At 33.4% G+C, this 288,358-nt stretch overlaps 11 protein-coding genes and 1 long non-coding RNA gene across 33 annotated transcripts; 9 read left to right on the top strand and 3 right to left on the bottom strand.

Annotated features, from left to right (window-relative positions):
- Positions 1-62,724: 62,724 nt before the first annotated feature.
- On the bottom strand, positions 62,725-84,050 carry LOC145326755 (protein unc-45 homolog B-like). Its single transcript, XM_080170156.1, has 30 exons — positions 83,784-84,050; positions 83,430-83,566; positions 83,109-83,206; positions 82,730-82,808; positions 82,559-82,606; positions 82,221-82,334; positions 81,987-82,054; positions 81,676-81,764; positions 81,068-81,179; positions 80,718-80,791; positions 80,428-80,524; positions 80,143-80,212; positions 79,830-79,971; positions 78,728-78,860; positions 78,240-78,341; positions 77,768-77,944; positions 77,450-77,668; positions 77,059-77,163; positions 76,275-76,413; positions 76,032-76,105; positions 67,966-68,084; positions 67,595-67,665; positions 67,122-67,200; positions 66,255-66,378; positions 65,673-65,789; positions 65,048-65,109; positions 64,560-64,626; positions 63,972-64,043; positions 63,576-63,679; positions 62,725-63,235 (listed from the first exon to the last, which is right to left on the bottom strand). Exons 2-30 carry the CDS (start codon positions 83,554-83,556, stop codon positions 63,133-63,135), a joined length of 2,985 nt encoding a protein of 994 aa, XP_080026282.1. The 5' UTR covers positions 83,557-83,566; positions 83,784-84,050; the 3' UTR covers positions 62,725-63,132.
- LOC145325517 (uncharacterized) lies at positions 71,997-75,775 on the top strand. Its single transcript, XM_080168496.1, has 8 exons — positions 71,997-72,076; positions 72,838-72,891; positions 73,175-73,288; positions 73,524-73,715; positions 73,774-74,150; positions 74,227-74,335; positions 74,425-75,112; positions 75,359-75,775. Exons 1-7 carry the CDS (start codon positions 72,011-72,013, stop codon positions 74,551-74,553), a joined length of 1,041 nt encoding a protein of 346 aa, XP_080024622.1. The 5' UTR covers positions 71,997-72,010; the 3' UTR covers positions 74,554-75,112; positions 75,359-75,775.
- Positions 84,051-84,436: 386 nt separating the features above from the next.
- Positions 84,437-94,230, top strand: LOC145326754 (uncharacterized). The gene is made up of 13 exons (XM_080170155.1): positions 84,437-84,743; positions 85,731-85,814; positions 86,220-86,269; positions 86,402-86,480; positions 86,559-86,641; positions 86,827-87,113; positions 87,760-87,871; positions 90,543-90,669; positions 90,931-91,013; positions 92,384-92,550; positions 92,787-92,934; positions 93,151-93,296; positions 93,830-94,230. Exons 1-13 carry the CDS (start codon positions 84,666-84,668, stop codon positions 93,922-93,924), a joined length of 1,539 nt encoding a protein of 512 aa, XP_080026281.1. The 5' UTR covers positions 84,437-84,665; the 3' UTR covers positions 93,925-94,230.
- A 1,426-nt stretch (positions 94,231-95,656) lies between these two features.
- Positions 95,657-108,119, top strand: LOC145326581 (uncharacterized). Its single transcript, XM_080169952.1, has 14 exons — positions 95,657-95,788; positions 96,413-96,520; positions 96,983-97,089; positions 97,565-97,657; positions 98,098-98,181; positions 98,647-98,674; positions 98,949-99,036; positions 99,455-99,549; positions 99,792-99,887; positions 103,529-103,596; positions 104,210-104,271; positions 104,622-104,704; positions 106,938-106,987; positions 107,978-108,119. Exons 2-14 carry the CDS (start codon positions 96,413-96,415, stop codon positions 108,117-108,119), a joined length of 1,104 nt encoding a protein of 367 aa, XP_080026078.1. The 5' UTR covers positions 95,657-95,788.
- Positions 108,120-108,838: 719 nt separating this feature from the next.
- LOC145326753 (uncharacterized) lies at positions 108,839-136,410 on the top strand. Of its 2 annotated transcripts, XM_080170153.1 has the most exons (18): positions 108,839-108,952; positions 110,368-110,435; positions 110,519-110,575; positions 110,834-110,916; positions 111,701-111,772; positions 112,197-112,265; positions 112,554-112,642; positions 112,907-112,960; positions 113,358-113,461; positions 131,240-131,300; positions 131,424-131,540; positions 131,968-132,054; positions 132,425-132,496; positions 132,803-132,882; positions 133,469-133,548; positions 133,770-133,840; positions 134,329-134,415; positions 135,867-136,410. In XM_080170153.1, the coding sequence occupies exons 1-18, from the start codon at positions 108,905-108,907 to the stop codon at positions 135,933-135,935; spliced, it is 1,368 nt and encodes a 455-aa protein (XP_080026279.1). In that variant the 5' UTR covers positions 108,839-108,904; the 3' UTR covers positions 135,936-136,410. The 2 variants fall into 2 exon arrangements, with proteins under 2 accessions (XP_080026279.1, XP_080026280.1); XM_080170154.1 differs by lacking the exon at positions 110,519-110,575.
- Positions 117,319-118,389, bottom strand: LOC145326749 (uncharacterized). Its single transcript, XR_013881949.1, has 2 exons — positions 117,494-118,389; positions 117,319-117,348 (listed from the first exon to the last, which is right to left on the bottom strand). It is a non-coding gene; the product is annotated as an uncharacterized LOC145326749 (long non-coding RNA).
- On the bottom strand, positions 128,208-130,655 carry LOC145325522 (uncharacterized). Its single transcript, XM_080168500.1, has 2 exons — positions 129,921-130,655; positions 128,208-129,098 (listed from the first exon to the last, which is right to left on the bottom strand). The coding sequence occupies exons 1-2, from the start codon at positions 130,137-130,139 to the stop codon at positions 128,208-128,210; spliced, it is 1,110 nt and encodes a 369-aa protein (XP_080024626.1). The 5' UTR covers positions 130,140-130,655.
- LOC145326750 (uncharacterized) lies at positions 136,406-219,825 on the top strand. 17 transcript variants are annotated; one of them, XM_080170136.1, is made up of 45 exons: positions 136,406-136,493; positions 138,007-138,049; positions 139,161-139,231; positions 142,679-142,735; positions 143,515-143,571; positions 143,915-143,967; positions 145,065-145,172; positions 146,487-146,556; positions 146,864-146,929; positions 149,386-149,441; positions 149,920-149,963; positions 150,644-150,730; positions 156,096-156,143; positions 156,327-156,436; positions 157,186-157,305; positions 162,389-162,487; positions 164,629-164,707; positions 171,957-172,056; positions 174,693-174,752; positions 175,212-175,310; positions 175,505-175,610; positions 176,166-176,263; positions 178,808-178,867; positions 179,658-179,785; positions 180,302-180,366; positions 181,595-181,661; positions 183,654-183,738; positions 189,906-189,998; positions 192,365-192,434; positions 193,865-193,922; positions 197,830-197,903; positions 198,384-198,437; positions 199,511-199,561; positions 200,386-200,505; positions 201,368-201,397; positions 201,859-201,961; positions 207,608-207,724; positions 208,671-208,736; positions 212,387-212,486; positions 214,299-214,331; positions 215,792-215,908; positions 216,841-217,066; positions 218,258-218,602; positions 218,876-219,098; positions 219,657-219,825. In XM_080170136.1, exons 1-42 carry the CDS (start codon positions 136,440-136,442, stop codon positions 216,986-216,988), a joined length of 3,324 nt encoding a protein of 1,107 aa, XP_080026262.1. In that variant the 5' UTR covers positions 136,406-136,439; the 3' UTR covers positions 216,989-217,066; positions 218,258-218,602; positions 218,876-219,098; positions 219,657-219,825. The 17 variants fall into 17 exon arrangements, with proteins under 17 accessions (XP_080026262.1, XP_080026278.1, XP_080026272.1 ...); XM_080170152.1 differs by having other exon boundaries at positions 178,808-178,863; positions 179,654-179,785; positions 218,258-219,098; XM_080170146.1 differs by having other exon boundaries at positions 216,841-217,010; positions 218,296-219,098.
- Positions 219,826-235,490: 15,665 nt separating this feature from the next.
- Positions 235,491-248,768, top strand: LOC145325513 (rhodopsin-like). The gene is made up of 13 exons (XM_080168492.1): positions 235,491-235,603; positions 236,623-236,718; positions 238,534-238,631; positions 239,594-239,655; positions 241,188-241,252; positions 241,854-241,960; positions 242,460-242,595; positions 243,267-243,338; positions 243,920-244,003; positions 244,474-244,566; positions 246,758-246,849; positions 247,682-247,738; positions 248,138-248,768. The coding sequence occupies exons 1-13, from the start codon at positions 235,508-235,510 to the stop codon at positions 248,652-248,654; spliced, it is 1,575 nt and encodes a 524-aa protein (XP_080024618.1). The 5' UTR covers positions 235,491-235,507; the 3' UTR covers positions 248,655-248,768.
- Positions 248,769-254,963: 6,195 nt separating this feature from the next.
- Positions 254,964-264,433, top strand: LOC145326748 (endoglucanase E-4-like). The gene is made up of 14 exons (XM_080170132.1): positions 254,964-255,061; positions 256,018-256,090; positions 256,517-256,578; positions 256,931-256,995; positions 257,244-257,428; positions 258,085-258,312; positions 258,875-258,918; positions 259,251-259,335; positions 259,753-259,845; positions 260,140-260,209; positions 262,457-262,607; positions 262,991-263,128; positions 263,866-263,947; positions 264,225-264,433. The coding sequence occupies exons 1-14, from the start codon at positions 254,991-254,993 to the stop codon at positions 264,321-264,323; spliced, it is 1,446 nt and encodes a 481-aa protein (XP_080026258.1). The 5' UTR covers positions 254,964-254,990; the 3' UTR covers positions 264,324-264,433.
- A 2,922-nt stretch (positions 264,434-267,355) lies between these two features.
- On the top strand, positions 267,356-276,488 carry LOC145326745 (poly(rC)-binding protein 3-like). Of its 3 annotated transcripts, none has more exons than XR_013881947.1 (13): positions 267,356-267,540; positions 267,983-268,421; positions 268,986-269,079; positions 269,860-270,029; positions 270,422-270,490; positions 271,295-271,454; positions 271,874-271,953; positions 272,972-273,036; positions 273,403-273,457; positions 273,995-274,056; positions 274,392-274,473; positions 274,968-275,511; positions 275,648-276,488. XR_013881947.1 is itself a non-coding variant. In XM_080170129.1 (12 exons), the coding sequence occupies exons 2-12, from the start codon at positions 268,244-268,246 to the stop codon at positions 275,198-275,200; spliced, it is 1,248 nt and encodes a 415-aa protein (XP_080026255.1). In that variant the 5' UTR covers positions 267,356-267,540; positions 267,983-268,243; the 3' UTR covers positions 275,201-276,488. The 3 variants fall into 3 exon arrangements, 1 of the variants encoding a protein (XP_080026255.1); XR_013881946.1 differs by having other exon boundaries at positions 274,968-275,518; XM_080170129.1 differs by having other exon boundaries at positions 274,968-276,488.
- Positions 276,476-288,097, top strand: Yip1d1 (Yip1 domain-containing 1). Of its 3 annotated transcripts, XR_013881948.1 has the most exons (11): positions 276,488-276,585; positions 277,166-277,279; positions 278,328-278,396; positions 278,935-279,007; positions 279,720-279,860; positions 280,193-280,285; positions 285,843-285,914; positions 286,457-286,539; positions 286,844-286,903; positions 287,496-287,951; positions 287,986-288,097. XR_013881948.1 is itself a non-coding variant. In XM_080170130.1 (10 exons), the coding sequence occupies exons 1-10, from the start codon at positions 276,520-276,522 to the stop codon at positions 287,592-287,594; spliced, it is 870 nt and encodes a 289-aa protein (XP_080026256.1). In that variant the 5' UTR covers positions 276,488-276,519; the 3' UTR covers positions 287,595-288,097. The 3 variants fall into 3 exon arrangements, 2 of the variants coding, with proteins under 2 accessions (XP_080026257.1, XP_080026256.1); XM_080170130.1 differs by having other exon boundaries at positions 287,496-288,097; XM_080170131.1 differs by lacking the exon at positions 277,166-277,279 and having other exon boundaries at positions 276,476-276,585; positions 287,496-288,097.
- The last annotated feature ends 261 nt before the right edge of the window (positions 288,098-288,358 follow it).

Below are 288,358 nucleotides of genomic sequence, written 5' to 3'. Positions count from 1 at the left end.
CTTTAATTTTGTACTCTAATTATGTATAATATCATTCTTGCTTATATTTGTACTTAATACCATTGTACGTACGACCGTATTTATTTTTTGCACGCAAAAAAACATAAAAATTTTGAGGATATAGTTTCTCTAGCTAATACCTAATGGATATTATACCAGGAAGGGAGAATGGGCTGTTTATTACACTAGTCCCCAAAGTTTTTAATAATGTTTTCTTATTTGTTGGCTTAACAACTTTTGGGACTTGTAATGAAATTTGATTGGTTGATTCATTAAGTTAAGTGTCTAAACGTTTCAACCAATAATTGTATTCTACATAAGAAGGAAATTTGTGTATATTCATTGGGGATGTACAGTACATCAATTTATCGGCCATTGTCTTATCCCTTCAGATCCCAGATATTATACAATACTTATGCATCCAAGGTGAAGATTAATTTCTTTTTTACCAGATAACATTGTATCAGATTACTGGGCATAATACCTCTAACCTACGAGTGGACCACTGCCCCCCCCCCTTACAATCAATGCGGGGCAGTCCTAACCCTTACTTAACCTAACCTAAACTACAATAAGCATCAAAATATTTTATTAACAATAACAACTTAGAGGTCCACTTTTAGTAAAAGTGAAATGGCTGATGGCTGTAATATCTGGAAGATGTTGTAATGGACCCTCAACAAAAAAAACAATCTTCAATAATTACAAAATCAACAAGGACAAATTATTAAAATGTAGCACAGCTATAACAAGTCAAAATATTTTTTTAAATAAGCAAAAATCTTTATTGCAGAAATCAGAAAGAAATCTATATCATAATAAATAAATTTTCAATCTTAAATTGAGTTAATGTTTAGGGACTGTTTTATGATTGACTTGATTATCTTTTACTGACATTCCATAATCTATATTGACTGCCTAATGTCAAAAAAATCAAGGACGTACAATAAGGGTGGGGGCGGTTAAGTGGTGATTACCCTCCAAATCAAATTTTGCACCCCTAAAATTTTAGAAATATTTACTGCATTCCTCTAAAAACACATCTTACCTCCAAAGGTTTCTTTGGAGTTTGGATCGTATTAACCCCAAAAACTTTTTGACAATATATGTGTATTTTATAACTCCACCACTTATATTTGTCTATCTAAAATATATTCTTATACTCAAGGCAAGTGAGGAAAAACCTGTAATAATCAAAACAACAGCTTGTTTAATTTTAATAATAATCTTATTCAAATATTTAAAAGAAAGTTTTGTAACAAATTTAGCAGAAAAGATAAAAATCAAAGCACCTGTGTCTTAATACCCTCTATATAGCATCACCCCTTTCATTAAAAATACAAATTGAAGGGTTCTGCCTAATACTGTGAAAGGGGCTGATTACTCCCCAGTTAAGACTATGGAAGGATTATGCCTAATCCCTTCACCTTTCTTCCTTCGTGTAAAAAATATATGTTCATGCTATATCACAAAAAAGGTCTTTAGCAGACAAAAACAAATTTTTCATTGAATAACACAGCTAAAACTAATATCACCTTTTTGAAAAAATAACTATAACAAAAAACTTCTCAAACATAAGATGATGTCATCTAAATCGAAAGGACTTTCAAGAATTCCCTAGTTATAGAACAGCTACACTTCCATAGGCAATATAAGAATATTTAATTGAAGATCCTTTTTAGGTAAAAATCCCTTTTCAAAAATAATTAACATTCACTGGATTAGAACCGGTTTTAAGCAATACTGAAGTATTGAATCGTATTATAGACATTTTTTCAAGAATATTAAAAATTTAAAAATCAATACCAAGTTTGTAGGCCCAGGCCTTCGGCTCCTCGACACAAACTAAACTGGAATTAATAATATAATTTTTTATTTTACTATCCTCGGAAGGCTGTTAATAAAATTAAGCGATAAAAATAACTATTTTTCCGCCGTTTTGTAGTACCACCTTTAAAACTCACTTGTTTTTTAATCCTCATTGAGCTGACAATGGTGCTATAGTGCTATGGTGTGGACTTACAAATTAAAATAATAGAAACCTAGGATTTATTATTCCTAGCGCCTCAACTCTATAACCAAAGGGCTGTCGGTACGTCTGCGTGACCGTCACTCATTGAGCTGACAATGGTGCTATGGTGTGGACTTACAAATTAAAATAATAGAAACTAGGATTTATTCTTTCAGTACGTCCATCTGACCGTTATACGTATGGAATTTCTATATTTTTGTATTATAGCAATATTTTTATTTTTATAACGGGTTTCTAAACCCTGAGGGACTCTTAACTTTTGGCCTTACTCTTATTGGATACTCTCCCGTCGGGGATTCTCTAAACTTTGCTAAACCTAACCAATACCTAAAAATAGCTCGAAAAAATATATTATTTTTTCATAAACTTTTTTTGTGGTCAAAACTTGATATAAAGAAAACTGCAAAATTTTCATATTTTGATTTATCAAGATATTACAAAATAATTTTGTTGTGCTTTTGATGGAAATAACTGTCCTTGTTTACTAATTGTTACCTTAGGACTTAATATTTACCTGCTTTAATACTTAAATAAAGGGACACTAGCATTTAAATACAGGTATAGATTTTTTTTCAAAAAATATGTTATTCAAGTTTATAATCTTTACGTTTAATATTGATTTCTAATTTATAGGGAGTCTTCAAATAGGTCTAAAGATGGTTTTAGGCTAAATTTTTCCAAAGATATATTATCTAGTATTAAGGATCTTAGAGTTTAAATTTACTAGGAACAGTTATTTATCGCATCGTATTATAGACAACTTTCTGTGGATATTAAAAGGAAAAATTATAAGATTAATACCAGTTTTGTCGACTCCGATAGGCCGAAGTCCCAGACTAATATAACTAATATTACTTTTATATTTTTCATTTTTTTATTCGTGGAAAATTGTTTGTAATACGGTTCTAATCTAGCGGATATATATCGGTTTCGAATCCATACTGCAAAAAAAGATTATTTTTAAAAATGTGATTCTAAAATTTACACGATAGTGCTTTTTTAATACAATTTTTCAAAGAGTTATTTTTATGTTCAACTTTTGCATATAGTGCATGATGTTTATGCAATAATAAGTTCAACTTTTGGACTGTATCTTTAAGGTATAATAGAAATTGAAAGAATGGGATAATTTAAGTTTTTTAAAATAATCCGCGTAAATCTTGAATATAGTAATATTATGGGTAATATGTCAAGTAATAAAATAGTTTTAGCATAAACAATAGTATTACTAGCAGAATTAGTATTTATTCATTGTAATATGTCAGTTTTATACTTTTTGTTATTGTATTTTTTAAGAAGCATTATTATATCTTTATTTTATAGTTTACTAGCGGATATAGCGCCAGGGATCTAGTGGATCCTTATTCGAAAGTAGCCTGAAATAGGGAACCTAATAGTTATTGAGATTCGAAGCTTTGGACAAATAAACCTTACTATTTTTATAATAGGATCATATGATAATTGATATTCTAGAATTTATGTTTATAAAGAAGTTACTCTTCATTTAGGGCTTGTCCGTAAAAGTAATTTTTAATGTTTAAGGACCAATTGACCAAAAGTAAACAAGTTTCAAATGTGGTATTTTTATATTATAGTGCTGCTTTATTATAACTTTCTTTTATTTAAAGAACTTGATACCTAATAGTTATTCATTGTGTTGGAATGTATTTCTTGTATTCCCTGGCAAGTCCGAACCCATTAATTCCCTTTTCCTTACACCAGAGAATGAGTGTGTAACGCGGCATTCCTAACTATCTCCGCGCGTCGCTTGTAAACAAACAAAAAAGACGCGCACTTTTCCTTTGATGATTCCCATGTGAGGAGCTACGTGAATGAAAATAATGTATTGGTTGAATATACATGCGCTCTAATCCGTGGAAGATCTCAAATAAGCCTTCCTGCTTAGTTTGACATCATATGTGGTAAGAATTTATCTTTTAATTCTTGATAATAAGCGTAGAATGGTACAATTTTATGAAGAAATTTAAATCATTAATTTTTCAACAAATAGACCATTTAACTGCTAAGTTTTATCATACAAATATTTTCCTTAATTTTATTGATCATTTGAATCTAAAATTATCAATTTCTGATGCGATTTAATATGTTTCGTGCCAATTTAAAGTTTTTTAGAAATTTTATATTTTTAATTAAATTGAAATCACGCAACCTCGATCTTACAAAAATAATAACCATTAATTTTATGTAATTAATTCTTATATTTTTGTTTTAGACTTACTGTTTTCATGGTAATAAATACACATTCGTAAACTTCGCTATGTTGGTCATTCGGAGGGCTTGGAGATAAGATTTCGAGAACGGCTAGGCATTGCGTTCCGAAACAATGAAAACAAGACAGAACAGATGCGGCTAAGAACAATCTGTGAAGTTTTGTGAATGTGTTGGTTGTGATACCCTACCACACATTATTATAATCGTAATCAGTACAGTTAACTTTAGTGACAATCATGGGTCCTAAAAAGAATAAAGGCGCTCAATTGGGATTGCGGCTGCGCCCAGCCGTCGAGGCCCTAACCAGTGAACTAAGTAAAGTGATGAAGTTGGTCAGTGAATCTTCAGAGCTTGACGTTAGACATTTCACTAAGGAGTCAATCCTTGTCCATGACAAGTTCGAGACATTCGATAGCATCATGGTCGGTTTTAGCAAGCTTGGTGTGAGAATCCAAGAGCTTGAGGAGTTTAGTGACATTTATTCTGATATAGTTACTGTGCAAAAAGATTATAGTGCTTTAAAGGATGCTCTAGATGCTATAGAAGAGCTTAGTGACATTCAAAGTGTTGTTGATTTAGTTGGTGATAATTTGCCTGACCATAAGGCTGAACTATATGATCGATGCTTAAAGATTGTGAAAGTTATTAAAGGGTCATACTTTCCCTTACCTGAACCAATTATAAACACTTTGTCTGCTTTGATGAAACGGATGGCTGAGGTTAAGCTTGAACCTGTGAAGCCGCCCACAACGACGGCGGGTGCCTCGACAGCATCGCCATTTGTGTCACCGTTTGGCACACCACAGTTCGGCACCGGTTCTATGTTCACGCCAGGATATATGAATCGTGTCGACGAACGTCTTCTTCCCAGCTTTGACGGCCAAGAGGCAGCCTACGTAAGTTTCAAGGACAATTTTAAAAAGCTTACTGTAGGACAGGACCCGTCATATTTACAGTTATTGTTGAGCAGTGAAAAGGTCTGTAAAAATAAAGAGTTGAGACTTCAGTTAATTCAGATTCAATCGCATGAATCTCAATGGGCTTACCTTGATGCACGTTTTAAGTCCAAAACACGTCAGATGCTCTGCCTTTTCAACCAATGGGAGAAGAAGTCTAAACCGTCGGACTCCAACCAGATTGTGACTGTGTTAGCAGAGTTTGGTGGTGCAGTTAGCCAGCTCGAGCAGCTGACTAAAGATGATGATGATGATGAGGTTACCACAAGCCAGTGGTTGACCGTGATCCTTCTGGAGATGTTATCCAAGAAGTTGCCACGTGATTTTCAAGATAAGCTCAACCTAGCGTTGGGCTCGATGGATACCCCAGATGTTCCTAAGCTGTTGAAGATTATAGAGGAACAGAGGGGCGCCATTTTGATGAGGTGCTCGACTGATGTAGACACCCCCTCCAAGAAGAAAGGTAATCCTGCGGCCGCAGCTACAGCCGTTGGTAAACCTGGGTCTCCAGCTAAGACCAAGAAGAAACAGCCTTGCCCGTCGGAAGGTTGTAGTTCTGATCACCTGTTGTTTAAGTGTTCCAAGTTTAGGGATATGTCTGTTCCTGAACGCAAGATCTTCATCAAGAAGATAGGAGCCTGTTTGCTCTGCTTGCAAAAGGGGCATCGGGTTGCCGACTGTCCTAGAGCCGATAAACTTGGCAGCTGTACCATAGACAGCTGCAATCAACCCCATAATAGCTTGATTCATGAGACTGTGGCTGGACAAGTTGCGGCAGTTTATGAATCACAATTGTTTAGCAAGAACAATTTTATGCTGATGTTGCAGCAGCTCCCAGCATTGGCGGCTGACAAACGTCAAGTCACCGTCAATGCTATGTGGGACTCTGGAGCATATCTGACATTGATTTCAAGAAGTATCGCCAAGAAGTTAGAGTTGCCATCAACTGGTCGCACAGCTACTATTTCTCTGGCAGATGGAAAGAGCCAAGCATGTCCTACAGTTAAAATTTGTTTGGTTGACCGCAACCGGAATTCTCATATTCTGGAGGCGGCGGTAGTGCCCAGCATTGGTACTGAAGAAGGGTTACGTTCTATTGATCCTGCAGCCGCCGCCGAAATTTTCAACATGAAGCCTGATAATTTTTCTATGGTCGATGGTAAGATTGATATTCTTATCGGCCATCTAACACCAGCTATGTTCCCGTGTGCAGATAAAATGGTTGGTGATTCTAGACTGTACAGAAGCTTATTTGGTACAGGCTATTTAGTTGTGTCTGCAGACGGCAGGACTGTTACTAATCCTGTCGCTTGTAAAGCTGTTAAGTTGGAGGTCAGCAAGATGGAGTTCCTGAGTACAGAAAGTTTGGGGATACAGCCGCCATCAATGTGCAGCGGTTGTAAGAAATGCCGTCATTGCGCCGCCATTGCCGCCGGGCAGTCCGCCTTGGACGTGCGTAAGCGGCAGCTGATTGAAGAAGGTTTGACGTTGGATCTTGAGAACCGTATCTGGACGGCCTCATATCCTTACAAGCAGCCGCCAAGTGTGCTGTTTGACAACTCTGAGCAGGCGTACAAAATCTGCTTACGTGACCGGCAGAGGATGGTCAAAAAAGGTGAATATGACACCTTCTGCCAAGTGTTTCAAGAAGCTGTTTCTCGTGGAGTCTACACAAAAGCTTCGCCAGAAGATCTAGCTTATACTAAGCCCGTGTATTATTCGAGCCTAGTCTGCGCATATAAAGAATCTATTTCCACGCCGTTGAGGATATGCGCCAATTCTAGCCTCTGCTGCAAGGGGCTAAGCCTCAATAGTATTATGATGGACGGGCCAGTTCCATTATATTCCCTGATGCACAATCTTATTCGGTTCAGAAGTTACAAGTGTGCATTCGTGGCTGACATTCAGAAGTTCTACAATTCATTGTTAGCTACCTATGAAGATTCTCAGCTGAAACGTGTTTTTTTCGCTGATACAATTGATGGAGAGCCGGAGGTTTATCTCACCAAAACCATCAACTTTGGTGAAGCCTTGGCCGGCGATATGGCCGTGACCGCCCTCAGACTCACTGGTCGTATTTTTGGTGGACGTTCCCTGCAGGATGTTCAAGATGTTTATGGATCTGAGAAGATTAGAGGTTCTGATGTTGTAGCCCAGCAAGATGTGTGGAGAGATGTTCAGCAACCACTCAGATCTGAATTTGTTTTGTATCAAGATCCTCCTTCGGTCAAATTGGAGACTTGTACTTACGTGGATGACTGTCTAAGCGGTCATAACAGTAAACCTGAAGCTGTCCAGCTGGTCCAAGAGCTGGAAGATATGATTGCACCTGGAAATTTCAGATTTAAATCTGTTGTTTATTCTGGAGATGATGTTGACAGTGTGAAAGTTTTGGGCCTTGTTTGGGACCCTAAACAGGATAAGTTGTTCCTACCTGTCAGAGCCAACCACGGCAAGAAGATTAAGGGTAGAAAGCTACTAGAGGACCTGGATCTGGAGGATCTCTGGAGAAGTCTACCTGAGTTGATAACTAAACGAGAAGTTTGGAGAATTGTGCAACAATTGTATGACCCGATGGGTCTAGCAGCGCCATTGCTGCTTAAATCCAAGCTTTGTCTGCGCTCAGTTTGCATACATGGATGCAACTGGGATGATGTCATACCTGGAGAGTTGAGGTCGGAACTCGTGAGCAGCCTCCAGGACCGTGCGGCACTTGGAAATGTGTCGTTCAGACGTTCGATGGTTCCTGATAAGCCGTTGGGGCTTCCAATGGTTGTTGGTTTCTGTGATGCATCTAACCAGGCCTATGCAGCCATCACCTACCTGAGATGGCCAGTTCCTGGAGGATTTGATGTAGTTTTGTGTTGCGCCAAGTCACGTGTCGCACCAGTGAAGATAGAGTCTATACCAAGGTTAGAAATGCTTAGTTGTCTAATTTTGGCAAGACTTGTGGATACAGTTGTCAGAGCTCTACCTTTCAGCATTTCTGGCAAAGTATTTTTTAGTGATAGCAGCTGTGCCCTGGCTCAGCTATCCAGTGACAGTGTTATGCTAAATGTTTTCAACAGTCATCGTGTTTCCGAGATACAACAGTTGACGAGCCCTGAAGATTGGAGATGGGTTCCAACCCAACACAACATCGCCGATCTGGCGACGCGTGGTTTGTGTACGATTGAGGATGTACAACCTGGATCTACATACCTGGAAGGTCCAAGCTGGTTGCGCCTGGAACAGGACCAGTGGCCCGTTAAGACGGCGGGTGAGGTAAATGCATCCATTCCCGAGAGCGAGCTAAATCCCAAGATGGCGAAGCTCAAGGTAATGTTCACACAGGTGGTGGACAATGATTTCTGGAGGTCCCTGGCAAGAAGGACCTACAGGCAGGCAAGGAGGACTGTGGCCGCAGTTCTTAAGGCTGCCAACTGCTTTAAAATGTTGCTTGTCAAGAAACGTGGTGTTGCAACAAATGAGGATGGTGTTAGCAACAATGATAGTTCTAGGTATTATGAGAACTATACTTTCACAAACACATACATGGATTCTGTTTGTGACCTGTTTTTGACATCCTTCAACCAAGAGAAGGAGATGACCATGGACGCCGAGGGGAAATTCGACTCCCTTCAACCCTATCATCACAAGGTCCAGGTTTGTTGGCCCATAGTGGGTCATGATGGATGTTTTCCTCTTAGGTCATTCACAATATTGAAAATGGCCGGGAGAGGAGATGAAGCCCTTGAGGCCGCAGCTGGAGGCCCCAGGAAAGTTATGAAGGACAGCCCAGGTGTTGTCTTGCTCAGCCGCCACAACAGGCTGGCGAAGCTCATCCTTCAACAGTCTCATGATGAATTGGGACATGGAGGTCATCGTAAAACATTGGCGCAAAGCCGAAGGTATGCTTGGATCACACATGGCCGCATGGAGGCTATGAAAGTGGTCAAAAGTTGTGCTGCATGTTCCATTGAATATGCCAAGCGTTCGAGTCCCGCAATGGCTAATATTCTGCCAGACCGTGTTGAACCCTCAGTGCCCTTCCAAGAGGTGCATATGGACCTTGCGGGGCCGATAGAAGTTGTGAAGCCTGGCGTTGGCACCAGGAGTTCCAAGACTAAGTACAAAGTCTGGATGTTGATTGTAGCTTGTAGATTCACACAGGCTGTGTTTGTTGACGTGTTGACCGATTATTCAACTGAAGCCGTGCTGGTCGGCTTGAGAAAACTTCAGGCGTTTTACAATATGCCTAGAAGGGTTACTACAGATAGAGGCACCAATATGGCTGGTGCCAAACGCATTCTAGATGAACTTTTGAAGGATACCAGGATGCATTTTGAATGGCATCTTGTGCCCACCGCAGCACACTCGTTCGTAGGTACTGTGGAGAGGCAGGTTGGGCTGGTCAAGCGTGTGTTGAACAAGAAGTTGGCTGGTGCTACTTTAACCTTCAATGATTTATTGGTGTTGTGTGCTGAGACCGCAAGAGTCTTAAATTCTAAACCATTGACGTATGCCACCCAAGGAGATGACGTCAATAGCTGGAGGATAATTTCACCTGCTGATCTGTTAGGCGGCAGGACCAATGATGCAATCTGCACCTTCGAAACAGGTTGCAAGGAGCCCATTACCAGGAGGCTGGAGAACTTGGAGGAGTTGACCCGTCAGTTCCATCAGGTGTACAAGGAGCAGCTCATGCCCGAGCTACTCAAGTCCGTCAAGTGGCGCCGCAACGAGGTGCTGCTCAAGCCAGGAGACGTGGTGCTGATCGACGACAGCACAGCTTTGATGAAGAAGTTCAGATTGGGACGTGTAGAAGAAGTGCGCCCAGGTAGAAGGACCGTGGTTTGCAAGTATAAATTATCAGATGACGCAGCCGCCACGAGTAACGAGACTTCCGCAAGACGTCTGCTCAAGATCAATCTACCCAAAGTTTAGTATAAGTATCGTTCTTGTTTAACTTTGAATTTTATTTTTTACGGTAGATTTATCAGATATTTTTTTCGAAAGACAAAAAACGCAATTTTTGACACAATTTCATTTAAACTTTCAAATCGACGCAAGATTTTTTTCATTTGAAATGCAAACTTAAGTTTTTTATACGTTTACGCAAGTTTTTTCAATGATTTAAGTCTTTCCGGGACCAGGGATTTTTTTCGCGGAAATTTTCCTAGGTACCTACGCAAATACGAACATTTTTATCCTTGTTGGATTGAAATTTAATATGATAAGAAATTAACACAATGAGATTTTTTTTACATCATTTAAATATTTCTTTAAGATTTATTATAATCACAAATAATTTAATATTACATGCATATTAAAATTATTACTATTACTTTTTTAACCGATGTACCTAAAGAAAAAATGCAGATTTTTTCGCCTTGAATTAAGTAGATTCTTTGAGTTTCGAAGATTTAAGCTTAATAAGACCGCTCTACGGTGTATCTTAGCTCTGTTTCCTCGGCCAGACATACCGCAGAACGGCAAAACTAAAGCATAAGATAATTTTTTATTTCGATTGCTTTGATTGATGATTTAAAGTTTCTTTGAATTATTTCATGATTCTTTTTTATTTTAATTTGATTTAAACATCACTAATTATGTTTATTTTCAGTTGATGCAGCCCTGCGCCAGAAATCCTGTTGGAAATTATGCAGTATCAAAAATTGTGATGGAAAGACATAACGTCCGACAGGATAGCTGGAACATGGCAATTATTTATATTTGATGGATTTGTTAGTTTGTATCTTGAGGGATTCATTCTGACTGAGGCCCCAAATTGCCTTAATTATGACTGTTTGAATATGTGTAGTTGCTTTCTTCTCAAAACAGAGAGAAATTGCTAACTCAGCATTTAGAGAAGTTCTTTTCTTATATTGAGCTTTTGTTTTATTTTGGTAAATTTAATTTGCATATTTCAATTGCAATTTTTATTTTACGCAATTTTGATTCACGAAGATTTAAAATTATGAAATTTTAATTTTCCGAAGTTTGATGATTTTTTTACAGTCATATTTTATTTAGATTTAAGTATCTATTTTATTAAAACATGTTTAGATTTAAGGATCTTACCTATCTTATCTGAGAAATGTTTAGATGTAAGCAAGTATTTTTCCGCCGGAGAAAAATTCTAATTATTGAGAAGTTTTTTATGAAATTTTACTTTTCTTTTCTAGCAAAAGGATTTAGTAGAAAAAATGTCATTATTTAATCTTTCTTTCTTTTGACGAAAAAAGTTTGAGTTGATTATTTAATTATTGATGCGATTTTTAATATAAGAATCATTTGCCTATTTTATTATGTAGGTACCTAATCAAAGTTTAGGTACTATTGATTATTAATTCATGTATTCGCAATTACATGGTCTGTAATTCTAATTTTATTGAGATTATGAGGCCATGATTTAATGAGATGTGTGAGTGGTAAATGTGCATTTCATGAATGTTGAATGCTTTTCCCATTCTTTATTCCTATCCTTATGTGGTAGTGGAGTCGGTTTGAGTTATTGTGGTGTTCGTAAGTTACCATAATCAATTTTAGGCCTGATGGCCATGACATTTTAAACTCTTGTAATTTATGCGTTATGAGATTGTGATTTTGTGGACACTGTCTGCACGCATGATGCTAAGATGAGATATTGTGTTCGATTCCCAGTGACTAGACGGGTGTGTGTTGGAATGTATTTCTTGTATTCCCTGGCAAGTCCGAACCCATTAATTCCCTTTTCCTTACACCAGAGAATGAGTGTGTAACGCGGCATTCCTAACTATCTCCGCGCGTCGCTTGTAAACAAACAAAAAAGACGCGCACTTTTCCTTTGATGATTCCCATGTGAGGAGCTACGTGAATGAAAATAATGTATTGGTTGAATATACATGCGCTCTAATCCGTGGAAGATCTCAAATAAGCCTTCCTGCTTAGTTTGACATCATATGTGGTAAGAATTTATCTTTTAATTCTTGATAATAAGCGTAGAATGGTACAATTTTATGAAGAAATTTAAATCATTAATTTTTCAACAAATAGACCATTTAACTGCTAAGTTTTATCATACGAATATTTTCCTTAATTTTATTGATCATTTGAATCTAAAATTATCAATTTCTGATGCGATTTAATATGTTTCGTGCCAATTTAAAGTTTTTTAGAAATTTTATATTTTTAATTAAATTGAAATCACGCAACCTCGATCTTACAAAAATAATAACCATTAATTTTATGTAATTAATTCTTATATTTTTGTTTTAGACTTACTGTTTTCATGGTAATAAATACACATTCGTAAACTTCGCTATGTTGGTCATTCGGAGGGCTTGGAGATAAGATTTCGAGAACGGCTAGGCATTGCGTTCCGAAACATTCATCGCATCGTATTATAGGCAGCTTTCCGCGAATATTAAAACGAAAATCTATTAGATAAAAATCAGTTTTGTTAGCCAGGAGAGAACGAAGGTCCGTGTCAACCTTTTTAATTTTTCATTTTAATATTCGTAGAAAATTTTCTGTAATACAATACAATATTATTAGAGATTATATATAAAGAGAGGTTTAGTGATTTTAAATTTTCAAATATCTTTTAATATGTTATTGTTGACACATTACGATACCTTTTTATGAGTAGGTTTGATTCTCTGATATTAAAATGAGCAGCTACTGTATAATATTCAAGTTCGTCTCTCCGTCTGTAATTCTATATTATGGTTTATTAGGTGCAGGGATCTCAAGATAATTGACTAGAAATTACTCCTTCTGCTTGAAATTATTCCTGTAAAGGTTAGACTCTGCTTGTTAAAACCAGTTTATACCGAAAGTGAAAATAAATTTGAGGTATGCTTTTGAGAATTAAATTATTATTTCAAAATATATTCTGTTTTAAGTTCTTCTCCTCTAAGGCGTTTAAACTTGAAGATAATGTAACATACACACACACAACAAAAATGCAATCTATAGGTAAAGCAACAATACAAAATTTGAGTAGTAAAACGCCAAACCAAAAAGTATAACATTTAGAAAAATTGGTAGCATTCATTGTTAAACAAAGTTTTAAGTACACAATTTATGGAATGTAAAGCTCTTTCGCGTAATAACAAACGTTCAGATACTTGTTATAGAGTATGGGCGCTTCTAATATAACAATCGCACGCATCCTAATATTGAAAAGACATACACATGGCTAACAAGAAGGTTTGGGGGGGGGGGGGTGAAGATTGAGGGGGGGAGAAACTATTTTGAGCATTTTTTTGTTTCCTGGGCTTTATTAAACGGAATTCATTAATCATGCCTGATTCTGGGTGTGCATCCACTTCTGCATATTATTACATCCAAATTTTGCAGGGATCTAAAGGGAAAAGACAATGGTCGATAAATTGATGTACATGATACACAATATTAAAAGGTTGATTACAAATAGTTTTTTTTTTTTTTTTTTTTTAATTTATTTGATTCTTTATTTGTCTACAAATAGTGATTCAAATGGTTGGACAATCGGCTTAATGAACCAACCAATTAAAATTCAATAAAAGTCTCCTCAAAGTCTCATGCACATTTTGACTATAAATATCAAAAAACACTTGCAAATAAACAAGGATGACAACATCCATAAAAGCAAAGCCCTGAAACAGTAGGACAAACGAACATTAACACTTGTACAGTGTCAAAACTGAATATGCAGAGCATAAATTAGGTCTAACATTATACCTTTTGGTAATGGGAATCAGTATTCTAAAAATCAGAAAAATAGGATAGCTATAGCATGTTATAAATGGACGTACGGACTTTCTGTACGACTATAGAGTTTCTACGCTTAATAAATTGTACCTAATCGTCATGCCAAGTTTGAAATTGAAAGGATTATTCTAACCTGTTTAAATTAATAAAAATAGCAAACTGTCCTTATCGGACAGACCTACCCTAATTGTAGAAAAGTGACCCTTTTCATAAGAGTCCATTTGTTTACTAATTAGTCCAGATATAACAGAAAAGTACAGTATAGGCCACAGTGCTATTGTGCGGATCTGATGATTTAATAATGTGATATCTATGCGGAAGTGAGTCAACAACCTGCCTGCTAGCTTTAATATTAAGACAAGACAAGAATTCTTAAATAAAAAGAGAAAACATATATGTTTAATTGTAAACAAAAGTATAAAAGTATCACTTTATAAGTGATGTTAATAAAAACTTTCAGCCCTGCAAGCTACATAAATCAATGTCTAGCCAATAAACAACAGACTCAACTTCTATCCATATCATATTTTTAAAAGATTGAGAGGCTCAGATTGGAAATCAGCAATCTCAACTAGCTAGAAAAAAAAAATTGAATGTCGAATCTCGATTTGGAGCTTTCCTTGAAAGCAGAACATGACAAATATCCTCCACCTTTTTAATTACAACAAATTTATGTTTAATAAAAGCATTTCCATATTGATCATAGATTTACCCAAAGGCCTTTTTTTCTCTTCCCAATAAATTTTACTCAACTTTTATGTTTCTACAATCCTACAAATTTTTACTTAAAAATAGCCAAAAATTAATGCTTTAATTAATAATTCAAAATTTCAAATATATGTTATTGGAATATATAATGATAAAAATAAAGTAAAGTCAAGGGGCATCGTTATCCCTCAAAGTGCCTTTTTGATCAGAAATCCCCACCCCCTATTTTGCAACAAAGTTGAAAATAAAGTATAAGTAGGTCAGATTGGCTCAGATAAGTTTAGGTTATATTAGGTGCTTTGTAACACTGCAGGGTTATGGAACTGTTGGAATATGCTCCGTAGGGTTAGGCCCCCGAGGGGTTTGTGCATTGGAGGAAAAAAAGTCCACTTCTCTTATTTTTTATTTTTCTTTAATAAGAGGGGGGTTTTCAGTGCTAGACAGTCACCTTGTGAAAAAAAAACCTTAGGAACAATAATTAATGTAATATGCAGCTGTAATAATTTTATAGTGAAAATATTCTGCAGAAATAATTTCACACCACATTTAAAACTATTTCCCCTCTTGTGTGAATCAAAATCATTAATTCTTCCTTTTCTGCCAAATTATGGTAAAATTGAACATTTCTTTTAGCAGCCAAGCTACCCTTATATAAGCAATGTCCTTGGTGTCCTTTTGTCTATCTGTAATGATGTGATTATCCCATTTTCGGTACTAATTCTTCAATAAATGTTTACGAACAGCTTCGCTATTATTTGATGAAATCGCCCTTGATTATTATCTAGAAGGGAAGCTACTCTATAGGTGATTGTGTCTGTGTATCGGTAACGCTGCTCTGTATTTGACTCTTATGCAGATTTCTCTTCACTACTCTGGTAGAGCAAAATTTTATATTTATCTTAACGTATATAAGAATCTTATCTTAAGTTTTATTCTTTTTAATTTTAATATCCGCTAAAAGAAGTCTATGACACAAAGAATCATATCCACAACAGAAGACAAACAAACACTAAAAAAGAAAAACAATTGATAGCAGATAAAAAAAATAGCAGATAATCAAACCCGATCCCAAACAGCTGAAACCAGGAATTCATGAAAATAATATATTTTACAGCATTTTTATTTTTCAACAATCAACAGGAACCTCGTAAAAGTGTCAAACTATGACGTCAGAAAAAAATAACAATTAACCAATGAGAAGCCAGTATTCACTGTAATTGACCAATGGTAAAATATATAGCGGTCTCTCATTGGTTAATTATTAATTTTTTCTGACGTCATAGTCAGACACTTTTACTGGGTTCAATCAACAGAATACCAGTCATTTTGGCTTCTAAAAGAAAGTTAAAATATCCTACAGACTTTCGGTCCAGTCCTAATCATATAGTAGCTACGCTTTTGAATATCCTTACAAAATTCAAAGTGAAGTGGGTTTATTTTAGCATTTGGTACAACAAGCATTTTAGTATCTTATTACATTTTATTGCTAGTTAGTTTTAAATGTATGGTTGTTAGATTCTGGATCAATATTTTGTACATGTTGGTTGATACAACTAATAGCAGTAGGTACTAAATTCATATTAATTCCAACTCTACAGATAAAAACCCAATCTATGACCTTAGTATAAAACTGTTATTGGTAATATGTTTAGACTATTTTGGGCTAAGGCATACCCCTTTTCAACTCTATTAATGTTTTGCAATGGTCACAATTTCTGTTTTGATTTTAAACTTTGTAAATTTTTTTAATTCCATCAAAATATTTATTAGTTATCTTTCGCTTTCCGCGGTCATCAAAATGAAAATTTATAAGATTATAACCACTTTTGTTAGGCCCGGATTAACAAAACTGGTATTAATTTTAAGGTTTTCATTTTAGTATTCTTGGATTATTGTCTGTGATACGATGCTATACATGATTTTTCAGTATGGCTGACAACCGGTTCTAATTCAGCAGATATTAATAGGTTTGAAGCCATGCTGACTGGAAAACAAATTATTGATCATTAAGAAATTGTTCCAATTTTACAAAGACCCATCTCTTAAAAGTACGCATTGTCTATTAAATACGCAATGAGTGCGTTCATGTGTGTGTGTATGTGTGTGTGTGTGTGTGTGTGTGTGTGGGGTCACGTCACCCCCAGGAAGACAAATTATTTCACGACGAAATCAATAAAATCTCTATTACGGTTAATTACCCCCATAATTATTAGAAATTGAATCGAGTTTAAATCAGAGCTCGGCAGCCGCACGTAAGCCGCATGTAAGCCTCAGGGAAATCAACCTTTCCCATTTTAAAAATCAGTAAAGTTTAATCCTGACCTAATTTTCGCAATCTCTAGTTTTTTTAAAATTTAAAACACCTAAGCGGGTCTAAACTTGAGGCTTTTTCGCGGCTAACTCACGGCTGCCGAGCCCTTGTTTAGATGGAGTTAAAAGTTGGAGGATTCTTCATTTCTGCGTGCCCACATGCAGAATCGAAAAATCATGTGTAAAATCGTATTACAGACAGTTTTTCACGAATATTAAAATAAAAATCATTTTTTTTAATACCATTATTATTAGCCTGGGCCTTCCGACCCATGGGGCTAACATAATTGATAATAATCATATGATTCTTTTATCATATTACTACCCGCGAAAATCTGTCTTTAAAACAATGCAATAGATAACTAATATTGTTTTGACTTTCTAATATATATTTTGATTGTTGCTCTATGTTCAATGTTGAGTGTTGACCCTATAACAATAATTATGACCTCACCCACGTAATTCTATATTATTATTAAAAGCGAAACATTCATATAACTAGATGTGTCTGTCTGTAAGTCTGTACGTTTATATATGCATATTTTCTAAGAATTAATTTTAAAACGAGGAAACACGAAAATTTTTTTATGTAATAGGTATCCTATATATATCATTTTTAAAATGACGATTACAGGCTCGATTAGGCAAAATGGGAGCATCTTTGTGTTTTATCCTAACATCTTTAAACAAAACAATCATACATTTTGACCAATTTCAAGTTTTTAAACATTAAAAGCACTTTGACTCTGTCAATATGTTATTGATCATGTTCGTTTTTCCTTTTGACCTATTTGGTAAATTTCGCTTTTATAGTGTAGTCATCCTTGTTAATTGCAATTCCTAAAGAAGTTTTGTTTAATGTCATAACAGCATGATTTCTTTGTAAGATTTACAGTTTTGGATTGTAACTGTTAAAGATAAGAAACTCTCATTATTGATCTACTTATATTAACAGTTATATTGACTACTGAATTGCAATTAAATTGGTATATTAGGACAATTTAGGTGTCTTTACATGAGAATTGTACATTTATAAAAGTATAAAAGTAAAAGTACTACACAAAGATTTTTGGCATCTATTTATGAAGGAAAATTATAAGTATGGGTCAAATAAAGCGGATTGAAAAGAAAAAATCTCCTCAAATCCCATCTTTTGATCTATTTTGTTTCAATTATCTCAAATGTAATTCTTGAATGATTAGAATTGGCCTAATTTACCATCCTAATAATTTTTATTCTATCGTATAGGTCAAAATATAAGATACAACAACTCGTGGTGTTCCTTTATTTCCGTATTAAATTGCATGCACAGTGTTCCATATTCGCAAATTTTTCAGGTATCATAAGGGATGAAACAATTCTGTAAAAATAATTAAAATTTACAGAAATTTACCCTGTGGTTGAAATTAATCGTGAAGTAGTTTGTAAACTGAAATGTACAAACAAGTTTTTATAAAAAAAAGTACTCAAAATTGTTGAAGGAACAAATGAAAGATCGTATTTATAATACTTTAAATAGGTGTATTTGCAATTCTTATATAAAAGTAACAGGATGTCTCTCTATCTGTCTGTCTTTGTGTATTTAGCTTTAAAACTCCCTAGCCATTATACAGAAATGGTTTTCCTTTACAGGGAAGCTTCTAGTAGACTCGAGGATGATTTATATTCATTTTGGGCGAGGGTACCTCTACCACCCAAAGAAAAATCACCCCAAAAAAACAAAATGAAAATTGGAGGACTCTAGGGGCGGAGTCACAAGTAGTAAATATTCAACTAGATGTGTTTTTTTGTTAATGAAAGCTCGACGCAGTTTTTGCTTTAGTAAGAATATGCGATTTCAGATTATTTTACAAATTGTTATACGCGAGGAAATGAAGGCACACCAAATCTTGTTACCTTAATAATTTGAGACCATACTTCCTGCGGTGATTAATAATTTCTTCAATTGTTAAAATTGATACATTTTACAGAGTTGGGGAGGGGTCAATGCTAGAGTTTCTCTACACCCTTAAAAAAAAATATTTTATTGCTCTTGAGTTAGTGGAAATTTTTCTCGTCCATTATCATATCTCTGTGTCCCTGTGAGTTCAAAATTTAAAGTAACATCACAATACTTTATTTAAAATAACATCAAGTAAAGGCTTAAGGAGAAAAACACATATAAATCTAAAGTTTTCCCAGTAAAAAAAAGTGTTATTAAACTATCGGTATATACATATTATGTTAGCTATGAACACTGTATTAAAGTCCTATGGTCGTCGTAAAATGTCCGATTTTAAAAAAAACAGCATGTTGATAGTATTATGTCGGTCACGACAATCTTTAATTTAAACCATGAAGTCGAAATAAATCATTGAAATTGCATATCGATAGAATGTTCATTGTCAGGGATCTAAAGGGATACGACAATGGCCGATAAATTGATGTGTATCTCTAATATATACACAAAATTTCCTCTTCAGTTGATTAAAATTAGTGATTGAAACGTTTTGACACCCACCTTAATGTACCAACATTGAACCAATCAAATTTCAATAAAAGTCCCCAAAGTTGTTAAGCCAAAGAATAAGAAAACTTATTATAAAACGTTGGGGACTAGTGTAATAAACAGCCCATTGTCCCTTTCCTTCCTGGTTATTATAAAAAAAAGTGGTTTCATATTGTTGGGTCAGTTCAACGCACAGAAAAATTGCTTAAAATTAAATTTTAATTACAAATTACTTTACAGTTAGGAAAAATCTTCATGCCAATAATAATATTAGTTTCATATATTAGAAAGGGAGGGGACAATGCCGGTAAAGACAATTTACAACCATACTAGTTTTAGTTTTAGATCTTAATGGACAGACACAAAAAATCATGATCATCATGATAAATTTACTGTATAAGTGAAATTACTGTAGTGCAGTTTATTGTTCTTTTTCAAAGAATATGGAAGTAAGAAATGCCCTACATGGAACGGATCTTGGACAAAGTAGCTTCGGACAAAGTAGCTTCAGGACAAAGTAGCTTCAGGACATTTACTTAAGAAAAGTAGCTTCTTAAGAAAAATAGTCTCCAATATGGCCGCAGCGCTCGGCCCCCTGGCCTGCCTAGCCGCGGGCGCTCGGCTCCCTAGCCTATAACCTAACCTAACCTATGTTAGCCTCAGAACATTTATTTAAGAAAAATATCATCAACTGATAATACATAGGTGGTTTAGAATTTCGAGGATTTTGCAAAAAGTTGTTGGTAGATTTTTAAAATTTTTAATATTGTTTTTACAAGTTTTGATAATGTTTTTACAATTTTTTGGTTAGGTTAGATTAGGTTATAGGTTAGGGGGCCGAGCGCCCGCGGCTAGGCAGGCCAGGGGGCCGAGCGCTGCGGCCATGACCTTTATTAACAGTGGAGGCTACTTTCCTTAAGAAGCTACTTTGTCCTGAAGCTACTTTGTCCTGAAGCTACTTTGTCCTGAAGCTACTTTGTCCGAAGCTACTTTGTACGAAGCTACTTTGTCCTAAGCTACTTTGTCCAAGATCCCATGGAACTACCTTTTAGAAAATCGATTGTAAAACTAATTAAGAATATGTATATCATGTAAATAATTGTAACGCATATTGACCTAAGCTAAGTATAACTAATTAGGGAAATATGAAAATTGTAAACAAATTACTTGGGCATGTAAATTTCTAATTACTCGTAGTACATTTAAGATACACGAGCTTAAACATTAAAACATGCTTTTATAATAAAGTTATAAGATGAAAAAATATATTTTAAAAAAGCTTTTCTATTTTTAGGGACGGTCCATAGTACGCCCATCGTACGTCTCTTCGTATTGCTTATCTAAGAATGTAAAAATCGCCATATCGTTAAACTATGTAATATGGTCCCTGTAATAGTTAGGTTCAATTTAGAAAGGGAACCAACTCTATAATCATTACCAAAAGTAATTAAATCTATTTTTTTACTTGCTGATCTTTATTCTCCTTATCCCTTTTTAAAAACCTTTTCACGAGATTTCTTTGATTCATGGTAGGATTAGGCCAAAGTTATAGAAGAAGCATTTTTATAATCAGATTTGAAATTCTGATTTTTAAATAAAATTTGATTTGTAAATGACCATTCTTATGAGATGTTGAGCTTTGCTTCTGTGGATGTTGACATCAAAAGCTCAAAACTTCACAGTTACTTTATTTCCTTGGACATAAAATATTCATCTATAATGCAAAGTAGTACAATGTCTGTCTTTCTTTCCGTCCTTAAGTGGTTTTTAGCTATTTTCTTAGGGGGAGTGGGACACCAACAACCCATCCCCCCCCCCCCTCCCGAAAAAAAGACTCCAGAGACTAGTGTTATATAAACTGTTAATGTATACATTATTTATCTATCTATATATATACTCCGATAACATTTATGGAGAAATATTTACTAGGCATATATATGCAGTGGAATTTGAATATACATCTATATCTAATACTCCAATAACCCTTATGGAGAAATATTTACTAGGCATATATATGCAGTGGAATTTGAATATACATCTATATCTAATACTCCAATAACCCTTATGGAGAAATATTTACTAGGCATATATATGCAGTGGAATTTGAATATACATCTATATCTAATACTCCAATAACCCTTATGGAGAAATATTTACTAGGCATATATTTGCAGTGGAATTTGAATATACATCTATATCTAATACTCCAATAACCCTTATGGAGAAATATTTACTAGGCATATATTTGCAGTGGAATTTGAATATACATCTATATCTAATACTCCAATAACCCTTATGGAGAAATATTTACTAGGCATATATTTGCAGTGGAATTTGAATATACATCTATATCTAATACTCCAATAACCCTTATGGAGAAATATTTACTAGGCATATATTTGCAGTGGAATTTGAATATACATCTATATCTAATACTCCAATAACCCTTATGGAGAAATATTTACTAGGCATATATTTGCAGTGGAATTTGAATATACATCTATATCTAATACTCCAATAACCCTTATGGAGAAATATTTACTAGGCATATATTTGCAGTGGAATTTGAATATACATCTATATCTAATACTCCAATAACCCTTATGGAGAAATATTTACTAGGCATATATTTGCAGTGGAATTTGAATATACATCATCTTCATAGCAGATTATATAGCATTAGAGTAAGCATAAATAGGTTTTGATTTTTACTTTTTGGGAACTCTTCTGTAACACTTTATATATCTAGCAATAAGTAATTAATCTTTAACCTTTTTAGGGAGCAGATATTCTTTGATTCTAAATATGATTTACTTGGATGCTATTTAAGATAAACCTCTGATTTTTTTCTTTTCAACATTTATCTTTGCTTACTTAAGGATGTTTTTACTATTTTTAATATGAAACACAAGACAAAATCTATTATTAAGATTAAGGGTTTTTGTCATTTTATGCAGAGTTATCTGTTTCAGTCAAAGACCCTTTCATAACATTAACTTTGTCTAAAAGTTCTTACTGACATTGCATGGTATTTTTATTGCTTCGGAAATTGCTTTATGTTGTCCTTTCATGGAATAAGAGGATAGTTTATACAATCTTTTCATTGCAACATAGCTTTAAAAATGTACATATAAAATTAAATTAAAATTGTAACGCTGGTATACCTCTATTGGTCTGGCCCTTTAGCAAGTTGACTATAGGGAATAGCTTCACATAGGCTATTCTAACGTAGATACTATTTATCATATCTGTCTGTATACATGGACAGAGATAGATAGATGCATAGATAGATAGATAGATAGATATGAAATGATAAATATATCTTTCATTTGTGGTATGTGCATGTACAAATACATACATACTAAAAGAATTGATTTTTTTGTTGGTAGAAATTTAAAAGGGTTGCATATGAATGCAATAATCTTTCATTTATATTAATAATTGCAAATTCTTTATACTAAAGTAGAGAGATTTCTGTCTGTCTGTTTGTCCTGTAAGATCTTTCAACTTTAAATAATAATTAATTGCAATAAGAATGCTGATTTTACATAAGATTGAAAATATCTATGTATATAACTACAAGGTCTAATACAATTGTCATTAAAGTTACCCTGATTATAATATAGAACCTAGGACGACTACATCCGAAGTAACAATAGCATTTTGACCTATCTATTTTTAGATTATAGTTTATTGTTTAAAAATCATAGGCGTGCACAGAGTTTAGCAGTATATGGAAGCGGGGGGGAGGGGGTGTTAGCCTTTAGGGGTACAATTTGTGGTACTTTCCCTCAAAGCACTTAGCGAACCCCTCCCCCTAATTTTGAAATAAATTGAAAATATGGAGCTTTGTAGTTTTATTTATTTAAGCTCAATCCCTTAGGGTCCGTTAACGGCGGAGCTAACCTGTATTGTACCCAATATAACCTAACCTAACCTGACCTAATGTAATCTTACCCCACCTCCTTTTTTTTATTTCAAAATAAGGGAATGGGCAGGGTTTCTGTGCTTGACTAGGCCCTTTGAAGGAAACACCAAACATTGCCATTTCTTTTCTGGTTCCAACCTGTTTCTTTTTTATATTTCTTTTATTTCCTTTACTTACAAGCCAACAAAATGTCAAAATTATTGAGTAGATTTGCTTATTAAATTATCATGAATATACATAAAGTGAATAATTAAAATTGATAGTTTTATCTTAAAATTAGATTCATATCATCTTTTAATTATATGTCATTATCTTAAGTGAATTTTCAGTTTGCAATTGGCTTGCGATATTGAAGATAAGTTGTATAATATCCAGGGAGGGAGGAGACACTCTGTATATTACACTAGTCCCCAAAGTTTTGTAATTCTTCTTTGTTGGCTTAACAACTTTGGGGTCTTAAATGGATTCTGATTGGTTTGTTAAATAAGTTGAGTGTCCAAACATTTTATCCAATAATTACAATCTACAGGGTAATTTTGTGTATCATCATTGGGATCTACATCAATTTATCGGCAATTGTCTTATCCCTTTATATCTCTGTTTAATATCAGATTATTTACTAAATTTCTCTCAATTTTAAAAGTAAAATTTTTCACAATCCAAATTTGATAACTAATTTTGTATGCTATAAAGTAATAAAAACATAAATTCCATAAAAATTCCGTTATTAATTTAGCTATTTTCTAGATATACATCTTACCTATGTAATTTAAATATTTTATATAACTGGAAGAGGTAGCAATATACATTAGTGTGCAATCACCTTCGCATAAATATCAATAATATATGTAGGGGAAATAGACCCTTAATTTTTTCAATATTAGTTTTTCAAGGACAAGGAGGCTACGTTTTTCTAGGAGAGATTTCTATTTAGAGAATTGAGTACCATCAATCAAGATAGTTGAAAAACTTCCTGGATTTAAAAGCTTCACTGTAAAGGAAGGCCATATCTTTCCAGCAGTTTAGTGAGATTTTAAGCAGCTAATTAAAATTGGAGATTCTAGAAAATTATGCCATTTTGAATTTGGCGGCTTTATTGACAAGGATTTTGTACATATCTGACTGTACACCTAACATTTAATGATTTTTATCAAAATTTCATGATTAAATTATACCCTAGTTAACTCAAAGTAAGCAATTTCATTATAAATATGAGATAGGATTAATAGTGTTACAAAGCTAATGAACAAGGCGGTTAATTCTTAGTTAATTGCATTATATAATACATAGTAAATAAGCTACTACTTTAAATATGTTTGGATTATATCAGGAATAAAGGATATTAAAAAAAAACTTTTCCAGTATGGCTTTGATTAATATCCGCTTGATTGGAACTGGTTCTCAGCCATACTGAAAATTCATGTTTAGAATTGTATTACAGACAATTTTCAACAAATAGAAATTTGAAATTAAAAGATGAATTTCAGTTTTGGCACCTCGAAGCTAACCTACGTTTGTTTTTTTCTGACTTTCAAGGGTGTAAAATGAGGGCTTTAAAAGTCCTTCTCATGATAGCGATTTGAAATAATAACATTTATTCCCTGAGAACTTTTTTGTAGATTTTCATCAAGAAGCAAAAACATTCAATATTTCTAGAATTAGTGTTTATAAATATTGCATTAGATCTAGTCATAATAAACAGGATATAAAGATCTTCAAATAATCATAAAGTGATAAATTTACATATTTCGAAAAGCATAATAACAAAATTTCAACACCTATCCCTTAACTATGTTAAGGATAATAAATTAGGGCAAATAACAAATTATCCGAGTAGCAATAACTAGGGTAGCACGTGTGTGTGTGCTATCATCATATAACTAATAACAGCGGCTGATCACTTACAACCAATAACTGGACTATAACATACGTTTTTACGATGTGGTTGATTACGATTCTCTAACCTTTTTTGTTCATTAAACTTTTTATCAAAGCAAATACTTAATTTTACAATTGGTTAACTTTTTCAGGTTTTATATCAAAACCATTTTTTCTTTCTTTTGTAAGTTAGGTTAGGTATTGCCCATGACTTATTTAAAGCCATTGTGGAACTATGAGCTCAAATGGTCCAATGCAGGTTAGCTAGATTTAGGGCAAACATCCTACCTAGTTTTTAATTTTTAATAAACGTCTTGCTGCCAAGCTACTAAACCTAGTACCTTCATATCATGACCATAATGTTATTAGATCAAAAGAAGGTCGGCAAATAAACTCCAAGATCCATAATCTCACATGGAGCACCTGGCTAAAGAAAATACACATAAAATAAGTTTTTTTTCGCGCATTTATTTAAACTGCACCGATTCTGACATACTTTTTGTGTGCTTTTAAATGCATACCTGAGCAATAACTCAGCACCCAGCCCAATCATTCTATCTTCTTTAAACCCTATTTGTGAGTTTTCTTTATAATATAAAAGACAATTATTCCAAATATTAATCCTAATAAAAAAAAGCGATAGGAGGTTCGTTTTCATGTCTTGTATACATCTAAATCTATTAAATTGTCCCTTAATGGGTCTTAATCATGTTTTTATCTATATTTTTTATAGACTTTTAATACAACAACAAAAAATACATTCACAAATAATATCTAAGCCTTATATATATAAGGGTAATAGGATGACTGTCTGTCTCTCTATCTGTAGCTTAAGTTCTCGCCAACCGCTGGACTAATGTGGTATTCTTTTACAGTAAAGGTTCATATAGGTCCGGGGAAGGTTCAGGAGGGTACCTACAACCACCCTGCAAAATGGTCGTAGCCGATAATCATCTTATAAAGTATTATTTGTTAATAATATTCCATGTCTTTGGTTCAAGTCCCGGTTAAAAAGCAATTATTGGCGCACTATAAGATGTGTAATGAAAACACAGTATGTTAGGCGCGTCCTATACCAGGTGTGGTTACAATATAACAAGTATAAGATGTGTAATGAAAACACAGTATGTTAGGCGCGTCTTATATAAGGTGTGGTTACAATATAACAAGTATAAGATGTGTAATCAAAACACAGTATGTTATGCGCGTCCTATACAAGTTGTGGTTACAATATAACAAGTATAAGATGTGTAATCAAAACTCAGCATGTTAGGTGTGTCCTATACCAGGTGTGGTTACAATATAACAAGTATAAGATGTTTAATTAAAATACAGTATCAAGATTTTTCCGTATTTGCGATTGCGGCTATAGATTGTCATTTTTTTCCAAAGTTGAAAATTTTCTTTTTAGTTTTGAGAATAAATTTAAGTTTTCTTGCGATTATGTAGCCCAACCCAAGCAAGTGATATTACAAGAATTGAGCTTGATATTATTTCAACACTAAAGGGTTTCCCTATCAGCCCCCAGATCAAAATTAATAGCAGGGGGATATTGAAAGCACGCCCATATAAGTACAGGGTATTATCCTATAGGGGTATATTAGAAAATATGTATTATATACAGGATATATTATGTTTGATTGCTAAATACCGATTAAATTGCTCGATAAAAGGATGATTTATTTGAAAATTTGATTTTTAGAGGTTTCATTTTCAAATTTTATTGAAAACTACTCTATCATTTAGTATGTCCGTTTGTTTATCCTTCCTCTGTAAAAATTACATAAATCGAAAAAGAGGCTAGAATCATCCTATCGATTTCAAACTTGGCAAAATGATTTCCTGTAGCAATTAGATTAGCAATTCAATAGTCATAAAGTCCTTTGGTCTAATTAAAACCTTTAGATGATTCCTTGGACAACAAGGAACAATATTAGAAGTAAAGCATCTTTATAATCAAGTTCTAAAAATGTGTTATTGTTCGTTTGTTCCTACGCCTGATTTTAGAGCTCTTTTATTGCAAGGAGTACATCATCCACAACTGGACTGACAAAGAGAGTTATAGAGTAGCATATCAAATTAGTTTTTACCTTAGAAAGAGAGGGAACAATCGGCTGTTTATTACGCAAGTCCCCAAAGTTTAATGATAACGTTTTCTTATTCGTTAGCTTAACAAATTTGGGGACTTTTAATGAATATTGATTGGTTGGTTTATTAAATTGAGTGTCCATTCGTTTCAACCACTAATTGTAATCTACAAAAAGGATAATTTTGTGTATCAACATTGGGGATGTATATCAATCTTATCCCTTTAGAACCCTACTTTACTTTAGAAGGGTCTTGATAATTTTTGAACATCTGTAACAAAATTATATTTGTTTAAATTAATGATTTATAATATTATTTCAACACAAGAAGACGACATTAGGAGTTTTGCGGCAATCCCACACCAGCTGTACCATGCTTTATAATCAGCTGATCTTTGTTTACATTTGATAATTGTCAATTGATATCTGACCTCCAATGTGAACACTGTTAGCTAAATTGCAATATATTTCTATTAAAAATTGTGATTAGTAATTTACTTTGTGATCTTTATGCTTTTAAGGATTGTATAATTTTTAATTATTACTGACTTATTATACTTTCAGACTCCTTAAAGCATTCTTTTAGAACAAAGTTAATGTAAAATTAATGTTACTTAATGTTTATTAAAAAGTAAATAAATTAACATATAAAACGTATCTAAATAATCAAAATCGTGGTCTCTTTAATATTTTCTATTCTAAAGGTAAGATTCCTTTTTCAGTTCTAAAAGATTTTATTAGCGATTTTCATTAAAAAACGTTTGCGTGTTTTTTACGTTAATTCAATTCTTTCTTTCAAAGGCAAGGCATTTAATTTCAACTTAATTTTTTCAACAAGTGAATTAAAATGTACTGCTAATTGGTGTTGTTATACAGTGGTGAGTTCTTATGTTACTTGTTACATAACATATCAGGTTAGTGTTAATAGTACATATATCCATTGTTAATAAAACCACCAAACTTTCAAAGCTCATTAGAGTACCTCTAATCCCTACTACAGTTATTATAGTGTAGTAACTTAGGGATTAAAATTCAAAGAAAAGGGTTAGTCTAAATCCATTTCTCCTCTTCCCCCTCCTTCTCAGGGTGGAAGTTAAGTTCTTTTGGAAAGGGGTTTTATTACAACCCATTCCTGCCTCCCTTTCATCCCCTTTTTGTGTCATAGAAAAGGGATAATCTATTGAAAGGTTTTGTACACTTTAAATATGTACTGTTTATCTTTGTAAATCTCTCCACCATAAAGTGTAAAATACAACCCTCTTCCTTTTTCTTCTCAAAAGGTAGACCATTTGTGATTTCACAGTATATTATGGTTGAGTATTTATCAGGGCTCTTGTGTCCTCATTTATGAAACTTTTATCTTTTATAGATAAGAATTCTTTCAAAGGTACAAATATAAAATAAGAACAGTTATATTTAAGGAAACTACATTCCTATTATTAATATATTCTTGTGTAATTGTACTTTCACATATTACTGTATGTTTTCTTTGATTCTTATAATATTAAAGGAGACATTACACTTGTAATATTTTTAAACTTCTAAGAAGTTATCATTCAAAATTATTTAGACCCCTTGTATGAAAGGGTTTTTAAGTAATTTCAATCAAATTTAATCTTATTTGTTGGTAATGGTAAGGAATATTAGTTATCAATACTATGTTCTTGGCTTATCATTAGACCATTGTAAGAATAATTTATCATACTTTCTTTCTAATCTTTACCTTAGTGTTTCATGTACGCTCGTACAGCACTATGTGTATATTGTTTTGAGTTGGGCAATATTTAATATAGTCATCAAAATTTTATATTAGAGTGATCTAAATAAATATCCCAACTCTTCTATGTTCCTCCCTGTTCAATTGTTCATAACAGGTTAACAAGGTAGAGGTTAGTTTACTCAATCTTGTACTTCAGGCACAGTTATAATACCCTTGTTGCTATCTGGTTCTGTGTGCTCATCTTGTTACATAGTAACATACTCAAAGGGTTTTACTACTCCTCCCCTTTTATTAAAAAAAGGTATTTCATTAGAAAGGGTTTGTAACTTCTTTTCACATTCTCCTACCCTCTTTATAGGCGGAGCTAATTGTGGTAACACATTTCTCTTTATTTCCCCTCCCCTCTTCACTTATAGGTGGAGTCAGCGAAATATTATATTATAGTTTATAGTTAATGATTTATCTTAAACATAGTTTTCAGTGTTGAATATATAATAAGGGAATATTTCTTTCCCAATTATTATTCATAATTCTACCCTTTAAATGATTTAATGGTTTTTATGAACTAGTTTGAAATCATTATTGTTATTATCTTCTACTTCATAGTGGAAAATACATGGTTTAAAGTACCTCCCAAATTATTTATTGTTTGCTTTGTTAGGCAAAGACCAAATAGTTTGGTTATATCATAAAATCTCCAACCCAATATAGATAAAAGGCATAGCATTTCTTCTCCCTCTTTATTTCTTAAGTGTGGAGCTCTTCCAAGTCTATTTACCTAATTTCTAGGGGTGGAGCCTTCTTATAAGGGGCGTGTCTCCCTATTCAATTGTTGTGACAAAATCAAAGGCTGAAATATCTTCTGACTTGTATGTTTACAAGAATTAGCTATGTGATTGAAGTTCACAGTTTAATTGATGTAATAAAAACTTTATGAAATATTGTAATTGTTTATCTTTAAACATTTACTTTCATACTACTTATGGATGTTGTCATCCTTAGCATTGTAATTTCTGACATTAAGAATATCTGAGAAAGGAAAAATCCATTCATACTCATTTTTCTTACCAAGTTATTACATATATTCCTAAAATCATTCACTATCATGATTTAAGTGTACACTATTGGTGTGTATGATTAACTATTTTGTATTGAGTTAAAGTTTGTGTGTATCAGATACAAGGCTTTCTTTTCTTGTTTTCTTTGTCTTTTTAAGGAGAGTTCTGTTTTATCAGTACAGAAATTGCAAGAAATTTTGTGGCACAAAGTATTTTGATAAAGGAGTCTTGTACTACCTAATCAAATACTTCGTTCAGTTTTTGTTGAATATTTAATTCTGAATCTTCATTCTCAATAATTGCCTATTCAAGCATAATCATAACTGAATCATGTTGTCATATAAAAATTTGAGTTTTTTACCCTTAATACCTGAAGAATCTGAATCAGGTTATAGCAGCACATGTTCATTGAGTAATTCAGGTGCTTCAAGTTCTGACCTTTCACTTCCAGACTTGAATGATAATTATACTATTACTGAATTGGACCTGTTTCTTGCCAATGCTAAAAAACTGATTTCTAGACTAGAAATATATGGCAGTGTTTATTCAAATTCTTCTCATTTGAATAGCCATTTTCTATCTTACCAAGATTTAAATGTAAGGTTACATTTAGCTCAGGCATTAGCATTTAATATGAAATCTATTACACATATTAAAAAATGTTGTGCTTTAATTCTTCAGATTGAGGAAAGTAAACTTGAGTGGCTAGTTAACTGTCCTAATCATCTTTTTCTCTCTCTTACAAAGAAAACTCAGCTTGATGTTTCAGCTGACAGTGATAGCAGTAATGCAGTTGATTCCTTGGAGGAAAATGTCATTCCTACCAATTTAATACAAAACTCATATGAACTTCATGATTATATTGCCAAGTTTGAAGGTTTGGATTCTGCAATTTCTTGCAGTAAAACTGTTTCCAATTCTATACCTAAAGCTCAGGATCAGTCTTCATTCTCTGAAGACAGTAGTTCTTGTTCTGGTCATATTGAAAACATCATTCCAACTGACAATCCAACTCTGGATAATGAAAGGAAGAAGGTTGATATTGTTGATAAAGTTCTGAATGATGAGATGCATTCTCTTTCCAAGATTTTAATTGCTACTCCTAGTAAGGATTTGTCTCATTCTTATTTGGTCTATTTGCACAATAGCCATGTTCCTGTTGTAGATAGGCAAATATCTTCACTTCAGCATTCTCTAAGAGACTACATCACTTTCAAATTTCATGATGCTAAGTTAGCTTTATCTGTTGCTGAAGTAGTAAAGAATGCAATTAATTGGACTATTGATATTAGACATCTCTTCCTGTCTAAGGAACTCTTCAAGAAATCTCAAGGCCAAAAATTGTATGGAAATTTGAGTAAATTCTCTAAAGATCCTAATATTGACATTTATAGATTCTTTAAGGAATTTGAGGCTTTAACTTTTGACTTTGATTATTCGGCTGAAAGAGCTGACTTTTTGTATTCCAAGTATCTTGTTGAGATTCATCAGGACGAAGTTACAAGATACATGCATGATTATGAAGCTATCAAATCTTACATGATTCATAAATATGGGGATCCTAAACCCATTTTAATGAATCTTATCCAACCTTTAATTGATCTAACAATACCTGACAATCATTCCAATCCTGCTGTTTCAGTTCCATACTACAGAAAGTTTCAAGCTGTTCTTGAAACAATAAATTCTTACCTAGTTTCTAATTCTGAACATTCAAAGGAGTTTGAGGTGTGTATCTTTTCACAAGAGTTTCTTCTTAAACTCTTACAGCTCATGCCTCATGATGCTAAGAAAAATTTCTTTAAGCAGATGGATTCGATTAAAGAGGATACTATTCATGTTAAAGGTAAAATAGCATTTAATGTTCTGTTGGATACAGTCAGATTTCAGTTCAAAATTCATGATAGAATCTTAAAGCATGATAGTTCTGCTTCAAAGTATTCCAATTGTGACAAGGAGTCATGTAATTCCTATCACAAAAGGATAAAGTCTGTTAATATATCAAAGCAGGCAATTGCTGGTGAGAAATCATTTCCTTGTGTGATTTCTGGACACAATCACAGTGTAAGTCAGTGTTCCGAATTCCTTTATCTTACAACTCAGGAAAGAGTTAAGCAAAGGAAGAAATTCATTTTTAAACACTGTGCTGTTTGTCTACAATCATCTATTTCATGTCATGGTGGTAAATGCATAAATATAAAATCCGTTCCAAAGATTTTAATATGCAAAGAATGTAAATCTCTGAATAAGACTAATCCTGAAAGACCATCTTATTCGGTTTTATTTTGCCTAACTGATTCACATGGAAAACCACCAGATTCTGACATTCTTAAAGGCTTGGAAAAATACATTCCTGGGTTTAAGCCTAATGTAGGACAGAGAGTATGTATGGAAAGATTTCAAGGATCAAGATGATTAAAGTCTTGTTTGTCACTATCTGGTTGCATTCTGCAAGCCAAAAATATCTATTTTATTTCAATACCTATCAATTTATATTTTGTGATTTTAATTTCATTGTAATAATATTCAATCATTGTATTAAAGGCATCACTAAAGATTTTGTGATTGACTACCTTAATTTTAAAGAAAATTGTTTGTTATCATTTGATGTTTCAATTCATTCAACTCCAATGTTATAAATTGTGAGGATTGATACAGAAAGTATTTTAACAATTTTGAGAGAATTTTATCAGTAGAGGTAAAATTCCATACCTAACTGAAAATCTCCCAAGTTATTCATACTATTATTATTATGGTAAAGGTTTTTCAAGCAATACAACCATAGAACTTTATTTCTATCTATTTGTCAGTAAAGGTTTTATTATAAATCTAACTGCAAATGTGAGTTATTTGTTGTTATTATAGTAAAGGTTTTATTACAACCCAACTAAATAACATAATTATGACAAATTTTATTTTCAGTAGAGGTTTTATGATAACCTAACTGTAAAAGTATATATATAATTGGTATTATTAACAGTATGGGTTTTATTAAATAACCTAACTGTTTAAGGAATGTACGCTATTGTGTTGAAATCTTTGTTGCGGGAGTGTAACAAAATTATATTTGTTTAAATTAATGATTTATAATATTATTTCAACACAAGAAGACGACATTAGGAGTTTTGCGGCAATCCCACACCAGCTGTACCATGCTTTATAATCAGCTGATCTTTGTTTACATTTGATAATTGTCAATTGATATCTGACCTCCAATGTGAACACTGTTAGCTAAATTGCAATATATTTCTATTAAAAATTGTGATTAGTAATTTACTTTGTGATCTTTATGCTTTTAAGGATTGTATAATTTTTAATTATTACTGACTTATTATACTTTCAGACTCCTTAAAGCATTCTTTTAGAACAAAGTTAATGTAAAATTAATGTTACTTAATGTTTATTAAAAAGTAAATAAATTAACATATAAAACGTATCTAAATAATCAAAATCGTGGTCTCTTTAATATTTTCTATTCTAAAGGTAAGATTCCTTTTTCAACATCATCATCCTTGTTCCACTTACTTTCTCTCCATATTTGTAAGGTTATTAAGATCATTAAGGAGTAAGAAATTTTGTTAAATAATGCTTTTAACATAAACATCAGGTCAAGCAAATTCTAGACCCACCCTTTTACTTTATATTGGTAACCCAGACTTATATTTGGAAAATAATTATTGCATATTTTATATTTCTAGGGAGGAAGGGAATATTGCAACGTAAATTACACCAGTACCCAAAGTTTTAGAACCGCGCTATATTATTCGTTGAATAAAAAACTTTTGTACTTTTATTGAATTTTGATTGGTGGTGTCAAAACGTATCAACCAATAATTTTAATTTACAGAAGGGGATACTGTTTATCAATATTGAGTATTTATATAACTTCAATTAGGTTTCGTGCTTTCACTCAAATATATTTCTTGGCAATTGAAACCCCTTCCCTTATTTAAAATTTTTGTGAAAAGTTATTTCTAGTCCTTGCGATACCATTTCCCTACGGGAAACTGTACCTTCGGGTTTCTAACCTAACCTTAAAAAAGACTTTTTTGCCCAAATTAAAAAAAAATCATGGACCTTTAATTTCAACTGTTTTCAAGATTTTAATGCGAAAAGCACATTCCATTACTAAAGTATGTTTGAACGGTTTAATTATATTCCAAATTATTAAGATTCATAAGAATTTCTTGTAATCCTTAATAAGACCGTTAGATAGATATGTAAATATTACATTCTAAATTATTAAAAGATGTAAATCCAAGAGCAAAATTAAAATACTTAAGCCATGTTCAGCTATTGTTAGTAGCGCAGCTATTTTTTTAATTAAAATGATTGTCTGTCCGTACAAATTTTGTATGATATTTATTTGACTGCTATGCGAGATTTCGGTTTGAAATTTTTAAGTGAACAGTAATTAGCAATTATTGTATATATTTTTATTTTCTCGGGTTATATACGAGATACGGAGATAGATTTTAAATCCTTTTTGAAAATTCCCCTGACCAATCTGTCTGTCTGTCCTTCCAACGTCATTTGTCGTGATTGGACATTAGTGATTCAACTCACTTTTTCTATCCGTCTCTCCTTGGCCTTTCTTCATTTTATATAAATTAATTGTCGTTGCTTATGGATACTGTTATCCTTGTTTATGTAAGAAATAGTTTTAATTTTAATGAATTCAGATTTAAAGTTCTTTATTGCTTTTAAATCTAGCTATCTAAATTAACATCTTTTTCCAGTACGTATTATAAATTCCTATAACAATAACTTTTTCAAATTATACATTTTTTGATAGAAGAAAATTGATTTTTTAATCAGCTTAAGTTTAAACTATAAGAATATTGTTGATATGTAGATTGTAGAACTTGATAAAAGTGGGTATGACTGACAAACAATTGACATAGTGTAAAAACAAACAAGTGACATTTTCTTATTTCTTATTTTATAAACGTTAAAATTATGTTGAACAGTGGACTATAGATACTACATGAAACTAATATCGACAATGCATAGTTTAGACAAAACAGTTTCAATCCTCCTATTTTATACAAGTGATATCACCCTATGGTGTAAAGTAGTAAGAGTCTCGCTAACCGCTGGACCGATATGGTATTACTTTACAATTTAGCTTCTCATACAGCGTTGGTTTATATTTTTTTTGAGGGAGGGTACCTCATTCCTTCTAAGAGTAATCGACCAGAGAAAAAAAATACTTCCCTCCCCCCAATTTTTTCCATATTTTTCTTTTAGACAGGGTTTAACAACCGCCCCCCCCCCCCCACCACTATTACAAAAATTAAACTCCATATTTAATGCAAAGATCTGACAGTAAGATGTGTGTGATGGATCTGGCTCAAGGAAAAGATGGACTAATGGATAAATCTAAGCTTCCCTGAAAAGTATGATTTGGAATTTGTAGATGATTTGAAAATCTTATAAATCAAACAGGCCTTAACAAACCCAAAAATCTAATAGAATATTTAATAAAACTACTATTGGATGAATATGAAATAATCAAAATTTAAATATTGTTTCAATAATTTTTAAAGTTATTAACGCATTGACAGATGAATAGATAGAGAGATAGCCTGGCACACAGATAGATAGATAACTTGACAGATAAATAGATAGATAGATCTATCATTTAAACACACGCACACAATCTTATTGCATGGTTCATATTTTAAACAACTAAAAATCATGTGAATTTAAATTAAAAGACATTTTTCTAGCGGCATAATAAAGCCTATTTTTGTGTTGGTTTCTAAATAAGCATTAGTTTGATAAGAAATTATTATCAAAAAACTTTTATTTGCAGCTAATAATATCTTTTATTTATATTGTGGGGCCACCTTATTGCATTCCATAAGTTATTGGACCATCCCCCCGTCCCCTGGTGGATCCCTCCCCTTTTTTACACAATATTAGACTACAGATTCCATTACTGACCATCACCCCCCCCCCCCTTCTTTAAATCCTTTACCTACATTGGAATATTTTTTAAAAAAATCTAAAATTTTAGGTAGCTCATGCACTTAAAAACGTTTCTTATACCTAATCCTCAATGGCTATATTCCTGTGGGACCCTATAACACTCCATGTGGGGAAACTAAAAATCTTAGAATAACCTAACCTAATTTTATAAGCTAGGTCCAAAGCTTTCATTTAACTTAACTTTTAACGTATTCTTGCACATGGAATAAGCTAGTCTTCTAACAAAGCTTCACCATCTCCAATATCCCAAGGTTTGGGTATAGTCCTTTCCATGACATCGCTCCATATGGAGCGATGATTTTCTATAGCTCCTTCAAGGAGCTATAGCATAGCCTCTCATCATATGGAGCGATGTGATAGCCCCTTTTAAGGAGCGTTCATATCGCCCCTTATGATAAGAGGCTATGCTATAGCTCCTTCATGGCCTCTTAATAGCTCCTTTAAAGGGGCGTTCATATCGCCTCTTATGATAAGAGGCTATACTATAGCCCCATGATGGCTCCTTCATAGCCTCTCCATCGCCCCTCCATAGTCCTTTACCTCCAGTGCCCCTTCATCGCTCCTTCATCGCCCCTACATCGCTCCTTCATCTCTCCTTCTTGAAATTTATATTAAATTGTACTTTGATGGCCCCTACATCGCCCCTACATCGCCCCTACATCGCCCCTACATCGCTCCTTCATCTCTAATTCTTGAATTTTATATTACATTGTACTTTGATGGCCCCTACATCGCTCCTCCATCGCCCCTACATCGCCCCTCCATCGCTCCTACATCGCTCCTTCATCGCTCCTTCTCCAAATTTATATTACATTGTACTTTGATGGCCCCTACATCGCTCCTCCATCGCCCCTTCATCGCTCCTACATCGCCCCTTCATCGCTCCTTCTCCAAATTTATATTACATTGCAACTTGATGGCCCCTACATCGCTGCTACATCGCTCCTTCATCGCTCCTACATCGCCCCTCCATCGCTCCTACATCGCTCCTTCTCCAAATTTATATTAAATTGTACTGTGATGGCCCCTACATCGCTCCTTCTCCAAATTTATATTACATTGTACTTTGATGGCCCCTTCATCGCTCCTCCATCGCCCCTTCATCGCTCCTACATCGCCCCTACATCGCTCCTTCATCTCTCCTTCTTGATATTTATATTACATTGTACTGTGATGGCCCCTACATCGCTGCTACATCGCTCCTTCATCGCTCCTACATCGCCCCTTCATCGCTCCTTCTCCAAATTTATATTAAATTGTACTGTGATGGCCCCTACATCGCTCCTACATCGCTCCTTCATCGCTCCTACATCGCCCCTTCATCGCTCCTTCTCCAAATTTATATTACATTGCAACTTGATGGCCCCTACATCGCTCCAACATCGCTCCTCCATCGCTCCTTCATCGCTCCTACATCGCCCCTTCATTGCTCCTTCTCCAAATTTATATTACATTGTAACTTGATGGCCCCTACATCGCTCCTCGATCGCCCCTTAATAGCCCCTTACCTTAATTTATATAACAAAGCTCCTATATGGCCTCTCTATCGCCCCTTAATAGCCACTTAATTTAATTATATAACATTGTCCCTACATAGCCTCTCCATCGCCCCTTAATAGCCCCTTACCTAAATTTATATAACAAAGCTCCTATATAGCCTCTCCATCGCCCCTTAATAGCCCCTTACCTTAATTTATATAACATAGCCCCTACATAGCCTCTCAATCGCCCCTTAATAGCCTCTTACCTTAATTTATATAACATAGCCCCTATATAGCCTCTCCATCGCCCCTTAATAGCCCCTTACCCTAATCTATATAACATAGCCCCTACAAAGCCTCTCCATCGCCCCTTAATAGCCCCTTACCTTAATCTATATAACAAAGCTCCTAAATTGTACTGTGATGGCCCCTACATCGCTCCTACATCGCTCCTTCATCGCTCCTACATCGCCCCTTCATCGCTCCTTCTCCAAATTTATATTACATTGTAACTTGATGGCCCCTACATCGCTCCTCCATCGCCCCTTAATAGCCCCTTACCTTAATTTATATAACAAAGCTCCTATATGGCCTCTCTATCGCCCCTTAATAGCCACTTAATTTAATTATATAACATTGCCCCTACATAGCCTCTCCATCGCCCCTTAATAGCCCCTTACCTAAATTTATATAACAAAGCTCCTATATAGCCTCTCCATCGCCCCTTAATAGCCCCTTACCTTAATTTATATAACATAGCCCCTACATAGCCTCTCAATCGCCCCTTAATAGCCTCTTACCTTAATTTATATAACATAGCCCCTATATAGCCTCTCCATCGCCCCTTAATAGCCCCTTACCCTAATCTATATAACATAGCCCCTACAAAGCCTCTCCATCGCCCCTTAATAGCCCCTTACCTTAATCTATATAACAAAGCTCCTACATAGCCTCTCCATCGCCCCATAATAGCCTCTTACCTTAATTTATATAACATAGCCCCTAAATAGCCTCTCCATCGCCCCTTAATAGCCCCTTACCTTAATTTATATAAAATAGCCCCTACATAGCCTCTCCATCGCCCCTTAATAGTCCTTTACCTTAATTTATATAAAATAGCCCCTATATAGCCTCTCCATCGCCCCTTAATAGCCAATTTATATAACATAGCCGCTACATAGCCTTTCCATCGCCCCTTAATAGCTCCTTACCTTAATTTATATAACATAGCCTCTCCATCGCCCCTTAATAGCCCTCCATCGCCACTTAAAAGCCCCTTACCTTAATTTATATAACATAGCCTCTATATAGCCTCTCCATCGCCCCTTAATAGCCCCTTATATCCTCCTTCAAAACAGTTATACACCTTCCCAGGATCTATTGGAAGCTACCCTATAAAGGAGAACCATATCGGTTCTGCAGTTAGCGATCTTCTTTGATACATACAGACAATGATCCTGTTACTTTTTATAAGGATTAAAAATAAAATGGCCTAAAGCCATCTCATTACCCATAGGAAGCTTCACTGTAAAGGAGAACCATGTCGGTTTAGTGGTTAGCAAGGTACAGACAGACATACATACAGACAAAGATCCTGTTACTTTATTATAAGGATTAAAATAAAATAGTTATTAACCTCCCCAGGACCTATGAGAAGCTACCCTATTAAGGAGAACGATCTCAGGACCTATAGGAATCTTCACTGTAAAGGAGAACCATATTGGTTCAGGGGTTAGCAAGATCCTTCGGTACAGACAGACATTCATACATACAGACAAAGATTCTGTTAATTTATTTTAAGAAATAAAGATAAAATTGTTATAAACTTTTCCAGGCCTAAAACCATCTCAGGACCTAATTTCTGCCGTTGACAACTCGAGTTAAGTTACTATATTATTTTTACAATGTTTAACTTATCTGTTATTATTGGCTGACGAAAAGTTTGGGCAAAAAAAAAGATTTATTCTTCAATGAAATATCTCTCCAGTATAATTTTGGCAAGTGCTAATTTATTAAGAATAAAGTTTGCCACAAATTTACCAAAAAATCTCATTGTCATTTCGCCAGGGAGGATTGGGATAGTTCCCAAAGTGTTATAAGTTGGCTTATCCAAGAGTGCTGTCTAGTCTCCAAAGTTTTATAATACCGTTTTCTTATTCGTTAGATTAACAACCTTGGGGACTTTTTATTGTTTTGTGATTGTTTAGTTCATTAAGTTGAGTGTCTAAATGTTTCAACCACTAATTATAAACTAAAGAAGGGGTAATTTTGTGAATCATCAATGGGAATAATTAATATATAAACATACATATATATACAGTGTTTTTTTTATGAGAACATTTTTGAAAGCAATTTTACCCTACTTATAGTTATCAGAATTTAATGATTAATGGCTTATTCTCTTCGTTTTTTATAACCATTAACAGAAAAGCAAAAAAATATTTCAGTTTTTATTTAAAAAGTACAGTAAATTCAAAATTTCAAAACATGGGTGTCAACATCTAAAATAGTTATTTCTCGCATCGTATTATAAACGGCTTTCCGCGGATATAGAAAGTACAATTATGAGATTAAAACTAGTTTTTTTAGCCCCGAGGTGCCGAAGGCACCGGCTAAAGAAACTGGGTTTAATCTTATGATTGTACATATCTATATTCGTAGAAAGCTGGATATAATACGATGCTAGACATAGTTTTTTCGTATGGATGAGAACCGGTTCCTATCCACCGGATTCAAATGAATATGAGAAATGGTTTTAGCGCATTTTTCTTATGCTCAAATCTTCTACCCTTTCCAAGAAAGGAGGGAGTACATTGGGGGGCCAGTATTCCCTCCCTGGTTGAGAAATGGCCTTCAAATTTCAAAATGTTCTAGTACATGTCACAAATAATATCTATATAAATTTTTAGCTCTATATCTCAACTTTGAAGCGTTTTGCAGCCATTCTTGCAAAGGTAGATTATAAGAAAAATGCACTAAAACCATTTTTAGATGTTGGCACCTAAGTTTTAAATTTTTTAATTTACTGTACTTTTTGAATAAAAACTGAAATATTTTTTGCTTTTCTATTAAAGGTTATAAAAAAAGAAGAGAATAAGCCATTATCATTAAATTCTGATAACTATAAGTAAGGTAAAATTGCTTTCAAAAAAGTTCTCATAAAAAAACACACTGTATATATGTATATATATCATTTTATCGACAATCGTCTTATCCCTGTAGATCTCTGATTATCAGAGCATTTTGAAATATTTGCTGCTTATTTTTTGGCTGCCTTTGGCAAAATAATTTTTTTTCATAAAAAATGTATACAAAATTATCGTATTAATTTGGTAAATATATCATTGCACTTGAATTATTTTTAAGTCACTAACGGCTAATCCCATAGATGACCCTAGGAGTACTTTAATGAATAGATGTGGTGGAGAGGGGGGGGGGAGGGGGAAGGTTAAGAATTTAAGGGAAGTAATACCTTCCGGGGGCTGAAAGTGTTGGTCCCCTCCCCAAAATGAAAACTTTTCCTGCGAGTAAAATAAGCTTCAATGTAAAGGAGAAGCATATCGGTTCAGTTGATACTGATAAACATCCTGTTACTTTAATGTAAATATTAGTTTAAGGATAGTCTGTATAATCTCAGGGAGAAAGGAAATATTAGGCAATTTTTACAATAGTCTCCAAAGTTTTATAATGAAGTTTTCTTATTCGTTGGCTCAAAACTTTGGGGACTTTTGTCATATTTTGGTTGTAGTGTTGCAATTTTGTGTATCGTTATTAGGGATGGATAAAAATTTATCGGCCATTGTCTTATTCCTTTAGATCCTTGGTATAATCAACTGAATAACAGTTCCAACAACAAAAATTAAGATATTGCTTCGCTTTTTATGGACAAATATCCTGTTATTTTATTATAAGGAAAAAAAATAAACTATCTTAAAATCATCTCAGGACTCAGCGGTTAGCAAGATCCTACGGTATAGACAGACAGACATACATCATATCGGTTTAGCAGCAAACGAGATCCTTTGCTACAGACAAAAAAAACTTTGTATATCGACTAGCGGCTACGCCCCCAGCATCTATTGGCTCTGTATTCAAAGGGGAATGAATAAAAGCCTAAAACCTTCCCAGGACTTAAAATAGAATAGCCTAAAACCATCCCTCGACTTAAAATAAAATAGCCTAAAGCCATTACAAGACAAATATTAAGCTTACCTGAAATAGAAAGCCCAATCTGTTTAGTAGTTATTGAGATCTTAAGTTTCAGAACAGAAAGCCTTACTAACGTGGACAAACGCAGGATATTTCGGACAAATGTCGGAGTGGACATTATATAAGTAAAACGCAGAAGTGTCTATAATATCTTAAAAATTAGGTTTCAACAACATTTGTTTAGTTATTTCTATACAGGTTAGGTTAGGTTAAGATATAAATATACAAATAAGCCCCCTGCAGGGGTTAGGCATATAAAAAAACATATTTGACAGTTGTAAACAATGTGAGAAAAAAATATGTTTTAGTTTAATGGAATGTTCTATCCGTTTCAAACCTTTGCCTTTCGATAGAACTTACCTACTTTGGAAAACTGTCAGACTGATTTTAAAATTTCAGTCTGTGAGAAAAGATATTCAAGATTTTTTTTTTGTTTTGAAAGATTTTTATCTTATAAATAAAATAAAAGACACTCCTGCGTTTTACATAAGCAATGTCCACTCCGACGATTGTCCCATTCCTAGGTTTGTCCACTCCAACGTTTGTTTATGTTTTACTACTTTATATAATAGGATAATATGTATTCTTCTTTTATATTTCTCTTTTCTTATTCACTTGCAGCTGCGCCCTTTTTAATGTAAGGAGGCAGAAAAATAGCCAAAACCAATTAGGGGCTTAAATCTGAAAATGAAAAAGCAAAAAACCATCCCATGACCTATGTGAAGCTTCCCTTAAATGGAGAATTTAGTCAGTTTATGAAATTTTTAAGCTTCAGACCAAAAAAAATACTTTTTTTGTTAAAAGAGAAACTTTTCTACAATTAGGGTTAGTCCTTTCGTCATTGCTCTTCTCATTAAGTTAAGCATGTGGTTTTCTCTGCTATTGTTAAAGATAAACTGTTGAGATTTTTAGTGAATATTCCCATGACATATGTATATCCAGTCTATAAATTATTTTGTCTGTCTCTCAATTATGCTTCAAAAGACTTAGGTTTCGTGATAATCTTTGAGTAATAGCATATTCTCTTAAAGTCTGCTCTATAACTTACTTTGTCTGTTTGTCCATTATATGATCCTTATTCAATATTCTATTTAACTAAAAAATTTCATTCTCTTAGTTTATTTTTTTTTTCTTTATTTCATTATGTTATTATATTATTTATATTTATTTTATTAATTCATTATATTTTCATTATAATTTTCCTTTTTAAATGCGAAACTTTTCTATAGTAAGGATTGGTTTGTCCGTACGTCCAAATGGTTAGACAACATTTTCTTTAATTTAGACATGTTATAAATATCCTATCGATTTCAAACTTTGCAGAATGATTTCTATAACAGTTGGGTACAATACTATATTCATTACTAGAAAGTATGTACGTCCATTTTTTTGTATAATAATGTTTCTTAGGACAACAAGGTTTACAAGGTTTAGTATTATAATCAAATACTAAAAATAAAATTATGCCCTTTTACTATATTCTATACTAGCAGATTCGCCCCTAGCCTCTAGGGGCTTTGCCCCAAGAGGTGATAAAAATTTTTTTTGGCGAAATTCGTAATAGGACCAAGAAAATCTTCAGCAAAAAAAAATGGCTGGGGATTTTTTTGTTTTTGGGGGGGTTGGGGGTATCCCACCCCCCAAGAAAATAGCCTAAAACCACCACAGGACCAGTAGGTATATTCCCTGAATAGTAGAATATAATCGGTTCAGTGGTTACCGAGATCTTAAGGGACTGACAGACGGACAGACAGACAGACAGACGGATGGACAGACATCATTCTTCTTTGTATTATAGATTTACGCTAATTTTAACAAAATTTATGTTTGACCTCCTGATTTTAGAGCTTTGCTTTTGTGAATGTTGTTATCCTTGTTATCTTGCTTTTTTTTCCTTTTTCATAACCTATTATATAAAGTAGTAATCTTTTTTTGTCTGTAGAAAAGCTAACCGCTGAACCTATATGGTTCTCCTTTACAGTGAAGCTTCTTTTAAGTTCATAGAGGGTTTATAATTATTTCGAGGGAGGGTATCTCCACCCTCCCAGAAAATTCACCCCAAGAAAAATATTACCCCATCCCCTCAAAAAATCTTTTTAACTTTTAAAAGCAAAGCTTTTCTATATTAAGGATCAGTCCGTACGTCCGTAACGGTTAGCTATTTTCGTTAATTTAGGCATGTGATTCCTGTAGTAGAAAGGTACGATTTAGAAAGTCTATAATCATTATCAGAATATCCGTACGTCCATTTTAAGCATACTAATTATTAACTTACAACAAATTTTTATGTATCAAAATTATCCGATTAATCTGATTTCTGGGATACTGATTCCTAGGACAACAAAATAGAATGTTATAAGCGAATCATATCTATAATCAAGTCCAAAAAATGTGAGTACGTCCTTAAGCATTTTCCTGCATGAAAGCAATTTCTCAATAAATTTACTTACAATTTTGTTTCGAATTTTAAATTTATGTTCTGAATAGTCAGAACTTCTGACTATTCAGTTCTGACACTCTACATTATTAATGTTCATTAAACTTTTTTCTACCGTTTCAGAGCTTTGCTTTTATAAATGTTGTCATCCTTGTCATCCTTTTAAAACTTAAATTTAAAACTGTAGAGGGTCACATTCCTTCCTTACCTTAATGCCCTACCTTCTATAATGAAGGGGCAATACAATTACAGAGGCTGTGCAGGAGCCATAAAGGGCCTATGTTATATAAATTAAGGTAAGGGGCGATGAAGAGGCTATGAAGGGGCTATGTTATATAAATTAAGGTAAGAGGCTATTAAGGGGCGATGGAGAGGCTATGTAGGGGCTATGTTATATAATTAAGGTAAGGGGCTATTAAGGGGCGATGGAGATGCTTTGTAGGGCCTATGTTATATAAATTAAGGTAAGAGGCTATTAAGGGGCGATGGAGAGGCTATGTAGGGGCTATGTTATATAAATTAGGGTAAGGGGCTATTTAGGGGCGATGGAGAGGCTATGTAGGGGCTATGTTATATATATTAAGGTAAGGATTATTTAAATTAAGGTAAGAGGCTATTAAGGGGCGATGGAGAGGCTATGTAGGGGCTATGTTATATAAATTAGGGTAAGGGGCTATTTAGGGGCGATGGAGAGGCTATGTAGGGGCTATGCTATATAAATTAAGGTAAGGGGCTATTAAGGGGCGATGGAGAGGCTATGTAGGGCTATGTTATATAAATTAAGGTAAGGGGCTATTAAGGGGCGATGGAGAGGCTATGTAGAGGCTATGTTATATAAATTAAGGTAAGGGGCTATTAAGGGGCGATGGAGAGGCTATGTAGGGGCTATGTTATATAAATTAAGGTAAGGAGCTATTAAGGGGCGATGGAGAGGCTATGTAGGGGCTATGTTATATAAATTAAGGTAAGGGGCAATGGAGAGGCTATGTAGGGGCTATGTTATATAAATTAAGGTAATGGGCTTTTAAGGGGCGATGGAGAGGCTATGTAGGGGCTATGTTATATAAATTAAGGTAAGGGACTATTAAGGGGCGATGGAGAGGCTATGTAGGAGCTTTGTTATATAAATAAAGGTAAGGGGCTATTAGGGGCGATGGAGAGGCTATGTAGGGGCTTTGTTATATAAATTAAGGTAAGGGGCTATTAAGGGGCGATGGAGAGGCTATGTAGGGGCTATGTTATATAAATTAAGGTAAGGAGCTATTAAGGGGCGATGGAGAGGCTATGTAGGGGCTTTTTTTATATAAATTAAGGTAAGGGGCTATTAAGGGGCGATGGAGAGGCTATGTAGGGCTATGTTATATAAATTAAGGTAAGGGGCTATTAAGGGGCGATGGAGAGGCTATGTAGAGGCTATGTTATATAAATTAAGGTAAGGAGCTATTAAGGGGCGATGGAGAGGCTATGTAGGGGCTTTTTTATATAAATAAGGGTAAGGGGCTATTAAGGGGCGATGGGGCGATGGAGGAGCGATGTAGGAGCGATGTAGGGGCCATCAAGTTGCAATGTAATATAAATTTGGAGAAGGAGCGATGAAGGGGCGATGGAGGAGCGATGTAGGAGCGATGTAGGAGCGATGTAGGGGCCATCAAGTTGCAATGTAATATAAATTTGGAGAAGGAGCGATGAAGGGGCGATGTAGGAGCGATGAAGGAGCGTTGTAGGAGCGATGTAGGGGCCATCACAGTACAATTTAATATAAATTTGGAGAAGGAGCGATGAAGGGGCGATGTAGGAGCGATGAAGGAGCGATGTAGCAGCGATGTAGGGGCCATCAAGTTGCAATGTAATATAAATTTGTAGAAGGAGCATGAAGGAGCGATGTAGGAGCGATGTAGGGGCGATGTAGGAGCGATGTAGGGGCCATCACAGTACAATTTAATATAAATTTGGAGAAGGAGCGATGAAGGGGCGATGTAGGAGCGATGAAGGAGCGATGTAGGGGCCATCAAGTTGCAATGTAATATAAATTTGTAGAAGGAGCGATGAAGGGGCGATGTAGGAGCGATGTAGGGGCGATGTAGGAGCGATGTAGGGGCCATCACAGTACAATTTAATATAAATTTGGAGAAGGAGCGATGAAGGGGCGATGTAGGAGCGATGAAGGAGCGATGTAGCAGCGATGTAGGGGCCATCAAGTTGCAATGTAATATAAATTTGTAGAAGGAGCGATGTAGGAGCGATGAAGGAGCGATGTAGCAGCAATGTAGGGGCCATCAAGTTGCAATGTAATATAAATTTGGAGAAGGAGCGATGAAGGGGCGATGTAGGAGCGATGAAGGAGCGATGTAGGAGCGATGTAGGGGCCATCACAGTACAATGTAATAAATTTGAAGAAGGAGCGATGAAGGGGCGATGTAGGAGCGATGTAGGAGCGATGGAGGGGCGATGTAGGAGCGATGTAGGGGCCATCAAAGTACAATGTAATATAAATTTGAAGAAGGAGCGATGAAGGGGCGATGTAGGAGCGATGGAGGGGCTATGTAGGGGCCATCAAAGTACAATGTAATATAAATTTGGAGAAGGAGCGATGGAGGAGCGATGAAGGGGCGATGTAGGAGCGATGTAGGGGCCATCAAGGGACTAAGATATATATAATAGTGAAGGGGCCATGAAGAGGCGATATTTAATTAAATAGCCCCTTGGGATAAGAGGACATATCATCTCCTCTTTAGAAGGGGCGATAAAGGAGCGATAAAGGATCATTTAATCGCCTCTTAGGGCAAGGGGCTATCAAATCGCTCCTTTCAAGGAGTCATAACATCGCCTCTTGTTATAAGGGGCTATTAAATCGCTCCTTTCAAGGAGCCAATACATCGCCCCTTGTCATAAGAGGCGATCAATTAAAATCATCGCCCCATATGGAGCGATGTCATGGAAAGGACTATACCCCAAGGTTTCTCTGTGCATGTACACAATTAAAAAATAAAAGGGTTTATTATTACTTTTTTTATGGGATAAGATAATGGTACACTCAATTAGGATAAACAAATTTACCAATCTGTCTATAGATTAAAATTATGGTATAAAAGTTTTGCTATTGTTAACAAGAATAATCAATCATAATTCAGTATAAGTCTTATGCCAACAAATAAGAAACGTTATTATCAAACTTTGCAGTCCATTATCCTAACCCTCATTGACTCTACCTTTACAGAGAAAGGTATCGCAAAATTTTCTTATTATAAGAAATATATATTATTTTCAAAATATTAAAATAGTTTTAGGAACTTTGTATTCGTTTCAATGGTTACTAGCGAGATCTTAATTATCAAACATACAAAAAACCTTACTACTTTATATAATAGGATATTTGAATTCATTTGCTAATAAAATATAGTTTATACCTCAGCAATAATCTTTTGAATGTTAATTTTTTAATGTCCAATTATCAAACAATTTTATCAACTGTGGGTCCTGCCCCCCTGCGCATAGGACAATCAATCCTTGTACTAATTTCCAATCCTCACAAGAAATTGCAAAATAATGGAAATTCTCTCTGTCCAGCTTTTATTGGATATTGAAACGAAGTTTATTTAAAATTGCACAATTTAGTAATTAGCGAAGTTACTATATCATCAAATATTACGTCTGTATGTTTGTCCGCCAGAAAACCCCAATAACTCATTGTACATCACAAAAGAAAATGAAAGTTCTGAGGGGAATCATTGATTTTCTCGACTGCTATTAAAGATAGATGTCTAAATTCATTTTATTTTTGAAGATTTCCATGACCATTAAGAAACTACTTTATAACTTACTATGTCCTTTGAAGTTGAAATAAATTATTGGAATTTAATGTTGAAATTACCTAGACTTATGAAAATAAAATTTTCATATCTAAAAAAAAATTTTGCTATTTTTTCTGGTAAAAAAATTATCATTAATGTAAGAGTATCTATCTATATATTTTCTATGTGTATGTGTGGATAGGTGGATGATTGGGTTTTAATAGGGTTAGGTAGAATATTTGTAGCCTGTATCTATAGTTTAACTCTGAAACTTAATAATCAGGAGGGAGGGGACATTGGACTGTTTTTATCACTAGTCCCCAATGTTTAGAATAAGGTTATCTTATTCGTTGGGTCTTGGGGGGTTTTTCATTGAATTTTAATTGGCTAGTTGATCATTAAATGTGTCCTAACATTTCAACTACTAAATGTAATCAACAGATGGGGTAATTAAGGGTATCATCATTGGGAATGTACATAAATTTATTGGCCATTGTCTTATCCCATTAGATCCCTGTTTAAAATAGAAAAAAGGGTATGTAATAGGGCTTTGATGACGTTAAGTTTTGTTAAGGGGAGGTTGATAAAGACGAAAGTTACACATTTATTGTGAGTTTTAGGCTATTTTTTCTGTTTGCTATTGTTTTGTAGACAAACAACCTTCCTGCAAATTGTTATGGCTGCTCCTGTTTATGGGCCAAACCATTATCCTTAATTTTACTTATAAAGTCAAGAAACTAACAAAGTAGAGTTAGGCAATATTTTAAACGTCTGAAGTTCGCCATTGATAAAATATGGCTCTGATTAATCATTTTTTGACACAACCCTACATATCATCACAAGCCTTTATTTTATGTGTTTTACATTGGTTGTTTGTTAGTGTGTGGTGTGTATCTTTGTCTGTGTATTGGTTTGTTTTGGATGTATGACTAAAACAAAGTATGTTCAACAAACGTCCAAATATTAAAAAAATACTATAAAAAATAGATTCAGCATAAAACTTTCGACTACCTCTTTTTGTAAAAAAAAGTTATTACTTTTCATATTTTAATATAAAGATGTCTGAATGGAAAGGAAAATCCCTAAAACAGTATTTTAAAAAAGAAATGACTTAAACCATAATTTTATAACTTTATGATGGCTGTTTGTCCTTCCAGTTCCCTTAAGAAGCACTGGACTGTTCGTTTTGGTTAAGAATTAAGATTAGGTTCTTTTTAAACAAAATGAAATTGTCCCTTTTTCAGAATTTGTATGCCTTTCTAAAGCAGAAAGAGTATTTTTCTTCTTAATATTTACCGCCAGCCAAAAATAATCATTATAAGGACAAAATTATTGTGTCCTAGATCCTATTTAGTTTACAAATTAATGTTTTTGAGTTAACTGCAAAATAGTTTTTCTCTTGGGTGCCATATCTCTGTCCCTGTGTGTTTTTTTCTGAAAATTAGTCGCTCCCCCCGCCGTGTGTGTAAGAATGACCCTTTGGACTCTGGAAAATTGGTTTCAAATTCTTGCTGGGTATAACCATGAACCCCAGGAGGTAAAAAGACCCAATACAAATCGTGCCCCCGTCACCCCCCTCGATATTGTAAGACAAGCAAGACAGAGGCATGGAAGAAATCCCCCCCTTTATCCCAATAAAATTACCCCTTTTTTGAAGTTCTTTGAGCATAGACCCGAAAGTCAATTTTGTTTGATGATGAGCTATTGGGACGGGATACAAAATTACAATCGGTTTTAAATAGCAAAATCAAAAATATATACTAAAGAAAAAGGATGAAAATATCAAAAACTAAGCAGTCAATTAAGACTATAGAGTATCTTTCCTCATACATCATAACAATCTAGATTCAACAGATTTTCTTATTAATTGGGTAAATGATAATCAGAATTTTATTCTACTAAATATATAACGTTTTCTGTCTGTACAACTATTCAATACGCCGAAATGAAGAAGGTAATTTTAAGTGAGAATCGTGGTTTTCTCATCTGCTTTGAAGATAAACGTCCAAAATTTCTTGTTGAGATTATCATGACTTACATAGTTTGCATATAAAAATTATATGATCATGGAAAGAAAACGAAGTAGCGGGTTCCGACGTATATTCATAGAAGTTTTTCTCCCATTACTAGCCTCTGTGGGGGACTCATTAACATCTACCTAACCTAAAATAACCAATTAAAAGCTTCTATGAAAATACGAAGAAACCCACCAGTTCGTTTTATTTCCATGTGCAAATTATATTTATTTTACTTTGTAGCACAACTTTATTTGATGTTCAGTGAACGTTGTTGGGAACCAATAGAGGTGTGTCTTGATAGAGTAATAATATAGAGTGCTCAATTATATTTACTATTAGAGTGTCATAAATTGACTGTTGCTTCATATAATAAAAATAGATAAATTACAATAGAATAATTTTATAGACTGTTCATACAAATGATAATAGAGTATTAGTATAGACTTTTAATTTCTATAATAAGAGATTTTTGTCTCGATAGAGTATTAGTATAGACTCTTAATTCATAAAATAATAGAATATTTGTAGAGAATGTTAATTCATATAATAATAAAGTTACGTCCCAATTGAGTATTAGTTTAAGTTTTATTAAAGAAAATTTTTGACAGGATTAGTCTGAAACTAATTAGTCTTTTGTGAGAAGAAAAAGAAAGAGAGGAAAGAATAGAGAAAGATAGATAGATAGAGAGATAGGTGTCAATCTTTGAGCTATCAACGGGTCAAAATAAATTGGTTTCTTTAACAACCCCCCGACTTTATCCCCCCCCCCCCTAACCCTCCCGCAGTAATCATCAAATTACGATTTCAAGAGAGGCTTAACCACTTTAAAGAAGGTCCACCTTCAATAATATTTAATCCACCTTTGCTTAATCCGCTGAAAAATGTAATAAATAAGTACTTAGGGTAGATAATCCATTTTATATAAGTTCACACATTTATATTCTTAAGAATTAGTCATTGATTGGTTAAGTGTTATTAACAATTTTATTTCAATTAATTTCTTGAAGCAAAGCATTTCTCTACTTAGGATCAGTCTGTCATTACATCATCATTACCTTGGTAAACACGATGTAGAAAGCGTACAAATCTATAACCGTTACCAGAAAGTCAGTAGAGCCATTTACAATCCGCTGATTTGTAATTTTTTACAGCAATATAAATATCCATTTCATCAGATGTTTGAAATAATGATTCCGAGGACAAAGAGGTACACTATCATAAGTGAAGCATCTCTATAATTAATCCCTAAAAAAATGTAAGTATGTCCTTATCACCCAATGATAATAAACAAAATAACCTTTAAGTATATAAAACCAATATATCACTCAATCTTTTATAAAAGCCTCCCTAGTTATTAAGCCAACGAATGAGAAGACGTGTTAATAAAAATAAATTTAAAAAAATAAGCTCTAAGTTTACTTTCATTATAGTCATTAAAGATTAATAGTGAAATTTTAATACTCTGAGAATCTATTTCTAATTTAAAGGATTTAGTATTGTTTTAATGACAAGTTATTAAGAATTAAAACAAGAATAAAAATATCCATAATATATAAAAAAATAACGTCATGCAATACAAATGACCAATGATAGGCCAATACACAGAACTGAATTACTAATGGCAGACAAATATACATTTTAGGAATTGACCAATGGTAGTCAAGTATACATTTTAATTGACCAATGGTAGGCCAGTATGAAGTCGTTTTATGGGTACTATAAAAAGATTCCCTAGAAATATTATTGCAATCAACCACGGGTGTTACAAAAACGTTTCTGACGGACATACTGACTTACGGATATCTATAACTATATAGTAACTTCGCTACTACTGTTAAAACAAACAATGCGACCGATTGAATATCAGTGTCATACAGATAAACATTTAAAGAAAATTAATCCCTTATTTTTTAAAGATTATTTTAATTCTTTCTTAATCTTATATAGATAGATATTTATTGATATGTATTCCAAGAAAATATTTAGTAGGTAATCTTTTCATTTAATTTATATTTTTCTCTAAATATTTGTTGTCCTATTTGAGGAAATTTTTTAAAAAACAAAATATTAATTTTGGTTAAACTGTAAACTGTTAGACAGGGATCTTTATGGATAAGACAATTGAGATAAATTGATACACACTCCCAATGATTATAAACAAAATCACACCGTATGTAGAATGTAGATGAAATTATATAAATAAAGTTTGAAACCAATCAATTTCAAGATTCAATAAAAGAATCAAAAGTTCTTGAGCCAATGATTAAATAACATAGTTAATCTTTTGGGTAGATGCCACTATTATTAAAAATAGCACCTATAACTAATTTATTAACTAACCTATTAGTTACACAATTTAAAACTTTAAAAAGACCCCCAATATAAAACAATAAATAGTTAATTATCCATTGTATTTTTAATCCAATTTTGAGTGTACCCGTATAAAATTATAAAACATGAAAATTACCGCACTATAACCATGTAACCGTGGCTAAACAAAAATTTATAAAAATCTCCGATCTTACTTTCCATTTCAAGGAAAGAATTGATGATTCTAAAAATTAGATTAGACAAACACATATTTCAGAAAAGAGCTGTACCATTGATTAGATTGACATTCTTGGTTAGAAAAAAGGTTGATCAGAATTAGTTTGGTCAAAAAACCATTCTCCGAAAGTATCCCGAGTAAGGAGTAATTTTGTTTATCATACTTGAGGAAAAAGGGACAAAAAAATATTACGATAAACTTAATGTTCGTAAGAATCACATAGAAATAAAATAAATATAGCAATATAGTTATGAACTCGTTAAGCACTGAGATGATTGAGTTCTCCTTTTTAGGGTAGCTTTGCATATGTCCTGGGATAGTTTCAATCCATTATATCGTAAATTAAAGGAATAAGGCCATATAGTGCCGCTCCTTTCTCTTTGAATACAGAACCCATAAATCGTTAGTTTTTCCATCTATTAAAATTCTAAGAAAAATCAGATGTATATTTTGAAAAAAATTTCAAAATGTTTGTCCAATCCCAAAGGGTTGGGCATATCTAATGGGAAAAGTTAAAAGATAACCAATCGAAAGTTTCATCTAAATATTTGATAAATAACCACCATGTATATTATTCTGGGTGTGCCTCCACTTCCGATAATTTTTTATATCCACATTAAGTATTAATTTGTTTGTCTGCAGCTAAAGATTTCCATAAATAAGTATTGAGTATTCTTTTAAAGGGAAGCTTTAAATAGTTCACGGGATGGTTTTAGGCTATTTTTGTCTTATATCTATCCCTTTGAATAAAGAGCCCCCTAGATGTTGGGGCACATCCGCTAGCAATAGTAAAAATACTAAATAGTTTTTCAAAATATGGTTTGTTTATTCAAGTGTAGAGAGCTATGCAAAGACAATGGGAAGTACGTGCTTTTATTTCAACGGGATCTTGAAGTTTTAATAATTTAATAATTGCGTGAAAGTGAATTCACACCGTACATTATTCTATACCAGTGTGTCCATCCCACCCTTTTAACCAAAATGGTGGTCTTTAAAACCAGCTAATGAATTTAGTAGCGAAGCTGCGCTACAAATAAAGTCTTTGTGCAAGCAACATGTTTTAAGTAATTATCTTCTCCTTCATATCCGTTTATTGCCCGTACTGTTTCCTCTTTCTTCGTCTCAAATTAAACTAATTTGAAGCTTTCCTACTTGGTGTGGATCAGTCGTTGTAGACGTTTTTGAAATCATACTGGATACGCATCAAACCAAAATATTAAACAGGATTACATTTGTTTTAAGGTTTTTCTTCTGGAGATAAATATCTCGAAAAAAGGTGGTCCAATTTGATAAAATTTTTCAGGAAGATGTTTTCAGTCTTTTCTATTTCTATTTTGTGATGATTCTAGGCTTTTTTTCTGAAATGGTTTTTGACTATTATCTTCCTCCTTCTTGTCTTTTTGATTGTAGAGCCAGTAGGTGCTAGATTCCTTCAATAATTTTTAAATTTACAGTATTGTATTCTAACTAACCATTTACTCAATAAACCCCACCCCTAAGCAACTCTTTTAAGTGGTTCTTATACAATCTTGCAAAAATTTTGAAATATGACCAAAAAGAAAGGTTTAATAGCTGGAATCCTATAAAAGTATGTTGTTAATTGAATGGACTAATCTATAACCACTTCTTTCCCTAATGTTTACAGCTAAAATCAAACAAATCTTAATGTTAATAAAGATTATTTTTTTGATCATTTTCATATCACTATAAATTTAAATTAGCGGCTGCTGAGCTTCTAGCTTCTAGGAGCTTTGTATTTGAAGTAGTAAGGAAAGTAAGAATTGACTAAAACCAAATTTTGATATAAATATTAAATAGCCTAAAACCACCCAGATACCTATAAGAAGCTTCCTTAAAATGGAGAACCCAATCGGTTCAGTCGAATCAAAATCTTAAACTACAGACAAAAACAAACTTTATATAAAAGGATAAGAAATATTAAACTGAATTCTGTTGAAATAGAATTTATCTGTAATTCTAAAATGTTATTAAAATTTCAAATAAGTTAGTGGTTTTACAAAACTAAGTTTAGATATTTTCTGAAAAATTTCACTGATTTTTATCTCAAAAGTTAGCGGATTTATGTGAACACTATTTTACCATTTTCACCTGTGGATATCTACAAATGAAGCCTCACTCACTGCCTCATATTGTTTAATTATTATGGAAAAGTAATGAAATTAATTGTGCCCACATCATTAACTGTCATCCAATTTTTATTTTTTTTTCTTGTTAATCATAATAATTTTTGTAGCAAAGCTACTCTTTAACTATAATTGTCTGTCTTATGTTCTACTATAGAAATGTTATTTAATAAGAAAATGTAAAGATGGATATAATATAAAGATGGATGTTTAAATTTTTCATGAAGATTTCTTAGAGTCTGTAATGCTTTGTTTCGGGGGGAAATGTGATTTCTTAGATAGTGGCCAAAAATATAAAGTGAGGATTCTAATGACCAATGATCAAGTATCTTCTTAAAATACTTTATTATATCATGTCTTTAAAGGTTCTGATTGCTTCAGTGTATGTTGCCTATGCTTCGCCATTTATTGATATTGTCATCCTTTTTAATCTTATTTATTGCCATAATATTTTTGATAAAAATTTATTTTTTCTATGAAATGAATGGACCTATTATTCTTAAACTATTTAAAGTTAATTAAACTCTGACATTATGATAATGCAGATATATAAAAACAATTTTTATCAATATTGTCTTACACGTATATAAATTACTTTTAAGGGGATAATTCTCTTTCAGTGTACCCCCCCCCCAAAAAAAAAAAAATAGTTATAAACCATTCCTTCAACATAAAAAAAAATCCTGTTATTTTGATATAATGCCATTCTTTAAAAAAAGTCGACTACTTTTATTATTTTGGCTTATAACTTTGAAATTTACATTGCGAGAATTTTCATAAAATAATTTATTTACAAATACTTTTGTCTTTGCTGTGCATTAAGTAGATAAAAATCTAAAAGTAAACAACCTCAACCCCCCCCCCTCTATCTGTACCTAACCCCTCCCTATCCTAACCTAGCCCTGCATGATGTCAATTATGTTGGTGACCCATTATTTAACAAGGACCATTTATCTACCTTAGTAGCACAGCAATAAATAAAAAAATCATTTTTTCTATATAGCTTCAGATTGGTTAAACTTTTTTTTTAAGTAGCCTAATTCTGGGAGGGAGAGAACATTGAACTGTAAGTGACACCGGAACCCAAAGTTTTATAATCACGTTATCTTATTTGATGGCTCAAAAACTTTGGGTACTCGTACTTAATTTTGAATTGGGAATTCATTTTTTTCAATAATACAATAATAAATCATTTATAAAGTAAAACCAAAAAGTATCAAAATAAATATAAAATTAAAAACCAACCATAAACTGACAGACGACATCATGTTGTATGGAGTAGCTACGCTCCTTACAAACAAGCGCTCCATGTGAAAATAGTTTTAAAAACAAATAAGCTTTGACAAAATATAAAACAGGAATCTGGAAATTAATCCATCATTTATTTATGACGCACAATGCTACTTTACAAATTACGCATATTGTTTGTCAATACAAGCATAAGAATGTAGAAGGGGGTGTCAACACGCCTCTAATATTTGAAATAGTGAAGGTCTAACTTACCATATTACATCCCCAAAAGAAATAAACCCCCTAGCAAAACCCTGTGCATGCCATTGAATACAAGTATTGGTTTTTTAACAAGAAGCATTTCTACGTTAGGGTGTTTCCGTCTTTATAATCTGACATAGAAGCATAGCATTTCTAAAATCATACGAGAACTCATTAGATCTTTTAAGCTGGCCTAATAATTTTGTTCATTAAATTTATGATAATACAGTGTTTTTTTATGAGAACTTTTTTGAAAGCAATTTTACCCCACTTATAGTTATCAGAAGTTAATGATTAATGGCTTATTTTCTTCGTTTTTTTATAACTATTTATAGAACACCAAAAAAATATTTCAGTTTTTATTAAAAAAGTACAGTAAAATCAAAAATTCAAAACCTAGGTGTCAACATCTAAAAATGGTTTTAGTGCATTTTTCTCATGCTCAAATCTCTTACCCTTTGCAAGAATGGCTGCAAAACGCTTCAAAGTTGAGATACAGAGTTAAAAATTGATACAGATACTTTTGGGGACATGTACTAGAACATATCAAAGTTTGAAGGCCATATCTTAACCAGAGAGGGAGTACTGGCCCCCAAAGTGGACTACTGAAAATCCAATTTTTTTTATTGCAAAGGGTAGATTTGTATGATTATTAGGACGATGAAAGCATTTTTATTTTACAACTAATAGGGATCGAATATTTGCCCAGGCTTAATATTTCCGTTTCTTTAAAAAAATTGTCTATTGTGTTATCTCTCCTAAAAAGCTGTAAAACAAGTGTCCGATGATTGAGTTTCTCTTCTATAGATATTGTTATCCCTGTTTTTAAAGACATCGGTGATTTTGTTTTTAAAAAACATGCCTTTTTAAAGAAATCGTCATCTAGGTTCAAGTTGATTACAGAAACAAATTTTAAAAAATCTATATGAAGACTGTTCAAATTTAAGTTGACACACAATTTGAATTAAACAAATCATCATCAAACTATTATTTTGTTGATAAAATAACAACACCAAATATTGACATATATTTGTTTCTGATTGAAAAAGTGCACAGAAAATGGCACCCAAACATCCTTGAAATTGACTGCAAGGAATATAATTTTCTTTTTATCTGCAGATCAGATTTGGGTAATGTCAAAAAAAGTGTGAACTCCTCAATTTTAAAGGACAATCCAGTTTTCAAATTTTTTGTCCAATGTAGGGTGGCTTGGAAGCAGCTTATGACGCTTAAAAAATGACGTCAACAATACAAATGACCAATGTTAGGCTAGTGCACATTTATATTGACCAATGGTAAAATGTATCATTAGTCATTTGTATTGTATGACGTCATTCTTTTTTTATAAGCACTATAAGCTGCATCGTTTGCTTGGCTCGTTGTTGAAACTTTGTGAAAAATTCCTTCATGAAAACCAAACATCCAAATAACTGTCTAAACCATGTACCTAATTTTTAAAGAATAATCTAAATACAAAGGCTTTATACAATATACATGTATATATCGCTGTCTTTACTGTCAGCTGCTCGTTGTGTCCTATAAAAAGGATTTAGAATATGTGGAAAAGATAACCCCCATTCACCTCATTTACCCCATACCCTCACCAATGAACTGACTGATAAATGAGTACCATTGTAGCAACCTAAATTGATGACAAAATTTCCCCTGTCAAAATATCCACTTGTTGTATATCCATTTCTGCAAATGCATGAATGAAAGTTATTTTAAAAGCAGTGGAGTGTCCTTTAAAATAAAATATTGGGTGAATTGGTGTGTGGGAAATATCAGGATGACATTAACCAAGGTTAACAATCATCACCTCAACATATTTCACATTCAGGAAAAACTAAATTGAATTATCAAAAGTAAAACTAATATCTTATTGGTAACGGGTTCGAGTCAGGACAACGAAACATTATCATACTAAATACTTCAGTAGGGTACGTTACATCCTTATTAATAGGAGGGAGAATGCCTTGTATTTTAAAATGGCGCAACTCATTCCCATGCATATAGCACTTCCAGACAAATTTTAGGCAATCGAATACGCTAAGGAAGCTCTTTATAGTGCCTATAAAAAATGACGTCATACCATACAAAAGACAAATGATAGGCCAATAAACAGATTAAATTACCAATGGCAGGTCATTATACATTCTAATTGACCAATGGTTGTCCAGTATTACGTTATTTTTAGGCACTATAAAAGCTTCTAAGCTGAGTTCAAAATGCTGAATCGATTTACAAGTACCTTACCTAACCCTTCTACGTACCTAACCCTTTATGGATTGATGAATTGATTTTTAAACAAAAACTTGACCTTTGTCTAAAACCAAACATCTTTGAAGTTGAGTTTAAATATGGAACTAAGAAAAGAATGTAAATAGAAAAATCTAAAAGATTCAAATATCTAAATACAGAACAAATGTAAAACAGCATTAACTTACTTACAGAAAAGCCTCGCAACCAAAGTGCAAGTAAATGGTGAAATCTTATTAAGATTGAAACAAGGATGACAACGTTCAGATGTAGCAAACTCATTAAAAAAAAACAATTTGAATTTTGATAGCTGACACATAATCGGCATGCCGTGATTAAAATTTTGTTATCTGATCAATTTGGTCCTAACTGACATATTATCGTTATTACGATTCTCTAATTGAAATGGAATTTTTTTATAGTGTTATCAAAAACATGCATACTTTAATAGTTATTTCTCGCATCGTATTATTAACGGCTTTCCGCGGATGTAGAATGTACAATTATAAGATTAAAACTAGTTTTTTTAGCCCCGAGGTGCAAGAAGGCACCGGCTAAAAAAACTGGTTTTAATCTTATGATTGTACATTTTTATATTCGTAGAAAGCTGAATATAATACGATGCTAGACATAGTTTTTTCGTATGGATGAGAACCGGTTCCTATCCACCGGATTCGAATGAATACGAGAATACTTATTTCTCGCATCGTATTATAAACGGCTTTCCGCGGATATAGAATGTACAATTATGAGATTAAAACTAGTTTTTTTAGCCCCGAGGTGACGAAGTCACCGGCTAAAAAAACTAGTTTTAATCTTATGATTGTACATTTCTATATTCGTAGAAAGCTGGATATAATACGATGCTAGACATAGTTTTTTCGTATGGATGAGAACCGGTTCCTATCCACTGGATTCGAATGAATACGAGAAAAAGTTTTAATTGCTCTTTAATTCTGGTTATGTATCTACGTTGAAAAGTATAAAATGTTGAAAAATGCAACTTTGATTAAAAAACAAAAATTCTTTAGTAACAACGAGATATTGTGAAAAAGTGTATGGGTAAAGTAAACTATAGAGTAGCATTACTGCTATAAAAGGGTAGCATCAAAGAAGATGAACCTAACATAATTTGTACATTTTTCAGATTACCATTGGAATTTTTTGCCACTTCTTTTCTCGCTCCCCATCTATTATTCCAATCAGGTATCTAAAGGGATAAGACAATGTCCAATAAATCGAATTACATCCACATTGACGATACAAAAAACTACCCCGTCTTTAGATTACAATTTGTGGTTGCAACGTTCAGAAACTCAACTAAATGAATTAACCAATAAAAATTCTATAAAAGTCCCCAAAGTTACTAGGCCAACGAATAAAAATCGTTATGATGAAACTTTGGGAACTGGTTTAATAACGAGCCCAATGTCCCCTCCCTCCCTGTATTACAATGCTCTGGTGCATGACCCTAAAAATTACTACCAGAGATCAGAGCACCATAATCTCATTCTTTTTAGGAGCTCAGCTACTCTTCTATCTATTTTAGTATTTTATTTTCCAGTATCGACTCGAAAACGATTGATATCCGATGGATTAGAACTGGTTTTCAGCCATACTGAAAAATTATGTAAAGCATCGTATTATAGACGGTTTTATACGAATATAAAAATTTACAATCATAAGATTAAAACCATTTTAAATTTTATAATTGTAAATTTATATATCCGCGGAAAGCTGTTTAAAATACGATGCGATAAATAACTATTACGATGTAGTTCAAGTTTTATTTTAAAAAACGATCCATTAGAGAAATAAAGTTAAAATCTAAATTGTAGGTTCATATTTAACAAGAATTTTATAATTAATTTAGAAAAAGATAAAAATTTATTTTTTTAAAATAGTTTATAATGACTGATATTTAATGTAGAATTATGTTTCATATCTTGTGCTATTTATTATTTTAAATCTGTTCAGAAACCTCATCGATTCAAATTAGATTATTCTATGCAAATAAAGGTTTCATTGATTTAAACAATAACTTACAAAGACAGTTTTGGACATATCTGTTCCTTGATCATTTTCGCTATGGAAAGGAGGTGCTTACACCTTTAATTTTCGTAAACATGAAATCTTTCTAACACTAAGTTTCCCAATGCCCCCTAAAGTATTTTGGTATTAATAGTATTTAGACATTTTATTTTCAAGACCTTTTCAATCATACATTAATTTTCCAAGACATAAAAGAAGCAATATTTATCCATATGATTATTCACTATATTATCATTATTGGAAAAGAAATTAGTAATATTTCACAGATTTTCAAATATTACAACTTACAAGAAGTCCAGCAATAGCAACAATGATATATGCTAAAAGTGTGTTATTTGATTATATTATAAGTCATAGGTCTTACATTTTTAAGAAGAGTGCCCTTTGAACTAAGAAATCAGTTTATTTTCTTTTTTTCGAAAGAAAGGATAATACTTTTAAGATAGATTAACCATTGAAATATTTCACTTAAATTTCTATTTTAAAACAAAAGTTTATATATAGTAGCATGCCCCCATACCTCTTCAGGCTAGTGGCGTACCTACTGCATTAATAGAACCATAATCTTTAAAGATCATTTGTTTACCTAACCTTGCATTAGCCATAAAAATTTTAAATACCTTCCTTCCTCCATAATTGTAAACCTAATCCTTTTATCCCAGGCAGGGAATGGACATTGGGATTTTTATTACAATAGTCCCCAAAGTTTTATGATAATGCTTTGTTATTCGTTTTGTTTGGGGACTTTTAATGAATTTTGATTGGTTGGTTCTATAAGTTGAGTGTACAAACGTTTCAACCACTGAATGTAATCTACAGAAGGGATAATTTTTTGAATCATGATGTGAAATGTACATCAATTTATCTGTCATTGTCTTTAGATCCCTGGATTTTAAACTATATGGGAATGCCCGTCACCCATCTTCCCACCCACCCACACATTCGCAGTAGAGTTACAGGGATTGAACCGTGGACAATAAATAATTTTCTCAGTTAATGTGTAAAATTCCGTCTTTAGTAACGTATTTAAATTTGAGGGGGGAGGTGGAGATTTAAAGAACATGACATCAGTTTATGTATTTCTTTTTGATAGATCAATATTAGAATATATTCTCGGTAAAAATGGACATTTATGGATTTGATAGTACACAATTCCTTAAACAGTGTGTCATTTTTTGCACAAAAACCCCATTGAAATTTTTTAATTTAATCAAATGAAATTTAATTATTTGCTTGCGAGTTAAGCGGATATGATGCGACACCAAACCTTCAACTGAACTCTAGTGAGGACTGATGTGTGAGAAAGATGATTCCTTAAGATTATCAACTTATCAACACTGAACCAACCTCATACTGCCTAGGGTTCAATTCTTAAAATTTGGAAGATTTTTTACAATTTGTTTACACGAACTTTTTTCCTAGCTCGGGAGCTTCGCCAACAGAGATAAAGAAAAAGTATCAGTAGGTAGAAAGGGGACATTGGTCCATTAATTACACTTGTACCCAAAGCTTTATAATCAAGTTTTCTTGTTAGATGGCTAAAAAACTTTGAGTACTTTCGCTGAATCCTCAATGATTGGTTTAATCAAGCAGTGTCTAAACGCTTAAACCAAACATTTTAATGTACAGAAAAGGGTTATTTGGTTATCAACATTGGGGGTGTAATCCAATATATCTTTCATTACTTTATCACTTGAGCGATTAACCGGAGGGGTGCGAAACAATTATGGGGCGAAAAGGTTAATGTTAAGGGGATTATCGACACCCCTCTATCCACCCACACCATTGGTTTTAAGAATCAGACTTTAAGGATAGTAAAGATTTCCACCCATAAGAATGAATTCACTAGACAAGTTAGACCAAACATCTGTACAGGGATTCAGAGATAGGACAATGGATGAAAATAATACTATTGTGATATTTTTGCCTTGACTAGTGACTAAGCCCCTAGAGATTTCTAAGGGCACCATGTCGGGGGGTGGGCTCATTTTTATTGGGATGGTGGTTACAACGTCCCCAAAAAATAGTTTAAAAACTTCCCTCCACCTTCGTTGCAATAAGCTTCGTTGTAAAGAGAACCATATCGGTTCAGCGGTTAGCGAGATCCTTCGCTGCTGACAAAAAACTTACTACTTTATATGATAGGATAGGATAAAACCTCTATCCCTGGATACTTATCAGTCAGTACAATCTATGATAACATTTTATTCTTAATCTTTTCAACATTTACAACTAATCTTTACATAATAATAATAACTTTACATTAATACATACAAAAGTTTTAAGTAAATAATCTTAAAATCAATATAACATAGAAATACTTTTTCTGACAGTAAATTATCTTACTAATATGCCATGAACTAACAATAGGTAACAAATCAAAGGTATACAAAAGTACAAAAATTATTTTCGTGATTTTTGGACACGGATAGGACTGTGGAAGAAATATTAATCTTACCTCAAACAAATTATGTTTTTTCCATGAAAAAAATACTTTGAATTACATTTCAATCAACTAAAATTAAGTGTATATGAATATATTTAAGCACCGTTGTAGAAAGTTAAGTAGAAAGCTTCTTCAAAATCCGCCGAATTATTTTCCAGCACCGCCGCCAGGTTTAGGTGCTGGCATCCATGGTTCGATCTTGTCCTCATCAGGGTTCTTTTCAGCTTCTTCCAGTGCTTCGGCTTGGGTTCTAGAAACAATTGCAATTAGAAAAACAAAAGAACTTATACCATTGTTTAATGCGTCTGAGGAAGATATTTTAACAACGCAACATGGAGCCAGACCTTTATAGTAAGGCACTAACATTCCAAGTATTGCAAACAACCAACACTTTGACTGAATAACATTTGTCCTAACTGTTGTGCTGCATGAAAATGTTTTGCGCCTTTTTTTTAGGCCAATGTAATCTCTCAACTCTTAATTAATGGCACGCATCTGAGATAACAGCAGGTCAATCTTCAAGGTTAATAGTGACGTGATTTGGGCCGCGAATCAAACCCATCACATCGGGTTTATTCTTAAGAACTTACTTTATGAAACCATATTTATGTCCCTCATCTAGAGCCTTCTGACAGATAGATTTTATTTTCTGTAGCAAAGGATTAGGTGTTGCATTTCCAAGATCTAAGTTTGCCTAAAATAATATTCAAATTAATATTTTCAATAATGTTATACAGTTGTTTAAATTACGTGTAGGGTAGTGATTTCAATTATTGATAAAATTTAAAAAAAAACTAATTTTAAATAGGTATCAAGTATAAAAACAATTTTTATATTTATTTATTAAATGAATTAGAGTTCAAATAGTATTTCTTCAGATAAAGATATTCTAAATCAAACCATATAACACTTCATATGATAATTTCAACCAATAGGTTTTAGACTTCTAAGCAAATAATTAAGAAGTCCTTGTATAAATTGAATACCTGTAATATATGGGCTTGTAGCAATTCCATAATTTGGGTTTCGAAGATTTTCTTGGCAACCACTTCTCCAGCCTATAACATAATTAAATTAAGGATTTTTTAAAATCTTTGAAAATAGTGATAGGATGTATGTTTGTCTCTTTATGTGTTTCTTTAGATCTTTAGAACATTCACTTATATATATATTATACCCCTCATCACCCTCCCCCCAAAAAAATCTCTTATGCAGGGATCTAAAGGGATAGGACATTGGCCGATAAATTGATGTACATATAATACACAAAATTATCTCTTCTGTAGTTTAAAATTACTTGTTGAGACCTTTGAAAACTCAACTTAATGACTAACCAATCATAATTCGCTAAAGTCCCTAAAGTTGTTAAGCCAACGAATAAGAAAACTTTGGGGACTAGTGTAATAAACAGTCCATTGTCCCCTCTCTCTCTGCCTCTTACGAAAGTAAATGTTTATAAATTTTAGCAAATTTTATTAATTCTTAATTTCCAACTAAAAACAATCTTCGAATGAAATTTATACTTAAGCTTACCCTGATCATTGTCAGTCCTGTTCTACAACAAAATATCTAACCTGAACCATATTATAGATGATAACAACTCCACGAATAACAATTTCATAATCTGTATTCGCCAGGCAACTGAAAAATTCAATAATATTTGGAATTTTTAAAGGTAAGGTTTCGTGATTTTATTTGGAAATAAATGTAGGGATTATTATTGTTGAGCGACTCTAAAAAAAATCAAATTTAGCCTTGTAGAAAAAGCTGTCACGTAGCACAATTGAAAGAAATATCATAACCTAATAAAAAGTTAAAAGGTAATTTTATTACAAGGTAAACAAATAAAGGCAAATGGCGGTTTTATGTTAAATATAGATATTTATAGATTTTACAAGAGACTAGACTTCGTATTTAATTTTTCTACGAAGCTATATATTAATATTTAGTTGATCTTTCGGAGATTTTTATTGATGCACTTCTAACCTTAAATACTAGATTTTTCAAAATAATAATCACACCTCTTCTTACTACAAAAATCTAGGATTATAAAAAAACTTACTTCAAAATACAATCTTCCCATTGTGTGCTGTCAAAAACCTTCTCACAAATCTTGTTACTCGTCTAAATAAATAAATGTGAATAAAAAAATTAAAGTAATTTTACCCAACCCAAACAAGCGCGATAATTGTTTATTTGCAATTCATAATTCATTATATAGAAGTAACAGAACCTAGTTCTGTCTGTGTGTACCGAAGGATCTCGATAACCGATAAACCGGCATGGTTCACTTTTACAATATTGCTTCTAAAAGGTACTGGGAAGGTTTTACAGCTAATTTGGGGAAGGGTGCTACTATCACCCCAAGATATGTCAACCCGTTAAAAAAAATTCCCCCCTGACACATTGTTTTTTTTAAAGAATCACACAAACAAGGAACCAACTACCCTTGAATCTAAAGCGATAAGACAATGGCCGATAAATCAATGTACATCCCCAATGATGATACACAAAATGATATACCCCTTCTGTAGATGAAAATCAGTGGTTGAAACGTCTGAACACTCAACTTAATAAAACAACCAATCAAAATTCACTAAAGTCCCCAAAGTTGTAAATCCAACGAAAAAAAAACGTTATTATAAAACTTCGGAGACTATTGTAATAAACAGCACATTGTCCACTACCTCAGTAAGCATGGCTAGGGCCCCAGCAGCTGCCTTGATAATCTCTCCGTCATTATCATCTCCGCACATCAACACACAATACTTCACTTTATCATTGTTACCCTCACAGCGCTTCACCTAAATAGAAATATAGTTAATCAATGACCGTAGAAAACTACCTATGATAAGATTTATTAGGTGTATTTGACAAAGTTGAAAAAAAGTAGAGCCAGACCTTTGTAGTGGGTCCTAACTCCTAAGGCACCGACACTTAATCTATATTGCAAACAACCGAACCTTTGATTTCATGACATTTTCTTAAAGCCCTAGCTATGCATGGCAATCCGTTGCGCCGAGCCAAGGTATATCCCAAGGAATATCCCCTACAATTCTCCATACAATTAATGCATCACATCTGACATAGCAGCAAAAGGTAAATTTTTAACGCAGCTTATACCAAAAACGAAATTTATTCGGAAAAAAATCACGTAACCTTTACGTGATTTTCAGCTGTCTTTGGTGTGCAACACTTTTTGGACGAGATTAGAACCCATCACCTTCCTAAGCGACGAGCAGATGTTTTGCTGGAGTCGCAGTGAATACCTGGTAAGGTGAAGAACAAAGGTTGGTCCAACACTGCACAGCTGCTCTACGAATCAGTGGATGGTCTTCAAACATGTAGTTTTCAATAGCTTGGATATGGTCAGTCTCTTTCAATATTCTTAATCTTAACATAAAAATAAAGATTAATATACATAACTTAAGTAAAAACAATTATCATACTTTTTATGTTTATATTTAATTTGAAGTCGGATAATGAACTGTTGGACTGAATAAGTTGTAAGGTTAATGTTCATTTGTCAGAATATTTGTCACAAAAACATTTGAGATGTTTAACAATAGTTTTGGCAGACATGTGGACTAATTGAAAAGTTAATTTATGACCATCTTTCTGTATACTAGTTTAGGTTTTAATCTATTTTCCAAGAAGGTATGACACACCATCCCTACATCCTCTGGTGAATTAGAAGCCATTTTGTTTATATCAAGACGAAAAAACAAACAACTTACTACTTCAATATTTTGAAGTAAAAAAAATAGGGTTGGCAATCCGAATCCGGAATCCGTCAATTTTTGGACAAATTTGGAATCCAGAATCCGAATCCGGAATCCGCTATTTTAATAGCGGATTCTCAATTGTTAATTAAATTTTTCACAGTAGCTTTTCATACATATTTTAGGTTAGGTTAGGTCGAGTAAGGGTTAGGAAATGAAAATCTACTGTGAAAATATGAAAAAATAACCGCAGCTTTAGATTCTTCCCAGTACCCGGTAAAATTAATCCCTTAATTTATTTTAAAAAAGGCCTTTTAAAATATTGCTAGAATCCGGAATGAAAAATCTTGAATCCGTAAGAATCCGAATCCGGTCCAAAAATTGGACGGATTGCCAACCCTAAAAAAACTTTACCTAACTGCTTCGTTTAAGGTTGCAAGATTTCCCAAAGCCATCAATGCTTCAAAGTTTTCTAAAGCTGCACAGTCAGGATCTAAAATATATAATATTAAATAAACAAGAGCAATCAAGTTCATGAGTAGCACAGCATTAAAAGATTACAATAGTTTAGAAAATTCATCCTCTAAACATAAAGGGAAAAATATCATTTTTCCTTATATAAAAATATAGAATATCTGTCTGTCTGTGTATGTCTTTAGCAAAGGATCTCGCTAACCGCTGGTTCTTATCAGTGAAGCTTTTTTAAAGTCCAGGGAGGGTTAGAAAAAAATCTCCACCCCCCCTCAAAAAGTTTTTTTTTTAACTTTCTTGTTTAAAACTGAAATTGGAAGTGGGAGGTTAATTCCCCCCCCCCCCTTCCCCTCTTTTCTATAAAAGCCCCTGGAGGCCTCTAGGGGGACGAATTCCAACAACAAAAGGGTTGTTACCTAAAATCTGACAGATAGGTCTGATAACATCACAGCTTCTCTGTCCAGGGAAGGCAATAGCTGGATCCTGTCAAAATGTTGTTTTTACAATACGGCAAAAAAAACAAGTTAATAATATTTTTTTCTTCAGGAAAAGAGAAAAGTATTAACATATATTTTTAAAGTATAATCAATTCCTTAAATTATAACAACATTTATCTTCCCATGTTTGTATATAAATTCCAAGAAAACCTTGCAGTATATAACAAATCTCAGGGAATTTCATCATTTGTTTGGTCACCTTGAGAAGTACAAAATATTTTACCCAGACCTTAATCTATCAATCAAAAACCTAGACCTTAAATAAACTACTATTGTAAAAACATTCCTGTGTTATTCCAACTCTGGACAAGGCCTGTGCAGCAAACTTCTTGCCCTTGTCAGTTCCCTCCAGGGCCATGTTGACCAGCACCTTGCTGCCGCCCTGCTGCACGACAAATCCACGCAGGTCCTAAAATCATGTTCCTTTATAAATTTATCAAGTATTCGCCAAGAATAATGTATAGCCAACAAGCAAGGGGGGGGGGGGGGGGGGAAGTTTGTACACTTATAGGAAATGAAATTCAGTACCAAAGTTTGGGAGGGTCGTATGGGCTTGTTTTTAAAGTTATCAACCTAATTCTTTTTGTAGGCTCTCTTACATGACTTGATATACACGTATTTCTTTGAAAATTGAATTTCGGTACTTTCCTTCTAGGGGCTTGTGGAGCAAAAGACCCCCCAAAACACTAAAAATATGAGTTCTGACCTTATTTTTAAAGATATCGACCTGATTTTTTCTTTATAATACTTTTTTAACATACCCGAATCAACGAACCATTACAGATTTCATTTTGGGACTTTCCTTATAGGGGCTTGTGGAGCAAGAGACCCCCAAAACACAAAAATATGAGTACTGGGCTTATTTTTGAAGATATCGACCTGATTTTTTTTTATAATACTTTTTTAACTTAACCGAATTAACGAACCATTACAGATTTCATTTTGGGAATTTCCTCTTAGGGGCTTTTGGAGCAAGAGACCCCCAAAACACAAAAATATGAGTACTGGGCTTATTTTTGAAGATATCAACCTGCTTTTTTTTATATAAAAGTAATATTTAAACATAACCGAATCTACGAACCATTACAGATTTCATTTTAAGACTTTCCTTCTAGGGGCTTGTGGAGCAAGAGACCCCCAAAAATCATAAAAATATGAGTTGTGGGCTTCTCTTTTAAGATATCAACCTGATTTTTTTATATAAAAATACTATTTTAACATAACCGAATCTACGAACCATTACAGATTTTATTTTGGGACTTTCCTTCTACGGGCTTGTGGAGCAAAAGACCCCAAAAACACTAAAAATATGAGTTCTGAGCTTATTTTTTAAGATATCAACCTGATTTTTAAAAAATAATACTGTTTTAACATTACCAAATTAAGAAAACATTACAGATTTCATTTTGGGACTTTCCTTCTAGGGGCTAGTGAAGCAAAGATTCCAAAACCACTAAAAATATGAGTTCTGAGCTCATTTTTAAAGATATCAACCTGATCTTTTTAAAATAATACTTTTTTAACATAACCGAACTAAGAAACCATTAAGGATTTCATTTTGGGACTTTCCTTCTAGGGGCTTGTGGAGCAAAAGACCCCCAAAACACTAAAAATATGAGTTCTGAGCTTATTTTTAAAGATAACCTGAGAACTCAATTTATGTTGTTTTGGAGGTGTTTTACCCTACTTTCCCCTAAAAGGAAAGTGCCAAAATAAAATTATTAGTGGCTACCTAGTTCAAACATGTGAAAAAAGTTTTCATGAAAAAAATCAGCTCAATATCTCTAAAAATATTTTTTGGGGGTCTTTTGCCCCACTAGCTTCTAGAAGGAAAGTCCCAAAGTGAAATCTGTAATGGTTTCTTAGTTCGGTTATGTTAAAAAAAGTGTTCCTAAAAAATCAGGTTGATATATTTAAAAATAAGGTCAGAACTCATATTTTTAGTGTTTTGGGGGTCTTTTGCTCCACAAGCCACTAGAAGGAAAGTCCCAAAATGAAATCTATAATGGTTCGTAGATTCGGTTATGTTAAAATAGTATTTTTATATAAAAAATCAGGTTGATATCTTTAAAAATAAGCTCAGAACTCATATTTTTAGTGTTTTTGGGGTCTTTTGCTCCACAAGCCCGTAGAAGGAAAGTCCCAAAATGAAATCTGTAATGGTTCGTAGATTCGGTTATGTTAAAATAGTATTTTTTTATTATATAAAAAAATAAGGTTGATATCTTAAAAGAGAAGCCCACAACTCATATTTTTATGATTTTTGGGGGTCTCTTGCTCCACAAGCCCCTAGAAGGAAAGTCCCAAAATGAAATCTGTATTGGTTCGTAGATTCGGTTATGTTTAAATATTATTTTTATATAAAAAAAAAGCAGGTTGATATCTTCAAAAATAAGCCCAGTACTCATATTTTTGTGTTTTGGGGGTCTCTTGCTCCAAAGCCCCTAAGAGGAAATTCCCAAAATGAAATCTGTAATGGTTCGTTAATTTGGTTAAGTTAGAAAAGTATTATAAAAAAAATCAGGTCGATATCTTCAAAAATAAGCCCAGTACTCATATTTTTGTGTTTTGGGGGTCTCTTGCTCCACAAGCCCCTAGAAGGAAAGTCCCAAAATGAAATCTGTAATGGTTCGTTGATTCGGGTATGTTAAAAAAGTATTATAAAGAAAAAATCAGGTCGATATCTTTAAAAATAAGGTCAGAACTCATATTTTTAGTGTTTTGGGGGGTCTTTTGCTCCACAAGCCCCTAGAAGGAAAGTACCGAAATTCAATTTTCAAAGAAATACGTGTATATCAAGTCATATAAGAGAGCCTACAAAAAGAATTAGGTTGATAACTTTAAAAACAAGCCCATACGACCCTCCCAAACATTGGTACTGAATTTCATTTCCTATAAGTGTACAAACTCCCCCCCCCCCCTTAATCTAAAAAAATATTTGGGGGCAGATTTTGTGTTGTCCCCCAACGACAGCTGAAAATCACGAAGAGGTTTCGTGATTTTTCCCGAATTAACTTCGTTATTGGTATACATTATTATTTTACTGGTATCTTAGTTTATTGTTTCTAAGTGTCTAAACTTTATAAAAATACTCTGCAAGTGTAATTATCAAATATAGAGTTTCTTTAATGAATATCAGAATTGCTTATCTACTAGTCATTTACTCAGATACATACAAAAAAATTTACCAAATATTTTGCATTAAGAAACATGCCCTGTTTAAGCTTTAAAAAATTAGTCAAAGACTTTTAATTCTAATCCAACTAAATAGATCATGCATTTGATTTTATGAAGTTATTGTACTTTTGGATTTAGCAAAGTGTTTGGCTAACTGACAAAATGCATATCTCACCAGAGAGAGAGAAGGGACAATAAGCTGTTAATTACACTAGTCCTCAAAGTTTTGTAATAACACTTTCTTAATCGTTGGTTTAATAACTTTGAGGACTTTAATGAATTTTGATTGATTAATTCATTAAGTTTGGTGTTCAAAGGTAACAACCACTAATTTTTATCTACAGAAGCGGTGATTTTGTATATCATCTTTGGGGATGTAAATCATGTTATCAGTCTTTATCTTATCCCTTTAGATCCCTGATAACATTTTACACGTCTTTAGCATATTATTTCACTATTTGAATATGGTTTTGTAAGTAAAGTTCGTTCATGAACATAGTACTGTTAATAATTCATCTGAATTTTAAGCAAGGGAAGGTTTAATGTGTTTCTATTCTAATTTGCATGTCCTAGATTAATTATAAATAATAGAAATATTATGAAAAACAATGCAAATATAACAAAAGACTTGTAACAAAAATAATAACTCCTCATCCAAACAAAAGAATTGCAGTTATTCCAATAAAATGTTTGATATACTTATATTGAGTACTATACTCAATTATACCTATTATACACTTGAAAAATAAGGATTTTGGATAAGTGAGCAATTAGAAAAAATATTTTTTTTCCACTTTACAATTAAAGAACAAAACTTATTTTAGGAATTTAACCCTTTCTATTAAGTTCACATTATAAAGAAAAGTTGACAGTGTTCAATTACATAGTTTTTGAATTCCTCGTTTTAAATTCTGTTAAATTAACTTATGAAATAAGTTTTAACAAATAATGTTATGTAAAAAAATTACAATTTTAAATAAACCATTACCAATATATAATAAATTTTCAATATAAATTCAATACCTTAACAAAAGCTTTTTTCCTTTAATATTCTATTTATAAAAATTCTTCAATATTGGACTAAACCTGCTATAATGATGTTATAATAGTTATAATTAAATGTTATATAAATGTTTAGTTGATATTGAGTGTCTGAGAATGAAAGGATACCAATATGTTAGGCAAGTGGCATGCCTTGTTTTCATCGGTATTTTTGGTTGGCAGGTAAAGTCTGAATACATTTTAGAAATGAAGGTAACCTATTAATTTGTAAGACTATAGAAAAAATTTGATTTTGATTTACATGGCTGATATATATGATGGTCAGCTGAAATTTTCAGTGAATCCAATATATGACTTACTTGGACCATTAATCTAACTGTCATGCATACCAAGACATATACACTTTTGTTTAGAGATGTTTAATTAAAAAAAACTTCCAGGATAGGATAATGAAAGACAAATGATCCTCCACTAAAAAGTAAAGTTAATATAATTCTGCCTTTGAAAGCATTACATATTTAGGCAAATGAAGACTTGTACATTAACAAAACTGGCATTTTTTAATGTTTAAGTTTAATGTTCCCTTCCTTACTGTAAAACATCACACTCATAGAGACAACTTTTATATTTGAAATTTAAAAAAATTGTTGATTAAAGGATAAACAAAACCTGTTATAGAAAATCAACCTTAGAAAATAAGTTTTACTTATAGTAGTATTTCTCGCAGCGTATTATAAACAGCTTTCTGCAGATATAAAATGTACAATTATAAGATTAAACCAGTATTGTTAGCCCTGAAATACCAAAGGCACAAACTAACACAAATAGTTTTAATATTATAATTTTACATTTTTATATTGGTAGAGAAACTGAATATAATACGATGCTAGACATAATTTTTTGTATGGATAAGAACTGGTATTAATCCACTGGATATTAATTGGTTTGAGTGAATCTAAAATATAATTATTGTATTTTTTTAGTTGTACAATGCCTGCACCCATCTACAAAATGGAGATTATGTGGACACTACCCAGGTTAATAAACAATTTTTATCTTTACCTTAACAAATTGTTATTTTTTACAAATGGAGGGGGGCAGGGATTTTAATTTGACTATATGTAATAAGTTTGGCTCCATGGACCCAGGTAAAGAAACAATCATCTTTCTTTTTTTTAAATCCGTTTTTCCTTACAAATGCCAACTGCTAATTATTTACTTTAAATATTACAAGATGGTTAATTACCCAATACCCATCTCTCTCCCCATAATTCTTTTTTTTTAATAATGTAAAATATTCAATGAGTTTATATTTTTGAGACAAAACAACTATCAGAAATGCCAGCTCCTCTGATTACAATCTGCAGACAGGACCAGTACAACAAGGAAAAACTTAGTGAGTTCAAATACTTCTACCCATTGAACTTTCTACAGGTAAATATTTCAAAGCAAATATGTTTTCTAGATAAACCATTTTATTTGTAAGTTAGATGTATGTTCATATTGATATGGGGAAATACAGTTTACTTGGCTGCTTAAATATTCATAAACTAATGTGAATATTAGTATGACAAATGTCATCTATGTTTGCTGTTGTTGTGATTACTAGGTATTCTTTAATCTTGTGGATGCTATCTATCATCTTTGTTACATATAATTTTAATCATAGGGAAAGATTTCTGAACCCCAAAAGGTAATATCCTGGGGTACCCACATGAACATGACCTACAACACAGTGCTCAGAGACATCCTGAAAGGAAAAATTGGAAGTGGATACCGAGTTACACAGGGTAATGGTCTGGGAAACAGTCCAGTCAAACTTGAAAGAATGTTTATTCCATTGCTGGGAATTTGCCACCAGGTCTGTTCATATAAAATTGTTCAAATTGTATACATTTATTTAAGTAAATACTTTACAGGTAACTGAATTTTTGACGAGTAAAAATCTGGAAATCGGATGTTCTGAAAATGAAACTGAATACCATGTGTTCATTACTGATCCTTACAGACAATACAACTATGCCGTAGATTTTGCTTCACACCAAGGGGATAAGATCAAATTCAAAAAGGACGTTAAGACATACTTCTATAAAGTCACACCAAAAGCAACTAAAAGCAGGTCTGCAGATGGTGGTGACTGCTCTGAGAATTCCTTCAAAGAATGTGTACAAAAGAACTTGGAAGATATTTTCCTGCCTGTACTCTCATGTATACCACCATGGATGTCAGACGAGAAGCAATGTAAAGAAACACTTACCAATTCAACAATTTATGAATACATGACCAACTCAACCAGGTTTGATTTCATTCTAAATATTTACGAATTACAGTTCATTTGTGATTTCTAACCTGCCCTAAATAAACATATTCAGGGAATTCACAACCAACTACATTGAACCAGAGCTAAGGTTTTCAGAAAGTGCTATCACACAGGGTTGTAAAACACCTTGTCTCTCAATTGATTATGATGTTAGAATTAAGGTAAGAAGAGTTCATTAATTGCCCTTATCATGTTCATCTAAAATATCATAAGTTCTTTAAGTAAATTGTATAATTACTAAATCATCTAGGGTAGTTCAACTCCTATTACACTTGGCAAAACCTTCCCAGTAGTGAACATTGAGTTCCAGCAGACAGTGACTGTTCACTCCCAGACAAGCACATACACATTCTTCAGGATTTCTTATATGATTTGCTAACTTTGCAAAATGTAGTTTTGATATTTTTTTTTGAAAGAAAATGTTTAAATACTATTGCCATTGATATAATCATCACTTGTCATGGTTTACTTAAGAGATTTGCATTATTAGTTCTAATTCAAACTCTGTTGATTCAATAGTCAGTGTTTGAATGCAGTTGACTAGGTACTTAGTGAAATCTTAACATATTTTTCGTGATATTCTGTAAAGTTAGGTGAAAGCTTCCAGTCAAATGTGTTTATTTGGTCAAACTATAATATGCGTTTGGTCACAATTTGAAATAAGAAAAATTTGACATAATAAGCGCATTTGACTGAAAGCAACTCTATGGAAAACCGCGAAAAAAATGCCCCCCTATGTTGCTATTACAGTTATGAGTAATACATAGGTACCATACTTGCAATGGTCAGATAACTTTTTTTTTGTACAAATTGGCAAAATCATATTATAACTTATGATCAGCTTTGTTATTGATGTTGGCAGTTCCTTGGGTTTGTGGTTAGGTCTCAGCATCATCAGTATCATGGATCTTTTCATCGAGGTTGCTAACAAGATCAAGGTATTTTTACTTTTTTTTTATATTTGTATGAAATTAGTATTAGCATAAGGGCAAAGGCATAAGGGTTATGTAACATATAAATCATTAGTCAAATAGGTAGTAGATCCATTGGCTTTATGTTGGGCTTAGTGTACAGACAACCAACTCTTTAATTTGATTAATCTTGTCTGAAAGTTCTATTTGAACATCAAGATTCTAAATAGTTTTGTCACAACACCAGCAATGAATGGATACATAAAATTTTAGGATATTATGGAAAGCTGCTTTCAAGAGGAGCCAGAGAAAAACAAAGCAATCAGAAAGAAGAGAATGAGTTCAGGTTCTGATAAAGTTATCCCGATCAAGTTTGATTTTAAAGATGATGAGTAAAACATTGTAGGGAGGGAGAGGACATTAGGTGATAAACAAATACCCCCCCCCCCCAAAAAAAAAACCCTGAAACTTTTGTCCTTCAACAATCAACATTGTTAGAAGGAAATAATATTTTCTAACTTTCCACCCAATAGTTCTAAAATAACAGAGGACGAATTGTGTTGATAATAATCGGGGAGAAGATTTATTTATTATCCTTTATCTTTTTCTTAATTATAAGATTTATCATTATTTAATGATATACCTAGTAACCTAAGCGTGTTTGAAATAAAAGTTTTTCTATCAAAAAAAGTGTTGTCAACTAGTGCTATATGTCAAATATTTATAATCATATAAGACATGTTTATTTTATAAGTGTAAAACTTTATAGGAAAAACTCTTTAGCATAACAATTGAGTGTGTTAGCTTCTCTTTTCGGACTTAGTGGAATGAAAACGTTGTTGACTTAGTTATAAAAATGGGGTCGGGAAGTAGGTACAGCTTCATCTTCCGTTTGAAGCGAAGCTACATGATGCTAGGGGCACAGCTGGAAGTATCAATATCATACCTGTTGAGAGCAGACAGCGTTCAGTACTCGACAAATCAATTCTTTCAAATTGTTTGACTCAGTCTTTGATAAAGCTGAAAAACAAAAATGATTACTTCCAATCAAAGAAAAGCTTTAAAAGAAATAAGAAAAACATAAGAAAATAATTTTAAAAGAGATTAAAAGCGGCTGTGATGGGCCAATTTTCATGGTACGACTGACATACAGACAGACAAACTTTTTAGAGCCTGGCGCTCTTATTACCTACAAGCGCAGAGGTGATTCCCATGTTGCCAAGAACATTGATTCTTTTCTCAACAAAATCTTGATCATCAAGTTCATGTTCTTCAGGAATATGATGTTTAGCAAACTTGGCCAGCTCCAACATCTCTGGATTAATCTCCTAAATTAAATGTTGTGTTGACTGTAGTTGTCTCATATGACCGCTAGGGGGCTTGGTGTCGCTTCGGGTTCTAGACCTCTCCACTTACCTTTAAAAGTACTCTTCGTCTTTTAATTATGGTGTAAAGCCGTCCATTCACCTGATAGACAACCAACCCTTTAATTGCATGACTTTTGTCTGCAAGTCCTAACTGTGCATGGTAATGAGTTGCGCCTGTTTGTGGGCAAAGGCATTCTTCCTACTCTAACTATTGTTGTCACGCGCCTGACATAGCAGCCGTAAGAACCATTTTTAACGTCTCTCGTATGATGCGGTTCGGACCATACTCGAACCCGACACATAACCATTAGCAATTACGCTAATGCCGTGAGTATATTTTTCTAATATACGGTTATGATGAAGTAAAGGAATGTCAGGTGTCCCACTAGAACCGTCTAATTCATGACATGCAGGCAAGCACCACTCACACTCACCAACTAAACTCGCTACTTTATATTTTTAAACAACTTTAAATAATTTCAAGCTTACAACATGCAAACATTTTGAAGAACTAAAAACTTTAATAATATCAGATTTTAAAAAATTATGCCTAGACTTTAAGGCTTTAGATTGTGTCTGAGTAAAAGTTTTTTTTTGCGAATTTACCTGTTTGTCAAAGCTGTTAGTGAGATTGACTAAAGTAGAAACAACTCCAAAAGCAACATTTTGTTTTCCAGTCTTTCCAAGCTCAATCAAGGCCTCTATAGCAGCCTACAAAGAACACAATTATTGATTACTATTTTTTATCATTTTAATGTCATTATTAAGCTATGACAAAACAGTGTACTGTATAGGTAGTCAATACAAGTAAAAATTTTAACTACTGAACTAAAGCAATTTTTTACATAAACAAGGCCAAAAAAACAATAAGCGTGAAAATAGATGTAAGAGAAAATTCCTGATATTCCAGTTAGGTTTTCACCGGGAATGAGAAAGTTTCTGGCTTATAGAGAAGTTATACCTAAAAAAATTGTTCATTTAGTTAAAAAATATTTACCCTGTCCTCAATGAGCCTTTCTTTAACATCCGCATCCATAGTAAGGAAAGAAAATCCCTCGGCTGCCCACCTACGCAGATCATCGTCCTTGCCAGGATTGATCAGAAACCTGCGACACGCCTCTGCCAGCTTGGTCGAGCTGCCGTCGGCAAACGGACGCAGACTGGCGTCTGAACCGCCGCTTGCACCAACTTTACAGAGACCAACCAAGGCTCTAACCTAAAATATTTTAAGAAAGATTTTAAAAATTATGAAGAAAAATCTACGATTTATTTTAATTTCTTTAGGATTATTAGAATAAATGTCTCATAACTTTACCTTTATATGTTCATTCTTTGATTTATAGAGTGACTTAATGATCTCAAGTCCCTGGTTGACAATGGCTGTAGCATCCTTCTTCTTATTAGCAGCAGCTGTGATAGCTTCACAAGCAACAAGCTGCTGGATATACTCATCAGATTGTGCCATTACCAACATCATTTGAAGAACTCCTTCCTGTAATGTACAAACATTTATGATTCAAATCAACATATTTCATCTAATTAAAATTCAACGACCTTGGTGAATTTTAACGGTTCATGCCAAGACGTGGTTTTTGGCATGAATTAGAACTCATCCCATTTCGACAACGGATCACCGGTTTTATAATTGTTTTCCATTATAGCTTCGAAACCAAATAATATCCGGTGGATTAGAATCATGTAGAGAATCATATTACAGAAAATTTTCTATGAGATGATGCGATAAATAACTAGGTATTCTCTATTTAGAAAAAAAATTTGATTTTTACCTTAAGCAAAGAATTTCCAACTTCCGGGGCGTTCTGTAGGAGAGCAGTTATGGCACTCACCAGTCTTACTTTACTGTCTATACTAGGATCTCTCAATTGTTCCTAAAAATAATAATAATCTGTACCTTTCCAAGTATTTTTAAATTTACTATGGTTTAAACTGGAGTCTAGACGAAAGTTAGCAAAATAATTAAGGTTTAAAAAAATCTACCACACCGTACGCCTTACTACATGGCTTCAAACATTAGGTTGAATATATAATGCAAGGTAGGACACATGTCATATTCTCGACAGAATTAGGTGAAAATGAGTCAACTTTAGTTGGGAGTATGGGTCTGATTTGTAATGGTGAATCATCTATAAGACTTTGAGGCTTATAAAAGTCCAAGCCTCTTTACGACCGTAAAAAAAGTTTGTCTGATTTTTAAAAGCATATATAGGTACTTGAATTCTAAAAATAAAAAAATAAAGATATTTAAACACAATACCTGCACGTAATTGTCGACAAGTTCATTGAAAATTGCCCTTCGTTTGTCATCATACATTTGTTCATAGAGAAAAGCAAAGGTTACACCAACTATTGTTTTTGTGGATTCTGTTATTTCCATACTACTCTCATATCTAAATAAATTAAGAACTTTTAACTTCTAAAATAATCTTGAATGTACAGTGTGTTTTTTTTATGAGAACTTTTTTGAAAGCAATTTTACCCCACTTATAGTTATCAGAATTTATTGATTAATGGCTTATTTTCTTCGTTTTTTAATGCAATTAATGGAACATTAAAAAAAATTTCAGTTTTTTTTATTAAAAAGTGCAGAAAAATCTAAAATTCAAAACTTAGGTGACGACATCTAAAAATGGGTTTAGCGCATTTTTCTAAAGCTCAAATCTTCTACCCTTTGCAAGAAAAAAATTGGATTTTCAGTAGTTGACTTTGGGGGACCAGTACTCCCTCCCTGATTGGGATATGGCCTTCAAACTTTGATATATTCTAGTAAATGTCCCCAATAGTATCTGTATTAATTTTTAGCTCTATATCTCAACATTTTGTAGCCATTCTTGCAAAAGGTAGAAGATTTGAACATAAGAAAAATGCACTAAAACCATTTTTAGATGTTGACAACTAAGTTTTGAATTTTACATTTTACTGTACTTTTTAAACAAAAACTGTAATATTTTTTGTTTGTTTTATCAATTGCATTAAAAAACGAAGAAAATAAGCCATTAATCATTAAATTCTGATAACTTTAAGTAGGGTAAAATTGCTTTCAAAAAAGTTCTCATAAAAAACACACTGTATTTACATCAAGTATAGATTAAGCTAGTTATATCTTCATATAAAAGTGATATAATGTCTTAATGCATGTCTGAATTAAAAGGTCAAACTAACTTTTGGACTTATAATATGGAAGGGTACCTTAAACTGTAGTAGATGATAAGATCAAAGCAGATAGTATTGAAATGAAATTAATAAAATATCTATACAGTATACAGTATACAATTTTAATTCTTTTAATTGATAAACATTAACCCCAATAAAATTCTCTTTTCAAATAAAACGTCAAGAACAAACAAAAAATGTCTTACTTGAAGTCCGGATGTGAGATCTCGCTGGCGACCTCCATGAGCCTGGAGTAGGAGTCGGTCTCCAACATTTTCTCTGCCCAGTTCAACTGGTCGAATGGGCAGTTCTTCATTATCATGTTGATCAGTGCGTCCCTAGCCTCGCCTAGTAAAAAAATTCTTTAAAAAGGACAATATGTTCCGCATCAGCAACATTATTGAAAATCTAGAAACATATTTTTTTTTTACAGGAAACATATTCATGGAAAAAATTTTCCATCAAATTTTCAAACTTGTATTCACATCCACTCTATGATTTGTTCATGTTCATGCTGACCTGTAATTGTTCTTGAAGTAACATTGAAGCAGATTACTTTCATCATATTATTCAACTCAAGAGAATTTCCCTAAAAAAATAAAATATTGCCAAAAAATTTGTTATTTTAACACACAAAAATTTGGTTAACTTGCCATGTTTGTCCATATGTAACGCTTTTTAATCAGGAATAGTTATTTATAGAAAACTGGATATAATACGATACGCTACATGGTTCTTATCCACAGGATATTAATCGGTTTCAAAGCGATACTGGAAATTTGTACCTTTTATAATTTTGTTTACCTTAATAATTCTTTCCCTTTCTTCTTCATCTGCCCTCATGTTTTTTCTTTGTTCGGCAGTGGACCTCCGATTTTTCTTCACTTCTTTCCATTTGTCACTATATAAAGCATACAAACTAGTTACCTAAGTTTTCATGAAAGCATAGACAAGCATTTCATTTTGTTTCTGAAATATTTCTGAATTTGTCTCAATAATGCCCTACTAAAAAGACTTCATTATAAAAAATAACAACAAAATTAAAATTGTATACCTATATCAATACCAAATCTTAAAAAATCAAATGAGTTTACCTTAAATGAACAGCAGATAGTGAATCCAGAATACATTGAATAACATAAGAAACAGCTGTAATAGTTTCTTCATCCTAAATTTTATAAAATAATAAGCATCTAATAGTAATTTGCTGTAATATAGATTTTGGAAGGTTCTTTTCATTGAACTACTTCAGTTTCAGTAAAGCTTTACATGGAGTCCAAGATAGTTTAAGGCTTTTTTATTTCTAGATAAATGTCTTAAAATACCTTTAAATACAGAGCTCTCAGATATTTGGTGCTAAGTCCATAATAATATGTACAATTCTTTCAAAAATGGGGAAAAACAAGATTTGTTATTATAAAAACTGCCTTTTTAAATGACTCACCTTTGAATTTAAAGCATCTAAGAAGAAGGGAACACCAGCAGAATTTAAAATATTCTTTGCTCTGTCTGCTCCGGATTTAGACAAGTAACCAAAAACTCTAATCAAGGAAAGCCTAAACAAATAGGTAAATTAAAGAAACAATTAGGTTTAAAATTGATTGATGTGTATTGAAATTAAATTAAAATAATTTTTTCCTGTTATTGACAATAAATCCTTTAGTACTACCTTGATAAATTAAGAAATTTAATTTCATATGGATCTTTAAAACCTAGGTAGGGAGATGACAATGGGCTCTTTATTACAGTAGTCCCCAAAGTTTTATAATTACGTTTTATTATTCGTTAGCTTAACAACTTTGGGGACTTTTATTGAATTCTGATTGGTTGGTTGATTAAGTTGAATGTCCAAACGTTTCAACTAATAATTGTAAACTACAGAAGGGGTAATTTGTGTATAATCATTGGAGATTTACATCAATTTATCAGCCAATGTCTTATCCCTTTATATCCCTGTTTGAAACCATCATAAAATAGAAGATGCAGTGTGACGCGTAAACTTTTTATGGGCGAGCTCAACAATCTAAAAAATAACAGTTATATATTTCTAACCTTATTTTTGAATTCTTGTCCACCTTCATAAGCTTGACAATTTTGGGGACAGTATCATTTTTGTACAAACAATCAGCACCAGCTTTTTCCTACAGAGAATAATATTGAATAAAATGAGTGCGTCCAATTTTTGAAGATACCATAGAAAGTTGTGATAATAATAAATAAGTTTTCAGGCCATTTGCATTGCAGAAGGAATTATATTAAATAAACATACAATCCAAAAAAGCAAAAAAGTTGTTTTGCTACCTTTTAAAAGTGAATTGAAGTGAAAGCTTAGGTGATTCCAAACATAAAAAAAACGCACAAACCTTAGCAAGGACGACCATATTGTCAGCAGCCTTTTCTCTCTTATCATTATCCTCTTCGATGTTGAACACTAAACAAAAAAACATGTATAAACTATAAACAAACTCACTTAAAATGTTGAAAAAACCGTCCAATAAAAACATAGACAATTAAAATTAAAAAGGATTGAGAAAACGAAGTCTTAAGGAACTCATTGTTTATTCAAAATAGATTTTTAAACATGAAAGCTTTTGTACCTATATTGGCCATTTTTTCTGTTTTGCTTTTCGTTGTTGACATTTCATCAAGTCTTGCTTGAACATGTTTGTGGAGGCGAACAAGTATCGGTTCTATACTTTTATTCTTCGGATCTAAAAATAAAGACAAAATTTATTTTTAATAGAATTTGCCATAAATAGCAGCGTGTTTGTTTAAACAGATTATTAACTGCCCTACCATCTCGAAAGGAACTATTAAAAGATATTTTCGCCAAATAATAAAACTTAAATTATAAGGTAGGTAGTTAAGTTCAGAGAAAATTCTTATAGTTACATATCGATTTAGATAAATTTGTCTTTAAAAATCAGACACTTACCAACATTATGAACAGCCTTAGCATCTGCATAAGCTTCTTCAAATTTACCTAAAGTAAAATAAAAAATAATAAATATAAGTGAAAAATTGCTAAAAAGAAATTATAGCATTTTATTCAAAAAGAGGGTTTATAGATATATGTCTGAATCTATAAAATAAATAAAAATCTTACCAACGGCCTCATAAGCCTGGGATCTTCGAAATAAAGCCTTTGGGTCATTTGGCACAAGATCTAGCGAATTTTTACAATCCTAAAAATAGAAAAAAATAAATCTTATTTTCTTTCTAGAGTTGAGAAACATTTATCTTTACACATTAAAAAAAAGGCGGTGTAATTTAAGGATCCCCCCCCCCCAAAATTTTTTTTTTTTTATAACATTGAAATTTGGTAAGTATGGCAGTAACTTTAATAATTTTCAATATAAAATTGTGATAAACAGCTGCACCGAAAACTGAGTTTTTGTTGCTATTTAGATAAGTTTGAATGTTTAGTTACAAAAAATGGAATATCTGCCCCCCCCCCCCCCTCCTTTACAAAAAAAGATGTGTACCTGAATGGCACTTTCATAATCTAAATTCTTAAGATGTACAGCTGCCCTGTTCTTTAGTAGAACAGCTTTATCTTTATCTTCACTACTAATCTCCAATCCTAAAATAATATCAATTGAAGACAAATTATTGAATATTATATTTTTCTAACAAAAGAAAAAGAAAGTACCTAATGAAGATTACCTACTAAGCTGTGGATTTCAAAACCATGAAATGGTAAAAAGTAGGAATGTCAAAATAAATAGAAGGAAAAGACGATAAAATTTAGGTCTGTAGTATCTCAAATCCTCAATTGTAAATCAACATTTAAATTTGTTACTTACCTTTGGTATAGCATGCTAAGGCTTCTATGAGATCATCTTTCTTATAAGCTTCATTACCAGCTTCTTTCAGCATAAGTGCGTCGGGTACTTCACCACTAACACTTTGAGGATCTTTTTGTTGTCCCATGATTTAAGACCTAAAATATAATATTGGTAATTTATTTCAGCTACCGGTTACCAACTAGAAAAATAGACAATAATTTTTTTTTCTCTAAAGTTAGAATACTACCTCTAAATTTATATGTATTTTTTTTTAAAATAAGAGCAATCTAATAAAACGGCAATTTTAAGATTTTTTACTTCAGACGATATAAAATCTTACTATTTTACATGAAAAGATCGATGACTATTTACCTGTAATTTTTGAAACTTAAAGGAAGTAGGCGTTAAACTGACGAAACGTTGGCCCCAAAACGGATATATGGGGTACTTTCTACAATTTCTAGAATATTCAAGCAATTCTAATAATAATTAATGTCAAATCAGCAAAAATTATCATATTTATGAAAAGGTAAATGCAAAGGGAAAAGTGAAAGTTGATACAAACTGTCTGCTAGACATTAGTCATGTTTTGTTTATTTACATTCGTCCGGCGCAGAACAAAGTTGCCAAAAACGTTCTGAAATTCTTCTTACAGTAAAAAATGAGTAATTTAATAAAATTTGTTTTCTACGATAATTTTAAGATTTAAAGAATATTATAAGAATATTCATGCAAACGTTTAAAAAAAATAAATATAGCTAATAATATTAGTTTAATAGAAAATACTTTTTGGCAACTTTAATTTGAGCGCAAATACCGCGTTATATATTTTGAACAAGGTGACAAACACTTTTAAAGTTGTTTTTAATTAAATAATAAAATAAAAAACCAAGCATTAGAAGTCTATAAAAATATAAAATTGTATCAAAATCTAAAGATTTGTTAAATAGTTTTAATCTTTATCATAAACTATTTTTAAGATTTAAAAAGTAAAAAATTCAATATGGAAAGTTGGTCACGCTGTTTATCAAAACAAGCAAGGTGGCGGTTGGAGTTCTTTTCAAAATATTTAGTTTCTTATATTTCCTTTAGTAAATAACATATAAGTGATCTTTTTGTATTGGAACATAAAAAAAAACAATAACAGGATGTCCTAAATATGAATTTTATGTTAGAAATATCTTTATTTTGAGTTTCAGATTATTTAATTTATTTACCTGAATTAATATATATGTCATAGCGACAGCTTCAAATATGGAGAAGTCGGCTATAGCCAAATTTTTGGCAGAATGTGGCGATTTGAAGGATTTTGTAGGAAAAATGAATCAAAAGGTTACATTTTATATAGTTAAGACATGTTTAAATCTTTCGTTTGTCTGCACAATATATTGTTAGTTTTAGAACAGTGCCGGCCGGTGTTTTCATTAAAAAATGATTAACTTATATTTTATCACATAACTATTGTATGTTTAGGCACAGTCCTTTTTTTTTTGTTTATTCACTGCTTTTTGTATATGTAAATTTTAATATAAAGGGGGGGGGGGGGGGCGTAATGACAATTAAACAGTGAGCAAAATGGTCTAAAAATATTGAGCTAGATTCTTCAAACTTGGTACATAAGCCTAGTCCCCTATAGGTAGATGCTGCATCTTAATGTCAAAAAAAATCCAATTTTTTTTATTTTTAGGTTAGGTTAAGTATGAAAAACCCTGGGGAAATTGGCATAAATGGGGTTTTTAGGCCTTTTTTGGTCTATTTTGATGTAGAAACTTACCTTTAATGACTTTTTCTTAGGTTTTTTTTCTTGAATACACCGTGTCTATACACAAGGACATTATTTCAGACGATTCAGCAAGTCGGGGACCGAACCCAGCGGGTTAGGAGGGTGGATCGCAGGAGTTAAGTGCATTTTTTCGGTTTTTGTGTCATATAGGTTTTTTGAATTTTAGTCCAATTCTCTTTGAATTATCTAAAATAATGTCCTTATGAATAGACATACAGTATTCAAGGAAAAAACTTAAGAAAAAACAATTTAAAGTAAGTTTGTACATCAAATTACACCAAAACAGTTCAAAAAAGGCCCAAAACATCCCATTTCTGCAGACTTTTCTTGCCCAACCTTAAAATACAAAATTTTGAATTTTTTTTCATTTAGATGTAGTACCTATAGGACTACGCTTATGCATCAAGTTTCAAGAATCTAGCTCAATATTTAGACCATTTTGCACACTGTTTAAGTTTAAATGACATTATGCCCCCCCCCCCCCCCCCTCTTTTCCTACATTCATATTCATGCATTGTAAATGAAACTTTTTACAGGTTGAATTATTAGAACTGGAAGTAGGTGCATTACTAAGAAGGCAAGACATGGAAGGGGACGGACCAAGTGATGCTTCACTGCAGGTACATAACATCATGCCAAAATTAAACTCATAAAGCAGTATTTAAGGTAATTTAAGCTAAATTTCTTTTGTAGGTATGGCATATATCATTCAGTTTTATATTTCATTCGTTGTGGGGACTATCTGCTTGAAACCCTTCCCTGAAGTTTATAAGCATCTACGTGTTAGACGGCTGCAAGGGATACTAATGCTGTCTACTTCAATAACTAAATGTAACAGTGTTTGTCCCATCCAGTTAGTTTACCCCACTGTTATTTTAAATTTTTAATGTAAACTTGTTATTTATTCAGGGCAGGTTTTAGTCCATAAACCTGGCCAGCAACTAATTTTTGTTCGAATTTATTGTATTAATCATATTTAGAGACACAATTAATAATTTGTTTGATACTTAATATGTTTCTATTAGGTTCTACAAGATGCGAGATCAATTAGAAAATCCAGCGATGCTAGCATAATGTAAGTTGTTAAATGTTTTCTGGGGTTGAAAAATAATATAATGTACCTACTTAACTAAATTTTCAAATTTAAATTTTTATCTAAGTAGTATCTTGAAAATCTTGATTATATTTGATGTAAAATTTATGTTAGGGAATCGTCTGAGTTGGCAAAGAATATGGACAGACTATTGAAAGATTTAGTAGAAAAGATTAAGCAATCTTACAAACAGGTATAGACATAGTACCTAGGTACATTATTATTTATCTTAATAAACTATAAAAAAAAATATATATATAACCTTTTGTAGACAGAGGCAATGGAGGTTAGAATGGCTGACTATGGATATGAAATACCTGAACCCTTGGATCCTGCTCTTTTTGACATTTTTAGGTGAAATAAAGTTATTTATTTCCTTACTGTACCTAATTCTAAAGTGTTACTCTAAGTGAGGTAAAATAGCACTCCCTTACAAAGATTCGTCAATTTTCTCCCATTACAACTTTCATTGTCTTATTTGTCTTTTTTTCCTAGGTATTTTTATTTCTTTTTTCTTAAAGATAAAGTAATTTTTACAGGGACTGTAAAGGAGGTGTGGCAAAGAACCAAGAGCAAATGGAAAAATTGACATGCGCAGAAGAAGCTGATGAAGCACCTGATAATGATATTGGCGATGTTATTCCAGAAAATGAGAACACTGTCAGTTCAGAACAAGATGAAAGCCAAGCTTCAGGGATAAATAGTAGTACAGCAACACAAGATAGTGACAAAGTTGAATCTGATAATGAAATACTTGATAAGACGGATTCTGACGCCCTGGAGGATATTGAAGCAACAGAGACTAAATTGAAACACAATAACAAAGGTACCTAATAAGGGGGGTTTTCTAATGCGACCATCTCGTAATCAATGTATAACTGGCACTTAGAATTCGAATTTCGATCTGAAATTTTGCATGAATAATCCTTGGTAGGTGTATTTTCCCTAAATCGAACAAAAAGTTGAAAAAGTAACGGCTAACGGCTCAGCCGTTTAGCCGTTTTTTTTTGGCTATTTTTAGGGCAAATCTGTCATAAAATACGTATAAATCAACTTTTTAAAACATATGTTTGCTTTAAATCATGTGAAATGATACAAAAAAAACATTTTAAAAATTTCTAGTACCAGCAACTACCGGCTAGAATCGTTTGTTTGAAAACGTTTTAGAGCAGCAAAGAGTATTATGTGGAGATAGGTTTTGTGATGGATTTGCATTGAGAATACCAAAAAAAATAGTTAAACGGCTGAGCCGCCAGCCATTAGCCGTTACTTTTCCAACTTTTTGTTCGATTTAGGGAAAATAGATCTACCAAGGATTACTCATGCAAAATTTCAGATCGAAATTCGAATTCTAAGTGCCATTTATACATTGATTACGAGATGGTTGCATTGACCCCCCTGCCCCCCATTCTTAATTTATAGAATTGTAACAGAATATTTTATTTATTATGTAAGATATATCTATGGTTTAGGAAAGAACTTTAAGCATGACCGATACGAGTTTCAAACCTCCATAATAAGCACACCCGTTCAGAACATTGAATTCAGTAAGAAAGCCATCAATTTTCAGAATTCCTATTTATTGTAAGTATATATTTAACTTTTTGGATATGATTAATTTCCGTTTATCCTCATTTAAGAAAGTTCTTCCTCAACTTGTAGGTAACTTGTCTTAATAGGTATATATTGTATGCAGTTTTCGTTAACAATACTTTTAATTGAACACTTTATTTTCAACCATTGCTCAATCCAAATGAAAATAACTCCAAACCAAACTAAGGGGGGGGGAAGTTTGTACACTTATAGGAAATGAAATTCAGTACCAATGTTTGGGAGGGTCGTATGGGCTTGTTTTTAAAGTTATCAACCTAATTCTTTTTGTAGGCTCTCTTATATGACTTGATATACACGTATTTCTTTGAAAATTGAATTTCGGTACTTTCCTTCTAGGGGCTTGTGGAGCAAAAGACCCCCCAAAACACTAAAAATATGAGTTCTGACCTTATTTTTAAAGATATTGACCTGATTTTTTCTTTATAATACTTTTTTAACATACCTGAATCAACGAACCATTACAGATTTCATTTTGAGACTTCCCTTCTAGGGGCTTGTGGAGCAAGAGACCCCCAAAACACAAAAATATGAGTACTGGGCTTATTTTTGAAGATAGCGACCTGATTTTTTTTTATAATACTTTTTTAACTTAACCGAATTAACGAACCATTACAGATTTCATTTTGGGACTTTCCTCTTAGGGGCTTTTGGAGCAAGAGACCCCCAAAACACAAAAATATGAGTACTGGGCTTATTTTTGAAGATATCAACCTGCTTTTTTTTTATATAAAAATAATATTTAAACATAACCGAATCTACGAACCATTACAGATTTCATTTTGGGACTTTCCTTCTAGGGGCTTGTGGAGCAAGAGACCCCCAAAAATCATAAAAATATGAGTTGTGGGCTTCTCTTTTAAGATATCAACCTTATTTTTTTATATAATAAAAAAATACTATTTTAACATAACCGAATCTACAAACCATTACAGATTTCATTTTGGGACTTTCCTTCTACGGGCTTGTGGAGCAAAAGACCCCAAAAACACTAAAAATATGAGTTCTGAGCTTATTTTTAAAGATATCAACCTGATTTTTCATATAAAAATACTATTTTAACATAACCGAATCTACGAACCATTATAGATTTCATTTTGGGACTTTCCTTCTAGGGGCTTGTGGAGCAAAAGACCCCAAAAACACTAAAAATATGAGTTCTGACCTTATTTTTAAGTATATCAACCTGATTTTTTTAGGAACACTTTTTTTAACATAACCGAACTAAGAAACCATTACAGATTTCATTTTGGGACTTTCCTTCTAGAAGCTAGTGGGGCAAAAGACCCTCAAAAAATATTTTTAGAGATATTGAGCTGATTTTTTTCATGAAAACTTTTTTCACATGTTTGAACTAGGTAGCCACTAATAATTTTATTTTGGCACTTTCCTTTTAGGGGAAAGTAGGGTAAAACACCTCCAAAACAAAATAAATTGAGTTCTCAGGTTATCTTTAAAAATAAGCTCAGAACTCATATTTTTAGTGTTTTGGGGGTCTTTTGCTCCACAAGCCCCTAGAAGGAAAGTCCCAAAATGAAATCTTAATGGTTTCTTAGTTCGGTTATGTTAAAAAAGTATTATTTTAAAAAGATCAGGTTGATATCTTTAAAAATAAGCTCAGAACCCATATTTTTAGTGGTTTTGGAATCTTTGCTCCACTAGCACCTAGAAGGAAAGTCCCAAAATGAAATCTGTAATGTTTTCTTAATTTGGTTATGTTAAAACAGTATTATTTTTTAAAAATCAGGTTGATATCTTAAAAAATAAGCTCAGAACTCATATTTTTAGTGTTTTTGGGGTCTTTTGCTCCACAAGCCCGTAGAAGGAAAGTCCCAAAATGAAATCTGTAATGGTTCGTAGATTCGGTTATGTTAAAATAGTATTTTTATTTAAAAAAATCAGGTTGATATCTTAAAAAAGAAGCCCACAACTCATATTTTTATGATTTTTGGGGGTCTCTTGCTCCACAAGCCCCTAGAAGGAAAGTCCCAAAATGAAATCTGTAATGGTTCGTAGATTCGGTTATGTTTAAATATTATTTTTATATAAAAAAAGCAGGTTGATATCTTTAAAAATAAGTCCAGTACTCATATTTTTGTGTTTTGGGGGTCTCTTGCTCCAAAAGCCCCTAAGAGGAAAGTCCCAAAATGAAATCTGTAATGGTTCGTTAATTCGGTTAAGTTAAAAAAGTATTATAAAAAAAAATCAGGTCGATATCTTCAAAAATAAGCCCAGTACTCATATTTTTGTGTTTTGGGGGTCTCTTGCTCCACAAGCCCCTAGAAGGAAAGTCCCAAAATGAAATCTGTAATGGTTCGTTGATTCGGGTATGTTAAAAAAGTATTATAAAGAAAAAATCAGGTCGATATCTTTAAAAATAAGGTCAGAACTCATATTTTTAGTGTTTTGGGGGGTCTTTTGCTCCACAAGCCCCTAGAAGGAAAGTACCGAAATTCAATTTTCAAAGAAATACGTGTATATCAAGTCATATAAGAGAGCCTACAAAAAGAATTAGGTTGATAACTTTAAAAACAAGCCCATACGACCCTCCCAAACTTTGGTACTGAATTTCATTTCCTATAAGTGTACAAACTTCCCCCCCCCTTACTCTGCCAAATCAATTTATGATTTTAATTGATTTCAGTCAAAGTCCTATGTCAGAACGCGACCAGACAAGTAGTGCTGTAAATATTATTGTGAACAGTCCTCCAAAATCGGTTTACAGTATTCTAAAACCACAAACTTCTTACTCCAATAATATGCCCAGTCAGGAATGTATGTTAATATATTCATATGATGTTACATTTAATTTTTTGAAAGCTAAATTCTTCAAACCACACACATTAGCTTATAATATACATGTACAAACGGTTTATTTAGACATTCTTATTCTTTTAGAATCAGGATTTGATTATATTATATTCAGTCAGATAATTTTGCTTAGAATAGTTCATTGAAAACCTAAAACTCCTGTAGATAAAATTTTTATTTTATCTTAAAATAAAAATTGATATACAATCCTTTTAACTTAGACAACCACAAGTATTTATAACAGTGCAAAGAAACCTGGTCCTTTAAAACCCATTCCAGCCCACGTCACAAGTTTATTAAACAGGCATGTCATTGAATTCCATTATTAACTGTTGTTCTAAATGGGTAGGTACTAGGTATATTAAGAAAAGAACCAATTTGAAAAATAGAATATTCGCCTTCATATGAGATACGTCAATAAAACTTAAAATTATAGTTACCTACTGAATTTTTAGTAGCGAAGCTACTCTATAATTCACTTTGTCCGTCTGTCAGTCAGTCAGTCCGTAACGCTATCGGGGAAATGGGATTTACTCAGCTCCTATAAAAGATAGAATGCTGAAATTTTTTGACAACATTCCCATTATTAAGGAGCACAATTGACTATTAAACATCATTTGCGGTCGGACCGATTTTTAGCAGGTTTTAGGCTATTTTTATATTTTTCACATTTTTCTCCATATCTTCAGTGTTTATGGTCCGATTTTCAAAATTTTTTCAGTTACAGAAATCAAAATTAAATTTCCTGTCGTTTAAAGAAACAATCATGAAGGCCAGACTGCCTTTTTAGCAGGTTTTAGGCTGTTTTTATATTTTTCACATTTTTCTCCATATCTTCAGTGTATGGTCCGATTTTCAATATTTTTTCAGTTATAGATATCAAAATTAAATTTCCCGTCTTTTAAAGAAGACAACCATGACGGCCAGACTGCCTTTTCAGCAGGTTTTAGGCTGTTTTTTTTATATTTTTAACATTTTTCTCCATATCTCCAGTGTTTTTTGTCCGATTTTCAAAATTTTTTCAGTTGTAGATATCAAAATTAAATTTCCCGTCTTTAAAGGAAATAACCATGACGGCCAGACTGTCTTTTTGGCAGGTTTTAGGCTATTTATAATTATATTTAACACTTTTTTCCATATCTTCAGTGTATATGGTCCGATTTTCCAAATTTTTAAAGTTTTTAAGGATTTAAAAATTAAATTTTTTGTCTTTTTAAGAAAACAACCATGGCGGCCAGACTGCCTTTTATCAGGTTTTTGGCTATTTTTATATGTTTTACACATTTCCCAAGATCTTTGTTTATTTTGATCCAATTTTCAAACTTTTATGGGATATCAGTATCAAAATAATTTTTCCCATTGTTATGAGCATCTTTAATATAATTTACTTTGTCCATCGTCATCATACAAAATAAAACAAGGTTTCATATTTATTTTATCCAATAAATCTATTCTTGATTTTAGTAAAAACCTTTTAATCTACATGTACGTATTCCCATCTACGATTTTTTGTGCTTCGCTACTTATGGATGTTGTCATCCTTGTTTGTTAATATTTCAGATATTTTATTTACTTCTTCATTTCATAAACCTATTAATAGTTTGTTTCTATAAATACCAAATTCTTGAATGTCTGATGTTTTTGATTATTTTGCTTTCAATGATACCATGCTAGTGCCAAAAAACCATCACGCAACCCAATCCTCATAACGAAGCCTTCAATTGAAATTGATGAAACTAAGACAGTTACAGATGTATTGTCTAGTTCACATAGACTTACTAACACAGAAGTTTCAATTGACAATGGTTCAACCCCATCTAAATCTATCACAACTACAACAGGTAAAAAAATTAAAAACATAAATACATGCCAGCTAAATTTTAACAAAATTAATCTTCAATTTTTAGCACAGTAAAAAAATAAATCTGGGGTATGTTTAATTAAGGTGGGTTGCCAATCTGTCCCCCTGAAAATAAAGGCAAATCCATATGATTTGAATACAAAGATTTCATAAAGGCTTATGGGCAATCGTTTTAAACTGTTGTTTTAATCTGACCAACTTTCATCTTTGTTTTAGTCGAAGAGTGTGAAACTCCGGAACATGTAAGAGAATTCCTCAAAGATTTCAAAATAAAAGTTAACAAGGACAAAGAGAATGTGGAAAAGAAAGCCAACCAAGAAGCTAATAAATTGGAGTTTTTGCCTAGTTTTCCTTCCAAAGAAAGGTATTTTTTTTGTTCTGGGTGGGATATTTTTTTTAGAGAAATGCTATTTTTGGTAGACGTTTCCAAATAGTTCTTGTTCAATGATTTTATTTTTAGCTCTTTTTTTTCACTGGTTCCTAATAGTTAAAATTATTTTCATGTTATTTAAGAGCTCTAACACTTTGGTCTCAAGAGGTATGTCGAAATAATAATTAACTTAGTTAAATTAATATTTAGAGAAAGCATACTGCCCCCTAGTGTACGAGAGTCATTTATCAACAAATCCTCAAAACCAAAAGTCCGTGAATCCATCGCTCCTAGTGATTTGTTGGCCATTATTGCTGACAGGAATAGAAGGATTGAGAGTCAAGAGTCTCCGCCAGGTTGGTAATAATATTAATATAACTGATCACTGTTAGATTACGGCTAAACTTTGTAATGTTATATTCAAAGACACAGTGGCCATCGTGAAGATTTAAGCGAGGATCAATTAAAACATCAAGAAAGCTTTAATTAATATTTAGCTTCCAATTAACAGTGAGTTATATGGCTTATTAAACAAGTAACTGTAACTAATGCCAATGGACCTTAGGGGATTAGCCAAGGACATTATTTGATACAAATCCCCAATTATAATAATAAAAAACATTGGTTGAAAAGTTTCACACTACTAGTTTAGAATTAACCAATCAAAAATTATATACAATATAAGTACTCAGTTTCTGGGCTACTAATAAGATAACGTGTTTACAAGACTTTAGGTGCAAGTGTTATTTACACTTTACAGTCAAATGTCCCCTGGCTCCCTGCTAATGCTTAACTTTACAGTAGTATTCTGTGATGTGCTTTAAGATTTCTTATGGATTACAAGAGCTTAGTATTAGAAAAAATGGTGAAAATATTTTTTTCTTTTCAGTGGTAGCTGCTTCGGCTCAAGCTCCTGCTCCAGCTCCTGCCAGTCCAGAAACTCCACAAAATGTCAGAGATTTTCTTCGTTCTCTGGGAAGATAAAAAAAGTTTAAATTAATTTTTTTTTTTATTGGAAAACAATGTTTTATTTCTCAAAAGAAAAATAATTGGATGATTTTAGCTAATATATAACATTAAAAAAAAATCCAAATTATTTGATTGTTTTCCTTACTTACAATATTAAATTAAAATTTTATGTAAGATAAAATATTATATTTGATAGAAAATACCTGAAAATTATATTTGTAATAAAGATATTTTTCAGTGTTTTAATATTTTACGTCTACAACACTAAAATACTATCATTTTTTAATGTACCACAACCAATCCACCCTCATCCCCCCGGGGGTGTATATTCTGCAAATTTGACCCTGCTAAGGGGGGGGGGGGAAACAAAAAAAATATGTGGATTTTTTTTTGGGGGGGGGGGGGCTGGGTGAATGTAAAAATTAAGATAAAAACTTAACACTGAAAACATTTTCTTCCATTTTTCTACCCTCCTTGGTGAAAAAAAACTAAAAGAATATGTGAGAAGGGGTATATTATGAATAAAAAAAGAGTTCTGAAAATATTTTTGCATTTTCCCTCTTCCTTGCTGGAAAAAAACTAGGAAAGGGGGAAAAATGAATCCTGTGCAGAATATACACTCCTAGTAACACATAAAGGCAAATATTAGAGTCACTGTAATGAATACGCTTGTCTTGAAACCAAGTACCTTATATTATCACTAGCGGCTACGCCCCTAGAAGCCTCTAGGGGCACTGGTAGGAGGGGGAAAAGTCGACCTCATCCCATTTTAAATTTGCGTTTAAAAAGAGTAAAAAAATATTTTTGGGGAGAGGGGGGTAGAGAAACCCTCCCCAAAAATAGTTAAAAACCTTCCCAGGACCTATAGGAAGCTTCACAGTAAAGGAGAACAATATCGGTTTAGCAGTTAGCGAGATCCTTTAGGACAGACAAAAAACGCTTACTACTTTATATAATAGGATACATATATAATATACTAGCGGCTTCGCCCCTAGCCTCTAGGGGCTTCGCCCTATATAGTTTTGGGAAGTCAACCCTCCTTAATAGAAATATTCAAAAAAATATTCTTTGTTTAATTACTCTGTGGTAAAATTAAACCCAGGTTGAACGGTTTATGCACAAAAATTTTAATTTGTACAAATTAAACCCAGGTTGTTTGCCGTATACACAAAAATTTCAATTCGTAAAAATTAGACCTAGGTTGTTCGCATACACAGAAATTAAAATTAAAAAAAAATATTTTAATTTTTTTTTTTTTGGGGGGGGGGTATTCATGGGGGCTTCGCCCCATGTTGCAGTGGGGTTCCCCCACCCCAATTACTGGTTTTTGTTTAAAAAAAAAAAAAAATTTTGGAAGTGGGGATTTTTTTATTTTTGGGGGGGTTTGGGTGTCCCACCCCCCAAGAAAATAGCTTAAAACCACCAGAGGACCAGTAGGTATATTCCCAGAAGGGTAGAGCCCAATTTGATCAGCAGTTACTGAGATTTTACAAAAAATGTAAAAAAAAAATTTGGGGGGTTGGATTTTTTTAATTTTTGGGGGGGTTGGGGGTGTCCCACCCCCCAAGAAAATAGCCTAAAACCACCACAGGACCAGTAGGTATATTCCCTGAAGAGTAGAATCCGATCGGTTCAGTGGTTACCGAGATCTTAAGGGACAGACAGACAGACGGACAGACAGACGGACAGACGGTCAGACGGACAGACGGACAGACATCAAGCTACTTTGTATTATAGATTATTATATATGTATAGAAATATTTAGTTAATTTTATGATTTTATGATTTTGATTGTAAATTAATATGTATAAACAGACTTTTTCAGAATAAAATGAGAATACAAATATAAAAATAATAATCAGTATCAAATAATTCAAAGGTAATCTTATTATGTAAAAATGTAATGTTTAAATCTGTATCATTAGTGGAGTTTAAGTTTTTCTTAAGTGTTATAAGTTTATGTAGCTTCTACTCCCAGCCTTTAGGAGAGGTCAGATAGTTCGGGAAAATGGCATAAAAACACCCCAAGTCGTTGTTAAAACTAATACAACCTATTCAGAAATGCAATTTCCGAGATCTATAGCTACAGACGTGAAAACATAGATAGTTGGGAAGTATGAGGCATAATAAAATTGAAATCGTAATTTTATACGAAAGTTGCGCAGTAACAAAAATTTAAAGTAATTCTTAAATAAATCCTATTGAAAGCAATAGAGCGAGAAAGTAATTAGATTGTAGAGAGCCTTAAGATCTTCAGACAAGTATTTGCCTTTCGGATCTTACACAATATAATCATATACTCAAATTAAGTCAAACTTGAAGCGGGCTTAAATAACGATCCTCTCTTACTTGATAAACAAATTGACAAATAAATGACAAAAAAGCAATGGAACTTTTTTTACATCCGTTATTTTTACCTGAATTTAGTTGACTTTCAAAATGTTTTATCTTAACACTTATAGCTATGTTACTTCTTGGTATAATCGTTCATGTTTTATTGTAGATGACTGCTGCTCCGGGTGTTATTGTTGGGGGTGCTGGCGGTTATGCCGTACAAACCATGCAGGAAGAGTTGGATATGCTCAGGTCCCTTAAGGGACATGTTATTAAGGTATATTAATTATATTGAATAGAGTAGACCATTGGATTGGACAACCGTTTTATGAAAGACTTAACTTTTTTTTTATCTCAAATAAATTTCATATTTATTTGCACTTAAACTGCACTTTTTGTTATCGTTGAGTAGAACATATTTGAAAATCCAGTCAAGTGCTTTGTAAATATAAGGGGAATTTTAAAAATATCTTAAATTATTCAAAATATTTTAGTTCGGCGAGATATAGCAACAACAAAACAAATGGCGGAAAAGCGCCGTTTCTTCACAATTTCATGGTATTGAACTTCATTGGAAGCAATTGCCATGCCTAAAATTCCAATCCTATTTTAAAGTATTAGAACACACAACTTTACAAGATCTTAGGAATTGGCCAGTTTCCCATTAATATTACAGCCGCAAAACTGCCCCTCTTTTACTTTACAAATGAGAGTTTTTAACGTAACATTTTTTGTTCAGTCCTATAAAGCTGGAAAATTTTGTGACATCACGTTGAAGTCTAGCGATGGTAAGGAGATCAAAGCCCACAAGATGATTCTCTACTCACAAAACGCATTTTTTGCCAGGTAAAAAAAGTATATCCTAGGTATTCTATAAAGTACTACCTAAGGTTTTCTTTGGTGAAAGTTAAGATTTCAATAACGATTGAACTGATTGATTTCTTCCTCATAGGGAAGCTTGACAAAGGTCACGAAATGGTGTTAGGCTATTTAATTTCTGATTTAGTCCTTTGGAAGGTTTTAGGCTATTTTCTGCCCTACTGTGTACCCATTAGAATAAAGATGCTAGGGGTGCAGCTCCTAGTTTCTTATATAGTAGGGGAGTTACATTGTAACTAGCCTTTACTCGTCTGTCGAAAATAGTGAAATATGTTTTTTTTGTAGTATATTTTGAAGGATTGAAACTTATTGCCTTGAAGTAATTAAACTTATTAAAGAAAACGTTGACAAAATGTTTAAACGCTTTAATTTTTTTCGCATAAAATTGTCATTTTCTGAAAAAAAAACATCAACTTATTAACATTATTATCCTTGTTTTTAGGAGATTTGATGCAACCCCCGACATAACTGAATTTGACCTGCCCAAATTTTCTGGAGATATACTTCAAACTGTCGTTGATCTCATGTATTTCAAGTAAGTATCTGTCTACACATATTTATCAACAGCGAAGCTGTTCTGTAATTCATGGTACAAAAGAGTGACGAATGTAAAAAGAGCTTGTATTGAAGAATGTCGATTCGTCGAATAACATTTAATAATATTTTTGGGCTAGGGTGGGGATGCAAATCTACAATATTAGGGCATAAAATGTGAATTTTTTTTACAAAGTAAGGGCCTCAAAATTTTGCCCTTGCGATAAAAATGTTTTTGGGTTCAGCCATTTGACGTGGAAATACCCCTCCCCAAATGTTGGGAATGGGATTGTCTTTTTGTGTTCTATTACCTATTCAATAATCTTTGTTTACATCATTTTGAGATTTTTTATGAACACTTTTTTATAAAAGCACTTTATTTGTGTCATGTTAAAAATTAAAGTTTTTGCAATATAGGTATATATTATATTTTATTTTCAGGCCATTAAACCCGACATTATTTACCAAAGATAATGTTCAAGAGTACCTGAAGGCTGGAGACTACTTTTTTATTGATTCTATAAGGTAAAATTACTTTTTTAATACTTTGATAACTTTTTTTGTTGTTGATAAAAAACTAATATATAAAACAGTTGTTTAAATGCATTGCCCCTTATTGTTTCAAGAGATCCCTGTTCTAGATACTTTTGGAATCAAAGAATTGATGTATTCAGACAATCTACTATGTCCTAACTGTGCAATGTAATTGTGCAATGTGCAATCCCTAAATAGTTACCTGTTTATGGGCAAAGTTATTCTACCTACTCCCACTATTATTAAGTTTTTAATTGATACCATCAAACTTTTCCAACAACATTATGTGCCGCGAGATTTTAAAGAGTTAATGCCATCCTTCCTCAGTAATATGTAAATATCCTAAAGAATATTTTCCTAGTATTATGGGTGTTAGATTCCCCCCCCCCCCCCCCCCCATTTCCATATTCTCAAGGATTTTACATTAACTAATAAATAATCTTAATAATATTGTAGGGATGAAGCATCAGTCTTCATGGCTAAGGAAACAAGAATATTTAAACTTGAAAAAAATAACTATTAAACAAACCTAAAGTCATAACTTAGTCATAAAATTTTGCTATAATTTTCGGCCTTTATGCTCTCGTCCTTATGTAGCCTTTCAAAAGATCTTGTAGACAATAAAAGATCAGCATTTTTAGGGTAATTAGAGTCACTTAATGAGGAGTTGCCGATTAAAATGGAGCTAAAATAATTTTTGACTCTCCCATGAAAAAAAATTTTAGTTCAATGTTTAAAATCTTGTTATTGCTACCCAGAATATTGATTTGAAGTATGCCCTGGATATGATTATGAAACCTTTGTTTGAGGGCAAAATGGCTGAGGATGCTATGAACTTTGTCGCAGGCATGTTATTATTTTAATTTTGAAGGTTTTTTTTGTCAGGGAGAAATGGTACATTTGACTGTAAAAAAAATCTCTGATACCCAAAGTCTAATAACACGTTATCTTCTATTTGTTTACTAAAAAACTTTGAGTACTTTATGTTTGATTCCTAACTAAAGTGCCTAAACTTCTCAACAAAAATTTACAGAAGGGGTAAGTTCGTTTATCATCAATTATAATTTATCGTTAATTATCCCTTTAGATCCCTGAGTTTTGAAAACACGTGACAATTTTAAAACACCTTTCTATTCCTAAAGGGTATTTTTTTTTGAGGAAAAACCAAACGGCGTTGACATGCTTTACAATATTGATGTTCTTCAAATATAAAATACACGTGGTCCTGTTTTAAATTTTAAAATGACAACATGAAATGCTATAGAAAATTTCCAAACGTTTATGTCTGACGAGAAATTGAAGAAAAGATTGTTGACTGAGGTGAAACCAGTTATCTTGGCTGATCTACTCGCTATGAAGGTAAGAAATATCTCACAGCTTATCCTATTCGGATGATTACGAGAAAAAATGTTTTCAGTTCATTTAATTTTTACATTTTTTCCCCCAACCACATATTTTTTATCCCCCCCCCCCCCCCTTAGCAGGGTCAAATTTGCAGAATATACACCCCTGGTACTTTATTATTAGACTACCCCTCTACAATCATACACAAAATATAAATTTCAGGCTATTTCTTTAATACCAAACAATGTTATTTCTAGAATTTGATGTTATGGAATACCAAAACTGGAAGATATTTGACCGCGCTGGACAGAGAGAAACAACTATTCTTTTTTATACTAGCTTATTGTGCACAGGTGGGTTTTCTAATTTTAAAAGCAAAGCCTATTTATGATTAGGGTCGGTACATCCATCTGTAACGGTTAGCCCTTTCGTGAATTTAGATATATTCAGGGCGACCACTGCATACTATATATACTATTTATACTATATAGGATGAGTTTGGATACTATATCATACTATATGACAAAAATTTACTATATATACTATATAATATTACCTTTATTTGACCAAAATTTACTATATATACTATATGATATTAAGTTTAAATAACAAAAAACGAATATTGTCAGTTTTGAGACAACGCCTCTGAAGGAGCGTTTTGTCTTATTTTTACAATAGGTTTTCTCCTATTTCTAGCCCCTGCGGGGGGCTTTATCTCTGATGGGCAATAATTAACCTTTGACTTACCTAACCTAAAAATGCATAAAGCTCTACAGTAATTGAGAAAATCCTGAAAATATATTATTGTTTGTGATTATGTTTTCAATATCAGTTATTTTTCATAGAATTAACTTAACTGGGGTAGGAAAAGTTTTGCCACTTTCGCTTACTCCGTGATTATTAAGCTAGGTATTAATGTGAGACTGTAGGTTAGTTGGGATAAAAGTTTACTTTGGGTATTAGTTCACTTTGATTTATTTATTTTTTGGATAGGTTTCCAGGTTCAGGTGATGCAGGCTGGAAGGTGGTTTTTGGACAGGTAAAAGAATTTAAAATTTTTGTTTGAAGATTAAGAGATCAACTTATATTAAACAAAATATGCACCTTTCAGGATGTTATTAACATCTGAAGAAAAAATTAAAATTAGCATCCTTGGTCAAGTCCTGCAGGCCTCCAGGTTTACTCCGGACAATAAAAATTTTTATTTTTTATTTTAAGAGTTTGAGGTCAACTTTTAAAACAGAATATGTGTTTTTGATCTTATTAACATATCTGAAGAAAATGTATAAATCGGCCTCCAAGTTTAGGTCTTGCAGGCCTCCAGGTCCACTCTGGACAGGTAAACAATCAAATTTCTTATATGAAGAGTTAGAGGTCAATTTATATAACAGAATATGCATTTATTTGGATAATATTAACATATTATATACTAACATAATATTTTACCTGTCCAGAGTCCATCTGGAGGCCTGCAGCACCTTAACCTAGCCTGGAGGTCGATTGTCATTTTTTCTTTAAAACACATAAATAGTATCTAAAAAAGATGCTTATGTTGTTTACATGAACTATGAACTCTGGCCAAAGCGCTCAGCTCCCTAGCCTGCCTAGCCGCAGCGCTCGGCCCCCTTGCCTGCCTAGCCGCAGCGCTCGGCTCCCTAGCCTAAAACCTAACCAAACCTAAAATAGTTGTTTGTCTTTGTCAGGGGGGGGGGGTACTCAAATTTTCAAAATTGAAAAAAAAGGATAACGCCAACTAACCTTTAACCCCTTTAACTAACCTTTAACTCCGGTACCACCGCCATATTTTATTCAAATATTTTTTACTGACCTACCTAAAAAGATTTTGTTTCAATATCTTTAAAAGCTTAGAAGAGGCACTGAATGTAATTTATATCTTAATAAACAAAAATTTGAAGAAAATAATGACCAAGTCCTCCCGCAGGGTTGGTTATAAGGGAAAAAATTTTTGAAAAAAAATAACATGGTTTTTTTTAAAGATACCAAAACTTTGGGTAATTAGTGACCCAGCCCAAAAGATTTTACCCAATTATCTTTAAAACTAAGTGAGTAGCACCCAAAATAAAATTGGCGGTATGTCGTGGCACGAGTCACCACATTTCCCCCCCCCCCCCTTTAAAATTTTGATGTTATACCTGTCCTGAGTCCACCTGGAGGCCTGAAGCACCTAAACCTGGAGGCTAATTTTATTTTTTCCTTAAAATATATAAATAACATCAAAATATAAGCTCATTTTGTTTAACAAATATTCCATTAACTGTTCAAATCAGAAGTTTGATTTTTACCTTCCTAGAGTCCACCTGAGGGTCTCCAGCACCTGAACCTGGAGGCTAAATGTCATTTTTTTTCTTCAAATGTGTAAAAAATATCCAAAAAGATGCATACTTTGTTTTATACGTTGACCTCTAACTCTTCAAACAAGAAATTTAAATTTCACATGTCCAGAGTGAACCTGGATGCCTGCAGGACCATAAATTGGAGTCTGATTTTAATTTTTTTTCTTCAGATATGTTAATAACATAAAGATACATATTTTGTTTAATAAGTTGATCTCTAACTCTTCAAACAGAAATTTAAATTTTTTTTTACTTGTCCAGAAACCACCTTCCAGCTAGCCTGCAGCACCTAAACCTGGAGACCTATCCAAAAAATGATTAAATATACGTGAAGTTCTACCCAAAAGTAAACTTTTATCCCTAATGACCTATAGACGAATATTAATACCTAGCCTAATAATCAAAGAGTAAGCAAAAGTGGCAAAACTCCCCCCCCCCCCCTTATATGTGAAATTTCTTTGATAACAGCTTTGCCTTGTGTTATTATTGATGATTAATATACTATGTATTACTAAAGTCCGATACTATATCATACTATATGAGTAAGAAAAAATATACTATATATATATACTATATGGATTAAAAAAATATACTATAAAAATACTATATTTATTTGGTTTTGGAGTGGTCGCCCTGTATATTAAAATTATGCTATTGATTTCAAACTTTGCATGAAGCTTCCCAGAACAGTTGGTTACGATTTTGATTTAGTAAGCGTAGTAATATTGTATAATCGTTACCAGAAATTCAGTATATTCATTTATAACATGCTGATATTTTACTTTTACATCAACTTTATGTATGATATAATTATCCTATTTATCTGATTTTTGGAATAATGATTCCTAGGACAACAAGTGATAATATTATAAGCGAGGCATATCTATAAATAAATTTAATTCTGAAAAAAAAATGTGCTTTAACTTTTAATTGTATCCTGTATTTACGTCAACATTGGATATATTTTATTTTTTTCTTTAGTACAAGCTTTTATGAATGTACTATAAAATATCTGATTCTATGAACAATCTAATAATAAAGATGGAATTTTTTTTTTTAAATGTGGCTTAGTATATAGGTAGAATAAATTCCAATATTTGAACATTTGCAGTTTTTAAGAATAAAAGCATTATAATTCTTCCCTTGAATAATATATCTTAAATACCCAAAATTTTATTTTCATAGAAAATATTTTCTTTGAAATTAGTTCTTAGGTATTGATTCCTTAGTATTTTTTTTTTAAATTTTGCAAGTAAACTTGTTTTTAAAATGCAAATCATGTTCTACAAAGCGTAACATCCCCATAGCCTGTTTTCTCAAACGTTATATTTTCGTGTTATGCAGAGAGAGAGGGGACAATGGACTGTCGATTACTATAGTCCCCAAAGTTTACAATAACGTTTTCTTATTCGTTGACTTATTTATATTGGGGAATTTTACTGAATTTTGATTGATTGGTTTATTAAGTTCAGTGTTTAAACGTTCCAGCCACTAATGTTAATCTACAGAAGAGGTAATTTTGTGTTTATCATTAGGAATTTACGTCAATTTATCGGCCATTGTCTTATCCCTTTAGATCCCTGGTGTTATGGCTATATGCGGCTTTGTTTAAAGAGAAATGATAGATATATTTTATTTAGGAGAAAGACAGATTTGAGGATCTTAAGATGTTGCTATCTTCTTTGAAGATGTCTCTCTTAGTTTCTAAGTAAGTTCAATAGTTCCTCGAATCCGAACCCTCACTTTCCCTTACTATAATCGGATCCCCAAAGAAAATTATCCTTATATAAAAGTAACAGGATCTCTGTGTGTGTGTACCTCTCTGTGCCGAAGAATCTCGCTAATCGCTGAACCAATACGGTTCTCCTTATTTTTTTTTTTGGGGGGGGGGGAGTCTCTCCCGCCTTTCACTAAATACCCTTCCCCCCCCCCGGATTAAAAAAAATAAATAAAAATGAGAGGGATCAAATTCATCCCCCACCACTCTTAGTACTCTTAAAAGCCTCTATGGGCAAAGCCGCTAGTCAGAAGATTAACTAACAAATAAAGAAACATTTCATGACTTAATTATGTTTTGTGCATATGTTTTTTTTCTAGGTTTCTCCTTATTAATTTATTTTATTTTTTTTATCTGTATTCCAGATTATATTTGGACGATTTACTCCGTCTCACTTACAAATTGATTTTCCCTCGAAATATTTTGTTTAAAATCTCTGAAACTAAGATTAGAATAACTAAAGATGCTTAATTCTTTCCCCCACTGAAAATAGGAGTATGAATTTGCTGTCAATATCCATTTTTCTACCAACATTTTTATTCAGGAAGATTATCAACTGTCACATGATTGGAGCTGGACTTAAGAAACCAGTAGAGTATGTTTCAGGTAAATACACAGGAGGGAGGGAACATTGGATTGTAAATTATACTGGTTCGCAAAGTTGTGTAGGTAAATATCATCTCGCATTCGTTGACTTAACTAAATGGAATCTGATAATTATAATAATATTAGTTAGGTTGTACATACTGGCAGTTTTTATTGTACATACTGGCAGTTTTTATTTTAATCTACAGAAAAATAGCCTTATTTAATGAGAGGGGGAAGGGAAGGGTTGTATAATATTGATAATTTTCGCGAAATTGTTTAATTGAGCTCGTCTTTTGGTCTGTCCATTTAAATCTAGAAAATGGCTTGACTAGATGTGCAGGTTGTTATAATTCACGTCTACATCGTAGGACAAATATCTGATTTGTTGGAGCCCTTTGACAAACTGGACGAGAACTCAAACCTGGCACTCTTCACCATTGATGATAAAAAGGTAGTTTAGAGTTATTTTATTGCATTGATTTTCATTAGGGGGGGGGGGGGCGTAATTACATAAGTTCTGAAACCGTGGGCAAAATGGTCTAAATATTTAGCTTGACCTTTCAAACTTGGTATATAAGCCTAGTCCTGTAGGTATTACATCTAAATGGCAAAATTCAAAATTCTTTATTTTAAGGTTAGGTTAGGTAAGAAAAACCCTGCGGAAATTGGGTTTTTAGGCTTTTTTTGGTCTATTTTGATGTGGAAACTTACCTTAAATTGTTTTTTCTTAGGGTTTTAACTTAAATACACTGTATCTATTCATATGGACATTATTTAAGATGATTCAGCAAGTCGGGGACCGACCCCAGGGGGCTAGGTGGGTGGCCCGCAGGGGTTGAGAGCATTTTTCCCAATATATATGTTGTGATACATCAAATTATAGGTTTTTTAGGTCAAGGAACTCAAATTCAGAGCTAAAATAAGCATTAGACTAATCTGAAGCTAGCCCCAGCGGGCTAGGTTGGTGGCCCACAGGGGTTAAGTGCATTTTTCCAATATATATCTTGTTATATATCAAAATATAGGTTTTTTAGGTCAAGAAACTCAAATTCTGAGCGAAAATTAGCATTAGACTAACCTGAAGCTAACCCCCCCGGGCTAGGTTGGTTTTCTGCAGGGCTTAAGAGCATTTACCTAACCTAACCTAGAAACTTACTTATATTTTTACAGTTTTTTTTTTCTTGAATAAACTGTGTCTATTAATGAGGACTTTATTTAAGATGATCCAGCAAGTCGGGGACCGACCCCAGCGGGCTAGGTGGGTGGCCCGCAGGGGTTAAGTTCATTTTACCCAGTATATATGTTGTGATACATCAAATTATAAGTTTTTTAGGTCAGTTAACTCAAATTCAGAGCTAGAAACTCAAATTCAGAGCTAGAATTAGCATAAGACTAATCTGAAGCTTGCTCCAGCGGGCTAGGTTGGTGGCCCGCAGGGGTTAAATGCATTATTGTCCATTATATATCTTGTTATATATAAAAATATAGGTTTTTAAGGTCAAGAAACTCAAATTCAGGGCTACAATTGGAACAAGACTTACCTGAAGCTAACCCCCGCGGGTTAGGTAGATTTTCCGCAGGGCTTATGTGCATTTTACCTAACCTAACCTAGAGACTTTCTTATTCTTTTTGTTATTTCCTTGAATAAACTGTGTCTATTAATGAGGACATTATTTTCGATAATCCAGCAAGTTGGGGACCAACCCCAGAGGGCTAGGTGGGTGGCCTACAATGGTGTAGTGCAATTTTTCTGTGTATCTAAGTAAAACCTAGCCCGCTGAATCATCTTAAATAAAGTCCTCATTAATAGACACAGTTTATTCAAGAAAAAAACCTGTGAAAATATAAGTAAGTTTCTAGGTTAGGTTAGGTAAATGCTCTTAAGCCGTGTGGAAAATCTACCTAGCTTCAGGTTAGTCTAATGCTAATTTTCGCTCAGAATTTGAGTTTCTTGACCTAAAAACCTATATTTTGATATATAACAAGAAAAAATGCACTTAACCCCTGCGGGCCACCAACCTAGCCCGCTGGGACTAGCTTCAGATTAGTCTAATGCTTATTTTAGCTCTGAATTTGAGTTCCTTGACCTAAAAAAACCTATAATTTGATGTATCACAACATATATATTGGGAAAAATGCACTTAACCCCTGCGGGCCACCCACCTAGCCCCCTGGGGTCGGTCCCCGACTTGCTGAATCATCTTAAATAATGTCCATATGAATAGATACAGTGTATTTAAGTTAAAACCCTAAGAAAAAACAATTTAAGGTAAGTTTCCACATCAAAATAGACCAAAAAAAAGCCTAAAAACCCCCATTTCCGCAGGGTTATTCTTACCTAACCTAACCTTAAAATAAAGAATTTTGAATTTTGCCATTTAGATGTAATACCTACAGGACTAGGCTTATATACCAAGTTTGAAAGGTCTAGCTAAATATTTAGACCATTTTGCTCACGGTTTCAGAACTTGTGTCATTACGCCTCCGGCCCCCCCTTATAAAGATGTTAAGCATCTAATTTTGAAACTTTTGTAACTTTGATTGTCGCATTTAATTTTCAATCATTATATGGGTTTTTCTACATATTGAGGCCTTTTAAATACAAATGCGTAAGTTTTTACGAAATCTTACTAATTTTTTTCCCGTGTTAATTGAAGAGTTTCTAGAATTATATTTTATTGTAGAATAAAGCAAAAGACGAAGATGATCAAAAGTTTGTCGCCGACTCTTGCAGGTTAGAAAAACTTAAATTTACATGGAAATCGCCAGAGATGGAGCGAACATTGGGCTTAAGTAGTACCTGAAGTTTTATAAATATCTTATCATGCGTAGGTCTAAAATTTTAGAGACTTATAAAATCTTTATTAGATGCTTTGAACAATGCAGAGTCCAAACTTTTGCGATTTACATATATTAATCTATAGAAGACTTAAATTTGTTTATCATTGTCCTCTTCCTATCATGGAAAATTATTTCTTTCTGTTCATATCGTAATTATTTTATAATTAAAGTGTAGCAAGATTATTAGGCACTATGCTATTTGCTTTAAGATTCTTAATAATAAAGTCCTCATATTATACTTATATCTGATTCCATATTAAGCATATTCTGTATTTGAGAAATTTGCAAAGGATTTGCATAGAATTCTATTTAAACTTTAATATTTTGGTTATTTGCTCAAAATCGTTAATTTTTGTTTGTATGACTGTTTGCCTTGTTGGATTTTGCTTTTATAAACAATAGTGGCTGCGCCCCTATTGTTTAGGGGCTCTGTATTCAAATGTTTTCTAAGATTCTTGAAAAATACCTTTAAACCATCACGAGACTTATGTGAAGCTTACCTTAAATAGAGAACCCAATCGGTTAAGTAGTTATTGAGATCTTAAACTTCAGACAAAAAAAACTACTTCTTTATATAATACTAGCGGTTTCGCCCCCTAACCTCTAGGGGCTTTGCATCTTTTATTACCTGAAGATCCTCCACTCCACCACTATTTTAAATAATTTTTAAAAAATGGCGGGGGGATATTTGTTTCTAGGGGGGTTGGGGGTGTCCCACCCTAAAACCCTAAAATAGCCTAAAACCACCACCGGGCCAGTAGGTATATTCCCTGAAGAGTAGAATCCGATCGGTTCAGTGGTTACCGAGATCTTAAGGGACAGACGGAAGACATCATTCTACTTTATATTATAGATGATTAATTCCATGTTCCGTAATATTCAGGATGAGGTATGGAAGTATAACACATACTGTTCACTGTTCTGATGTCAATCTTAAGCTAGGAAAGTTTAAAATCTTACATTATTATGTACCTAAAGCATCGTATTACAGACAATTTTTCAAAAATATTAAAATAAAGGTCTAAAAAAATTAATACCACTTTTGTTAGTTTATTAATTTTAATGTGGTTTGTATATGAAGTATTAGTCTCTTTTTGCAATCACTTGTTTCGTTTTTTCTAATATTCCAAGAAATTGTGAATGAGGAATTATAAATTCAAAAGTCGTACAACATATGTTGTATCTGATTAGACCCAATAAAACCTGGAAAACCTGTTATGCCCTTCCTATATTTAATTACGAGATCTCCACAAAAATAAATCCACCCTTTATGATGGTATCAAAATGAATAAACGGAACTAAAATTTGAAAATATTAATTTTCAACTGAAATTTTGCATATTGAATATATTATGTTTTTTTTAGTAAGTATTCATTCTTTGTAGATAAAAGGTTTCTTTTTAATGTGCTATGAATTTTGTATTTTAAAACATTAAATGAATCCTTAGAAAAAACGTCTACGAAAGGAGAACATAAGTGATCATGATATAACGTAAAAGCAGTGGCTAAGATTTAAAGTTTAAACGTAAAGGATTTAAAATGAATGAACCCAGAGAAAGAGAGGGGGAACAATGGGATGTTTATTTCACTAGTCCCCAAAGTTTTATTTTAATATTTTTTTTCATTTGATGGTTTCACAACTTTGGTGACGTTCTTGATTTTGACTGGTTGATTTATTCAAGTTTTAATCACAAGTTGTAATTTACTTGCATATTTCCCATTAATAAGTTGATTATAACTAACAGGATCTATTAGCTATATTGACAGTGTTCAGTTTTTAAAACTTACTGCAACCAGATCCGTGGTCCAAGATGAATGCCACCAGATCTCAATTTTGCCCGGGACCATTTAAACAGCAGGTACATTTTATATCTTTTTAGAATTAATGGCCTTCTAATCAGCCCCCCAAACAATATTTTAGATTTATTCTGCTTGTTAGTTATACTTTATACCTGGGTATAATGAAACATTATTCAACTTAGTGATTATTTAAAGGTTGCATCTAGACCACTTAAACGTATGTAACTAAAGTAGTGGTTAATAAAACCCTTAGCGATAGAGTCCCCGTCCTGCAGGGGATGGAAATAGAAAATACTTACTCTTAATGTCTTGTTTAAGATGCATTGAAACTAATATTTTCTCTACAAATGGTGACAATTATGCTGTTAATGGTGCTTGCTTACATGTGAAGACCGGAGCACCGAAACCCCCCCCCCCCCCCCGCTTAGTTTTGACAAAAATCAAAAATAAGGGGGGGGGGTAGTTTTTTAATGTCTGGAAAACGGCAAGGAGGAAAAAAGCAAGGCAAGGCAAAGACTTAACCCCCCCCCCCCTTAATTTTTAAGAAAATCAAAAATAAGGGGGGGGGTAGTTTTTTCACTGTACAACACGCCAGAAAGTTGAGTGAGGTAAATCAAGTAAATCCAGTATACCAGAGGGGAAACCTTATAACAGGGATATTCATATTTTAGAGCATAATTTCCTTATTTATTGACTGATTTTAGCAATTGATGTATCCCTGAACAGGTAGTCTTAAGGAGAATATATCAGAAGTGAAAACACTTCTGATATATTCTCCTTAAGACTACCTGTTCAGGGATACATCAATTACTAAAATCAGTCAATAAATAAGGAAATTATGCCTTAAAACATGAATATCCCTGTAATAAGGTTTCCCCTCTGGCATACTGGATTTACTGGATTTACTTGATTTACCTCACTCAACTTTCTGGCGTGTTGTACAGTGAAAAAACTACCCCCCCCCCCCCCCTATTTTTGATTTTCTTCAAAATTAAGGGGGGGGTTAAGTCTTTGCCTTGCCTTGCTTTTTTCCTCCTTGCCGTTTTCCAGACATTAAAAAACTACCCCCCCCCCCCCCCTTATTTTTGATTTTTGTCAAAACTAAGCGGGGGGGGGGGGGGTTCGGTGCTCCAGTCTACCACATGTAAGCAAGTACCCTGTTAATTCTTTTGAAAAAATTGATTTCTATTCTCATTGATTTTCTCTAAAACCCGGTTTTTAGCCAAATCAGACCAGATTGTATCGTACCGTTTATTTTAGAAAATGTTTTCAGGGCCAACAAATTAATCATAATTTTATTCCTTGCTGAACACTGTTTATGATAAGGTGCCAAGGACGTCCTATGGGGGGGGGGTAAAGGGGTGATTAGCCCCCCCCCCCTCCAAATTTTGATTTTAAATTTTTACCCCCCCCCCCTCACAAAATTAAAAACTTGGACGTCCTTGCATTATGGTATACATTATTTTTTATTTAGACTGTCATATGCAAGAAGGAAATCAAGAGCATCACAATCTTTGTCTGTCGTGTTGAGGATCTTACCAGGTATGTTCAACATTAAGCAGAATTCATTACCTTCACATTGGCTTTTAGTAGATATAACAAATTATTTTTACTAATAATTTAAGGTTGCAATTCCTAACATGGACTGCTTTACGAAAAGCCAATGTTAAAACGAGAGTAAGGTTTGTATTAAGTATTAGTAAATAATATTTGATTGTTTATAATAAATTGCCCTATCCCTTTTCACCGTGAATTACAAAGTTTAATAAACAAATCTAATAATAGATTTTTTTGATACATTGAATTATAATTTCTAATTACAAAAAGATATATATTTATAGAAGGATTAATTTTGATATTCAATAATTAAAACAGAGCAGAAAGAACCAAATAATAGTTTTTTTCATTGACTTCTACTCTTTACTGTGTTACTCATTTAGAAAAGTGTCAGAGGACGAAAAAGAGGAGAACAGTAAAACTCCAGAAAAGAAAAAAGAAGAGAAATCAAAAGATGAAGAGAAAGGTATACTTTTCTTTTAATTTTTCTTTTAATTTGATTGCTTTTTAGTCTACTGGCTTAAAACCGGCTCTGACCTATACTTAGTAATCATGTATTTTGTAATGTATTCATTTATAATCAGGGGTGCAGTGTATATTCTGCACAAGATTCATTTTTTTCCCCTGCTGCAAAATTTTTTATTTAATTTCTCCTATTTTTTTTCCAGCAAGGAAGGAAATTAAATGGAAAAATATTTTCAAAACTCTTTATTTTATTCATATTATCCCCCCTCCCTCATATTCTTTTAGTTTTTTTCACCAAAAGGTGAGAAAAATGGAAAAAAATGCTTTCAGTTCTCTTAGTTTTTACATGTTTTCCCCTCAACCACATATTTTTTATTTTTATTACCCCCCCCCCCTCCCCCTCAGCAGGCTCAAATTTGAAAATACACACCCCTGTTTATAATGTAAAATTAATTAAAAATCATAGAATAAATCACTTTTTTTTATTGGCCTGGACAAATAAAACAAAAATTGATCCTGTAAGTTTTTATTTTACTGTACGTGGAAAACTGTCTATAACTCGAAGCGACATGTGGACCATCCACCAAATCCCACCCTCTAGTCATATTTTTAATATTTTATGAAGTATTTTTTATTACTGCAGGAAGCTCTAACCCTGCAGGAACGTTACTTTTATCTCTACATAACCTAACTATAAACATATCAAAACATTTTTTTTTTTGAGTTGTTTGTCCATTTTAGTTCGAGTGTAATTGCCTCAAATTGTTATGTATACTTTGTTGTAGACAAAGAAAAGAAAGACAAAGACGGTGCTGAGAAAGAAAAGGAAGGAGAGAAAACCGAAGAAAACAAAGAAGGTAAACTTTGATTATCTTTTTTTTATGCACTCTACCGTGCAAAATCTAGTGCAGTTCACTGTTAAATGTTCCTTTGGTAACGATTATTTTCAAAAATCTATTAATTTCAAAGATTGCTAAGCGCTAACGGCAAAAAAGTTTCCTTATTTTTAAAGACAATGAAATAGGGAGGGTAGGGTTTAAGAGAAAGGATAGGGGACAAGGAAGATTTTTTTCACATTCCCTTTAAAGCTTTGATAAAGTCTGGACTTTATATAGTTGTAAATTAAAAAATGTATTACCTTTATATTAGATTGATTATAACACGTTTCCCTTATGCCAAGTCCCTGCGGGGTTACCTCAACCAGCTTTAGGTTTAACTTTGTTTTTGAGGATTAAATCTAAATGTTTCGTTGATATCTACATATATAGAAATTATTTTTAGATGAAGACGAAGGAGGAGAGTGGGTATTGTGTGGTATCACTGTCAATGATGGAACAGATAATTCTTTAGGTAAGATCATGGTTAAATATAGAATCCTTTGCTCAGAAAAACATGCATTATAGATACAAATAACTAAGATTTCTATTTTTATTTTTAAAAGTGTTTTAAGTTTTTTATCAAGAAAATGTTTGTAGCTTAATAAATTTATCAGTATGATAAAAATGAGGTCCTACCTTTTTTAGAAGGATTTTAGAATTTATATATTTTATTTTTTTATTTTATGGAGTTCAATGTATAATAATACCCAAACTGTCAGATTTTGTTATGAAAATTCAACACTTAAAATCTTTTACATAGGCAAGATAGACGGCATGGGAGTGAAGAGTAAAAAGTATGACTTGGAAGCAACAGAATATGTCACAGAAATATATGCTCATTTTCCCCAGGTAAACATTTATTTTTACTTAAATTGTACTTTACTAAAGAGAGAGGGGACAATGGACTGTTTAATACACTAGTCTCCAAAATTTTTCAATATTTTGGCTGAAGTTTTATGTACTTTATTTGCTGAGAAAATAGTTAATGAAGATGCGTAGCTTCTCTGTAAGTGTTCTCTTTCCCTTCTGTCTCTTTCATCTATCTTACCCTTTATCATCTCAACCTTTATTGTGTTTTTTCGTGGATTTATATTTCTTTCATTTTTCTTTTAGGAGAAAATTAAGTTGTTAGATTCTAGAGGCAAAAGGAAAGAGTTAGTCGCCCAGGTAAAGATTATAGTTTTTTTTTACCTACATATTTATGCAGAAAAAAAACGTAGTTAGGTATGGTATAGTTATCACCTTTTCCACAAATATGAAATTATTTTTAATGCCTTTTCGTCATTTGTATGGCTCTAGGAACCCCCAAAACAATGGTCTCCAAAAAGTCTGTTTGTCTTCCTCACCTTTTTAATGTTCATAGGATTAATTTTTTTTGGTAAAAAGCATTTAACAATAATTAACAGCGGTTATGTGCGGAAACTGGCAAACTTACCTAGCCGGGAAGGTGGAGTACATGGTGATAACAAATTGATTTTATGGCCATTCTAATACTATTTTACATTACTTAAATCATCAAAAATCTTAATTCTGAACGTTATTAACAAGGATAACTTATATTTAGGAGCTTTTCTCAATGACTACAGTTGAGGATATGAGTTTCAAGACCAACAAGGACAAAACATTGGGACCTGTCAGAGAGGGCACCAAAGTTGGAACCATATACAAGTAAGAAATGAATAATAACATTATTGGGACCTGATACGGGAATTTGGGACTTTTTTATAAGGTTATACAAAATAGCAGGTTGGCCTCTACACAAAGTACCTTGTTAGGTACTGAAAGCCGCCCCCCACCACACATTTTTGAATAAAATTAAGAGATTGCAGTTTTTCCTTTCCTTCCTTTTTCCTATTTTAATTTTTAAAAGCTAAGCTTTTCTATAATTAAGATCGGTCCGTCCGTCCGTAATGGATAGCTTTTTTCGTTAATTTAGGCATGTTAGAATTGTCCTATTGATTTTAAACTTTGCATGGTGAGTCCTGTAGTAGTTAGGTACGATTTAGAAAGCGTAGCCACTCTATACTTTTTAACCACAAACTTTTATGTCTAATAATCCGATTGATCTGATTTTTGGTATACTGATTCATGGGACAACAAAGTACAATATCATAAGCGAAGCAACTCTATAATCAAGTCCTAAAAATGTAAGTATGTCCATAAACATTATCCTGTATCAAGCCGTTTTTCAACAAATTTACTTAAAATTATGCTTCGACTCGTTTACATTTATATTCTTATTATTCAGTTCAGACACGTTAATGTCCGTTTGTCATTCCATTTCAGTGCTTCACTTTTATGGATGTTGTCATCCTTGTTAATTAAAAAATTGGGAAAGAGGGGTCATTGTAGAGTGAACTGATTACAGATGTATAAGTACAAACAAAATTCTAAAGTAAAACTGCTTATTTGACCCCTCCCCTCTATCTCGGCTCCTGTTACAGTTAGTCATAAAATTGTTCTGGTGGTTCATGTGCATATTTAGAGAAAATTACTTTTTCTATTCATAGCGGTCAGACCGCTCCTTAGCCGCTTTTTAGCGGCCAGCCGCTAAATATTAAAACAGCTGTAGAGCGGCCAATTTTAAAGCTAGGATCACCAAATTTTAGGTGGAACTTTTATTTTGTATAACAAAAAAATTATATTTATTTATATTTTTGTCTGTTTCTGATCTCAATAAAAGACTACATAAAAAATTTGATTGGTCTATAGCTGTTTTGAAATTCGGCGTCTGGCACCTTACAAACGGCAAAATTACAGGAAGGAAATAGAAATCGGTCAAGGAGTGGTCAAACGGTCATGACCTTACTACTCACGGAAGTTTATTGTTGCTCAAGGATGTACCACAAAATGTTTTAGGTCTCTAGCTGTAATAGAAGCTACGATATACATGATATAAGTTCATATTAAAAGCAGGACATAAAATCGGTCAGGAAGCGGTCAAACGGTCAAAGGGTCTTAACACCACTATCCTCAGATCTTCATTGATATCCCAGTATTCACCAAAACAAATTTTAGGTCTCTATCTTATAGGTACACAAAAGTCATAATGAAGAAATTAAGATTTATTTAGAATTTCCAAAACAGACCAGATCCTTATAAGATCATCTCTTGCCGACGTATAATTACTAAACTTAAAAGTCATTAAGTCACAACTCTCTATCTTACCTACAAAAAAATGACATAAAAAAAACTAGATGGGAGGAGCCAATATGGCCCACTCCCCCCGATCTAAAAGGGTTAAGGACTTTATTAATGATATGGTACTTGTTTTCATGGGGACAGTCCCCATGAAAACACTTCTGATATATTCTCCTTAAGACTACCTGTTCAGGGATACATCAATTACTAAAATCAGTCAATAAATAAGGAAATTATGCCCCAAAACATGAATATCTCGTAATAAGGTTTCCCCTCTGGCATACTGGATTTACTTGATTTACCTCACTCAACTTTCTGGCGTGTTGTACAGTGAAAAAACTACCCCCCCCCCCCCCTTATTTTTGATTTTCTTCAAAATTAAGGGGGGGGTTAATTCTTTGCCTTGCCGTGCTTTTTTCCTCCTTGCCGTTTTCCAGACATTAAAAAACTACCCCCCCCCCCCCCCCCTTATTTTTGATTTTTGTCAAAACTAAGCGGGGGGGGGGGGGTTTCGGTGCTCCGGTCTTCACATGTAAGCAAGCACCAATGATATTGTTTATAACATTGTACCTTGTTGTAATAGGAATCAGTGTTCCAAAAATCAGAAGAATAGGATAAATATATCACATAAAAAATTGTAGGTAGAATAGTTAAAAGCAACATGTTTAGGTAGATCGACCCTGATTATAGCTTCGCTTTTAAGAATATGAAAGAGTAAAGAAAATATATATGAAACATTGATTTATGTAAAATCTCAATTAAAGCATTAAATTGATATTTTGCATTAAAAATGATTTGATAGTTATTCAATTAAACTTTAGAGGATTCCCTAATTTACAATTTCCATTTTGTTTCATAAATAACTTTTCATTGAATATAGGGTTAATTAGTTCTTTAGAAATTAGGAACTGCGTCTTATTTAATTTCAAAGTATAAAATGTGAACATAACAACAAGGGTGTTTATTCCTCACAAGATTAATTTTTCCCCTGGCTGCAAAATATTTCATTAGTCCCCCCTCCCTCCTAGTTTTTACCCTAAAAGGAGGGAGAAAAAAATGGAAAAATATTTTTAGAACTCATTATTTTTTTCCCTCCAACATATTTTTATTCCCCCCTCCCCCCTTTAGTAGGGGATCCCATGTAAAATATACACCCCTGAAAGTAAAACATAATGAACACATTCGACTGAATAATTCGATATAATAACAAAACAAGGTCGACAACTTCCATAGCTTAACAAATCTACCCTGATAACCTCGGGTGAGGTGGTGATCTTCCTGGGCTGCACAGCCAACTTGATAATCACCAAGGCCAGACTCTAGGTCCGTCACCTCATACCTCATCTTCTCCACCTTCCCCGCTCTCTCTCTCTCTCTCTCTCCTCCTCTCTCAATAGAGCTTACAGTATATACAGTATTTACCTAAAAATAAGTGTGTATATGTATTTACATTGTTTCTGTACTTTCTTTTCAGTGTGAAAACCATTACCTTGGTTTTTTGGCCACTGAAACTGAGGCCGCTGTCTGTGGCCCATTTTTCTAAAATTTTTATGTCTTGCCTGAGTCTGCACTCTATGGTGCTCATGTCAATACCTGATATGATATCCACAATATCATCTGCAAAACAGTTTATAAGACTGGGATGTACCTGTGGGAACCTGTCCAGAAGGTCATCTGGCTCCAGGTTCCAGAAAATGATACTTAAAATACCTCCTTGGGGAGTGCCTCTAGTTGGTACCTTCATTACTGTTTCTCCATTTGAGGTTGCAAAACATTCTCTGTGTACTAACATGTATTCAGACCAGCGTACTATACCTGGATCAATACCTTTCCTTTCCATGTTTTTGAGAATACTCTCAATACTTGCCTTTGAAAAAGCAGCGTCTATGTCTAGAAATAGAGCAACTGCAAATTCTTTTTTCTCCAAGGCCTTTTCAACCTTATGAACTAGAGAGTGCAAAGCATCCTCTGTACCTTTACCTTCCTGGTATGAGAAAAGATTCTGGTGAAGCTTGTTGTACTTGAAGGTTGTCTTGTTAAGGTGCCAGAAAATTATACGTTCTAGACCCTTTAACAAGAAGGATGTAAGACTGATGGGTCTGACCGACTTGGGATCACTGAAATCAACTTTACCTGGTTTACTAATAAAGACAATTTTTACCTTTAGCCATGCTGTGCGGGAAGGATGCTATATCCCCCTTGAGGCTTAAGACTTACAGACAGGATAGTTATAGAGCAGCTTTAGCAAAATGTTCTACCTGTGACTGCAATGCAGGGAATGATCAAGTTACCACAGAATCCAGAGGTATCCAGAGGATGCGCGGGGCCAGACGGGGGGGACTGTTGGGGTCTCCAGGTGGGCCTTGGTGCATTTATGGATGGTCTGTAATTTGTGGAAGTGTTGATGTTTAGGCCTAAACAAATAGAGTTATATTTTGGGAAATTTGGTGGAAACCTAAACTTCACCCGGCCTAAGCTATTGTCCTATCCTCCCCCCAATTACATTATTTGTTAATAGGGAAGGTGGAAAGGTTAATGATTTGAAGAACTAAGCTGTACCTGGATGTTAATTCTGGACAGCTTAGTTTTCCAAAGAGCCGGCAGACATTATAATTAAGCGGTCTGAAAAATGAAAATCTTTAAATTGCTGTTAGCAACCGCGAAATTAGAATGTCTGCCGCAGTGAGCCGCAGGCAACCCGTTGTTCTTCTCCAGTGGACTGGTGGCCTGAAAGTGTACATACATTAGTGTACATGACACTCCCGGCAAGAAAAAGAAGAACATAGGGGTGCGGGTTGATCACTGCAGTTTACAGAAGATAGGAAGAACGATACGCCCAGCAGCAATAGCCTTTAATGTTTTTTTTTTTTTTTTTTTTTTTTTATGGGGCGTATCGTTTACAATGGGTTAAAATGAATAAATAAATAACTATTTTGTAAACAATTTTAAATTTACAATATATGATTAATACTAATCCAGGTTCTCTTCGGCTGGTAAACTTCTTGGGGTAATCAATCATTTAATAATAAGATTATTAAAGACATTAGGCAGCATCTACTTGTTGTAAGATAACATTTAATAATGAGATTATTAAAGTTATTAAAGGGAGTGTGAACCTTTAAGCAGGATTTTTCTTTCGTAGTAATTGAATATTTAATAATGACATTATTAAAATCAATGTGCAGGATTATGTAGTGTAATGAGGTAGGGTTTTTTATCTTCGGCACTTACAGCCTTTATTAATAGCAGAGTTGAATTTTGGACATGCATAACATCGTAATGCGTGTCGGTTAAATTATATTTTTTCGGCAACTACAGCCTTTATTAGTCGGGGATTTGAAATCGGAGACGCACAACATCGTAATGCGTGTCCGTAAGGTTTAATTGTTATCTTCGGCAAATTCAGCCTATGGCAGGTTCAGCCAAAGTTTCAACGGGTGTGACTCATTTGCAACGCATTGTGTTATCCCGTTACAGGAATGGTTTTAATGGGAGGTTTTTAGTTTGCGTTGCTCCGAAGTGTAAGACTCGTCACACTTGGAGGCCGCGGATCTGATCTGGTCAATTAGCGCGAGCTCGTCCTCGGAGAACAGGATGGCAATGTGCCGGACACTTCTTCTGGTTTCATGAAACTCTTCCTTCCAGTGTTTCCGCCAACGGATAATTACCTGACGGACGATACCATCATCAGAAGTGATGAGGTGTAGGACCTGGCCAAGGCGCCAGAGTTGATCGCCAATCAACTCATCTGGGGACCGGAGGAAAACGACGATATCCATTTCTTTTGGTTGTGGACCTGTTTTGCCAAATTTCTTTGGTCTTGGAATGTAATCTGGAAGGCGTTCATACAGCCAGATCTGCCACCATGATTGATAGAGGCGTTCCATCTGTTCCAATAGGCGGGATGGTTGCTCTACCCTCATTGGTCCAGTGGGTGCACGCCTGTTATTCCTGCCGTGTATCAGACGGTTAGGCGTGATAAGGTCTGCGTGACCTATATCCTCCGTTCTGGATACCGTGCAGATTGGCATGTTGTTTATTTCATTGGCAATGTATGAAAAGGCGGTCTCAAAAGACATGACGTCCAGCTTGAGACCGTTGAATGTTGCATGGAACAAAGTTTTGATCTCTTTGATTGAGCGTTCCACGCAACCTTGATAATTGTGGGCAGCAGTGGGACCGATCTCGTACTCTATGCTGCAGTTTTTTCCATTGAGCGTTTTAGTGATGTCAGCCATGGAAAACTCTGATTTTGCTACGCCCTTGATGAGCTGTGCACCTGGGTCGATGAAGACCTTTTTAGGGTAGCAATAACGATGTACGAATCGTTGGAAAGCTTGAAGAAAAGCGTCTGTGTTATACTTCGTCATAGCATAACAAGCCGTTGCGGATGAGGCTGGGTCTCTACAGACTAGACCCCAAACCTTGACTGTGGATCTGTGGTTATGTTCACAGTGAGCTAAGAACGGACCCATTAGGTCAAGTTGGCAGTAGTAGAACGGGGGAGCAATGGTCAATCTGTTTTGATGGATTGGTCCCATTTCAGCTTCTAGGAGCTTGGCCTTGAACCTACGACAATGTGGGCAAGCCGCTCTGATCTCTTTGGAGAGATCTCTGCCATTAAGAATGTAGGCAATGTGCCTGGATTCTAAGAGTGTTGCGTTTACATTTCTGTGTAGTGCAAGCTCTTGATGGGCGTATAGCATAACGGAGTATGCTATTAAGCTATACCGATCGACTATCGGTCTAACGAAGTGGAGGGGAGACAAATCAGGCATGATATTGTCAACGTCTTCTATGTTAGTGCCCTCGACAATACGACCATTGTATTTGATAATGCCATCGTCAGTGACGACATTGTTGCCGTGGGCCTTTGAGTTGGAGAACTTAAGCACTTCTTTAGTAGCGAGTCTAAAGTAGTAATTCTCCGCCTTGTGGATTTCTTCGTCCGAAAGTTGGACGACCTGAGGATTTGGATGGGGGGGGGCCTTCAAATTACGGTACGATTTGAAGTCGAAAAAGCAGAATTTTCGAACGATGGCCATGACACGGAGAGACTTGGGCCATGACCGTTTGCACGGGTCGTAGAGATAATTCGAGAACTTGGTTATCTCTGCCGTTCTTTCCTGAGGTGATTTCGTATCACCGTGGAGGATTCTGACCTCTTGGGCAGCGGCCTGCTTCGCTTCCATTGATAGTTTAAGATCTTGGAAGGATTGGGCTGGCATGTCCTGGTAATCAAGATACATCCAGGGTTTGCCGTTTTGCCATTCAGAATTAGCATCGATATCCTTGATAGTGGCGAGGAAACGAGTACCCAAGTCGGCTATGTTGTTTTCAGATTCAACATGTCGCCATTGGTCTGGGGAAGAGAATCGGCGAATTTCGATGACGCAGCTGCGTACGCCAAGAGAAAGAGGGCGTGCATCTTGATGAAGCCAAGATAACACAACGGAAGAGTCTGTGAAGTAGGTGACTTTTTCTACCTTGTTTTTGAGATTTTTGGCAACAGTTGTTGCGAGAATGGTGCCTACAACAGCTGCCCTGAGCTCTGCTCGAGGAATTGTGCTACCAGTTACAATCTTTGATTTGGCAGCAGCTAGTCGGACAGTGACCTCGCCTGTGAGAGACCTTGACCTAACATGCACGCATACGATTGCCATGTTTTGACTAGCATCAACAGATACTAACAGATCAACTTTGGGCTCAGAATTTGCTGGAATTACGGACCGTGGGCACGAAACTGACGCAAGTTGTTGCATCGTTTCAATGTTAGTCACCCATGTGGGAAGCAACTTGGTTGGGAGACCGTCGTCCCAACCAGTGGCGTAAGAAAGGAGGTCGTGATAGTCTGCTTTGAATTTAGCAGTCACGGGGGTGCAGAGTCCGAGAAGGTCGAAGTTAGAGGCAACTTGCGACAAGATTGTTCTTTTTGTGAAATTGTGTAGAAGAGCCTCTTCAAGACTTCCTTCTACTGGTGGAGGTCTTTTACCTCGTTTTGTTTTACCGAACGAGAGAGGTTTGACGTCCAAACTTAGAGTGTCAGCAAGTGGAGCCCATCGATAGCCGAGGTAGCTAACATGTGTGCCATCATTCGACACAGTGTCTTCAGGTACAGCTGAAGATTTGACAAAGCTTTTGACGCTCATGCCTGCTAAGTCAAGAGTGAATTTGACTCCCGCAATGATTTTGTCTAGTTCAATTGCGGAGTCTGTTGAATCAGAAGTATCATCAACATAAGTTTTGGTTTTGAGAACCTGGGCGCCTGCAGTATGTTCTGGATGATTGTCCATGACATACTGAGCTACCTGTTCAAGACCTTCTGCCGTTTGGTTGCCAGAAGGTTTAACCCCATAAATGATGGTGCGCATGATGCGCGTTCTGATGGTGCCACCAGGGGCAAGGCTATCGACCCACAAGTACTTGTGCCAGCGGAAATCAGATGGATCCAACTTAATCTGATTGTATGCCATCCGTATGTCGCATGCGAAAGCATGTGGACCTGCTCTGAAATTGATGTCCAGAGCTAAGATTTTTTCGAGTCTGTTTGTGCCCTTTGCTAGGACGTCGTTCAGACTTTTACCTGACGAGGTTGTTGCAGAAGCGTCAAATACAACCCTGACTGGAGTGGAAAGAGAGTTTTCTTTAGTGACGAATCGCCAAGGGAGGTAGTATTCTCCTGGCAGATTGTCTACAAGGGCGCGTTCCTCAGGGGATAGGTCATCAATGTCACATGAATAGCCATTCAATGCTAGTTTATCATGTGATGCCATAACTTGTAGTTTGGCCTCTGGATCCTTCTGCAATTTTCGCAGCTGGGACTCCAGAACTTTGAGGGCCCTGTTTTTGTTTGGTTGTAACTCCTTAACCGGATCAGCAATGAAGGGAAGAGATGCTACGATCCGGCGTTCGTCAGGTAAGAACTTGACGGACTTTTTTATTAGGAGTTGTTCGGCCTCTTCTTTCAGAGAAGTTGCCTCCAGAATGTCTCCGTTTTTGCAGTCATTGCAGCCACGGCATGCTATGCAACGGTAAGGTGCTTGAGTGCCTATGTTTTCACTCTCAAGATACTTGCGTTCATGTCGTTTGACGTGTTGAATATCGGTGCTGTATGTATGAACATCCAGCGAAGCGTCCTCGTCTGTTGTTTCCTCAACAGTGATTGGACGGAGATACGGAAAAGTGTCGGTTTTGGAGTCATCCGCGCACCAATTCCTGCCACTGTTCAGGAGTGTTTCAGTGGTATAGCGGTAGGCAGACAGCTCGTTGGTGAAGAAGAGAGCAGCACCAACAAAGTTTACAGTCTCGGCTGCTTTAGCCCAAGCCTTGTGGGGGCCACCGAGTACACCTGTGTGGCCGTCGATACCCTTAAGTGGGCTTCTGTATAAAGATAAACCACAGGGCAATGAGCAGATGCGCATTGGGAACAAGTAATTGTACTTGATTCCCAGGATTATGTCGACTTGGCCTCCGCCAATGACATCTGGTACGGTAGGGAGGAGCTCGTGGCCTTTGTAATGATTTGCAAGGTCACCATAAGGCTCCTTGAGGTCCCAACGAGGAAATGGAGCCGTCAGCGTGTCCATTTTTGCAGCAATTATAGTTGCGGACATGGCACTGTCGACTAATGGCAGTGTGAACTTGTCACTGCCATAGGGAAGATGGACGACTTTACCACCTGCTACGTTCATGAGGGTGGGTCCAGGTCTGTGTTCCGTGGCATCTAGTCTAGCCGCTGCAGAAGCTGAAACTGCGGCTGTGCCACAACCGCTGTCATAGAATACAAACAACGGGTTGCCGGAGAGATCAGGGACGTTTTGGCACATGAAGATGCCGGGAGCAGCAACATCGGGGAAGGTGTTGGGGTCGGAAACGTCGGGTGTGGTGTCAGCGGTTTGGAGGTTCATGGTTATGTTATCCATGAACAGAAGGTTGCCAGATGTTATAGGGACATCCTTGGGCAATGATTTGCGGAAATCGCCTAACCTCTTTTTATTCTGCTCCACATGAATTGAGCAGGCGAGGATGTGTTTTTGCACGCGGTGTGAGGATGCGTACTGGCAATTGTCAGCTTGGCAGTAAAAGGTGGTGCGACAATCGTTTTTGTGATTGTTCCACCATTCGTCAATATTGTCGAAATTGACGTTGGCGTCCATTCTGAGACACCTATGACAGGCTTTTGTCTTGCCGTGGAGTTGGCGTTTCTCCTTGTGTGGTGTATTGATGTACACCTGGCATTGGAACAAATATGTGTGTTTGTTCTGACAAAGCGCGCAATCAGTCGATACAGGCTTAGAAGCAGCACCTGTGTATGCTAAGAGCGGAGTGGGCGTCTTAGTCGACTTGTCGGCTAACCTGCCTTTTTGGCGATGTTTTGGGTCCTCCGTGGCCGAAAAGGTGGAGGCTGTGTAGGTTTGGGAGGCTGGTTTACTCCGGTTCGAATTTTTATGACCCGGGTTGTTACCAGCATGATTGGACTGTTTGTTACTGGAACTGCCGCTGTTTGTGTTGGCATTGTTGCCGATAGAAGTTGCGGTGCCAGTGTGGAGGGATGCCCCTTCATGTTGATTGAGCTGATATTGTAGCTGGCGGAGCTCAGAGTCAAGAAAGAGGAGAAGTTGTTCATAGCAATATTGGCCGTCTTCTTCCCCGTGCTCGTCTGCACTCAACATGAATTTTCTAGACATCTCCTTAAAGTAGTCGCCTTTAAGAAGATTCAACACGGAGTTGGCAATATCTGTTTTGCCGTGATACAAGGTTTGCTCCGCGTCATTTTCTTTTGCAAATTCTTGGGTGTCAGCAAGCAGTGAACGGAGTTTTACCATCCATGTGATCTGCTGTTCCCAGTTGTATTTAGGGCATGGTCCAAGTTCCATGATTTTGGCCTTGCGTTTAGCTATGATGCTGGTTTTGCTGCCGTAGTGGAACGACAGCTGCTTCATACAGGCCTTAATGGATTTTTCGGCAGAGCACAACATCTGTGCATTGCCTTGGAGACATTTCTCTTTCAGTATCTCCAATGCTTCGACTTCTGCTATGGAAGGCATTGAGTCGATGTAAATCTGGAACTTCTTTTGGAATGTAAAGAGGTCAAGTTTATCTGTTTTGGCCCCAGAAAAGTGAGGGATAGGAATGTTGGAAGAACGCTGATTGAAAGAGTGTCCTGAGATAGGCACTCCGAAACGGTCCCTCAAGCGTTCAACGTATGATTCCACGCTGGATATTTCAGTTTCGAGCGTGGTGGACTGGGCATCCAATGCTGTCGCATCTTCCTCCATGTCCGTAAGCATCGCGTCCTCACAAAGCGTTTTGGCTTTATGTAAGGAACGCTGTGCCTTTTCGAGTAGCTCTTTGAATTGAGCATTAAGTTTATTGAACTGACCTAACTGCTTAACTTCGGTCGTTTTAAGGTCGCCGAACTTTTCGCAGAGATCGTCGAGCTCAACAAGCAAGGGGTCCCTTTTTTGTTTTACCCTTGCTTGTTTTACCGCATATGTCGTAGGATTTATGCGGTTGGGGATGGGAGCTGTTTGCTGGGGCATAGTTGCAGCAGAAACAGCTGTGGCCTGAGTCGTAACTGCTGGAGGCACAATTACTTGGCCATCACATGGTAAGGTACCTGCCTCGGATCCGACTGCTGAAGTGGTAGTCGAGTCGTCAGAGCAAGTAGAGAGAGGTACTGCTGGAGCAGCAGTCGTCGTAATCGGTTGAGCTTTCAAACGTGATGTACGATGTTCATGAATGAACTCGATTTTTGAGCGCATGGCTATACGTAGCTGTAACGCTTTGTTCATGTCAGCTTCGGTGACCCTTGGGTCTGGGCTGTTGCGAAAGAAAGCTATGATGTGGCGAATTGACGAGGCTTTTTCTTCCAACAATGATAGACTATTGTCTAGCTTTTCAATGCTAAACCTGTCAGGGTTATTTATGATGCTCTGACAGTCTTCGTCTATCATCATGCACACATCGCATTCGATGATGAGTTTGGTTGCCTCATCAGTCATGGTTGGGGTTTGTGCTGTATCAAGCGCAGATAGATCGACACTAATATTGTGTGTCGATGTGGAAGCGTTATAAGCGGAGCCTGGGAGGTGGTCGTGTAATGGGAACTGTTCAGGGTTATAAAAAACCTCGTCCTGAACCTCTTTCTGTAAATCTTCAGAATAGAGTTGTTCCAAAGCTTCTTCAAGAATTGAAGCTGAGTTTTGGAAGGATGGTATGGGGGAATAATTATCCCAATCTAGTTGCTGTGGGGCTAGCTCAAACTCTTCAGTATCTGTAGGGGTTGTGGGGGTTTGTGGTGAAAGGCCGTTATACGGATGTATAACGGGAAAAGCTACCAGTGGATCAACAGGTGAGGAGGGTAAGTGGGGGGCTGCAAGTAGATGGGGAGCTGCAGGGGGTGTAGGGAATCCTCGGATAGGTGACGGGGATGGGCTACGGTGGTGGCTATTTTGGCCTGGGGGGGTGCGACTAACGCTGGGCCTGCGTGAGGAAACGACGGGCCTAGAGTTGCGGTCAACCGGTTTTTGCCGTTGAAGTAGCGCTTTTTTTGTTTTAAGGAGTTTTTTGGCGCGTAATTCAAACGGGGTGTTGAGTTTATGTTTTTTGGCTAAAACTCTGACGGTTTTAGGCCGACGACTCGCAACAGTCGCAGAGTCGGATTGTGAACGTTTGGTGTGAGAAGGGGTGGGGTGTGAGTTAGATGGATGATAGAGGGTGTTATGCCTTGAGCGTGTAATTGCTCCGGGCGGTTTAGTGAGAAAAATCTCCTTCATTGACCACTGAATGCTATTGTTAATTTATTTATTTAAATTATACCTCTCTTTAGCTTATATTTTTTTTTTTTGGTGTTTTTATATTTTTGTGTTTTTACAACAAATAAATGATGAGGGGAGAATCTTCACCGAATTTTTGTTGTCTTTAATATGGCGCAGTATGGCAGGGACCGCAAGCTATCAGGGAGATGAAAAGGGGTAGGGGGGAAACCAGGTTCAGATTATTTAACAGCTATATTGTTAAATAAGAGGACAAGGAGTTGTCCTATGGGTAGGGAGAAAAACAGGTTCGGATTACTTAACAGTTATTGTTAAATAAGAGGACAAGGAGTTGTCCTATGGGTGGGTGGCACTTAGTTGTAAAGCACCTCAGCAGCTGTACAGAATTAACAGTCTGTAAACATCAATGTGCGGGAAGGATGCTATATCCCCCTTGAGGCTTAAGACTTACAGACAGGATAGTTATAGAGCAGCTTTAGCAAAATGTTCTACCTGTGACTGCAATGCAGGGAATGATCAAGTTACCACAGAATCCAGAGGTATCCAGAGGATGCGCGGGGCCAGACGGGGGGGACTGTTGGGGTCTCCAGGTGGGCCTTGGTGCATTTATGGATGGTCTGTAATTTGTGGAAGTGTTGATGTTTAGGCCTAAACAAATAGTTATATTTTGGGAAATTTGGTGGAAACCTAAACTTCACCCGGCCTAAGCTATTGTCCTATCCTCCCCCCAATTACATTATTTGTTAATAGGGAAGGTGGAAAGGTTAATGATTTGAAGAACTAAGCTGTACCTGGATGTTAATTCTGGACAGCTTAGTTTTCCAAAGAGCCGGCAGACATTATAATTAAGCGGTCTGAAAAATGAAAATCTTTAAATTGCTGTTAGCAACCGCGAAATTAGAATGTCTGCCGCAGTGAGCCGCAGGCAACCCGTTGTTCTTCTCCAGTGGACTGGTGGCCTGAAAGTGTACATACATTAGTGTACATGACACATGCCTTTGGGATAATTCCCGTCTGGAGGCTTTTTCTGTAGATACTAACTACCTTTTGTACTATAGTGTCTATACCTTGCTGTAGCATGGCTGGGTAAATCCCGTCTGGCCCACAACTTTTATATGGTTTGAAGGATTTAAAAGCTGCTTTTACCGATTGGGTATTTATTACCTTGTTGACATCTAGATTACTTGGTTCATATGTTCTTGGAATATGATCTATATTTACCTCACTGTCTGGAAAATGAGTGTCCAGTAACAGTTTTAGAGTTTCCTCAGGTGTCTCAGTATATGATCCATCTGGTTTTTTATATGTACCCAACATTTGTTTTTTACCTTGTTTTAATGTTTTCTGTAGTCTGGCTGCAGAGGTCAGATCTTCTAATTCTGTGCAGAATTTTTGCCAACCCTCCTCCTTTGCCTTCCTAATTTTGTACTTATAATCCCTTTTGAAGGAATTATGTTCCTCCTGGTTTTCTGGTGTTTTATACCTGTTACACTTTATCCTAGTAGAATGGACCTTTTTTTGGAGTATAGTAAGGTCTTTGTTCCACCAGGGTGGCTTTTTATTTTTTTTGAATTTAAGTAACTTACTACTACTTAAATAAGACTTAATTATGGCTTCTTCAAGCTCTGTGGCCATTGTATCAATGTCCTCGCTACCTGAGTCCTGAAAATTTCCCTTTAATTCATTTTTAAAAGTTGACCAATTGGTTTTTTTAATATTTCTGTAGGTATCATCTGAGTTATCTGCATGTTCAAGAATAAAGTCAAACTCTATTCTGTTGTGATCAGAGAGAGTGACGTCATTGCTGACATGCCAGTTTTCAATGTTATCCACAATATTATTACTACATAAGGTTATATCTATAACCTGTTCCCTCCTAATATCATTAAAAGTTGGTTTATTACCTTTATTTACAATATGTAGTTGAGTCCCCAGGATCCAGTCCAAGAGGGCTGTCCCCCGGGGGTTATTGTCTGAGGAGCCCCAGACCTGGTTCCAGCTGTTAGCATCAGATCCTATAATGATACCCCAACCCTTAACCCTACAATGATCCACCAACTTAATTAGTGAGTCACTGGGGGGCGGGGATGGACTATCATATGGTAAATAGACAGAGCAATAAATGTTAATATTATTGTTTTGTTTGATCCCTATTGTTACCATATCCTCATTTGAGAATTGGTTATTAAGCCAGGCATCAATATTTTTACTTACAACGATACAAGCACGGAGTTTGCTGTTATTAGTACCAACAAAGAGTTTTAAATCCTTTGAAAAGCCTTGGACCTTAAAGTTTCTTGCATTAAAATAAGGTTCCTGTATGAGAGAAATGGAACCAGAGTATTTAATTTGCGATTTACCTTTATTATGATTTCTATGTAAAAATTGATCATGTGTAGTCATAGCTGTCACACAGTGATGGAGATTTAACTGTGAGATTTTTATGGCTTCACCTGACCTATCCCTACGCCGATTATTGAAAAATAAATTTTTACCTATTCACCATTTTCCATGGCAGATTCCATTTGGATTTCTGCATGATCTTGGTTGGTGTCCACATCCTTTACAATCATGTCCTCTATATCATCCTGCAGCTTGGTGTCAGCCAGGAGATCTTCGAGGCTAGTGGCGCCCTCCCTTTCCTTTACACCCATCAGCCTCATGGCCTTTTCGATGCCACCGCCCACAGCTTTTATCTGTGAGAAGAGTGCTACCGAGATGAGGTTGTCCTCCTTTATCAAGTCCTTGATCATGGCTTCATCAAGTTCCAGAGTGATTGAAAAATGACCTTTGCCATTTATCTCCTTCCTCTTGTTGAGGAGTCCGTTACAGACTCTAATGTGGGTTGGTCTTTTAGAGCCATCCTGGAAATCCTCTACAATGTAGTCAAGATGAGGATTTAGTGCTCTGATGAGCGTGACAAATTCCTCCCTTGTTCTCCAGAGCTCCTGCTTGATACCTTTGATTAGGAAGTATCTATAGGGCCTTTCACCTGGACCAAAGACCTTGTATCCATAGTCTGTTCTTCCTTCAGGTATACCTGCCTTTGGGATGCACTCCAAGATCCAATTAAGGTAGTTTTTGTTCTTTACAACATACCAGACTCCACCCATAGAACGTCCACGTTCAACCATATCTTTTACAATATGAAAATTGGGTTTTTCCTTGGTTGCGATGTACGTGTTGGTCATGTACAACTCCAGGTGATTAAAATCAGTCTGATCAAGATCAGCGTTGCTCCTGGTTGATCTGATTTCAATCCCCATTCCCTTCTTAAGTGCGCTGGCGAAAGATGAGGTGTTATCAAGCTTTGCTTTTTTAGGCTTCTCCCTCCCCTGCCTATCCTCATCCCCTCCATTTTTCCTAGCCAGATTCTTTCTTTTCTCCTGAAAATTAGCAGGATTAGATTTTTGCATATTATTGACTATATCAGAGGCTGGCTCTGCTGGAGAATTTTGTCTGCTGCATTCCCCTTTTCCCTTTTCCCCCTTGCTTCTCTTTTTTGTAGCAGGTTGCCATTCTCCAACATAGTCAGACTCCTTTGTATCATTTTCATTATGGAGTCTGGTTTTGGTGGATTCAATGTCATCACCCACAAAGCCTTTGTTCAATCCTGCTCTGGTTTGCTGAGCAGCATCAAGCTCTTTTTGGGTGAAGCCATTGAAGTCACCGCCACTTTCATCAATACTATTCATGTAGTTGTCAAGAAAGATGGTGTGACTGTCTACTGAAGCCTCTGTGCCAGAATCAGATTCTGGATCAGATTCTTCAGCAACAGTCTTGTCTTGCAATTTAGCTTTAGACTTCTTCAATGATTCTAGGGTTTTGCCTTTAAAACCTTTTGTTTTCTTACTAGCCAGGGGTAAGGGAGGAAACTCTTCCCCCTGGATAGATAGGTTGCTCGAGGTGGGGGATTTTTCAATACACCCCTCCTCTATTTTCTCGGCATTGGCTTGCGCCTCCGCTTGGGGTGTGCTGCTGGACAGGGGGAATACTCCCTTTACCTTGCCCCCCCTTTCAGGGGTAGCTCCAGTTCCGGTTGTATTATCCCTGGCCAGAGGCACAAAGGTTGTTTTTGTACCTTGAAGCCTTGGAGAAGATCTTAAGCTCTCTTGCAAAACCTTAAAATTTTTTGCTTTAGAAGGACTCTCATTTTGATTTTTATACTCTGCTAACAATGCACTTTTGCTGGAATTAAAAGTTCCTACCTTTCTTGGTGTATTTTCCCTTTTTTTCCCTGTAGTTGACTTCGTCGCTTGCTGGGTGGGGGCTGCAAAAGTCGTCACAGGCCCCCCTGCCCCGTCAGTAGCTGTCAGAACGGCTTTATCATTGCCGTCCTTCAGATTGGCTACGCTGCCGGCACCACGGCCAATCTGGGTCCCTGTGTTTCGATCACAGGTAGGTTGAACATTGTTTGTGCTTGACATATCTGAAATGGGTTGGGTTTAATGCCTGTTAAACCTAAAGATATGATTTCGGCACTAAGAAAATCATATGTTGTCTGCGGGAGAAAATTTAATTTCTTTTTATTGGGTGGTCTGGTTAAGTGTGGAGGTAATATATCTTTAGTTTTTATTTTATTTTATTTCACCGAAAGTATAAAAGAAAAGAAAAATAAGGGAAAAGTTTTTAGCAGCAGTTCTCCATGCGGGAAAAATGAAAGTGTAAAAAGTAAACAAGAGTCAGCTGTGTATATTTTACTTTCAGTGAAAAGACGACATTTGGTTCAGGGGGGGGGAGATAAAACCTAGGATTTTCAGTACTAAAAATTTTGCCGTATCTTATAGCTAAAGAATACAAAGGAATCAAATATTTGAAAATGAGTCAATTGTATTCTTATTCTTGCATTGTAGATCCGTTGTCCGGGAAAGACCACTAGGAGGTAAAATAGCACCTAGTGGATAAAAAAGATATGTGAAAAGGATCAGATATATTTTCTAAACACCTACAAATCTAACAATTTAACAAAGAAAATTAACAATTACAGTGTCCAAACTTGCTTTTGTCGTCACAGATATGGAGACTACTGACTAATCGTCGTTTTAAAAAACAATACATAATGATTATTAAACACTCTTTTAAATTCAAAATGGCACAAATTAAACTTGTATTTATTTCAAATAAGATTCAATAAAATCCATGTTTTCTATATAAAGCATCTCGTGTCATTTATGCAATTAATAAACTTTTTATTATATGTTTTGTTACATTTATTGTCTAAACTGTTTAAAGTTAAGTACTACTTAAGTGCTGCTACTTAAGTACAATTTTTACGAATGTACAAAAATATTATGCCTTCTAATGTTATGATATTAAACACTTTCTTAAAGTCTTAAATACACTATTTGAAATTTTGAGATAAAGGATGATTTAAACTTAACATACATCAAAGTGTGATTAAATTTCGATATTGTCCTAAAAAAATAGTTCTGTTATTGCAATATATTGCATGAAATGATCATAGATAATGTAATAATTAAAGCTTATTTTTATCTTATAGGAACTAACTAGGAAATTCATATTTTAGGTTGCCTAAGCAAATTACCAGATTGGAGAAGGAAGCTCCCGCAAATTATTGGTGGCTACAGGTACGTAACATTATATTGAATTTCATATTTTCAACAGTTTAGAGGGAAAATTTAAAGCTCTAGTCAAATAATCAAGCTGTTTAAAATACGATGCGATAAATAACAATTTTTTGGTTATTATAGGGATTTGGAATGGAAACTCTGGGTCTGGAAACTGATGCCCCTGAGTCCAGACCTACAAGGTTCTATCCAATCTGGACTGTGCAAACAGCCAACAAATATTATCCGGCTAAATATGAGGTAGACAACTTTTATCAACACCTGATTAATCTCCTGTAATAATCAGCTGATTGAGTGAAATAATATGTAAAGCCAAGTAATTTTATGCAAGTTAAATATTCGAAATAATTATTCTCAGAGAGAGAGAGAGGGGGGGCAATGGGCTGTTTATTACACTAGTCCCTAAAGTACTGTTATAAACTTTCGGGACTTAAGTGAATTTTATTGGTTGTTTCATTAAGTTGAGTGTTCAACCGTTTCAACCACTAATATTAACTTACAGAAGGGTTATTTTGTGTGTCATCATTGGGGATGTGCATCTATTTATCGGACAATGTATTATTCCTTATCTTGATATCTAGAATATTCAATCTTTCATTCTTAAAATGTTTCTTAACCTATTTCTCATTATCGAAGCAATCAAATGAAAAAGTTGTTTTGTTTACAGGATATAGAGTTTATTGCTGGTGTAAAGAAGCACAATCAGTTCAGCATCAAGGGAATTGAGGAAACCTGCGTCATACAAACAGTACAGGTAGCATTACTTATTTATTCTTATCTTCACATTATTGTCTGTTTGTCTGCTAACTTTGTTCCAGATTTTTTTTACATTTAGACCCTATTTACTAAGTTAAAACTTAATCATTAATATTCATAATCAATCATTTTGTCTGATGCAAAGCAGGAAAGATAAATTTCTTTTCCAATGGCTTTTCCTGTTATCTATTTTTTAATGTTAAACTTTTACAATCCCATTTTTAATGACTTATCATTAAATAGAAAACAAAGTAATAAAACGTCCAAATTAGATATTTACAAAAAATGTAGGATGAAAATATTGATCGATTAATCTGAAAATCTAATCGGAAAGACTAAGTCATGAACCCACGAATTTATTATTTTAGGATCTTGACCTGCTTGAGAAAACTCCTGTGCATGAAGTTGTTGATATTGGAGACAGTGATGAAGAGGCAGAGGTAACTATCTATCTTTCCACAGTAGAGATGGTGAGTGGTTAGGATGTACATACAACAGCGTGAAGGGAATGAATACTTTTTTACCAGCCAGAATTCCATTATGTAGCATTATATGCGTATTTGAATCAGATTTTGAAGAATTTCCACCAAAAAATCTAACAATGAAAATAAGAACTTATAAGATTTTAAAGTTCGATAGCCACTTAAGCACAGACAACTAACTCCTACTTTAAATAAGATATTTGTAACTAAGCTATAGCAATTATTTAATCCTCCTCAATATATTTATTTGTTCTTTTTTTACAGGGCAATGGTGATGCTATGGACTCTGATGATGAGAATGAACAGAAAAACAAAGAAAAGATACCTAACAAGCCAGGATATAGGTAATCATAACTGGCAGCGACCAGACCCTATTTGGTAAATGAAAATATACTATACTACCACCATAAATTAAGAGGGGGGCTGGGGGTAGGGATAGAATTTATAATATGTTATAAGGTATCTAAAAAAGAATATATTACAGGGTGTCTGAGAATTAGGATAGTGTGATGATAGTTATAGTTGAAACTAACATAATATATTACAGGGTGTCTGAGAATTAGGATAGTGTGATGATAGTTATAGTTGAAACTAACATAATATATTACAGGGTGTCTGAGAATTAGGATAGTCTGATGATAGTTATAGTTGAAACTAACATAATATATTACAGGGTGTCTGAGAATAAGGATAGTGTGATGATAGTTATAGTTGAAACTAACATAATATATTACAGGGTGTCTGAGTATGAGGATAGTGTGATGATAGTTATAGTTGAAACTAACATAATATATTACAGGGTGTCTGAGAATGAGGATATTGTGATGATAGTTATAGTTGAAACTAACATAATATATTACAGGGTGTCTGAGAATAAGGATAGTGTGATGATAGTTAAAGTTGACTTGAAACTAACATAATATATTACAGGGTGTCTGAGAATGAGGATAGTGTGATGATAGTTGATAGTGACAGTGATGGTGAAGGAGGTGGAGAGGAAGAAGATGCAGGAATGGACATAAAAAATCCGCCAAAATATTGTTCAATAGGTACATACAGAAAAAAATTTAGTCATTAGCCTGGATTTCCAAAGTTTTAGGGATGCTATTCTTAGGTCAAAACTTCATTGAAAAGATTTCTCATGATTCAGTGTCAAATGCTATCTTTAGGTCGAAATTTAACTTTTCCATTTATTAAAACTATGGAGTATTTTATGATCATTGACAAACAGATACAACCAATGAAGAGTCTAATCAGCAATCATCAGATTCGAAACAAGACAAAGCCGAAGATTTTGCACAGGTAGGATTATTAGCTCTGCTAGTTATTACTGTCTGGTTTTTATACTTATAACCTAGCGGACATAGAGGAACATTTTTGAGGGGAGGGATAAGAATTTAGTTTTGAAAAAAGAATATGAAAATGAAATTCTTTTTGGATGGTTGAAGTAATACAAATAGGTTTGAAAAAACCTTCCCGGGACCTAAAAGAACCTTCACTAAATAGAACAAATTTTGTCGGACTAAGAAGTTTTACGGTACAGACAGAAAGACATCATCTTGTTACTTTTATATTGGAATATTTATTTATAAAATCAAAGAAGTTTGTTTTGTTATTTAATATTTTCTTAATTTTTTTTTCTGAAAATCTTTAGATTAGTTCATTTTCACTTATACATTCAGTATAAAAGGTTTACAAAAGAATTTAGAGGATTTAATTAGGGGATTACATTTTGTAATGGTGAGTCAGTTCTATTTTTGTAACTTTAGTTTGCTATATTTTAACTTCAGGCACCAGCTGACATCGTGATCCAGGGAGAGAGCACTGGCATTGAACCGATTGAGATACCCAGCAGCAGCGAGGAAAGCGATTCTGAGGTACGTAGCGCAGCTACTCTCTTACTAGGCTAAATCCATGTCCGTCTGACCTAAACCTCATTTTAAACAAAAGGAAAAAAAGTGTATTATATGGGAGGACGGGAAGGGGCAGGCAGGGGTGTCAACCTACCTTTTTTAAAATTAGTAAACAAAATTTCTATCGGTGTATCTTGGAAGGTTGAAGGTACACTTCCTTAAAGTACATGTAAACCTTTCAAATTAATGTGTAAAGAAAAAGATTTACTCGAAAGGAGAACCAGACAAACAGAGAAACACAAGACATACTCAATTTTTTTCCCTTGAAAGTGTGTTCGAAATATTCATAATACCTAAAGAAATTGTTACATAAGTAATTAGAGTTACAGTATATATTAATAAAAAAGAACTCTTATAGATGTAACTTACATGAGAAAAACCTACGCTACTCGATTCTATAACATCATCATTTCGCAAACTTTTGTAAGTTTCAAAATTATAAAAAACTAATACCTATCGATAGTACAAAATATTTTATATTTTACCTGTCAACATAAACAGTTTTGATGTACCATGTATTTATTTGGTTATGGCACTTTTAATAAAATGTGTAAAATTGGGAATTTGTAGATTAGAGCACTCAAAATCTATAATTTTCAAGAAATTTAAAATTTTGCCTTTTACTAAAAACCTAAGTCTTGTTTTCATATCTGTTGTAAAACAGGTTTAGATTTACATTCTTTCTTGTCAGTTGCATTGTCAAAACTGTGTTCTCCAAAAATTTTGTCTATGTGTCTGTCTATTCTAAATTTTATTTTTTGGAAGCATCCTAAGGAATTCCCAGACTAACGTCCTAACGGGGTTATAAAACCTAAGGACAGTTATCTTTTTTTTCATTTCCTAAAGGCATTAGTTTTCATGAAACTAATATTGTTTAAAATATGTTGTTGTGAAAGCCAGGAAAATACTTTCAACAAAAATTTATAAAAACACTCTTCAAATAGAAATTAGAAAACATTCATTGATTCAAAATAAAACTAATACTTACTAAAACTTGTATTTGTTGTCAAGTTTTATTAAAATATTTTGTAAGAAAATATGCTGATATAATTTATGATTTCATGGAAAATATTTATTAAACTTTCAGTCGTATTAGTAATATATCAAAGGGATAGTTCCTTGAAGTGCTTTTAGCAAGACACCTAAAACAATGGTCTCCAAAAAGTTTTGTCTTTTGAACAGATGTTTGTTCCATACAAAATCTTTTGTCTAATAAATCTAGGATATAACGGACGTCTGTCAGAGGCAGTTAGCTACAAGTTTTATTGGTTAGTTTTAGTCAATTTCTAGGTCATTTTAGAGGAATAGGTGTAAGTTTCGGGAATTTTTTTATGTGTTTAAGGATTGTGTGTTTTTACATAGTAGTCTTTTTTTGCATTTCGAAAAGGCATTTATTTTTACTGTTTATTTTTTAGGGTTCTGGAAAGGGAAAGCGCAAATCCAAGCTTCAAAACGGCTCATCCGGCAAGAAGGCTAAATCATAAGAACAAAATCAACCAACGGCGCGGCATTTCAAGAAATCTTCGAAATAAAAATAATGATCATTTTTAATTTTTATGTTTCACCTGGTGTTTTTTATGATGTATGGTAACACAGAATTGTTAAGTAATCGTAAAAAAAGAAAAGATATGAAAAAATATCCTTTCAAATTAATTTAAGAGGCCCTATACCTTTTTAAGTAAAGCCAGATTCTTAATGGCTAATGTTTTAACCCTTTGTAAATTATCAGTAATTTTATAATCATTTTTAAAATGCCATTCTTGTAATATATAATACAATGCTTAGATCATTTTATTTCATTTTAATATGCAATTTTAATCCTAAGGTATTATTTATGTTTCTTTTAATTGTCATTGAATTATTGATTGCTTATTTACTAGTTGGAAAAATAAAGCCTGAAAAATTGATACAATGTAGTTTGTAGTAAATGTAAAATAAAGTATTTGTCTTGTTTCAGAAGTTTTATTAAATGTGCATTAATGTTGTAAATGATGAAAAAGATGGTTGTTAGACAGATAAGACATGAACCTGATCTTATTAAGGTTTGTAATATTGTGAGACAGATAAGGCATGAACCTGACCTCATAAAGGTTTGTAATATTGTGGGACAGATAAGGCATGAACCTGACCTCATTAGGGGTTGTAATATTGTTGGACAGCTAAGGCATGAACCTGACCTCATAAAGGTTTGTAATATTGTGAGACAGATAAGGCATGAACCTGACCTCATTAAGGGTTGTAATATTGTTGGACAGATAAGGCATGAACCTGACCTCATTAAGGGTTGTAATATTGTTGGACAGCTAAGACATGAACCTGACCTCATAAAGGTTTGTAATATTGTGAGACAGATAAGGCATAAACCTGACCTCATTAAGGTTTGTAATAATAAAGACGTCTACGTTCAAACGAATTTTAACTAAAATTGTTGGCGGGATTTCAAGCAGTTACACAAAACACGTACAGCATGGGAAAAATGGCGAGGTTTTTTGTATTCAAGTCTTAAAATTAGGGGGGGGGGGGAAGTTTTGACACATTTGCGTAAACCTGGCACCTAGGCTTTATCTTTGGACTGAGAGGATAGGTTATTAATGATAAAATCATTCTTTTATGATGAATTTCACGAAGTTTTAAGATTTTTTGGATAGGCCTCCAGGTTAAAGGAGCTCCAGGCCTCCAGGTAGTTCTCAGTACAGGTAAAAATGAAAAAAAAATTTTTTTTTTCAAAGTTACAGGTCAACTTAAAAAACAAAATATGCATATTTTTTAATATTATTCACATATTTTAAGAAAAAAGATGCATATTTTGTTTTATAAGTTGATTTGTAACTTTAAATTTTTTTTTTCATTTTTACCTGTACAGAGACCACCTGGAGGCCTGGAACTCCGGAACCTGGAGGCCTATCCAAAAAATCTTAAAACTTCGTGAAATTCATCATATATAAATGATTTTATCATTAATAACCTATCCTCTCAGTCCAAAGATAAAGCCTAGGTGCTAGGTTTACGCAAATGTGTCAAAACTTCCCCCCCCCCCCCCCCCCATAGTAAGAATATATAATAGATATGTAAAAGGTTTTGTATAACAGTAACATTGGACACACTTAAAAAATATATAATCTACATAGAATAATACGAAGGTTTAAAATATACAATAACTCTTCTATTCAACCTTTTATTCATACGACGATATTTTAATAGAGAAATGATGTCAAATGAACCGTAAAAAAGTGAATGAAATGTAAGTAAAGATGTTTCCGCAAATAAGAAAGTTTTTCTGGAAAATTAGACGGTAAATAACACTGGTATCCAAAGTATGTTATGGTAGGGTAATTTTGTCTAACATAATTGAAGATATGTATTGTCTTTTACTCTAAGTTCCCTTTTACGGTTTTACTTTTCTTGCTTAAGACCACACTTGATTATATTAAGAAGAAATTGCACAAGGAAGATGCGACCAGGTTATAAAAACGGTAGCACTAAGACAGACTGACAGTGGTAAATTATTAAAAAGCCTAGCTTCCAATTTTTAATATCATTTTATTTGTGTTTTAGGCCATTTTCAAAAGTGATCTCAAGGCTGTTAGTGAAATATTAGGTTAGTAATTTTATGTCTTTTAGAAATCAAAGGCATGTAGTTTTCACTTCTTCCACCAATTAAAAAAATAACAAAAGCTTTGGTGCTTGCTTACATGTGAAGACCGGAGCACCGAAAACCCCCCCCCCCCCCGCTTAGTTTTGACAAAAATCAAAAATAAGGGGGGGGTAGTTTTTTAACCCCCCGCTTAGTTTTGACAAAAATCAAAAATAAGGGGGGGGGGTAGTTTTTAACCCCCCCCTTAATTTTGCGCAAAATTAAAACCTTTTACTGGCCAAAGTCAATAAATAAGGAAATTATGCCCCAAAACATGAATATCCCTGTAATAAGGTTTCCCCTCTGGTATACTGTATTTTCTTGATTTACCTCACTCAACTTTCTGGCGTGTGTACAGTGAAAAAACTACCCCCCCCTTATTTTTGATTTTCTTCAAAATTAAGGGGGGGGTTAAGTCTTTGCCTTGCTGAGCACTTTTCCTCCTTGCCGTTTTCCAGACATTAAAAAACTACCCCCCCCTTATTTTTGATTTTTGTCAAAACTAAGCGGGGGGGGGGGGGGTTTCGGTGCTCCAGTCTACCACATGTAAGCAAGTACCAAAGCTTTCCTGTAAATAGGGATATTTTAGTATGTTCATTTTCGTCTATTAATTTTAAACTTTGCACTGAGGAGTTTAGACAATTGTGCTTATATAATTGTCTTAAAAAATGGTCGATCATATTTCCTATTTTTATCTTTAATTCTTACATACCTACTATAGTTTACAAGAGTCAAAGCATCGTAGATTAAAAACCAAATAGGTATCCTTTTATAAAAAGTAGTAAGGTTTTTTTTGTCTGAATCTTAAGATTTCAATATCTACTAAACAGAAAGTGATACATTTTAAGGTTGCTTGACATAGATGAATTCCACTATAGTTCTATGCCATTTTCTGTTCACTTCTTATCCCTTTAAATACAAAGCCCGTAAACTGCTAGGAAATTAGTGTAGAACGAGATATTTTTTTCCCCTAGAGGTGTCGCATCTAAGCAAGACGTCCAAGCTTTTTTTAAATACAAAAATAACCTTTCTCTTTGTAAGATTATCAGAATTAAACTTGTTTATTATATTTTAGAAGATGATCAAGATAGTATTGATCACCGGGACTCTGAGAAGCGGACACCTCTCCATGCTGCTGCGTATATGGTATGTTCTTGTTACACCAGTTTTATTCACCTTATACCAACAACGAAATTAATTCGGGAAAATCACGAAACCTATACTAAAATATAAATGGACGACCTTTTTATCTGCCCTGCAAAGATTATTTTAGATTAATTTACTATGGCATACTTTTATTTACATTTATAGGGATTCGCTTATTGTGTAAATAGGCTATTCTTTTATTTCCCACTTTGGGTCAAATTTCTACTTGTAAAAGTGTAATCTGAATCTGATATAAGGTTTAAACAACATTTACTTTTTTTCTGACCTCAGAGCATAGATTACATTATCATACTACCAAAACTGCATTAGGTACCAAATCTTTTTCATTTCTAAGAAAAAGTGGAAAAATATAATATTTGTATTTATGTGTAATATCTTATTTCGCAAATTAACTTTTTTTATACAATACTTGCTAAAATCAATTTTATTGATAATCACTGGTAGTTTACATAATATTAAAAGCCATCAGATAACCCTAATTAAAAAAAACAGTTTACAGTTCTTTTTTCTTAAAAAAAAGGGGGGGGGGTTAATGCAACCATCTCGTAATCAGTGAGCAAATGGCACTTACAATTTGAATTTCGATCTGAAATTTTGCATGAGTAATCCTTGGTAGGTCTATTTTCCCTAAATCGAACAAAAAGTTGAAAAAGTAACGGCGAACGGCTCAGCCGTTAGCCGTTTTTTGGCTATTTTTAGGGCAAATCTGCCATAAAGGGGGGGGGGTTTTAATGCAACCATCTCGTAATCAATGTATAAATGGCACTTAGAATTCGAATTTTGATCTGAAATTTTGCATGAGTAATCCTTGGTAGGTTTATTTTCCCTAAATCGAAAAAAAAGTTATAAAGTAACGGCTAACGGCTCAGCCGTTTAGCCGTTTTTTTTGGCTATTTTTAGGGCAAATCTGTCATAAATTACGTAGAAATCAACTTTTTAAAACATATTTTTGCTTTAAATCATGTTAAATGATACAAAAAAAACATTTTTTAGATTTCTAGTACCAGCAACTACCGGCTAGAACCGTTTGAAAACGTTTTGGATAGGAAAAAAACATTATGTGGAGAGAGGTTTCGTGATGGATTTCGCTTGAAAATACCCAACAAATGGCTAAACGGATGAGCCGCCAGCCGTTAGCCGCTACTTTTCCAACTTTTTGTTCGATTTAGGGAAAATAGACCTACCAAGGATTACTCATGCAAAATTTCAGATCAAAATTCGAATTCTAAGTGCCATTTATACATTGATTACGAGATGGTTGCATTAAAAACCCCCCCCTTATGTAGGAATCAATTTTTGAAACATATTTTTGCTTTAAATCATGTGAAATAATACAAAAAAAAAAACATTTTTAGATTTCTAGTACCAGCAACTAGCGGCTAGAACCGTTTGAAACGTTTTGGAGCAGCATAGAGTATTATGTGGAGATAGGTTTCGTGATGATTTGCCTTGAAATAGTTTTAAAAATGGCCTAACTGCTGAGCCGCCAGCCGTTAGCCGTTACTTTTCCAACTTTTTGTTCAATTTAGGGGAAATAGACCTACTAAGGATTACTCATGTAAAATTCCAGATCAAAATTCGAATTCTAAGTGCCATTTGCTCACTGATTACGAGATGGTTGCATTAAAAAAAAAAACCTTATCTTATTAATTCTGCGGAATTATTGGACATAAGAGTACCTATTTTTGGATCATGGAAAAAAACGAAGTAGCGAGTTTAGTCGTATTTTCACAGTAGCTTTTGATACTTTATTTTAGGTTAGGTAAACATGATTGCCCTGCAGGGTAAGGAAATTTACCCCGCAGGGGCTAGAAATAGGAGAAAAGGTACTGTGAAAATACGACAAGACCCGATACTTCCATACGTTTATTTCCATGATCCTTTTTTTTGAAATTCTCAAATATTTAATTCCCTACAGACCATATTATATGTATACACATAAATATTTAGTTCTATGAATATGAATTCAAGTATTTGTGAAAACCAGGATTTTAATTTTACGTCAGTTAGTTGATAAAAAGTAGAAAAATATTTGTTCATGTTTTTACTAAATATTTCCTTGATTTTATAATTGTATTATGTACCTAATAGGTTGCATTTTAAAAGATACAAAAGGGTCAATTTCATTCATAGTATGAGAAACTAAAAGCTTTTCTATAATTAGGCTAGGTCTGTACGTGACGGATATCTCGTATCTTTAATGTTAATTTTTTTTTTATCGATTTCAAGCTGCATGGTGATTCCTGTAACAGTTAGGAACAATTTTAAAGTGTAGATATTCTTTAATCATTACTTACCAAAAAGTCCGTTTGTATATTTTATGGATAACGATTTTTGGCTATTAAAAACATTTTTTTAAAGGGAGGGGGGGGCGGAAGTGACACTTTTTGAAACCAAAACTCAAAGTCAAAGGAACTCAACTAAATAAAGAGTTGCAGCTCTGAGATTTGGCATGGCAGTTGTTTTATAGAGGTACAATATGGAACTGTGAAGAAACGGTGGTGGAACCACCGCTCCCGCCGAAATTTATTTTTGCCTTTTCTCGTCAAATTAGAAAATTTTCAATCATCTGAGATAATATTTTTCTTTCATAAAAATTTCACTTATATTTTCACTTGACACTTGAAATATTTCAAACATGCCAATATTATTGTCAAATATATTGACCAGCCTCATACTTCTAGTAAAACCACACTTCTCTTCTTCTGCATTAGCAGCCTTCCATTTTCCTGTTGTTCCTTTTATTTGTATTTGGCGAGAAAAGGTGAAAAAAAATCGGCGGGAAACGGTGGTTTTCGGCGGGAGCTGCAGTTCCGCCGCCGTTTCTTCACAGTTCCATATTATACCTCTTTAAAGCAACAGCCATGTCAAATCTCATAGCTGTAACTCTTTATTTAGTTGAGTTCCTTTGACTTTTAGTTTTGGTTTCAAAAAGTGTCACTTCCGCCTGCCCCTTATTATTATTAATAAAAGGAAACATCAATGTCTTTTTTAATTAATTTCTAAATTAGTTTTTTCTCAGAAGTATTAGTAGTGGGTTTATAATAAGATCTTTATTTAAGTTCTTGACCTTAATGGGTTTTTCAATTTCTGCATTGAGAAATAAGATATTATACAACTTGCGACCGTAGCTTATACGCATCTGCTCTTCATCAGGAAGGTGATGCTTTCGAATCTTGGATCAACACTGCCTAAAAAATAAGTACGTTAAAAAAAGTTTCTACTGCTAATAGTTAAAGTAGGAGGGCCCTTAACAGTTGCAAATCATTACTTTGCACGGTTAGGACTTCAAGACAAAGGTCGTGCAATAAAGAGAGATCGGCTCTCCAGAGTTATCCTTGGTTGTTGGACTTGGCATTGCTTTGTTATGGGCAGGAGCCTTACCCTTACGAGTAAATAAGATATTATTATACAACTATTTTTTAGGGAGATCCCGAGATTGTAAGACTGCTAATAGAATATGGTGCTAGAATTAATGTTAAGGTAAGTTATTCAATTAGTACAGCTGCCAACCTATAATTAAGGAAGCTTAAATGTCCAACCGCACGCAAGTTCCTCTGTTAGACCCCTTGATAACCTACAATTATCCTTTCTCACACTATCTTAGTGATGCTTTATAAATGTTTAGGTTGGTTTTAGGTTATAATTCTAGAACGTCAACTTTCACTTCCCACGAGACTAGGGGCGAAATAGCTAGTTCCAATAAAATCAGCCGTCGTAACTATATTTCTATGCAGTAATGTCTAGTAGTGTGTATGTGTGTCTGTCCTAATGAAATTTTGCGTGTCTTTTTTTGACTTTCATTTTTATCAACTTGTAAGTTTCAGAATATAATTTCTATGCGTTTTTGGGGTTTGTAGGGTTATCTGTACATAAAAGGACAGTAATCTTTTTTTTCATTTCAAAAAGGCTTCAGTGTCCATGAAGACTAATATTGTTTTAATTTAAAACTGATTTACTTACCTATTCAATGTTAGTTAGATTTCATTTATTTATTGTTAGTTAGATCAAAACAAAACACTTGACATAAAAAAACATCTTACCACGTTCAACAAAAAAAGGGTATAAAATACAAACACTAGCTTCTTTATTATTGTAATCTAGCGGCTCTTATTTTCGGGGATTTTTTCAATAACCATATCAGTTCAGCGGTTAGCGAGATTTTTTGCTTCACTCACAGACAGACACTTTTTTACTGTAAGGCTTTACTGGCTTTCGTACTGATTTTTGAACAATTGTTAAAATGTATTAATTTGGTTTAGGACAGCCAATGGTTGTATCCCCTCCATAGAGCATGTGCCTCAATAAATCTACCTAAAGTAAGTGACATTTCTTAAATTTTGCTTTCCCTAAATCTGCGGGGTTAACCTAACCTGTAATAAACGAAATAAATGAAAAACTTATCTAACCCCTCTTATTTTCAATTCATTAAAAAAATATGGGGAAGGTTTTCTGTGCTTGAGGGAACACACGGATTCTGGTATTTAATTTGATACCAAAAATGGAAAGTTAGCTATTAATGGATTCAGATTGAAATCTCTGAATTATTATGAAAAATATTAAAAGAATTTAATTTACAAGAAATGTTTATGAAACTAACTAAAACCTATGCTTAAATAGTCTAAAAGTGCTGAAGGAAATGATTTTTAATGGTTGTTGTAGGCCAAGGATATAGTTTCAATTCTTCTTGACAATGAGGCTGATGTTAATGCAAGGTAACATTTTTAGATTGAGGTTTTTAAGTCACAGTTGCTCATATATGGCTGTGTCCGTAGGTTCGATTGTACTGTACTCTTAACCAGTTTGGAAAAATGTATTGTTTACATAATGTTTTTATGCATTTTCTTTATTATTTAAGGATGTAAGTTTTTCTCTAAATGATTTTATCTAAACTTACAATTTATTGATCTCTATGAAGTAACAAACAAAAATGGAACTTTTAAATTCAAATTATTTTTATACAGAGGAAATAGATAGGTATAATTTATCTTTTTTGTTTTATAATAAGCCAAAACAGATATACTAATATGTAAGTTTGAGTTTTGATGATTAAAAAGGTTTTTTCCTTGTTTCTATATTCCTGTAATGTAATGAGGTACAAGACATATTTAGTAGCATTACACTAATTGGATGATTTCTATATAATATGTCAAAAAATGTACTGCTATGAGAAATAATGAACATTTTTTGTTACTTGTTCTAATTGCTGCGTTCTGAGTACCATAAATAATTAGGTGATTTCAAAAAAATTTACTGTTAGGTACTGCTAACCCCCCCTCTTTTTTTGAATGAACAGTTATTTTCTTGTACCCGATATAACCTGACCAAAATTATTAAACAGACGAAAAACTACCCCCCACATTTTTTTTTTATATATGGGGGAGGGGAGGGTATTAGTGCTCAACAAGGCACTTTGTGTGAAAGTCCTAATTAGTAGAATAATAATTTAGAATTATAGCTGCTAACTAAATAGTATCGTCACTTATAATTAGCAGGGACAAATATACATTATAGGAAAGAAAATTAAATATAAACAGTATTTATGGAAAATGTACATTTTAGATTCAAACTTATTGATTTCTTATAATATTATAATCCTCATTGTTTGAGATAGACATGCATTATTGGTTTAATGTCTTTGTTATATAAGAAATTAAACATTTGAGAGATGTTTTTGATGTATAAGTCATGGAAAGTTTTGCTAATTTAGTCATAAATGTTTTACAATAGTCGAGAAAGCTTCCTGAAAATAAGGCCCCCTTTTCATCCAGACTTAATTAAAGATATTGAAACCTAATTACTCCTAATTAAGAGACAAATCGCTGCGTACCTGTCTTCACATAGCTGCCAAGCACAACTCTGTAGATTCAATTCAACTTATTCTAAATCAGAATCTTAACAGTATCGATGTTTCTGACAGGTAAATAACTTTTTTTATTTGTTATTATAAGCAAAGCAACTCTGTAACTAACCTTGTTCTGGTACCAGAATAAAGTGAGTAAGTTATTTGTAAGTTTGGGCTATGATTAATGTTTTGCCGTCGTTCTGTCGGTCATGCTACAAAAGACATATTCAAATTTTGTGATTTACGTATTGTTGTTTAGCGGCTACACCACCTAGAGGCCTCTAGGGGCACTTTAGGTGGGGAGAGTCGAATTTGATAACCCAATTTCTTATTTCAGATTTTAAAAGAATAAGTAAAAAAAAATTTGGGGGTGGTAAATTTTTTTTTGGGGGGTGGGATGCTCCACATTCATTTTTAATTTTAGTTGAAAAAAATAAAATAAAAATGGGGGGGTAATTTTTTTCTAGGGGCAATTTTTCTTGGGAGGGTGGTGGTACCCTCCTCCAAAATAGTTATAAACATTCTCGGGACCTATGAGAAGACACCCTGTTAAGGAGATCGGTTCAGCGGTTAGCGAGATCCTCCGGTACACACAAACAAACAGACATCCTGTTACTTTATTATAAGGACTGTATTATTCTAGATACTTTATGACTACTGAACATCTACTTTATAAATCCATAAGTTTTTGCTTTGCTACTTATGGATGCTGTCATCCTTGTTATTTTTATAAAGTATTTCCTTGTTGTTTTAACCTTAAGGCCGCGCTTCTTAATTATATCATATTTCTTGTTCAGTAGGAAAATAAGAAAACAAAAGAAATATGTAGGTAATAAGTATTTGTTTTTATGTTTCCTCATAATTCTAACTATGCCCAATAAAAAAAAATTACAGATACATTCTGTAAGGTACATGCTAGGTTATGTTACCAACTTATCATTCATTTTGTACAGATTATACCTACATATTTTTCTTTGTTTTTATTGCTATAAAATCTAAACCTCTTGATGCACGAATGCGAGTAAGTGATTTGGAGCACCTTCCAGCAGTGACCCTGAGTATTTTTTAGTGAATATACTAGGTTACGTTTAATCCTATAGTTTTACCGATTAAAAACATAAAGTTTTACAATATTATTATATAAAAAAAACTTTGAAATGTTAAGCATTTTTTGACGCAATGTCATCAAATGCTTTATTGAGTTTAAAAAACAAAATAATATAACACGGCAAAAATCATTAAATGCTGTAAATTGCAAAAGTAAAGCAATTCTAAACATACATTTTTTATCGTAATAATAAACTTTTGTCGAAGTTACAGTTTAAACTAAACAAAACCATAATAAAACCATGGTGAAACAAGTATTTTTGAAATGTTGTTTTTATTTAGGTCAGGACGTACGGCCCTCCATTATGCCTGCCAAGAAGGACACATGGAGATGGTCCAACTTTTAATACAGGTTAGTAAAATTATTGAAGGGGGGGGGGGAGGGAGGGGGCTATACACTAATAGGAAATTAAGTTTTGGTATAAAATTTTGCACTAGACGTACGGACTTGTTTTTACAGTTAGGGATTCAATTATGTTAAATGATTGGATCCACCTGTAAAACTTTTAAATTGAGTTTTGGCACTTTCATTTTAGGAGCTAGTGGGGTAAAACATCCAAGTTAAAATTTGTTCTGATCTTATTGAAAAAAGTGCTTCTCAGGGTGGCGTTAGAATGTAATCATTTTTGTTTCAAGCATTGATTCAATTTTAATTGTAGAATGGTGCCAAAGTGAATATGTCAGATAAGAAGGAAAGACGTCCTATTCATGTCACTGCTATACAGGTGAGTGAGAGCGTACCTTTTCTATACTGTTTTTACGTCACTATGTCAAAACGGTTAGATTTATTGTATTTTTAGGTTAGGTTATAGAAACAAAGCCCAAAATAGCCTAAATCTAAAGATAAACTAGTCTATCCAGGACCTATGTAAAGATTCCCTAAAAAAGAAAAATCAATCGGTTCAGTAGTTAATGAAATCTTAACATCAGACAAAAAAACCTTACTACCTTATACAATAAGATTTTTCATAAAACGTTTATACCTATGTAAATCAAAATAATAAAAAATATAAAAGTCAATTCAATTACATATATCTACTACATAAATCATTTAATAATAGTTATTTCTTTCATCGTATTATAAACGGCTTTCCGCGGATATAGAATGTACAATTATAAGATTAAAACCAGTTTTTTAGCCCCGAGGTGCCGAAGGCACGGGCTAAAAAACTGGTTTTAATCTTATGATTGTACATTTTTATATTCGTAGAAAGCTGGATATAATACGATGCTAGACATAGTTTTTTCGTATGGATGAGAACCGGTTCCTATCCACCGGATTCGAATGAATACGAGAAAAATCATTATTTCTAATGCCACTTATCTTAAAGTATTAATGACACTTCAAATGATAAATATTTATTATTTACGCACTAGGTGTTTTAACAATAATGCATTCGGCCGGATTATGCAACCAAAAAATATATAAAAATCACTTAATCCAAAAGTTTTTTTTGATATGTTTAGTTCACTCCTTTTTTTCATTATAGTGAGTACACATCAATTTATCGTTCAATGTACGTCTATCACTTTAGATCCATTCATCTTATTTTATTTGATTGAATTGAAGATTAGGAGTTTCAATAGAAAATAAACAAAGCAAAAAATATGTGTTTTTTTTATCAAATATGCTTAAGCCGCATTTTTATACATTTAAGATGCATGCTAAGATATAAAACACAATTTGAGTGTTTTTAAAAACATTGTCGTAAAAGTACAAACTTTATGAATGTACTCAAAATAGCGGTGTATTATTACTTCTGCTTACATGGTTCTTTTTTCATTGCAATATTACTTAAGCAAAAACTTTCCCTTGTCCTTTACTTTACTCTTATCTTTTTTCGTGATATAAGCGGCTACGCCTCTAGAGACTTCATTGTATGTACAATTTCACAAAGGAGTTGTAAGCCTTCTCTGGACCTAAAAGAATTGGTCAAGCGCGCGGTTAGCGAAGTTCTTCGCTACAGAAAAATACACAGACATTCTGTCACTTTTATATGAGGATTGTATCGTTTTTTTCTAATTTGAAACCAGTATTTCGGAGCCGGAGCCGTAGAGGTGCCATATTTTGCCGGAGCCGTAATTTTCGTTAAAAACGGCTCCGGCTCCGGACTAGATAAATAAAGAGATTTTTTTACAAATTATAATTTGGTAACTATGTTTTTTCATGTACAAATGCCCTTTTTTTCAAGTCCATTTTTTATCAAAAATTGAACTTTTAAAACCTTCAAAAGTCAATAATAAAAAATATTTTTTTTTTAATGGGAAAAAAATATGTCGAGTTTTTCTTGATTTTAGGCCGGAGCCGGATCCGGAGCCGTATTTCCAGATACGGCTCCGCGGATCCAGAACCGCACCAAAATCAAACGGCTTTGAAACGCTGTTTGAAACACTTAGATACTTTACTGGAAGCCAGGGCTTACCACAATAACATACTGACCTTAAAAACTTTTCTTCCAACTTTATGGTGTCTTCTAACAAAACTTTTGTTGTGTAAAGTATCCCAGGGAGTAAGATTATATTATACTGGTCCACATTTTTTTAAATACATTTTCGTTGGCTCAAAAATTTTGGGGACTTAAACTAGCAGTATCTATTTTTCCACCAATATATTTGATAAACAGAAGTAGTAATTTTATCTAACATAATATGGGTGTACGTTAATTGTTCGTCCATTTTCTTATCCCGTAAGAAATGAACTACATTACCCTGGAGGGAAAAAACAATACGTGTCAAATAAATTTGAAACCTTTCCCTCTTTTAGTGAATGCAAAACTAAAGTTTTTTTAATAGAAAGAATACATAATTCTTGTCTTTATCTAAAATAATGATATTTTTTGTTAATAAATGGAATAGAAAAGAATACTTCCCCATCATACTAAAACTTTGTCTAAACTATATATATGTATAAAGTTACACAGAGTATTTTGTAATAATCGTAAAAATAAGTATTAATGAAGGAGCAATGGCGTACAGTCATAGCTAAGCTTTCTATAATACAAAGTAGAATAATGTCTGTCTGTCCGCCTGAAGCTTAAGATCTCGGTAACCGCTGCCGATTGGGCTCTACTCTTCAGGGAATGTAACTTCTGGTCCTGTTGTGGTTTTAAGCTATTTTCATGAGGGTTAAGACACAATCTGTACTTTTAAAATTAAACTAAATGTATATTATTGTTTTCAGGGTAATATTGAAGTATTGGATATATTAGTGAGCGCTGGTGCTGATATTAATGCCAGGTATTTTAAAAATTTGATTTATTATCCGAATTTTGACAATGGCAGGACCTATATGGAATAAACCCCAGATAGATAAGTGTAAACTTTATTTTTTCCCTTAATTCTTTTTCTTTCACTTAATTCTTATTTATGTTGAATATTCAATAAAAGAAGGGTAATCTGTATATAATAGAAGTATGCTGTCTGCAAGTTTGGGTTCTTTTAAGGCTCCATAAGTCAACTATTATTTTCCCTACTAAAAAAGTGTTTAGACTTAAGTCACTTATTCAAAAGAAATAATTATTTGATCAATGTTTCTATAATAGATTAGGTCAGGTTAGGTAATATTTTGCACTGGGTGGGTAGCCTCGCAGGTTTTAGGCACAGGAAAAAACAACCTCCTTTTATTTCAATTTATTTAAAACTAATGGCTGGGGCGTTTTCAGTGCTCAATAGGCACTTTGCGAGAAAGTTTTTAAACTTGTTGATTTACTTTAAGGGACAAGGATAAGATGACCGCTCTACATTTCGCTTGTGCTGCAGGTAAAAAATATTTTGTGATTTGGTTCTTGCAGTTGCAATATTTGGTTTTAATCAGGGTGCCGGAGCCGGAGCCGGGAGCAGCAACATTTTTGGTGGAGCCGGATCCGGAGCCGTATTTTTCGTTAAAAACGGCTCCGGCTCCAGATTAGCCAAAAGTGATTTTTTAAAGTAATAATATAATTTGGCAAAGGTCTATTTCCATATAATAAACTGAAAAACTATTGTTACTTAACAAATAGACACACATCCTTCTACTTTTATATAGCTATAATCAAATAAAAGCAAAATATTTTATATTATTTATTTTATTTTATCAATTTCAATAATGAACAAAAGTTGATATATTAATTTTAAGGTAGGAGCCGGAGCCGCATCAAAATTAAACGGCTCCGACACCCTGGTTTTAATGATTGTGAGACGCGTGCGGAATTAATAACACACTTAATTGTCAGGGAGGGAGGAGACATTGGGCTGTTGATACTTAAGTCCCTGAAGTTTTATAATAACTTTGGGGACTTTTATTAAATTTTGATTGGTTGGTTAATAAAGTTGAGTGTTCAAATGTTTAAAACAATAATTATGATGTATAGAAGTGGTTATTTGGTGTATTATTATGGGGGATGTACATTAATTTATCGGTGATTGTCTTATCCCTTTTAAATCCCTGCTTAATTGTGCAGGACACCTGGACATGGTGACAACTCTGCTGGATAGAGATGCAAAGCCAAACTTGAGGAATAATTTTGGTAACACGTGTTTGCATTTAGGTAAACTAATTTCATATTATAATATACCAGTGTATATTTTGCATGGGATTTCCGTCTAAGGGGGGAGGTTTAAAGAATATATAGGGGGGGGGGGATGAAAAATTTATTTGTACTAAAAACATTAGCTGATACAATTCTGAAGAAAGAAATTTGAAATAAAAACCCTCAAAATGATTATAAATTTAATTTTACCTAAGAGGGTAAAATTAATTTTTTTTCAGCATGGGGAAAAATGATATTTGTGCAGAATATACGCCCCTGAAAAATAAAAATATTCGTACAGAGATCAACGGATCTATAGTATACAGACTGGCCAGAGTGTACGTTTTGTACGTTACGCATCGAATCTGTGTACGTTCTGGACGTTATTTTGATATGTGTGCGTAACGTATTTTGAAATTTGTATTTTTGTACGTTTTACGTTTTTTTTAAAAATAATAAGAATCAAATATTAGCAGAAAAGTAATTTGTATGTTTTGTACGAAAATTTTAACAAAAACTATAGGTGTATTATTAGTAGCGAAGCTACTCTATAATTCGAAATGTCCGTCCGTCTGAGACAAAGTGGGGGAAACGTGATTTTCTCGCCTCCTATAAAAGATAGACAGCTGAAATTTTTAGTGAAGATTCTTATAACATATGCCCATCTAATCTATACATTGTTTTGTCCAACCGTCTGTCATTTGGGGTGCTAGATCGATTCCTACATTTTCATGTTTTTCTGATTTTCTCAACTTCTTTTTAAGATAATGGGCTGAAATTTTCAGGGATTGCTTAAATTTACATTTTACATATTTTCCTTAAGTTTTATTACGATTTTTATATTAATAGGGGTGCTAGATCGATTCCTAGATTTTTAGGTTTTCTATTGTTTTCTCAATTCCTATTCAAAATTTACAGCTGAAATTATCAGGGATTGAATATGCTAATAGTCTACATATTTCCATCAAGTTTCATTAATATTTGTTTATATATTGTGGTGCTAGATCGATTCCAATTTTCCGTGATTTAAGGGTTGCATGATTTTGAAGTTTTCGCCATTTCCCTATTTCATCAAATATATAGGATGACACTGGTATATGGTAAATATATTCATAAAATACATTCATAATTTCTGAGCTTCGCTACTTATGGATGCTGTCATCCTTGTATTAAATAAATTCAATAGGTATTATCTTAAATTTTCATAGAACAAAAACATGTAATGTAAATTATGCATATTTGTTATTAGAACTTACAGTTTAAATTTATGGATTTGAAATATATGTCCTAAAGATTTAGTTTAAACTATTAAACAGAAAGAGATATGCAGTTGACTAAATTCAAGTTTAAATGCATTTCATGCAACTACCCCTTTAATAGATTTTACGATAATTTTTTTCAAATTCTTTATATACTTGGGTAAATTTTCCGAGATATCATATGGTGCTCAGTTTAGGATTAAGAAGTCTTATTTTTTGGTATCTTCAGTTTTTAAAGAATAAGAATCAAATATAAGTATAAAAGTATTTGTATATTTATTTGTATTTGTACAAAAAGTATTACAAAAATAGTATATTATCTATAATACAAAGTAGAATGATGTCTGTCTGTCTGCTTGTCCGTCTGTATATCAGAAGCTTAATATCTCAGTAACCACTGAACCTATTGGGCTCTACTCTTCATGGAATATACCTAAGAGTCCTGTGATGGTTTTTTGCTATTTTCTTTGGGGGAGGGACACTTAAAGCTTTTTACTTTCTACTAGGATTAGAGGCTTCGTCCCCTCTTTTATAGAATCGTTTGTTGGAAATTTGTCAAAAAAAAATATAAAAAAAGATTGTGATTATTTTTTTCATTTAGGCTTCGCCCCAGGGTGCGGTGGGGGTTCCCCCACCCCGCTGATTTGCATTAGTTTACAAAAATAAATTGAGGGTTGGTTGATTTTTTTGGGAGGTAGGGTTTCCCACACTCTAAGAAAATAGCCTAAAACTACCACAGGACCAGTAGATATATTCCCTGAAGATTAGAATTTAAAACCCAATCTGTTCAGCGGTTACCAAGATCTTAAGCTTTAGACAGACAGGCATTGATTTACTTTGTATTAAAGACTAGTATTTTCTGAGATCTTTAGCAATAGACAAAATAACCCTATATCCTATTATATGTTTATCCTATAAATCCTTTTTTTCTGTAACGAAGAATCTCGCTAACTGCTGAATCGACATGATCTTTGTGAGGTTGTAGGCTATTTTCTCGGTAACTGTGTGAAGTAGTTATGAAAATCTTAAGCATCAGACCCAAAACTTACTACTTTATTTAATAGAATATACTTAGTACGTAATAACAGGATGTATGTCTCTCTGTCAGTTTATTTGTACCGAAGGTTCTCGCTAACCGCTAAACCGATATGGTTCTCCTTTACAGGGTAGCTTCTCATAGGTCCTGGGAGAGGGTACAACAACCCTCCCAAGAGAAACTACTCTTAGAAAAAAATCACCACCCTTCCCCTATTTATTCTTTCTTTTTAAAATTGAAATCAGAAATGGGGATGGTCTACTTCCCCCTCCCTCACTAAAAAATTTATTAGCGAAGCTACTCTATAATCACTTTGTCAGTCCGTTATGCTATTGGAGAAACGTGATTTTCTCGGCTCCTGTTTTTTGATTGAATAAGTTCACATTCTACATATTTTCATTGAGATTTGCCTTTTGGTTGGGTGCTAGATCTATTCCTAGATTTTCTTTTTTTCATGGTTTTCTCGACTTCTATTCAAGATAGACGGCTGAAATTTTCAGGGAATAAATAAATTCACATTCTACATATTTTCAAAAAGTTTCTTTAAGGTTTGTCTATTTGTTGCAGTGCTAGATCGATTCCTAGATGTATAGGTTTTTGTGATTTTCACAACTCATATTCCTGATAGTCGGTTGTAATTTTAAGGGATTGTATTAGTTTTCATTCTTAATACTTCCACTAAATTTCATTGAGATTTGCTTATTGGTTGGGGGGCTGAATTTATTCCTAGATTTTCACGTTATTATATATTTTTCAAAGGTTTTGTAATTTATTTAAATAAGTTAAATGCTTATTTTTTACGACACTACTCTATAGTTTATATAGTTCCCAGATTTCCATCAATAACTTTTGAGCTTCGCTACTTAAGGATGTTGTCATCCTTGTTTTTTACTTTTTATTTTTAAATAAAAAAAAATGGGTTTTTGAATTCAACTCCACCCCCCCCCCCCCCTAATCAAGTTCCTCTAGAGGCCTCTAAGGGCGTAGTCGCTGGTCCTTATAATAGGATATACTTTGTACATAATAACTATTTTGGGGAAGAGTATCACCATCCACCCTCCCAAGAGAAATTGACTTTAGAAAAAAAACTACCTCCTCCCCCCAAAAATGAATTTTAATTGCTCACTGATTTTAAGTTAATTTTTTTCCAGATGTCTATACATAACTTTTGAGCTTCGCTACTTATGTATGTTGTCATCCATGTTTTTTTTTATTGAATTCAACTCTCTCCTCCTCAAGTGCCCCTAGAGGCCTTTAGGAGCGTAGACGCTAGTTCTTTTGAATAGAGTAATAGGATATCTTGTGTCTGTCAGTTCGCTATGGTTTTCCTTTACAGGTAGCTGCTAGTAGACTAAAATGTATTGATAATAGGTAACTAGGAAATTATTTAACTTATTTTTATTAGGAATGTACGTTCTTGTACGTTTTTTTACTTTTTTTATGTACGTAACGTATTTTTTGTGTGTACGTTATGTACGTTTTTTATTTTCAAAATTGGCTGGCCAGTCTGAGTATAGATGTATATACAGACAACTACCTCCCTTCAATTTTCAAAAACCTCTTTCGTCTGCCTCTAAATAATTTTCTGCTACTTAGCTGTGTTAATATACGCGATACCATTGGACAATGACCCAATAGGAAGGTTGCACAAGACGATTGCGATGGGGAGATACAGTTATTTAACCCTTTCTCCCATTAGTGTTTTACTCTAATCTGAGAATAGCAAGAAATTAGAATAGAGGAAATAACATTTTTACGCTTTTTTTCTTAGAGCTAAACTTTTTCTATTGACTAAAGTTGTATGGTATACTTATTTATATTGGTCTTTAAGAGTGAGCTTATCTGTTTTTCTGTTGTTAAAGAATTTTTCAGAATTGTAGATTTCTATTTTCACTAGCTATTTTAATTTAACCAGTTAATAGTTTCCAGTTTTATTTTGAAACTGATAAATATCATCGAAATTGGTTTCTAAACCTGCGGATATTAATCAGTTTTAAGCCATACTGGAAAACTTATTTATAGCATCGTATTTTAGACAGTATACCGCGGATATTAAAATTAAAAATTAAAACCAACTTTAATAGCCTTCAGGGACCGAAGCCCTGGCCTTGTTTTAATATCAGGGTGGGCATACAAAAAACCCACCCAAAAAAACCCACCAAGATTTTTTTTAAAAAACCCACTGAAAAAAACCCGAGGTTTTTTGGGTTTTTGAAAAAACATTGAAATTTCACGTTAAAATTTACAAATTAAACATCTATTTACTTAAAGACTAGGATCTAATAACATTTTAAAGCAAATTTTACCTAAAAAACGGAAAAAAATATAAAGTAATTATATAAATGATGCTCTACTTATTGTTCAAATGTTTATGAAATTACTTTCTCTCAAAACTTAATTTCAGAAAACGCTTTGCTACTAAATTGATGATATATAAATTGTGTAAATTACATAATCATAATTGATTTTTTAAACTAAAACATAACAATTTATGAAAGGAAATAGTTACAGTGGCGTGCAGAGGGTTTTATTAAGGGGATGTAAAAAAGGGAAGACCTTAATAATTTCTGGGAGGGGGGGGGGGGGTGTTGACAGCATAAGAATAGAGCAGGAGGTTCATGTTTTAAAGCTTTTAACCTTCCCTCCCCCTTAATAGAATATTTTGTGCACCATTGCTAATAAGGGTTTATAATAGATCGGAATGCCAGCTTTCTTCATTATCTATCTTGTTTATTGTGAAATCTTGCTTACCTTTTACCTACAACAACATAAACATTAATATTTCATCAATATATCAAATGTATTTGACTCCTAAATGAAAAAACCCAATAAAACCCGAAAAAACCCAATAAAACCCAGGGTTTTAAGGGTTTTTATGGGTTGGGTTGGGCTTTTTAAAAAAACCCTGGGTTTTTCCCCACCCTGTTTAATATTCGTGAAAAATTGTCTGTAATACGATGATATACATTATTTTTCTGTATAGCTGAGAACCGGTTCAAATCCAGCGGATATTAGTCGGTTTGAAAGCCTTACTGCACTGTAAATAACAATCAAAATTTTGTTCATAAGTAACAATACCATTATTTAGCTGCACTGAATGGGCATACAAATATTCTGACTGAACTTATTGGAGAAGGTACGTTTCCATTTGCATATGTTTGTTTATATTTAGATGAATTGACGTCCTTTTTAGGGGTTTGAACCTTAAGGGGGTTAAAAATGAGAGAACCTTTTTAAACTTTTATGGATGTTGTCATACTTTTCAGTTTTAACTTTTTGCCACAAAAATAGACAAAAAGTTTTGATAATATTGATTTAGGGTTGGAAGTGAATGATACAAACAAATCTGGTCAAACTGCTTTGCACCTCTCCACTAGACATAATCTTGACGAACACATGGAGTCTTGTCTAGCTATTCTTCTAGTAGAAGTAAGTATAAATAACTTCTATCTATCTGCTCCTAGACATAATCTAGACATATGGAGTCTTGTATACTGTATAGCTATTCTTCTAGTAGTGTATAAATAACACCTATCTATCTACTACTAGACAAAATCTAGACGTATGGAGTCTTGTCTAGCTATTCTTCTAGTAGAAGTATAAATAACATCTATCTACTACTAGATATAATCTAGACATGTGGAGTCTTGTCTAACCATTCTTCTAGTAGAAGTAAGTATAGATAACATCTATCTATCTACTACTAGACATAATCTAGACACATGGAGTCTTGTTTAGCTGTTTTAGTAGAAGTATAAATAACACCTTACTACTGGATATAATCTAGACATATGGAGTCTTGTCTAACCATTCTTCTAGTATAAGTAAGTATAGATAACATCCATCTATCTACTACTAAACATAATCTTGACATATGGAATCTTGTCTAGCTATTCGATTCTTCTAGTAGAAGTAAATATAAATAACTTCTATTTATCTACTACTAGACATAATCTAGACATAAAGAGTCTTGTCTAGCTATTCTTCTAGTAGAAGTAAGTTTAAATAAAATCTATCTACTAGACAAAATTTAGATATATGAAGTCATATAAAGCTATAAGTTGTAGTATGTATGAACCTAACTCTATTCTGTATTTGAAGTCACGCCCGTAGATGCCAAACAATAATGGCATTGGGTGTTACATTTATTATAATAACCAACTAAAATCTTGTTTTAGGGTGCCAACATGGGTTTAGTAGATTCTACTGGACGCACAGCCATGCACCTAGTGGCCAGGCACGGCGGATACTCATCCATGGCGAATCTTATCAAGCACTGCCAAAATCCGACTGAACAGGTATATACATTTGTCCTCTCGTAGCGGGCGAAAGTGAAAAAGTAACTAAAAGCCTGCCGAAAAGCAGTCCGACCACCATAATTTTTTATACTTAATTAATATCCTTATTGATGGGAATGTTGACAAGAAGTTTCATTCATCTATCTTTGATGGGAGCCGAGAAAATAATTTTTTCCCAAAAACGTTTCATATAGACGGACATTTCGCATTATAAAATAGCTTCGCTTAAAAAAAAATTTTTTTACTTATATTCTGTACTTACATTGTGCATAAAATCCTTTGTCTGTTTGTACTCGCAAAAGAGTGATTAAAACAAGGATGAAAAAGTCAACAATTAAGTATAGCTGTCCCAATTTTGGGTTGTTTGAAATGAGCTAATTGTGTCGGAAATATAAACGCAGCCGAGTCAAAAGAACAAAAAGTAATTTACTAGCAAACGTAAAGGGTCTCCGCCACTTGATCAGTTATTTGTCTGGATTATAGATATTTTTCATTTATTGCACGGACTAAGTAAAATAAAATGTTGCCAAACTACTGAAAACGTTACATATTTTGAAATATAACAATACACTTTTGTTATTTTCTTTTCATAAATCAAACAAACACAGTATGTGTCAAGAAAGAAAATGCTAGGGTAAAGCAGGGCGATCTCGGTATTGGGGCGAAGTCTTTATTTTTTTTTTTACACATCTTCATTAAATAACATTTTTCTCCATGTTCTAATCGACTGACAGAAAAAACATAAAATCAAATTTGTTCCTTATTAAATTGCCCACAAAAAAGTATAAAATAAAATTTTTGTGAGATGAATTTTTAGGGTACTTATTGGGTCACAAAGTCGGACGACAAAAATTTTTTTTTTTCGATTTTTTTGCATCGGTCGGAAAAACGGTAAGTTGGACAAAAACTAGTAAGAGCTAGAGCTTAGACGTCTTCAGAAGACTTATTAAGAATCTAATGGGCCATTTCCGTTTAAAACTTTACAAAAGCTTGTATAGTTTTTTCTCAAATCGACTTTTTATGAGGCGGGGCGAACTCTGTTTTTTCAATTTTGATACTAACTTTTTCAATTTTATATAATTTATGAAATTTTCGAGAGAAAAAAGTCAAATTTTTCGTACTTTTAAAAAAAAAATTTTTTTTTTTTAGAAAAAATTGTCCGATCTTCATAATTTTTTTGTGAATGCTCTTTATTACATTTAGCAACTAAACCGGCGTTATCCTCTTAGAAATTTTTTTTTCAATTTTTTTCAAAAATTTACCTATCTTAATAAAATAATTTGAGCATACTCTTTATTACATTTATCAACTTTTACCTTTTGGGCATGCTGTAATAAAAATCAATACGCCATCGATTTTTTGAAGCTTGAAAATGCCCTACCGACTTCGCCTCGAGAAGGGGCGAAGTCTGTGCCGTTTTTGAGATCAATTTTGACAAACTTCCCAAAGTCCTAGGTTTACGTCTTTCTAGGACCTGATCGACTTTTCCGAGATCTTTCTACTGGTCTTGGTCCCATTTAAAAAAAAATAATTTTTTTAACTAAAAAAAGTACAGAGTTCGCCCCGCTTTACCCTAATTTATTATTAATGTATTTTTTTGCGGTGCAGCTTCTCTACAATTTGTTTCATCGGTTTGTCCTCCATCCGTTTCATTTGTGTTTACTTTATCTGTATTATCTCCCTTTCCTTTAATGCTCTTTTAAAATTTCCTCTTTAACCAACCCATAACCCAAACTAAAAAACCCGATTTTTAAGTGGCTTTTTGGTGGTAAGTAGTAAATTTAGTAAAGGAAAATTGATACCTCTAATATTTCTTACATTTAGTTGAATTTTAGAGAGGGGTAGGGGGGAAAACACTCCTAAATCTATAATTTTTAATCATTATTTAGTTAATTTTAAAGCCTTTTATTTAAAAGGTAATAGTAGCTTACACAGTATTGTATAAAGTTGAAAGTAAGATTCCAATCAAAGGCGCTTATTAAGTCTGACTGGTTTTAATGCGGACGAAACGCATTGTATAATCAAACGTATATTTAAAATCATTTTGACTTAATAAGCGCCTTTGACTAGAATCTTACTCACAACTTTACGCAATATTGTGAAAGCTACTATTCCCTTTCTAATCAACCCACAAACAACAACCCTGTCTCAAACCCGTCCATTATTAATGTCATTTTATACAGTTAGTTTTTTTACGATAATTTCCAGATACATAATAACTTTGTACGCGGTAAATTAATTCCAAAATTAAACCCAAAGTCTGTAAAATTCTGCCTTTGGTATCTGCTATTTTTTCTGCGAAATACAGAGTTTTACTTTGCAATTTCACTTATAATTATCAATGTTTATGAAAATTTCTGTCATTCCCCTATTTTGTAACTAACCATCCATGTTTTTATCTTAGTCTATGATAGTTTTATAAGGACCAAATATTTGAATTATGTATAGTAGGATGTTGCAGGAGTAATGTTTTAACAAAATTGAAAATATAAAGTTTCAAATTTTTAATGATACTTGCGGCTACGCCCGGCCCCTAGAAGCCTCTAGAGGCACCTACGGTGGAACGAGACTTTTTTTTGGAGGGAACTCATCTTTTATTAGGAGGGTAAAGAAACTCCAAAAATAGATGAAAACCATCCGTGAATCTAAAAGAAGCTTTGCTGTAAATGAGAACCATATCGGTTCAGCAATTAGTGAGATCCTTAGCTAGTACTTTATATAATAGGAAGTGAGTTGCTTAAATTTTTTTCCTTTTCTATTAACCCTCATTGTTTTCTATTTTTTTTAATTAACAATCTTACAAGTTGATCATTTAGGCTTTAGATATTTTAATGCAAGATATTTTAGCTGTAAGAATCTTTGAATATAGTGTGATAAGAGAATATATTAAATTCTTATTACATAATTTTAAAAAAGAAACAAAGGATAGGATTTTTATTAATTGCGATACTCTTGTCAGTTACCATAAACCAAAATATAATTTTTTAAGGAGGGATGGGCAATATTTCTAAAAATCTATGAATTTTAAAGGCTGCTAGCTGACAAACGGCTGAACGTACAGATCATGCCCGCACACTGTTTTAAGCGGCATAAGAAGGCCAACAAATAATCTGGAATAGCTATAACTCAATAATGCATAATTATCTCGCAGTGCAGAGAAATGCGCGAAAAAGACCTATTTTACGCGTTTTTTCTTCAGTGAAGCTTTCCCTGTGCATAATTGGATCTTGGTTATTCCAGATTATTGATAGGCCTTCTTATGCCGCTTAAAATGGTGTGCGGGTATGATCTGTACGTTGTTTGTTTGTTTGACTTTTTGTTTGATTTAGGGAAAATAGACCTACCAAGGATTACTCATGCAAAATTTCAGAAATTCGAATTCTAAGTGCCATTTAATCATTGATTACGAGATGATTGCATTAACCCCCCCCCTCCCCCCCCCCCCCTATTTAAAAATTACCTAACTGTTCTGTGTCATCATTACCTAGCAGAACATTGGATTAGAGTGGGTTCAAATTAAAATATTTTCTTAGTGTGCAAAGCTTCTGAAATTTCATTTTAGCTTGATTGTAACGTGTGGGAATTAATTTCATTATGTCATGCATTTTTGACAATTTGAACTTTTCAAAAGAAAAATAAAAGCAGGACGTCTTTCTTTACAAAGATGTTTTAAAGTAAGAATTGCACCCGCAAGGGATTACACCCATTTTATAAATTACTATTGACAGGTTTGGTTAGGTTAAGCTAGATTAGTTTATAGTTTGTTAGGCAGTTGTTAGGCTAAGTTTTAGACAATTTGTGGGTGCAATACTGTGTGGGTTGAAAACAAAATATAATGAAACTTTAAATAAATTGATGTTACTTCCTCTGTAATATTTACACTTCAATTTGTAAAAGTTATTTTTGCGCATTATTTAGATTAGAAAAAGAATTGGTAAACAATTTATTTTAAAAGTGTAAAGTTACTAAGTATTTCAATTTAAAATGCGCCGTATTAGATTAAATGTAATGTTGAATAAAAACTTGCTTATTTCTGAAAGATTGTAAAAAGTTTGATACTTAAGTTTTGCCTTTCTGTGAAGAATTTAATACTAATGTAAAACTTTATTCTTGTAATATTCGCTTGCAATCATATTTATGAAATGATAGTATTATCAATCACACTTTAAACATTATAGGTGTATCTCAAGAAGAGTCTATTAAATTTAATTTTCCTTTCGATTATATTTATTGCCACTGGATTTTTACGATGTTCTACATAAAGGGTTAATTATCTATGAAAAAGCCAAACTTGGAAATAGAAATTAAATCTTCACTCTTTTCACCAATTCAAAAAACATTCCATGCTTTCTCGTCATTTCTACGCCTGTCATGTTTGTCTGTTTGTCCGTTTGTTAGTTTCGCTTATAGAGACACTACACTACATTACAAATAATCTAGAGACACAATCTCTAAATCACCCAATAAGAAGTTTGAATTTCCCTCTTACATTTGGCAGATTATTGGTTTAGTTTACTAGATAATCTATATTTATTGATTTGAGTTGGGTCATTAATAGAAAAAGGTATCAATACTTAAATCACCTAAATTGTTTTGAGGTTTGTATGTTTTTACACTAAAGGACTATTATGTTTTTTTGTCATATAAAAAAGACATCAGTTTTTATTAAAACTATTCTTGTTTAATTTGTTTTGTAAGTAATCATGACTTAACACATCCCCTGTCTCAGTGTTGCGGATCTGGATCCAGATCCTGGGGTATAAATTTATGGAAAAATCTACCTAAATTTATATAAAATAGTCACTTACTAATTTTGAAATATCTGGTAACCTTGATCAGCTGATTCGCTCCTACACTCTTCTCTCTCACATTGTATATAATCTCCCCTTCCCTTTTCATATACCCCTGGTCGGGAAAAATTTGGTGATTTTATTTTTAATGTCAAGGATCCGCACTGACCAAATTTGGAGGATCCGGATCTGCATACAATCAATGCGGATCTGCAACACTGCCCCGTCTATTTGACGCCCGTGTTTATGAGCTTTGTTTAAGAGTTGCTATTCCTTTTTATCAAATTTTTTAGGTTGTTAAAGTTGATAAGAAAGGCCAGACCTGTCTACACATAGCAGCTGCTAATTCTAACTACGAGATCATAGAAACTCTCTGGGAGATTTATAACAAGGTAAACTAGTTATGTCTACACATAGCAGCTGCTAATTCTAACTACGAGATCATAGAAACTCTCTGGGAGATTTATAACAAGGTAAACTAGTTATGTCTACACATAGCAGCTGCTAATTCTAACTACGAGATCATAGAAACTCTCTGGGAGATTTATAACAAGGTAAACTAGTTATGTCTACACATAGCAGCTGCTAATTCTAACTACGAGATCATGGAAACTCTCTGGGAGCTTTTTAACAAGGTAAACTAGTTATTTCTACACATAGCAGCTGCTAATTCTAACTACGAGATCATAGAAACTCTATGGGAGATTTATAGCAAGGTAAACTAGTTATTTCTACACATAGCAGCTGCTAATTCTAACTACGAGATCATAGAAACTCTCTTGGAAATTTATAACAAGGTAAATCAGTTATGTCTATTGTACAGTTCAATGTCCCTTCCACAACTCCGTGACCTTGGCTGCTTCTTGTACCAAATTGCTGGTAGGGCTTAATTGAAAAAAATCGGTCTGTAATTTTTTTCAACTAATAAAGAAATTGCTGAGGTTTAGGTTGAATAAATAATGTTTTTAATTTTAGATTAGGTAATATTTCTACTAAAATAATCTTGTAAATTACTTTTCATAGTCTGAAAAAAAATATTAATAAATTTTGTGTGTTTTTAGTTAGAAATCTAACAATCCATTCTTAGAGAACAATCAAATTATGTTTCTATTAAATCTTGCTCTCTTAAATCAAGATTGGCTCATATGTAGTTTAAATATTTTTATGTAAACTTATAATGTATATTATTTATACGGATATTTACACCAATCAAATACTTTACTTAAGTCAAGAATAAACAAATTATATCGGAATAATAGGATTTAACTTGATTATCATTACGGATTTTTTTTAAATTGTAAAAAAAATTATGGTAGGAGAGGGTGAAGTCTCTCTACCCCACATAATACTATAATAATACAGGGTGGGGCACATAAATCCGGACTTTTTCAAAATTTTAAACAAATGAACATAAAATCGTCAATTTTAAAGATTTTATTGAATTTTAAAAACTGCGAGTCAGAATAGGCATATGACTATTAGATTATTCAAAAAAAATGGCCGCCAGTCTCATTCGCCGCCTCTACCCGCCTCCTCAACCGCCGGCAGGCCCAGGTCAAAATGTACCAGTCCAAGCTGGCGAAGTTATCCTTGATAGTGGCAATGAGGGAGGTCTTTGTGATATGAGCACGTCTATTGGTGCATGCTTGAAAGTAGCTTTAGGCCCAAAAGTCCATTGAATTAAGATCAGGCTGCTGGGAGGCCACATTTCCTTAGGGTCATGAGTAACCGCAGGATCCAAATTAACCCAACTTTCAAGCTACCCTTTGACACGGAGGCTCTTATTTGGACCACAGTTGAGCTAGAACGACGTTCTTTACTTTTTTGGAAATGGCATGACAATTCAGCTACAGTTGTCAGCGCAATCTATAGTCTAAAAGTTCCATATGGGTCGCTGAAATCTAGAACCGAAAAATATTAACAATTTTTCACGATTTTTGACGTTTTTGACATCTTAAAATCTGACACGTTTCACTTTGCTGGAGTACTATGGCCAAGCCATTTCAGATAGAGAGCTTAAGTCTTTTCTTGTGTCTTACTTATGTATCTAAGAGTATCACCAGCAAGTTTTATAACCCTACCTCACCTACAGATGGGCTGAGGTCAGATTTAGTGGGCCCTAGTCGTGAATCAAGATTAAACCACCAGCGCATTTCAAATCTGCCTTGGTGAACGTATTCGCGGCCAGCTCGGAGTACACGTCCCCAATCGTCCAAATATTTTTTTTGTGCTGAAAGATCATTTCGTAAGCTTTTTATAGTGGGGTCAAACGTCCTGATTGGTCAAGTAGTTATGACGCTATGGCCGTTTTAAAAAAGTCCGGATTTATGTGCCCCACCCTGTACAATGCTTTTGCCATCATGTTAAGTTCTTTTCTGTTCTTTTACCCTCAAAGTGCCTATCCAGCACCAAATCTTACCTCACTGACCTTATTTTTTATTTAAATAAATAAAAATAAGTGGGGTGGGGTAGTTTTTAAGAGAATATGCCTTTTTTTTAGATTAATAATTTACCTAATTGTTTATTTTTTTAGCATGGAATTGATATTAAAGAGGAGGTAAACCGTCCAGATTTCCAAGGCAGGTCTGCCCTCCATCTTGCTGCCAGCTCAGGTAAAATATATTTTAGTATGGCTTTCAAACCGATTAATATTCGGTGGATAAGAACCGGTTCTCAGCCACACTAAAAATTCATGCAACTTATTGTATCATATCCAGTTTTCTAAAAATATAAAAATGTGCAAGCATAATATTAAAGATAGTTTTATTAGCCCGTGCCTTCGGCATCTCGTGGATAACAAAACTGTTTTTAATCTTATAATTGTACATTTTTTTACCCGCGGAAAACTGTTTATAATACGGTGCGATAAATAACTATTAACCCAATATGGGATTTAATTCGGTTATAATCATCCCGAAGTAACCGGATGTCTCTGTGTTTGTCTTTAGCTTAAGATCTCGTTAGCCATTTTCTTTACAGTGAAGCTTCTTATAAGTTCAGGAGGATTATACACAGTGGTCCTCAAGGCAAAAAAAGTTTGACAAAACCCACCAGAAAAACGGACTATATGGCCATCATATATACCCATTGGGGGCCAGGAACTGATTTTCTTAAAATCATAGCTGTTCCTTCTTGGGATTTTATTTATTCCATTTTAAAGGTAACTAGCGGCTTCGCCCCTAGCCTCTAGGGGCTTTGCCCCTGGAAAAAAATAATTTTCTGCACCAGCACCAGCAGCACCAGCTGCACCACCTACACCAGCAGCACCAGCTGCACCAGCAGCACCAGGAGTATTTTTTTGGGGGGGGTAAATTTTCATTTTTGGGGGGGTTGGGGGTGTCCCACCCCCCAAGAAAATAGCTTAAAACCACCACAGGACCAGTAGGTATATTCCCTGAAGAGTAGAGCCCATTCGGTTCAGCGGTTACCGAGATCTTAAGCTTCAGACGGACAGACGGACAGACGGACAGACAGACGGACAGACATCGTTCTACTTTGTATTATAGATAGACCGAATTCCTTTAAAAAATAAGGTTGTTTGTCATTATTTTTGTTGCTATGGTTTCAGAATAGAAAAAATCCTTTTAAACCCTGAAAATCTGGCTCAGGTAGATCACAAAAAGTCATGACCTGACATTTTCCCCCCATTGGCGGAAAAGTTAGAGCACCTCAAAGTTTTTTTAACTATGCCCTGGTGTATTGGCCCCAGAGGGCCTCCCAGAGGAGCTAGCAGAAATCTAAAGGTACCTATAGAACCGCAATGGCTGGCTCTAACTATGATTTAAAGTTGCCGGAGACGCTGGCTGGCCTCCTTCCTGCCTTTAAGTGGCAGCAAAATTAGCGCATCCCAAAAATGACCATTTTTTGACGTGTTTTTTGTGCGTAGCGCGGCGTGTGTGCAGGGCGCAGCCATGTGTACTTCAACTTTTTTGTAGGCCATCCCAAACCAGTTCAGCAGATGTGCGGCCGGAGGCGGTCGGCCCAGTTGTTTGGCCGACAGCGGCCATCAAAGGTTGCAAAAATCATCAAAAATTGACGTTTTTGCAGATCTTTGGTTGGCCGGTGCAGCCAGGCCATTTGGCTGACCAGTTCAGGACACATATCCGCCAAAAACAGTGTGTTTAGACGGTTAGATGGTTTTGGCCGCACTGGCCCACCGAAAATCCGCAAAATGTTGATTTTTAACAATTTTCGCCACCTTTTACCGCCACTGTCGGCCAAACGGCTGGGCCGACCGCCTCCGGCCGCACATCAGCTGAACTGGCTTGGGATGGCCTACAAAAAAGTTGGAATACACGTGGCTGCGCCCTGCACACAGGTCACGCTATGCGCAAAAAACACGTCAAAAAATGGTCATTTTTGGGATGCGCTAATTTTTTCCGCCACTTAAAGGCATGAATGAGGCCGGCCATCGTCTCCGGCAACTTTAAATCATAGTTAGAGCCAGCCATTGTGGTTCTATAGGTACCTTTAGATTTCTGCTAGATCCTCTGGGAGGCCCTCTGGGGCCAATACACCAGGGCATGGTTAAAAAAACTTTGAGGTGCTCTAACTTTTCCGCCAATGGGGGGAAAATGTTGGGTCATGACTTTTTGTGATCTACCCGAGCCAGATTTTCAGGGTTTATAAGGATTTTTCCTATTCTGAAACCATAGCAACAAAAATAGTGACAAACAACCTTATTTTTTTAAGGAATTCGGTCTATTATCTTTAAAATGGAATAAATCCCAAGAAGGAACAGCTATGATTTTATGAAAATCAGTTCCTGGCCCCACAATGGGTATATATGATGGCCATATAGTCCGTTTTTCTGGTGGGTTTTGTCAAACTTTTTTTGCCTTGAGGACCACTGTGTATAACTATTTGAATGAGCACACCCCTCCTCAACCAAACTTTATTTTAAAAAAATGTCCCAAACATTCGGACAATTAGGCGTTCAAATAGGACCTAGTGGTAGTTAGAATCAGTTGAGAACAAAATCCTAGCCGTTCCTTCCTGCCAGATATGGCCATTTTAAGATTTTAGTCAAATTACACTAAATAACCTGAGACAAACTTCACTCTTCTTTAAATATTTTAGTGTAATTGTAGTGGGACAGCCCCAAAATAGAGAAGCTTTGCTCCTGTGACCAAACTGACTGCCTGGAGTTCTTAACAGGAAGTGCCTTAGTGTCTTAACACAAGTTAGGATTTGAACCCATTCCCAAAACTATCCAATGTGGAATAACTGTATATTACAGCATGACAACAGTAATTTGTCTATAAGGCTTGGGCAATAGATGTCCCTGTGGATACCCTCTGCTAATCCTGGCTGTTGTTGGTGATAAGCAGGGTCAGCTCCGTGTTGGACTTGTACCTGGGGTTTCCCACAGCCAGGCCTCTGCACTGGAAGTTTGGCCTGGATTTGACCACCATCTCTGTCCTCAGGGTTAGTTTGATGTGTCTGAGTGGTGGCAACCATGGCTACTCTCCCAACTGATCTATACCATCAGCTTGGGTCCATCAGCATCTTGCATCCTAAGCCTAGGTATGCGGCCCACCATCTGCAGCTATCCTTTCATTGCATCTGTGCTGATCTGGGATTCGCAGGGGAGCATCTCATCTTAGCTCTACCCTGATCTTCATCCTCCAGGATATCATGGTGGTGTGCTTATTGAACTATGCCCTAAACCTGGGAGGGTTCTTACTTAGGGAGTTTGGGAATACAGTTACTGTTTGATGGAGATGGTGGTATGGATCAGTTGGGAGAGTAGCCTTGGTTGCCCCTTCTCCCATTAAGTCAGTGGCCCCAGCCCTGCCAAGCCTGGGGAAGGCCCAGATTCGCTCTAGCTGTACAAATAACTGTCTGGCCAAGGCAGCTCTCATGAGGCCACTGTCAGCCACAGCCATTGTCCTCATATGTTCAGAGCTGACCGATGACCAGGATATGGGTAGCATGGAGTTGCTTGCTATTGCCATCAAGGTAGGGGCCCCAAGAAGGTGAAACTGGAAAATTGGACAAGGGCTATTCTAAGTTTGTACACCCCCATGGTGTTCAAGGTGCCTCAAGGAGGCACGAATTGGATAGGGTTGGGTTTACATATCAAACTGCCACCCAGGACAGAGATGGTGGTCAAGACCAGGCCAAACTTCCAGCGCAGAGGCCTGGCTGTTGGGAACCCCAGGTACAAGTCCAACAAGGAGCTGACACTTCTGATCACCAATAACAGCCAGGATTAGGGGGGGGGGGGGGGTATCCACAGGGGCATTTATTGCCCGAGCCCAATATACAAATTACTATCTTCATGCATTTATTCCATAATGGATAGTTTTGGGAATGGGTTCGAATCCCCACTTGGGATAACACATTATGGCACTTCCTGTTAGGAACTCCAGGCAGTCAGTTTGGTCAGATGAGCAAAGCTACTCTATTTTGGGGCTGTCCCATTACAATTCCACTAAAATATTCAAAGAAGAGTGAAGTTTGTCTCAGGTTATTTAGTGTAATTTGACTAAAATCTTAAAATGGCCATATCTGGCAAGAAGGAATGGCTGGGATTTTGTTCTCAACTGATCCCAACTACCACTAGGTCCTATTTGAACGCCCAATTGTCCGAATGCTTGGGACATTTTTTTAATATAAAGTTCGGTTGAGGAGGGGTGTGTGAGGTTAACTTCACTTCCTCCCAGAAGAAATCGACCCCCGAAAAAAATTCTTTACTTTTTCATATCAAAATTGGAAAAGTGTAGGTTCGACTTTCTCACCCCTCCCCCTATCCTCAAGTACCTCTAGGGACATAGCCGCAAGTATTTCATGAAGAATTCACTTTTTTGTTAGTTCATTAAGATCTCACACACCACGGAGTTAATGAAATTTAGGGAACGTGTGTATAGGTTTAGGAATTGTTTTAGGCTTATTCTAAGTCTTGGAAAGTTTGAGGCCAGCTAGCTATAACCAACAAGCGAATTAATTATTTAACCCTATTTCACCATACTTGCTTAAAACCTGTTTTTTCGAAGATACAATTTTTAGCATTAAAACAGACCCACTATGGTAAATGATCTATTATTACATGGATGTTGCACCAGATTTTTGTGCACCTTTAGAAAAATTTACTGTTAGCTGGATAAAACAACGAAACCCACAATCCACATCCTTGACCTTATCCCCTCCCCTCCTACTGGATAAACGAACCGAATAATAAATGAGTACCATATTAGAAGGGAGGAAGGGGCCATTTGACTGTTTATTATACTAGTCTTATTTTATAACAACTTTTTTTTATTCGTTGGTAAAACAACTTTGGGGATTTTACTGAATTTTGATTGATTGGTTCATAAAGTTGAATGTCCAAACGTTTCAACCACTAATTATAATAAACAGAGGTTATTTTGTGTAGCATCATTGGGGTTATACATCAATTTATTTATTTATTTGTCATTGTCTTATATTCCTTTATATCCCTGTTTATTAGCAACCTAAATTGACGACACATTTTACCCTGTCAATATATCCACCTTTGCTATATCCATTGCAATATGGTAAACTTCGTGTAAGTATTTTATTGGGTGCTCATTGGTTCAATGTTAGATATAATCTAGATACATAATCTATAAATCAGTCAACAGGAAAACAGTTGAGGAATAATCAGGTAATTTTAATGGTTTGAAAATGTACCGATAAAGCTTAGGATAAAGCATTTTCTTTAGCTTCGTTAAAAGTGAAATATATAAGAAAACAAATATAAGTCAGATATGCATAGTTTAATTTCTAATGATAGAATAACTTTCAGGAAATTATATAGGAAAAAAATTATCATGTGTATTAATGGAGCAAATTCTATATATGTATAAAAAAAAAGATTTTGTCTGCTTAGAAACTCATTGTTAAGTTTGACGGAATAAGAGGCCAGATTGACCATCTAGATCTACTATATCTATATTTTAAATCTAAAACTTGTATTTGTACTCTCAATTAGGACTGTACAATAGGAAAAAAGAAATAAAAGTATAAATTTAACTATATTCATATAACAATTGCTTTCTGTTCGGATTTTATATTGAAGCATAGCAATTGGAGCCCATCGAAAAATTTAACCTCTATCCTGTAAGCGACATATAGCGATGTTGGAGGCAAAACTAGGGGAGAAAACCATACAGGTCGCCAATAAAGGAGCACAAAAAACGGGCTGAAACCTTATAGTCGGGGGTCAGAATTTTCAATGGGATATATCTTGATTCTGTTAATATATATAGTATGCTTAAAATTTTAAAAAAATTCTTATGGACAGTCCTTTTCATTATATTGTCATTATGCATAAAATTATTGTCTGCTACTAAAAGATTGTTTTGGTTATTGATGATGCACACAATGCCACGATTACATATATTTTATCTATGGTGAAATACAAATTTTGCCCCCCAACGACAGCTGAAAAAGGCAATATAATAAAGGTTGCGTTATTTTGTCCCCCAAATCAATTTTCGAATTAATTTGCTTGTTGGTTATACCTTATTCCTGGTTTGAGGCCAAATTTGTGTCCTCTTCCTTCCCCTTCGAATAGAGAGCACCAATATATATATATTACTATATAAATTTAAATTTTCTGTTTTATGAATATAAATTTAATACTTCAATATAATTCAAATAGCAACATGAAATAAAAAAAAGAATTTATTCTTCATGCAGTAAAATAATGGGTCATATCGTTCTGGTCAGTGAGAGTTTATTAGGATTATTGGAGCACTATGGGTTTAAAACACTTAATATTTGGAAAACTTGAGCTCATATATAGACATTTATTTCCTATATAGATCTGTCATGGATCTTGATGCAATAAAGCAGGCCGTTTTGTACATGTTAAAAATTTGAAGATTTCATTAAATAAAAGTTCCCGCAAATATAAGTATTAAATGACAAAATTTAAAGAAGAAATACATGCGCGCAATACAAGTAGGTGTATCTAAAATGATGACAAAATTTAATTTTGAAATTAAATCTTTTTGTATTTTAAATTAAGGCTTTGTTTCGTTTAGTTCTCTGATTTACCGGTTCTTAAGCTGTGCCGACATTAATCCGCGGATTGTAGATCGCCTTTTTTTGCGAATTTTCGGATTGCTGGCTCTAGCAATATTTTTAAATGTCTTTTTATATATAAACTAGTGGCTTCGCCCCTAGCCTCTAGGGGCTTTGCCCCAAGAGGTATAATTACATCTTCTATTACTTATCCAGCAGAACGAATCACAAATTTTCGCACCTACCCAGCAGGAAAACATTTTGCGATTAAATTCGCAAAATTCGTAAAATTCGTAAATTTCGTAAATTTCGTACCTAAAATTCGTAAAATTCATAAAATTCGTAAAATTTGTAAAAAAAAAAAAAAATGGGGGGGGGATTTTTTTGTTTTTTGGGGGGTTGGGGGTGTCCCACCCCCCAAGAAAATAGCTTAAAACCACCGCAGGACCAATAGGTATATACCCTGAAGAGTAGAATCCAATCGGTTCAGTGGTTACCGAGAACTTAAGCTTCAGACGGACAGACAGACGGACAGACATCATTCTACTTTGTATTATAGATAGGGATTTTCACCGGGTATTGGAAAGAATCTTTTTTTTCGTATTTTCACAGTATTTTCTATTTAAAGCATATACATTTAACAGTGGTCATTTTATAACCTTACTTATCCTAACCTAAAATAAGCATGACAAAAAAATTTAAGTGCTGCAAAAGTCATTCAAATTAACAATCCAACCCGTAATTTTAACCAGGGTTTTTGGATTCGGATTAAGGGTTTAAAAAATAAGGCGGATTGCGGATTTTCTTATTCGGATTTCCATCCAGTTGTCTGTCATATGGCTGCAAAAATATATTTTTATGTTGTAGGGAGTGTAAGCATCCTAAGAAAACTGGTTGATTGTAGTGGCAACCTTGAACTTGGAGACCTGGCGGGACGAACACCCCTACATACTGCTGCGTACTCAGGAAAACAATATTAAAAACTTTTTTGTGTCTTTTTATATCAAAATATGCTGTTGCTATCAGGAGCTATATTTTTTACTTATAATATAAATAAATACTGCCATTTCTTTTGGCTTTCAAATTCTATTTGTAAGCTTTGTGCGTTTCAGGAATTTACTTCATATGTTAAAAATATACTTACTTGTACTTGTCGTCAATAAGAATGGTAAGTCTTTGAGCTATTTTTTTAACACAGAGCCCCTAGATGCCAGGGTAGTAGCCGCTTTTACAATGTAAAGATTATCATTAGGTATTGGATGTTTTCATTACGGGTTTTTTAGTAGTGGAAACATTACCTCACTTTTTATGTTTTCATAATGTTTGAAGTTGGTGGTTAAAAAGTTTTTCCTGTAATCCAGAATTTGAATAAATCATGTTTTCTTTACCTTCAACATAAGGAAATGTTGGAGAATAGAGATAACCTAGAGATATACAGTCTAAATCAGCCAATAGTACGTAGGATAAGATAATGCTTTTCTTAGGTAAATTATTCTTGTAAAAATTTCTGCCCTTGTATAAAGTGAATCATATGATAAAACATATAATAAGCCTGAGTTATGAATAATTGAATTTCTTAGAATAAAGCTAGCTTTCCCAAAATTATATCGTCGAAAAATATCGTAGCATATAATGCCTGCCGTATCTCGTATATCTATAATACAAAGTAGCTTGATGTTTGTTTGTCTGTGTGTTTGTATGTTTGTACCGAAGGATCTCGCTAACCGCTTAATCGATTAAGTTCTCCTTAACAGGGTAGCTTCTTATTGGTCCCGGAAAGGTTTATACCTATTTTCTTGGGGGGCGGGACACCACCAACCCCCCCCCCCAAAAAAAAAAAAATGAAACCTACCCCTCCCCCCAAAAAAATTTTTTTTACTTTTTCTTTTAAAATCTAAAATAAGAAATTGGGTTATTAAATTCGACTCTCTCCTCCTCAAGTGCCCCTAGAGGCCTCTAGGGGCGTAACCGCTAGTAACAAAAAAAGTAACAAGGGTTTTCTCTTTAAAAAAAAGTTTGACGAAAAATGAGGTCAGATGGATCATCCAAATATATTATGTCTATTTGTTGGAGGAAATTAGGTTTTCTATGGAAACAATTGAAGGATTAAAGGATTTATGTAAAGGGATCGTTCCAAGACGAAGATTGAACTACAAATATAATCTTTCAAATGCCATCCATCTATGTAAACAATATTTTTCTATTATGTACAGAAATTGGGGCGGGGGGGGGGGGGTATTAGATATTTCAATACAGTGTTCAATGTTCATATATTTCACCAATGACCTTGAATTACAGATGGGTTATTATGTTCATCATAGTTGGGGTTGTATAGTACATTCATTTATCGTCCATTGTCTTATTCCGTAAGATCCCACATATATCTGTAGAAATTTTGTGTATTAAATAAATTAATTTTTCATTAAGTATGCTTTTTTTGATGAACACGTACGAATACCAGTAATGGAACTAACTTTTACACAACTTACAAATGTTATTCATGCTGTGCCTTTCAAACTTAAAAAATGGTAGAAAAAGTAAAAATATTGTTTAAAATTATCTGTTACTAAAATCTGTATTATTCTGTTACCCAAAGTTTTCTAACAAAAGTTTTTTTCACTTGTTTGCTTATACATTTGAAGTTTATTTGATTGGTTTGTACAAACTAACAGTGTCCAAGCTTTCAATAAAAAATTACATAAAGTAGAATTTTGCTTATCAGAATTGTGGGCGTAAATCAATTTGTCGTCCATTGTCTTACCTCTAAGGATCCCAGAATGTTTTAGAATTTTTTTCAAAATTATCATCTTTAAGTTATTATAAAGTAACAGAATGTTTGTCTGTGTGTTTGTATGTTTGTACCGTAGGATCTCGCTAACCGCTGAACTGATCAGGTTTTCCTTAACAGCTTCTCATAGGTCCCGGGAAAGTTTATAACTATTGTGGGAAGGGTACCATGACCCTCATAAGAGAAATCACAAAAAAATGTAAAAAAACATTTAAAGTGCCACTAGATGCAACTAGGGGCGTATCCGTTAGTAAACATTATAGAAATAAATAAAATAGGTAGGTAAAATTTAATAATTTTGTTTAAACCAATATAATAAGATAGGAAGGGGGAATAGATTAAAACCAAGGAATTTAATTTCAGGCTTTACTAGGTAAAGTTTTAGTCAAGAAAAAGTTCTTACATTTTAACTTCACAAAATTCAAATATATGTTTTTGCAGGGAAAGATACCAGAAAGAGAATACATACATAACATTTTTAAAAATATTCTTTCTCAAAATAATTTATTTTTGCTGCCCAAAAAAGGATTTGTAGGTAGTTTTTTATTATTTTCTCTTTTTACTAGGGATGGATAAGAAATTGGATTGTAAATTGCGTTGGTATCCAAAGGGTTGTTTGTGGTATCATATTCGTTGGGTCAAAAACTTAAGAACTTTATTGAATTTTGATTTGTGGGTTTATATTTATCAATCGATGATTTTAAGTCAAAGAGGGGGTAATTTTGTTTTCATTATTGGGGATGTATATCAAGATCCCTGTATTTTACATTGAATCTCTAAAAGTTTTTAAATTGTTCTTCCTGTTGTTAAGCAGGCAGTATTGAATGTGTCGAGTATCTTCTTAGCTGTGGAGCGGATTTCAAACTTCAGGATAAGTAAGTCTAAAAAAGCGTAGCTACTTTAAAACTAGAGATTATACGTTTATAAGTGTCTATATGTCAAAAATAGATACTGCATCTTTAGCATCTAGGAGATGAAGCACAGTTTAATTGCCTAAAATCATCCCTAAGACATATATAAGAAAATTAGTAGCCTGAAACCATCTTAGAACCTGTATGAAGCTTCACAAAACGGGGGACCCAATTTCTTTATTAGTTATCGAAATCTTCAGCTACATACAAACAAATACTATTTTATATAATGGGATGATATTGTCCTTCCATGGTCTATTTAAAGAATCTTAAGTATAATTGCAATTGGTAAATTAAAGGGGGGGGGGGAGGGTGTTTTAATGCAAAAACCTCGTAATCAGTGTGATCAGCCGTCTTTTGCTATTTTACTCACCCTCAACAGTTTAGCACACACACATTGAGTAAAATGAATCTATTTTTTAGTGAGGGGAGATTAGGAACTCACTATGCCAGTACCGCAGCAAGTATAACATGCCTTCAGAGCCTATTGTCTGCTGGATGTAACATCAATGCTCAAGACAGGTTAGAAATCTTTAGTAGGTTAGCATTTCCATAAGGGTTCGTTTCTGTCTTTTAATAATGCACTGCGCGGGGTTTGGCATAATTAAAGTATTTTTTTTTTATTTAGATCTTAATTTTGGCTACCTCCCTCGCTATCTATTTTTCTTTCTTTCTCTTTATTTTACTTTTTATGTTTTATCTCATCTACTGTATAGGTCAGGTATGACTGCTCTACACCTGGCTGGTCAGCATGATAATTCTGGAACCTGCCTGCAGCTTCTACTGGAACACAATGCTGATATCAATATTCACAATGATAAGGTGAAGTTGTTAAGATATATAACAAATTAAAATTACAACTTTACTTGGGAAACATACAAAAACATTATCTTTATTAAATATCAAAAATAAAATAGACAAATGAGTTTTAGAATATGTTCTTTATTGACCAACTAATCTAACAAGAAGTTTCAGAATCTTGTCTCAAATATACCTTCTAAATCATATTTTTACCCAGCCTACATATTTTCAGCTGTCGAGGGTGGGGGGGTGGGGGGGGGCAACACATAGTACGATTGACGAACTTTCCATCTGCCCCCCAAATATTTATTTATTTTGCTTGTCGGTTATACCTTATTCCTGATTTTTACTTTCCCAATTTTTATAAACTGTGTGACATACAGACTAACCGACATGTTTGGATGCATGAGGGATCTTCAGAAGAAAAAAATATGAAGCCTATCTCATAGTTACCTAGTATGTCACATTTCCTATTTGGTTGGACAAAATAATTTATAACGGACTGTGGTATCTACAAATACAATTTCAGAAGCCTTTTAAATATAGCAGCCATGAAAACTAAATTATATTGTTTAGGGTTACAATGTGCTTCACCATGCAAGCCTGAGTGGAAACTGGGTGGCCATACAACATATTATCAAACTATGCGAACCAAGTGTCCTTATTAAATCAAGGTAACTTTTTAGCATTGCATTCGTAGGTGCTTACACAGAGATTTGCTGATAGTTTCTGTAACACCTTTGAATTTCCGAAACCTAAAATATTTTTACAATAGGATACAGTGTGTTTTTTTAGGAGAACTTTTTAAAAAGAAATTAATGGCTTCTTTTCTTCTTTTTTTAATGCAATTAATAGAACACCACAAAAAAATTTTAGATTTTATTTAAAAAGTACAGTAAAATCTAAAATTCAAAACATAGGTGTCAACATCTAAAAATGCCTAAATCTTATTCTTATGCCTAAATCTTCTAGCCCTTGCAGGAAAAAAATTGGATTTTCTGTAGTCCACTTTTAGTGGCCAGTACTCCCTCTCTGTTTGAGATATGGCCTTCAAACTTTGATATGTCCTAGTACATGTCCCTAATAGTATCTCTATACATTTTAGTCCTATATCTCAACTTTGAAGTGTTTAGCAGCCATTCTTGCAAAAAGTTGAATATTTGAGCATAAGAAAAATGCGCTAAAACCATTTTTAGATGTTGACACCTAAGTTTTGAATTTTAGATTTTAAATAAAAACTTAAATAGTTTTTGTTGTTTTATTAATTGCATTAAAAAACGAAGAAAATAAGCCATTAATCATAGAATTCTGATAACTATAAGTGGGATAAAATTGCTTTCAAAAAAGTTCTCATAAAAAACACACTGTATAAAAGTAATCGCTGAACTGAAAGAAACCTACCACCTCTCTAGTGCCGCTAGAGGCCTCTATGGGCGTAGTTTTTATAGATTGTAAGAAAAGCCTTGTGACAGACTTTACGTGACCAAATTAACTAAAAATCGAATCGGTTTAATATATAGAGATTTGTATTTATTGACTTCTCATATCTTTATAGCCACTTCAATTATATATTCTTGGTAAATCCTTACTTTCATGCAATCATCACATAAATGTTTCTAATTAACTAAAGCGTTTTTAATATTCTTTCTCCACTCAATAATAATACGTTTGTATTGTACTATAAGTGTTGAAAAACAAGGATTAAAAGTAAAACAGTCTGACAAACTAACATTAAAAATTTACTCAATAATATTTCGCTTTTGTGTACTATTTAGAGTTCAAAAATAAGGATTAAAAGGATGAAGACAGTCAGAACTTTAACGTGACTCTGTTTATATGATTGAAGAAAATTGTTTACCTACAATTATTACATAAATTTGATATAAAGACAATTATTCTTTGCTAACCGTATCAGGAAATGTCATTTAAAATAAAATTCCTATCTTTTTAATACGATTAGACTTCTTATTGATATTTATAGAGATACATCTATTTGTTTTACCTCAGTATTACAGGAATCCTGCTACAAGGTTTTTTAATATTAGTTCCATCTAATCATTCTAAATTAACAATCATCAAATATCTGAAATATCAAATCACATCTTATGAAACTTTGTTTATTAAATAGGCGAATTATGTGTTTTAGTTATGAAAATAGTCTTATTTTAGGATCAACGTTTTCTATCTTTTAATCTTATTATCTCTTTTTTTTGAATCCATTTTATAAAACACAAACACATTTACTTCCATATTTTTTCTATTCAACTAACGATTTTTAATCACAAACCTAAATTTTAACAAATCATCAAATAAATGTAAATATGGGTAGTAAATTTAATTTTTGTATTTTGGAATTGCCGATGGAACAATCATTTAAATAATAATATTAAATGATTGTGAAGAAAAATATATAAAAAAGTAAGATTTGAAGGGACTAGACAGTAGCCAGTAAATTGATGTACATTCCCATTGATGATGTATACAATTACACTTAATTTATTAATCAATCCAATTCAATGAAAGTCATTGAAGTTGTTAATTTAACGATTAAATTAAAAATTCTGGGACGAGTGTAATAAACAGCCCAATGTACCCTCCCCTTCATGAAGAGAAAGGGAAATAGATAAATAAAATAGACCGTCAGACCGATGCATACAGTTGTAAACTTGTATATGTATAGAAGCTCCGCTTAAAATCATCTACGTTGTTTTTTTTAATTAAATAAATGCGTTGGAAATAGAAATAATACCTAGATTTTCTAAGGATTCTTTCATTCAAAGATTTTTTAATTATGGTGATTAGGTACATCCAAATTTCTATTTTTAATAAACCAAATATGTACTATTAGAATTGATTTATAAAATCTAAAACTATCTAAAAGTATAGTTGCATTTTACAAGTTTGATTGCAAGCATAAGTTACAAGAATACCATCTAACATATATAATGTTGTATTACAAAAATACAAGTTTAAATGCATTTCGTGCGACTACCCCTTAGATTTATATATACAGTCAACAATTCTAATATTTGTTTTTTTAAAGTTATCAGATGAGATAAGATGGTATGAGATACTTACTTAAGTTAATATCCCTTTCATAAATAAAAGTAACACTATCTGACTTTGTGTTTTATTTTCACATTTATAGACAGACGAAATGATATAAATTTTTTACTAAATGATAATTGATGGTTTATTAAATTGTTGTTATTATTAAGGGAAACTAAGAAAGATGGTTGGACAACTGCCATTCATTTAGCTGCTCTACACGGACACAGGAAAATCATTATTTATAATTATTTCGAAGCATAAGAATGTGATGTAACCATAGAAATTTAATAATTGTTATTCTTATTGGATTGTTAAAAAATTTGGCCCTTAACTGCCACATTAGTATAAGGGTTTTTAGTAGCTATTTAACTCTAGGGGCGTGGTAACGCTTTAGGTATATGTCCTCTCCTCGTCACCTCTGAAAATACTCTGCATTTTAAATTGCAATGTAACGCGCTCAATCGCCTAAGGTTATGAACACCCACCAGAAAACCAACCCTTTGATTGCACGACCTTAGTCTGAGAACTTCTAACTGTGCATGGTAATGAGTTGCGCCTGTTTTGGCCCAAGGCATTCCTCCTACTCTTGACTATTTATATCGCGCATCAGACATAGCGCCAGTAGGAACAATTTTTAACGTTTTTAGTTATGATGCGGTGACGACGAGCGAATGCGCTACGAGTTGAGCCACGGCCGCGGGTTTTCTAGTAGCTATTATGTCGTATGCACAAAATTATTTTTATTAAATTAGAGGGAATGCCTTTGTCCTAAACAAACAGGCGCAATTCTTTACTATACACAGAATTAGAACTTACAAACTAAGGTTGTGCAAATAAAGGGTTATTTGTTTGCAATATGTTTGGCCGTGTAACCATACACTTTATTAGCAGGGTTAGAATAGATGATCCAAAATAAAATATGAAAGTATAACATGTCTTGCTTTTCTGGTTATTCGTTCACCCTCAAAACTCCCATTCCGCAATTTAGTAAAAATATCATAATGATTTTGATATCAGTGAGGCATTGATGTTACTAGCTGAGCTGGTGGAGTCATGTGACCTGCAGGATTCTGCAAGCAGGACTCCTTTATACCTGGCGGCGGCTATGGGACATCTTGAGACTTGTGGCATTCTCGTAGATCAAGGTTTGTTCATTTAAGCAAAAACCGGCTCCTTTAACCTTTCCTCTCCCTTGGACGTATATTAGCACAGCAACTTTGCCATTGGGTGATAATTTAATGTACGGGGTATGAGTAAAAGAATAGAGGGGGCGTGGGTTGAATAACTGTATGTCCACGGGCTGGGGACCCTGTACCGACTTTCAACTGGGACGTTTAATATCAGCCATTATCGTCAGAAATATTAACACAGCCAAGTCAATTAAAAAAAGAACAGAAAGCAAATACTTATCAATTTATTAGTACGGGTTAGGCTCAATATTTGCAGGACTGATTTATCTTGATCACAAACCACCATAACAAGAATTTTTTGTCAACGCTATAAATCATATTTTGAGCTAAGACATTTCACTTCTCAGAGTCAAACATTTCAATTGACATACCAACTAGGGTAGGTAACATTACAAGCTTTTTATCTATTTGATATTGGCTTTAACCTGTCAAAATTAGGGCTTTTAAGGCTTAATTTTGAATTATATTTAGGTTGTCAAGTTCGCGCAACGTGTGGAGAAAAGAGAAGAAATTCTATTCACGTAGCTGCAGAAAAGGTAATTAGTGTTGTTTTGACTTTAGTAAAGAGTTTGACAGCTGTTTGACCAGGGATTTAAAGGGATAAGACAATTGCCGATAAATTGATGTAGGTACCACTTGTGTAGATTAAAATTATTGGTTGATACGTTTGAAAACTCAGCTTAATGAATCATGCAACAAAATTTACGAAAGTCTCAAGGTTGTTAAGTCTACGAATAAGAAAACGCCTTTATAAAACTTTTGGGACTAGTGTAATAAACAGTCCCTTGTCCCCCCCTCTCTCTCTCTGCATTTGATACTGATGAATTTGGACTTTAGAATACTTTACTTTATGGTGTGAAATGATATTTTTTATATTACAGACAAATTGATATAATAAAAACAAGGATGACAACATCCATAAAAGCGAAGCACTGAAACGGTAGGACAAACGGACAATAACACTTGTATAGTGTCAGAACTGAATAATCAGAATAAAAATGTATAAGAGTCAAAGCAAAATTGTAAGTGAATTTGTTGAAAAACTGCTTGATACAGGATAATGTTCATGGACATACTTACATTTTTAGGACTTAATTATAGAGTTGCTTTGCTCCCAGTTGTTGTCCCAGGAATCAATATATACCAAAGTTCAGATCAATAGGATGATTCACTTAAAAATTTGTTGTTAAAAAAGTAAAAAAATCAACATGTTTAAAATTGACGTACGAAATTTTTAGTAGTGATTATAGAGTTGCTACGCTTTCTAAATACTAAAGGAATCACCATGCAAAGTTTGATAGGACAATTTTAATATGCCTAAATTAACGAAAAAAGCTATCCGTTACGGACGTACGGACGGACCGACCCTAATTATAGGAAAGCTTCGCTTTTAAAAAACGATATTTAACGAAAATGTAATATGTCTTTCCTAAAAGTCTATAAAATTCTTTTCTTTTTAATTTGAATTATTTTTTAACATTAAGATTCTAAGGATGTATAAATGCCAGTTCTGAGTGTATTTTTGCCAGTCATGGATGTATTATTAAGAGTATAAATTATGTTGGATGTAAGTTTGCCAGGAGTTCAATATAATTGTTATTTATTCAGCTAAAATTTAGTTTTTCATAAATACATCCATACTTTTTTAATGCATTTACGAATATACATCTACTGTATTTTTGCCGGATGTGTAAATGACAGACCCTTTAAACATTACTTTCCTTATGTACAAAATTATCCGTTTCTTAAATTGAATGTTTTTAGGGTCATGTTGAAGTGCTTGAAAGATTTTTGCTCACAGAACCATCTTCTATTGATGTAAAAGATAAAGGTATTTATTCATCCTTCTATAAAAGGGGGGGGTTTTTAATGCAACCATCTCGTAATCAGTGAGCAAATGGCACTTAGAATTCGAATTTCCATCTATAATTTTGCATGAGTAATCCTTGGTAGGTCTATTTTCCCTAAATCGAACAAAAAGTTGGAAAAGTAACGGCTAACGGCTGGCGGCTCAGCTATTTTGCCATTTTTTTATATATTTATACTGCAAATTAGTCACGAAACCTCTCTCAACATAATACTCTTTTCTACTCCAAAACGCTATCAAACGGTTCTAGACGGTAGCTGTTGGTACTAGAAGTTTTAAAATTGGTTATTGCTATCATTTAACATAAATTAAACCAAAAATATGTTTTAAAAAGTCGATTCCTACGTAATTGATGATGGATTTACCCTGAAAATAGGCAAAAAACGGCTGAACGGCTGAGCCGCTAGCCGTTTCTTATCCAACTTTTTGTTCGATTTAGGGAAAATATACCTACCAAGGATTACTCATGCAAAAGTTCAGATCGAAATTCGAATTCTAAGTGTCATTTGCTCACTGATTACGAGATGGTTGCATTAAAAAACCCCCCCTTATGTAGCAAGGTTTTTTTGTTTGTCCGTTATGATCTTGCTAACCGCTTCACATAGGTCCCAGAATGTTTTTTTGCTGTTTTTCTGTCCTTTAGTTGTATATTGTTAGAAGGGTGTATACTCTGCACAAGATTCTTTTTTCTCCTGATGTAAAAAATGTTTCACTCTCCCCCTTGGTGTTTTTGGTCCGATTTAAACAAAATTTCTGATGCTTTAAGTTTACTTCTTTTTCATTTTACCCTCTACATATTTTTCATCTCCCCCCCCCCCCCTCCCCACCTTAGCATGGGATTCCATGTAGAATATACACCCCTGATAAGTTATCAGAGCACTATCTCTATATTGAATCCATTCCTGTTCGTGTGCCACGTGCTTAACCGGCTACAAAAACGTTTTGATTCAATTTTAATGCGCTATTCATTTCATGTTATGTATAAAAATAGATTGTAGGTATTTTTAAAAAGGTAATGATATCGTGCAAATGTTTTAATCCTATTACCTTGCCATGTATATAGCTGCATATCTACGAACATTTACCCTCCCCCCCCCCTCCCCTTTTTTTTACTTTTTAAAACTTAAAAATAAAAAACGGATACAAGACTTAACCCGCAAAACCGATAGCCAAATTGAAGCCACTATCCTATAATATAAAACAAGAAGCTTTTTTGTTTGAAAATACTGGATCGAATTGGTTGTACTTTCCTTTTTTTACCCCTCCTTTTGAGGCTAGGCACGAAGTAACTAGGTAATATTCTATTATAGTTATTCTGTAGTTCTTTTACTTTAACTAAAGGCTTTTTATGTGAATTTTAGTCATTACCGCTGATAGTGTCCCAAAAATTAAGCTTTTTCTCTATGCATTCACTCAGTAAAAATTAAAGGCACTTCTATAAATGTCAAAAAAAGGAGGGAGGTAGATAAATTATCTCCACTACTTATTTATTGGATGTTTCCCCAAAGTGTTGTAAGTTAAATAATCCGTTTACAGTTCTTTTTTAATCCTCTTTCCTTCTCAATTCTAAGAAGCATGGTAATAGATATTTTACATTAATTGATATATTGTTTCTTGGATCCTTCACCAGATTTTCATTTTCTCTATTAAAGTGAAACACGTAGCGGGCTAAAATAACGATTCCCACTTTACTCCATTCCCTCCTATCCTTCTGGATGAATGAACCGACCAATAAATCAGTTCCATGTTAGCAAGCCAAATTGACGACAATTTTTCACCTGTCATAATATCCATAGATATATTAAATCCATTTTTACATTCAGTTTTCTAACAAAACATTTTTTTCATATTACAAATTTTTACAATAATACCTTGAGTCAATAAGTACTAAAAAGGTCCTTAATTGTACTTCAAAATGTTTAAAAAGCGAGGCATCCATGTAATTTTATAATTTAGATGGAATGACCTGTCTGATGTTGGCTAGCTGTGAAGGTCAACTTGAGGCCGTTAGACTGCTCCTTAAGTCAAAAGCAAACCCCAGGTAATAACACAAAATAAGCTTGTATACATCCTTATGTAAAAGAAGAGGGTTGTCTGTCTGTAGCTGAAAATCTCATTAACCTCATGACACATTTGGTTTTAAAGTACAATTAAGATAGATCTATTTTAATTTTAGTAGTCCGAAAATAGATTTTTATGTAACAAAGAAAATATATTTATGTAAAAATGTAAATATTTGTTGCCAACAGAACAAAGTAACTGAGATGTGTATTTTTTGCCCTAAAAACTATTGACAACTGAAGGAACATAAAGGATTGGGTACTTGGAGATAAAATTGACTTGACTAGTAGAAAACTGCTAGTGCAAATTAAATGTAATAATGTTAAAACTCACTATATTGAAACAAACTCATCTTTCTTTTACTTTTTATTGGTTAATTTTTGTAGCGAAAATCCCTCTTATTCCTAAGCATATGTTGCAATACGGATATAAGTTTTATTAAGAAACTTGGTAAATCAACTTTATTATTTGACAGACAAAAACACTCTTACATACAGGGTCATTCAAGAGAAATGATTTTTTTTAAAACTTAATTATGCATAGAAAATCAAACAATTATGTAAAATGCTTTATATATTTGGAAAACCTATTATGAGACATTTATGTCTTAAATATTTAAAATTGGCTGTTTCAACAAATTATGCCCTAAAAACCGGTTTTTCCAAAGGCCTCTTTTTAGAAGATTTATGGATTTAAAGGGTGTGCAAAAAATACACACATTTTTAAAATTAAAATTGCTTGGCTTGTGTTAATAGTAGAAAAATGTTGCGCATATCGTTGGAATCGTCATAAGCTCTATTTTTTGAAAATATAAGACTCGTTTTTGTGCTATTTTTAGTTTAGGAGCTACGTTGAAAAAATTGAGAAAAAGGTTGAAAAGTTTTAAGAAATTGGAACATTTTACCTCGTAGCTCCTTTACTATACGTAGCACAGGAATGATTTTTATATATATTAAAAAAACAGAGCTTATGATGATTCTAACGATATGCATAACATTTTTCTACTATTAACACAAGCTGCGCAATTTGAATTTCAAAAAGGTGCACATTTTTTTTACAACCTTTAAATTAATAAATCTTCAAAAAAAGGCCTTTGGAAAAACCGGTTTTTAAGGCATAATTTGTTGAAATAATCATTTTCAAATATTTGAAACATAAATGTCTCATAATAGGTTTTCCAAATATATAAAGCATTTTACATAATTGTTTGATTTTCTATGCATAATTAAGTTTTTAAAAAAATCATTTCTCTTGAATGACCCTGTATAATCTTTTCTTAGTACTTTTATGGAAAAAGGTGCTGTAATTCAGCAAAATAATTCCATTTGAAATTGCTGAAAATTTTGATATTTTGTGGTATGCCACTTGGCGTAAAACTTGTTTTCTTCTGTAACTTAAGGGAAGTGAGTATGGAGGAAAAAAGGAAGTGTTGTGGGGAAATTTTCACTTATAATTGTTTGTCAGAATCACTTTCCCTTGTCCCTGATGGAGAAAAAAATACCTGCAATTGGCGTAGTTATGTTTGTTACGGCTGCTCCCTCAGTATAAAGATAAGAGAGGGCAGTAAAATAGCCTAAACCATTCCAAGTCTTAGATTCTTAGTGAAATAGCATACAATCATACTATTTGACCTTATAGTTTTCCATAAGAGGAATACTTTATTTGTTCGCAGGAACTAAACGAAACCACAAACAAACTTTGTTTCTTTATATAATACTTTTATACTTCTCATTAACTACCTAAATATCTTACGTCAACGACATGTCAGTGCCCCTAGAGGCATCTAGGGGCGTAGCCGCTAGTTTAAAATATGGCGAAAGGGATTTTGAAGCATTTTATATTTGAAAAAAAGAGTAAAATATAAAAAAGGGGGTTTGTTGAAAAATATAGGTATGAACAAGCCTAGAACACAAAGAAGTAATGTTACAAACCAAAAAAAATTTATTTCTTACAAAATATGTTTTTATTTATTCTTAAGCATTATTATTAATTAAGGACTTCAAAGACAACCTTTACATAAAATAAATATATTAATTTAGTGTTTAAAATAATTTTAAAAATTTAAAGCAAAAGTAAGAAATGGAGAGGTAGGTTTCAGGTAAAATCCGTAAAGGTTATATGTTATAAGTTAAAAACAGTAGTAGAACGATAAAAATTTATGTTAACTTTAAAAAAAAAAATTGTCTGTAGTTCTTTTCAATAAGAAATACACATATTTAGTGAATATTATTTGTACTAACCTTATTATGTCCAAACTTTTCTACCAATAATTTGAAATTGAGAAGGGTTGATTTTATAAATTGTAATTTATCATCCATTGTCTTATCCCCTAATATCCCTGAAACCTGCCCATCCAGGTTGTTGGTAAATTTGATTTGAATTCTTATTCCCCCTGGACTTAATCATCTTTGCTAAACTTTTGACTATATGCTTTTATCAGAGGTATTGGGACGTTTTAGTCGTACAACATAAGAGATTTAATTAGTAATTGCATTGTTTATGACTAGATTAAATTACGAAAATTGCCAGAATTTACAATATGTTAACTACTATAGAACATGTCAAAACATTTAGGTTTAATTGTCTTAAGGTAAGGAAAAATATGAATCTTATTTTATAATTTCGAAAATGCTTATTACTTAAGTTTCCATGAAAACTAATGTTGTTTAAACTTTGTATCACATGGTATAATGAACCTTTAACCTAACAAAAATTACAGGATGTCTGTATGTATGTACCGGAGGATTTTGCTAACCACTGGACTGAAATGGTTCTTCTATATGTGAAGATCCTTAAAGGTTCAGGATAGGTGAATAACTATTCAAGGGGAGTGTACCTCTACCCTCCCAAGAGAAATCGGTTCTGGAAAAATGCCCTCTTCTCCCTCAAAAAAAGGTGCTTATTCTTTCTTTTTAAAACTAAAATGTAAAGTAGAGGGTTGATATCCCCTCCCCCTTTCTTCAATTTCCCCTCTAGGTCTTTAGTGGCGGATCTGCTAGTTGCTTAGGTAATATTTTATTCCATTATCCCTGGTTGTTAAAGAAAATGGGGAAAACCGTCAAGAAATCAAGTTAAACTTTACCTTGAATTTTTTCTTACATAAGTTGCAATATATTATTATAATTTAAGTAGAATCTTGAATCTAACTATTGGTTATTTTTTTTTGCGAAATAGCCATTAGATAGGTTATGTTAAGTTGATTTAGGTATAATATAGTTACTTAATAAAAGTCATCAAGGCTACTCTGGCCCTTTAGGCCCTCTGCAGGAGTTTTATGTGTTGTTAGTGGTTCTAAAGGGATAAGACAATGGCCGATAAATTGATGTACATTGCACTATATCCCTAAAGATGATACACAACATTACCCCTTCTGTAGATTGAAATTTGTTTATAACGCTTGGACACTCAACTGAACAAACTAACCAATCACAATTCAAAAAAGCCCCAAAGTTGAAAGGCCAACGAATAAGAAAACGGCATTATAATTCTTTAGTGTAATAAACACCCCAATGCCCACTAACTCCCTGGGTGGAAAGATAAAAAAGAACTATACCCTTGGGTTAGGTGTTTTACCCCTCCGAACAAAATAGCACAAAAAAACGCAAACTAACGACACCAATTATTTGGAAGGAAGGAAAGGGGGGGGGATATAGTGCTCCACTTTCAAAATGTTTTTATTAGGTTTTGTCTAATTGGAACAGTTTGACTTATATAATGATATTAAAGCTTTTATAGCTTAGGAATATTATAGATCTTCTAATTGGTTACATCATAGGATTTATAATAAACACAATGAAATCAAATATATTGTAGAATTTTATATCTTAAAATGTAAATACTTATTTTCAAGTGTTTATATTTTTCTATATCTATTATCAATTTAAACAATCCAAGTTGGATTAAGCCAATATTTTTAATTAATCGATTATATATTATCATTATATTATAAAATATGGTTTTAACGAAATGATAATCTTATTTTGAAACAAGTTATATAAATGTTAATTGTCCACCTTCTCGAAGTTATATCACTTTCTACTTCAATATTTAATTTAGTTTTGCTTGAGGCTTCTCCCTACCCCTTAAGGGCTTTCTGATTAGAGCTGTTGAGTTGGTATGGGTATTTTTATGGTTGCCCCCCTTTCCCAACAAAGAGATTAAACCTTGTCTTGACCCAATACTAAAGTTTCCTATGGTCCAGATGTTTGTGAGATCTTAGCGGACATACACCCTCATCATATAAGGCCTTTATGTTGGTACAATTTTGTTTGCCAATCCCTAAAAATGTACACCTTGGCCAATATATCCGCATAAACTTAATTATGCAAAAAATCTTTTTCTTAGCATGCCATAAATCCTTACAAAGCAAATGTTTAAATTCTTAGTTGCGCCTCTACTATACAAATAACTCATTCTGGTCTATAATTTTCTCTGTCTCTTATATATATATTTTATTATTTTTTCATTTAAAGAAAAAACAAGTAGGTTGGTTACCTTTTGATTTCACCCGCGACCGTGGCTCAACACTTAGCGCATCCGCTCGTCGTCGGGAAGGTGTTAGGTTCGAATCTCGGTCCGACACCGCGTCATAACTAAAGACGTTAAAAATGGTTCCCACTGTTACTATGTCAGATGCGCAACGTAAATAGTTAGAGTGGGGCGAATGCCTTGGCCCAAAACAGGCACAACTCGTTACCATGCACAGTTAGGACTTCTCAGACAAAGGTCGTGCATCACAGAGAATTGGTTGTCTGTAATCTACTGTTCCACGGGTATGAGGTGAAGGACCAAGAGTCTGGCCTTGAGTTGACAAGTAGACTGTTCAGTCCAGGTGCAACTCACCCATACGACATTAGCATACCTTTTTATTTCAGATTCAACCAGGGAGGTAACTGTAAATTACACTGATACCCAAAGTTTTATAGCCATTTTATTCGTTGGCTCCAGAACTTTTGGTACTTTCACTGTATTTTGATTGGTTCCAAACTAGAAATGTTCAAACTTTACAACCAATTATTTTAATTTAGTGAAGGGGTTGTTTTTTATCATTTGGGGGCTGTATGTTAATATATAGTTCATTGTCTTATCACTTAGAATCCCAATTTTGTTATTTGTGACACTGACCACAGACGATAATTAATATCTCCCCCACCATTATAATAAACATTATTGCCACTTGAGTAGTAAGATGAAAATTATTTTTGAAAAGTTTGAATACTGTTAGCTTGTACAGTCCAACCGAAATATAATGATAGAACCCCAACGTGACAACGAATGTTGTTCTATTAAAATAAAATGATAGAAGGGGCAGGGGTTAAATAATTGTATGTTCACGGGGTGGGGACCCTGTTCCGAATTCAATTGGGTAGCGTCGGATATATTAAAACAGCTATGTCGCTACAAAAGAGCAGAAAGCAATTCCGAAGAAAAAGGTCCCCGCCATTGGAACCAGTAGTCTGTCTGCGTTATACATCTATAATTAAATTTAGTGTTGTTCTATTTCAAAAACATTAGGTACTATTAAATAAAATCGTTCTGTCAGAAGATTTATTTTCTTGCTTTAGTTTGGTCAAATCTCTCTATAAATCTCTTGGATTTATGCATTGATATTTGATTCCAAGGGTTAGATGAAAATTTTCATTGTTTGGTATAATGTTAACATTATTGTATGGTAAAAATTGAATCCATTCCTTCTGTTTTACATTAGGTTTGTTAAGTAACATTAAAAAATTTAATCAACAATGTGTTGAAATTCAAATATTACAAGTTTTGCACAAAACTTTATTGACATACCTATTCTAAGACATAAAATTAAGCATGAAAACTCTTTTGAACTACGCCTGAACATCAGTGTAATTTTCCTAGGTTTTAAAAATCAATATTCTATATAAATTATTCTAATCTAAACCTCTCAGTGTTATTTATCTAGGTTTTAAAAAATCATTATTCTATAGGTAATCTAAATTGTTGGCCCTGTAGTAAAAATGCTGTTTTTATTAGCAGGAATAAGGTATTGCCAACAAGGGAAATAAAATCTATTATTATATTTGGGGGACAGGTGTTGCCCCCCAACGACAGCTGAAAATTACGGATAGGTTTCGTGACTTTTCCAAATTAATTTCGTTGCTGGTATAATCTGTTTTTTAGGTGTATAGACTCAAGTGGACTAACTGCCCTAACCTGGGCCATTCTGTCAGATAAAGAGCTAGTGGCTGAACTTATCATTGAGACTGCCGGAAAGTAAGTATTTAGAATTGACTCGCAGCTCCAAGGGCAGACGGCAAAAAATATATTTTTACAGTCAAGTCGTTTTTTGATTTTATCCGAATGTAAAATACCTGAGGTGGATTCTTAAAAACAATTTGCCCCACTAATCGCTTAGTGGGGCAAAATTGTTTTCGTGAAAAAACCTCCAATATCACATAAAAAATCTACAAAAATTAAATAAAATTTTATGTTCTATGATTTTGTTTATTTTTTTGAGATTTTTAATGTGATTTTGGTGGATTTATCACGAAAACAATTTTGCCCCATTAAGCGATTAGTGGGGCAAACTTTTTTTTAAGAATCCACCTCTGCTCTGTGATTTGGTTAGTGGATCTATTCACTTCTCATTTGGACCACTAACAAAATTATTGAAAAATTGTTTTTGTATGCTTAGGTTAGGCTAGGTTAAGTTAAGGTTAATGAGTCTCGCAGGGAAAGGGATAAGACCTCACACGCATAGGGTAAAGATAAGTTTCTCAAAATTAAATAGTTTTGCTTTATGATTGAAGTGGAAGGAACTAGGAAATGATTTTTAATTAGAAAACAAAACATTGTAATAACGACAACAACAAATATTTGCTGTCTTTGAAAGGAATAAAATAAAAGGGAATTTCCCGAAAATTTCTTATTAATCTCTAAATTTTAATTTTGCAAATTTGCTCGGAAATATTTAATTGGATTTTTATGTAATTTTAAAATTAATATTGGATTTATTCATCTTAAAAGTATTTTATTTAATTTTCCAGAGATTCTCATTTTTTTTTCTTTTTAAACAAACAAAATAGGAGCTTTTCCACAAGGCATGAGAAATGTTAGTGTCAAAAGGGAATTTCTATTTATCATCAATGGGGATAAATCAGCGTTGTGGAGCCGCGGAGCCGGCATATTTTGCCGGAGCTTGAGTCGTTATTTTCGTTAAAAAACGGCTCCTTTTTTAGCTAAAAAAGAGATTTTTTATTAATTATAATTTGGTAACTCTGTTTTGTTGTGTGCAAATGCTAGTTTTTCGAGTTTATTTTTATTAAAAATTGAATTTTTAAAACATTCAAAAGTAAAAAATAGACTTGCCAAAAAAATATGTTAAGTTTTTCTTGATTTTAGATCGGAGCAGGAGCCGGAGCCGCACCAAAATCAAACGGCTCCGCAAGGCTGAGATGAATATAAAGAGGGAAGTCATTTTCTAGTAAATCCCGTAAAGGTGTGTGTTATAAGGCCTAAAAATAGTAGTAGAACGATAAGATGCTCTATATATTTGTATTCCCTATTGAATAGAACAATAGGGAAATTTTTTTTTTTTTTTTGATAACCGTACCTGGAATATCTTTAAAAAATAAGAAATTTCTATCAAACGCTTTGTTTGGCTCAAACTGACAAAAATTTAAAAAAATATAATTATAATAATAATGTTTTCTATAGGTACAAGGTAAAGGTTAAGAACAATCTATACCATTAAATAAAGGAAGAACCCATTCTTTACAGGTTGATTTATTCAAGGTGACAAAAATTAGTTTTATGTTTGTGGAATTTAATGTTTGTTTGCTTTGAAGTAGAAGGTTTCAATGTGCATTGTTTCATTTCAATTTCACTACAGCGAACAACTACATTTTAGAACATTTTTTTCTGTAAATTAAACTTTCATTATCAAAAAACTAACTTGTTTTTCAACTATATTTTGGTCAATCTTTATTATAAAAAAAAATATTCTGGCTTTAAAATAGGATTTGAAACTAAAAATGACATACTACACAACAAGCAAAGAAAGAATATGACATGCAACCTCCACTTTGAATCTCTTACCTTCTTATATAGATTGTATATCTGAATGTTTTCAAAATTGTCTGTATGTAACTTGTTGTGTTGGTTTGTTTCACTAAGTCATTGTATTAATGATTTGTTAAAGTTTCATTTTAATGTTCACTGCTCGTACAACCTGTAAAGAATGGCTTCTTCCTTTATTTAATGGTATAGATTGTTCTTAACCTTTACCTTGTACCTATAGAAAACATTATTATTATAATTATATATTTTTTTAATTTTTGTCAGTTTGAGCCAAACAAAGCGTTTGATAGAAATTTCTTATGATAGATATTCCAGGTACGGTTATCAAAAAAAAAAAAAAAATTCCCTATTGTTCTATTCAATAGGGAATACCACTATATAGAGCACCTTATCGTTCTACTACTATTTTTAGGCCTTATAACACACACCTTTACGGGATTTACTAGAAAATGACTTCCCTCTTTATCGTGAAATGTCTTATCCCTGTTAAGATGTGAAAGTAAAGAGTTTCTAGGGGTAAATGTTCTGATTTTAATTGTTATTGTTTTTTCTTTATAAAGGAGTGTATTGACAAAAGATGTGATGGGACGAACAGCCTGCCATCTAGCAGCCGCCAAGGGACAATTCAAGGTAAGAACAGCCTGCTATCTGGCAGCCGCCAAGGGACAATTCAAAGTAAGAACAGCCTGCCATCTAGCAGCCACCAAGGGACAATTTAAGGTAAGAACAGCCTGCCATCTAGCAGCCGCCAAGGGACAATTTAAGGTAAGAACAGCCTGCCATCTAGCAGCCGCAAAGGGACAATTTAAGGTAACTTTAAAGTTAAACTATCCCGCTCCTGAACTACAATTTCCATTGAGAAACTATTCATCTGTTCATAAAAAAAATTATATACGATCCAAGAAATTAAGCATTATTATAAAGATAAATATGATAAACGAGAAATTTGAAGGTATAATAGTATTTCTTCTGATAAACCACTAGTACCTTGAAAATAGTTAATTTATTTATTGATTATCATTTATAAACTTTTTAGTAGTTATAGCCACTCAATAACTTGGGTCCGTCCGTACTAATAGAAATACAATTTTTACAATTGCTATAGTAGATATTGGCAGCCAGACTTCTTCTTGACAGCCGCTTTCATTTTTTACTCAACTCGCGGTTGCACCCTTATTATCTAGGGGATTTGTATCTAAAGTGGAAGGACGGAAAGAAAAATATCCCATAACCATACCGTAACTTTAATCTATAAGAATGTAGCGTAAAGCCATCCTTAAACTCATGTGAAGCCTCTAATATAAAATAAAAATCAATTGCTTAAACAGTTATCGAATTCTTAAGCTACAAAAAAACCTTTCTATGTACTTTATATGATGGTAGAATGGTATTATTTCACTTGTTTTATAGTAATTTAAGCTTAACCTAACACCTTGCATTAAATATCCTCCCCACGCTATTTTAAATTTAATTTATAAAATATTGTACTATATTACTAGAATATCATTTTAGTTTAGAGAAGTGGTGTTCCTTAACTTCCACATATATTCTCATTCGCATAGTCCTAGCTCATTACATTAGCAAAGAAGGCAACGTCCATAAGAAGGTGGAGAAACACAAAACCTTTTATTTGCGTTATTATGTTTTATATTGGATGCTTATAGTGAATCTTCGGAACAAAATCAACCCCCTATCTTGTATTGCAACCGAGAAAATATTATTTTCCTTTAGGTTACGGACTGACGGACGGAAAAACAGACAAAGCAAACTATAGAGTAGCCTCGCAACTTTTTCCAAGAAAATAGATTTTGAATTTTATGAGATGTTTGGAAATCACTTTTTAATGAGATTTTGAAATAAAAGAAGAACAAAATAATAAAAAAACAACTAAACAATTGGATAAACATAAAGAAAACAAGGATGACAAAATAATTTGATATAGTGGATAGAAAAAACGGACAAAGTGAGTTTTATAGTAGATGTTCAGTTGTAATAATAAAGTAATCCCTTGTAAGTTCAAAAAGGCACAGGTTTTTAAGTATGTATTTTTTTGTATGTAGACTCTGCTGAGCATTATGGAGTTGGAGCCTTCTGCTGTCAAGTGGACGGATAATTCAGGTAACTTCCAGGGGGGTTGGACTGTTTATTACACTAGTCCCCAAAGTCTTATAATAACGTTTTCTTATTCATTGTCTTAACAACCTTAGGGACTTTAATGAATTTTGATTGGTTGGTTCATTTAGTTGAGTTTCCAAACGTTTCAACCACAGAAGGGATAATTTTGTGTATCATCAGTGAGGATTATCTGTCAATGTCTTATCCCTCTCATCCCTTGGTAACTTCATGGATATTATAGGACTAGAGTTGGCTCGATATAATTATCTCCCTATTGGCTAGTTTTCTATACGCATATCTATTTCTCAATAAATCTATTTTCCTCACCCGGCATTACTATCTAAAAGAAAGTAAATATTTAATAATTTAAATGATTTTAAAAGATTTTTTAAAATTATATTTTTTTCTTTACATTACCATCACCAAAGGGTTAATGATGATGATTACAATTTTAGTTTAATATTTGAACACACAAAATGTCGCCACAATCGAATTCTTTTAAAACATAGTTTTCTTAAATTTATCATATTATAAATTTAAATTTTCTTTTTTATGATTAGAAATTAAATACATCAATATAAGGTAAATAGCAACATGAAATGAAAAAAATGAATTTATTTTTAATAAAGTAAAATAATGGGTCTTATCGTTCTGGGCAATGAGAGTTTATTATGGATTATTGGAGCACTATGAGTTTTAATCATATATTCCTTGGAAAACTTGAGCTCGTTTATAGACATTTATTTCCTATATAGATCTGACATGGATCTTGAAGCAATTAAGCAGGCCGTTTTGTACATGTTAAAAATTGGAAGATTTCATTAAATAAAAGTAATCGCAAATATACTTAGTAAATAAGGCAATGTAAAAAATGTATCCTTATGATGAACGACCAAATATATTTCTTGTGTAGATTGAAATTATTGGTTAAAATGTTTGGACACTTTTGGTTTTAAACCACCCAATTAGGATTTAATACAAGAACCAGTAGTTTTTTTTTAACCTACAAATAAGAGAGCATGTGTATAAACTTTGTGTACCAGTGTATTGTCCAATGCCCCCTCCCTCCTCCCTGTTAACTAGAGACAAGGATACCTATAGCATTCACAAAAAAATTATTGTTCGTCTACTAATAAATCATTTTATTTTTGATTAAGTAGATTTGTTGTTCTCCAACATTTTATTGTTAATAGATAATGATAAGTATGTCTTCAAAGGGTTTTCACTAATTTTTTAATCTATTTACTATGTTATAAGAAGTGCAGTGCAATCATCATTTAATTGATAAATAAGTTTATTCTTAATTGAAAAAAGATCAAGAAAAAAATAAGTGGGTTCTAATGATCATTGTTCATAGTCACGTTTATGATTAAAAATATAGTTCCATCAAGTTGTTTTGCTTCGTATATATCTCAAATGTTGTATTAATAAGCGATGGGGGGGGGGGGGGGAGGGGAATATGTCGAAAACCGCTAAACACTCCGACTGTTGGTCCTATTTCTTGCCAAATTTTTTAAATACAAATAAATAAGTAGTCTTCATTTTAACTTGTTATGCAACCATGAAGGGACATTTAATGTGGGGGGGGGGGTATGGTGAATAAAAGGGTTTCACCCCCACCCACACATACATCCAAATTTGGGGGTAGCTTCTTTACACAAAAATAAAAATATCGGGGTTGTTGGATTCAAACATTTCCACCATTTTATGTACCAACCTCCACCCCTAAAAGAACTACCCCATCTTTCTTAATAAAAAGCTTAGATGTCCTTGCATGGAACTACTCTCTTCAGTTGAAAGAAACGAAAAACATTGCGTGATATTTTTAAAAACTCTTCCAAAGGTTTTTATTTAACTCAAAAATATTGACTAATAAATCATTAGATGAAGGTTCTAAATTAAAAACAAGGGGAGGGCTGATTGTTTTAGAGATCTCGTTGACAAGTGATTAAAAATTATTTTTGTCTTAATTAAACGACAATTTGTAGTTAACAGCTTATACCAACCACGAAATCAATTCGAAAAAAATCAAGAAACCTCTACGTCTACGTGTTTTTCAGCTTTCGTTTGGGGGCAATACATAGTAGAATTTCTGACCTAATATTAGTAGCGAAGCTACTCTATAATTCGAAATGTCCGTCCGTCTGTCTGTCCGTCCGTCTGTCTGTCCGTCCGTCTGTCCGTCTGTCCGTCTGAGACAGAAAGGGGGGAAACGAAATTTTCAGGGATTCGTCAGTTGTTTGGGGTGCTAGATCGATTCCTACATTTTAAGTTTTCATGTTCATCTCCTATTCAACATAACGGCTGAAATTTTCAGGGATTTGATATTTTTATATTCTGCATACTTTAATTAAGTCTTATTGAGATTTGCTTATTGGTTGGAGTGCTAGTTCGATTTCTAGATTTTTAGGTTTTCATGATTTACTTCTATCTGAGATAGACGGCTGATATTTTTAAGGATTAAATAAGTTCACAATTTACTTATCCCCACAAAGTTTCATTAAGATTAGCTAATTTGCTGAGTTGCTAGATCGATTCCTAGATTTTCACGTTATAAATCGTACAATGTTTCGTGATTTTTTAGTTTAGTGTTTTTTATGAAACTGCCATAAAGTTAATTTTTTTCCGGATATCCATACATAATTTTTGAGCTTCGCTACTTATGGATGTTGTCATCCTTGTTTTAGATTAATTTCGCTTTATATTTATACCCTATTCTTGAGTTTTTAATGCACCAAAATGTTTTATGGTAAACTGTTTTTTTTGTACTTACTGTTCAAGAAATCGATTCAGTTATTTATTTTAATTTATATCTTGGGAGCTATATACCTACTAGTACATAGTTTCATCTTTTAACATTTTCTAGTTGTCCATTCTACATATATTATATTACGATATTTACAATTTGCACCCCTTCCTTAAAAAAACATCAATAGGAAAATTAATATCCGTCTATATTTTAAATTAGAGTAAAAACAAATCTCAGTATTTTTATGTGTTTCATGGTAAATGTTTTTTATTTCTTTATTTAGAACGTATATTGATCAAAGGAGGATGTGCACTACAATGATTTGGGCAGGGGGGGGGGGGGGTTACTCGAGAACCCTTAGAGCTATATTGAGCTAATTTCGGATTTAAGCCAAAGTTACTTTTAAGATCATCGGTGACCGCCGCTCCCGCCGAAAACCGACGTTTTCCACCGCCGCCAAAAAAAATTCTCGCCGAAATAGGCAGTTTGGAATCATTTGAGACCATGTTATTTTTTTCAAAAAATTTTCCCCTTATAACTAACTCTGCGGGTAAAATGCAGCCGTTTTTGAGAAAAATAGGTTTGAAAATTTCAAGTTCAATTTTCACCCACTAGAAGTTTTCGCATAACCATGACAAGAAAAGCAAAGATTATTTATTTAAAATTTTGAACAAGTTTGCTTTTATAAAGTTCTTCATAAAATCACTCCTGAAGTGAGTTGATTTATGGCCATTTTTATCAGTTGCTTTGCTAAGGTCACGGAAATTCAGCCTTAAATAAAAGAGGTTTTATGACAGACTTTATAAAAACAAAGCTGTTCCAAATTTTAAATAAATAATCTTTGCTTTTCTTGTCATGGTTATGCGATAACTTCTAGTGGGTGAAAATTGAACTTGAAATTTTCAAACCTATTTTTCTCAAAAACGGCTGCATTTTAGATTTTATTGAAAAGTGAAATAAAGTTACCTAACCTATGGTAATGAAATGCACTATGTCCCAATTTAGGTTCTGACACTAAAGTCAAAGCACCGTCATACGCACTGTGGTACACGTGTAGACTGAGGTACAAAGAAACAATAGTATGCTTCTACCTATATTTTAGAGATAATTGAGTAAAACCTTTTATTGACAATGCAAGGTAATACATATATATTTTTTTAGGATTTACCCCTCTGCACTATGCCGCCTCTGCAGGTCAAGATGGTGCTCTGGGGTGCCTTCTCAACTTTGCTGAGGTATTCATAGTTTCCAGAGACAAGATTTTTGTGCCTCGAACTTTCCATCACTTCAATATACCCGCTACTGTAGCCTAACGCTTTCTCCAGTTGTCTGGAAGGTAATAGGTTCGAATCTAGGCCCGACACCGCGTCATAACTAGTGAAGTTAAAAATGCTGTTAGGTCAGTTGCACTGCACGACATAAATAGTTTAAGTAGGGAAAATGGATTGGGCCAAAATAGGTGCAACTCAATACTATGCACAGCTAGGACTTCCAGACAAAGATCGTGCAATAAAAGGGTTTGTTGTCTTAAGAAGCTTGACCATGCAATTTGCACATCACTGACTAAGGCTGGTCTAGAGATATACTAAGATAGGGTCTCGTGGTGTATCCCATATTTTAAACGCTACCCATGGTTCTTAACATTTTGACATATATAGAGATTGCTAATTTAATGAGCAATTTCATATTCAGTCATATTCTTTTTTTTTATTTAGGGTGGAGAAATTTGGAGCAAGCATTTTTCTGTCCTACATTGTGCAGCCGTGCAGGTCAACATTACTTTTGGTGAAATTTAAATTCAATATCTTATAATGAGGAAGTCGACCACTTTCTTTAGTAGTATTGATGAGAAAAACTTTCGGCACCCCTGTAGGAAGGAAAGTCAAGTAAGTAGCATAGTGGTATTTAAAAATATTTTATTTGTTTTTTTTTATATTTCTCTTGAGAGGGTAGTGGTACTGTCCCCCAAAATAGCTATCAACCTTACCAGGACCTATGAGGAGCTACACTGTACAGGAGAACCATATAGGTTTAGCGGTTAAAGAGACTCTTCGGTACAGACTTTTATACAAGGATTATGTACAATCTGTTTACTAGGGGAAAATGTGAAAAATTTCATTAAATTGCAAATATTTTATAAACAAGTATAATGTACTAAAAGAGTAAAATGCACACACTTTATATTTTCACGGATAAAATTTTTTCAAATATTCCTTTCTGTTTAATAGAGCTATTTTCCTTTTACTATACACATTTAATTAAATAAGGCTGACAACATCAATATGCAAAGCTCAAAAAAGACAAAATTAACCAATACATGTAATTGTAGAGCGACTGCTCCTTTGAAATTAAATAAACACATGGATCTTAAGGGATAAGACAATTGACACTAAAGTGATGTCCTACCCAATGATGATTAACTAAATATATCCCTTCTGTACATAATGATTATTGGTTGAATCGTAGTTAATGAACCAATTAATCAAACTTTAATAAGAAGTATAAAAAAAGTATTATAACTCAACGAATAAGAAAACGTGATAAAAAAAACCTTTGGGTAATAATTTTGCGCTTCGTACATTAAAAAAAAATCCAAGATGTCTAATATTGATGTAGTAAGAGGGTCATTTTATCACGTAATTCCGAATAGCCAAATGTTTATACAATATACATGAAATGGTCAATAATTAGGAACAGTTTAACTTAATAAGAGCATTTGACTACAAGCCAACACCCAACTTTAGAGAATTACGCGAAAAAATGACCCATTTAATTTAGCAACGATGGAGAAAGCATTAAAATTTTAAAATATGCTATCAATCAAACTACCTCTCATTTTTAGGATAGAGACAAATGTGCCAAATTGATTTTAAATGCTTGGGGACAAAAAGAGGTAATGATTTAAAATTATTTTTTTTTCAGCTTTGTTCTAATATTTTGATAACTTATATGTCTAGTATATAGTGTATACGGGTGTTGTGTATATTATTCACAGATTTATTTTTTCTCCTGGTGCAAAAAAATTTCAAACCCCCCCCCCCCCCCTCCCCACCAGTTAAAAAAAAGGAAAAAGTAGGTTGCGGGTAAAATCCGTAAAGGTGTGTGTTTTAAGGCTTAAAAATAGTAGTAGAACGATAATTTTCACTAAATATGTGTATTTCTTATTAAAAAGAACTATAGACAAAATTTCTTTTTAAAAATTTAACAAAATTTTTTATCGTTTTACTACTGTTTTTAACTTAAAACACACAACCTTTACGGATTTTACCCGCAACCTACTTTTCCCTTTCCCATCATTTAAATGGATTGTTGTATCTCTAGTTGAGAGGACAAGTATCTTTTATCTTTTTGCTGATTTTCAATTTTTTCTCAAAATCTTTTTCCTTCTAATTTTTTTCTGGATAATAGTATCAGATGATGTTTTCAGTACACCTTATTTTTTCATTTTTCCTTTACCCCCCCCCCCCCACCCCTCTCCTTAGCTGGGATTCCTATACAGAATATACATACACCCCTATGTGACTATTCAAGGCTGGACGGACTCCCCTGCATACAGTGACTAGTAATAACTATGAATCTAGGTGATGAAAGCTACTAGTAATGGGTGGACTCCTCTATAAGAAGTGACTAGTAATAACTATAAATCTAGGTGATGAATGCTACTAGTAATGGGTAGACTCCTCTATAAGTATTGACTAGTAATAACTATGAATCTAGGTAATGAATGCTACTAGTAAAGGGTGGACTCCTTTGCATACAGCTGCAAGTAACAACGCCATGAAGACCGCCTTGCTGCTCATCAACCAGGGCGCCAACCTTTCAGCTGTGGATAACAAGGAATAAAAATCTACTAAATTATCCCTTACCCAATACAAATATCTATAGTACAAAGTAGAATCGTGTCTGTCTGTCTGTCCGTCCGCTTGTCCCTTAAGATCTCAGTAACCACTGAACCGATCGGATTCTACTCTTTAGGGAATATACCTACTGGTCCTGTGGTGGTTTTAGGATATTTTCTTGGGCGTGGGACACCCCTAACCCACCCAAAAACAAAAAAACTCCTCATCCCCATTTTTTTTTTTTTTTAATTAGCGAATTCGCGTTTTTCTTTGACGAATTTTGGGATACATTCGCATTTTTTTCGGCTGGGTAGGTAATAGAAGATGTGATTATAGCTATTGGGGCAAAGCCCCTAGAGGCTAGGGACGAAGTTTGTTATATTGTGTAATTCTCTTAATTGTCGTTTTCAGCTCTACAGGGTACCCAAACTTTTTAAAGAACTTTTACTTATTCGTTGGCTAGAAGTTGATTATTATCTCTGTATGCGATGTATAAATTAAATCTTGACTTATAAGTCAAAATTATAATTGTTATTATCAAAATAGGTTGAAATTATTGGAGGGAAGTTAGGATAATGTTATTTTTATTTTTCGATTATCATGTTAACTTTAGATATCATTTACCTTAGTCCCCAAAGTTTTATAATAACCTGTCCTTATTCGTTTGCTTAGCAACTTTGAATTTTGACTGGTTTGTTCAAGCGACCAAACGTTTCAACAACTAATTGTAATCTAAAGAAGGGGTAATTTTGTGTATCATCATCGGGGATGTAAATCAATTTGTTGGTCATTGTCTTGTCCCTTTAGATCCCTGAATATAATACACTTAATAGTTTAAAAGATTTTTATATTGTTTGCAGAAGAGAACTCCGTTAATATTGGCAGCGAAGGTAATCTATACACAGTTGTCTGCGGAAACGTAAATAAAAATTTAAATTTTTACTTTTATTTACAAATAACAACAAAAAAGAAAACTAATGGGGGGTGGATACAAGGGACCTTATGAAGCTTCACGTTCAAGCATATTATAACCTCACCTTCCAAGAAGGGGAGTTTAAAATTTTACACACACCCTTTTTTTCTTAATGTTTACGAGTTTATTATTCTTACATAAGTTTTCAAACTTTGGAGGGTAATATTGAAATTTGATTGGGTTGTACAAAGTGACTTTTCAACCATTAAATATCATCTACTTATGAAGTAGATTAGGTATGTCTCAAAGAAAACACTAATATTTTTGTTTATCATTATTGTTCTTATTACTTGGCCTTGTCTATAATCTTTCAGTTGTATACCTAATTTATTTTGTTTTTCTGAACCCGGGGACAATAGTTTATTTTATTATTTTCAGCATGGCCACACAGAACTGGTTAAACTGCTTCTTGATAACCATGCAGAAGTTGCCGATCAAGATTTACTGGGTAATACTGGTCTACACTATGCTTGTTATACAGGTATTAATAATATACTAGTTCTTGATAATCATACAGAGGTTTATGATCAAGATTTACTGGGTAATACTGGTCTACACTATGCTTGTTATACAGGTATTAATAATATACTAGTTCTTGATAATCATACAGGGGTATATGATCAAGATATACTGGGTAATACTGGTCTACACTATGCTTGTTAAGTTGTTATACAGTTATTAATAATATACTAGTTCTTGATAATCATACAGAGATATATGATCAAGATTTACTGGGTAATACTGGTCTACACTATGCTTGTTATACAGTTATTAATGATATACTAGTTCTTGATAATCATACAGAGATATATGATCAAGATATACTGGGTAATACTGGTCTACACTATGCTTGTTATACAGGTATTAATAATATACTAGTTCTTGATAATCATACAGAGATATATGATCAAGATTTACTGGGTAATACTGGTCTACACTATGCTTGTTATACAGGTATTAATAATATACTAGTTCTTGATAATCATACAGAGATATATGATCAAGATATACTGGGTAATTCTGGTCTACACTATGCTTGTTATACAGGTATTAATAATATACTAGTTCTTGATAATCATACAGAGATATATCATTATATGATCAAGATTTACTGGGTAATACTGGTCTGCAATATGCTTGTTGTACAGGTATTAATAATATACTAGTTCTTGATAATCATACAGAGATATATCATTATATGATCAAGATTTACTGGGTAATACTGGTCTGCAATATGCTTGTTGTACAGGTATTAATAATATACTAGTTCTTGATAATCATACAGAGATATATCATTATATGATCAAGATTTACTGGGTAATACTGGTCTACACTATGCTTGTTATACAGGTATTAATAATATACTAGTTCTTGATAATCATACAGAGATATATCATTATATGATCAAGATTTACTGGGTAATACTGGTCTGCAATATGCTTGTTGTACAGGTATTAATAATATACTAGTTCTTGATAATCATACAGAGATATATCATTATATGATCAAGATTTACTGGGTAATACTGGTCTGCAATATGCTTGTTGTACAGGTATTAATAATATACTAGTTCTTGATAATCATACAGAGATATATCATTATATGATCAAGATTTACTGGGTAATACTGGTCTACACTATGCTTGTTATACAGGTATTAATAATATACTAGTTCTTGATAATCATACAGAGATATATGATCAAGATATACTTGGTAATACTGGTCTGCACTATGCTTGTTATACAGGTATTAATAATATACTAGTTCTTGATAATCACATAGGGATATATAATCAAGATATACTGGGTAATACTGGTCTGCACTATGCTTGTTATACAGGTATTAATAATATACTAGTTCTTGATAATCATACAGAGATATATGATCAAGATTTACTGGATAATACTGGTCTACACTATGCTTGTTATACAGGTATTAATAATATACTAGTTCTTGATAAACATACCATACCTTCTTGGGAGAAAATGCGAGAAAATATACTTTAGTCAATTTTACTACTATATTCTATGACTTATTGTACGTATATACCTTAGAAGCTTTTGAGGATCTTAACAAAATGTTCTTTTTGAGGGTGTTGGAGTGCCTATGGGTCCTAGTTAAATTGTCTAATCTGGAAGTTTATAGTTTAAGAAGAGGAAGAAAGGGTTGCAATTTTTTTTATTTTAGGAACTATTTACTAATTTAACCCTTTACAGTCGGGCCCCTTGCCGCACCTTAATCAGTCGGGGGGGGGGGCGTTCAACGCCCCCCCCCCCCTATTATCTCAGTTCCTATTAGAGCTAGAGGGCTAAAAAATTTTGTGCAAGTCCCCTGTGTTATGATGAATTTCCGACCTTTAGTAAGTCAAGGTCAATTTTCGCTTCCTTCACCCTTTTATTTAACAACCTTTGTTTTTAGGTCCTTTTTTACTTATAAATTTCAAACGGCTGTAATTTTTTTATTTTTGAAGCTAAAATAAATTTTTTTTTGCAGAAAATGTTTATCTTTATGTAAATTTTATATTTGAAATATCACAATATAATTTCCGCGGCCGCAGCTGTACTTGGCAGCTGCCAGCCGCGGCAGTCGGCGGTCGGCAGGAAAACGGCGGCGGATCTTTATGAAATTTTAATACATCATGTAGACATGTAAGAAAAGCTTAAGTTTAAAATTTGAAGTCTCTAAGTCAAAAATTGCGGCCACAGGAGCCTTTTAAAGATTTCTGGAGACCTGGAGGATCAGGACCTGCAGGATCATACCGGGAACCTAAAATTGACTTGAACACCTGTATTTAATATGAGGATGTACTACTAGAGGATATTTTAGTATTTTGGTAAGATAAAATGCTTTGTTTAAGTCAAAAAAATATTTTTGCTCTTTACCTGGATGACCCTGCCAGGTTTGCTGGCATCCTGTGCCCGCCAGGATGGAGATATTCAAAAAATTTCAACTCTCAGTTATGTCTCATACCCACACTTAAAAAGTCAAGCAGTTTGGGCTCTTTATCTTTCACACACAGAAAATGAGATAGAAAAAACCGGATGGGGGGGCGTTCAACGCCCCCCCCCCGACCGTTAAGGGTTAATTAAAATTAATTTGCGATTCTGATGAATAAGAGTGTGACTTTTAGTGGTTGTGATGGTTCACCTGGTGTTCCTATCTAGCCTAGTTGTTATAACATAATTGGAATGACGAAAACGTTAAATATGTATGGGAGATATTTATATTATGATTCTTTACACAAAGCAACAAAATTATCGACTGCTATAGCGTTTGTGTTGTGGCTATATTTTATAGAATTAACCAGTTTTTTTTGTCTGTACTTAAGGATCTCGCTAACCACTGAACTGATATGGTTCTCCTTTACAATGTAGCGTTTCTTAGGTCCTAGGAAGACTTTTAACTATTATTGGGGAGGCTACCATTCCCCACCCCACCAACAGAAAAAAATACGCCTTAAACTTTTTAAAAAAATAAAAACTTAGTGTAGGATCGACTTCACCCTCACACACATCAAGTGCCCCTAGATGCCTTCAGGGGCAAAGCCAATAGTTTTATTATAAAACATTTACATGATACAACAAAGTTTTGCATTGAGATATTACTCGGATTGTTTTAGTTTTTCTGTTTATAAAATCTTAGTAATTTAGTAATTTTGTGTTAAATCTTTTAATTATTCTTGCTTTTTCTTCATAATGTTCTTTTCCTTAGCTAGTGAAGGTTTTGTTGTGAAAAGTATCAACAATTTTGGGGGTATAAATTGTTTTTGAAGTAATACTATTAAAGAATGCAATTTGCTTGAGCCCTATTAAGAGGGGTAAGCCACCAATAAATATTTATTGAAGACACTGTACATAGCATTAATTTCTTACCTTTACTTTTATTTGAGGGAAGGGGAGGTTGGGGGGTGGGATGCTCCTCCCCCCCGAAAAATATTTTGAAACAATTACAGAACAACTTTGTAAACATATTTAATGAGACCAAAAACCTTATCGGTGCTGCATTTTGCAAGATTAGATACTAAGGTTCGGACGCTTGGCTGGAAAAAACATATTACTTTGTATTATACAAAAAGATGCGCCCATAAAATCTAGGGGTTTCGAATTCGATGTTGAAAGAAAAATAGCCTAAAACCACCTTTGGCACCTATGTGAAGTTATATAGAGAACTTATTTTGAAATAATAGGCTACAGACAAAAAAACCTCACTACTTTAAATATTAGGATATAAATCCACTGAAGAAGACCCAAGCCTATTTATATTCCTGACTACTGTATAAGGATTAATGAATAAGATGAATTAATATTATGTCATAATGTTATTTGCAGTATATTCAATAATCATATTTAGTGTCACATACACGCATTTTTGCGTAATAAATGGATATACATAGCTTCTGATATAAGTAGGACGATGTTCATCTGAAGCTTATGTTCTGGGTTTGTGACTCAATATTAATAGAAAAATCTCCTCCCTCCCCCCCCCCCCAGGGAGGGAGGGGACATTGGGCTTTTTATTACACTGGTTACCAAAGTTTTATGATAGTTTTCTTATTCGTTGGCTCAATAACTTCGGGAACTTTTATTGAATATTGATTGGTTGGTTCGTTAAGTTGAGTGTCTAAAGTTTTCAATCACCAATTGTAATATTTATAAGGAAGGGTTTTTGTGATAATTCATTGGGATTATACATCAATTTATCGGCTATTGTCTTATCCCTTTAGATCCCTGCCCCCCCCCCTCTCTCTCTTAGAGGTAATGATAATAATGAATACTGGTATTAATCTTATAATTTTACATTTTACTAACCGCAGAAAGCTATGTTTTAAAAAAGAATTCTGAAAACTTACGGTTTGTATGTTTTTACAGGAAAGTACAGTAATCTCTCAATTTTAAAAGGCATCAGTTTTCATGAGAACAAAACATGTTTAACAGATTCCTTTGATATTGAAAATATACATCGAGTATCGCATAATAAAGGGGGGGGGGGGTTAATGCAACCATCTCGTAATCAATGTATAAATGGCACTTAGAATTCGAATTTTGATCAAAAATTCTGCATAAGTAATCCTTGGTAGGTCTATTTTCCCTAAATCGAACAAAAAAGTTGAAAAAGTAACGGTTAACGGCTCAGCCGTTGTTTTTTTGGCTATTTTTAGGGCAAATCTGTTATAAATTACGTAGGAATCAACTTTTTAAAACATATTTTTGCTTTAAATCATGTGAAATAATACAAAAACAACATTTTCAGATCTCTAGTACCAGCAACTACCGGCTGGAACCGTTTGAAAACATTTTGGAGCAGAAAATAGTATTATGTGGAGATAATTTTGTGATGATTTGCATTGAAAATAGCCCAAAAAATGGCTAAACTGCTGAGCCGCCAGCTGTTAGCCGTTATTTTTCCAACTTTTTGTTCGATTTAGGGAAAATAGACCTACCAAGGATTACTCATGTAGAATTTTAGATCAAAATTCGAATTCTAAGTGCCATTTATACATTGATTACGAGATGATTGCATTAAACCCACCCCCCCCCCCTTATGTAGCTTTGTATTTGTAAATATTATACAAATGAAAAATGTACTGTACATAAAAATAAGTTCGAATATATTTATTCAAGATTTTTTGTCGTAAGAAAATTGATATTAAATAAACATGATTAAACTATGGTGATAAGGCTAATCTATATATGCTAATATAATTGTATGACCATGTATCAAGGAGCTTTAAAACTGTAGGTAGAGAACTTGAAATTGTTGAGAGCTCAATAATTGTAAGAAAAATGGAAAATTAACAATAGGATATATTTTTCTCTTTACGTAATTTAGCTATAAGCAATTTGGAATGAGGAATTAGGTTTCCAGTATGGTTAAGTAATCGAGTAATATCCGCTTGATTAGAACCGGTTCTAAGCCATACTGAAAAATCATGTATAGCATCGTATTACAGACAATTTTTTATTTTAATTTCTGCGGAAAACTGTCAATAATACGATGCGATAGATAACTATGAAGGCGTAAAACTAAAGTAATGTTTAAGTCCATTGCCTTAGCTAATATTGAGATCTTAAACTACAGACAAAAAAAATGTTACTATAAGTTTTCATCATGGGAAGAATATATTTAGGTGATAACAAAACCGCCACCGGCATATTGGAACACATGGAACAGAAAGAGCTGCATGATTGGGTGTCACTACAGAACAATATCGGAAAAACTCCACTTCACCTGGCTGCTGGACAAGGTCAGGATGGAATAGTTTTTATTGCACTAGCTTTGTCTAGTCTTGATTGATGATGTTTTTTTCTGAGAGAGAGGGGACAATGAGCTGTTTATAACACTAGTCCCCAAAGTTTTATAATAGCGTTTTCTTATTCGTTGGCTTAACAACTTTGGGGACTTTATTAAGTTGAGTGTTCAAACGTTTCAACAGCTACTTTTAATCTACAGATGGGGTAATCTTATGTAAAGCCTATCCATTTTATAATCTGTTTATTTGCCATTCTAGATGTCCCTGTGGATTAATTCTAGTCAAAATCTTGATCAGGCGCGTGCGAGATGGTGTTGAGAGTTTTTATTATCACCGCCCCCCCCCCTCCAAAAAAAAAACAATACATTATTCTAAATTCCATTATAGATGAATTTTCTCTTTATTTAACTATTTTTGTAAGATTAAAAGGGTTAAATGACCTATCATGCACACCACACTCTACAAAATCTTGTACACGCATCTTCTTCACATTTTTTCATATATTAGTGTTCAGAGAGAAAGCTAATTTTACCTTTTCTATAATGGTCAAAGTTTAAATTAAATAACATAAGTATAATAGTTGCTAGTACGGGACTTTTGGTAAAATGCAGTGACACGAGGGACACATTAAGCACGTCAAGAATTCTCCCCCACCTCAAAAAAAAGAATAATTAGAATAAATAAGATTCTACATCTAGATTCTGCATCTTATCAAAAATATACCTTGCATAAGATAAACCTTTTTTGGATCATGGAAAGAAAACAAAGTAGCGGGTTTCGTCGAATTTTCACAGTAGCTTTTGATGGGTTATTATAGGTTAGGCTTGGTAAATGTTAATGATTAGGTACCCCTTAGGAAAAAAGCTACTGTGAAAATACGACGAAACCCGCTGCTTCGTTTTCTTTTCATGATCCCAATTGTTTAACTTTCATATTTTAGGTTTGGTTGAGACAACTAAGATGTTGTTAATGGCGGACGCTTCTGTTACCATTACTGATTCTGATGGTAAATAGATAGATAGATAGATTTTAGACAGATAGATATCAGTTATTGGAATAGAGTTAATATATAATATAGACACACTCTCTAAATCATACAATAGGAAAAAAGTGGGGGAACAACCCGGTCATACTACCTACAGGTTAGAAAAATCGTACAAATTTTAGTGACAAACGGCGTTTATTTTCTCATTCGCATAATGAGCGCATTACATAGGATAAAGCTTTGCTTGGTAAAATTGTATCGTGTATAACAAACATAAATGAAGGTGTTTGTCTGCTAGCTTTTCCTTTTTAAGTTTGACGGATTTTGGGGTCATATGGACCCCAAAGAAGATAAAGTATAGAATAGAATCCAGGTAGAAGATTCTGCCTGGCTAGCCTGAAGTAAAATTGGAACTTTTGAAAGACCAAAACGGCTATAAGGCTGTTAGTAAATAACATAATTTCAGTAATTATTCAGAAAAAATATTCAAAATAAATTCCTTTTGCAATAGTTTACTAAAAGCCATGTACCCAAGAATCCAGCTTCCTCTTCCCTATTCACAATGGATTAAAAATGAATTTAATGTGCATATTAAGCCTTAAAAAATTTAATTATGTAAATTTTACCAAAAAAATATTGGTCTCAGTATTTATATTATAAAACTAGGTTGCGCTCTTATGTTTGTTTTTAAACAGCTGATTTATACATGATAGCAACTACATCCATACATTAACTTGTGGAAGGGGGGGATGGGGGAGGAAGGGGCTGTACCCATTTAGCTAACCCTTTAAAATTACAAATGTAGTCAATTTGTACTTACCAAAATTAAAACAAGAGTATGTACTAGTGACAACTAGTCATTGTGATTTGTACTTTAGCATTATTGTCTTTACTGCGCAAGTCAAAGATTCCTTCAAATTTCCCAGAAATATTTAGGGTTTTCATTTCTATTCCTCCTTATTCTATGATGGACCCTCTAGATATATTATGTTTATTGTTATTGGTTATACCTTTACTTGGATACATATATTTATAGATAGTTACATTTATGTTAGAAATGAGATATTTTTACATAATCTATGACGATCAACGTCAAAGTTTTTCTATTCTTTTCTTTCATAAAAGTTTAGGTTTTCCATGATTCGATATTCGTACTATTTTAAAACAAACAAGGAGGACAACATCCAAAAAAGCGAAGTAATACTAACAAACATTAACACTTGTAGAGTGTCAGAGCGGAATAAGCTGAATAATAATGTATAAAATTGTAAGGTATTTTGTTGGTAAACTGTTTAAATGGAGAAAACTGTTTAAGGACATAATTACATTTTTAAGACTTGAATTTAGAGATGCTAACTTGTACCTTGTTAAGTTGTTGTAATTTAATAGGAATCAGTATTCCAAAATTTAGATGAATAGGATAATCATATCATACAAAAATTTGTTGTGAAAAAAGTAAAAAAATCAACATGTTTTAAATGAACGAACGTACTCTCTGGTAACGATTATAGAGTTGTACCTGAATTGTACCTAATTGTTATAGGAATCATCATGCAAAGTTTGAAATCGATAGGACAATTCTAACATGCTTACATTAACGAATATGTATAACCGTTACGTCCGGACGGACCGACTCTAATTACAGAAAAGCAAAGCTTTTAAAAATACCTTACTTTAACAAACAATGATAATAAAATATATAAAGAATGAATAGATCACACTTATATTCACTATAAAAGATTAGGCATTGTCCATCAAATAATTATAGAAGCATACAAACCCCTCTTCCATCCTATTACTTTTTGAATATGCTATGTATTTATGATGCTTCATTAACAGCAAAGCTTCTCTATAATTCCAAATACCCATCCGTCTGTCAGATATCAGAATGTTTATAGGGATACATGATTTTTGAACTGCTATTTAAGATTGATTGCTGTTTTTTGTTTGTCAGTCTATCGGTACTGTTCTGAGGTACATTAAATGTTTATAGGAAATATATATTTTCTCAGTTGTTATTAAAGAAAGAGAGCTGAAATTTTGTGTAAAGATTCACATGACCACTAAGCATCTACTACAGAACTCAATATGTCCGTCAGACTGTCTGATATACACTCTTTTCTTCCTTGCTTTACGTTGAATTAAGGTGTAGGGCCTAGGGGGGGCAGGTAAGCTGAAAAAGGAATATACCGAATTTTGTTATATAATAAAAAACTATGAAAGAAATTTGAGAAATTCATATTTTATAAAAAGAAATAAGAATAAGAATTTTTGTTTCAAAGTTAAAGAGAAATATTATATAATAGTTTAAAACTTTATACTTATATTCATTTTATTCAGATTTTTTTAACAAGGATGATAACATTTTGAATCTCAATTAATATATATTTTGAAGCATTTAAAAAAGTATTTAAGTAAAAGGGTAAAATAATTTCGTATTTTACTGGCTTGGCCCTTTGTGGCCACATTGGGCAGAGGATTTCCCCAGACTTTTTTTTCCAAATTCAAGTAGTGCAGTTGCATTTATAATACCTTTTGGTGAAAAAAACACTTGTGTAAAAATATTAACCATTTTGGACAAGTATTATGCCAAGTAATTACACTTAGAAATTTTTAAGCCCCCCTATGTGGGTCAAAAATTCATTGCAACTGAAAAAATCCCCTTACCTGTGGCCATCAAAATATGTGGTTATCCAATATTTTTTTAATTTCCGCGAAAAACTGTTTGTAAATATTTTTTTGTTTTCTTCTTGTTTACTGCTACATCCTAATTGCAGAGAAGACTTACTTTAAATAATAACGCAGTTATTAGTAGCGAAGCTACTCTATAATTCGAAATGTCCGTCTGTCTGAGACAAAGTGGGGGAAAAGTGATTTTCTCGGCTCCTATTAAAGAGCTGAAATTTTTAGTGTAGATTCCCATGACATATGCGCATCTACTCAAAAGATTATTTTTTCCTGATGTCTATCACTAAATTTTAAGCTTTGCTACTTATAGATGTTGTCATCCTTGTTGTAATTTAAACTTGTTATGTATATTCCAAAATTAATGAAAATTTTTGCTCCCACTCAATTATAGTTATTTTGTACGTATCAAATATCTTTTTTGATAATCGTCTACCTAATGATTTTCTGAAATTAAATTATTTTATATCCATGAATTCAGCAAATAAGCCAGAATAACGAACATTGACAAATAATCTTATTTAACATTCATCAATATTAAAAGTCTTAACAAAAATTCCTAGTAAATCAACCCAAAAAGTACTTGAATTCAGGGTGCATAATATTGACTTTTTTTGGTACATTTTAAGAAAATGACGTAAAAAATTGGACTATGTATCAGGGACGTCCAAGCTTTTAAATTTTTTTTTTGGGGGGGGGTAAAATTTTGAAAATAAAATTTTGGCACCCCCAAGCTCATTTTGGGGGGGGGGGGGTTAATCTTTATTTCATAGAGGTATTTTTTTTATTTGGGGGAGGGGGTAAAAATTGAAAATCCAAAATTCATTTGTGGGGGGGGGGGGTAATCACCCCTTTACCCCCCCCCCCCCCCCTTGGACGTCTATGCTATGTATATTCTAAAAGTAAAGAAAATTTGTCACTTTCCATTTTAAAAATTTGTACCTATCGGATACTATACTATTACAAATAATCGTTCTTGTTCTTAGGCAATCCGCCTGCATTATGCTGCGCCAAAGATGACGATACTGCTACTTGTTTAGCTATGATACTAGCTGCTTGTGAGGCTATACCAACACATGAATATAGGTAGGTTATATAATATATACCTGTCCTCTATAGGGATGTGATACAGCCACTTGTTTAGCTATGATACTAGCTGCTTGTGAGGCTATACCAACACATGAATATAGGTAGGTTATATAATATATACCTGTCCTGTATAGGGATGTGATACAGCTACTTGTTTAGCTATGATACTAGCTGCTTGTGAGCAGGGAAATAAGGTTTCTTTTTTCTCAAAATTCTTTCTCATACTTGAGTTTTCTAAATTAGATAAAAATTGCACTTACTATTTTCTTCATATTTTCTGAATAAACCTGGTTTTCATGGTCTTTCGGCGAAAACTCTCAAATTTGATTAATTGCCCATTATCCCATCCCCTCCCGCGAACTTAAAATTAAATATGATACAATAGATTTAAATAAAAATGTAAAATCATGGTAAAATATTATAAATATAAAGGGATAATGTATCTGAAGAAAAACTATTATTTCAACACTGTAAAAGGAGAACCATATCGGTGTTGTGATTAGCGAGATCCTTCAGTACACACAGAAAGAGATCCTATTACTTTATTTTGGTCATTATGTAAACAAAGTTACTATTAAAAGAAGGCGTCTTAACTTTTTTGCTTTTTATTTAAGATAGCTAGCCGGTGCTTTTAGTAAGTAGTAGATGTAAAATTTTCCATAGAATTCAGATATGCAATCGTTTTTTTTGTAGACCTCTTATTTTTGAAGTAATTTAAGTTTTTAAAAAAAATAGTTAAGTCGGTTTTAAGGTACTAAAACGCAACAAATTAAAAGAAGAAAATTGCCAGTATGAACAAAATTTGTAAGATCTTTAATTTGACACCTTACTTTTTAAATTCTGTTGAGTAATTATTGAAAAAATCTATTTTTTTAACCTCGTTTTAATCAAAACTTTAAACCTAAATATTTTCTCAAACAGACATAAAAAATATGGGTTCATATATACCTTTAGAATCAGAAAATTATTACAAATCCATTCTAAGCAAAATTGAAAAAGTTTTATAAAATCATAATAAAAAATATAAGTTTATTTTAAGAATCATAATTTTCGACTTTAAAGGGTTGACTTGAACAAAACCTGAACAAAACCCAAACAAATGTACATACACTGTAACAGATATTTAAACACAAGAAACAATAATGCATTTTTAACTGCATTGTTTTGAAGTTTATAAACAGATTGCAGCATATTTGTTCATAATTTTTCATTCTTTACATGTTATGTAAGTATCACTATTTTTATTGTAGTATCTATTGTATATATTGTATGAACATTATCCTTTTTTTTGTCAATTCTATTGGTTAAGTTTTGAGTTGAAGCTTCTTGATTTGTCAATTTTGAGATTTTTGATTGGCTAGTTTAATAGTTACAATTAAGTGTTGCCTGTAAAAATATATTATTTTAGGCCATTTTTATTTTTTTAAGGTTTTACTTTTTTCAATTTTGCTTAGAATGGATTCGTAATATTTTTCTGATTCTAAAGGTATATATGAACCAATATTTTTTTTATGTCTGTTTGAGAAAATATTTAGGTTTAAAGTTTTGATTAAAACGAGGTTAAAAAAATATATTATTTCAATATATTTTTTTTAAAAAACTTAAATTACTTCAAAAATAAGAGGTCTACAAAAAAATTGCATATCTGAATTCTATAGAAAATTTTACATCTACTACGTACTAAAAGCACCGGCTAGCTATCTTAAATAAAAAGTTAAGACGCCTTCTTTTGAAAAATAGTTTTAATTTCAGATGCATTATCCCTTGTTCATTTAAAAATGCATTTTTTACTTGCATAATTGTTTTTAGGCAATCTCTTTGTTCTGTCAATTCTTCTAGAAGGTAAAAAAAATTTTTATAATTAGAGAGAGAGGTGAAAAGTCCCCAAAGTTTTATAATAACTTTTTCTTATTCGTAGGATTGACATCTTTGGGGACTCTTGTTAATTTTGATTAGTTGGCTCAGTTGAGTGTTCAAACGTTTCTACCATTAATTTTAATTCACTGAAGGGGTAATTTTGTGTATCCTCATTGGGAAAATACATTAATTTATCGGACTTTGTATTATCCATGTAGATCTCTGATTATTATTTAGAATTAGGAAAATTAGGGGAAATATGAAAATTTTTATAATTAATTAGGAACTAGAGTAAAATATTAAATAATAATATTTGTGTCTAATTATTCTAATAAAATTTTTATAATTCCAGACACAATATTGATTTTGTTTTAGATTAGACAGAGTATTTGATTATGTTAGTTTAATACTAAACAAAAAATTATTTTAAAAACTGGTGTTTTCCTCTTAGGAAATTTTTTTTCAATTTTGAAAATTTGAGTAACCCCCCCCCCCCCCCCACCCCCCGCTAACGAACAACTATTTTAGTTTAGGTTAGGTTAGATTAGGTTATAGGCTAGGGAGCCGAGCGCTGCGGCTAGGCACGCAAGGGGGCCGAGCGCTGCGGCTAGGCAGGCAAGGGAGCCGAGCGCTGCGGCCAGAGTTGTTCGTTGTTGGGGGGGGGGGGGATACTCAAATTTTCAATATTGAAAAAAAAATTCTAAGAGGATACTACCCCTACAAGTTCTCAGCTATAATAAAAATTTATATATAACATCATATTACATTACGCTGCGGCTAGGCAGGCAAGGGAGCCGAGCGCTGCGGCCAGAGTTGTTCGTTGTTGGGGGGGGGGGGGGGGGGGGGTACTCAAATTTTCAAAATTGAAAAAAAAATTTCCAAGAGGATAATACCAAAAAACTTATTTGACGCATACATTCTTGCTCGCAGCAAAGCAACTTTATAATTAGGGTCTACAAGTCGCAAAAAACTATATCTGCCTTTATTTACCAAGTACACTAATCTGTTCTTTTTATGTAAATCATTCCTCTTCTTACCCATTGTAGTTGTACACACAATGATCTCTTAATTTCTTGGTTTTTAATTATTTCTGTATTTCAGTTGAATGCTTATTTTCAATGTCATGAATTACTTTTCTTTGGTTTTTTTTAAAGTCAATCCCACCAAGACTGACCTTAAACCTAGCTTACCTATATTGAAGAGCTCAATGAGTTTAGTTATTTATCGCATCGTATTATAAACAGTATTATATTTTATAAATTTTTTAATTTGTCGAAAACAGGATATAGTACGATGATGTACATATTTTTTTCAGAATGGCTGAGAACCGGTTCTAATCCACTTGATATCAATCGGTTTCGAGGCGATAATTAAAATTTTTCATCTAAATCCTAAGCTTCAAAAAACCTTACTACTTTATACAATAGGATCTGGTCTTTGTTTAGATCTGAGATGGTTCAGCGGCTGAGTGAATACTTCTCTGACCTGGATTTAACGGCTCCGGCAGTGTCCTCTCCTGGAGCCGCCGCAGGACATGGAGGTGCTGCCAACCATAATCACAGGAAAATACTTTGATTAATATTTATTTTCATATATATACATTTGGTTATAATTGAGAACAGTTCGACTAAATATGAGCATTTGACTAAACGGTTACACACAACTTTACGGAAAATACGCGAAAAAAATGACCCCCTTTTTATCCTAAGATTAGGTGTGTTCTTAAAAAAAAGTACCGCTGAAGTACAAGAAATGGTTAAATTTATGTTTATCTTTGTTTTTCTTTAAAATTTTCAAAATATCTACTTTATTATTTATTGTTATTCTTTGTTTTTAACTGTGTAAGGAAAGTATTATAAATGATATTTAACCATCTTTTTAGTTGATGTTTTTTAAAAGTATGATTAATGCAGTGATGTATATTTTCAACCTATTTGGATTTTCTTTTCCTATCCTTTCTATCCTTATTTCTTTCTCAAATTTGTATAAGACCCAAAAAAAAGAATTTGTTAAATTGTCTGTTTTATAATTCATTTTCGTGTTAGTGGTCAGATATAACCTTTAAAGGAAAAGTAAAGTCTTATTTTATGAATTCTCCAATTATGATTAACAAAATCCATTAGTAAATTATTGGTGGAAAAGTTTGTACAATGCATGTTTGTTCCAACAAATCAATATTTATTGAAAGTCTCAAAGATTATTAAGTCAACAAATGAAAGAAGTGTTTTAAATTGTGGGGACCAGTACAATTTTAAGTCAAATGTCCCCTCCATCCTTATATACCCAGAATATAACTTGTTCAGAAAGCTGCAAGGTCAAGTTAAAAACATCCTTCAATCAACCTCTTCATTTTATGATCATTATCTGAAAGTCCTATCTGTGTATTTTTATGAGTTTAGTTATCTCAATATTTAAAGAAACAATTTAACAAGTCCGAGACTCGAACCCACCAACCTAACTCCGATCAAAATATGAAAGTATTTGAATGTTGCAGAAAGAGCAATGGAGTTGGTCCTGGTAAGAGATTGAGCTGTAAACCTGGTGGAGGTGTTGGGGGTGTACTGCAGGAAAATGGCCTCCAGTTCCAGATTGACAACATAGCTGAGAATTCAAGAGATGTTATTAGCACTAAAAAGCTTTAGATTTTCATGTAGTTTGTTTCCAGTGATGGTTTTCATTATTATGATCAAGTGGACCACACACTACTTTCAATTTTCAAAGTTGGAAGTTTTTTAAGAGGAGGGGAGTTGGATTTCTAATGAGGGTTGGTGGTAAAATCCCCTTAAAATAGTTATAAACATTCCCAGGACCTATGAGAAGCTACTTTGTAAAGGAGAACTATATCGGTCCAGCGGTTAGCAAGAACCTTTGGTACAGACACACACACACAGAGACATCCTGTTACTGTTTTATAAGGATATGATTTTCTATAGTGTTAGGGTGGGGGGGATTCCAAATTTAATCATAGCTATCCTGAAAAATTTATAATCTAACCTATCCAGCCATCTGTAAGATCTTAAATAACAGTTTGACAAGCATTCTGAATGTGAATATAATGGTATAGGGGATGTTTTGTGGTTCTCTTGATGAATAAGGGATGCTGCACTTTTGAAATAATGAATATAAATATTTGTAGTCGATCTAGAAAATTATTTGAAAAGAAATTTCATTAAAAAACTTTTCATTGTCATTTAAACAATTAAAAGGATTAATTAAATTCCCATTAGGGTAAGTGAACAATATTAGATATTTCGGTTCTGCCCCTGAAACTGACTCGCGAGCATTAAAACTCTCCCCTTATATTCTAAAATGATAATATAGGGGTTGGTCTTTTCTTATGTCCAATCCCTAGGGGGAGCCCTAACCATTTGGGGCTAGTCCAATGCCTAATACAACCTACCCTTATCTGTAATAAAGTAATATAGAAACAAACGAAAAACTTACCCCCATCCCTCTATTTATTTGTGACTAATTAAAAAAGTAATGGAGTGGGTAGCTTACGATCAACAAGGCACTTTTAGGGGAAAAACAATATTTCTTATATAAAAGTAAAAAGTTTCTTCATTATTTAAGATATCTTTTTGTCATTTTAATTATAAAATCTATTGTATGTAAAAATTAATATTATATAGGTTAAAAGAAATAAAAACATTTTAGGATCAGAAATACGATGGAAACGTTTTTGCAACTTTTCAGGCTGTCTAAGGCTAAACGGCTGGCTAGTCGTAAAGTATGCGTTTGCGTAAGCGCTAGGCTTTAGCTTCAAAAAAAAAACAATCGCGAGCGGCCGGTTAGCCTGTGACAACATGCGTAAAATTATTCTTTTGGCACGTTTACTTGCGCTGCGCGCTTGCAGTATTCCCAGTTTTCAGTAGACCCCGTTATTTATATTTAATATTTTGAAATGTTAGTTGTGTGTCAGCCGTTTGGCCGTAAAGGTCATTTAAAGTTGCTTAAAATGCTACCATTGTAATTCAAACCAAAGTTTTTAGTAAATTATCAAAAGAAAACGCTTATTGTTTAAAAGTTAAACATAATATCTATGCATGTCGAATTTATACAAAATATCTAGAGCTTTTTTACGCTTTTTTTTATCCTTTTTTACTCTACAATTTATTTGGCTGTAATATTTATATCAAAGCTTTTAAAGTTTTCTAAAAGAAATATTGCCTTTTTTTGTGTTCGTTAAATTTTCTGTTTTTCTGGCTAGCTTCTAAATATGTTACACGCCAGGCTACAATTGAATCAAGATAAAAGTAAGTGCCGAGCTCTCTGACCTAAGCTATGTATGGTGAAATTAGACATAAAACCATGATGATTTCAGGTAAAACCAAAATATTTCAGCGGGGTCTTTTTGAGAAATTTGGATTTGAAAATTGTAAATTCAATTTTCACCCCTTAGGAGTTGCCGCATAATCATGACAAGAAAAGCAAAGATTATATATTTAAAATTTTGAACAACTTTGCTTTTATGAAGTCTTTCATAAAACCTCACTATATTACTTACTTTTGTCTTGATTCAATTGTAGCTTGGCGTAATTAACTTGTAGTTCTCGTAAAACCTTTTATTAAATTACTTGCTCACGCTGTATTTGAGATTAAAATAAAAATTATGCAAAATTATATGTAATTAAAAATATAAATAAGATTCCCTACCAATTTTATTTACAATGTGCTTATGTAGATAATTTTAGCTTATTTTATTTAAATAATATCTATTTCTTGCTTAGTTTTATGGATAGCTGGTCATAGGTAAAATAAAATTCTTAGAATAACGTCAGGGATGAAGGGGATATTACATTTTAAATTGGACCTGAACCTACAGTTTCATGAACATCAGTGATCATAAAAAAATAAGACACTGAATGATAAATCTATATATAGCCCTAAGATGATAAACAAAATTACCACTTCTTCAAATTAGAAGCATTGATTGAAAATTAACTTTGGATCGACCTTATCAAAATTCAAAGTATGAAAAGTTTATGAGCCAAAGAAATAAATAACGTTACAGTCTAACGTCCCCTTTCTCCCCAATAAACATGCTATATCATTTGTTGGCTTAAAAACTTAAGGAACCTTTTATTAAGTAGTGGTTGGTTGTAACTGGACGACAGTAGATATTAGACATGTCCCAAACTTTTCAATCAATGATTGTAACCTACAGATGTTAAGAGATGATTTTGTATTATCTTCATGTACGTCAATTTATTATGCACTGTCGTCTTCTCCCTTCAAACTTAAGTCCCTGGATAAACGTTGAACGTTATATCCATGTTTTTCCGGACAATATCCATAAATCTATGCGAGACATAGTTTTTAATCACAGCTTAAAACCGGTTTTTAAGCCGTGTGCAAAATGTGTACTAAAACCTGGTGATACGAATTCTATGTAATATTTGATAAACCTGTGAATGAAATGTGAGTGATATTTTCATTACGCTTACCATTGCCAAATTAAATAAATTCAGAATTTAAATTGTTTTTTAGTAGCGAAGCTACTCTATACTTTGTCTGGCCGTCTGTTGGTCTGTAACGCCGTGGAGAAGATGTGACAATTTCGGCTGCTATTCAAGAAAGACTGCCCTATATTGGTAGTTATCATTTAAAACTTTTAATTAGCTTTTTTTCCATTTTTTCCCATAGAATAATATCTCTGTTTAGCATAGATGTCAAAGGGCGAGGGTAAGGGAATGCTTACCTCTCTCAAACTTTGGTAACCCTATAAAAAACTTTTTTATTCCCTCTTAATTAAAAAAAGATTACCCCCCTCAAATCTTTGAAACCCCTCATTTTACCCCCCTCGAAATAGAAAGCTTGGATGACCATGCACGCGACTAATAGCTCATCACTCTTATGTAAATGTATAGTAAAGAAATTAAGAAAAGTTTACGACACAAGCCAGGCGTATAAGGGGGGGGTTTTTAATGCAACCATCTCGTAATCAGTGAGCAAATGGCACTTAGAATTCGAATTTCGAGCTGAAATTTTGCATGGGTAATCCTTGGTAGGTCTATTTTCCCTAAATCGAACAAAAAGTTGGAAAAGTAACGGCTGGCGGCTGCAGCTCAGCCGTTTTTGCCCTATTTTTAGGGCAAATTTATCATTATTTACGTAGGAATCAACTTTTTAAAACATGGTTTTGGTTTAATTCATATTAAATGATAGCACTAACCATTTTTTAAATTTCTAGTACCAGCTGCTAAACGGCTAGAACCGGCTGAAAACGGCTGGGAGCGGCCAAGAGTATGAAGAGTAGATAGGGCTTGTGACATATCTAGGGGTAGGTTTTTATTGGTGCTGAGCTCAAAAATACTACTAAAAATAGTGACGGCCAATCCATATGGCAGCTGGGTAACAGCTGCAGCTCAGCTGCGAGCGGCCAAGAGTAGAATGAGTAGATAGGGCTTGTGACGTGTCTAGGGGTAGGTTTTTATGGGTGCTGATCTCAAAAATGCTACCAAAAATAGTGGCGGCCCATCCATGTGGCAGCTGGGTAACGGCGGCAGCTCAGCTGGGAGAGTCCAAGAGTAGAATAAGTACATAGGGCATGTCACATGTCCAGGGTTAGGTTTTTATGGGTGCTGAGCTCAAAAATACTACCAAAAATAGTGATGGCCAATCCATATGCAGTTGAGTAATAGCTGCTGCTCAGCTGCGAGCAGCCAAGAGTAGAATGAGTAGATAGGGCTTGTGACGTGTCTAGGGGTAGGTTTTTATGGGTGCTGAGCTCAAAAATGGTACCAAAAATAGTGGCGGCCAATACATATGGCAGCTGGGTAACAGCTGCTGCGAGCGGTCAAGAGTAGATGGGGCTTATGACGTGTCTAGGGGTAGGTTTTTATGGGTGCTGAGCTAAAAAATGCTACCAAAAATAGTGGCGGTCCATCCATATGGCAGCTGGGTAATGGCCGCAGCTCAGCTGTGAGAGGCCAAGAGTAGAATGAGTAGATAGGGCTTATGACGTGTCTAAGGGTAGGTTTTAATGGGTGTTAAGCTCAAAAATGGTACCAAAAATAGTGGCGGCCAATCTATATGGCATCTGAGCAACAGCTGCAACTCAGATGGGAGCGGCCAAGAGTAAAATGAGTACATAGGACTTGTGACGTGTCTTGGGGTAAGTTTTTATGGGTACTGAGCTCAAAATTGCCCCCCAAAAATAGTTACGACCCATCCATATGGCAGCTGGGTAACGGCTGCAGCTCAGCTGGGGGAGGCTAAGAGTAGAATGAGTAGATAGGGCTTGTGGGCTGTAGCTGTTACCCAGGTGCCATATGGATGAGCCACCACTATTATTTGTAGTATTTTTGAGCTCAGCACTCATAAATACCAACCCCTGGACACGTCACAAGCCCTATGTACTCATTCTACTTTTGGCCGCTCCCAGCTGAGCTGCCGCCGTTACCCAGCTGCCACATGGATGGGTCACCACTATTTTTGGTAGCATTTTGAGCTCAGCACTCATAAAAACCTACCCTAAGACACATCACAAGCCCTATCTACTCATTCTACTCTTGGCTGCTCCTAGCTGAGCTGTAGCTGTTACTCTTGCTATATATGGATTGGTTGCCACTATTTTTAGTAGCATAGTACAGCCATAAAAACCTACCCCGAGACACATCATAAGCTCTATCTACTCATTATACTCTTGGTGGCGCGCAGCTGAGCTGCAGCTGTTACCCAGCTGCAATGTGGATGAGTCGCCACTATTTTTGGTACCATTTTTAAGCTCAGCACCCATGAAAACCTACCCCTAGACACATCACAAGCCTTATCTACTCATTCTACTCTTGGCCACTCGCAGCTGAGCTGCAGCTGTTAAACAGCTGCCATATGGATGGGTCGCCACTATTTTTGGTAGCATTTTTGAGCTCAGCACCCATGAAAACCTACCCCTAGACATGTCACATGCCCTATGTACTCATTCTACTCTTGGCCTCTACCAGCTGAGCTTCCGCCATTACCCGGCTGCCATATGGATGGGCTGCCACTATTTTTGGTACCATTTTTGAGCTCAGCACCCATAAAAACCTACTTCTAGACACGTCACAAGCTCTATCTAATCATTCTAATCTTAGCCGCTCGCAGCTGAGCAGCAGCTATTACTTAACTGCCATAGGGATTGGCCGAAACTATTTTTAAAGCATTTTTGAGTTCAGCACCCATAAAAACCTAATCCTGGACACGTCACATGCCTCATATACTCATTCTACTCTTGGCCTATCTCGTCTGAGCTGCGGCTGTTAACCAGCTTAGCTGCGTCCATTACCCAGCTGCCATGTGGATGGGCCTCCACTATTTTTGTTAGCATTTTTGAGCTCAGCACCTATAAAAACTTACCCCTAGACACGTCACAACTTCACAAGCCCTATCTACTCATTCTACTCTTGGCCGCTCGCAGCTGAACTGCAGCTGTTACCCAGCTGCCATATGGATTGGCCGTCACTATTTTTAGTAGCATTTTTGAGCTCAGCACCCATAGAAACCTACCCCTAGACATATCACAAGCCCTATCTACCCTTTATACTCTTGGCGGCTCCCAGCCGTTTTCAGCCGGTTCTAGCCGTTTAGCAGCTGGTGATAAAAATTTTTAAAAATGGTTATTGTTATCATTTAACATGAATTAAACCAGAAATATGTTTTAAAAAGTTGATTCCTACGTAATTAATGATGAATTTGCCCTAAAAATAGGCAAAAAACGGCTAAACGGCTGAGCTGCCAGCCGCCAGCCGTTACTTTTCCAACTTTTTTTTCGATTTAGGGAAAATAGACCTATCAAGGATTACTCATGCAAAATTTCAGATCGAAATTCGAATTCTAAGTGCCATTTGCTCACTGATTACGAGATGGTTGCATTAAAAACCCCCCCCTTATTAAAGTCATTGTAAATTAACAATACACGCCAGGCAACAATTGAATCAAGGCAAAAGTAAGTGCCGAGCTCTGGGACCTATGTATGGCGAAATTAGACATAAAACCATGATGATTCTAGGTAAAACCAAAATATTTCAGCGGGATCTTTTTGAGAAAATTAGATTTGAAAATTTCAGGTTCAATTTTCACCCCCTAGGAGTTGCCGTATAATCATGACAAGAAAAGTAAAAATTATTTATTTAAAATTTTGAACAACTTTGCTTTTATGAAGTCTTTCATAAAACCTCTCTATATATGATTTATTTAAGGCTGAATTTCTATGATGACCTTAGCAAAGCAACTGATAGAAATGGCTATTAATTAACTCCATTCAGGAGTGGTTTTATGAAGAACTTTATAAAAGCAAACTTGTTCAAAATTTTAAATAAACAATCTTTGCTTTTCTTGTCATGATTATGCGGCAACTCCTAGGGGGTGAAAATTGAACTTGAAATATTCAAATATAATTTTCTCAAAAAGATCCCGCTGAAATATTTTGGTTTTACCTGGAATCATTTTGGTTTTATGTCTAATTTCACCATACATAGGTCCCAGAGCTCGGCACTTACTTTTATCTTGATTCAATTGTAGCCTGGCGTGAATAAGGTCTCTTACAGGAATAGGTCACCCAAAGAAAAATTATTTTTCCTTTAACTTTTTGGTCAGAAAAAAATATATATAAAAATAAGTTGGGTCTAATGATTTAAAATAGCTATCAATAACGTTTTCTTATTTGGTAGAACAACTCTGGGGACTTTAATTGAATTTTAATTGGTTGGTTCATTTAGTTTAGTGTCGAAACCTTTCAACCACTAAATGTAATCTATGAAGGGGTAAAATTGTGTATCATCAATTTGTTGGCCCTTTAGATCCCTGAATAATTATAAATCATGTTATGAATACAATGGAACAGTGTAGAAATGACACAACCATAATTTCTTATCACAAGTTCTATATTATTTAATAATGAATGCAGTCCTCTCACACACACCCCGGGTCCCCCCCTCCCCCCCCCCCTAACTAAAAAACATAATTATTGTCCCATTCAGTGGCATCACGTGCTAAGGGTTTGGTTAGGTGGAATCCATGAAGAGCACCGGAAAATTTTGACAATTCGCTTAAGGGGGATATGTAACAGACAACAGGAAGGGTGTAAACCTCATACGGGACGGGATGCTGGCCATGACACTTAAATGCCAGGTCCAACAACCCAGGATAACTGAGCGGAGCTAAATGTCTTCTTTTTCCCGGGGTATTAGGTTAAGTAACGCCCATCAGACAACCAACTCTTTGATTGCACGATCTATGTCTGAGAAGCCCTAACTGTGCATGGTAATGAGTTGCGCCTGTTTTGAGCCAAGGCATTCCCCCTACTCTACCTATTAATGTTCCAGACCTTATAGAGTAGCCGCAGGAACCATTTTTAACGTCATTAGCTCCTGGTTCCAATATTTCCCTTGAAATTAAGCTTTAACGATTTCGCATTTAGTCACTTCATATACATTATATATAGTTGATTTTTTTGCCGCTAGGCGTCTCAATTCATTAGTATTAAAAATATTTATTTGTATTTCAGTAGGTTTTCTCCTACCTTTAAGACTTTTTGGTGTATTTCAAATAAAGATATAAACTTTGCAGAAAAATAACATTAAAAAGATTGCAGTAAAAATGTGGGTAGTATTTTGTTAATTTTTCTGAAAAACTTGATGTTCAACAGGTGATCGTGAAGCTAAGGTACCCGAAAGGGCGCCATGTTATTGTTACGTGTTACAGAGCATTGTAGCAAATGATGGAATGATTGATTAGTTTATCATTCTGTCAAATTTTATGTCAGGTATCTCAGAATACCTTTTCATAAGATAGTTATTTTCCTGTTTAGCTTCGAAACAGTTTAACATTAGGTGGATTAGAACAGGTTCTTAGCCATACTGAAAAATTATGTCTAGCATCGTATTATATCCAGTTTTCTCCGAATATAAAAGTTTACAATCATAAGATTAAAACCAATTGTTTAGCCTGTGCCTTTGGGATCTCGGAGCTAAAAAACAGTACAATCTTTTAATTGGCACACATTTTTATATCCACGACAAACTGTTTATAATACGATGCGATAAATAACTATTTGGTCATAAAAGTTACAAATAGGTTCCCTTCCTATAGTATTTTTGTTGAATAAATCGATTAGGGAGGGACCCCACTTACGCCAGCCCTCACAACAAAATGTTGTGAATCAAATATTTAACTTTTAAATGCAAAGCTTTTCTATATTTATGGTCGGTCTTTCTGTAACGGTTAGATCTTTTCGTTAATCTAGGCATGTTAGAATTGTCTTATCGTTTTCAAACTTTCCATGATGATGGGGGAAACAGGTACAATTTAGAAAGCGTATCAACTCTATAATTGTTACTAGAATGTCCGTACGTCCATTTAGCTGATTTTTTACAACAATTTTTCATGTGATACAATTATCCTATTCATCTTATTTTTAGAATACTCATACCTAGTACAACAAAAGTACCATGCTATAAACGAATCTCCTCTATAATCTATAATATTACTCGCCGCAAAAAAACTAAAAGAAGGTCTTGGTCACTAAACTTATTGAACCAACCAATCAAAATTTAATAAGATTTCCCAAAATTGATGAGCCAACGAATTAGAAAATGTTATTTTTAAACATTGGAGACTATTGTAATAAACAACCCATAGTCCCCTTCCTCCTTGAATATTGTGCAACACATTCCAATGTGTTGATTATATGAGAGTAGGTTTCTTTGGGCTGTTTATTATACACTAGTCCCAAATTTTTTCAAAAACGTTTTCTTAATATTCGTTGGCTCAACAACTTTGGAAACTTTTAGAAAACTTGGATTGGTTGGTTCATTTAGTTGAGTGTCCAAACGTTTTAACCACTAATTGTAATATACAGAAGGGGTAATTTTGTGTATTATCATTGGGGATGTACATCAATATATATGCCATTGTCTTATCCCCTGAAGATCCCTGCTATAAACCCCTGATTATCACACCTGTATGTATGACTAACAGGTATATTCTCTGAAATTATTGCCCAATCGGTTCGGTGGTTGCCGAGATCTTCAGACCTTCAGACAGACAGATAAACATCATTCTTCTTTCCATTATAGAATTGTTGAAAAAGTGCAATTTTGATATTAACAACCGAAGAAAGAAAAAATTGAGAGAAAAAAGTTATTTATCGCATCGTATTATGAAGAGCTTTCCGCGGATAATAAAAATAAAAACATATAAAACTGGTATCAGTTTTATGATTTTTATTTTAATATTCGTGGAAAATTGTCTGTAATACGATGCTGTACATGATTCTTCAATATGGCTGAGAAGCTGCTCTAATTCAGCGGATATTCATCTGTTTGAAAGCCTTACTGGTATGTACTTGCTTCCTCTTTATATATTTCTTCTCAGAGACTTTGAAGGTATTTCCCAAATTTTCTCCCGGAGACAGACAGACACACACGGAGATTCAACACGTTTGCTCTCAGAAATTCGGCGGAGAATTTTCAGTTTGTCTCTATTTTCCATCAAAGGTGGAGCTGGTTTTATTTTTATCTACTTAAAAGGTTGGATTTTATAATTTGGTTAATGTTAAAAAAATCTTAAAATGAAAAAAAGTTCATAAACACTTTTGTATTTACATATTAAAAGTGAAGCTTTTTTATAATTAGTGTCGGCCTGTAACGGAAAGCCAATCTTTAGGCATGTTTAAATTGTCATAACGATTTCAAACTTTTAGATATGATTATCTTATTTACTTCATTTTTGGAATATGGTTTCCTGGAATCATTAGGTATAATGTTAAAAGTCTCACATTATCCATATTAAGCATCATGTATCTAAATAATTTTGGGATATATTTTTACGGAATATTGTTCAAAATTCTAAATATTATTTAATGGGTTAGTTCTCTTTATTTGTTTATGTTCGTTTGTCTGTATTTTCTGACTGATTTGTTATCCTTCTTCTCCACGTATGTTGTCATCCTTGTTTCTCATCAAACCATTTCTTCTTTGTTAACCTTAATGCTGTTATTAAATCAAGTTAGATGCCTGATTATAATATCGTAACTTTTTGAATATTGTTTTTATTTAAAATGAGTACAAGCATTTTAAATAAAAGTCAGTAACTCTTAAGGGGGTTTAACCCTGCAGGGCAATCATTAACATTTACCTAACCTAACCTAAAAATTACCTATCAAAAGCTATTGTGAAACTACGAAGAAACCCGCAACTAAGTTTTCTAAATGATCCAAGTTTTCAATTTTATGTTTTAAGATTATGTCAAAATAATAATTGCTGTAATGACAAGTGAAATAAAAAAAACCCCTAATGTTTGGGGTTAGATATAAAGATCGCCGTTACTACGAAGCGTTGCCCCCAAAAATCCCCTAAATTAGCAAATATTTTTTTTTAAATTCAGTTGTTAGCTACAGCTGAATTGCTGGGCTTAGCGTGAACCCGGTGCACGCCTCTGGCTAAGTGTTTCATAATTTATTTTAGTAATTAGATAATCTAAGATATAACCCTATTTGTATGTTTTTTTGTCATACCGGGTTTGCAATCGATAAATTATGCATAAATTCGCGATCAGGGCCGTCAGTTGTTGATTGACAGACGCCTAGAAAATGAATAAATTCACTATTAATGCTTTTTTCTATTTAAGCTATTTCCAAAAATTGTGAATAGATATTTTTGTGCTTTCACCCATAGTTTCGGTTAATCACTCATAAAACTTTTCCCTTATTTAAAAAAAAATAAGAATAAATGAAGGTGATTATTTTTTCCTATCCCTAACCCCTTCGGGATGTCCTAACACTTCAGGTCTTCTAAGTCCACAATATAACCTAACCTAACGAGAACTAAAGGAATAAACAATAATTCCGTCTTGTTTTCAATTATTTTTAAAAATAAAGGAGGGGAGGTATCAGGGCTCTATATGATACTTTAAGCGAACGCGCCGATATTTGTATTAGTTTTAATAATCATAGAAATTATGTGTAATATATTATATAAATATAACTTTTAAAGCAACAAATATGAAATTCTTCACGTCAAGATGTTAGGAATATTTAATTATATAAATAAATACACATATTTGCACAAATATTGCGAGTTAAATATGATAAACATATTTTTTTGACAACGGAAAAATACATATAAGGAATCTATGTGTTATATTTGAAAAGCTTTGTGTGATAATTCATTCCTAAACCAGGTAATTGGGAAAGCGTGGCAACTCTATAATGTGTAATAACAAAAAGTATTAAACATGTTGATTTTAAGATATTTTACATCAATTTTTATTTTACGAGGCTATCATTTTTTATTAGAGATTTCTAGTACGACCGGGCACCATGTAATTAGCTAGGTTTAAAGACGCTAGTACATCTTTACCAATTATTTAAAGCTATCCTAATTAATAATATACTTTATTTGTTTGTTGAGCTCCGCTATAATGGACGTTATCATCCTTGTTTTTTTCTTTATTGACATATTGACAAGCGGTCAATTTATGTCAACATTTGATTTTCTTGTTTTTTAACTTGACAAATAGACAGAAAAGCTGACAACAATACCTGTCAGAATCTGCAGTCATTCTAAACCATCTATCAATTTTATTCAAACGTCCTTGGTCACATTTTATTTTCCTAGTGGTTTCACCCCCTAGAGGCCTATAGGGGCGATTTCTCTTAGGAGGTTGGTGGTACCCTTCCCCAAAATAGTTATAAACCTTCCAAGGACCTATGAGAAGCTACATTGTAAAGGAGAACCATATCAGTTCAGTGATTGATGAGATCCTTAGGGAAGCACAAACAGACAGAGATCCTGTTACTTTACTATGAGGATTAGATGAAAATATGATTTAACAATGACAATCAGGTGCATAAGTAGTGCAGAAATAATTAACAAGTTATCATAAGATTAAAACAATAGTTAAATAACAATATGTTAAATAACCCAGTGCCAACTTTTAATTGGGTCTGTGAATATCAGTCAGTAAAGTCGTAAATATTATCGCAGCAAAGTCGCCAAAAAAAAAGCAGAAAGAAGTTTGCCAGAAGATGAAAAAATTCCCCAAGAAAGGAGCCGGGTATTTGTTTGGGTTATACAACTATACTTATTACATTTATTAATTCATCTTCCATTATCCTATCGTTGTGAGGCCTTGTATGATTGATATCAAAAAGGTTTCTTTCATAGAAATAATTAAAATCAGTTTTCATTTCCTGGTAGTTCTTTACAACCTTTACTAAATAACTAATGCAAAAGAATAATTGATTTTAGGAATAAGGTATAGCCAACGAGCGAAATAAATAAAAAATAATAATTTGGAGGCAGATAAAAAGCTCGTCAATTTTGCTAAGTGTTTTTTTCGTTAATTTAGGCATGTTAAAATTGTCCTATCGATTTCAAACTTTGTACGGTGATTCCTGCAGTAATTAGGTACGATTTAGAAAGCGTAGCAACTCTATAATCATTACCAAAATGTCCGTACGTCCATTTTAAACATGTTGATTTTTTACTTTTTTAACAACAAATTTTTATATGATCTAATTATCCGATTGATCTGATTTTTTGTATGCTGATTCCTGGGACAACAAAGTACATTATTATAAGCAAATCAACTCTATAATTAAGTCCTAAAATGTAAGTATGTCCATAAACATTATTCTATATCAAGCAGTTTTTCAACAAATTTACTTACAATTTTGCATCGACTTTCATACATTTATATTCTGGTTATTCAGTTCTGACACTATACAAATGTTAATGTCCGTTTGTCCTACCGTTTCAGCGCTTCGCTTTTATGGATGCTGTCATCCTTGTTTCTCTGTAAGGCAAATGAAACCCTAACTCAAACTAGCCTATACAAAATATTTAGAAATATTTAAAAATAAGAGAGGGGGACTCAAAATGGTCCGCTTTCCTATAAGAGGAATTAAATAGAATTAAAAAATTAAATAAAAAAGTATGTATATGTGTGTGTTTTGATACCTAAAGTTCAAAGATAATGAATTTCTATATAAAAAATGTTTTTGACTACGTTTTTTTTGTCGATCTAGTTAAAGATGACACACAAGCGACAAAATTGCTCGGCAGCCAATCGGGCAAATGACTGACAGAAAATTATAGAGTAGCACTGGCCTCAATTGACCAGTTATGACAAGAAAAAAACGGCTGCGGCTTAAAAAAATAATCCCTAAAGCAGCATTTTCTTTAATAGCAGAGGAGAACATTGTACATGATATCTAAATATCAGAAAGATTAATTAAATCTGATTACTGATGTACTAGTAATTAATAATTTATTAATAGTATTATTTCAGATTTAAAAATAATATATAGAAAGGTTAGAGGGAAAAAGATACATCTACATACAATGTGCCTCATTTAATTGCCATAAAATAAAAATGATATAAATAAAGTAAAAATAATATTTTTTAACTGTAAAATTATGAATAAGGTACACGATGATTTATTAAGAACTAGCGGCTGTGTCCGAAGCATCTAGGAACTCTAGCAATAAGAAGGAAGAAAAATAGCCGGAATAGTGTTACCATTCATTAATTATCTTTTTTAAAAGTTACAATTGTTCATGCAGCACACTGTTTTTAATATTTACTTAATTTTAACAATATGGAAGGATTACGACCGGAAAGAGGCCCTTGAGTTTAGAGTTAGTAATTAAAAGACTTTTGTTTTGTCTGCAGGAAAAGTAAATTTATACATACTCTTTAAGGTAGTAAGGTTGTTTGTCCGTTTAGATCTCACAACCCACAATGAAGGGAAAGTCGACCTCCCCCATATTTTCAATTTTAGTTTTACAAAGAAATATTTTTGTGGGGAGACATTTTTTCCTATGGCGTTTTCTCAAGAAAAGATGGTGGTACCCTCCTCCAAAATAGTTATAAACTTTCCCAGGACCTACGAGAGAGAAGATACATTGTAAAGGAGAACCATATCGGATCAGTGGTTAACATGATTCTTCAATACAGACAGACAGACATTCTGTTTCTTTTTTACAAGGATTAAAGTCTTTTCATCCTTTGAATACAGAAGAGCCCCTAGATGCTAGGGCTGAAACCGCTAGTAAAACATAACGCCATAAACGTTTTTAAAAATGCGAACAATGAGTAATGAGTAATGTGTATCACGTTTCTATAAATTTGTCTTTGCATTAGTTTTTTGAATTCATTAGAATAATTTCATGAAATTCAATACTCAACATGATATATATTCAAATAATTCTTTCAACCTTAAGGGCATAAATGTAACCATTTTAAAGAATAATATCCATTCATTTGACCAATAGTTGTCTTCCAACCAAACAAGTAAAAATCATATTTTACATTTACACATTAAGAACATTTTTAAAGTAGTTTTCTCCTTTTATACTTAACTTTTATTTTTTTGACAGATATATCTCTTTATTCCTGTTTGTACTATACAGGAGATCAGCTGAATTTGAGTTTCCGATTGTGTACCTAGCAACCTCATCCTATCTCAATATTTAATACTAGCTAAAAAAGCTTCAATTCAAACTTCAAAAAAATCTTAATTTGAAAAATTTAAATTTTGAATGTATAATAACTCGTCTTATTATTTATTTTTAAATTAATGATGATGTAGCTGAAAATAGCGTTTGCAATAGTTGGGTTATCTGCTGTACAACTTCGGAAATTAGGGAAAAATTAATTTTCAGTTGATCATATAGGAATAGGCAGGGATATAAAGCAGGGAGTAAGGGAGGGGACAATGGGCAGTTAATTCAATTTTATAGTTGTGACCCTTTAAGGTTCCAGATAAAACAAGTATTTGCAATATAGAAACCTTTAGTGGAATTTTTGACTTTTTGAATTGTTTTTAAATCGAAATGCACCATCCTTAAACTGATGCTTTACTACAAGCCTTTGATTCTAGAGATCAAAACCCTTGTTTACAATTCATTTCCATAATTGTTATTAATTAAACTTCGGAAAATTAAGGAAACATAGCATTTTACTTTTACAACATCTTTTACCCAATTTTTTTATTGTATTTATTAAAAAGCTTAGACATGAAAAAGCCTTTAAATAATTATATTACAAGACTTACTAAAACAATTACCTTCCTGCAGAACTTTTAACTCAAGTTATTTCATTTAACGAAATAAAAATGAGATACCTTGCGTCAAAATTTCATACTACATAAATAAAAAAGTTGAGAACATAAGTACATCTTAATTTTAAAGATCTTAAGGTTTAAGTAACATATCTTAGGATAACTGGTAGCTGCGCTCCTAGCATCCAGGACAGAAAAACAAGGATGACAACATCCATAAAAGCGAAGCTCTGAAACGGTAGGACAAACGGACATTAACACTTGTATAATGTCAGAACTGAATAATCAGAATGCGAATGTATAAGGGTCAAAGCAAAATTGTAAGTAAATTTGTTGAAAAACTGCTTGATACAGGATAATGATTATGGACATACTTACATTTTTAGGACTTGATTATAGAGTTGCTTCGCTTATAATATTGTACTTTGTTGTCCCAGGAATCAGTACACCAAAAATCAGACCAATCGGATAATTAGGTCACATACAAATTTGTTGTTAAAAATGTAAAAAAAAATCAAAATGTTTAAAATGGACGAACGGACATTTTGGTAATGATTATAGAGTTGCTACGCTTTCTAACTCGTACCTAACTACTAAAGGAATCACCATGCAAAATTTGAAATCGATAGGACAATTCTAACATGCCTAAATTAACGAAAAAAACTATTTAAAAAAGTAGAAAAATCAACATGTTTAAAATGGACGTACGGACATTTTGGTAATGATTATAGAGTTGCGACGCTTTCTAAATCGTACCTAACTACTAAAGGAATCACCATGCAAAATTTGAAATTAATAGGACAATTCTAACATGTCTAAATTAACGAAAAAAGCTATCCGTTACGGACGTACGGACGGATGGACGGACGGACCGACCCTAATTATAGAAAAGCTTCGCTTTTAATAAAATAACACCATCTTGAGATTTTAATGATAAACAAACCTTGAACAACTCAGGACTTCGTGAATTTTCCCTAAAATTTGGAAATTAATCGGATCATTAATTACAGAAATATTAAGCTAAAGACAAAAAACTTTTGCCTTTACATTAAATCAATAAGAAACATCTAACATGTCTAAAGTAACGAAAAGAGCTAACCGTTACGGACGTACAAATGTGCGGGACCTAATTATAGGAAGGCTTTGCTCATAATAACTAATAATCTTAATATAATTTCTTTCTACAACGCACTAATCGGAATGAATTAACATTAAACAAGAATTAGATATAAAAAATGTAATGATTCAATTTACAAAATAATTTTCAAAATCAAATATTCTGTCTGCTTGTTATTGTTTTCGTCTGCTTGTTATTGTTTATCTTTTTGTTGACGCGCTAGTTTGCCGCGGGATTATGCATGATTTTGCGTGACGTCATTCATAATTGATCCCCAAGATTAGTTAGAAACTGCTAAATTCTTGCATGTTCCCTTTAAGCCAGTCCCCAAAGTCTGAGAGTCCTAAAAATTGAATATTCGATCCATTGTCCCCTCCCTTACTCCCTGGATATAAAGGGTTAAGAAAATGAACAATATATTATTGCACACCCTCAATTATTATAAACAAAATTACCCTTTCTATACATCAAAATTATTGGTGAAAAAGTTTTGACACTGCTACTAAGAACAAAGTCACCAAAGTTTCAATTCAAACGATTGAGAGAACTTTGGGGACCAGTAAAATTTACAGTCTAATGTCCACTCCCTCCCTGTTTTTTTAGGAATGGGGGGATTAGTAATTCAGTATTCCAGATTTGTTACAAAGCAGTGAAATTTAATACTGACTTAAAATTTAATTGCAACAGAAAGTAGTAGAATCCCTTTTGTTTACAAATAACAACCGACCCACCCACCCCACCCCACCCCCACACACACATTATTTTAAAGTCTCCAGATATTTCACTCTAAAGTGCCTAAGACTTAGGGAGGGAGGGGACATTGGTCTGTAAATTATACTGATACATAAACTTTAAAAAATGGTTGGCTCAAAAACCTTAGGTACTTTTATCGAATATTTATTGATTGGTTCCAAATTGAAAGTGTTTAAACTTTTCAACCAACAATCTTAATCTGCTGTAGGGTGATTGATATACATTGGGATGTACATCTTTTTATTGTCTATTGTCTTGAGGCATATCTACTTAACAATAAATGTTGATAAAGGGGTAAGGCGAATTTTATCGATATTAAGTATAAAGGAGGTGTATAAACCCCACACCAATTAACAACCACTTTTGTCAGATACTTTTATAATAGACACTGCCCAAATAAGCCTAGATATACAGATTTCATAACTATACAGATTTGTCTCTCTGGGTGTCATTGAGTAGAAATGTGTTTATGACAGTTAAGGAAATAACATATTCTATTTTAACATGCTTTAAGTATTATCAAAAAATAGTTTTAAACTTAGTCTTCAGTGGTTAGTGAGAACGTAGCTGTCAGACTATATACCATAGACGCTGAAAATACACACAAAAGACTACTAATTTTAATTTTTTTTTTAAATTTAAGAAACAACTAAATTTTTAAAGATATCTTTAGTCCTGCAATAAAAATAAATTTCATAACTAAATGTTATTGAACTTAATATTTTAAGTACATTTTTTATGGATTTTTATTGTGTCTAAATCTATCATATGTGTCATATATGTTATGGCTGGTTTTGATGGCTTTGTCAATTATATACATATATGTAAGCAATCTTTAAGTAAAAGTAACAGGATCTGTGCATGTCTGTGAGTACCGAAGTATCTCGCTAACTGCTGAACTAATATGGTTCTCCTTTACAGTGTAGCTTCTCATAGGTCTTGGAAAGGTTTGTAACTATTTTAGGTGAGTACTAACATTGAAATTGCCTATTGAAAAAATGACTCTCCCTCAAATGTATTTGCTTTTCCTTTTAAAAACTAAAATTGAAAGTTCGGGGTGAGGGGGGAGTGGTTAGACTTTCCCCTTCCTGCTCTTCTATAGGACTCTAGGGGCATAACCGCTAACTATTTTATATAGAGTATTGTTTACACTTTAAAATGCTCTTATGAGGTATTATTTACTTATTATTAAAATGTTATTCATTTTATTTTATTTTTTAGGAAAACCAAATTAAAGAAGTCATGGACGAGCTTTTACCAGAACAATTTTTGAGCCTTCCTTTTCTTAATTCAACAGATGACAATATTCTAGATACTGAGAATCCCATTCCTAATTGGGTAAGTGGTTTTCTCGTATTCATTCGAATCCGGTGGATAGGAACCGGTTCTCATCCATACGAAAAAACTATGTCTAGCATCGTATTATATCCAGTTTTCTACGAATATAGAAATGTACAATCATAAGATTAAAACTAGTTTTTTTAGCCGGTGCCTTCGGCACTACGGGGCTAAAAAAACTAGTTTTAATCTTATAATTGTACATTCTATATCCGCGGAAAGCCGTTTATAATACGATACGAGAAATAACTATTCTCGTATTCATTCAAATCCGGTGGATAGGAACCGGTTCTCATCCATACGAAAAAACTATGTCTAGCATCGTATTATATTCTTCGGCACCTTGGGGCTAAAAAAACTAGTATTAATCTTATAATTGTACATTCTATATCCGCGGAAAGCCGTTTATAATACGATGCGAGAAATAACTATTATAATTATTTCACATATAGGAACCATCCATTGACTAGGAATAATAAATCTAAAATGATATTTGGGGGGCAGATAAAACGGTTGTCAATTTTGATTGTCAAATTGTTGCCCCCCAAAAACAGCTGAAATTCACGTATAGGTCTCGTGATTTCTCGAAATTTTTTGGTTGTTGGTATAAGCTGGCCATTGACAGTTAAATAAATTTACAACCTATTCCTTCGGCACCTCGGGGCTAATAAACTAGTTTTAATCTTATAATTGTACATTCTATATCCGCGGAAAGCCGTTTATAATACGATGCGAGAAATAACTATTCCTGTGTATGGTCTAGATAAATATATAATCACAAATACATCAGAAGGAAAAGGAAAACTAAAAATTTCCCCTAACGTTTTCCAATTATTTAAGAGGGAGGGGGAGGGGGGGTATCAGTGCTCGGTAGGCACTTTGTGTGAAAGCATCGTCTAATTGTTTTGATATTCTCATCTAGCTATAATTTTACATTCCCTCCTGTCCGACCAAAGTCACTGGGATGAAATGTATCCAAACCGGTTTATTGCCGCGAGTCAAATTTTCTATATTTTTAGGTGTATACAATCTGCTGTGTTTATTTGCTCAGCATCGGAATTATTGGAGGCTTCGCAAATATTTTTCTAATTCATATTCTGCTTACAGAGAGAAAGGTATATAATGTTAATTGAGAAATATTTATTGGTAACTTTACAAAGTGTACCAGTTATCAAATGTCATAAAAAATGAGGGAGATGAGAAAAGGGGAAAGAAAACTTCTAAAAAAAGAGATGGATAATCCCTCATTTTTATGGCGTCACATGGCTGATTTTTGAGACACTTTGTAAAGTTACAGTTTATTGTTCTAATCAAAATAGCTTTTTTTAATGAATCATTGCTGTTACTCTATAATTACCTTTGTCTGGAGGGAATATCCTTTTTTTTTGACTGTTATTTTTTACAAAAGAGAATCCGGTAAATAATCTTTGTCCGTCGGTCCAAAGACAAATTTATTTACTATATAGCAATGTTTCGTGATTTTATACTGAATATTTACATATTCTCTCTCTTTTCTTTCTTTTTTATGACCACTGAACAACTGCTCTATAACAAACTTTGTCCGATTGTCTAATTTCTTTGTGTTTCGCTTCTTCTGGATGTTGTCATCCTTGTTGTTTCATGAAAGCTTTATGAAACCAGATGAAAATCCAAATAAATGTTTTTTTCCTTCAAATTTTTCTCAGAATAGTACGATCTTATAAAGTTCGTTAACTGCTTTTTTCAGATAATCTTTTCATTAATATTTCTATTGATTTCCAAACTTTTCTTTACAACTACTGCGGGTTCATTCAAGGACGTTCAAGCTTTTTTAATTGGGGGTGAGTAAATGATTATTACCCCTCTCAAATATTTGGGTTATAAATAAAATCCAATATAAAGGCTTCGAACTAAGGCGCAAAAAGCTAAAATTTTCGGAAACTTTTACAGTTTTTTAGGGGGGGGGGGGGGAGTAAATACCCCTCACCCCCTCATGGGCATCCTTGGGTTTATTTCACAGTAAATGTTGCCAAAATCGAACATAAAAAAGTTAAAGGCTATTAGCGGCCAAACGGCTGATACAGTAACATGCATAGAATAAGACTTTTTTATGTCCGCTGCGAGATTGTTGTGCATTTAGTAGTATTGTCCAAGCAATTCCAGATTATTTGTGGGTCAGTAAAAGCAAGGTGCAAACATAACCTGTACATTGTATCGTTTTGCCGCTAGGAGCATTTAAACATGTTTTTTTGTATGTTGGATTCTAGCAATGTTTTATTGTGTAATGTACCACAAATTTTATAAGGAAAAGTTTTAAAATTTATAGACAGATTAATGAAGGACTTATCGGGAAAAGAGTTAAATTACTTTATAAGAATTAATTAATAGATTTAATCAAAAGTTTATATAGAACAGAATTTTTGTTATTGAAAGCTTCAACTGTTTTTCTCCTTCAAAATTTCATAATTTTTATTTTAAGTTGCGTCATTTCAAATTTTTGAGTAGCATAGCCATATAAATGATAATGTCTGTTTGTCCTTCTGTAATACAAAATATTCACTCTTTCTCTCTCTCTATGGATTTTTCTATCTCTTTCACAATAATTTCTTCTTAGATTAATGGATAAGATAACGGACGATAAATGTATGTACATCCCCAATGCATGTTGAAAAAATACCCCTTCTATAGTTTAAAACTATTGGTTAAATGAATAAGGTTTGGAAAATCAGCTTAATAAACAATCTAATCAAAATTTAATGTTAGTTTTTTTAGCCATCTAATAAGAAAACATTTGATAAATCTTTGGGTACTAGTGTAATTTACTTTCCAAAATCCCCTCCCTCCCTGTAGTTTCACCACTATAGGATGTGGTTTTGCATGTCCATAAATGCTATTTGTTAAAGATATCAATGAACAAAAAAACCTTGGTTAATTAATCTGTATTTGTTTAGCTGAAAACTGATTTCTACCGCCTGCTCCTGAGCCTCATTGTTGCGGATACAATATGTCTGGCCGTTGGTATTCCTATGGATTTCACAGCGTCTTACAAGTATTATAGATAGATAGATAGATAGATAGATAGATAGATAGATAGATATATATATAGATAGATAGATAGATAGATAGATAGATAGATAGATAGATAGATAGATAGATAGATAGATAGATATATATATAGATAGATAGATAGATAGATAGATAGATAGATAGATAGATAGATAGATAGATAGATAGATAGATAGATAGATAGATAGATAGATAGATAGATAGATAGATAGATAGATAGATAGATAGATAGATAGATAGATAGATAGATAGATAGATAGATAGATAGATAGATAGATAGATAGATAGATAGATAGATAGATAGATAGATAGATAGATAGATAGATAGATAGATAGATAGATAGATAGATAGATAGATAGATAGATAGATAGATAGATAGATAGATAGATAGATAGATAGATAGATAGATAGATAGATAGATAGATAGATAGATAGATAGATAGATAGATAGATAGATAGATAGATAGATAGATAGATAGATAGATAGATAGATAGATAGATAGATAGATAGATAGATAGATAGATAGATAGATAGATAGATAGATAGATAGATAGATAGATAGATAGATAGATAGATAGATAGATAGATAGATAGATAGATAGATAGATAGATAGATAGATAGATAGATAGATAGATAGATAGATAGATAGATAGATAGATAGATAGATAGATAGATAGATAGATAGATAGATAGATAGATAGATAGATAGATAGATAGATAGATAGATAGATAGATAGATAGATAGATAGATAGATAGATAGATAGATAGATAGATAGATAGATAGATAGATAGATAGATAGAAAGATAAGAAGATAGATAGACAGACAGACAGACAGATAGACAGACATAATTACAGACAGATAGACACACACACAGCCAGATAGATGACAGATTGATAGACAGACAGAAAGACATTTTGAAATACAATTTCTGTTTTTTAGCGGAGGATGGATGTTGCCAGAAGTATATTGTGAAATAACTGCTTTTATTCTCACTTCATTAGGTAATTATATTTCATTAATCATATGCAGATAATTCATTAAACAAGAATGACAAAATCCATAAAAACGAAGCTCTTTATGCGGTTGGACAAAATATCATTAACACCTGTTACATTGTACCTTGGTCTCCTAGGAATCAGTATTCGATAAATTAGATAAATAGGACAATAATATCATACAAAAAATATTGTTTAAAAAGTTATAAGGAATCATCAAGTTTTGACGTATGGACTTTCTGGTAACGATCATAGAGTTACTAGGCGTACCTAACTATTATAGGAATTATCATGCAAAGTTTGAAATCTATATGAAAACTAACGAAAAGAGCTAACCGTCGCGGACGGACGGACTGACCCTAATTTTAGGTTAGCTTTGCTACTAAAAATACATACATGAGATTAATTGTGTACTAGTTTGTTTATATTTAAGGTACGTTTTTTTAGAATTATTTTTTGATTTTTTTGAGAGGGGGGTATAGGTTGAAATTTTAGTTTTAACTTTATGGCATCCCCTTTTCACTAAAAGAATAGATATAATGTTTCATATACATTATTTAAAAACTCAACATACAAAAAATATTTTACCCAAAAATAAAAATTGAACAGTTTTCAAGAAAGGAAAATTACATTCCTTTTTTTTTAGTAGCGAAGCTACTTAATATTGTTTGTGCTTGTCTGTTCTTCAGTAATGCTTGTTTCTTTTTATCATTCTTCAATTTTCTACTCTATTTTTTTATTATTCTTTTCCATCATTTTTACTTATTATTTTACTTGTTCAAACCTTATATGAAAAAAACTTTACTACTGTGGACATATTTTTTCTTGTTTTTTCTCTAAATTTTTCAGAGTTTGAAATGAATTCTATGGAAAAATATCTAAATAAAACTTTTCTGGAGTTTTTATCTTATTTTTCTTACTTGAGAAATGCAATTTAAAAGTAAAATTTCTTAGAATTTATAACAAGCTAAAAAATATAAAATTTTGGACATCACTTATTGGTCAGTAAGATATATAAGTTTTCCGGAATTTTAATGTTAGGGGGAGATTTGAAATCTGCATCAAATTTTGAGGATTTTTTATAAAATTCGTTTTTTGAATAATTCTTTATTTAAAAGCGGAAATGCATTTTAAGTTAATTAATTTTGACCAATAGGATAGGTGTTTTTTAAACTACCTGCGTTCTAATTGGTTGAATGATGTACGCCATCCAATCAGAGCGCAGATTTTTTAAATCCACCAATCACAGATGCCAAAATTAATTAACTAAAATTGCATTTCCGCTTTTAGATAAAGAATTATAGAAAAAACGAATTTTATAAAAAATCCTCAAAATTTGATGCAGATTTCAAATCTCCCCCTAACTTTAAAATTCCGGAAAACTTATATATCTTATTGGTCAGTTCATTCCTCCAGTATGAAGGAATAGCCATGGGTTAAAGGGTCAATTTTTACCTGTTTAAACTTACTTTATTTACAAAATATCTTGCACCATACTGAGAGCGTTTAATAGATTAAAATGAACTATTTTTTACTAGGAATGGTAACAATTTACAATTTAGCTGCCATTTCTTTCTACAGATGTTGGACCATACACTGTCAGGTTATGATTTTATACAAGCTTTGCTGATTTGCGAATTTTAAGTAACGCAGCGAAGATTTTTATAATGCCTGTAAAAAATGACACCATACAATACAAATAACCAATGATATAGTAAAGTACACAGACAAAATTACCAATGGCAGGCCATTATACATTTTAATTGACCAATGGTAGGTCACTATGGCGTCATTTTTGCCTGTAAAAAATGACGTCATACCATACAAATGACCAATGATAGTCCAATATACAGACTATATTACCAATAGCAGGCTAGTATACATTTTAATTGACCAAGTGTAGGTCACTATGGCGTCATTTTTGCCTGTAAAAAATGACCAATGATAGTCCAATACACAGACAAAATTACCAATGGCAGGCCATTATACATTTTAATTAACCAATGGTAGGTCACTATGACGTCATTTTTTATTGGCACTATTGAAAGCTTCTAGCGTAGCTACTCTTTAACTATAAGAGTGTTTCCGTTCGTCAGTGTCTTGTAATTTCTTGTTAATAATGGAATTTTATAAATTGAATATCACGAATTGCGTTACTAATGGAGAATATGTTTCTTGTTTATTTATTTATTTTAAATATTTAGATGAAATTGCGGTTCTGGTTTGTACTGATTCTAGTTTGGATGGCTGGGATAGGGGTGTCTGTGCCCCCACTCTTCAATTGGGGTAAATTTGGGGTGGAAACTAACAGGTAAAAGTTTATTTTTACAATAGCCTAGCTACTCTGTAACTTACTTTGTCTGTCTGTCTAGGGGCCAAAAAGAATTTACTCAGCTGACAGAAATTTTTTTTTTGTGTAAATGAATTCTCCTAATCAATAAACATATAAAAAACTTTTTTTTTGTAAATCACTCATTTCCCATCGAAACCATTTTCTTAGACACGTAATTCGTTGATATATAGTTATTTGCGATTTAGTTTGAATGATATATTATTACGCCCCCTAAATGCATGTAGGAGCACTTGAGGGAATGGGGTGTGGGGGATATAATTTCTTATAGGGGCGATTTTTCTTGGGAGGGTTAAGATGCCCTCCCCCAAAATAGTCCTAAACCTTTCCTGGACCTATAAGAAGCTTCGTTGTAAAGGAGAACCATACAGGTTTAGTGGTAATTGAGATATTAAGTTCCAGACAAAAAAATCCTAACTACTTTATATATTTGGAAATTGATTAGAGTTTTTTTTTTTAGAATGAGCTGTGCACCTGTTTGGTCAGCAGAAGGCAAGAACCGTGATTACAATATTTTTCTATTTGCTATTGGATTCTTTCTTCCCTTGTCTGTAATCATTATCTGCTCTGCTAAGATTCTCACTTTTATGAGAAGGGTAAGACAATTATTTGATTCATGATTAATAATTTAAGGTCTCGGCAGACGCGCGTCAGCCGCACTTTTGCAGAAAGTTTTTTTTGGGCACAAGCTGATTTGAATTTGAGGCTTAGGCGCTGCTGCCGAGCCCTGATTAATTTTGTTTAAAAGTTACATAATTTTTTACCATAAGAAGTTTCCCACATATCTTCCTAAAAAGGTTTTGACACGTAGAAAAGTTGTATACATATAATAGGTATCAAATTTATTATACCTTTTTAATGGTATAATTATTACATACTTCCTCCCGTATGAAGATCTACTTGCTTATCCCCTTGCCTCTAGTGGCTGCGCCTCTTGGAGGGAGGTATAGGATAGGATAGTATTTAAAGTTTACTAATTTAAGTTAATCTTTCATGAAAAGACAGACAGACAGACTTTGTATCACATATAAGACAGATAGATATACATATATAATCTAATTATTTTTTTTGAAAAATTAAATATGTTCACAAATCTCCTATTTTTTTCAAAATCATCTAATTATGTTGTAAAATCATTAGTATCATTCTACATTTCTGACGATTGCGAAAGCATGAAACTTTCAACAAAACGATAAATAAATTGAAGTACAAGACGTTGTATTACTACATACATAAAATATAATCTAATTATTCTTTATTTTTCTAGGCAAGAACTAAGTTTTCTTCACGGCTAATACAATCCTCTGCTTTTAAAAGAGAGGCTGAAGTTTTAAGAATGGTAAGTTATATTGTAATTTATTATCAAAAGCTTACATAAAGAATCTTTATTTCTTACAATTTTTCACGATTCTTCAAACCACCGTTACTCATTTTCTTTTTATCAAATGCTACTCAACAGTCAAACTGCTTTAAATACAATAATTTGTTTCTTTAAATTTCAAACTAAATGTGCAAATGTTTAAAACTTTAAAATATATTATTAGTAGCAAAGCTACACCATAATTCACTTTGTAAGTCCGTCAGTCAGTCAGCCCCTAACGCTAGTGAGAAAATGAGATTTTACTCGGCTGCTATTAAGATAGACATTTTCAATGGAGATTCCTAAGATAAAAGCACATATAGTCTATACATAACCTTTTCTGCATATATATTTGTCATGCTTCAAAAGACATAAGTTTACATGATCTACTTTGAGTTTTTGCCTAGTGTCTCTTTTCTTTTTCGAATATCTTTACGTTTGTCCACTTCATGATTTCTTGTGCTTCACTACTTATTGATGTTGTCATCCTTGTTTTAATATATTTATCATCAATTTTGAAATATTATTTGTATTTATGTTAAAAATAATATAAATTTTAGGTAAAAGTGTTAGTGGTTATGTTTCTGTTTTGTTGGGGCCCCTACGCTGTTCAATCTATGGCGGGAGTCTTAGGGTTTAGCAAGGTAATATTCAATACCTAAGTCCTATATTTGCGACAACTTTTAATGCACAGAAACTTACAATTTTCAACAATTACAAAAGAGCTTATATTTAAATAGAAGGGCAACTAGAATATTTTAGTGGTGTCATGGAGGAAATTTTATTTTCTCAGCAAATATTTGAGATAAACTGCTGATTTTGTTTTATGAAGATTCCCTTTTCTATATGACTTACTGTGTACGTCAGTATGTCGTTCATGCTATAAAAGAGATATGTGTATTTTTCTCTTTTTTCTCTCTATTTTTTATGACCACTGAACACCTGCTCTATAACTCACTTTGTCATATTTCATATATCACCAATATGAAATGATATTTTTCATCAACAAAATGGTATTAAACCTGATAAACCTTTTCTGAATCCACAGTCAATTAATAATTTATACCCAATATTCATTTTGAATTTTAAATTTATTGTTTTTTTTAAATTTTAGTATGTCCATCCATTGATGACAGTTTTCCCCCTTTACCTGGCCAAATCTGCCACTCTTTGGAACCCTTTCATATATTTTTACATGAACAAACAGGTAATAAATTGTAATTGTATATTAGCTACGCTACATAAAGATTTTTTTTGTCATTTTTCCATATGACTAAAAAGTGAAGTATATGGGCCATTGCAATTATTTGAATTTTTACACTAGATTTGAAATATCTTTAATTTATGAAATTGGCATTAGAAGCAGTTGCGTGCACAAACATTTGCCAGGAAATGTGAGCCTTGATTTGACTGAAAGAATGGGAAGGTAGGGGGATGTCGACACACACATTCGCACGGCACTTATCAAATGTTTATTAAATCTTTTTTTACAGTACAACTTTATTTTATGGTTGTTTTAATCCTTGTTTCGTATTTGTAAGTGAAAGTACATAATTGAGTAGCATACACAGAGTGGCTTCATCACAGGCCGTTTTAAAGATCTTAATAACCCAAAATCCTTGCACTTATGATTAGTTTAACATTAACATAAATAAGATGATAAAATAGGTGTAAACCAACTCCCGGACCTAAGTTAAACTCTCTTAAAAGAGATATTTCATTTAATAGAAGAAGATTTTTAATGTTCAAACTAAATTTACTTGTTTTTTCTTCTATTTTTTTTGTCTATTATAAAAAGCATAAAAACAGAACATTACCCCGCTTTGAACCTAAAAGTGCAAACTTTATTAAATTTAGAAAATACTTAAAGCGAGAGTTCTTATATTTCATAGAAGCATATAGCTTTAATAGTTGATATATGCAAGATAAAATACAAACTATAAATACTTGTAAAAAAAAGCGAAGTTACTCTTTAACAGAGGCGGTTATAAACGTCTATTATGTGCGTTTTGTAAGTCGTAATAAGAATAATTTTCCATAATAAATCTTGAAATTAACCCATGTCATAACAGGAAAAAATACTTTTATTTTTCATTTTTCTATCCGCAAAAGCTGTCAGTAATACCATACAAGAAATGTATATTATTATTATTGCTGGATAACTTTTCATTTTTGTCCTACTTTTGGACATAATTGTCCCTGTTATAGGTAATTTAATGACGGTTTAAAGTTGAAAATGAAAAAGATGGTGACATATACCATTGTTATACTCTGACATAATTTCCACTTGCAGCTTTCATCAATAGGGTGAAATTGCGATGAAGGAAGATTGGGTTATTATATATTTAGGAATTCTTAAAACTTGTTCTCCCCCCCGCTCTTTTTCGTTCCCCCTTTATTTGCGTAATATTGATAGTCTACGAGTGTTTATACAAATGCGCCAATTTTTCATTTAAAAAAAAAATGACATCTGTTTGGTTTTCCAGTGCAATTAAGCTTTTTTTTAGGTACAGGGAAGGTTTTTAACTAAATTGGGAGAGCGTATCTAAACCTTCCCAATTTAAAATGCCCCCCCCCCCCAATCTTTTTTTTTAATATTCCATATTAAAACTCAAATTAAAAAGTAGAAGGGAAGTTAACTTATCCCCATCCCACCTTAGGAACACCTAGAGGCTTCTAGTGGGCGTTGCCCCTAGTCTTTCTTAAAATAAAAGCTATGTCTTGCATTTTTTTTCAATTAGGTGTTTGATCACAAATTGCATATGGTAAACATATTTTTCTTATTTAATTGTTAGCCTAATAAGATAAAAGTTATGCTTGAAAATTGTTTTAATAGTTATTATTATATATTGCATTTTTAAAAAAACATGAAAATTGAGATCGAAATTTGCGTATCTTTTGTTCTCATTTGCGTCATTTCTATCTTCGGAATTTTCTTACCCGTCATCGAAATTGCACCCAAACGGGTTTACTTTACACCCAATTTAGTCCTTTGACACTGTACATACAGTGTACATAAATCTTAATTTTATTCATATTCATTTTTATTGTTTTTGGTTGTTTATCCTTAATATTTATTCATAATCAATTGCATTGTTTCTCTATGAATATTTAATACCTGTATTATAATACTGTTATTATTATTTTTTTGTTAAGTGTGTCATAAAATAAATATCTAATATAGTAAATTAAGTCAGGAATAAGGTATAACCAACAAGCGAAATAAATATAAAATAATATTTGGGGGGCAAATGGAAAGGTCGTCAATTTTGCGATGTGTTGCCCCCAAACGACAGCTGAAAAACACGTATAGGTTTCGGGATTTTTTTCCGAATTAATTTCATTATTGGTATAAGCTGGAATTAAGTGAAAATCCGATGATGTTATATTTAAATTAGATAATGTCTACAATCCACAAGCGTCTGCCCTGGTTATCCTCAACATTGGGTCTTAGTCCTCCATCAATTACTGATAACAGTCCAACAAGCAGGTAATAGCTATTCGACGCATTATATTATAAACAATTTTCCGCGGACAATAAAACTTTAAAGAGTAATTACAGTTTTTTTGTCCCAGAGGGGCTACAATCCTGGGCCAACGAAACAGGAATAAATTTATTATTTTTTATTATATGTGGAAAATTTTCTGTGATAGGATACAATGTATGATTTTTCATTACGGCTTAGAACTAGTTCTAATCTAGCGGATTTTTAAAATGAATCATTATTTTTTTAACATTTAGTTTTTAAAGTATACAGCCTTTGAAATTTATTGGGTGATTGATTCATTTTCTGGTTTTCTGATACAACCAATAGGATAATCAAAAAATAAAAGTTTAGGTCTGTTTCCTTCTACACATACAAATGAATAATTTTGTTAAAATTTAAAAAAAAACCATTTAATTATGATACATTATATATATATAACATAGTCAGCAAAATAAAGATCAATTATATAAACATTTACCTGAAAACTTATTAACTAAATTTGAATAAATATAAAAAAAACATCTAATTAGGTTTTTTTTTAGTTATTAGTATCTATTCATTTTGAAGATATATATAATTCAACTTTCATAAGTTTCAAAATTGAGCAAATCAATAGGTACACAAATATAAAAGATTGGTTAATATTGGCCAGAGAGAGCTAGAGAGGGGACAATTAGCTGTTTATTACACTAGTTCCCAAAGTTTTATAACACTTTTTTCTTATTCGTTGACTTAACAACTTTTGGGACTTTTAGTAAATTCTGATTTGTTGGATCATGGAAGATGTACATAAATTTATCTGTCATATAGCATTTCAGTTATTATATTATTTAGGAGTATGAGGATAACTTCAATAAGAAGAAGCTTAACAAAATCTATTCGAAGCTTAAGGTAAGAAATATTGGTCTATTAATTCTAAGTTGAATGTAAGACACCATAAATGTGTTATTTTCAGGGCTCGGCAGCTGCGTTATTTCATACCTTTAAATATCAGCTGGATAGCTAAACCTGTTCCTTAACAGACAATTCTTCTTTTCTGAATTATTTTTTTTGGCACACAAGCGGGTTTGAATTTGAGGCTTGTGTGCGGCTGTCGAGCCCTGGAACTCATTCTAACCACTTACTTGTAAAGGAATAACTATATGTTGCCAAAGGGAATAAATGATAGAGCTTTGTGATCTTTGGAAACTAATTTGCTGGTTATCTGTGAATTCAAATTTTATCTGCGTCTTTTAGCATTTTTTCTGATGTTTTCTTTCATAAAAATTAAGAAAATAAATATTTTTTCAGTATCAGCAAGCAGCGTCGAATTGAGAACATAGAAATGGAGACCCAACAGGGAGGGTGTAGCTCCCCAAACACTCAGGCAAACTACAGGGAAACTACACAGGGACCACCCTCCCCTTTCGTCCAGAGCACCTTCCAATACTCCTCTGTAAAAACCACTTCTCCATCATTACATAGCCAGAAATGCTCTACTTCGAAGCTACAAAATGCGCGGGAAAATGAAAATGGCGCGAAATCCAGCAAAGCCAGACCCCCAATCTTGAAGCACCATTCCTTCCCCAAACTGATAAACAATTACCCCGCCTCCAGAGGCCATTTGGTAAAATATTCATCCGCCGCCGTCCAAAATGGTGAAAATGACGAATTTTTGGTGTCGGACAGCAGTAAAATGGTTATTATATGTTCCCCGACAAAGTCCCCGGATAAAATGCTGCGGATTATAGATGTGAGTGCCCACTCTTGCCAGTCAAAGATGAAAGGAGCGCGGGTCAGAATATGTTCAGATTGTACTCCAGTTTAATTTTAGTGCTCTTTTAAAAACTTTACATCTTATAATAACTATGTGTTAAAGGGTAGTTCTTTAAAAAATAATTACTCTATTTTAAGTTTATTTCAGTGGCATGCACAGCGATTTACCTGGAGAAAATCGAGGGGAGTGTAGGGGGGGGGGGGGGGAGGATTACATAAAGCAAAAGGGGATATATTTTTCGTCAAGTGAGTGTGAGCCTTATAGTGTTTTGATGTAAATTGCTAAAAAAAATATTTCATTTGGTCAGGCATATGGAAGTTTCTTCAGACTACATGCTGTTAGACAAAAAGACAAACAAAAGGTTCTTAAAAAATGTATTGGTGAATTGTTTTCACACCCCCTAAGGTTATGGAGTAGTGTAGTTTTTCCGGGGGGTGGATATATCCCTTCTGCACGCCTCTGGTTTAGTTGAAAACAATAAAATGCTACATCTGAATATCAAATGTTTGAAATCATATAATATACTTTTTTATTCAAGTCTATACATTTAGAATTACATTGTAAAACATATTTGGAGAATTTTAATTATCTCCTGCTCAAATAAAGAAGTTTCATAATTCCAAAATAAACAATTACATACTTCAAACTTAATGTAACTACCTATTTAAATTTTATAATCTCATTTTCAAATAATTAAAATTGAAAACTCAATTAAATCTTTCATAAACCAGAATGCATTTCAACCAATAGAATTAGATAAATTGTTTTTAAGTAAAAGTATAAAGTGTTTAACCAACAAGTGAATCACAAAACCTCTCCTGTGTTTACAGTCCAGTATAGATTCGAAACCGATTAATATCCGATGGTTTAGAACCGGTTCTTAGACATACAAATCATGTATTATATCATAATATAAACATTTTTCCACGAATGATAATATGAAAAATCATAAAATTGATATTAGTTTGGCTGGCCCGGGCTCTCGTAATATCAGTAATTAATCTTATAATTTTTCATTTTACTATCCACGGAAAGCTGTCTATATAGATGAAATACTATTATAGTATATTTTTTATTTATCCCGTACTTACTTTAAACTAAAATAAGGGCGTTATTCTCTTAGAAGTATTTTTTTCAATTTTGAAAATTTTTATATCAACCCCCCCCCCCCCCTCTCCCACACACCGACAGAACTATGACTCTGGCAGAGAACAAATATTTTAGGTTAGGTTAGGTTATAGGCTAGGGAGCCGAGCGACCGCGGCTAGGCAGGCTAGGATCCGAGCGCTGCGGCTAGGCAGGCAATGGTGCCGAGCGTCACGGCCAGAGTTTATAGTTTTGTCGGGGCGGGGGGGGGGGGGGGATAAAGAGTGTGTTAATGGTCCACTTATCATCAAAGTGTAATTGTCAGTTCATGGTGTAATTAAATGCAATAAATTTTTAAAAAGTTATCTAATTATTCAGTTTTTGATAAAATTTTGGAATTAAAGAATTTCATAACATAAATCTAATTAGTCTTTGAAAGTCATACATTCTTTCAATATTTCAAAAAGGTGATGTAAAATACATAAACTTACTTGTATATGTGATTAAACCTGGTTATTATTTCAACTTGATAAAGGCGAAGCTTTTCTATAATTTGGGTCTTACATAATGATTAGCCCAATCGTTAATTTAGTCATGTTGAAATAGTCTTATCGATTTCAAACTTTGAATGATGAATACTGTAACAAATAGGTACCATCCAGAAAGCGTAGCAACTATATAGCCTTTACCAGAAAGTCCGTATGTCTAATTAAAACATTGTAGCTCTTTGGAAATTTCTTTTGTATGATTTAATTATCTTTTTTATCTGATTTTTGGAACCCTGATTCCAGGACAACAAGGTACAATATTTTTAGCGATGCATCCTTATAATAAAATCCTAAAAATGTCCTTGAACTGAAAACTTTTAATTTTTTTCTCCTACTTTTTTTTATGACCACTAACCAACTGCTCTACAACTCACTTTGTCCATTTGTGTTTATGAAAAAAATATATGCTACTAATTTACAACTATTTATAAATGTATTACTTATTGTATCAATGTATATTCTATTTTTGTAAATGAAACTGTTAACAGAATTTTTTAAAAATATTGATAAAATATTTAAGAAAAATAAGAATTAGTTGTAATAGCTTTTAAATAATATTTATATACATATATTTACAAAAAAATTTTTTTGATGCACAATATTATATGTTTACTATATGTATAATTAAAATTTTCTTATTGATCTAAAATGTGATATTAAAATAATTATAAAATATTATTAATATTTATTCTTATAAAGTTGGATGTTAAATCATATTTAATAAAATAGTTTTTTTCATGATGTTTTATTTTGTGTAATTTTACGGAGATCAAATCACATCCATGGCAAACTACCTAACTATTCATGGCAATTATTTATGTTGTCGGCTATATAACATGAATGGATTTAGGACATACGTGGATATATTGAGAGGAAAATTTTCGTCAATTGAGCTTGCTAGTATGTGCCTTATTTTTTGTCCAGTTCGTTCATCCTGTAGGAGGTAAGGGGATGGGGTAAAGTGGATGGATGGGGAATGTTGATATTTTATCCAGCTGCGAGTATTACCTTATCAAAGTACATGAAAATCTGGTGCAACGTCCAAGTAATAATATATCGTTTATAAAACATGAAATGAAAGTGTTAATTGATAACATATTATGACGACATCAAATATATCTATGCTGAAAGAAATAATATTACCCAAATTTTTGAGTAGGAATCATATGGTTTAAAAACGAAAGAAAGTTAGGGGCGCTTTCACAAAATTATACCCAAATTCAGCCCCCCCCCCTTTCGCTTGTAAATAAGTTGGGGTGGTTTTTGGTTGTTTTTTTATTACTTTATGTTAGGTTATATTTGATACTGGGTAGTTCCGCATTGTTAGCCCCCCCCCCCCCGTAGGTTATTAGAAATAGGAGATAAGTTCCCTCCCCTTATTTTCAATTCTTTTCAAATTAAGTTTGACTTGTAAGCTTCTACCTAAAGTTTTCTTGTAAAATGGTATTCCAAAAAATATATTATTTTTATAACCGAAACTGAACTTAATTTTTCTTTTGGAGATTCTCTATTCCAATGATAGCATTCAGGATAAAAGAAATTTTCAATAATTTGTTCTTCAGTCTGTCTGTAATGACCTGGATAACATCATATTTCTAAGTGAAAAGTGTTCTTTTTTTTCTGTACAGATACTGACGACTATGAGAATTTACTCTATAACTCACCTGATCCGTCGGTTTGTTTGTAATGCTCTTGATAATGCTCTTGGCAGCCGCCCGTATGCCTCAGTAAAACCGTCATAATTCGTCTATATCTGTTCCTAATCCATCTTTTCAGATTTTTTTTTGCATACAAGTGGGTTTAAATTGAGGCTAATGTGCAAGCCCTGATATTTGTTTTGCTTTTTAGAAATGTTTTAATTGTCTTAATATTGTTTAATTTCACATCATTTACTAAGATTATGACAACGATATAAATAAACTCTTTGATAACTTTTACTTTACATAAAATGACACAAAGTAAATAAGTAAAACTAGAATGACAACATCCATAATAACTGCGAGTTTTACTTAATTAGAGAACACGAAAATCTTGTGTTACATATATTAAGTAATAATATACCTATTGCTACTTATCAAATATTGTTTTTCCTGTTTTTACTGTACATTAACGTCCATAGTAACTAATTGTAGAAAAACTTTGCCTGCAACTGTACAAAATTGGTCCAAATTTCCACCTTATCTTGAATGGATGATTTTTAAGCTACAAACAAACAAGAAACTTTTTGCATCCTTATTTATTTATTTAATAAACATTACAATTTGCAGCTATTCTATGATCTAATCAAATTTTAACTGCTTTATTTATAAGTATGTATTGTATATTAGAAGGGGGGGGGGGGGGGGGTTACGCTTCCAATAAGATGTAAAAATAAATCCCAATCTTGGACCTACTGAAGGAAAATATATTTGGTTATTTTTGTTTCTTGCAAAGGTTTCTTCGAGATAGATTTTAAAAATATCAATATGATAGGAACAGCTTTGTCATCCAGGGATCTAAAGGGATAAGACAATAATTGATATACATACCCAATGTTAATGCACGTAATTACACTCAACTTAATAAATCAACCAATCAAATTTATCACAAGTCCCCAAATTTGTTAAGCCAACGAAAAAGAAACGTTATTATGAAACTTTGGGGACTAGTGTACTAAACATCCCATTGTCCCCTCTCTCTCTGTTTGTCATCCTTGCTTGGTGTATCAGGTGTAACATTACTGGTACCCAAAGTTTTGTTAACACATTCTCTTAGCATTTAGCTAGGGATACATTTAGCTTACAAACTTGGGGTAAATAAATATTCATTAGTTGGTTCAAACTAGAAATGTTCAAACTTTTTAATCAAAATGTTTTATATATATAAAAGGGGTAATTTAGTTTATCATTGTATGTCAATTTATCGCCCATTATCTTATCCCTTTAAATCCCAGATTAACAGCCATTACTTACAACACACAAACAAGCAATTTTTTGTATTTCAAATTCCTGAAAGTTATGCTATAATTGGACAGGGTTATCTTCATTTTTAAAAAATAACGTGATCACTGAACAGCAGTTAGTAATAACTTTTTTATTTATAACACAAGATAAAAAAAATAAATAAACTCAAAACTAACAAAATTTATTACTTTAAGATAGACAATACAAATTGTTAATAATAAGAAATAAACAATATTAATAAACTGTTTTCCGGTATGGTATCTGCTGGATTCCTACGAGTTCTCAGCTGTAATAAAAATTTATATATAACATCATATTACAGACAGTTTTCCACGAATATTGAAAAATCAAAAAAAATAATACCAGTTTTGTTAAACGGGCCTTCGGCCCCTTGGGTCTAACAAAATTGGTTTTAATCTTTTTTCATTTTAATATCCGCGGAGAAGTGTATGTGATACGATGCGAAAAATAACTGTTAACAAAAATAATATATTAAAGGCTGTCATAATTAGCTCTAAGATTTCCCCCTAGAATGAAACCAGCCGTTTACGAGAATTTAAGGGAGATACAATCTTTCAATTAGGACTTTCCCTTACAGTGCAATGTCAGCACAAAAACCCTCTCAAAATAATGTATACCTATTGAATGTACGTGGATATTTGACAGGGGAAAATTGCTTAAATAGAACTCATTTATTAGAAAGTTTGTTCATCCAGTAGGAGGAGAGGGATGGGGTAAAAGGGGTGGATATAGAGTATGATTATTTTAGTCCGCTGCGAGTTTCACTTTATTAGATTACATGATATTGTGGTGTAACATCCAATTGAAAATATATCCATTTTTATAGTACGTAACTAATGGAAGAAAGATAAGAATACTTATAAAACAATTAAAAAATATCCTTAAGATTAGTTGTTAGAATTTTGCAAAAGAAACAAAATTAGCACACTTCAATTGAATTTTATTTCTTATATTTTTGCTTTTATTGTAAGTGAAACTTCTGTATAACTATTAACTAAATTCACCTGCTCGTTTCGAATACAGCTTGGAGCAATTATAGGAGTTTAAGAGCAAGAAAAAAGATTTAATTTTAATCAAAAATCTTCTTTTAGTTAAAATATTGCCTTGATAAAAGGTGTACATTCTTTCTACTGTACACATTATATTGATAGAAAAAAAGCTGATTAGTTTCCATGATCCGAATGCTAATTAATTTTTAATTATTTATCAACATAATCAAGAATATCTTTAATATTTAAAAGCCACTTTATAAATCTTATACCTGCGGAAGAGGGCCCTACATCACAATTGGAAATTTACCAGCTGTTTCCAAAATATCACTTTTGGACCAAAAACAACCAATATGTATCTTTGATTTAAGGTTAAATTATGGTAAGAAGAGCCCTTTTGTAACGACATATATATTGGATTTGACCCTACAAGATTAGAACCCCTTGCAGTGTTGCAGTGCAGTGGCTAGAATTATGTATTTAAAAATAATAATAAAAATATGCATTAACACTTTTCTAAATACCATTTGTTATTCCTTCTTATCATAAAAGCAAAATCATCTAAATTTATTCATCATGTAGGTTATTCAAATCAAGGACGTCCAAGCTTTTGTTTTGAGGGGGGGGGGGGGGGTAAAATGAGAGGTTTTAGAGATTCTACGAGGGTAAACACTCCGTTACCCCCAGCCTTGAACTTCAAATTTCAAAAGTTTTCTACCTATTATTTTTGGACTAAACAAAAGCATTTGACGGTATCATCCTTAGATTTTAAATGTGTATAACTTGAATTTCAGAATCAAAATGGGAGTTAAGATGAATGTATTGTTGTTAATTTCTGTCATTTATCAAGTGTCTGCTGCTCATGTCAAAAGGAAAATTTTGGCTTTTTATTTTTTCGCCCCTAGCATTTAGGAGCTCTGTATTGGTGGGGTGAGATAAAGGATGACAATAGCCTAAAACCATTCAAAAACCAATGAAAAGTGTTCTTAAAATGGAGAACTCTTTCGATTCAGAAGTTTTCGAAATCTTAAGTAAAATACAAAAATAAACCTTTCTATTTTACTGAATAGGATATCATTAGTTAAAAGGCCAGAAAATATTACAGATTTAATCTTTGTTTTGGTCTTCAACAGGATTTTGGCTATTTTGTCTGGGATGGAAAGGGGGAGAGAAAAGGCAAGGGACAAAACAAAACAATAGCTAGCACATGAACTTTAATAATTGGATTTTAGTCTAGAGAAAAAATCTAGGAATTTTCATTTTGGCACTCAAATAATTGTTTACAGAGTCTAGGAAAATTCCTCAAAAATATTAAAAAGAAATTGGTTTACATTATAAAGATTTTTGTTGTAGGAATTGAATTTCTTTGAATTTTCAATTCTATGGCTGTTTTCATCAAAATGAAATCTTTTATGTCTTTGTAGATATTTCTTTCGTAAGTTAAATAAAATTATAATTATTCTAACAATGGGGCTGGTTTTTTCATAATTCTGTTGATATTAATGTTCCAATTACTGACTTTTCTCTTTAAAAAAATCATTCCTATTTCATATCTGCTTCTTAACTTCCAAACCTAAGTATGTGAATGTTCTGCAAATACAATCACATTTTTTTGGATTAAGTGAAGTTCATGGTAAAATGTAGCTGGAATCGAATCTCAACATTAACTTAACCACTGCTAGCGGCCAAACAGCTGTACCAAGAACTGTATCACATCCGTTTTATAGTACTTTTTGTTTATTGATTTGTTTCTATTGTATTTAATCTTTAAAAAAACTTTTGAATGCCTTTATGTGATTGAAAAAAGTTAAAATCCTACCGCAAACAGTACTGAGCAACTGAAAGTAAAGAATACTTATGATTATGATCAAGTTCTTCACTACTCAAATCTGTTCTACCAGGTAATAGATTTATGTTGTAGCTGTAATGTCTGTCCTTACTTATATACATAATTACACAGTAACTGACAGAGGGAGGGAATAATATCCTTATATAAAAGTAACAGGATACTTGTATGTCTGTTGATGTGTACAGCTGAACTAATAAAGTTCTTCTATGTATACAGTGTAACTTATCAAAGCTCCTGAGAAAGTGTACATCTATTTTTAGGAAGGGTACCACCACCCTCCAAAGAGAAATCGCACCAAGAAAACAATATCACCACTCAATTTTTTTTTATTCCATTTTCTTTTTAAAACTAAATTGACAGCGGGCTGGGTCGACTTACTCCTCCCTCTCTCCCCCCCCCCTAATCAAGTGTCACTAGAGGCCGCTAGGGGGCGTAGCCGCCACTAGAAGGTATATATTGACATAACATGTATTTGTAGGCCCAAAGATCTGGACCTCTTGATGTCTTGGGAGACTTTGATCATACTATGATTCCATACAGGTTAGTTTTATTTAAAGTGGAGATACTATATAACAAGGACTTTTCTGTGCGTCCATATGTATGCGCTTTCTGTCAGAATGTCAGATTGTAATGGTCATAAAAAAACTAGTATTTTTTAAAAAGTAACTAAAATAATTATATACTGCAATTCATTGTATCAAAGTTTTTGCGTCAATGTTTTTTTTTCTTAGAAATTTGTACATTATAATCATTTAATTAAATGAAAAAAAAACATTGATACTAGAGTTACATACTTACAGACAGACATGAAGACATACAGATAAAGTGAGATTATCAAAGCTCTAAAGGATAAAATATTTGGATTATTTGAACTTATTATATATTTTTTTAGAGGAGACTCCTGCATGCAGGATGGATCTGACAATGGCTTGGATCTTACTGGAGGATATTTTGATGGTAACATCAGCTTTTTCTATCAAACAATCAATCCAATAATCAATATATCCAATTATAATCCATTTATCCAATAATCAATCAATCCACCAATTATTCTCTTATTTATCTATTATTCTATCTCTCTATTTATTCATCAATTTTTTTTCTTTCTATCTATCTCTAGATTTATTTCTCTATAAATCCACACATATATATATATATATATATTCAAATTTCAAGCTGTCCTTATATATAAATTGTATGTTTAGCTGGAGACTATGTGAAATTTAACTTCCCCATGGCCGCCTCTGCAACTCTACTTGCCTGGGGAGCCATTGACTTCAAGGATGCCTATGAAGCTGCTGGACAGATGGAAGCTACTCTCAACACAATCAGATGGGCCACTGACTACTTCATCAAGTGCCATCCAGAAGAAAATGTACTTTATGCTCAGGTAGGGTTCACTTTTGAAGAAAAACCCAGTGATTTATGGGATATGACAATGACGGATAAATTGATGTACATCCCCAAACGTTATACACAACATTACCCCTTCTATAGATTAGGTAGTGGTTGAAACGTAAGAGCACTCAATTAATTGAACTAAACAATCAAAATTCACTAAAGTCCCCAAAGTTGTAAAGCCAACGAAAAAATACCTTATCATAAAACTTTGGGGACTAGTGTGATAAACAGCCCAGTGTCCCCTCTCTCTCTCTCTCTCTCAGGGAAAAATCACAATTTAAAAAGATTTAATAGAGTTGACCTATCATAATTGAAATGTGGATGAACATTGGGGCAGAGATACTAAAATATACAACTGATAATATTTAGGTTAGAGATGGCTATGCTAACCATGCACAGTGTGGCAGAGTTGCTAAAAATATATAAATGATAATATTTAGGTTGGCTATGGCTATGCTGACCATGCACAGTGTGGCAGAGTTGCTAAAATATATATAACTGATATTATTTAGGTTAATGATGTCTATGCAGACCATGCAGAGTGTGGCAGGGTTGCTAAAATATATATTACTGATAATATTTAGGTTGGTGTTGGCTATGCACAGAGTGGCAAGGTTTATAAAATATTAAACTGATAATATTTAGGTTGGTGATGGCTATGCTGACCATGCACAATGGGGCAGAGTTGAACAGATGACCATTGCTCGTCCCTCCTACAAGGTTGACGCTCAAAAACCCGGTTCAGATTTGGCTGGTGAAATTTCAGCTTCCTTGACTGCTGCCTCTCTTGTCTTTGCTACTGCTGACCCCGCCTACTCTGCCACTCTTCTTGAGCATGCTAAACAGCTGTTTAACTTCGCTGACAAATACAGGAATGGTTGCCCTAGTCAAAGTCAAATAAATAATGCAAACTAAAAACTAAAAAAAAACAAGCTCTAACAGATACAAAACTCTATTTAAAAAATTATATCTTCTTTTCTAGGATTTAAACTGTTAAAATATTTGGGTATAGTCCAATTCGTGACAACTCCTCTTAAGGGGCGTTTCTTTGTATTTTCACAGTAGCTTTTCTCCGATTTCTAGCCCATGTGGGTGGCTCTAACCCTGTTGGGCCAATTACACAACCATGCTGGGCCAATCACATAACCTAAAATAATCTACCATAAAAAACTCTGTGAAAATACGACGAAACTTCCCTTAAGTGGGACTATACTCAAATATTGTTATTAAACCTTTTAAATGAATTTTTGCATCAAATTTGTAAAATTACTTAACATATTCAGAGAAACAAAATTTTCACTGATTTTACTGTACTCCCACTTAATTAGAGTTCTTAAGAATTCCAGTTCAATTTGATATTTAATGAAATAAATTTGATATATTTTAGTATTTGCTACCTTCCCTTAACAATTAAATTGCAACTTTAACTTTTAGGGCCAAGTACACAGATTCTGTTCCAGAAGCTGCTGGATTTTACAAGTAATTCATTTTTTCATTAATCAAAAGTAAAAAAATATAAATTTCCACATATCTTTGATGTTTTTAATATTTTCAGGCATAATTACAGGCACCCTTTTTTGAAATTTTACATATATTAGCCTGAATTTTTTTTTTTAACATTAAAATTTTAATTCTATTTTTTTCTAGGGTTTGTTATTTTTGAAAAGGGATATTTGCTTTATTGCTGAAATTACTTCTAAGACAATTCCTCTGATTAATAACCATCTACTCTAAATGTTACTTTGTTGATATCTCTAGAATATGCGCGTCTCACTTCTTATGGATGTTGTCATCCTTGTTTTATTTGCAAGTTCTTGGAGTGGATATAATGATGAGCTTCTATGGAGTGCTGCTTGGCTCTACAAGGCTACTGGAGATCAAATGTATATGGACAAGGTAATCCAACGAAGTTTTTTATAGTGCCTTTAAAAATAAGGTCAAACTGGCCTACCATTGGTCAGATAAAATGTATACTGGTCTGTAATTGGTAATTTGACTGTGTATTGGTCTATCACTGGTCTTTTGTATTGTATGACGTCATTTTTTTATAGGCTTCTAACCTAACTATTAATTTAAAAAAACAAGGATAACAGTATCGATAAAAGAAAATATTTAAAATTAGACTGTTAGTCAAACTCTAACATAAACACTTATTAAGTGTCAGAACTTAATAAGCAGAAATGTAGAATATATGTGAATATTATTGTTTTGAATTTAGCTTGCTAACATGGAACTAGTTTATTGTTTTGTACTTTCTATCTTTAGCTCTTATATTTTAATAACTCCAGTAGTATTGATAACTTTAAATATCAGGTAAATGAATTCTATGGAACTCCAAACCCAAGCCAAGTATCCTGGGATGACAAGTATGCTGGATCCTCTGTACTCCTTGCCAGAACTACAGGAAATTATGCATTATTATATCATCAGTTTTCATCCTTCCTTGACTGCAAAATGATTACTTATACAACAGCAAAATAGGGTTGGAGATTACCATTGCTAAAGGCTGGACCAATATGGTTCTTCTTTACAGTTCTTCTTCTTATGAACTCAGGAAAGGTTTAAACTTTTTAGGAAAAGGGTAACTCCAACATCCCAAGATAAAATCTCTTAGAAATATCCCTTTTACTTTTTCTTAAAACCATTTCCATCTAGTACAGCTAGAAGACTCTTTTTTTTAATGCAATAATTGTAACAGGAGAGCAGAAATATGTTGACGATGCTGCCAAGTTCTGCAACCAGATGGCTGACTATCAACAAAAGACTCCAGGTACAAACAATATAAGCTACCTAAGGAAAGCTTTATCCTAAGAATTCAACTGAAGTTTTTAATAGTAACTATAAAAAATGACGCCATACTTGCCTACCATTGGTCAATTAAAATATATACTGGCCTGCCATTGGTAATTTAGTCTGTTGATTGGCCTATCATTGGTCATTTGTATTATATGGCGTCATTATTATGGGCACTATAAACAGCTTCAACCCTTTACAACCTATAATATAGGTGAAATAACCCAGCTAGAAACGTCGTAAGGAAACTCGCATCCGATATGTAGTATTTTATCGCCAAAATCTTATTTAAGATTTTATAGCAAAAATCGAAAAAAATCGCTAGGGATTAATTCGATTTTGTAGTAAAAATCACGGCAACCACGATTTCCCTAAGAAATCGTAAACAATAGCATTTTATGTGTGTCAACACACACTTACAAACAGACACACAACCAACATATAATCAACATCATTCTGTGAGAAATATAGTTTATAAATTGGCCGCTAGAATTTCACATTATTTTTAAAAAAATATTGCATTTTTTCTGTTGTCAAACAAAATAAATTTAAAACTGATATCTAAAATTGTCATAATGTGTTTATGTTTAATATTACAAATAAAAGTATTTTTAAAAAGTTTTTTTTTCTAAATGGCAACATTTTTAAATGTGTGTCTTAATATTCCTTAAATCATTGCCATTCAGTATGATAAATATAAAAATACTCTATCAAAGTTCATTGAAAACTTTTTGAGAGTACACATTAAGTAGAAGGGCACAGAGAATGGTTTCTCTTTACACCATGTCTCTCTCTGTCTCTCACTCTCTCTTTCTCTCTCTGCATGCACAGTATGAAATGGATTATTTATGCAGCCTCTTACTTACATAAATTAATTACAAAAAAACTACATGATGTTGAATATTTTTAAAATGTACTTTTTATTCACGATTTTGGCATGATATCGCTTATGAGCCTTACGATATCGCTTAAGATTTCGTGGGTGTATTGCGCAGCTGTAAGGACCTTTTCGACCATTTATCGTATGATATCATCAATGTGAATAGGGCGATTATTTAGCGATATCGTAAGAACTGGCGCGAGATTACTCTATGACATCGCAAGCGATTGTAGCTCGATAGTAACTCGACTTTCTGGCTGGGAATGAATAACTTGCGCCATTACCCCATGACGAGTAAGGAATGAAATTTCGACCAGAGAGCTCAACCAACTTATAAGTTGGGGACCTTGCACTTATGGCTAATTAGTACGGTTTTTATTCCCCTGAGAGTGCTCTAGTTCAGCCTAATACCTGACCAAACGAACTTATATATCCATAGACACAGTGTTTCGCCCTTTTAGGGCTCATCAGTATGGCTCAATTCATCAGAGTTAATTTTTGCACGTGGAGGGGCTTGAACCGGGAACCCTTAGATTACCAGGCCAACACCCTACCCATTGCGCCATTACCCCATGACGAGTAAGGAATGAAATTTCGACCAGAGAGCTCAACCAACTTATGATAAGTTGGGGGCCTTGCACTTATGGCTAATTAGTACGGTTTTTCATTCCCCTGAGAGTGCTCTAGTTCAGCCTAATACCTGACCAAACGAGCTTATATATCCATAGACACAGTGTTTCGCCCTTTTAGGGCTCATCAGTATGGCTCAATTCATCAGAGTTAATTTTTGCACATGGCGGGGCTTGAACCGGGAACCCTTAGATTACCAGGCCAACGCCCTACCCATTGCGCCATTACCCCATGACGAGTAAGGAATGAAATTTCGACCAGAGAGCTCAACTAACTTATGATAAGTTGGGGGCCTTGCACTTATGGCTAATTAGTACGGTTTTTCATTCCCCTGAGAATGCTCTAGTTCAGCCTAATACCTGACCAAACGAGCTTATATATCCATAGACACAGTGTTTTGGTTGACTTATAATATAGGATAAGGTGGTCGGATTGTTCCTACATCATTCCTATTTATCCATTTAAGGGAATGATTGTGCATCTATATTAATATATTTATTGCTCTTACTATATCATAAATATATAATGAGTGGAAGTTCTTTATAGTGGCTATAAAATGACGTCATACAATACAAATGACCAATTCTAGGCCAATACACAGACTAATTTTCCAATAATAGGACAGTATACATATTAAATGTCAAATGGTATATCAGTATGATGTCATTTTTTATAGGCAATATAAAAGCTTCTAATGAATATTGTTACCTCTAGCTGGTCTGCTGTTCATTGACGCCTGGGGTGCCCTGAGACATGCTTCCAATGTTGCCTTTGTCTGCCTGGAGGCCTCCATGATTGAGAGCTCCTCTATCGACTCCAACAAGTTTCAGCAGATGGCTCTGGATCAAATTCATTATACTCTAGGAATCAAATATAAAAACAACATTGCCTAGCAAAGCTTCTATATTTGTATGATTCTGTCAGTCAGTTCATTGCCTATTATGGCCGAAGGGAATTTACTTAAATTGGGTAATTTTAAAAATAAATTAGTATACCTACTAGTGGTTTCTGTTTTAGGAGATATTGGTCTTAGGGATTAAATTTGTTCTTGTATTTTTTTGCTCTTTTAAATTCGCTCTGATAACCATAAGACAGTATGTATATTCTTAAACAAGTAGAAACAAATTTGTATAGCTGTTAGGAAGATTTTAAGATTTTTTTAAACTTATGGACAGACTTCTAATTTTTATAATAGGAGACATTTGAACGTAAATTAAATCGTTGATAATATATATTTGATTGATTAGGTGACAATGGTCACAGCTTTGTTGTTGGATTTGGTGTGAACCCCCCCGCCAGGCCTCACCACAGATCTTCCTCTTGTCCTGTGAACCCCAGTGAACAGTGTGACTGGCAAGACTTTGACAGCCCAGATCCTAACCCCAGGTATAGTAATACTTGTCCGACAGCCCTAATCCTAACCCCATGTATACTTACAATGTTGTCCTGTGAATCCCAGTGAACAGTGTGAATTTCAGGACTTTGACAGTCCTGATCCTAACCCCAGGTATAGTAATACTTGTCCTGTGAACCCCAGTGAATAGTGTGATTGGCAGGACTTTGACAGTCATAATCCTAACCCCAGGTATATTAATACTTGTCCAGTGAACCCCAGTGAACACTGTGACTGGCAGGACTTTGACAGTCATAATCCTAACCCAAGGTATATTAATTGTCCTGTGAACCCCAGTGAACAGTGTGATTGGCAAGACTAACCCCAGGTATAGTAATACTTACCATGTCAAATTTGTGTGACGTTATTATATCAACATATGGCTTTAGATTAGTAATAAAATTAATATCTTGTCTATTGTATGTCGACATATGTCATCCAAGACCTTTTTTGTGGATATTTAGGTTGACATTTCCCCTGTCATTTATTGTTCAGGTCGTATGTCATTGTCCAGTAGGAACGGAGGGTATGAATTAAAGGGGGGGGGGGAGCGGGAGGTTGGAGAAGATCATTATTTTAGCCAGCTACAATTTTCACTTTATTAGAGTACCTGATAATCTAGTGTAAGATCAAAGTAATAATAAATATTTTCTCATAATGGTACTAAATTTGACTAGAGGTCATAAGCTTTGACCATCTACATCCTCTTAAACATCTCCTTTTATTTCAGCACCCTGTATGGCGCTTTGGTTGGAGGTCCTGACGGTAATGATGCTTACTGGGATGATAGACATGATTTCTCCAAGAATGAGGTACATACTTAAATTTCATTATTTAAACTTTAAAAAAAATACTTTAAATTCTAATTCCAAAAAGAAAGAAAATTTTGTTTGAAGTAGTAATTTTTTTTCTAGGGGCTTTCCCTCTAGGATGGTATTACCCAGCCTCCCCCCCCAAAAAAAATTGTTAACTTTATTATCATCTTGTCATCCTTGTTTTTGAAGAAAATAAGGAAAATTTGTTAACTAGCAAAAACTTGAGTTGTATTATCCTTAATTTCTGGCAAAACTTACTGACTAACTTGTCAAGGTTGCTACTGACTACAACGCTGGCTTCCAGAGCGCTGTGGCTGGTCTCAAGGGTCTGGCCCTCCAGGGAAAGATTCCTCAACACAACAAAACGGCTTAAATTTTTTCTTTGATCCTTTCCACAAATATGTACATTAAATTTTCATATCATTTGGTTAATTGTTATTAATAATTATTAACTTTTACTAAATAAAATGTTTATTTACACAAGAATATATTTATATCTCTTTAGTAAACAATCAAAATAACTACTTAAAATGTAAAATCTGAAAGTAGTCAGGGATGTAAAGGAATAAGACAATTTGGACGATAAATTAATGTACATACAACATCCCAAATGATGATACCCAAATTTTCCCTTCTGTACAATTAGTGGTAGAAACGTTTCTGACACTCAACATAATGAACCAACCAATCAAAGTGAAAATTTCAATGAAAGTCCCAAAGGTTGTTAGGCCAAAATTAATAAGCAAATGTTATTATGAAATTTAATAAGAGTAGGTGAAATGCAGCCCCCCCAACCCCCACTTTAATCTTCTTCAAGAGTATGAGTTGCAGCCCCTACAGAGAAGGCCAGGCATGTTAAGGATGTCCTATAGATTTCACTACTATTTTGAAAGCGTAGCAACTCTATAATCATTAAAAGAAAGTCAATACATGACGATTTTTAACTTTTTTGACAACTTTTTGTATGATAACACTGCGAGTACTTTTTAGTAGCGAAGCTACACTTTAATTCACAACATCCATCTGTCCGTCTGACAGAGACAAAGTGGAGAAAACATGATTTTCTCGGCTCAAGAAAGACAACATAAATGTTTAGTGAAGATTCCTATGACATATACTTGCCCATATAATCTATGATTGTTTTGTCCATCTGTCTGTTGTATGCGATTTTCTCAACTCCTTTGAAGATAGAGGGCTGAAATTTTCAGGGTTAATTAATTTTACATTCTACATATTTTTACGAAGTTTTATTAAGATTTGTCTATTTATGGGGTTGCTGGGTCGATTCCTAGACTTTTAGGTTTTCGTGATTTTTTCTATTCCTTTTCAGGATTGACGGCTGAAATTATCAAGGATTGAATATGCTCATGTTCTACATATTTCAATCAAGTTTCATATTAAGATTTACGTAATTTAAAGGTTTGGCGATTTCCCTATTTTACCAAGTTTAATGTTTATCAGGCCTAGCTATCGTAACAATCAATTCTACAAAAAAAATCACGAAACCTTTGGAAGTTAGCTGGGGGTATATATCTTGTTTTTCCATATAACAGAAGAGGGGTGGGTTAGAAGGGGAGGAAAAGGGGAAGGGGGTTGTGGGAAAATTTTCCCTTAGAATTGTTCGTCAGAATATCATTCCCTTGTCCCTGAATGTTTATTGTATGACACTGCTCTGTAGTAAATTTTTTCCCAATTTTCATTCATGATTTTTGAGCTTCTCTACTTATGGATGTTGTCATCCTTGTTTATTATGAAATTAATTTGTAGTAGAGAATATAAATTATTTCAATAGTTTTCTATTCAAATTTTCTATACAATAATGTATTAATATTATTAAGAAAATATAATATCAAAATGTGTTTCCTTTGTTATTTTATTATGTAAAGAAATACTTTTGGTAAATCTTACCGACTTTTGTAATTTCCTATTCAAGATCAAAGAGAAATTTATAGATAATAAGAATGATAAGATCCATAATAAACAAATACACAATATTTTTTATTTAGGGTACTAAGTTTTGACATTTGAAGATAGTTTTATTTCTATCTTTATTTAGATTATGTTTACACATTTAATCTCTAAATAATTTCTTTATTTTTGTAGGACGACATTACAATTAATCATGCAAACCCTACGGATACAATTCGAAACCCCGGACTTTTAGTGTTAGGTGTCAAGTTTATCCCCGAAGGGTTAGGTCACCAAATGTAGGGGTCTGGGGGATAATTTTACACCTAAAATTAAAAATTATCTATCCATTGCAATTTTTAATGTAAGAAATATATTTTTATGGTAATCTATTTTATATTATTTACTTGTCTATGGAAAACAAGGAGAAATTTAGCAAATTTTTTTCTCCTGTCAAAATTTCCTAAATTATTATCAACAATTTGTTTAAAAATGTCAAATGAACTATTCGTTAAAATGTATTTTGCTTTTCTGAAAATTTTGTTTTTAATGGATATCATGACGCAAAACACACTTTTTCGATATATTTGATATAAGTTAGAGGATAAAAAAGTTAATATAAGTTTTGTCCGTTAGAACAGCCGGATAGAGCGGAGTTGGCACGTCTGGTTTGGTGTGGCAGCTCTAGACTGGATAGAGGATGGTTTCTATAGCCCATATTTTTATGTAACAGCACACTATATTATAATAATGATCTTATGCAATAATAACTGTGAAAATAAGGCTAAAATTCACTTTAGAACTTACGTGTAGGCAAAAATTTCACCTCTTGTAGCTGGGAGCGAGAAAGCGAAAAAATTTCTCCATGGGATGGCATGAAAATTTCTAAGTCAAGGCATGCCATGATAATACCTTTTAGGGGCCTTATAATTATAGATTAAAGCATCTATCAGAGACAGTGATAATAATTAACATCATTTTTATGATAATTATCAACTATTTAAGCCTAAAATTAATGTTTTTAATTGTTATTTATATATTTAAAACATGTTATTATACAATTGTGTCAGCGCCGGCTTTATATTTATAGCACGAGTAATTATAATAATAAACAATGCATTTATATATGACAAATATTTGGAACTTGCGTTTTTCTTTATCCTATCTTGATTTAATATTCCAACAAATAATTTTTCTGTATGGTTAAAAGTAATGGATTAAAACCTGCTGCTTTTGCGACCTTCTCTTAAATCATGTATCGTATACATCGTACTACAGAGAATTTTCCAAATAAGAATTGAAAATAGAATTTGAGACTCGGGACTTCGGTTCCTTTAGGCCAACATAACTAGAATTAGTCCTCGATTTTTCAATTTACTATCCGCGTAAAACTGTGTCATACACTGTATCATCCATAATAACTAATCTTTTACAAAAAGAAAGAAAATTTTCATTCAATATTAACTCTTTGTGACAAACCTCTTTTTCAAGGTTGTGTGATTGATCACTCTTATTTTATTTCAGAATATTAGCTCCAGGGAACCTTTTCCCTTTCCATCTCCTGATTCCAGTCCTCATTCATCCTGAGAGATCCACACACACACACACACAGGAGACCCCTCTCCTATCAGAGATCCAATCACAAACAAAAAAAATAACCAACCAAAATATTACACTCAAAGGTTAACACATCAACTCATTCAAAATAACAAGTGTTAAATGTTTGAAAAACTTTTTGATTTTTTTCTGATTTTAGGGGTTATGATAGTTTTGTCACTTTCAGGATTTTAAAGATAATTGGCTAGTAGTATTATTATATAATACATAGTTACTATAAGGGATGCTTGTGTCAAAAATCCAGTATCTACAAGTCGGAATAATAATGGAGTTCGAGAAATTGACAAAACTTCTTTCCCATTTGTAGCTTTTAAAAGATTTTATATGTACCTACCATGTGTTTAGAACATTGATTTAGTAGGTATAATTTCCTAAATTCCCAGGATACTAAATTTAATAACTTAAAATCCTAACTAATATTAAAAGTACATTCCAAAAATCCCAATCCTTAAAGATATTTGTTTTTTTTCATGAATGACAGTTGACTGAATGTTTCCCTAACTCTAGTGACTTGTCCTATCCTGACCAGATCAAGAACTACCAAGCCTCGCCTAGCATACATCCATCCATCCAGCAAGATTAACAGATTGGTCCTAATCTAGTTTGAAGTGATAGAATCCCAAAACATAAACCAGTGATAAAATAGCTCCAAGCATAAATTAAAACCTAAATAAATAAAAATCAAACCCAGCACTTCAAATAAAAAAAAACTAACCAATCCTATCCATCTATCTATCTATCCTACAACCTATCCTACACCTAGTAACTATGGCAAGCAATAACAGTGGAGGGGGTAATGTGACCCTCCGCATGATTATACCCGGTAAAGAGATCGGTGTGATTATAGGTAAAGGCGGGGAGACTATTAACCAGATCCGACAGGATAGCGCGGCCAAGATATTCATTACTGACGCCAGTGTCCCCGAGAGGGTTATCACTGTTACAGGTAAGAATCCATTTTTAGTTAGTACAGTGTGATTGTTTGTCTTAATTAGGCGTATATGAAATGTGTTTTCATGGATAGGGATAAGATACAACAATAGAGATTAAAATTATAAGAGGCCCTGAGTAGTAGTACGTCAGGTGTCCTACTCTAATCAAACGTTATAAATGGAATAATATAGTGATTAAATTCATACCTAGAATCAAATTATCAATCTATCTTGTCAATATTTTGCGTCAAATAGCTTCGGTTTCTAAATTAACAAAATAGTTTTTAAAGATTTTGGTATCGATGCTATTCTTTGATATATTTGACTTTTGCTTCAGTCAATCCGGATTGCTATAAGCTCTTCTGGCATTGCAGATAAACATCTAAAAATTTTTAGTGAATATGCTTATGACAGTCGTTCTGTCTTGTTAGTCATGCTTCTAAAGACATCTTTCTCTTTTTGATCTTTGTAATGACAACTCAAAATCTGCTCTATAACCCACGTTGTCTGTTTGTCCGTTCCAAAATATTTCAGTATGGATGTCGTGATCCTTGTTTAATTATTGTTTATTATTTTAGGAAATGAACAAGGAGTATGTTCCGCGTACGAACTTATGTGTACAAGACTTGAGGCGGGGGAGGATGGAAATCAAACTAAAAATCTTAACCTTAGGTGAGATTAGATTAAAGTTTTCATGATTGCGTCAAAACATATGGAATTTCACTCATACCTATTAATTTGATGTGGAGCAATTTCGCTTTCTCGTCATTTGTAATCCTTATATAAAAGTAACAGGATCTTTGTCTGTTTGTATCGAAGGACAACGCTAGCCTTTGAATCGATTTGGTTCTTTACAATGTAGCTTCTCATGGGAAGGTGTTTAACTATTTTTGTAGGTGTATCACTGTAGGCCTCTAGGAGCTGGATCGTAGCTGTTAGTTTGTATAATTGTATGACTGTGTCGTAAGTGTAAGAAGTAGGGTGCCTATTTGTCTGATTTTATGTATTATCTTAGCCTTTCAAAATATTTTTTGGCTTAAATCCTTCCCATAGACGACTGAAACCATTTCTGTAACCATAGGAAAATGATGTAGAAACAAGAAACCACATGCTTTATAGGTCGAACGGTTTGCGACAGACGGACGGACATCATGCTTATTTCATATTAGGGTATTAAAAGAACTAGCGGCTGCTTCCGTAGTATCTGGGGTATCTGTATTCAATGGGGAATAGAATTGACTGAAAAATAGATTTAAACCATCTGAAGAATGAAATCTAAAAATAAAACATCCTAAATCATCCTGAGACCTAAGCTTCCCTAAAAAGGAGAAGTTAATCAGTTCAGTAGTTATTGAGATCTTAAGCTTCAGATAAAAAAAGATCTACCTAGGTACTTTATATAATAGTATATGCTATGAATAAGTAATAGTTAATGATTTTTATGATCTTCAGATTGGTTGTACCCGCGGCTCAATGTGGCTCCATCATCGGCAAGGGTGGCAGCAAGGTGAAGGAGATCCGGGACACGACTCACGCCAGCATCAACGTGGCCCAGGACCTGCTACCAGGCTCAAACGAACGGTGTGTGACGGTGGCCGGCGCTAGATCTAAATGTGTCCAGGAAAGTCATTTGATGATATCCATTTGAATTATTTGAATAAGTATCAATCCATATCTCTTACTTTTAATTTGAACTTAGATAATATTTCTGTTTTTAAAGTTTTACGCAGAAGATTTTTTTATTTTATACCTTTGTACCTAACGGAGGGCAGAATATTGGTTTTAATCTCAAAATATTTTGCGACTTTAATAAGGATGTAAAAGCTTTTATTTCATTTTTTTGGGGGGTGGGGGGGGGGTGGGGGCTGGGCAATGGGTATAGGTTAAAACTTCCAAACAAAGCGCGAAACTCCAAAATATTTTTGTTGGTATCCAGAGGTTATTGGGGTTCCCTTACTCCCTTTGTGCCTCCTTGAAATATACTTGAAATTATGAAATGACTACTTAATGCAGGCAATCAACAGTATTGTGTCTATCATCGCATCTAAACCCTTGCAGGGCGCTGTAGTTCAATACAAGCCAAGTAAGTAGTTTCACACAATTCAAAAGATGAAATACAACTAAAAAATAAATAGGTAAGTGATGATAAAATCCATAATCGCGAGCTCGACAAACCAGACAGACAAACAAACATTGAGTAAGTAGTAAAGTACGCACATTAAAGATAATATAAGTACTAAGTAGTTATAGTGTCCAACGAAAAACAAACCATCTCCCCCTTCAATTTCCTTTTTTTTTTTAATTAGGTGGTTATTTGTGCTCAACAAGGCACTTCGAGGTATCACGCCTGATGACCTCTGAGGCTTACTCCGACTCAAAAAAGCACAAACATATCTTTTAGACCTAGAGTATGAGATTGCTTCGCTTCATATGGACGTTGTTTGTCTGTTGTCCTTGTGCATTATGTAATAAACACCCCTTTGTATACGTTTTAGTTAACATATTTAGGTAGGGCCAAGATATTTTCATGTTCTTATGACCTATTGTTTTCTTACTTATGTTGTTATTGTTTAAAGTTAGAATGATATTTAGTTGACCTATAGCTATAAAAGAATCAATGTTTACATATACTGTAAGAACTTAAGAGATATTTTTTTTGCAAATGATTAGAGAAACTTTTATGAAATCAGACAAATATAATGCTTCGCTCCGAGCTTCTTGGTCTTCGATTTTCAGGGATGTATAAATTCTGGGCAGGTTTTCGTATTATGTTCAGTACCCACAAGAGAATAACTCTATTATAATAATCCGTAAAATGGACCTCGGAGTTCTTATTTTGTGAATAGTTAAATCAAATTAAATTTTCTAATGATTTATCCTTGTTTAGATTTCCCTCAGATGCCAGGATTCCATGGGCCCGCGCCCCCAATGGACGGTCGTCGTGGAGGACCCCCCGACCCAAGAATGGGGGGCATGGGAATGGGAGGGCCCCCCATGCCCAACAACCCATTGGCAGCTTTGGCCATGACAGCCAGAAATCATATGAGGTATTGTTATAATCTTTAGCTATCGTCTTAAAAAAAATAAATGAGTGTGCTTGTAGAAAAGAAAAAATTTCAGGTGTTAAAATTATTTGAAACTACCTATATCTTAATTCCTTTTAATTTGTTCTTAGGCTTCCCACTACCTCTTGTTTAGTTTTACAGCCATAAAACAAGTTTTATAACCATGATATCTTATTCGTTGACTCAAAAAAATGGGTACTTTTTTGAATTTTGATTTGTTTGGTTCGAACTAGTTGTGTCCAAATATTCCCGTTAATATTTAAAAACTACAGAAGGTTAATTTTGTCGTTCATTATTGGGTATGTAATATGTATACAAATTTATTGTCTATTGTCTTATCCCTTAAAATCCCTGTATCATTCTAAAGAGAAAAAAATAATTTAATTTTAAATATAATTCAGTTCACGTAGAGCCGGTAGCAGTGGGGAAGAAGCTTCTCATATTATGACCATTGGAAATGACTTGATTGGAGTCATCATAGGTAAGAAGAGTTTTCTTATCGAGTTGTAACAATGTCTTTGTTCGTCTATTTATTTAGTAATTATTTGGGTTCCTACTGCTGCTATTTCAGGTGCGCGACATTAATAGTTAGAGTGGGCCAATGTTTCGGCCCAAAACAGGCGCAATTCGTTACCATGCATTGCACAGTTGGGACCTCCAGGTCCAGACAAAGGTCGTGCAATTAAAGAGTTGTTTGTTTGTTCGATACTCCGGGTGTGTGGACAGTAGACTATAAAAGTTGGAAAGAATTTTTAATCAATATAATAGATTTGAAATCTGCATAAAACTTTAAGGATTTTTTATAAAATTAGTTTTTTATATAATTCTTTATTTAAAGGCGCAAATACAAATTAAGTTAAATAATTTTGAGATCTGTGATTGGTGGATTGAAAACTATCTGCGCTTTGATTGGAGAAGCTTACGTGACGTACATCATTCAACCAATTAGAGCGTAGGTAGTTTCCAATCCAGCTATCCTATTGGTAAAAATTTATTAACTTAAATCGTATTTGCGCCTTTAAATAAAGAATTATATAAAAAACGAATTTTATAAAAAATCCTTAATATTTTATGCAGATTTCAAATCTATTATATTGATTAAAAATCTTTAAAACTTTTATAGTCTAGTGGACAGAAAGGGAGAGATTTGGCTTTCCATAGTGAAGTCATTCTTGGTTGTTGGACCTGACGTTCGAGTGTCATGGACCCTCACCCGTATGAGGGGTAATTGATTGGTACCTAAAGATTTACATTTTATTATTTCAGGGGTGTATATTCTGCACAAGATTTATTTTTTTTCCCCTGCTACAAAATTTTTTATTTTTTTTCCCCCCTAGATTTTTCTTAAAAAGTAGGGGGGGAAATAGAAAAATATTTAAAGAACTCTAGATTTTATTTATTTTATCCCTCCTACCACACATTTTTTTATTTTTTATTCCCCCCCCCCCCCCCTGAGCCGGGGATCCCATGCAGAATATACACCCCTGTATTATTTTTAGGCAAGGGTGGAAGCAAAATAGCTGAGATTAGACACATGAGCGGAGCAATGATACAAATTTCAAAGGTAAATTTCCCTAAAACATTCGGTAAGGCTTGAATTTAGTGAATTGCATTTTTTTCCTGTTTAAACTTTAGTGGCTTAAACTACATCTATTGGAAAATTTCATTTTTCTACCGCGTAGTTTTAAAAATATCAAGACTTGAAAATCGTATTTTTGTAATATATGCAATTCATATTAATAGCTAGCTTATTTTTACAAATACAGCATGATGGCTAATTTAGCGATGTCTAATTGTTTGTTATTTATTGTAATACAAAATTATTTATGTTTTATAAATATGATATACTTGAAACTTATGCTTGAAATCATTTTTCTGAAATGCCTTTCATGCAAATATCACTTTTCTATTATTTATTATTTGTATTTAGAATGAGAAAGGAGATGAGGGTGAAGAAAGTAAGGAGAGAAGTATCACTATAACAGGTATGTAGTAAGATGGGGAGGTGATGGGTTCGAATCTCGGCCTAATCTACGTCATAACTATAGACGTTAATGTTAAATGCGCGATATTATAAATAAGAGTGAAGGGGGTAAGCCTTATCCCAAAACAGGCACAGCTCATCACAGGGACATCAGAGACAAAGATCGTGCTATCAAAGGGTTAGTAGCTATCTGCAATTGGACCTTTTACAAAGATTTGACCTTACGTTGTTATCAACCGTCCCCTGAGGTATTAATCATAGGTATAATATTTTTGAATAATGCCTCCTTGAAAAGTATTAAAGTTTGTATTTATAACAGGGCTGAAAGATATAAACATGCAGTATGGTCCTGCGATGGTTTTGGGCTTTTTAATTTTTAGATTAAAATCTTTGGATTGTTTTAGGTTATTTTTCTACTTTGTTTCCCCTTCAAATACATAGCTCTAAGATAAGCGAAGCGTAGCTGCTTTTGTTATTTGATTCATTTATTCATTTTTTTGCCTTTCTAAAAATAAAATCTAGCAAAAACTTTTTATAGGTTCCCCTGAGTCTGTGACACTGGCCAAGAATTTGATCAACATGACTCTTGAACTTCATCAGGTGCGTTTTATAAAGCGAAAGCTTTTTCAATAGTTAGGATCGGGCCGAATGGTTAGCTCTTTATCTTAATTTATGCATGTCAGAATTATCCTTTCGATTTAAAACTTGACATATTGATTCCTGTAGTAGTTTGGTACGATGTAGAAAGCGCAGTAACGTAGAAAGCGTACGTCCATTGTATTTTAACCTTTCTAAAAAACCATTAAAAAAATGGACGCGACGTTGTTTATCTCACCAAATACTACCCTTAATATTGAGATTTGAAAAAAAATAAAAACTGTTTTCAAAGTTTCAAGACATAGATATTTAATTTATTTATTATGTTTTTATTACAGTTGGATCGTCACGAGGACAATTTGGATGACGAGAGACCACCAAGACGTGGTGGCTATGACAACATGAGATATGATAATAGAGGTAAGTAGGTTGTAGTTGTTCTTCATGCGCAACCCCTCCATACATCTCCATTGCCCTACCCCTGAGATGCTTCCCTGTAGTACAGTGTTCGTACCCATAACCTAATACTGACTATTGACGATATATTGAACCTCTTCTAGAGGCATATTTTTATTTTAGTGGCTTGCAAAAGTTTAAAAAAGAATTTGATGTAGCTTTTTTTTTGTAATTCTTCAATTTCATAAAATACATGGAAGATAGAAATTCCTTACTGAATCCTCCTGATTTGTCCTGAATTGAGTAATGTTTTATTTTGAAAATGAATTTTCAAAAAAATACATATCTGAATAGACTTTTTGGTGCTTTATTATTTGAATGAAGTCCAATTAAACAATGGTTCTTAAAAAGGTTTAATTAAATGTCCTGTCATTTAATTGAGGCTGATTCACGACTAAAGTTAGAATAACCCAGGGCCTTTTTTTATTGATTATAACTGAACTTTTTCTTAATTTCAGCTCCTCAGCATGAAGAATTGATGAAAGCAATAAACACCATCACCCAATTCGGTATGGGCGCAGCGGCCGCCAGCTACATGGGCGGCGGCGGAGCTGGGTTTCCCGCCGGTGGCATGAGAGGCGGTGGACGCCCCCAGAACGGTGCGGGTCCCCGCGGTGGTGGCGGCCACAGGGATGATAGAAATGGGGCGGGCGGTGCTGGTCCATTGAGGAATAAATTCTCGCCTTACTGATAATTATACACAGATTCTTATGGTGAAGGGATAATTTAAACTTTATTTGATTGCTCTTTTTTTTCTTTTTTAAGGGATACTCAACGAATTTACTTGTATTTGAATAACTCGTAACTTTAAAAAAGAAATATGTATCATAATCGATAAAATAAAAGCATGTTTTATTTAATATTTTTAAATATTGTAACAAAATTGAGTTCCCTTATAGCAAGTGTAATAATGAAAATATTTTACATCTTTAGTATGCCGTGTTTATTGCCATTCAAATGACATATTTTATAATAATTTGTATGGCATAAATTATTTTTGGGGTGGAGGGTTTGAGTCTCTGTTCTTTGTTTTATCCTTGCATATAGCAACCTTTATCCTTATATATTTCATGTTGTTTGTATCTATTAACCACGCCTTTTTTTCTACAGACTCCGCCCTCCCCTGCCTTTTTAAAAGACACGCATACAAAAAAAACCTGAATTACTATATTATCATTACCCTAATATCATATATATTAATAACAATATCCCTATTTATTCACAATTATATTTCTACTGATATTCTCTTTTTATACAATTATCATATTAGTTATTATAATTTTGTTAATGTATAGAATTTTTTAGGACCCTAAAACTTTTTCTGGAATGAATTTTATCTGTTAAGGGTCGAATATATAAAGCATTTTAGACGTCACTGAAAATTAATGAAAAAAATGCAATGTACTTTTTGACATCTTCTTTAAATCAAATTTTTATACTGAACCTAAAAGTGTTTGAATGATGTAATATTTATAACAGATTATTAGCAATTTTTTTTGTAATTTTGAATGTTTTCTTAATTTTTGTATATTACAAACCTATGTTATGCTTTATTAAGACAGTTAAATGCATGTTTTTTTGGAATGTATCTTCTTATCGCAAGAAACCCTGTTTGTATTTTATATTACTGCATAATTTTGCTAAAAAAAATAAATTTCAATTGTAATAATAAAACCAATTTTATACCTATTATCTTACCAGTAATTCTTAGATAATCGAAAGTTTGATATTATTAATACCGTACTCTAAACTTGGTTCAGTTAAACTCTAAATAAAATGACAAAATGAAATGTCAATGACAGCTATGATTAAAGACGAAAATTGAACCATTTTATTTATATCAAAACTTAAAAATGCGCTTTTAATTCGCGCGACACGTTATTTGAAGAGATAATAAAAGAGATCGCCAATTTTTATGATTTTGAAATTGGTAGATAAATAAACAAAGTTTTGTTATGTTATTCTTATTATTTGCAGAATAGTCAGTTAGTTTTATTGACTGCTGAGAAAATGGGAGAATGGCAAGACAACTCGTGGTCAAATTACAGCCAGCAGGACTGGGGAGCTAGCGGACAGGTATAGTAGGGTTCATTGGGAGCACAGTTACTCCCAGGGGTGTAATAAAAATAGTGAAAAAATTAAGAAAACCTACTGAAAAAATTTCCTAATTAAGAAAAAACTAGAAAAAAATGTGGGAGGGGTAAAAATAATGAGTAAAATAAAGAGTACTGAAAAACTTAGTCGGAAAAAATGAAATGAAATGAATCTTGTGCAGAATTTACACCCCTGGTTACTACCCGAGATATTGCCCTTCAGAACTTATTTGAACCTTCAAACCCGCAGCATTATAGTATAATACTAGCATACCTGCTTGCAGTCGTGTTCGAGTCCGGACCACGCCGCGTCATACAAGAGACGTTAAAAATAGTACCTACTGCTGCTATCTTTGATATGTGGATTAATGAGTAGGGGAATGTTTTGGCCTGTAAGAAGGCACAACTCGTTACAGTGCACAGTTAGGACTTACAGACAAGAGTCGTGCGATCAAAGGGTTATTTCGGAACAAAATTGTTTTAACTTAAATTGCAAATATTAACAAGATATTTAAAAAGATTTGTTTGTTACAAAGTTTTAGCTTTTTACAATTGATTATTAGAATATTCGTCAACGGCAATCTACAAGTACTTCGGCCTGGGATCCACCTATTATTGAAGTTTCTCTAGAGCAAGAACCGGTTATTAACTATTATAGCCCGCCAACCACGGTTCATGTAAGATGTGTGAAATGAATCATAACTAACAAAAATACATGACTTCAAGTTCCCTCGTTTTATTAACTCATTTGGATCATGAAGAAGTAGCGGGGTTTCGTCTTATTTTCACTGTAGCTTTTATCCTTATTATAGACCCTGCGGGAGCTCTAACCCTACGGACCCTGCGAGGCAATCATTAACATTTACCTAACATAGTCTAAAAAAAAAATCAACAGCTACTGTGAAAATATTACTTCGTTTTCTTTCCATGATCCATTTTTTTGCATTAATACCTATATACAAGTTACATACACAGATTATTAGGTTGTTTTAAGATTTTTATTAACAAATGAACTCCCCTTCCCTTTGATTTATAACCTTTAATGTAAGACTTATGGAGATCTTAATCAGCAAACAACAAGGTGTTTTTCCTACACATGCATTTAATCGTATTTCTGTATAATATTATCGAATGATAACTTTAACGTCTTGTGAAAATCCTAATTCTAAAGATTAAAATTTTTTTTTCTGGAGCAAAATCGATTAGATACCTAACAAACTTACATACAATACTGAAAATCAAACAATTTAACATTGAATATTAACTAAAAAAAATACCCTTGGAAGATATTCTTAGGATTATATAAAAATAAAACTAACAAAGACTTATTAACAAAAGACATTTTGATTAGTTAATAACTTAGTGCTTCCATTCAAACCTTCCTCTTGACCCTTTAGTTTTTATTTGAAGAAGAATAAAACATGTTTCTAGCATCAGCGTGGAGCTCCAAGCCTGCGGGATACTTAGCCTACGATAAACATGATTTAAAAAAAAAAAGTTTGTTACCTAAATTACCTACCTACCCATACTTTATTGATAAAAACGGATATTAAATTGTTTTATTAGGTATCAATGCATTCTTTTAGAAATAACACTTAACAATGTCTTAATTGATATAAATTCCATCAAATGATCCACTCTCTTATTAATTTTCACAAAAATAAAGAGTTTGTACCTATTCATGTTCCTATACCTAGAAAATTGACAGATTTTTTTTATTTGTAGGCTGATGGATTTCAACAGTTTGACTACGGCGCAGCTAACTATCCCAGTGGACAATCTTCATTTACACAGGTATGAATCAGACACCATATTGCAAGAAGTAGTAAAACCAGATGTTAAGTTTTTTAAGAAACATCTTAGAGAGATTTACATTATTATAAACAGGTATTAGGAAGCTAAATTGAAATAAGTATTCATTTTTGACCGTTAATATTAATGTCTTTTATGTGTGTGTGTTACTCTACAAAAGGATATCCCTAACCACTCGACCGAAATGGTTCTCCTTTACTAAGTATCTTTGCAAAGGTTCTTAAAAGATTATAGAAATCGCCCCTAAAAAGAAACACCAAAAATATTTTAGAGTCTAGGCCTAGACTATATTTAGACTTTTAATTTAAATCAAAGCTTATAAGAAGAAGTCTTTCAATTTTTGGGCTATACTTCCTTTCTCGAATGAAAATGTAAACGACTTAATGATCATTCAAACTTTTCCATATGATCGAAACTTCATATAATCAAATACCTAGGTACCTATTTTAGGTGTTCAAATAATTTTTTTGTTTTTAATTTCAACCACAAATCAATATCTACCTATTTAATTTGTATTTAGGATGCTGGACAATATACAGGATCCATGTTTATTCCAGAGCCCATTGCTCCTGAACCTGTTTATTCTAATAAAGGTAATTCCAGAGCCCATTGCTCCTGAACCTACTTATTCTAATAAAGGTAATTCCAGAGCCCATTGCTCCTGAACCTACATATTCTAATAAAGGTAATTCCAGAGCCCATTGCTCCTGAACCTGCTTATTCTAATAGAGGTAGTTCAAGATGATTCACATGGAGAACTCAATCGGATTAGCATCTAATAAAATCTTGAGCTACCTACAAAAAAACAACTTAATATAATATGATTGCAAACAAAGTGTTTCATGTATAAAGGGGGGGGGCGAAAGTGACACTTTTTGAAACCAAAACTAAAAGTCAAAGGAACTCAACTAAAAAAAGTGTTACAGGTCTGACATTTTGCATGGCAGTTGCTTTATAGGGGTACAATATGGAACTGTGAAGAAACGGCGGCGCAACCGCCGAAAACCGCCGAGAAAAGGCAACAAAAATTACGGCGGGAAACGGCGGTTTTCGGCGGTTGCGCCGCCGTTTCTTCACAGTTCCATATTGTACCCCTATAAAGCAACTGCCATGCAAAATCTCAGACCTGTAACCCTTTTTTTAGTTCAGTTCCTTTGTTGACTCTTAGTTTTGGTTTCAAAAAGTGTCACTTTCGCCCCCCCCCTTAGTTCATAGTACAAACTAGAAAGTTTTCTTCTGAGTTAAAAAATAGGCAACAATCAAAAATAGACCATAAGATAATAAAAAAATATTAAAATTATTAAGGCCATAACGCTGGAGGCGGATCAAGTGCGTTCGACGATGAGCCTCCGCTGCTGGAAGAGCTTGGAATCCACCCAGATCATATTCTCCAGAAAACTCTGACTGTCCTGAATCCCTGGCGCTCCACAGACCCGGCGGCTGCAGGTGCCATTCATTAGTCAGAGATCTTAAGGGATAACACAATGTGCGATAGATTTTATTTATGTACGCATGGCCCCAAATCATCACTTTCAATAGATATAAAATATTTATGTAAAAATTCGGACACTGCGAGTTTGTACCAACCAATTAAGAATTAATAAAATTCCAAAGTGTATATAAAACTTTGGATACCAGTATAATTTACTGTTTAAGCCCCCCTCCTCCTACCTTGGGGATTATATATAGTTTCTTAAAATAAGAAGGGGAAGATTAAAACATTGATTTTTCCAATGACTTGATGGTTTAAATTTGTCTTTAAATTCCTTTTTTTTCAGGAGACAGTGATCTAGCCGGGCCCCTGTGTTTCTGTCTGGCCTTTGGGTCTTTTCTCATGCTTAGTGGAAAATTACATTTCAATTATATTTATGGTAAGCTTTGCTTTTATAAGTACTTGTTTCTTTGGTTAGAAAAATGGATTATATATACAGAAGATATTTCAAAATTTGTTTTACATTTATTGTCTAAGTTTTTGAAACACAAAGTTAAACTTCTTCTCCTGGATTTTGGACAAAGTAGCTTCGGACAAAGTAGCTTCGGACAAAGTAGCTTCAGGACAAAGTAGCTTCAGGACAAAGTAGCTTCAGGACATTTACTTAAGAAAAGTAGCTTCTTAAGAAAAATTATTCTCCAATAGTAATAAAGGTCATGGCCGCAGCGCTCGGCCCCCTGGCCTGCCTAGCTGCGGGCGCTCGGCCCCCTAGCCTATAACCTAACCTAATGTTGTTGTTGTAGTCATGATTCTCTGAAGTTAGGACTCAGATGCACACGGAGACTGGAGGTGAGAATCCTTTGGCCAATCTTAGATTGGTAAGCTTCGCGCACAGCTGATTGTATTCTATGTTACATTGAAAGCTGACCCGCAATTCTCGTGGAAGCTACTCAATTATTACATCACCCTGGCCTAGAGTTTTGGCAGGTGTTCCATATTAAGCCACCCTAATTAATGGCACTCTCATACGAGGAGCATGAATGAGGATAAACATGGTTGGAGCTGCTTGATTTGTAGAATCCTAACTTCCTACAAATCTCACCCCTTACAACCCTAGGGCATCTTAGGAAAGGTTGCGTGATCATAATCTGACAAATTGCGACAGAATTTGTCAACCAAGTGCAAAGTCTATGTGGGGACTTGAACTCGGTTTCTCCCAACCACAGCGTAGTGCGCACACCCCACCCGAAGACGTGTTAGGTAAGAAAAAACCCCCCGCAGAAACGGTTTACACAGGATGTACTGGGACCTCATGGTGGTTTCAGAACATGCTTTCCCTAAATTGAGTTAGTAGCTTCCCATAGTAGAAAATTTTAAAATTACTTTTGGTGATCAAATTTTTACTTTTATTTTTAGACTACCTTCACCTAACCTGCTTTATTGTCTTATTTTGCCTTTCATTTTTATCATGCAAATTCGCTCACATTACAGTTGAAATGACAGATATTGGAGCTTTCTAAAAAGGTCTCTAACATTTTTCTAGCTCTAATACTTTTTGATATATCTTATTTCAAAATTTTGTTGTAAAATCTTCTTTTACACAGCAAAAAGTTGAAATAGAATATTAGTTATTTTAGAGAAAATTACAAGTATCTTCATCTAAATCTCTCTAATATTGCTCCAAATTGACCAAATTGGACAGTTAAGGTGCCTAAAACTATCTACATTCAATGGAAAATCCAAATACATACTTTTTAAGACTATATAAGCCAATAGGATTAAGCTGAAGTGATTTTTAAAAATACTAAAGGAAAAAAAAATTCCTGTTTTATTTAAATAAATTGATATTTAATAAACTTTAGCAAGGATTTTAAGGTAAGTTATGGTGTATAAAGTTGTCACTTTGTAATTAGAAAGCCAATAAAACACAATCATCTGATATTTTGAACAAATAGAAACATATCGTAAGAAAAATAGACATAATCATAGAAAATAAACCAAAAATTGGTTAGAATTTTAAGCATTTCCAAGCAGTTTACAAATGTAATCTACTAATTCTAGTAATTTTTTCTAAGAATAGTTTATTGGCCTTTTATATTTCTTATAACCTTATGAAACAAAATTATTTTTGACACCTTAACTAAGAAAACATAGTAATTAAATGACTGTCATAAATGATCTCATATATAATAAAAGAAACAATTTATTCTTAGGCCACATTTTTTGTTTGTTAATATACACTATTAGGTACTTTAAACTAGTACTGTGATTTGTAAAATCATAAATCATAATTAATTAGGAGTTTATATTAACTTAAAACACCTTTTACATTATTAAAAATGACTCAAAAGTGATTTACAATTAAAATTAAATTACATTTGTTTTTTTGAAATTACATTTTAGCGTTCTCCGGTTGACTTATAAAGTCTCAAAAAGTGTGGATTTGGATTGTCCATTGAATGTAGATAGTTTTAGGCACCTTAACTGTCCAATTTGGTCAATTTGGAGCAATATTAGAGAAATTTAAATGAAGATACTTGTAATTTACTCTAAAATAACTGATTTTATATTTCAACATTTTGCTGTGTAAAAGATGATTTTCAGCAATACTTTGAAATAAGATATCTCAAAAAGTATTAGAGCTAGAAAAATGTTAGAGACCTTTTTAGAAAGCTCCAATATCTGTCATTTCAACTGTAATGTGAGCGAATTTGCATGATAAAAATGAAAGGCAAAATAAGACAATAAAGGAGGTTAGGTGAAGGTAGTCTAGAACTAAAAGTAAAATTTGATCACCAAAAGTAATTTTAAAATTTTCTACTATGGGAAGCTACTAACTCAATTTAGGGAAAGCATGTTCTGAAACCACCATGAGGTCCCAGTACATCCTGTGTAAACCGTTTCGGCGGGGGGTTTTTTCTAACATAACACGCCTTCGGGTGAAGTGTGTGCGCTAACCACTACACTATGGGACACCCTGACCTAACCTAATCTATGTTAGCCTCAGGACATTTATTTAAGCAAAATATCCTCAACTGTTAATACAACATAGGTGGTTTGGAATTTCGTGGATTTTACAAAAAGTGGTTGGTAGATTTTTACAATTTTTAATATTATTTTTACAATTTTTAAAATAATGTTTTTACAAATTTTAGGTTAGGTTAGGTTAGGTTATAGGCTAGGGGGCCGAGCGCCCGCGGCTAGGCAGGCCTGGGGGCCGAGCGCTGCGGCCATGACCTTTATTAACAGCGGAGGCTAATTTGCCCGAAGCTACTTTGTCCGAAGCTACTTTGTCCTGAAGCTACTTTGTCCTGAAGATACTTTGTCCGAAGCTACTTTGTCCGATGCTACTTTGTCCAAGATACCTTCTCCTTTATTTTATTTTAAAGCTATGTAACAATTCAATAATAGTTAATACCTAGAAATGTTATCGTGAAAAGTAGCAAAGTTTTTTTCCTGTATTTATAGCATAAAATTTTGATAACTACTGAATCAATTGAGTTCTCCATTTCAGCATTGGTCTATAATTGCATTGAATATTTTGTTTTTAAATTTAGGTCTTAGGATAGTTTTAGGCTATTTTCTTTCCTTTCATCCTTTCTTACGAATGCAGGGCTCCTAAATGCTAAATCAGTGAGTCTTAACACTAAAATAACATTAATTTTTTTGGTTTTAGGTATTGGTTTGTTGGGATGTCTTTGTAATTGTATATATGTATTATAAAATATAATGTTTAGGTAGGTATTGGTTGGTTGGGATGTTTTTGTATCTGTGTATTATTAAATATAATATTTAGGTATTGTTTTGTTGGGATGTCTGTGTAGCTATGCATTATTAAATCTAATATTTAGGTATTGGTTTGTTGATATGTCTGTGTATCTATGTATTATTAAATCTAATATTTAGGAATTGGTTTGATGGGATGTCTGTGTATCTATGCATTATTAAATATAATGTTTAGGTATTGGTTTGCTGGGATGTCTGTGTATCTATGCATTATTAAATCTAATATTTAGGTATTGGTTTGTTGATATGTCTGTGTATCTATGTATTATTAAATCTAATATTTAGGAATTGGTTTGATGGGATGTCTGTGTATCTATATATTATTAAATATAATATTTAGGTATTGTTTTGTTGGGATGTCTGTGTAGCTATGCATTATTAAATCTTATGTTTAGGTATTGGTTTGTTGGGATGTCTTTGTATCTATGTATTATTAAATCTAATGTTTAGGTATTGGTTTGATGAGTTGTCTGTGTATCTGTATTATTAAATCTAATATTTAGGTATTGGTTTGTTGGGATGTATTTGTATTTATATATTATCAAATTTAATGTTTAGGTATTGATTTGTTGGGATGTATTTGTATCTCTATATATTATTAAATCTAATATTTAGGTATTGGTTTGTTGGGATGTCTGTGTATCTATATATTATTAAATCTAATATTTAGGTATTGGTTTGTTGGGATGTCTGTGTATCTATGCATTATTAAATCTAATGTTTAGGTATTGGTTTGCTGGGATGTCTGTGTATCTATGCATTATTAAATCTAATATTTAGGTATTGGTTTGCTGGGATGTCTGTGTATGTATATATTATTAAATCTTATGTTTAGGTATTGGTTTGTTGATATGTCTGTGTATCTATGCATTATTAAATCTAATGTTTAGGTATTGGTTTGTTGATATGTCTGTGTATCTATGTATTATTAAATCTAATATTTAGGAATTGGTTTGATGGGATGTCTGTGTATCTATATATTATTAAATATAATATTTAGGTATTGTTTTGTTGGGATGTCTGTGTAGCTATGCATTATTAAATCTTATGTTTAGGTATTGGTTTGTTGGGATGTCTTTGTATCTATGTATTATTAAATCTAATGTTTAGGTATTGGTTTGATGGGATGTCTGTGTATCTGTATTATTAAATCTAATATTTAGGTATTGGTTTGTTGGGATGTATTTGTATTTATATATTATCAAATTTAATGTTTAGGTATTGATTTGTTGGGATGTATTTGTATCTCTATATATTATTAAATCTAATATTTAGGTATTGGTTTGTTGATATGTCTGTGTATCTATGCATTATTAAATCTAATATTTAGGTATTGGTTTGTTGGGATGTCTGTGTATCTATGCATTATTAAATCTAATGTTTAGGTATTGGTTTGCTGGGATGTCTGAGTATCTATGCATTATTAAATCTAATGTTTAGGCATTGGTTTGCTGGGATGTCTGTGTATCTATATATTATTAAATCTAATATTTAGGTATTGGTTTGTTGGGATGTCTGTGTATCTATGCATTATTAAATCTAATGTTTAGGTATTGGTTTGCTGGGATGTCTGAGTATCTATGCATTATTAAATCTAATGTTTAGGCATTGGTTTGCTGGGATGTCTGTGTATCTATATATTATTAAATCTAATATTTAGGTATTGGTTTGTTGGGATGTCTGTGTATCTATGCATTATTAAATCTAATGTTTAGGTATTGGTTTGCTGGGATGTCTGAGTATCTATGCATTATTAAATCTAATGTTTAGGCATTGGTTTGCTGGGATGTCTGTGTATCTATGCATTATTAAATATAATGTTTAGGTATTGGTTTGCTGGGATGTCTGTGTATCTATGCATTATTAAATCTAATGTTTAGGTATTGGTTTGCTGGGATGTCTGTGTATCTATGCATTATTAAATATAATGTTTAGGTATTGGTTTGTTGGGATGTCTGTGTATCTATGCATTATTAAATCTAATGTTTAGGTATTGGTTTGTTGGGATGTCTGTGTATCTATGCATTATTAAATCTAATGTTTAGGTATTGGTTTGTTGGGATGTCTGTGTATCTATGCATTATTAAATCTAATGTTTAGGTATTGGTTTGCTGGGATGTCTGTGTATCTATGCATTATTAAATCTAATGTTTAGGTATTGGTTTGTTGGGATGTCTGTGTATCTATGCATTATTAAATCTAATATTTAGGCATTGGTTTGTTGGGATGTCTGTGTATCTATGCATTATTAAATCTTATGGCTGTTTCTGGAGTTGCCATCTGTAAGTATTTTTTTATAGACTATTTTTTCTAGCTGTAAAGTTACTTACAACTCGTTTATTCTGTCCTTTGGCCTTTTGTGGGGAATTTTTATTTACTTTTCTACTGATAGATTTATGTACTTTACTGTAAATATTCTTGCAAACTTTGGACAATCATCCGTCAAAATTAAGCTATTCAGGAAGTAGAATATCTATCGAAAATGTTATGAAATCGGGTGCTACTATACATGAGATTAGATTTTTATATTGTTGTTAAGATTTCTTCGACCATTTAGCTTCTACTCTAAACTTGCTTTGTCTGACTCTATATATACATATTTATATACCTACCTATATGCCCGTTTGAAAAAATGGATTCTGCTTTTAACATATAGTTGTCATTTGTATGGTCATTTTGACCTCGAAAACGATGGTCTCATAAAATTTTCTGTGTGTGTCACACTTTTCAAAGTTTGTATAACTTGGTCAATTTTCATCGGATTTAAAAAAAATTCGGCTGCCTTGATTTTATGTTGCCATTCTTATATTATTTCTATTTATAGGTACTGTAGTCTCTGTGTTAGGATATTGTTTAATACCTATAGTTGGGCTTGCTGGTCTGTCTGTGCTTTTCTCACTTACAGGAATGTTTGCTCTAATACTACAACAAGGACTTACTGATATGTTTATAAAAAGCGCAGCAATCGCAAGCTAGCGTTGATTTTACCGAAAACTTCCAAAAACTGTTTTTTCTTTTAATTGATCATTATCATAACTGATAAAGGCTAGGCTTTTTTTGCAAAAGTGTTTATGCTGATTCGCTGAACTATATTCAAAATAATGATTTTATGATTTTGTTTAAAAGATAAGTTTTTAATTGTCCATCACGTAATTATGTCATTTTTTAAAATCTTCCAATTTCTAAAGCAAATATGTGATTGTGAATAGGACTGTTTGGAAATATATTAACTGGTATGGCAGTTCTGTGGTGCACGGCCTCTTCGAGTAAGGTAAATATACTACATATCTTGATTTTAATAAAAAAAAACGGCCTCGGCAGCTTCTAATCAGCACATTTATAAACTATTTCTTCAATTTACAGTACAATGATATAAAGATGATGTAAAGAGAATGATTTTTAGAACTTCTAATAGTTAAAGAAAATTCTGAATAATACATTTGACTAGGGTTGGCAATCTGGATCCGGAATCCGCCTAAGTTTGGGCCAATTTTAATAGCGGATTCCGGATTCTTATTTGTTAGGCTAAAATTAGCGTCTTGAGTTTTTTCTTTCAACTCCTCCTCTTTGGAGGCAAAGATTTTCATCATTATATAATATATATAATATCTTTTAAAATCTTGTTCGATTTTCGGAAGTGAATTATAGAGAACACCAAGAACATTGATTAACTTAATTTTTAAATTTTTTTAAAAAATCCTTTTAAAATATTGCTAGAATCCGGAATCCGCCAAAAATAAGAATCCGGAATCCGCAAGGAATCCGCCACTTTTTTTGACGGATTCTTTAAGAATCCGGAATCCGAATCCGGCCCAAAAATTCGACGTATTGTCATCACTACATTTGACATATTTTTTTCTCAGTTATTCGTGACAGCCCTAGAGATGCGAGACCAACAAGTATTGGTGGCCTACCCCTGCGGACTTTTATATGCTGTATTCGCCCTAATTACTATGTTCTAATACCTTGTAGTAAAAGGGGACTATTTATGAATAGGATTCAATGAGTTTTTGATTATCATCTGTTAAGTATGATTACTCTACAAATCTTGTTTTTAGATAGGTACTCCCCTTTTTGTAAAAGTTCTTTTTTAAGATCAAGATATATATATTATATAAGTCTTTTCTATAAAAGGTGTCATAAAAATTATTTTTTGGTTGTCAATTATAAAACAAATAGGTATGTTTAAAAAAATACTTTTTAGAGAATGACTTTTTTTGTAAGTAATGGCAATTTTAGAAATAACCACAAGATAAGATTTTTGATAAAAATCCTCCCTTTAGCTTGAATTATTATTCAGTAAAACTTTGAAATTCTAAGTTAGTTTTTGGAATATTATTATTTATATTTTAGTTTGAAATAATATTGTTGAACACTGTGATCAATTTATTTAATTTAAAAGTATACATGTGAAAAATTTTAATCCTAATTTATACTACCTAATAAATCTATAAATTAAAATAAATTTATTTTAGTACATAGATACTCTAGAAATATGTGTGTTTTTTTTCGACTAACCTTTTAGTAAAGTTAAGAAAGTGTGAAAAATTACCCGGCCAATATCCGGCCGGATACCGGATATTAAAACTATCCGGCAATATAATATTTTATATTTTACAACAAAAATCTCTGATTTTTTAATCTTAAATAGAAGAACATTTTTTTCTGAATATGTTTATCTTTATGTAAATTTTATATTAGAAATCTCAAAACATAAATTTTGGCG

Source organism: Acartia tonsa, chromosome 8 (assembly GCF_053477335.1).
Source record: "Acartia tonsa isolate MP-2025a chromosome 8, ASM5347733v1, whole genome shotgun sequence".
Classification (NCBI taxonomy): Eukaryota; Metazoa; Arthropoda; class Copepoda; order Calanoida; family Acartiidae; genus Acartia; species Acartia tonsa.
Note: the sequence above shows the minus strand (reverse complement) of the source record. Positions and strands in the feature narration are given on the sequence as shown.

Bases quoted from the DNA above. Each gene is read 5' to 3' on its own strand.
- LOC145325517 (XM_080168496.1), top strand. From the start codon at position 72,011: ATGAAAGGATACCAATATGTTAGGCAAGTGGCATGCCTTGTTTTCATC. The intron at 73,289-73,523 runs GTAAATATTTCA...TTTTAATCATAG, and splicing joins ACCCATTGAACTTTCTACAG to GGAAAGATTTCTGAACCCCA. The intron at 74,151-74,226 runs GTTTGATTTCAT...AAACATATTCAG, and splicing joins TACATGACCAACTCAACCAG to GGAATTCACAACCAACTACA.
- LOC145326755 (XM_080170156.1), bottom strand. From the start codon at position 83,556: ATGGGACAACAAAAAGATCCTCAAAGTGTTAGTGGTGAAGTACCCGAC. The intron at 82,055-82,220 runs GTACAAAAGCTT...TTTTTTGTTTAG, and splicing joins AGAAAAAATGGCCAATATAG to TGTTCAACATCGAAGAGGAT. The intron at 78,342-78,727 runs GTATTGTGTTTA...TATTATTTTTAG, and splicing joins TTGTCGACAATTACGTGCAG to GAACAATTGAGAGATCCTAG.
- LOC145326754 (XM_080170155.1), top strand. From the start codon at position 84,666: ATGGAGAAGTCGGCTATAGCCAAATTTTTGGCAGAATGTGGCGATTTG. The intron at 85,815-86,219 runs GTACATAACATC...TGTTTCTATTAG, and splicing joins CAAGTGATGCTTCACTGCAG to GTTCTACAAGATGCGAGATC. The intron at 92,551-92,786 runs GTAAAAAAATTA...TCTTTGTTTTAG, and splicing joins ATCTATCACAACTACAACAG to TCGAAGAGTGTGAAACTCCG.
- LOC145326581 (XM_080169952.1), top strand. From the start codon at position 96,413: ATGACTGCTGCTCCGGGTGTTATTGTTGGGGGTGCTGGCGGTTATGCC. The intron at 97,658-98,097 runs GTAAGTATCTGT...TTTTATTTTCAG, and splicing joins GTTGATCTCATGTATTTCAA to GCCATTAAACCCGACATTAT. The intron at 98,675-98,948 runs GAAACAAGAATA...ATTGCTACCCAG, and splicing joins CATCAGTCTTCATGGCTAAG to AATATTGATTTGAAGTATGC.
- LOC145326753 (XM_080170153.1), top strand. From the start codon at position 108,905: ATGAATGCCACCAGATCTCAATTTTGCCCGGGACCATTTAAACAGCAG. The intron at 110,576-110,833 runs GTTTGTATTAAG...TTACTCATTTAG, and splicing joins AATGTTAAAACGAGAGTAAG to AAAAGTGTCAGAGGACGAAA. The intron at 112,643-112,906 runs GTAAACATTTAT...TTTTTCTTTTAG, and splicing joins TATATGCTCATTTTCCCCAG to GAGAAAATTAAGTTGTTAGA.
- LOC145325522 (XM_080168500.1), bottom strand. From the start codon at position 130,139: ATGTCAAGCACAAACAATGTTCAACCTACCTGTGATCGAAACACAGGG. The intron at 129,099-129,920 runs GTAGGAACTTTT...GCTAATTTTCAG, and splicing joins GGGAAAATACACCAAGAAAG to GAGAAAAGAAAGAATCTGGC.
- LOC145326750 (XM_080170152.1), top strand. From the start codon at position 136,440: ATGATGAAAAAGATGGTTGTTAGACAGATAAGACATGAACCTGATCTT. The intron at 145,173-146,486 runs GTAAATAACTTT...GTTTTTATTTAG, and splicing joins AGTATCGATGTTTCTGACAG to GTCAGGACGTACGGCCCTCC. The intron at 179,786-180,301 runs GTTTGTTCATTT...AATTATATTTAG, and splicing joins TGGCATTCTCGTAGATCAAG to GTTGTCAAGTTCGCGCAACG.
- LOC145325513 (XM_080168492.1), top strand. From the start codon at position 235,508: ATGGACGAGCTTTTACCAGAACAATTTTTGAGCCTTCCTTTTCTTAAT. The intron at 236,719-238,533 runs GTATATAATGTT...GTATTTGTTTAG, and splicing joins TTCTGCTTACAGAGAGAAAG to CTGAAAACTGATTTCTACCG. The intron at 238,632-239,593 runs GTATTATAGATA...TCTGTTTTTTAG, and splicing joins GATTTCACAGCGTCTTACAA to CGGAGGATGGATGTTGCCAG.
- LOC145326748 (XM_080170132.1), top strand. From the start codon at position 254,991: ATGGGAGTTAAGATGAATGTATTGTTGTTAATTTCTGTCATTTATCAA. The intron at 255,062-256,017 runs GAAAATTTTGGC...TACCGCAAACAG, and splicing joins TCTGCTGCTCATGTCAAAAG to TACTGAGCAACTGAAAGTAA. The intron at 257,429-258,084 runs GTAGGGTTCACT...GATAATATTTAG, and splicing joins AAAATGTACTTTATGCTCAG to GTTGGTGATGGCTATGCTGA.
- LOC145326745 (XM_080170129.1), top strand. From the start codon at position 268,244: ATGGCAAGCAATAACAGTGGAGGGGGTAATGTGACCCTCCGCATGATT. The intron at 271,954-272,971 runs GTAAGAAGAGTT...TATTATTTTTAG, and splicing joins CTTGATTGGAGTCATCATAG to GCAAGGGTGGAAGCAAAATA. The intron at 273,458-273,994 runs GTATGTAGTAAG...AACTTTTTATAG, and splicing joins GAGAAGTATCACTATAACAG to GTTCCCCTGAGTCTGTGACA.
- Yip1d1 (XM_080170130.1), top strand. From the start codon at position 276,520: ATGGGAGAATGGCAAGACAACTCGTGGTCAAATTACAGCCAGCAGGAC. The intron at 279,008-279,719 runs GTAATTCCAGAG...AAAATTATTAAG, and splicing joins ACCTGTTTATTCTAATAAAG to GCCATAACGCTGGAGGCGGA. The intron at 280,286-285,842 runs GTAAGCTTTGCT...TCTAATATTTAG, and splicing joins ACATTTCAATTATATTTATG to GCATTGGTTTGTTGGGATGT.